Source organism: Prinia subflava, chromosome 5 (assembly GCF_021018805.1).
Source record: "Prinia subflava isolate CZ2003 ecotype Zambia chromosome 5, Cam_Psub_1.2, whole genome shotgun sequence".
Lineage (NCBI taxonomy): Eukaryota > Metazoa > Chordata > Aves > Passeriformes > Cisticolidae > Prinia > Prinia subflava.
This window is the reverse complement of record NC_086251.1, coordinates 28,817,028-29,105,385: the sequence shown is the minus strand read 5'-3', so window position 1 is coordinate 29,105,385 and position 288,358 is coordinate 28,817,028. Positions and strand designations below refer to the sequence as shown.

At 41.1% G+C, this 288,358-nt stretch overlaps 3 protein-coding genes across 13 annotated transcripts; 2 read left to right on the top strand and 1 right to left on the bottom strand.

The window, feature by feature from the left end:
• The first annotated feature begins 15,916 nt into the window (after positions 1-15,916).
• Positions 15,917-44,238, top strand: TTC9 (tetratricopeptide repeat domain 9). The gene is made up of 3 exons (XM_063398701.1): positions 15,917-16,429; positions 37,840-38,022; positions 43,096-44,238. Exons 1-3 carry the CDS (start codon positions 16,063-16,065, stop codon positions 43,173-43,175), a joined length of 630 nt encoding a protein of 209 aa, XP_063254771.1. The 5' UTR covers positions 15,917-16,062; the 3' UTR covers positions 43,176-44,238.
• A 27,475-nt stretch (positions 44,239-71,713) lies between these two features.
• On the bottom strand, positions 71,714-133,163 carry MAP3K9 (mitogen-activated protein kinase kinase kinase 9). 2 transcript variants are annotated; one of them, XM_063398698.1, is made up of 12 exons: positions 132,857-133,163; positions 127,409-127,822; positions 105,346-105,526; positions 98,003-98,151; positions 94,440-94,615; positions 92,155-92,395; positions 90,917-91,039; positions 90,016-90,169; positions 84,354-84,466; positions 82,875-83,690; positions 81,735-82,529; positions 71,714-77,693 (listed from the first exon to the last, which is right to left on the bottom strand). In XM_063398698.1, exons 1-11 carry the CDS (start codon positions 133,155-133,157, stop codon positions 82,048-82,050), a joined length of 3,150 nt encoding a protein of 1,049 aa, XP_063254768.1. In that variant the 5' UTR covers positions 133,158-133,163; the 3' UTR covers positions 71,714-77,693; positions 81,735-82,047. The 2 variants fall into 2 exon arrangements, with proteins under 2 accessions (XP_063254768.1, XP_063254769.1); XM_063398699.1 differs by having other exon boundaries at positions 82,192-82,529.
• A 19,174-nt stretch (positions 133,164-152,337) lies between these two features.
• On the top strand, positions 152,338-240,360 carry PCNX1 (pecanex 1). Of its 10 annotated transcripts, none has more exons than XM_063398688.1 (36): positions 152,338-152,645; positions 160,209-160,417; positions 166,290-166,395; positions 168,905-168,950; positions 169,793-169,882; positions 171,504-173,204; positions 183,790-183,919; positions 188,465-188,649; positions 195,779-195,869; positions 197,550-197,607; positions 199,724-199,941; positions 200,986-201,139; positions 201,874-201,906; positions 202,918-203,089; positions 205,639-205,749; positions 206,219-206,310; positions 207,608-207,717; positions 209,387-209,492; positions 211,264-211,356; positions 212,922-213,072; positions 214,662-214,803; positions 216,148-216,325; positions 216,709-216,817; positions 217,422-217,551; positions 218,597-218,655; positions 218,939-219,154; positions 219,543-219,796; positions 220,752-220,982; positions 222,340-222,440; positions 223,660-223,810; positions 225,467-225,697; positions 226,060-226,334; positions 228,037-228,278; positions 229,350-229,786; positions 231,125-231,265; positions 234,677-240,360. In XM_063398688.1, exons 1-36 carry the CDS (start codon positions 152,493-152,495, stop codon positions 234,815-234,817), a joined length of 7,047 nt encoding a protein of 2,348 aa, XP_063254758.1. In that variant the 5' UTR covers positions 152,338-152,492; the 3' UTR covers positions 234,818-240,360. The 10 variants fall into 10 exon arrangements, with proteins under 10 accessions (XP_063254758.1, XP_063254759.1, XP_063254757.1 ...); XM_063398689.1 differs by having other exon boundaries at positions 183,787-183,919; positions 199,739-199,941; XM_063398687.1 differs by having other exon boundaries at positions 183,787-183,919.
• The last annotated feature ends 47,998 nt before the right edge of the window (positions 240,361-288,358 follow it).

The window sequence follows — 288,358 nt, the reverse complement described above, 5'->3', positions numbered from 1 at the left end:
AGTTCTCTACAATCTCTCACAGTTTAATTATTCAAAATAAGACTTCTGTAATCTGAGTGCCTCATGGCTGCATCTCTAAAAGGGAGGTGATAACAGGCCCCTTGGCTCTGAGTTCATGAAAATAATTTTAATAATATCTGCAAAAATATGAGGCTGGGATAGTAAGCGTTCTGAGAAAATTAATCTTTTCTTCAAAAAAAGAAAATTAATCTTTTCTTCAAAAGAAGATTTGCTTAATTGGCAAAATAACTAAAAATAAGTAAAAAAGATTGAACAGTGGAAGAAAATGTATTGAACAGAAGAGCACTGTCCAACTGTAATACTGAATTCAGAAGAAAGCCATGAAAACACAGTACTTGGTATCATTTAATAGCACAACTAGATTAAAAATCAAATCTAACCTTAATTTTTCAAATTCCTATGTGCTTGTCTTTGTCACTGAGATAATATTTTGTGTAATATGTGCTTTTCCATGGGGTAATTCTCATATGTGCACACTGCAGATCCCCATTCATTAGTTAGCTGTTATTCTTTAGCAGTTTCTACCTTTGCCAAACACATTCTAAACCAAATACCTCTATATCCCTGTCATGAACAATCCTCCTGGAGGGGAAAACGCCACCAGACATAACAGCCATCCTTCTGGAGTATCTCTGATGGCCTGTTTCATTCTATTTTTGTGCAAAACATTTCAGTAGCAAATGGAAACTCAACCTCTATTTTAATTATTCATGTTGTCCATCTTTGCTTCTGACTCTGCACCTCTTCTCAGCAAGTATGTCTTTGGATGAGCAAGGAGCTAAAAAATAAAGATTCCTGGGTGGGAAATAATGGGGCTTGATTGCTTGCAATGAATTTTCAATTATATGGTGAGACTAGCCAAAGCACTGCTGGAAAGAATTGTTCATCTGGTAACATTTTCACCTTCTGCTATAGCATAAAAGACAAGGGCTTTTTCCCCTGGCTTCCTCTAAAAGGAGAGTCCTAATGAGCTCCGGAGTTCTGTCCCTCTTAGCAGGAGGTGTGGATTACAGATGGAGAGATAATGAAAGCTATCACGTAAAATGAGGAATTTATGCACATTGCTTTTGATGTCAGAGAAAGGCACCTTAAGCAATGAATATTTAGACATATTCATTCCATTTGTGTGCTTTAAAAATGTATAAAACACTTGGATAAAAACTGACACCTTTTCAAGTCCTGGTGTTCAGATGTCATTTAGTGTCACTCTCCCTGCAGTGGAATTATTTTTCTGTATTTCTGTAGTCAGAGCTAATGAGGAATCTCATGCTCCTATGCTCCCCCATATGTAACAGAAGAGACTGTCCCTGATTTACAATGTTTGTTATCTCCAGTGGATACAGGACTGGTAGTGCTGAGTGCTCCAAACCACGTAATGGGTACAGCAGGGAGACTACCAAGGAGTCCCTTTATAGTTTCACATAAGCACAGATAAACTGAGAGGACTGCATTTAAAAAGGGATGGAAAACCATCTCTGTGCACATTTCTAACACTCTTGCAGAGACTGAACAAATAAGATAGCTACTCAATACAACATTGAGTGAAAAGTATTGTTTATGGATCTTTATCATTAAACTCTGGGCAGTTTCCAAAACATAACAGAGGTTTCTGAACAAGGATATCATCACAGCACCTCAGATTCTGCCCACCTGCATTTGAACTCACAGATTAATAGTAAATATCTTCAAGTCCTATTCTGTGTTCTAATAAATCTAGTTCTGTGATGAAGCACAAGGGAAATTTAAATTCTTATGTTAATGAAAAATTGCTGGGCTTGAATTACTTATGAAATGAGCAATTTACTTCTGGTTTATAATAAATAGGAATGGGAAAATATTCTTTTAAATCCTTATCTCATGGTTTTAGGGAAAGACTTGTAAACCAACCAGACAGAGAAACGTATGGGTAATGCAAAGAAAATGCTGAAATTACAGGATTTGTGAGGGAAAGGAAATTTTTAAGGGGGCTACTATGAGTTCATCACCTGTATTCTGTTTTAACATTTTTGCTTGTGAAGTTTCTTTTTTTCCACCCTGAAAACACTCATGTTGCTGGTATCTTCAGATGGCATTACACATGCAGTCATTTACAAAATAGCTTCCAGCAGGCCTCAAAAGCCATCACTGAATTGTGCGTTAGAAACCCACAGCACAGCCAAATTGCAAAATTCTGATTTTTAAATCCTTAATCAGGCACTTTTGCTGACTTCAGAGTCTGTTAATTTCCCTTTTCGCTCAGTGCATCTGCGTGTTCTTTTCCTTTTCCTGAGATGCTGTTTTCTGCACAGTTTTTATAAATACTGCTAATCACATGCATTGACTATAAAAAAATAGCCAGGCTTGTAAGCTTTTTTTTTTCTCCTGGAAAAATGCCACTGGGAAAATCTAACTAAAGTGGCTGCAATGATGGTTGCAGCTGGTGCCCTGCTCAAAACTGTGTCCCCTCCCACCTTGTTGCTCTCAGCTCTGGGTTGCAAAGAGCAGAGGAACTGAGGGACACTAAGAGTAATGTTCATGGCATCCTCAGAGTATTTTAATAAATCTCATAGTGCTTTCTTAGAGTCTCCTGTTTGAAAGAATAGGGAAAGAAAAGATGAAACTCTGCTACCAGTCTAAAAGCTTCCTGAAAACAATTAATCTGCCAGTAAGCCCCAAAAGGCTATCTGTCAAGAAGTTAATAAAGATGAAATGTCAAGATGCCACATGGCTGCTAACAACTGCAGGCAGGAGGGGAAATGAGCTTCCAAGCAAAGAAGCACAAACTATGTCATCCTGCATATGATCATGTATTAAAATCAGCAACTGCAGATGCTGACTTTTGTGTCCCTGCAGACATCTCTGACCTTAGCATCTCTGCTGCTGCATTGGCTTTGTCAAGCAAAAGCCCATGACAAAGAAGGATGCAGCAAGTACAATCTACAGGTGCTGGATCACCCAGAGGGGACTGGAGAGAGAAGCAGAAGCTGCCTGTGTCCCTAGGGTGCACAGGTCACATACGGGCCAATGTCCAGCAAGAGGCAGATGAAGCTGTCAGGCAACTCTGGAGCATGGTCTCCATCCCATACAATTCTACTTGTGTGCATTTGTTTGCTGGATTGGGAGACAACCAATGTCTTATTTCCCCCCCCAGTTTCCAAAGGGCAGATCAGGGCCCTGGAGTAGAGCCCTGGCACAGTCACTGCCAACGAGTTTCTGCTGACAATAAAGGCTTGCCCAGGACAGGGAAGGGGAGAAAATCAAAACAATCTTCTCACTATATATCCTGTTTATCGCACATGTCTAGCAATCTAAATTGCTATATATTCCCAATCTCTGGACTGCACCACAGCCTTTGTGTTTGGCAGATACCTCTCAGTAAGCCTTGAATGCCATCACTTTGCTGTGCATTATAACCCCAAATATGGCCCAATTGCAAAGTCCTTGATTTCTATGCCTTTAAGTCAGGCACTTGGCTGATCTGAAAGAGTTCTTTAATAAAATAATCTCTCTAGTCTGATGAAGAAATCAAGATTTGTTTGCCTGATTTACTTTATTTTCCATTGAAAAACAGAGGGCTTCAGTTTGGCAGTGAGCCCTGTGCTTCCCAGTGGGAGGATGCAAAACATGCACAGGCTGACCAGATCAGGAAGTGAAAAAAACCACTTAATTTATATGTTTCAAGATTGGGGAGAGCTACAAAATCCAACAAGCAGCAATGGTGGCAGAACATTAACAAAATTGTGTAGCAACATCTCTGCTTCAACAACTGCAGGCCTCATAATGCTAAAAGGGGTCTATTTCACGTCAGTGAAGAATTTTCATTTCTGCTCTGTCCATTGAGTCACAAATGCTTTTTCTCTGCACCTTCCATCTAAAACAGATATCCTCACCTACCATTAAATCATAGTGTGTACACTTCATCACTTGTCTCAGGTACCTAATGGTCCAGGCAGGTCTTTAATTGAAGCCCTTTTCCCCTGCTTTCCTTTTGCATTATTTTTTCCTGGTGTTGGTCGCTTGTTAACTCTAACACCTTTGCTTCCTTCACAGGGATTTTACGTGTCCCTTTCTCAATAGGTACTGGAAAAAATGCATTATTTCCATCCTAGCTGCTCTGTTCTTCTTCATCTGTGCCTCCACACTATGCAAAATTGAAGGCAGGCAAGTGGCCCACGAGTTGAGCCCAGGTCATGGCTGCACAGGAAGGGCTGTTCATCCCTGGGTCCAGAGTGAGCAGGAATTTAGCACTAATGTCTCAGATAACCTAAGGTGGACAGCCTGGCCTATTTGCTGGGCCTGTGAAAAATGATCTATAACAAAGTGTTCCTTCCCTGCTGGGTAATACCCCATATATCAAAGGTTAAATCAAAGGTAATTGGACACTGTTTTGGAGAGAGGAAAGGCCCAGTTTGGTAGAAGTGGCATGAGTTTATGGCGGCTTTCATCTCAACAGCTACATGGGCTTTTGACTGCTTACTCTGATCAAGGTATTTTCAGAGGGGGGATTTCTTTCGTCGCTACAAATGTGGCTGAGAAGGTGTGTGTTCCTCTTTCCTTCCCTTCAGAAGTGGCTGCAGAAAGTGTCATTATAGGCTTCACTTTGTTGTCCTATAGCCTCTAAGTGCAAGGTCCTCTGTGGGGACCCTAAAGATCTCCTCAGGGAAACTTCCAGGCTTTGTGTTGGAAGAATGTACTATAGAGTTTCTTTGCTTAGGCTGAGAGAGGACTTCCCCCATGGTGCCCTGCAGAACTACTGCCGATCTCTTAGATTGCTCCTCTTATTGCCTACTTGACTTTGCTTTCCCCAATTGTTTGTCCATCGTCCTCCTATAGGTTTGCTGCCCTTTGCTCTGCCTTTGTACCATCCCTGTGCCCTCAGACCATTGGTTCCTGGACCCCACACTTAACCCAGGGCACGCCACATGGTCCTTTTCTCTTCTGCCCGTGATCCCTTTGGCGTGCTGAAATAAACCTTGCTGGAAGATGTCATACAGGAGGCCCTTCCTGTCTTTCCTCCGCTGAGGCATGTGTGTGTGCATGGTCTGGAAATGGCTGTTCCTGTGGCCTGATCTGAGTGGCTTCTGAAGGAGACGCTTCGAGAAGGTAGCAGCATTTCTCCATCCAGCCACAATGCTACAGTTCTCTATGGGTAGGAAATTACTAGTGAATTGGTGATCAGCATGGGCTCTGGGATCTGCAATTTATAGAGAAATCCCACTCTCAGGAGCATCTATCCCTTCTTCCTCAGGACTAACAAAATTCCTATTACAGGCTACATTAAAAAAATTCCAGGTTTCCCTACCCATATACAGGTTATTTTTTACATTGCTTCAGTAGGATCCCAAAGAAGCAAGGTAGATCCCTTGGGTATCAGAACAGTATCAGCCCATCATGCTGGTGCTGCACTGTCCATCACCAGAGACTGAGGTCAGAGTTGCTATGCCACTTCACAGAAACTTGCAGAGCCTCTACTTGAGACCCTGAGCTCAGGATGTACAAAGCAGAGACAAAGTAGCTTAGCAGGAGGGCACTGTCCAGTGCATTTTTGCACATGTGAAAACCCTCCATCTGGGGTATTTTCTCAACCATACCAGCCTAGAGTGAGCCTGTTGTAAATACTTTACACTGGGCTTTGGTAGGAAAGAGGAGGTTGAATTAATTAAGTTCACATCACAGAGACATAGCATCTGCTCCAAACCAGTGATGAATCCACACTGATACCAGAGCCTCACCTGTATAATGGAAAGAGCCACAGCACCCCTTTGCTTTGCAGATCATACTGAGGTCAGCAGGTATGTGGCAACTTACAGAACATGCTGGGATAGTTGCATATCCAGCAAAGAACTAGTCATGTTTTGCTATCAGTGCAATAGATACTGAAACAAGGACGCTTACAGATTAAAAATCAAATTATCTTATTTGATCATTTCCCCAGGTCTCTTCTCCGCAGTGTTTTAAACATTCCATTTGTTGAACAGGAAAAAATTAGAATAGCAAGGCAGGAGATACATGAATATAGCTGATCTACTGGAGTGAAGCCAAACCAGCAAAGCCAGGCATGTGTTTCTATAGTACTTAGCACAGTGGGGCTCCACTGGGACTCAGAAGCTATCATGATGCAGTGATAAATAATGGTAATAGGAACATCAGGAGATGAATACAAACTGTATGTCCTACAAATCTGTCAAAAATTGACATTTACCATCAGCATACATCACATGACTGTCCTTCGCAGCTTGATTCAGTGCCATGAAGCGTATACTGCTGTTCAAGGGAAAAAAACATTAGGCAGGGCAATGATCACCCTTCATCAATAGGGCTGTTTCTCCAGGATGGGCTTCCCCAGTATGGGACAAAGCAGCAGCAAAGTGTTTCATTCACATATAGAGTGCTGCATCTGTAAAAAATTGCATCTGTGGGAAATTGCATTTCTGCCCAGCAGGATATGTCCTTACATAATCAGCTGGGGCTCTGTACTGAAAAAGGACAGCTTGAGCCTTACAGAGCTATGCAGTCTTATACAGCTGTACAGCCCCAAAATAATCCTTGTTTAGTGCTTGACACTTTACCAAGTCTCTCAATCATGTTAATTTTTTTTTATTCCAAGTCATAACAAGGTTTGGATTTAAGGAAGGGTAGGTTTAATGAGTTTTCGTGCCTTTGTAAATCCACTATAAAACCTGTGGTGAAATCAATATCTTCCACATTTGAGCTCCAGAATTACTGGAGTATCTTTTCCACCCATATTATGCATCTATTCAACTCATTGTTGTTGTTCTTTCCTAAAGAGGAAAGGTGAGTGGAGAGGAACATTATATGGCTAATGACTTACTAGCCTTTGAGATGAAACCTTGGACTCCATTTTGGGTAGAATAATTGATCACTTCAAACTGATTCTCTGGTAAGTATCAAGGATACAGAAGCAGTAGCCTGAATTTTTGTGTTGCTCATGATTTTTCTACTTTCTCATCCATACTGGCTTTTATGGTAGATCAAATGTTTCCTCTGTCTCTGAACAGTTAAGAAAGTGGATATGGAAAGCTACATTCATCCCATATTTCTCTTTTTAGATGAATTTCATTTTTTAAAATGCATGTGTTTATCTGTTTTATATTCCTCTTTAATCAAATTTATTCAGTACAATTTTAAAAATTCCCAGTGCAGAATAAACAATCTTGCTAAAAAGGTTGAGCATAGCTTATTCTTCTAACTACTCTGTATTTTTTAGTACTGGTATTTCTAAGCCTAGAACTGTAAACTGTAAAATTATTTGACCGATGAAAGCAGTCAAATAATTGTACAACTTCAGGAAGGCAGGAAGGCAGGAAGGCAGGAAGGCAGGAAGGCAGGCAGGAAGGAAGGCAGGAAGGCAGGAAGGCAGGAAGGCAGGAAGGCAGGAAGGCAGGAAGGAAGGAAGGAAACAGCACAATGAGAGATTTATCTGGGCTGATCCTCATAAACAAACCATACTTACTTGAAAACCAGTGGGTTAAGAATTAAATGAAGTGTGCATATGCAGTCATTGGTTTGTTGACAGGACTTGCAATCAGAGAAGCAAATAGAGGCATGGGCAATGAGTAATTTAAAAAATCTATATTAATACAGATATTTTCATTTTGGAGGAAAATAGTCCATTTTGAGTCTATTCAGTCCCCTCAACACTAGGAAATCTTTATTTCCTGAGCTGCCAGGACATTCCTGCTTAGGGCTAAGAAACTATTGTGACAGGTGTGCACAGACAAGTAGGTCCAAAAGGACTGCTCATCTGACTGTCCTCAGGGCAATATTGTTAATATAAGCTGTGCATGACAGCTTATGGGGAAAGAAATACCTTTCAAACAGCCTACAGTGTGTTAATATAAATAACAGTGTGTTGCAGGAACCACTAAATAAATTTTCTGCAGTGAAATCCTCAGTGAGCTTCAATTAAATAGGGATAGTACTAATCTCTATATGTCCACACTTGAGATCTTACACTGGCGATATTACGTAGACCTACTAAATGAGTTTGAAAGTCATTCACACATCAAGATCCATTAGAATTTCTCTTATCTTTGTAGGATGAAGCAATGATGTTTCCTTGCTCAAAGTTCATTTAAGCTCTCAGTACACACAGTTATACTGATACCACACAACACTGGCCACCTTCCATCACTGCAGTGTCCTGGAAGATGAGACCTGGCCTGGAAGGCTGTCTGGATGGGGAACAGAACCATTTTTGCAACAAAATTTGAAAGATGAGAGCCTCATGTAAACTGCAGGGCTGATGCTACTGAGATCATACACAGATGGTAAGTCTGTGACCACACAGCCTGGGGCTTTGTGCTCACCAGACCTCACAAATTTGTTTGTACGAAATCTGGGAACGCGCATCCTCAGGAAAACCCCATATGCTGCATGATGAATGTTGGAGATACAGCAAGAAGTGTTCTTCTTTCATAGTTTTTATTCCTTTTTCTTGTAAGCAAATCACCCATATATGTGGTAAATGAGCTTAACTATCTCCATGCAGCTTTTACTCAAATGGTTTCACTTGAGCACCTCTTTAGATACAAGAATCCCTGTGCTCAGAACTGGATATGTCTCTAGGATGAAGTGAGCCATCTGCTTAGCTGTGCACTGCAGCACCCTCAGCATATTAGGAAAGAGAGAGAGAAAAGCAAACAGAATAACTGGAAAAGCAAGTACAAATGCATTTACACTGAAATTTGACCCAGGCCCTGCAGTTTACCCTTCAAACTCAATAACAGCACAGGCATGTTAAAGGTCAGAACCATAAAACACCTTTGTCTCACCTCTCTTCCAAAGATAGCACAGCTAACTGAGCTGCAGGGCCTGCCAGTCTGCCAATAGAGTGGCTAAGTGCTCTCTTAGGGGACAGTACCATTTACTGTATTGTCAGCCACACTTCCTGAAATAGCCTGTTTCTCCTCAGAGGCGGCTCTGATCACCATCAACAACTTGCAGGGACTTTTGAGACCAGACAGGAAAACAGCACAAACTCTCTCTTTTACATCAGCCCAATCAAGTATGTCTAGCACAGCAAGAACCATCCCAGAGGCCAGGGTTTGGTACCCCTCTGGAATGACAAAGTCAGTAGGCATTAAACCATTACCTTAGCAAAGATTGTGCCATGACATAAGACAGTGAAAACAGATAGGATATGCAAGAAAATTCTTGTAAGCCCTGGTTTTCAAATACGTTGCCAAACTAGGAACTTTCCCAAACAACACTGCTTGTTGTGAGAACTTAGCTCCTCCATACACTGCCAGACCAGATATTAAAAAAGCAGACACTTCTCTAGCAGGTCTGCTTGCTCTGTAAAATTACTGCTTGTAGTTTTCTTCTTGCAGTTCAGCTGAAGTTGGGAATAGCTGTATCTCACACAGAGCAAGCAATTAGAAGCACAAGCATTTCCATTTGCTCCCATGTGTCATTTTTAATCTCATTAAAAAAAACTAAGCCACAGAACTAAGAGAGAGGTGGTTTTTCCAGCTTGGAGGTAGTTAGATGCACTTTTGATGTGTGCCTATATGATACCATGGAACAATTCAGTGGTATGAGTTACAGCTGTGTGTGCGAGTTGAACCCAAGGGTGCTGGTGTGAGCTTTTTAGGTAATGGGCAAGCAATGATAAATATGCACTTACCCTGGAAGGCAATCACCGCTCAATCCTGAAGATGTAGGCATGATGTAAAGACTAGCAACATTCTTAATGTAGGCAAACTAAGCAGGCTTTACTGCCGGTGACCATTGGATGGCATTTCTCTTCAGAGTGCCAGCAGTCCAAAGTTCATGGGGAGTCAGTGCATTTTAGGATTCTTTTTTGTGTTGTTCAGTAATTCAATTTCCAGTTACACTCACATACTGTCTCATTAGACTCAAACCCAAGTGACTTAGTCTGCACTCCTGTACAGATCTGAACACAAAGTGTCACCTGGTCACTCCTGGAGTTACGTGACCTTTAGTAACATCGAACTGCTTCCATTTACCTGGGCAGTAGGAGGATGCCACACATGAGCAGACCTGCAGTAACTGCTTCTATGCAGTCTCTTATTCCCCACTAATGCTGCTCAATATGCAGTCTTTCAGCATTACAGGAATGAGTGCCTTCACCTCCACAGAGGGTTGGAACAGGCACCCTGCCAGGCTGGGGGAACAGCTGATGTGCAGTAACTTGAGCCCATAATGGTGTGGTGTAGCATTAGGCAGTTCTGTAGGTCTCCCTGGGGCAGTAGCAACTAACAGTGGAGCAAGGGTCTGCTTCCTTAGGGTCTCAGAAAAAGCATTGTTCTCAAGTCAGATCTAGGTCACTGCTAGCTCAAAAACCTCACACCACTCGCCTTTGCCTAGCGTAGATGTGCCTTTAGAATTAGGACAGCTTTGGATACTGGAAGATAAGATAGAGGAAAAAGGAGGGCTGAAAGATATAGGAGTGCCTACTTTGTCATTCTCAATATCCATCTGATAAGCAAGATATGGGTGTGATTTTTCCCAGATCTACTCTTTTCACACACCACAGAGGAATCAACCTTGCTGCTCTTTAGTTCAGCCTGAGTAAGGTGCAAGAGCTACTCAGAACACTGGGGTTCACTTGGGAGATTATAACTGCAGCCTGCAGATAGGATATTAACAGCTGATTTTAAGAAGTTTAAAAGGTTTTTCAAACTTTTTTTTTGCAGCATTCCCTTCCAATGTGACTGTTCTGCAAATATGAGTACTCATTTTTAATTAAAGTGCAAAAAGAAACACTGGGAATGATGTTAAAGTGTTTTGATTTGACCTGTCCTGATTCATGGGTAAGCCTCTTAGTTAGCAATTTGTTACTGCATTTATGAAAAAGAAAGAAAGAATACAGAATGCTAAAACCAGAATTTGGAACAGTTGTTTTAATTCTGAACAGCTGCTCTTTTTAACCATCTACCCCTTAGTATTGTCAGCAAGCATTTTTTGTGACAAAGATGGTGCTCATATACACACTCAAGCAACGTCTTGTCACGGAGAGCCTCTTACTTTCCTGCAAACATTTCTGTGGGCTATTCTTCCTTGATTGTATTCCATTCCTGGGACATTCATTGTAGTCCTGATTAACCATTCCCAACCAGGCAGCCAGCAGGCATCAAACAGCCTGCAGGACGAACTGACCCGACACAGAATGCAGACTGGGAATGAAGACATGCACAATACTCTGCAAGTGTGTTGCATTTGATGGACACTTGTAAACAAAGGATTTCATGTTCTAAAAAGGAAATTTTGGCTGCAACAAATGATATGGGGAGATCAAAGAAATTTGTAGCAAGGTGGCACATTCTATTAAATGTGATTTTATTTCCCTTTCCTCTCTTCCTTGGATATAACTACATAAGACAATTTCCCCAACAAAGGATTTCAGAGGCTTCTCTGTTTTTGTTCTCCTGGCCTTTCAGAAGTTCTTTCTCTTCTTTTCCCTGTATATGGACATAAAAGGCTATGCTGCAGAGCTTTACATACAGTTTGGAAATAAATAATGGATGATTGACTAAGCTGGTGACAGACTGTAGCAGCAGCAGCTGTGTATGCTGGAAGCTTGCTGCTGTTTGGGGATTCTGCTGCTGAATGAAAGCAATGAGGGATCTCTGTTCACAAGGGATTGACATCCTTTTCATCACTATAGGAAATAGGTGAGGCTTGTGCTTTGGCAGGAAGGATTTGATGAAACAACTCTCACATGGTCAACAGTCTCATCAACATGAATGAATGCACAAGAACTGGACTGAGGCCTTACATGCTATACTGCTTTCCAAACTGATATCTTGTTTTCAATAGATATAAACTTGCTTCCTCATAGAGGCCCATAGAGTTCCAATTTATAAAAAGCTCACCTAACAGCATAAATGCTACAGTGCATTCACATCCATCTAGAAGAATCACAGAATGGTTTGAGTTGGGAGGAACCTTAAGGATGATCTCATTCCAACCTACCTGCCATGGGCACAGACACCTTCCGCTAACCCAAGATGCTCAAAGCCCCATCCAGCTTGGCCTTGAGCACTCCTAGGGATGTGTTCTCTAGAAGCTTCTCTGGGCAACCTGTTCTCATGCCTCACCCCCCTCATCATAGACACAAGTCTCCTTTATGGCTAATAAATCTACCCTCTTTCAGTTTAAAGCCATCCCCCCCTTGTCATAACACTACCTGCTCTTGTTAAAAGTCCCTCTCCAACCCTCTTCTAGCCCCCTTTAGGTACTGAAAGGCTGCAGTAAGGTCCTCCCCTCTGAGCCTTCTTTTCTCCAGTCTGAACAACTCCACCTCTCTCAGCTTGTCTTCATAGGAAAGATTCTCCAGCCCTTCAATGCCCTACCAGAGCCCCAAGTGCCCAGCCTCCCCAGCTGTCTCAGGAGCCTTTCTGGTTTCCTTACAGCAGTATCCTGAAATGCAGAGAATCTGTTCCATACGCCTGCAAATTAATCATCTTATGTGCAGGCAGAAACAGTTGCACCTGGAGGAAGACTGGGACAGCTCACAGATATGTAAGATCCAGTATTGTTCTCAATATTTACCATTTCTCCCACACCTTCCAGCCACGAACAGGACTCCACAAAGACAATTTTCTTCAGGTAACCTGTGAACAGGAAATTATGGTTGAATGAGTCACAGATCCTAAAATATCCTACAAAGCATGTGACTTCTGAATAATAATACTATTAATAATAATTAAGCAATACAAGTGTATGCTTTTGGAACATGCTTAGGAAAGCTCAGTGTGGAGGAGGAGAGACAGGAACACTCAGACAATTTTAAATACTCACAGCACCTGGAGGCATCCAGACAGACAGGTACACCCCATCTATTACAGAATGGGATAGATAAGCATGTTCTGCTTCTGTGCACAGAAAATCCCTCACCACTGGACAAAAGACAGGCACAACAGCTAATACTGACCAATACCATGACCTCATCTTATGGCACACAGCTAATGACTGCAAACTAATGACTGCTTGATTTTATCTGAATGTATGTATGCTTTATTTCACAGTTCAGTGAATCAATATAATATATAAACTTACTCTTTCTGATGCTTTCAGGTTCCTGTCATGTTTTCAAGCTAAATATCACTAAAGGTGTTGACCACTGGCAAGTCTGTATGGGGAGTCTAGTGGGCCTGAAACAGCTTAAATCTAGACATGAACATCACGTCATATGTTAAATGAAATATGAGATATCTCTCAAGCACAAATCTTGTCTGACCTGGAAAGGTGACAGCTTCTCATGTTTTCCTCCAAGCACCACATTGCTCTTGAAGAGCAAGCAAACAAACAAAAGTAGTCCCTTATGCTGTGGCCAGTGTGATGACCCTATGAGTGGTGTGATATTTCCTAAATATTTTAGTACAGCCAACACTACTTAACTCCTCTCCAGGAGGAGGACTAAACTTACCTTTGCCAGTCATCCTGCACATCTTATGGCAGCTTTGAATGCTCTGGCTGAGGGATCCAGATCTCAGCTGAGGGATACTCTCTGCAATCAAGAAAGAGTCTAAGCTGGCCAATAAACAGCAATCATTCTGACATCTTTGTTATGGTCCGTTTTGGGATTTACAAGGTTGTGGCATTCATCTTCACAGGCACCAGCAATGGCAGGAAGAGAGTTTGGACATTTCTGGAAGAACTACAAGGTAGAAAACTCATTTGTGTGCTTAGGCAACACTGGAGACTAAGCCACAGTTTAATATATTCAGTATAGTTCATAATGCAAGGACCACCCAGTTTTATCACTATTTTGTGACCATTTCTGACCACATCTGCACCCATAAAGCCAATGGCCACTGCCAAATTCTTGTTCAAGAAAACTTATACTTTTTGTAGCTTGTTTCAGACTACCACTGTTGATCAGTAACCAAAGGAAGAAATCTCAAAGATCCCTTAAGCAGAAGGGGTGGGAGAGGAGAAAAAGTCACTTATATCTTATATCTCAGTGACCCCTGCAAGTCCGTGGGCTCAGGCAAACGCTAAAAAAGGGACGCTACTACTCACAATGTCACTTTGCTACATCACCCTCCAATAAAACAGTTCCTTCTTCCATAGCTTCTGCAGCTGCTCAGATCTCAGCAATTAATCCTCTGTGGCAATCTTCTTTCCTCTGGCAAAGTCAGTGTTCCAGCACAAGAGATATACATTGTCCTTGTGAATTCTCAGCAATCAATAATGGTACAGTGAAACCTCTGGAATTACTTAAACTTAGTTTGTGTAATATGACTAGCAGACAGACTAAAACAATGTCCCAACAGGAATTTTCCTTCCTTAATATTTAGGTTCCACACATCCATTCCACTCTAGCTACTGTGACTAATATCCACCACTGCCACACCCGCCCCCCAGGATTTCCTGATTTTAGATCACATATACTTTGAACAAGATTTGTAAGTAATTTATATCTCTCTTGGCTTTGAGGTACCTGAAAATGCTGAGCATCCATTTTCATAAAGTAAGATTTCTTGAGGATGTATCTAGTAAGGCACCTGGAAATGAAAGCACTTGAAATCATGTAATCACTCCTGAATATCTTAGCTGTAATTTCTCTTGTGAAAGCATTTTCAGAATTGTGCTTCTATCACAATAAGTGTGATGCTATTTGCTTCTCCTTGTGGCTCGGGCTTTTGGATTCAAGTGAGTGGATTGTCTGTCCCACACTGTGACCACAACCTCAACATGGTCCAGAAACTTAGCAGCAGGGAGTAACATTACCAATGCATAAAGCCCAACTCATTGACCCTGCTAAACAAGGAATTATCCAGGCACCAGTCCCAGACCCACATTAATACCTTTACATGGAGCTATGCCACACAGCTATCCCAGTTTGTCCAGCAGTGCAACACCACATGCCACCACAGCAGGCTGCAGATACCCCAAGGAGAAACGCAGAGCTCCAATTTAAAATGTCCTCATGGCTGCAGAGAGAAGCTTGAACGCATTGCACCATAGCTGCAGCCTTACCATGTAAGAGTTGCATGGGTAATGAAAAGATGCATCCCAATATATTATTGAGAAAAAAAAAATCACCGGGATTTTTTTATCCATCCTCTAGTTTTTAACCACGAGGTAAGATCTACAAAATATCTTGGCACAACAATTTATCCAAAATATATCCAACTGTTCTAATATTCAGTGCAGACACAGTGTTAGGCCTAACAAAACAATGCTTCCTGCTGCACATGGTTTTTCTGCTGTTGGTCTGCAGCAGGAGAGTCACTCCCCACTGATACCCCCAAACCAGGACATGTTCTAGGCATCAGTGAACATCGACCCATTTTTCAGCAGCACATGGGAAAATCTGTTTCAGGAAAATCAGAGCTCCTGAGTGACTGGTGCCAGGGCAGTTACCGGGCCTTAGCTTCTGCTGCCCTGGTGCAGAGGACACAGGAGATGTCATGGTCTGGCACTTGTTTGCCCAGTGATATGGAGTACACACACCAAAAGACTTCAGGGACCATGAACAGGTGTTCATGGTGGATGGCCATTAATGGGATCTGGGAGAGGAGATGGAGCCGGGAACCTGAGGTGAGGAGGGGAATGGAGGAGGTGGAATCCCAGCCCGCAGACAGGGAGGTGAGACCCTCAGGTACGGGAGGGCAAGGCACAGGGGAGCAGAAGGGACCCGGCTGTGGGGGCTGGAGGGAGCCCAATCTCAGGGAGAGCAGGACGGCGGGCGGGGGGTCTGTGGGCTCGGCCAGTCCGGGGAGCCGAGGGTCCCGGCGTACGCTCGCCCCTTGCCGGGCCGGCGCGGTGAGCGGGGAGCGGAGCCGGCGCATCCCCACGCCCGGGACTCGCCCCCGCCGCCCCGCGCTGCGCCGGGCGGGGGTCGCAGCGGAGCGGGGGGTGGCGGTGCCCGCGGCGGGCGGCGGGGGCGGGCGGAGGCGGGCGCCCCGCGGGCGGCGGGGCGAGGGAGGAGGAGCGGCGGCCGCCGGAGGATGGGAGCGAGCGGCGGAGCCGCGGAGCGGCGCGGGGGCAAGGCCGGGAGCGCGGCGGCGGGCGCCGCGGCATCGCCCGCGTAGGGCGGCGCGGGAGCCGGGCGGCGCCGCGGCCATGGAGAGGGCGAGCCCGGCGGCGGGCAAGCTGAACGCCGGCGGCCGCGGGGCGGGCGATGGGCACGGCCCCGCCGGCGGTGCCCAGCCGCGGGCGGCGGCGGCGGGCAGCGCCGAGCCGGGCGAGCTTATCGGACGGGCGCTGGATTTCAAGAGCGAAGGGGCGCAGTGCTACAAGGACAAGAAATTCCGGGAGGCCATCGGCAAGTACCACCGCGCCCTGCTGGAGCTGAAGGCGCTGCTGCTGCTGCTGAGCCAGGAGCCGGCCGGGCAGCGCCCTCCCGCCGCCGCCGCCGCGGCGGGGCTGAGCGAGGAGCAGCGGCAGGCGGTGGAGGCCATCGAAGTCGACTGCTACAACAGCCTGGCAGGTCAGCGGGGCCGCGGGTGGGGGGCGGCGGGTCCCCACCTGCGCCGCGCACACCTCCCTCCCCCTCCGCAGAGCAGCGCTGCCGCCCCGCTCCGCTCGCCGCATCTCCTTCCCTTCCGCTGGCTTCCATTTTCGCGTTCGCGCTCCCGCTGGGCACAGCCGTGCTGCCCCGGACAGCGCTGGGGAGGGGGCGCCCGGGCTCGCCTGCGACCCCCAGCCCTTCACCCGGGCGGCTCCATCCGCCCCCGATGGATCCGTGCCCTCCTCCCCCGGGAGACAGGTGGCAGGGCGGCGGTGCGTGCGTGGGGCGCTCGGGCTGACAGAAATCGTGGCTCGTGAAATGGCCAAAATCGCCTGCTGCGCTGTACCCTCAGCCCGAGATGTCCTTCAGTCCCTTCGCCACAGCTCCGGCTCTGGAGCCTGTAATCAATGGTATTACAGAGAGACGGACTCCTACCACATTTGATGTAAGGAAGGGGAAGGGTTTGGGCGCAACTGCAATACCTCCAAATAGTTATATCAGATATAAAAAGATTTTTTTGGCTTCTTAGCACTTAAAGTTGAAAGCCAATTCAGTCCTGGCTTTTTGCTAGCTTCCCGTCATCACTGTGGTCAGTAGACATTTGATCATGCCTCCCTTTGCTCCCTGCCATCTGTTTAGAAGTGCTGCAGGAAGATGGAGAGGAGTGGTGGGGGGGTTAACTACTTTGTAGAGAGATTCTGAAGTCCTTACAGAAACGGAACTCCTGTTGACTTCAAGAAGCTTTATCCAAACAAGTGCAGGATCAGATGTTATTTTTGGTCCTCAGCAGCACATGTTTTTCTCTTTCTAAGCCTGAAAGCATCTCTACAACAGAAACTTGTGCCTAGGTACATATGGGGAAGAGAGCATTCAAAACTTGGACGAGATACACAAAATAACAGCATTAAAAAAGCTCTGCTGTTTTCCAGAAGGATAAAGGGTCACTCATCACCCTTTGTATCCTGGGGAGTAAAAAATGGCGCAAATCAGGACATTAGCTTTTGGCTTTCTAGACAGAGTTGGTTAGCTTTGTTTCCTGTTCTCTAGTGCTAGAAAAGATACAGTGTAAAGTGAATAATTTGAAACACCAAGCCAGCATCCTCTCGTCATAATGAATGCCAATCTCTTACATTCAGCATGCCTTTGGGGATGTAATGGGGAGCACAGTTTAGCTCCTTTTCATCATGTTTCCAAATACTCTTCCTTCGAAAGCCTATTGAAATCTCGTAGGTGGAGAGGCACGTAAGATTTCAGAGCGATACCATAATTGCACAGATGTAATTTTGTCTCTCTATAAATTTCTGTTCACAGGTTTATTAAAATCCATTGTATTTGGCAAGGATCATTTAGATTGGCAGGGTTACACAAGGAGCCCATAATACTCTGAACAATATAGCTTAGTGAGTTCCTGGGCTTGAAAAAGGGCTCACAGGCACTATCTCTGCTAGATACAAATGAGACATGGTAGGTAGAAGATAAATTAAAAGGAAGGAATGGAATTTGCTTCTGAGGCACTTTCTGCCAGTACGCAAGTTCCACTTGCTAGAAATGTTTTGATTCCTGCTGTTGGAGTTGTCCTGTGTCATTGTCCAGCTCATTTTTATACATTTTCATGTTTTTGCAAGGAATTTTTGTCACTGTTAGTTGTATTTGATCTCATCAGCAGTAGCAATTGGTGTGAGAAACATTCCCCATCTTTATCCTAGATATGAACAGATTTTTTCCTAAATTTAACCAGTATGAACACAGGAGGAGGTGAGTATAATTAACCCTGGACTTACAAGCAGTGCTTTTCCTGGGATAACCTCACAGCAGGTCAAGCTGTCATTTTGCACAGGCGGTTGTCACATGTTTTCAGTAGATGGCATGCACAGAGCAGAGAACAGCATTTGTCTCAGAAATGCATAGCTTCGTGTGTGTCTGCTGAGCTATCTGCAAGCAATTTTAAAGAAATGCTCTGCATGCTGGAGAGGGGAGTGTGCAGTTAAACTGGAATTGCAGTGTTTTTCCTCCTAGCCCAGTCACAGAGCTCCCATTCTAGCAAAAGGATCAGTGAATTCATGTTGAAAGAGAAAGGAACATAGGAGAGGCAGTTTCCCCTGAAGTGTAACAATAATTAGTATATATTTCTTATATAGCATGAATAGCAGCTTTAAGACATGCAGCAATGGACTTCATTTTCTAAGTGTGATGCAGCAGAAGACACCAGGTTTTTTACACAGTGGGCTCTAGCAGAGGCACCAGCATGTACTGTTACAGCTGAAGTCAGTGTTACTTGACATGGGGAACAGAGGAGATGCAGGGAGTTTTGCTTCTGAGAGCTGCTGGGTGCCGAGAGCTGTTTCTAAAATAAATAAATCTGTGTAGTGCAGAAAGTATAACAGCAGTACATGTTAACTCTGGAGAAGGCAGCTTTTCACTTAGCTCTGAAGTATAGCCGGTAGCATTACCAGCTGTCATCTGAGTGTCCTTATTATCAAGTTCTTTTAGCACCTCCGCTTACTCTCTAAGGCTGGCATTTGAGAAGCCCACCTTGCTTTCGCACTGTCGTTTTTCATGTGGGCACCACACATCCACCTGTCAGAGATGCTTTGCATCACAGCTACAGATGCACACACACACTGACTTGTTTGGATGCAGCATGAGAGTCAGAGGAGAGCATCAACTACAGGTAAATATGCACATAGGTGAGAAATACACCCAGAGGAGATTTTGTGTGATCTCATGGGTAAAAGCTGGGGTTGTTCATTTGGTTTTTTTTAAATCTGACCAATTGCATGAGTAGGCACACGTGTGCAAATACTAAATGGTTGTCAGTGCCTGTCATTGCCTGCTGAAGGTAGATTTAGGCAGAGATGTGCACACAGATTCTTGTTTAGGTCCACTTGTTTTGTAGACAACCTTCAACAGGCAATTCTACTGTAAGATGGTGTGGGCAGGCTCTCATATTTATTAAAAGCCCCCCAGTATTTGGTGTATTTTCCAAGGTCTGCTGTTGTAGAGCTGTGTGGCACACCCGCAGCCTAAAATATTTAGCCCATTTCAAAGGATCCCAGATCTGCTGGGTTTTAAGTTCTTGCCATTTAAAAAAAATTACTATTTTAAGTCAGCCAAGGATTTTCAGAACTTGCCATTGGCAGAGCTGCTCATGTTTCTTTCACTAAGCTGCTAGCTGGGCTTCATTTTAAGCTCCGAGAGTTTTGCCTTAAAGGGACTGCCCTTCACATCTGTGCTCCTGCGTCCTTGCATGGGCCTGCCAATACCCCATCGTTTTACCACAAGTCGTTCTGATGAATGTCACCAGAGGCAAGAGCAGCAGCATGGCCGAGGCTCCCAGAAACTGCTGGGGTAGGCAAAGACAAAAGCCTACCAGCAGCATAGAGCCTTGCGGAATGAATGCAGGGTTGTAAGGCAAACAGTCCCTCCTTTATGACTCACTGATGGTCTCTGACCTTGAGGAAGTCATTTGACCTCTTTTTGCCTCTCTCAGCCCAGTGGAAAAATAAAGAACAAGGACCACAATCTCATCTTGATGGTGCATTTAGCTGAGTTTTCCACAAGTTCGTGGTTTATGTTCTTTTAAAAAACAGATGGATGTACAAAGAATGCTTGTGGAAAAGTAAACTGGCCAAATACACCTCAGGTCCTAATCTCTCTTCCACTCGTGTAGCATATTTGATGTAGAAGAAGCTCAAATGCTTTATGTACTGCATGCAGATGGGGGTCATTTACCAACTACAAATACAACCATGCAATGATTATTTTATTCTATCATTACTGCCTAGAAGTTTACAGGATTAAAGCACTGTGTCTGCTCTGCAGAGAGAAACAAGTCCTAGTCATTCCAAAGCAGCAAAATGCTAAGGGTAAGCACAGTTTTAAGCTTTTCTGGTGAGGGAATGTTGCAGTGTGATAAGCAAACCTTTGTTGATTTTCCTAAGCATGCAGAAATTCTAGAGCTAATTCTGGCAGGAGAAATAGAACCAGAGAGAGATCTGGGGATGACGAGTGGCGCTGGGGGATCTGGTTGCTAATCCTCCCTCTGTGCTAACCAGCTGTATTATCTTCACCAAATCTTTCCTAAACTTCAGTTTACCCATCTGCATTTTTGACCTTCTGGAAGTACTGTAAAGCTGTTAATTACATGAATGTAAAATAAATGTAGCGTGTTTGTATTCCCATTCAGGTACCTGTAGTTTACTACGGGACTCTTGGCAGAAGGGCACAAATGCCTGGACAGAGGATTAAAAATGTAACTCTCCTAGATAAATCTGGAAAATGATGTTTGGCTTCCTATACTGGCAGAAATTTGCCCTGGTACCATTATAATGACTGTGTAAAGGTCATAGTGACAGTCCCACAGAATATGACACTTCCAGCAACGCAGGAACCTTCTAGCATCCTCAGGCTGGGGTGTAGGTAGTACTTCCGATTACCGCCAGTTGCACGGTCTTCTGTGAGTAGTTCAAGTGAGAAATCCAAACAAAAATACTATAATACGTAATCCAAGTAAAAATGTAACTAAACATGAGAAAAGCTGGTAAAACTTTCCACTGACCACCCACTAGGAGACGTCAAAAGGAGTCTCTGCTAGAAGCCCATCCCAGTATATAGCCGTTAGCAAGTACAGACTCTACCAGGACACATGGTGCTGTGGGTGTTAAAGCAGTCTTGGATTGTTGCTTGATGTGATTTTTTTTAATGTGCTGCATCAACAAAAACACCCTCTGTAAGGATGCCATACAGTGGGAAAGAGGGGCAGCAAATAGAGCAGCAGGATGTGGTCTGCATTTTCACTGCTTGGCAGGGGATGTTTCCTGACACTCTTGTTTCATATACATCTGACCAGCCTGGAGTGCTTGGAAACTCCTTGTTTTACAGGATTCATGCAATTACTGCTCCAGGGAGGTGCAACTGCAGCAGAGAATGACTGTGTGTGTTTTTTTAGTGATAGGCCCAAACTCTGACATGCATTTAAGAAAGAGGTAGAATTTAAAGCCATTGTCATGAATTGCTCTTTAGAAATACTCAGTATTTCCCTATTCCTTTTTATTTAGGATAAAAAAAATCTCCCTGTTGACAGAGTTTCTTCTGCATTGAAAGGGTGGGATAGAAATACATCCAGATGCCGGGGGGGGGGAAGGAGGGAAGAAAAAGGATAGCAAGCTGCCATCAACCTTGGTTTAAGAGAAGAGAGCATCTCTTGCTGAGGCAGGAGATGTTTTTCTCCATATATGTCACTATTCATCCCAAGCGTTTTCAAATCTTGAGGCTCTGTGGGTTGCAGGTTTTTTTGCAGCCACTTCTACCTCAAGTTTAATGCCCTTTGCATGAGGAGAAACCTATCCCAGCTGACCTTGTCAGCATTTGCCTGAAACAGAGAACTGAGAAGGTATAGATCCCCTGGCCAGACTGTCCAGAAGAGGTGCAGCCTTGGTGACCTGAGATCCCTCAAGGTTTAGCTACAGCTTACTATGGGAGATGAAGCAGGAGATACCAAAAATCACAAAGCTTCTCCAATGACAGAGTGGTTAATTTGTTTACCTAAAGAGTACTGCTTGTTTTCCACTGTGAGAGCACTGCTGTTTTCTCAGTTCTGTAGTAGCACATCCTTCCAGCTTCCCTCCATCCTCTTCTGAAATGTCCTAGAGTTTCCTCCAGCAAGAATTATGCAATGAGTCAGAGCCTCTTACACCTCCACAGGTTTCCATCAGTGCTGTGCTGAAGATGGCTCAGCTGGTTCAGTAAAACCTAGTGTTAAACTGGGTCCCAGTCAATTGGTAAATATATCATGAGCTCCATAGTTACCACCTCTTCTGGGAGCTGGGTCACTTCTGAGTAGTTCAGCAGTGGAGCATCCTTTGCTTCTTGCTGTTCACTTGGGCTCAAGCCCAGAAATGTCTAACGCAGCTCCAGACCTCTTTCTCCAGCCTTTCTCTTAGAACTCCTTATCAGTTCAGCAGCACATCCAAAGTTCCTTGTCACTGTCCTCTAGCATTGAAATGGATGTTCCAAGAATGGAGGATTATCAGGAGTTCTCATATTAGGATTTTAGGATGGTAAAGGAGCTGCTGTGAGGAAAGGAACAGTAAAAGTAAACTGTGTAAATAAAAGGGGAGGTCTAAATGTTGCCAGCTTCTTGACATTGTGTTGTGTCTCAGAAAGTAACATACAAAGGACTGTGAAATGGAGGAAACGAAATGAAGAAAGGGAGAAAATACTTAATAAACTTTTGAAAAAAACTACTGGCTATTTATTTGCTTCTTTGTTCTCTCGCTTCATGGATGAGAAACTGATAGGGAAGGAAGACAACTGTTTATTAATTCTAGTTTCAGCTTACTCAGATGACCATACCTATGACTAATATTGAAGGTTAAAAATGCTTTGAAAAAGAGTCAGAATTAACTATCATTAACTAGAAAGGTGTTACTAATGGCTGCTCAGGAATCTCTCTCCTTTTGTTCATTTCTGCACTGCATCTTGGATGGGAAACAGTAGGCTGAGGACATTGATGGATGAATGCAGGTAAATCTTGTGGTGGCATGGAGTGCTATATGCTGTTCTCTTTAACAAAGATTGTAGAGTCAGTGCAGCTTGTGGAAGGTTTGCTGGAATTGCTGAACATAACTCCAGCTGGAGCACACTTGCTTGAGTGAAGCTGAGAGGTGGGGGTAGTGGTTTTATACACTTGCCTAGGCAGTTGAAAATGGCAACCATTGAATGTGGGGCTGGAGCAGAAAAATCCATCTCAGGATAGCCATTTAGAGTTTAGGACACTACTAGAAACAGTGCTAAGACCGTTTGTACAAATGGTTTAGGCACGGTCATGTTTTTTCTCTGATAACCTATGGCAAAAGTGACACCTGGGAGCAGTGGTCTTTAGTTGTCATAGCCTGACATGCCAGAACTCATCTATTACTATGCATAGACAATAACTTGATATCGTGATCTTTACTTTGAAATCCACTCAATTTTCTCCACTTTCCAAAATTCTTGACACACTATTGCTCAGGCTCATAGGCTGGATAGCAGCATCTGCTTCTCCTTGTCTTTGTCCTGTGTACCCAGTTCTCCCATCACATGTCTCAGAAGATGGGGCTGCTCGCACAGTCCGTGCCTCTACCCTTTGAATTCCTTTACTCGCTGTCCCAGTTGCAACACAGCTATGTCTGACTTTTTGGCAGACTCCCACACAAAGCTTTGTTCTTTCCCAGACGCCCCCCGTCTCTGTTCTGCCAGTGAGGTCCTCTCATCCCCTCGGTGGGCGATGTGACATTTACAGGAAGCCAGTCGGTGCTGGTCACCTGTTTTTGTGTGACATCTCTACAACAGACCGTGTGTGCAAGCATGAGAATCTATTCCCTATCTGTACATGCTGCGGTCACTCACCTGGATAAAATTACCAACTCTTCCAATCAGGGCCATGAATTCTAACACATGCTTGTCCTGTGTGGCCGTGACCACAGCTCCGCCCATCACAGTAGCACATACTTAACTTGAAAGCCTTAGGCAGTCAGTCACCATCACTGAATAGTTCTGCAATGGCCTCCCAACAGAAGACTGGGGGGGAAAAGCAATCCCATGCTGTTTGCCCCTTTAGTAGTTGTGGATGTTTTCCAGAAAAACCATAATTGCCTGACAAGTCCTGTGTCTCAGGGTCCTGACTATGGTGACATCTCAGTCCTTTTCACTCACATCTAACCATCAACAAGGCAGGAACTGCAGCCCTGTACATGTCCCTGGGTGCAGAGAACAACCATCCTTACATTGCTGCATAAGCTTTTCAGGACCCAGGACACTGATTGTTGCTTGCAAGGCTACAGCATTTTTCCTTCTCCAGCACATCTGTGTTTGACAGGTCAAATCTCTGCCCTACTAAAGTAACTACTTTTATAGCCACTGCTCAGTATTCCCTTTCTTTCTTTAGTGGGAGCACTGCCCACTGCATTTACTTGCTGCCAGTTTAGGGGGCTGTCATGTAGATTGTTCTGCATCGATGGCAACAGCAACTCCTTTCATATCAGAGTGGCACACAGCAAAACTCTGATAATCGAGCCGTTGATCCAGTTGCCTGGGAGCTGCTGGAAAGGAACAGCTGGGTCAGCCAGCAAAGAGCCACCAAACTAGGGTTCCTCAAATTTTCATTCCACAGCTCCTTTGATGCCCTGATTACAGCTGTCAATTTCCACACCCCTGGCATTGCTCTGGCCTGGCCACATCAGAGATCTCTGACAAAAAGCTCATTTCCTCCGTGATGAAACGCAGATGAGTTACCTTGAGTATAAGCAATCTTATTCTTGCTATAAGTCACCTTATTCAGTAAAGCAAGAGGGTTCAGGGCCCTCTTGGTAGAACCCAGTCAGGCAGTGGTGAAAATTTGCTGCCCATCTGATGTGTCTGTAAGGTTTAGCCTAACACATAGAGACTGCTTTCAGATGAGCTCAGTTGGATGCTGCTTATCTTCAGCCTTTTCCAGCTTGAAAGACTCCACTCCAGACAGCAAAGCTGTTTACTGCTACCTGAAGCAGAAGGAGAGGAGAATACAAAACAAGCAGCAGGGTATCCTTGCTGCTCACATTCCCTGGTGTATGGGAGAGGAAATTTACTCCTGGAAGTAAATTAAAAGCAGAGCACATGTCTGGGACTTGAAAATTTACGTCAGACCTTTAGTGCTTCCTTTGTCTATTCCTGGACCAATGTGACTAACAAACATCTACCCCTGGTATGCTGTGTTATCCCTGCAGTCACCATGAAATCCAGAAATGTACTGTGACATGAGAAGCATTCTATATCTTCATGATATAAAGGACAATCTAAGAACCTTTCAAGCAGCTGTAGGGAAGAAGCTGTGAGAATTCACATTCCTCTGCTCCACTCCTGCTTCCAGAGAGGAAGAGGGCAGAAAGATTTTATTTCATCCACACTTTCAGAGAATAAATCCAAGCAAACAGGAGCTGCCCAAGGAGATCATCACCCCATCCAGCTGATCATGAAGAAGCAGAACTGCAAGATCACCTGAAAGAATGAGAGAAAGGAGTGTCTTAGGGTGCTCTGGAAAACCATCCTAAGTCAGCCCTAGCTGTTATTCTGCAAAGACACCTTTTTTGTTGTCTAGTGATTCAAAAAGGATCAAATCAGAATCTCTGCACCATGCCTGAAGCAATCATTCTCTCATCAAACAATGTAGTGGAAAGTTAAGCCTCAACTCCTTTAGTCACCATATATTTTTAATACTAACATAATCAAATCCTAGATTACTGTCCTCTTAAATGCTTTGCAGTGATTAATTGCCTAAGACACAGTAGTATATTCATGTGCAAGGAAACCAGAGCAGTGTAAGATCCTCACCAATACTGGAACTACAAAGCAAATGGATTGATTTTCCTTTTTACATTCCCTAACTCCTGTGATGGAGCTCAAACTGATGGGGTGGGGTGGTAAATTAAATTAATAGATTAATACAAAATAATTTTTAAGCCCTAGGTCTTATTAACTTGGAGTACAGTGCCAGAAGGTATCATGGAGTTAAAGAACCTAATAAGGTTAGAAAAGAAGGCTTAGGCATATAGCTAATCAGAACATTCACTGCCCTATTAAATAGGATAAGAATTGAAAGGCAAATATTACATTTTCATGCTTGAGAACCACTAACTGGTTTGAATTTTTGAAAAAACTCTAAAATCTTATTTCCCTGTCTATGGCCATGTCACATAAGTGACTCAATCATTCTTTGATCATCTGGTGTGTTCACATCCTTTTCCTCTTCTTTTTTTCCAGCTCATGAGCTCACAAATTCTAGCAAAAATTCTTAGTAGTCCCATGGAGTATGGTCTTAAATTTTGTATCACCAAACTCTATTCCAAATAAATTTACTTCTGTGTACCAAGTCATGTAGTTTTTTATATATCACATTGTCATCTTCATCCCTTTTGACAGTATTTTTGAACTTGACCGTCAGTAGGTCACTCTGACTTTTGCATAGGGCTATTAATAAAGACTAAACAGGCTCCATTGTGAAATTATTCCTGAGGTATTCTACTAATGATCTCTTTCAGAATATCCTTGTCAGCAGAACACATTTCATCACATAATTGTTACACTGTATCTTCCCCTTCCTAAGCGTCATCAAAAAGGCACAGTCAAGACAGAGAATTGTATTGATTCAGTACAATGATTTTGGTGTTCCTGGCGCCTGAACTCAGCCTCTGTTGGGGTGGAAGTTACCCCCAATCAGAGATTCACTCTTACCTCATTCTTCCACTGCCAGCAATTCATTGCACAGATGTGGTTTATGAAGGCTTTGGGAGTGATCTGAGACTTACCTGAAGCACTTTGCCAAAGCTCATATTAAAGAGCAGACATCTTATTAGACAACTGGCTTATGCTTCTGCATAGTTCAAACCCTGACTTTTTCAAGCAAATAATATTCTGAATCATCCGTGTGGTCTTTAGTTTATTCATTTTCAGCTTGATTTCCAAAGGAAATGAGTCATATGTACATATGTTTTCTGCTATCTGCTTGTCAGTCCCCTCTCAGTAACTTTCAAACCTGTTGGCCAGCTCGATTTGATAGGAAGACAGATGTATCAATGATACTAAATTAATATGGTATTAATGGAGGATAGGGAAGAAGCAGGAACACTGGAGGCCCAGCTGCATGGCAGGGTGATACTTAAACTGCCTCTTCGAGGTCTGTGAAATCTCAGGCAGGTGACAGCCTGGCACAGGTGGGGTTAGTTTGCTGTTGCTGACGAATCACTCTTCTCAGTAAGCTTGTTTAATGCATTTTTAAAGAAAGTGAGGTTGAGAATTTGTTTTATACCTCTCTTCAGTTAGTTAGAAAACAGTTGACTTAGGCATCCTCTGCCTCTTTGATTCTGTCAGTTATTCTCTCCATCCCTCCCACAAAGGCCACAAAAGTTTCTCTCTGTTTCAAAACCTCATTAAATTGGAAAGGCTTTGGGCTACACTGGACCTGGATAAAACATATGAATGAGTAATTAATTTAATGAAGGAAATATTCCTCCTCATTTGACATCTCCATCTTGCCAGATGAATCTTTTCAGCTAGGCAGAGTTCAAGGAAAATCCAAAAGCATTTCAGTCCCTATCAATTTTACATGGTAAACCTGCTCTCCACCCCTCAGCAGACTCTGCAAGGGTCATCTCTTTCATGTGTCCTGGGAGGTGAACCGTGAGCTGCCACAGGGCACAGCACACAGATGTTATCCAGCCACGTCACCGTGCCTTGTTCGTGGTACAGCATGAAGTGCTAGCTTTCATCCCAAACTGAGCATGCTGCAGTAAGCCAGGCTTGAGGCCATCATGGCATGCACAAGTGTCTGTGACTTCATTGGACTGCTATTGAGTTTTCTCTCAATACAGACAGCCTTCATGCTGTTCCAGCTGCATTTCACAGTACTACTGTCAGTTGTTTGAACTACTATGAGTAAAGGATGCTTTTCTCTTCAGCAGAGAAAGCAGCTTGAAAACGCCCATATCTTCCAAAGTGCTTCCCTATTTACAGAGGACCCTCTTTGTCTCATACAGGTTTTGAAAAAATACCGTCATTTCATTAAGACCTTAATTTCAGTGTTTAGTATATTCCAGTAAGAATTATAAATATTTGATAGCAGTTGTTGGAGTTGACAGCTGCTGAACACCAGACATTTACTAGATGGTTGTCTGGTGTTGCTGATCTGTGTTAAAATTCTTTGTACTTTTCTCTTGTGAAAACAACTCAAGAGACAAGATTCTTTCAGTGGGTGTCAGCAGCAATAGGGGACCAGAGAAGGAAAGGGTACAGTGTAGGGAAGGTGCCACAGTGAGAAAATAAAGCAACACAAGGTGAGCAAAAGCAACAAAGAGGCAGTTGAATAAATAACAATTGGAACAGATCTGAAGGCCAAGCATGTCTAGTTGACTGGACTAGACTGAATTAGATGAGCACTGATTCTAAAAGATAGACAGGTCAAAGATTACTAGATAGTCATAGAGGAAGGGTGTTTAACCTGGCAGAGCAACAATAACAGCCTTGGCAAAAACAAACAGAAGGAACTTCCATCTCTTCTAATGTGGCTGCAGTAAGAGCTAGTATTTATAGAATCAAAATGTTTAGTAGTTAAAACCTGACTGAATCTCTTGCTCTATCAATAGATTTGATAGGATTTTGCTCCTACCTCTCCTGGCTGAGAAAAATGAAGGCATGCAGATTAGAAGATGCAATATGAAGATCATCTCCATGTGAAACTCTTCATTTTGGTAAAATAAAGATTTACTGATAGACAGCTGGAGGCAGATTTGGCTTCAGAAAAGTCTTGTTTGCTTGAAATCTAAATTTTAACTATTGCTTTAATACTACCACAGCCAAGAATTTTCAGTAAGCCTCTGGTTTTGATTTGAAGGACTAGTAACCACAGGAAGTCGAAGGCCAAAATCCTCTTACAAAACAGGAGCTTTGGGGATCAGATGAAAAGTTGGCTGAAATTCCTTGCTTCTCCAAGCCTTGGCCCTTTGAAGGAAAACTGCAGTATTACATCACTGAATTTGTGATTAAAAGGAAGCAAAAATCACCAAAAGCAGCTTAAGAATTATCTTACAGAAATAATGAACACTTTTAAATAGGCTCTTCAAACATACAGAAGTCTGTGGTAGCAGAATATTAACACATAGCAAAGGCTAGCAGTCATGCCAGCTGTTCTTAAATGCTTACCTGTTCCCATGTCTGGCCAGGATGTTGCTCTGACATCCTCCAACAGAACCTTGTGATAGGAATTAGAACTAAAGGGCAGCTGTCAAGGGCAACCCAGGATTGTTCATGCTCTGAGTGTTCAGGACAATCAAGAATGGGACTGAAGAGCGGTCAAGAGTTTTCTATCCATACCCATTGGTGGTACAAATGTACACATAAGACATATCCCAGGTAACATTTGCCTAAGCTGATCTTAAGTATTTGGAAAGCTATGAACTTCCATAATTTTTCCAAGCAGTCTCTTTCAAAGGTTTACTCTTTTCACTGCTATAGAGTTTTTCCTAGCTGAAATGTAAGCCCTCTTCTTACTTTCTGAGTATGAGGAGAACAGATGGTTTCCTGGTCCCCTTCTTTGCATTTGAGTCGCTTTTTTCTTTTTCTGTGGATGAAGAGGTTAGACTCTCTTCCTTCACTGTCTTGGTGAGGCCCTGGCCTCTCTGGACTACCTGTTATTGTCGGAGTCCTCCTGTGGATTTTCAGCAGAATTGCTTTCCAACTATCTGTTCCTCTGCCTAGCTTACACAGTCGGGTTTTCTCCTGCATGTCTGTAGGATCTTTAACTTGCCTCTGTCAAATTGCATTGTTTTTATCAGAACACCACCACCAATTTGTGGGGATCCTTTGGAATTCTGCTCCTACCTTCCAACAGATACCAGCTCCTCACATCTAGGAGTTATCTGCAAATTGACAAGACAGTCTGCAGTCTGTCATTTAGGTCTGTATTGACAATACCAAATACCATGGGGCCTAGGACAGATCAGCAAACTCTACTTAATGCCTTTCATTTTGTTAACGGAATTAAGTCTATTCATTTAAACCATGCTCCTTCAACTTGCTTAAGAAAATGTCACTAAAATTTGTCATTTGACTAGCGTCAAAGCCAGGATATCTACTGTTTTTCCTTTATCTTCAAGATTGATCACCCTATCACAGACTGAAGTTAAACTGATCTGTTCTGACAGCTCATATTAGTCCTAGGGTGGGCTGCCATCCACAAAAAGTCTGACACACTGCTGAGCCTCAGCAGCTCCTTTGAGAACCTAAATACCTTTTAATGTGTATCATGGTGGAAGCATCAGCATACTTCAGTCACTGCCACTGCCTCTCTGTCTCCTGGAAGAGCTAATTGGAATGATGAAATCAGGATCTTTCTTCTGGAAGGGGTATGAAGGATTCAGGAGCAGCAGAGGACTGAAAGAGACCATGCTATGTATTGGAAGGCAAGCACTGCCAGGATGGCAGGAGGGAGAGGAACAGTTGGTATCTGTTCACAGATTGAGTCAGGCTGAGAAGGGGAAGGCTGTTTGGAAGAGGTGGCTCACTTTGGGCTCTACAAACATTTGTGGATCCACACTTCATTTAGCATTAATCCCTCCCTATGGAGAAAGGCAGCCTGTCATACAGTTCGGATTTTAATTTTCCGCCCATTTCCCTGCAAGCAGAAACATACGGGCATGTTTAGGCCTTTTTGGTACCTGGAGAGGAATAAATGGGAGCCACTGGCTGGAAAGTTGTACTGTCTTTGTGATATTCCCTTTTCATCCCATTAAGGTTGTCTGGGAACTAGGAGTCAGCTGATCAGATTATTGCCAGACATTATCAAGCTGTCTATAATTAGCTTTTTATTGGTGAGAAGCCAGAAAATCCTCTTTGTTTGCAAGCTTGGACTACAGAGAAAGAAGAGAAATATTTAATGGAAGAGATTGTTTGGAAACTGTAGATCCTAATTAGTGTCTCAGTCTAGTAGGGAAACTGCATGCAGCATTCCTCTGGAAAAAAAAAAAAAGATACTTTAAGCATCTTCTTTTGAGGAATGCTGGTTTGCATTCCTGGAAGGCACAGCACTGCACAGCACATGGGGTTCTGTGGAGATATGGATGCTTTTCTCAGTTCCTCTACTATAGGCTTCTTACATTCACACATTATATGGCTCCTTCTAGTGCCAATCTATAGAAAATTTAACACAAGTTAAAACATAGGTTAAAACTTGGCGTGTGCCTTCTACATGTAGCCTGTGCAGTTTACAAACTCAGGATCAATAAATCCAGAGAAATTTGGATAAGCATTTCAGTTCTTTTTATGCTGTATATTAAAACTACAATATTTAAATCCAAGATGACTTTAAATCTAAAATAACCCTTTACATTTTCAGCATCATCTTGTGAGTCATATGTTACCTGATTTATTTTAGAAGTTAATTATATTCAAATTACACATGACTAACACATTTTCAGTCTCATATAGTAATGGTATCCCTTTTAATTCTTCCAGTGGACATTGTAAACTCCATGTGCTTTTTGCCAATACCATTTACACAGTGTGCAGCAAACAGAGATTAATGATACATGCATTAGTGGCATGGTTAGAAGGTTGCTGTCTAATCCAAGACAAATATTTTTTCTTTTCACACGCCCCCCATCCCCTCCCGCTGTGTCCTGTTTGATTTGGTTTTGTTATTGTTATTGTTATATTCCAATAATTTCCCAAAGGCCTAAACCATAACTTATCACTACCATGTTTTCTCTTTTCTGAGGGAGAAATCACCATGGACAGTACCAAGCTTTCTGAAATACAAGACTCTCTTAGTCTGCCCTGTTATTTTGAGTCTTAAAGGGACGTGCGAACAAAGCCTGTTCAATGATACATGAAGGTCTTAATCAAATGTCTGAATAAAACCCTGAAGGAGTTATATTAAAGTATCAATCATGTTTCCCAAAGTAGAACCCCAGAGCAAGAATAGGAACCATCTTTCTGCAATTAAATAGATTTTAAGTCAACTGCTGGCTGCTATATTTAAGGTGAGATCATATCTGAAAGCAAAGTATTTCACAGAGTTTAATTGTGGTTATTTCTGGGAATGACACTGTCAGTTTGTGAAATATAGGTTGAGTTTGTAGTGGTTGGAGTACCTAGCACTTGCTAAAGAGGAACAATCCACGTATGTTGTTAAACTCTAGTGATGGAGTCAAGAATAAATACAGTAAAGAGGGAAGATCCACTTCAGGTTTAAGCAGCAATTAGTTTAGCTACTTCTCTCTGCATTTCAACTCAACAAATCAATACAGGCTGTTTTTTCCTTCTAAGGGTTGAACTAAAGGTCATTTGGATTCAGACCTTTCTGCACAGGTATGTAAGAGTGGTTCAACCACATGAATTACCATTAACTCTTTACAGGACACCTACTCCAGTCTCCAGGGAATACTTGGAAGTGCAACCTTTCAGAAGTGCTGGTTAGTGTCACTTGGTGATATCCCAGCATAAAACAAGGTGATTCAGAGCCAGGATATGACTGTGGTTAAGTGGCCTGCTAGAGATGCTGCTGCCATACATAGCTAGGGAGGCTGGTTTCTTCTGCCTGGATTTCACTGCTATAATTTCACCTTGCTCCTCTTGGTCTCCAGGCTGGCTGCACTGTGTACTATGTCCTTAGCACATTGTCCCAAACTCTTAACTTCACATCTCCACCCTGACTTTACCTTTCCAATAGACTTCAGCTCTCACTCATACACTGCTTTCACCAGAAGCCCCTTTCTGTGCCTCTGCACCCCCATCTTTCTGTCATAGCTGAAGAAACACTTCTTAGCTTGTTTGCCAGTTTCTGCTCTTTATTCCTGTGACCAGTGAGCCGAAAAGAGGATTTTTGTGATCTCAAAATTTTCAGATTACAACATTTTCTGGATCACGTGCCCAGGGTGGACTGAATTTTCAAAGGATTTGGGTACCAGATTCTAAAGCATGGCTCTACAGAGTACTATATGCAGTACCATACTGGTTTTATTTTCAGAAGGTTATCTGTTGGCCAGCCCATGATTACCTTGGGGATGACAGAAGGCACTTGCTTGACACAAAGGATATCTGCCAGATTTCTGTTTGCAAAGCCAAACCATGAGGGCATGAGATGCATCCAAAGAGGCAGTCACCAGGGGCTCTTTAAAAAGGGAAAAATAAGCCATGTTTCCCATACCTGTTTTTCACAAATATTTGAACAGTTTTGTCCAACATTTTCCAAAAGCAGACATCAAAGCAGATATTGCACATGGAATATTTTAACTCATAAACTTAAAAGACCAGCAAAGTTAGAAGCAGCTGACTCTCTCTTTCAGTGAAAAGCATAAGAAAATCCTAAAAATAGGCAATGCAACCAGCTTACCTGAGTGAAAGCAAACAAAACAGGAGTTTGTGAAACATGAGTTTGCAACCCAAGATTTTCTTGTAAGGCAAAAGCATTTTCATCTCAGTGAGCTGAGCCCAAGGAACATGCCACAGGGTAAGGATGCTTGTGCAGCCCTATTGCTGCTTGCACAGTAATTTGGCCCTCTCTCTTAAGTGTTCTGTAACATGGATAGGCCTTGAGCCTTACCTACAATGGGAATGTAGCCACTGTGTATAAAAAGTGTCATCCTTCTGGAATGAAGATTTGTCCTTTGGTGAAAATTCCCAGCTAAGCAAGGCTCTTGATATTGTTGTTCAAAATCTCCATGTTAAAACCTGGACATGCTACTCCCAGCCAAAATTAGGAGCCAAAAGTTAGGGCCAAACTGAGGTTTTTTGCATAACCTGCAGAGGTATTCTCACAGAAGAGGTTTCTGTGGTAAGATGCTAATTGACAGCACTTTCAGTTGAACTTCATTTTGAGGGTTCAGAGAATAGCTATAAAAGTAAGGAAAGATGAAAAATAAGAGTGTTTTTTAGTAAGAGATTCCAGATGCCACTTTATACAAGCTCATAAAGAGAAGATGAAGAACTTGATCAGAGTCTCAGAGTACCAACACAACAAGGACATACAGGCTTTTCAGGGTAACTTGTGGCTAGCAGATTGAAGCTAAAGAAAAAATCAGTATAGAAATGTAGTGATGTTTCCTAAACAATTAAAGTTAGCCTTTGGTATAAAAAAGCTGTCATGGATCCCTTCTGCCTGGTACCTATCAAGCCTAGATAACTTCCCGAAAGATACTATGAAATTCAAAATTATTTCAGGCTGGAATAAAGTAGAATCCAAACCCCTCAACTGCCAGGATTTTAGTTCCAACTTTCCATCATTGCTAACCACAGATGCTGGTAAAGGTTAAAGGTGTTGATGTATTTTGGCACTACAGGTGCTTTAATCTTTGTTTTGCTCAACCTTGTGCTGAACAGGGCTATACAAACTAGCTCATTTATCTACTGGTACCAGACCTGTACTGCACCTCTCAAATGGAGCTGGCTGACATAGATTTGAATCCACAAATTAAAATGTACAAATCTAGGCTTAACATTACTCTTGTGAAGAAAAACAGCGAAATTTCCTATTGCCTTGCTTAAACATCAGCAGTCAGTTGGGAAGCGTGATGGACAGGACCTCTCCTCTGGAGCTACTAGCATTAACCCTCTCCCTGTTCCCAAGGCACATTACACCCAATAGTTTCAAGATGGCTTTGATTTGATTTGATTTTACAGCAGATGGGGATTTTTCATCACTATGTGACATACATAGGCTTAAAAGTTAAGAATTACTTATTGCTTAAGCTGATGCAAAGAATCAGCTGCCAGATTGAGAACAATAACCAAATATGATGGGTAACCATCACATGCTGCTGGAAGCAGGGCAAGCAACATTTCTGAGTGGGGGAAATGTAATCACCAGGTGCTGTATTACAATGACAAGAGCTGCAGGGAATGGGTGACTGTAGTTTGCCTCTGCAAGTAAAGAGCCCCTTTCTAGTCAGCAGAGTTACTAGAGCTGGTGCTGTGCAGGATCAAGCCCATTCAGTTTTGAGAAAGCAGGAGGATGATCTGGATAAACCTCTGGATTTGGTCTCTCTGAGTGAGCTCTGTTCCTCAGAGGGAATCACCAGGGGCGTATTATGAACTTAGAAGGAGTATGATAAGGTGTTTGATGTGGTAAAGAAACACTCCCAGCCAGAGTTCCACATCTGTCTAGGAAAACAACATGTCTTCAAAACAATTCTCCCCTGACTGAATTAGGTAAGAAGTACAAAGATTCCATATCTCCTCCATTTCTGAAAGCTGAATTACTAACAACCTCAATATTTTCATTGGATCACAGTAGATTAAGATCATTTCAGGCCACCAAGAACTGGAAGCACGCATGTCTAAATATTTATAAGGGAGATACTCCCTTCAGGTTGATTTCCAACAGCCACTTCCAACACTGGCTCTCCAAGTGGCCAACTCTTCCAGCAGAACTGCTTCCTGCACATCCATCTGCTCGGTTTGTTCAGATAAACACACGTCTCTCCTGCTGGCCATGTGGTGCTGACTTCTCCCCGCCACGTGCAAAGTTAGCAGGGATGCCCTGCAGAAGCTTTACTGTGAGTATGAGTCACAGAAAGAACCCAGCTGGATATCCGGAAACCCATTTGGGTTTATGAATTAGCAGGATGTGGGAGAGTTTTTCTTCTGTTTTCAACTAGTACATAAAGCAAGGCCAGTCTGGAATTACTGAGTTAATACACATGAATAGGACACCTGTCATTTTCCACAGAGTCATTTCTGTGACTCTCACTGGAAATACCAAGTAACAAATCAACAGAGAGACTGGTTGTTCTGAAAGACAGTTCCACAGAATGTGAACTGGCTCAGATTGGCAGTGTGCAGAAAGCTACTGCCACTGCTGTACATGCTACTGGTCAGCAGATAAACAAAGCAATCCTGTTACCAGGGCAGTGAAGCCAGCAGTAAATTTACACAGTCATCTTTTCAACAGCTTTAAAAAATAAAGAAAAACAAAGCACAGTCATTTCAAGCTCCATTAGAAACAGAGTGAGAAAAATCAATATGTGACAAATCGGAGGGACAAACTCTGGATAAGGAAATGCCACTAAGGTTTTAGAAACATATGTGGCTTTTTAACTGGCAATCAAATAACAAATGATCAGAATCCTTCAAAATATCTATGCACATAATGGCAGGAGCTGTTAGAATATATCAACATTCCATTATTAAAGCAAATGGGACAAAGCTCTTGTTAGTAATGGCCCTGTCAGTTAAACAATGTACCAGCAGTGGGACTAGTTCTGCAGTCCTTGTTAAACACATCTCTAGCATCAGTGCTCGAATGGTAAAAGCCTGTTTATGATTGTTCCCACTAAGGTGTTTAAGCTTTGGAGGTGTACTTGGGTAGAAATGCATTCTGTCCATTAAGTGGACAGAATCCACATCCATTAAGTGATCCTGGATTTGGACTAATTTAGGTTGGAAGGAATCTCTGGAGGTCATCTAGCCAGCCCCCTTCTCATGAAGTAAAGTGTGATACAGAAAGGCTTATAGGGCTGACTCTAGGGGTGTGGGGAAAGGGGATGAAGAACTGCGTCATATTTCTGACCCAGCACCATATCCTCTCAGCTGCAGTTACCGTGCAAGAAATGAAGTCTGGCTGTTCATTGGTGACACCTGACCTGTGATGACTTGGATTTCCAGGAGCACTGAGTCTCCTCCTTGCCAGAGACCACTGAGTAACACCACCTGCCATGGGAAATTTCTCTCCATGCCCTGGCACTTCACACTGCCAGCCTCTGAACTGATTCTTCCAGTGGCCTTCCTTCCCAGATTGTATCATTCTCAAAGTTGCCTTGGACTGCAGTACTAGATGAGTTTGTGCTGCAGCACAACTTTATTTCGCAGGAACTGTGACTGCACTGTGTCCTATTCTTGTCAGCGTTCCCCAAGCCATTCCTAATGCTTCAGGTCACCTGTATGAAGTTTAGCCCACTGCAGTAAGCACTGCAGAAAGCCATGAGCACAGCTGTAAAGCATGGCTCAGGAATCTTCCCCTTTCCTCTTTGTTTCACTACTAGTTGTGGGAAGCTCACTATGGGCATTTTCTTCAGCTCCTAGACATTTATGCAACAATTGTCTTTCAGCACACAGAACCCTCAACATGTTGTTTATTTACTGTTTGCCTTTTCCTTTAGGAAGTCGGCAGAACTCACTTCTGGGAATGAACTTGTGTTGCAGTGCTTAGCAGGAAGCAGGCAGCATAGTATATTTGTTCCCTGTACTACAACTCCAGGTGTCTCTGGTTTGCCGACAGCACATTTCAGCAGGGCAGAGACCCTTGTTGTTTCCCATAGCAAAACTCTATCTAGCATCTCCTAGATAAAAGGCAATTACATATTATTTTTAAACCTAAGAGCCTTGGATTAAGCCATATACAAAATCTGATCCACTTTATCCCCCCTTTTCCTTGTTGAATAACTATTAGTCTGCCTTTTTGTACTTTTCAAAGCTCCAGCCCTCAATCAGGGAAGCGATTTCACAACAAATGAAACCAGCCACTGCCACGAGACTGTGTGGCATTCCAGAGCTGTGGAGGGGTGTTTATGTTCTCCCTCTCTCCCCCAGCGTTACATGTGCCTATGTGTCTCCCAGGAGTAAACACAATGCCTTTGCTTTGCAATGGCAAAAACAGACGCATTAGTATTTAAATTACGAACAATCGGGTTTGGCGAACAATCGGGTTTGGCAAACAATCCATATGGCTGCACCCTTTCTGAATCACGGGGCTGAGTCATTTCCCTCACCTAAACTGCTCTCTTCTCCCGTGCAGATTGCAAGAGCAGGGGGAAATCCAGCACTAATGTTTTCCTGTCTGTCTGTCTGTCTGTCTGTCTGTCTGCCATCTTCTCCATGCCCTACAGCCTGCCTGCTCCAGGCCGAGCTGGTGAATTACGAGCGGGTCAAGGAGTACTGCCTCAAAGTGCTGCAGAAGGAAGGCGAGAACTTCAAGGCACTCTATCGGTCAGGAGTGGCATTTTACCACCTGGGTGACTACAACAAGGCCCTCTACTACCTGAAAGAGGCAAGATCCCGCCAGCCAACAGGTATGGGGAAGGGAGCAGGATATGGCTTTGCACTGAGTGCTTTTGTATTTCTTTCCATGAAATGTCATCTGTCCCTGGCTTGACTGCATTGATTTCCACAGGGATGAGTGTGACTCACTGTATGTCCTCACAGGGACTCCCCTTCAAGCACTCATGGGTAGTGCAGCAAGGTTGCAGTGCCCAAAGATTAACTGCTGCCAAGGCTGCAGCATGACCTGGAAGATGAGAGTATTGCTGGAATGATGTCAGTGTGGAGGGGATCCTGCCTCTCTCTTCCTCACTAACTTATTTTTGAAGAAGAAAGCAGGGTGCAGAAAGAGTGTACCCCAACCATTAAATTTTTGGACTCTTTGAGAAAAAGCTTCTTCCCCTTAGCAATGCCAGGAGACTATTTGTCATCCTCAGTAGCCTTCTGCCATCTCAGTGAAGGGTTAGTATTTTGCTTTGATCAAGGAGACAGATATTTACCCACAAAGCATCATCAGGATGCTTCAACTTCTGCCGTGAAATCAGCCAATTCCTTGTTAAGTGTCTGTCATCCATCTGTCAAAACCATACAGTTCATTTGGGGACAGCAATGAAATTATATATCCAGATAACTGAGCCCTGCCAGACCAACCATCTTCATGCTAACCTGCGCAGCCTCAGAAGGTGAGTGAAAGGCCAGAGATGAGGGTGAGGCAGAGATGATGCTTTTAGTTTTCAGATATCATAGGGAGAGAAAACAACACTGTGGTTTTAAACAGAAAGAAATTTTGTAGAACTCAAAGAATTTCAAGAAAGTAAAATGGAAGCCATGTGCAAAGAAACTCCTACAGAGCAGCTCTTCATATGAATCTGGGAGGAAAGAGTGAGAACTGGGTATGAAATGGGCAAGCCTGGGTCCTGGCGGAGGGAGCATGGTGGAGCTGATATTCATTGAACTAGAGGAGGGAAGGGTTGCTGTTGGAGCTGGCTGTGCTTGATGTCCTACAGGCATTGGCCCTGCAGGGCTCTTGCAGTGGCTGTGCCCTGGAGAACCATCAGGGAGGGTGTGCTTGGGAGTGTGCTGGGATCTCCTTCCTCTTCCACCTCCCCTAAGGGTGCTTGGTCCCATCTGCTGTTCTTGGCCATGGGCTCCGGGCAGTCTGACAGCACAGCTGTGTACCCCACACTCCCAGAGCAAATGTGTTTAAAAGCTCAGTGTAGCCTATTTTAGTTTACAGTGTGCCCTTCTGCTTTCAGCCCTTGCCAGAACCAGGAAATGGAGAAGCATATGCAAGAGAAAAATAGTCAGTGGAAAATAAGTTATCCTAACCTTGAAGCTTTGACTAGGCTCAGATGTGAAAAATTTCTCTTAGATGAAGGACTTTGCTTCCATTTTTTAAATGTGCGTTTGTTAGCTCTCTTACCACCCCCCTCCTCGTGATACTATTTATTTGGTATTTCTCATTGCTTCTTGAAATAAATACTAATTTATTCAACAGCAACAACTTCAAATACCACTTGCTACAAAAACATACCAGAAAGTGTCCCTAAAGGCCCTTAATGTATACAAAACCCAGCTCTGGCCTTCAGCTCTGCATCAGACTCTTTCCTGTTATTTGTAGACCATTCAAGGCTGTTGTTCCACTGTTTTATTTATGATTATGGAAAACTTGAAGGGCATTCAGGGGGAAAGAATTGAATGTGTACAGTAAGAAAGGATGTGGCTGTTAAAATACAGTAACAGAAATCAGCACTATCAAGAATTATTATGTGACCTGGAATAATTCAGTGTCTCCACTTTCAATGTCTCCATCTGCAAAGTGTGATTGTTTTCCTTTATCTGAGGTTTCACCAGACTCACTGGTTATTATTGCAGTCACGTTCTTGTGTTCTTTTTTTTTTTTTCTAATAAGGAATGTTTTTGGCACAAATCACTGGCAGTTATTCTCTTTGGTGGGAGAGATTTTGAATGGGAGAGAGGAATTAGTTAGCAAAGGGGTTTAGTGTTCTAAAGGGCTGTCAGCACAGCAGATCCCTTATGGCTATTCACTATCTGTCCAGGGTGAAGGAAGGTTGGATTTGGCCTGATTTCTTGTGCCACCTCCAAACAAAAATCACAAAAGCAGAGGAAATAACACAAGATAGTTGTATAAGCCTCCTACTAAGGGAGAGGGGAGCTGCTGTTAAGTCATGTAAAGCATGCATGGACACGAGTTCTGTGTCCAGAGGTTGGTGCAGCATAGGCAGCCAAACATGCACCTTGCTGCAAGCCTTGTTCAGCTCTCTCCCACTGGGGTTGCATTGTCAGGGCAGGGACTGACTGGGATTGAGAGCAGGCCATCGGCTGGCAATGGTCTGGTAATGTCAAACAGTGGTCCTTGCTGTCTCTGAGCTAGGAGCGCATGTTCACACATCCCATGGGCTGCCCTGACCAGACGGGTTTTGTGCTGGGTGGGGCGGGCTTGCGGCGGCACTCAGGCACTGCCTTCCTGCACCCCTGCGACTCAGAAGTTCTGGGAACAAAACCCAGGCCATGGTGTCTGCACAGCATGACTGGGCTCTAAAGCTACAGGGGAAGCAGAAATGACGTTTAAAATAGCATTAGGGCACTCTGCAGAGAGACACAGTCCTAAGAGCCAGGAAACACATTCTTATTGCAGCTCTAGCAGTACCTTTTGCATGGGTCTGACCCCTCATCTGAGTTTTCTTACTCATTATTTCCGCATCAGCCAAAGGGGATCCCTTCTTCTCCACTGAGAGATGAGAGTCTTCTCATTAACATTTACACATAACTTTGAAATACTTCTGCAGGCAGAGCTAGTACGGTGCAATACTATTTGGTAGAAAAAACTAGACAAAGACAGTGCTCCACTCCTGTAAACAGAGTGCTGCTCTCATTATTTTTCCTTGGTAAAACAATGGCCCTTGCAAAGGGAGCAAAACATGCCAAAACCAGCCTGAGAGATCTATAAGTAGCTTGCAATGGGAGCGTTTCCCACCCTCTATCAGGCTACACATTATTTTTTCCAGGGCTTCCCAGGCATGTGGAACTCTCATGGGTGAATGAAGCTGTGCCATCCAGCAGTCACTACCTTACCTGAAAGCCAAAGGAGGCTTCGCCAATTATGAGCCCACCTCTGCCCCCTCAGCAAGATAGCTGGGTCTCTGTGGGCCCAGGCAGGTGGGATTTCCTGACATGCCCGCCCATGCAGTTATTCCTTCTCACCTGCACCAGGCAGGCATTCCAAGTGTGTACCTTGGTGGTGGGATGTGTACCCAGAGCACAGCCCATCAGAGCCTAGAAGAGCACAGAGCAGAGGTCACAGTGAGGTCCAGGCAGCACAGCAGGACCCTGTTCAGGCTGTGTGTCCTGCCCTGCACTGCTGGGACTGAGTCAGCCAACTGCACCCATTTCATTTTAAGCCTAAAATTCAGGGCTACCCTCTCAACTGAATTTCTTCATACCAGGAGGCTGCACAACTAAAATAATTCTGTTTTTTAAAAAGCTGCTTTAAAATTTGCTGGGCTGGTAAAAAGTGCTAATGCATAAACAGCCCAGGATGCTGGCACATTTTGTTTGACAGAAGCAACAGCAGAATTCTTAGCTCATTAAAAATGTCCCAAAAGGTCAAGTAGCTTAGTCACTGAATCCCACCCTCTGGAGTGCCTAGGATGATGCAGTTGAACCTGCAGAAGACTCAGCAGGGAGACCTACCTCACCAGAGACAACCTGAGAAGTCACAACAGCATGGCCATAGCCCACAGATGCTCCGTGGCATGTTTGTGGATAGCTTTGTGTGATCTGTCTGGCACTGGTTCAGCACTGGCAGAGGGCACAAAAGAGATGTCCTCATCTTTAAAGGAAGCTTTGCACCCACTACTGCTTTGGGGAGTGCAATACCCACACTCACTAGTGCTGGACATGTTCCTAGTAATTTGTTCATCACTTTGAAAGCTGAAGTACTTCTCATTTCCCTAGCTGGTGTGGAATACAATGCATTTTGGATGAGGAGATGAGATTGCCTCTGACTGGACTGTATTGCACTTCCAATTGGCGTCTGAGGATCTAATAACCTCAGTGGACCAAGCTGGCCCTGGTTGGCTGTCAGAGCAAGGCTCTGAGCAAAGAACCATATTTTAATCAATATAGAAGAGAAAGTGGCTGTGTTTTTACTTGCTTGCTTCTGGCATGATATGGCTTTTGCCACTCCGTGGGTGCCATGTGTGTATGAAGTTACCCTCATGATAGAAATCAACTTGGTTCTAAGAGAGGAATGACCATGACTGCAGAGTCATTGGCTCTGTCCGTAGACATGTACTCATTTAGATCAAACTGTGATTCAGGGTGAATGGGTTCGCATAGTTGGTGTGATGTGTTGATGCTCTGAAATGCTGGAAGGAAGAAGGCTCAGCTTAGCATCTGCACAGTGCTGGGGTATCGTAGCTTTCTGCTAGGATGGATCAGTGGTTCTGTGCCTCTAGGAACTTCATTAGACAGGATAGACAAGGCACTATGCAGAATATAGCATATGTCAATACTGCAAAAAGAGCGTTGTGGTGGAAGGACATCCAAGCAGAAAATTTAAGGGAAGGAGGGGATAAAGACAATGTGAAGGATGCTCTTCCCAATTCAATTCATAATGGAAAAATGTGAAAAGAGAAGAATAGGCTGTAAATAGAGTGGGAGAGCGAAAAGGAAGAGCCTAACTGTACATAAAATGCCTTTTTATTACATGCAAGGGGCTTGCATGCAGATTCTGCAGGAAGAGAAGCCAATGGAGGTGTGCCATTCCACAAGTACAGGCAAGGATGACCTGGATAGTTTCAGCTGTATGAGGTCAGCTGTGCTGACCAAGAGTAATCGGAGAGAAAGTAAAAACTAGCTGAGGCAAGACTGTGAGTAGCAGGGATGCAACTCAGACCACACTCTCCAAAACCAGAGGTTCTGGGTTTGGTTCAGAGCCCCTTCCAACTGATGCTGTTCCAGCACACAGCACTGGAGCCACACTGCTCCCCTGTGATGTACCAGGGATGAAGGTGCATTCTGTCTGTCTGCCATAGGAAGTTGCGTAACCACCATACCTGTGTGTGTGTTCTTTCCTGCAGATACCAATGTCATACGATACATCCAGCTGACAGAGATGAAACTCAGCAGATGTTCCCAGAGAGAGAAGGAAACCTTGTGAAAATGAAGCCACTTCAGCTGAAGTGCCCAAGGGGGAACATTTCCTTCCTAGAAGCTCATTTGGTGGATTTTCCCATTTGCTCTGCCTCATCCTCATCTCCTCATCCATCCACTCTCCCTTGCTCTTCATTGAATACCAGTTTTGAAATGAAAGAGACTTGGACGCTGGATATGGCTGCTTGCCAATCATAATACCCCTTCCCCGTGGCAAAAGAGCACAACAACTACAGCCAGCCTTGTTCCCAGACAGTGTCACACACCTGGAGTAGGCAGTGCTGAGGGACCTGTCTTGTCCTGAACTGACTGCCTTTTACCTATTAGGGAAGCAACCCCCAGAACGACAACTTCCTGTCCAGGAGAGTTGGAGACAGAAGTTTCTGCTCTGAGTGATCACTGGAGCTTGGAAGAGCTAAGAAACCAAGAGAGCCACTGGTCATTCCACAGGGGACAGCAAATGCCTTTTTACCATCAGTTCCCTCTGCCTGCTTCTCCGGTGTGTTATTGGTCTCCAGTGAGAGCTCATATGCTCCCAGTCTAATGTCAGTGAAAACTGTTTCTAAACATCCTCTTGATGAAAGCACAGAGCACCCTATGAACCCCCTGCAGAGCTGTCCCGGTGCCGGAGGAGAAGGCTGTGGGCCACCACAGAGCGCTGAAAGGACTGTGAAAGCATGGTGTACAGTGTGAGGGAAAAACTGTGAAATAATTCATTAAAGGCAAATAAAAATTATTCATAGGCAACAAGTCCAGGCATTGCTTTCCAAAGGAGCCTTTTTGGTTCCCTGTTTCCAGACAGATAACATTATCTAGGGAGGGGGCAGCATGGGGTGGGGAACAAGGGACATCTCCATTCGTACCTTGGCTCTACCAATACCTTGCTGTGTGATCTTGGGCAAGTCACTTTTAGCCTCTTGGTGCCTCGGTTTCCCTATCTGTACATTAGGGATAATAATACTTCCCTACCTCGCAGGGGTGTTGTGAGGATGTATCAGTTCATGTTTGTAAGTAACAGTACAGTGATGTACAGTGCTAAGTATTATTAGTACATTGGATTGAGGTCTTGATTCTCCCACCTTGTGTTGGTGCTTCCTGTGTCCTGTTTCTTTCTTTTGTAGGAGAATGTGGTGCTGACAACAGGGCAGGACCAACAGCTTTGGAACCTATTTTGGCAGCCCAGAGGGCCTGTTCAGACCCTCTCCAGCAGTTTGATCTTCTCTGAGAGCTCTGACTCCTTGACTCAAAGGTCCTTTTCTGAAACTGCCAATAATGGGATCAGTAAGTGCCACAAACATATTCTCAGTGTGACTTGCCCCAGCAGTGGCCCAGCGTGTTCCCCATTGCAGGACACACATGAGTGGTTTCATCCCATGGTGGTCAGTGTCAAGTGAGTATAGCCAGAGTTATTTCACTTGGCCCTCAGCTGAAACACAGAATCTGAAACAGAGCCGAACAAAGTTTGGCCAAGTGCTGTGTGCTTTGGTTTCAGCAGACATGGTATCTACAGACAGTTGGCTATGGCATCCCACATTCCAGCTGTGGTATCTGGCCACATTTTTCTCCAGCAAAAATTCAAGAGAGTTGTTACAGAAACATCAAGAGAAAAGGCAAATTGAATATAAGCCAACAGTGTGCCCTAGCAGCCAGGAGGGCCAACTGTGTCCTGGGGAGCACTGGGCACAGCATCACCAGCCAGGCAAGGGAGGGGATTGTCCTGTCCTGCTGTGCACTGGGGCAGCCTCACCTTGAATGCTGGGGGCAATTTTGGGGACCACAATATAAAAAAGATACAAAGCTACGAGAGTGTCCACAGGAGGGCTATAAAGATGGTCAAGAGCCTTGAGGGGAAGCTCTATGAGGAGTAGTTGAGATCACTTGGTTTGTTCAGCCTGGAGGAGACTGAGGGGGAAACCTCATTGTTTATCTTTAACATCCTCATGACAGGAAGCAGAGAGGCAGGCACTGATCTCCTTTCTCTGGTGGCCAGTGACAGGACCCAAGGCAACAACATGAAGCTGTGTCAGGAGAGGTTTAAGTTGGATATTAGGAAAATGTTCTTTACCCAGAGGGTGTTTGGGCAGTGGAACAGGCTCCCCAGGGAATTGGTTACAGCACCAAGCCTGACAGAGTTTAAGAAGTTTGGACAATGCTCTCAGGCACATGATGTGACTCTTGGAATTGCCTTGTGTAGGGCCAGGCGTTGGACTTGGTGATCTTTGTTGGATGCCTTAGAGCTCAGGATGTTTATGATTCTATGATTTTATGAAATCTCTGTCATTGTTTCTGAAAAAACTTCAGTCGTATTCTTTAGTACAGGAACACATCCAGGGCACATTGAGGCTGGGGAAGAGACCATCTTAAGTTGCATATAAGTCCCTGAAATAAGACAGATCTACCTCAGTTGTGTAAAACTTAAGATCAGCTGAGTGGGCACCAGAAGTTCATGTTCCTATGTTCCTCAGGTGGGCGGTGAAGAGCAACTGCTTCCCAAAATCGGGAGCAGTGTACAGCTATGTAAAGGAAAGGGCTGCTGGAGGCAGCACAGTCACCTTCTTCAGATGGCCATTGGTTCACACATCTGGGTCACAAACAGCGAGCACTCCTGCCCATCACTACAGATATCTAAGCAATAAATGGAACTACAGCTGCTTGGAAGACAAGGAGGACAAATGAGGGAAATTCTGTAAGTGGTTGTTAACCAAACCAGAAAATAAAGGTTAGGCAGAGACGTGCTTGGGTGCACGTAAGGTGTACCTAACACTGCATAAAAGACAGCATTAGTAAGGTTCTGGTTCTCAGGCACATGCAGTCTTCTATATCCTAAATACACCACAGCACACAAAAAACTCAAATAGAGGTGACTCTCCCCTACTTCATATTGCTGATGACACTTCATCCTGCAGCCACATGTGTCTCTTCACTAGGAATGAAATGAGGATTCATCCTGCAGGCAAGGCAGAAGAGGACACCACCTACGCAAACAGTCTCTGCCCCGGGAAAGCTCATGCAAGCAGAGAGAGGCTTGTTACTCATGACCTTAATGTAAGAGAAAGGGCATTCTCCAGCCACTGGAGACGTAGGGACATAACTGTCATTTTGTCTGGGAACAATTTTAGCCTTCACAATGGCTTCACTGACGTACTATCACTGCATCAGTGCCATGTATATATTAATAAAAAAAGGGCACAGCAGGCTCCAGTCTCCTCAGTTTTCAGCATCTTTCCCTCCAGGAGCACTGCAAAGGGTGGTGGAAAGAGGGAAGTTTTTGAATGTGCGTGAGAAAAAGATTTCAGAGAGCCTTCAGGTGCTACACAACAACATATTTTCTTCATAAAACTATTGTCCTTACATACACTGATAGCCAGAGCACCCATAAACAGTGACACTTGCACCAGAGGCTGGAAGAAGGAAGTCACCAAAGAGAGAACAAAGTTGAGGACTGTTTCATGCAGTGACACTGAGTTTGAGAAAATTATTGACAGCTCTTCCAGTGAGTGGTCCTTAGCAACCAGATGTGGAGATGTGGGCAGCACAGTTCCACCCAAGTTACACAGACCACTCCCTTGTTGTAGGGAGTTGTAGACACAGTTGGAGGTAGCCATGTCCCCTACAAGTTGATGGTGTGTTTCTGTGGAGCAGTCAAGTAGCAATGTGAGGATACATATCCTGGAACCCTGAAAAAGTAAGGCTTTAGCTCAGCCAGGTAGTGTATCTGTATGTAAACATGCAGTACACAGGGGAATAAACACAGGCCCCTGCCTTACTCAGCAGGGCTAAAATGTCCTCAGTGCAATGAGAAGTGAGCCCATTCATTCATTAATCTCATGGTGAAACAGCAGGAACAAAATGGCAGGTGCCAGGCAGAGCAGTAGGACAGCAAGCAGGAATTGAGGGTGAAAGGAGAGAGAGATGAGATGATCACTGGATGCAAAATATGAGCCAAACCCAGGTCAATGGGCAGAATGATAACAGAACTAGGAAAAAACTGACCAAAGGCTTAGACACACTATTTGCAGTTCATAACAACACCCAGTTTTGGCAGAATATGCAGCAGGGAAAAAAGTCAGCAAGATTAGATGTGATTTTTCCAGTTGGAGGGGGCAAAAGAGGGGAAGGCTTCCTTCCTGCTGCACAATCATTTTTGAAAGTGCAAGAAGAGGATAAACAGATGTTGGTTGTGGAAGTTTTCCAAATACGTATTAACAGTTGTTGGTAAAAATGGTTTGAACAAGGTGGAGAAGTCTTTGTTTAAATTAGGGAGAGGGATAGACTAGTTTCTGGAACTGATGGGAAGGCAAATATTTTTACCTACTAGTGAAATCCAGGAGCCTCTAAAATGAAAAGGAGGGTCTCAAGTGTAGAGCAACCCCATTAGGTGTGCATCTCCATTTCGCTTCCTCTGCAAGCCTCATCTGTGTAAATGTTCTCCCCAAAATACCAGCAAATTCTCATGCTTCACGTAACATCTCCAGAGGGTTTATATGCACTGTTTTCTTTATGCTCAGTCCCTTGATGATACCTTTTTGATTTGCTTTTTTCCTAGGAACGGGAGAAGGGAAGGGGGAGGGTATGCACTGGGTGCAGGTAAAATCAAACTAAATTCACACAGGTCCTGCTGACTATCCATCTTCTCTGGCTGTTTATTCATCTTTCCTCCTGCACCCCAAAGGCCACTGATGTTCTTCCCAAGTTTCTATGGTGAAATTTCTTGATCTGCACAGTATTTTAGAGGCTTGGGCAGGAGTTACTTCAATAAGGAGGAACAGTGGTGGGCTATCCCAGGTGGGATTCAGAGGGTGCAGTAAATAATCAGGGGTTTTAATACTATCCATGTATTTGCATAATCAATCACTAAGGTCACTGCAGCTGTTACGAAGTGCATTCCAGAGACTGTTCTTTAGGAGTTCCTCGGTTACTAAGGTGCTGTAGGCTGTACCACCACCCCCTGCTCCACCCCTCCACAACAGCCTCGATGCTGCCTCAGTGAAGGTGATGAAAAGACAAGACACTGTCCTGTCTCCTCCCACAGCTGCAATTGAAGGAAGGTAAATTCATGGATGCATGTTAAGAACAGAAGAAGAAACCCGTGGCAGTATGTAACTTCAAGGCAGTTAGCAGTTTGTGAGATGAAAGGGCATGGAAGTTGTCCCACAGATGTAGGGAGAGGAAAACCTTCCCTCTCCTTTGCTTCCTAGAGACAGGTGCTCCCTCTGTGACAGCATGGGCCAGCTCAAACTCTGTTCAGCCCAGACAGCTGTGCCTACAGCAACTCTCTCCAGTAGCAGTTGTGGTCTGGAATCAGGAAATAAATTGTAGTGCCCACGAAATTACTCAACCTTCATGCTCAGTCCTTATCCTTTGGAAAGCACTGTTACATGATAGGCAAGGGGGCACGTATGACACTATTCAGCCATGGCCATGGTGAATGAAGCTGCTCTCCAAGAGTGGCTTCACAGGCCCTACCACAGCCTCCTTTTTTCCTTTACTGCCTGCCAAGTCTTATAAACAGCAGCAGCTTGGCAAAACCAACTTCCACAGCTTTCCCTTCCAGAGGGCTCCCCCTCACCGCATTTTGCCTGGAGGGAACATGAGCCTGTGCCAGTTGGTAGCTACCTCTGTTGGTTCCCCATCACTGGTTAGGACATGATTGGTAATGCAGCAAGGTAGAACTGGCAGGGCCATCAGCAAATAAGAAGAGGAATTTGGCTGGAGCTTTGGGGTCAACACAGATTCTCATACAAGTAGTGCCACTTAATCTTCAGTGATTCCATGTGCCCAAGTGCAGAATGCCCAGGACCACTGTATATCCATACACAAGGAGCTCAGAGAGCTCCCTGTTGCACTCCACAGCCTACAGAGGAGATGGCAGATGAGCTCAGAGGAAGGGTGAATCACCATGTACTCTCTGTGTCATACTATTTTCTCCTCAGAGCTGAGCTAACAGAAGCGTATGAGCATATGTTCTCTTGTCTATTGTCAGAGCTTCAAATCAAAACTGTGATTAATCTGAAACTGTACATTTTTGGTATTAGACCCCAGCTTACCTCAGTACTGTAAAGATTTGGTGTTAACTTTGTGTAATATTGACATCTAAAATGCAAAATATGAACACTGAAGATGACAGAACAGCTTTCTGTAAAGAAATCTGCCAAGAAAAATATCACTTCAAAAGAAAAGGAAAAATACCTGGTTACTAATAACAGAAGTGATTTTCGTATTATATCATCTCAACCAGTGATTTTTTCCCTAACATTTATGGAGGCACTACTCAGTCTATGCATATATGAATGTGTGTGTGTGTGTGCACAAGGGGGTCGTGGGGTGCAGCCCTAGAGGGAGAAATGTACAAGACAGAGCTGAACCTGACCACGTCCTGCTGCCCAGTCCATCCCACAGCAGGAGCTTCTCCACTTCAACCTGTCCTGACATGTTTTTCGCAACTACTTGAGTCTCTTGAAATGAGAGCAGGGCAAATGCTTGGTTGCCAATTATTGCTGTTACTAGTTCTGAAGGCTTTTCTCTGGTCATGAATCTGCCGTGAACATAATGGCTTACACATGCTCCCCATGGAGAGAGAGGAAGGAGAAGGTATTTCAAAGGAAGCAAGAGCTTTGCTGAATGCGAAAGCCAGCCTGGGTGAAAACTCTCATGACAAACCAATAAAAGCACATGCAATTCCAAGTCTGGAATCCGAGTCTGGAATTCGAGTTTGAGCAAGAAAGCAGAATGAGAGTATCTCAAAGGACAGTTTAGGTGGGAAAAGGAACACAGGAGAAAGAGACATAGATACCCATATCTGAAAGTCTGAAGGACCTGGCAGGAGCTCTGACTCCAGGGCAGAGGAGGGGTTTTTGGAATGGGAGACACAAGGAGTGAAATGTAAGAGGAAATAGAAAAATGGAATGTGGTAGAAAAATTAGAATATAGAGCTGATACTAAGTCTTCCCACCCCAGTAGGACTTGGACATCTGGGTAACCAGACCCTACCCATAGCTCTGACTCTGTAGGCAGAGGGAGGAAGAGTGAGGCCAGTCTCATCCTGAGGACACAAGATTTCAGGAGTGGCTCTCTGCTGGATCTTTAAATGCTGATCCCTTTCTTTTGCATTTGTATTGCTTTCAGTACAGTGAGCCAAGAGACAGCCCAAATGCCTTATCCTGATTTACTTCTTAACACATGACAGCAGCATCAGGGCTGGGGGGACAGGGATAAAAGGGTCATCATTTTAAGAATTATCTATATTATCTGGAAGTGGTAGGCCACCTTCATTATGTTTTTGGGGACAGAGTTATTCTGAGCCCTGAAACAAAGCAAATGACAGCTTTTTTCCAAGGCTGATATTTTCTTGATAACTTCAAATTCCAGCCCTTATGCCATAGTTGTCCATAAAAGCAGGCTGCTGTTCCACTTTGGTAGGGGGAGCTATTGCTGCCGATGCTTCTGCTTCAGCAGTCACCCAAACTCAGATGTAGTTGCACCTGGTTCCTCCTGCAGCAGCATCTTTAACTCAGGTTCTAAATGTTGTTCAGCATGTGGTACTAAAATTAAAATGTGTTTTAATGGCCACAAGAAAAAAGTACATATTCAAATTAACCAGGATGAAACAGATGGACTAAGTGTTTCTCTGATTTTGCTTAGAAAAGACAGCTGGGGAATTTACAGTTGGGAACAAAGGATTTTCACTTAACCAACAATGGATGGTTGGCAGCTAGTTTAGCTGGCAATGCTATTTCGTGATGGCAGCCCAAAGAAAGCAGCTTAGCATGGCCTGGAGCAGCCTCAGGGGAAAGCCATGTGCAGGATGGACCATGTTTTATGGCTCCCTGAAAAGAGCAGGTGATAGAGCTACAGCCTCTGCAGGCTTCCTCCACTTCACACAGCAGCAGTACTGGGTTGCAGCAGAACTTCTGGCAGCAGATAAACCCCCAGCTGTTTCATATTACCTCCTACAAACTTCTGGTTAGAGAAATGGCCACATACAAATGGCATATTCCTCACTCAGAAGTGGTCTCCCGCATTTTGTTGGGGCTGAATTAGATCCAAACTGACAGCTTGCTGAATTCAGTAGGTTGTCTTTGAGGCTCAGCTGCCTCTTGGCAGGCTCTGAGCATTGACTCAGGGAGAGCATATGAGCCCAAGGATACAAGCCAAGATGCCAGCCCTTTCATGGGGTCCTTTGGATGGCCTCTAGCTGAGTGAGATATGAGAGCTGAGCCTGGGTGCTCACAAAAAGAAAGGTCTTGGCATCAGCTGAGTAGAGCAGATGTGTGACCCTTTCGTGGTCCAGAGGCCAGGCCCTCACATCAGCTGCCCAAGATGCAGGGGTGTGCACAAAGCCAGGGCTGACAGCTGACTGGCACATCCCCACTGCTAACAACCCTCACGGGTTTTGACTGTCCCAGTCTTTGGTGCTGAGCCTGCACTGTCACCCTGAGGTAGAGGTAGGTTTCTCTTTCTAAAAGCCCTTTAAAACCTCAGTATTAAGGACTCCAAACATCAGCAAATAAACTGTAAAAATCCATGAGGCCTTTTTGGAGCTCAGAAGGGCTCAGCTTATCACTTCCTAATATTTGTGGCAGGCAAGCCTGCCTGCTGTTGTGTCACACAGGCCTGGGCGTCCATATAAACACAGAAAAACAGTTACTTTGTCAGTGGCCCAACAAAATGGAAGGGCTGAGGAAGAGAAAACCTTGCCTTGAGCATCACCAAAACAACATGTCACAGCAACCTGAACTCAAGTTATTGCCACAACCTGACAAGCTCAAGTTGCTGTTCAACAGGCTGTCAGTCTGCGAGATTTGATGTCTAGAAAATTATTTCCATATGACAGAAGACAAAAAGCTGTACACAGGAATAGAGTCTGAATCTGCAGTTTACAGGTAACTGCTTAGCTTGACTCTCAGATCAGTGGTTGAGAATACAAGGATCTCAGATTGTAACTCCTGTAACTTACAGGATACACGATGTGCTGGTTTTAGCTACAGTAGCGTTAATTTTCTTCATAGTGGCTGGTATGGGGATGTGTTTTGGATTTGTGCTGAACACAGAGCCGATGATATAGAGATGTTTTTGTTATTGCTGGACAGGGCTTACACAGAGCCAAGGCCTTTTCTGCTTTTCATACAGCCACACTGGTGAGGAAGCTGGGGTGCACAGGAGGTTGGGAGGGGACACAGCCAAGGGCAGGTGACCCCAACTGACCAAAGGGATATTCCAGACCATGTGACATTGTGCTCAGCATATAAAGCTGGGGGAAGAAGGAGGAAGACGGGGACATTTGAAGTGCTGGTGTTTGTCTTCCCAAGTCAGCGTCGTATGAGATGGGGCCCTGCTCTCCTGGAGATGGATGAACACCTGTCTGCCCATGGAAAGCACTCAGTGAATTCCCTGTTTTGCTCTGCTTGTGTGAACAGCTTCTGCTTTCTCTATTAAACTGTCTTTATTTCAACCCATGAGTTTTCTACCTTTTACCCTTCCAATTCTCTCCCTGATCCACTGGTGGGGGAGTGGTTGTATGGGGCTTGGCTGCTGGATGAGGTTAAACCACGACACACAGTCAAAAGTCAAATAAACAGAAAAATTAAGAACCCCACAGTATCATTAGTACTGGTTCCCATTATAAAATGAGCTCCATTTTTTTTTTCTCAACCAATAAATCTCTTTCTAAGACATATGCTGTTGTTGAGAGACATCCCTCTTCAGTGTTCTGGGACAGCCATGTCCCACTCCACCTGTTACTTGTCTACAGACTGACGTGGAGCTGTAGGGATCCCAGATGTTTACTCCTTTGTGATGTCAGGTGGACTCACTTCACTAATGAAAGATGGCTGTCTAATAAAAGATGAGATATCTCCTTTTCACTCATCAGCAGTATAAACACAAAGTCCCTGCAGGGACTTCACAGCTCTGTTCACGATGAGCAGGCCAAACTAAGCCATGTCATCTCATACTATAAATCTGAGGAAGTACCAGCTCTGAAAATAGGACTTGAAAAGATCCTCAAGAGACTATGTACATCACCCCATTACCTTAAGGCAATTAGGTCAGATCAAGTTAAACTGCTCCTGAGAGATGTTTATCTAACCTGTTCTCAAAAGCCTCCTATGACAGAATATCACTGCCTTCATAGATGAAAAGTTAAGAGACTTACTACAGCTTTAATTGTCTCCTTTGCAGTGATTTAAACCAATTACTTCTTGTTTCACCTAGAGCAGATATGATCAAAAAGTTAGTCTCTGTCTTTGCAGGAAGTCATTATGCTTGAGAAAGGCTCTTCTCTAGGACTGATCTTTCAGTTCCCATCAAGATTTCTTCAACTCAGCAAGTCTTCTGGCTCCTTGCTTGTTCTACTCATTCTCCTCTGGATTTCTTCCAGGTAGTTTACATCTTTATTGGAGTGCAGTGCTGAAAGCAGGACTATTCTCTAGCTATGGCTTTCCAGCACAAGACACAGCAGAAGCATTATTTCAGAAGTCTGATACATGATAGTCCTCCTTACATATTTGCTGTACTAGCAAGACATCATGGACTCATGTTCAAGTCTCACCTTAGACTGCTTTGACTCATTCCAGTTTTTCTTCTGTGCTGTTATGTCCTTTTGTATTTCTGCAGCCAACATTCCTTACTGAATTGCGTCCTATGTGGCTGAGAAACCGTTGGATTCCACAAAATCAGACATCACAATTCCTTTTCCATAGAAAGAACAGATCTGCATCTCTGCCTTTTAAAGGATGCATGTGGTCAAATTTTAAGAAGAAGCAAAAGTAAGTTCAGCATAAAGTACCAGATTTTGGGTGGGGAAAAATCAATATACTTGTTCCACTTCTGTACCATTGTTAACAAGTTCTACTGCACAAGCTCAGTAGTGCTTTAGCTGCTACGAAAAACACTTAGAGTTGAGAGTCACAGGCTGTTGGGATCGTCACTCACAGTGTCTTTCATCATGCAAAGCAACTCCTTGCTCCTTTAAATTATGTTGCAGAGTCAGGCACATTCAGATCTTCTAAAATATGCAGGCAGGATTAATAATGCCTGAACCAAGATTGGAACACTGATGAACAAATGGCACAAAAATCAAGTGTTGTTCACCACACCTTGCAAACTCTTTCCCCAGCATACCTCAGTCAGGCAGAAGATTCATGTTTCTTGCAAAACCTTCTAAGCAAAGGTCACAGGCAGTGCAGCCCATAGATTTGAATTACCAAATCTCCTGTGTGTCCTGGTTTTTTAGCAGCTTATGCACCTGACCATGAACAGAAAACCAGGTGATGCTCAGCAGAAATGAAAATTGAGGATGAAAGATGGAGGGGAAAAAAAAAGGGAAATAAAGAAAGAAAATGCTAAATAAAGTTTGTACAGATAATGTGAAGATTATGGCTTGGCTTCTCTCCATAGATTTTCCTTCTGTACTCACAGGTAGTGAGTAGCTCAGTGACATCCAGAAAGACATTCTGAATGTCTGACTTGCTGTTTGCTCTTTCTTAGCAAGAGAAAGAGTGTGCAGCCAAGGACTTGGCTTGGTAGGTCATGGGTTGGAATGCACACATTCCAGTGTTTCTGTCTTTAATCAACACGTAAGAAACAAATATCGGTATGTCCCCAAGGCATGGAAGGAAATAATGCTATTCAGAGTAGCTGAGGATCTGACAGATTGAGTACAGTGCTGAAAAGTGGCTCAGAGGGGAAGAAAAGTTGAGTAAGGCAGTAGAGACTGGACTTGTCTCCTAGTTCTGCACTCTCACTTAGCCCATGCCAGAGAGCTGTGCTGAGCCCCATTTCTCACTTCACTGTTGCAGAGTATGGAAGAACTCAACAAATAACATTTCCAGCACACTTCTGAAGAGGCCCTATGAGCATAAAGTATTACTGCTGCTGTTGTTAGGATTAAGAACAGAGTCTGCTGCTGAATAATTCATTTAATGTGAAAAACAGCCAGCAAGTTGTTGAACAAAAATGATGTACAATGAGACATAATTACAGAGTGGTTGCAGAGAGCAGGATGCAGATGGAGCTTTCAGGTTGGCTGCCGGTGACATCAGAGCATGGACAAGCACAGATGCATGTCGGGTTGCATACTTCATTTTCTGAATTATTGTATCACTTTGCCTTAAACCTTTGAGATACTCAAGGACTACCTCATTTGGAGGGACCATTTTTGGTGGAGAAAGAGGATTCAGTACCCCCAGTTTTTTTAGTACTTACCATTTCTGATAAGGCTCGAGAGGAGGAGACTTAGGAGGCAGTGTCCTGTCACATCAATACTGGTTTTCTTGACAGAAGAAATGGGCAGAGCTGCTAATTCCCCACAGATGTGTCATGTGTGGACACGAAAACTTTCTGCAGCAGATTTTAAAAATTGGAAGGAGATACTGTGCCTCAGCTTACAAAAAGATACCACCATTCACAGAGCCCAGCCTGCAGTGTGGGAGCTTTAGAGCTGTCTCTGTTCTTCATCAAATCACACAGGAAAAGCTTCCTCTGTCTTGGCTTGGAAAGAAAATGAATTCCTCTCTACTCTGCTTTCTTTAGCTGCTACTTGGAGTACTGCATCCAGCTCTGGAGCCCCCAGTATAAGAAGGACATGGACCTGCTGGAGCAGGTCCAGAGGAGGGCCATGAAGGTGACCAGAAGGTTGGAGCATCAGCAAAATAAGGCACTAAATCAAAAACTAAACCAGAAACTGAGACTACTTCAGCCAATTTGTCATCAGAATTAAACAAACAACCAGAACTTCCAGATACTACTGACACATTCAAGCCTGGCTTAAGAGACGGAATGACAATATCCCTCCGATATCCCAGGTCTCTGGCTATCTCTGACCTATGAGCCAGATTCAAGGGATGGGGAGCTCGGAAGATACGGATGGCTTGGAGCCAGGGAGAGAAAGTGGAACACGGGAAGAGGCTTTATCATGCATTTCCTTTAGCCAAAATACCCTTCTGTTCTTTCTCATATATCCTAGAGAGAGCACAACTGAAGTGTGAAGAATTGTTTAATGAATTTAGTAATAGTATTGATCTTCTGTCATTTAAAAAGGGACTCAGGGCTTAATCAGATCTGTAGACGTGTCTCATTATTTACTTTGCCAAAGGAAAGGATTAGATATCAGAGAAAGAAAAGGCCCTTCCGCAGGCATGGGTTTGCTCTGTGGGATGGAAATCCATTCCATTTATTCTCACCTGCATATGTGTTTAAATAGAAAAGAATCCAAACAAGTCTCTGTAAGATTCTGCCTGGAGGAATCAGTACAGTAGTAATAAACAGTGGTAGACCCAGCAACACAGCAAACTGACTCTTAGCTTTCCAACACCCTGATTTAGCTCCATTATCTGGTCACATAAGCAATGACAATAAAAATTGTATTGTTGATGACAGAGATAGATTGAACAAGTTTTCACCTTCTGAGGTACCATCCTGCCACCATCACCTTCTGACATACAAAGCGAGAAAGAATGAACCAAAAACCCTCTGATGGAATTTATACAGTCACCTTTGAGACAACAGAAAATTATCTTATCACACCATTGCCTGTAATGCCCCTGCCTCAGGTAACACTCTGATAGTTTTATTTCCTTGACACTTGAACACAAGTTAACTTCCCAATCTGTCTTTCAGGGTGGCTGCAGATGAGAATCCATTTTGTACCTGTGTTGTGGCACTACTGAAGCTATGCAGACATGGAGTAGCAGGTGTAGAACTGCCTACTCAGCCCATGTTGGGTCTATCAGCAGAGCAAAATATTTCAGGTTGAACACAAACACTGACTTTGCAGTGAGATTTCTTTTGCAATGATATTTTTCATGTTAACATCCCAGATATTATCAGTGTGTTCTGAGATAGGCACACACACACACACACACACACACACACACACATATATATATATATATATATATATACTTGCATGATTACTATGATGAATTATCTGGTTTCATTTGGCTTGTAGGAGATAGTTTAAACATGTTTTTATTTCAATTCCATGCAAACTCTATGCCAGTTTCTACTGCTGAAACAATAGAGAGAATTCCACAAACAATAGAGAGAATTCAAGAACCTCTGTATTTTCCATCATTGGAAAGGTTTTTCGTTAGTTCTCTTTCAGGTACTTCTTTTTGGAAACTTTTACTAAAAACACCTCACTGTTTAACACCAGCCTTGCAGGTGGCTTGCTTTCTTGGATCAACATTGATCTGCCTTGCTCAGCAGTGTCATTGAACTCATTCATTCTGATGCCCACTTGCCCATTTAACTGTGGGTTTGTCCTATCCCTGGTAGGTTTGTAGTGAAGTTAATGAACCATTTTATGGGACATGAAGATTTTGGACATCTCCCATGTCCCACAAAAGGAAGGTGCACTTGAGGAAAGGAAGGTGCACAAAACTAAACAACCAAGAAGAGGTTAATTCTTTCATTTTCTAACAATAGGAAACAGGGCTCTTTTTCCAGGGCAAAGATGGGTTAGCAGGTGAGCAGGATATCCCCTTGGAGCAGCACAGACAGGCAATTCTAGCATGACTTTCAAAGCACAGGGACATGATTCAGGGGCTTCAGCATGGCAAGAAGAGCCACTGCCAGATTTAAAGAGAAGCCTGAAAGTGACTGACAAGCGCACAGACTGTGCCAAGGTGTTGAGAGCAACAGAGGGTGTGCTGCTCTGCCATGGCAGCTCCAGTGCTGGAGAAGAATCCCCAGGATGGTGGCTGTTCCCAGGGCAGAGAGCCAGGCTGGCAATGGCAGCTGGGGAGGCAGAGGGCAAGGAGGAAGGAGTAGTGGGAATGTAAATTGCCACTCCTTGTATAACCAGTGGATTTCACTGGCAGTCACTGATGGAGGATAAATTTAGCAGGAAAGGAACACCATTAGTTTGGTGTTCCTGTTAAGAAGGTGACAGCATTGAATAGGTGCCATTTATTATTTACCTGAGCTGCAATACTTACATACTTTAGTCTGACATTAAGAGTCCAGTATCTCAGAGACATTAAGAAATCTGTAACTTTGAAAGTCTGACGTAGATTCAAAAAGCCTGCAGAGGCAGGAGTAGCCAGAGTAGCCAGCTGCTCCAAATACATTTTCTGATTACAGGAGTTCCAAGGCAAGAGTAGCTTTGTCTAAAAAAAGAACTTTCCCTTTATGCTCAACCATCTATTTTGTGCAATAATTGAATGTCTGCTGAAAAACTGTCTTGTGATCTGTTGCAATAAAAAGAATATGTTTGATCACAGCTTGGTTGTGGTCCCTGAAACGCTGCAGCCCACAGCCTTAAAGGCAGAAATCCCTTCTCAGAGCACCCCTCATTCACACTAAAATGTTTTGGGCCCCTTGCACATTTTGCCTACAGTGCCAGAGCCCTTTCCCTCCTAAAGCAAAAGCCTTTGAGCTCTCCTTCCACTGCTGGAGTATTTATTACAGGGAAGGGTACCTTGGGCTTTCTATTGGGTTTGTAACCTCCTTCCCAGATTTCATGCTCTGTATTGTATCCACAGTTGATCACAAAAATAGATGGCAGTTTGTATTTCCAGAGCTCAGCCCGAATCCTACTGACTTAGCAGGAGCAAGGGAGATGTGGTGAATTCATCTTAGCTTGTATCATATCCTCTCTGCACTGCACCTTTTCAGCTATAGGAGGACCTGGCATCTTATGAAAGAAATCTACTGCAGTATGACCCAGACAAGAGCTAAATGCTTTACTTCTGTTTTTACATTTGTCATCACATTTAATCTAAACCAAGTCTTACAGCCTAAAACCAAATATTCCTTAGAACTGCAAATAATCAGCACAAGTAAAATGCCTTTTTTTTAGAACTATATTCAATAACAAGCAAGTGTTAGTAGAAGTGCTAATATCATTAGTAGTGGGGAGATGTTTTGGTTTAAAATTCCTGATTTCATGATGCTGAGAAGCACACCACAGTTGATCTGTGTTGTACTCCAGTGGCTGCTGCAATGTCAGCTGTAACATCCTCTTGGAAACTACAAAGAATGGATGTGCTCTTGTGAGCTGGGCTTGGGTGCCTCCCCCAGTTCACACACACGTGGGTGCATGTGTGAGAAACGGCACGAATGCACAGGCACATACACACTTCGGGGATATTTTATATTTCCCTCAACTGTGTCCCACTTGCCAAAGGAGACTGTTGAACAATAGCCTCTGAAGCTCCGTGTGTAGCTATTCCAGCCTTTGCCTGGCTATTTTGTCCCTCACTGCAACTGATTTTAATTCTACATCAGACTTCCCCTCATGCAGATTAACATCATGAATCTTTGTTTTGACATGGGTGATCCCATGACACCAATAGCTCCCTGGTCTCTTACAGGGCATCAGCTCACCAGCTCAGAAAACCACATTCCTCCTTGGCTATTCTTCACCAGCTCAGCTCTTCCCATCCTGCCCTCAGTCATACCCCAGGCATTATGACTTGCATATGAAAGCTTTTACATTTTGTTGTTCTTTGGTACAAAGAGGTTATTCATTGGAGTGATGCCCAGAATATCATCTGTCCTTTTAGACCACACATAGGTAGGAGAGGGAAGGAACATAAAGAGAGAAGGAATTTAAAGTTGTATCAAGGTCCTGACTTGCCTCTCTCTTACCTGTACAGGAGAGTATGTAATCTGTAACACCTACCTAGAGGAGGTCAGAAAATACTTTCCTTTCCTTGTCTGCCACCTGAGCTAGAACAGCAAAGACTGGCTATGAGAAAGATGTATTCAGCCTACAATGCCAATCAGAGTCATTAAATGGGACTAAGACACAGGAATCAGCACCAAGTAGCTGTAGGAACACCTGGTACTTCACAAAGTGAAATGAGTGAAAGAGCATCAAAGACAAGCTCCCAGGGTAAGGGCAGTTCCAGGATATTCTATGCACAAAGGCAAAAGAACCTCTAGTTCCCTGGGCTCCTGTCCCCTCACTCATTTCCCCCTCAGTGGAGGACAGTAACATACAATGACAGCTCAGGACTTCTGTCCGTGTCTCCTGTATCATTCACATCCTTTAGCTGCTTTGCTGGGTCCTAAGGGGTAGAGAGAACACCAGAACTTCTCTTCCTTTAGTTATAAGGAAAGTTCTGTTCCTTTCTCCACCAAACATTATTTTGCCAGTTTTGTTTTTATGTTAGCATTTGATGTTAATCCACAGGCAACTCTATTGCCAGCTTCAGCTCCTTTTCTGAGGTTCTGATCCCCAACCAGCATTTCCTTTCTCTTTTCATGTCTGTAAAGCTTATTCCTTTTCTTTGAATCAATACAGCTTTATTTAGGATGGCATCTTTCAGAGAAACTGTATTCTGAAATGCCCGTGAATACCTCCAGATCTTGGCCTGTATCTGGAACAAAGTACTGCAAGCAGTAAAAAATATTGCATGGAGTCAAAACGTTTAATCACAATTTATTTCAACAAACCTCATGTTATTGATTCCTCACCTTTTATGCATCTCAGAGATTTCATATCTGCATACTTTCTTCTCTCCCCTCAAATGCTGCTGTTGCCCAGCTTTGTCCTTTCTGCAGCTCTGATCACAGCCGTATGAAATCCTCAGGAAGGAAGATGTTCTCAACTAAAATATGTGCCCAGCCTATATTTGCAATGGGCACTTGAGATGCCCAGCTAGATAGCCTCTTACCTCCCAGGATATCCAATCACATCAGTTCCACCTAAGTTATTAAAAGTATTGCTTATTCAGAAGAGGTTCTGAGTGCTGACCCCAGGACTTCAGCACAACATGTAAAAGTACCCAGTAGCATACACTGAAGGACGTGTACCTGCCCTGAAAAGGGCACTTTGAGCCCAAGCTTGTCAAGATCTCATCAAACAAAAAGCCATTCTGTAGCAGGAAGAGGATGAAAGGCATACAGGCGGCCTCCTGGAGGGCACTAAAAGGGAAAATGGCAGTTCTTCCCCAGCAAAGCTTTAGACTTTCTGTATCCTCTCTCTATACAGCCTATGGCAACCTCCCAACCTGTCTCGCTGTCTCCTCACCCACTGATGCAGGGGTACCAATACTGACTTCTGCTGAGCCATCTCCTGTAAGCTTAGGATTGTCCCCCTGAAATGTGAGCTAAATCAGGGGCAAAATAGGAGCAAGTCTGGCATTAAGACTTGATTGTTTTTATATGATCAGAATGGGAACAAGGATTAAAAACTATTAGCACACACAGTGAAAAGTAGAAACAGCAAAGACCCCCTGTACTCTGATCCCCAGATGATTTGGTTCCCCTCAGGTTTCACTGGTGTTAAGGTTGCTTGTCCTGCCCGCTAGATTGTGTGGCAGACAACCACTGCCTGCCACTACACTGTCAACCCTTGCTGCATCCCTGGCTCTGGGGACTCAGGAAGCCCAATGCATATCTCTGAAGGGCTGGGAGACCCTGCCATCCCCAACAGGTCAGGAGACAGCAAACACAGCTCAGGGACCATCTCTGGTGGCATGCAGAAGGGGACCCATGGCTCGGACTGTGCGGGCTCAGCACTACCTAGCTATAGCATTTATTTTTTTCCGGTTAGTGCTGCTCTTATTAGGGCAGCTTGTGCTTCCCTGTAGACCTCTAGAGACATGCAACCATTTTGTTTTAATATTATTATCCTTGCTTACAGCTGAATGTAATTGGGAGAGTAAGCTAACATACCCCTACAGTGAAAAACACTTGCAGAAAATCGAAGAGAGCTGTGGCCAGAGAAGGGAATTAAGAGGCAGGACTCCTAGGATCTACTTCCAGTTCTGTTTAGAGCTTACACATCTGGAAAGATTTTTTTAAACCTCCTTTTGCCTTAGTTTCTAAATGATCCATGAAGACCTGGATTTAAAGTACTAAGTGCACTCACAAAAAAGTTGGTCCACATTTCCTGTGCCCCTTAATCACACCACTTGCAAAACCTAAGTTGGCAATTCTACCCATCTCCTTCTTCCATTCTCCATGCTCAACTCTTCCCTCTTATAAGTTTTCCTTCTGTTGGGGTGTTGGGGGGGTTAGGATTTCTGGATTTCTCCTTTTTTTTTTTTTTTTTTTTTTTTTTCCTTAGGGAACTTTCTCCCATTTGTTGCCAGGAGAAAATAACTACTTGTACTTAAAGAGACAAAAGAAATGGCCAAGGTAGGCAAAGGGTGCAGCTGGCTACTCTCTTACCTGGGCAGTTTTTGGCCGGGGGTGAGGGGCTGGGCTTGGCTGCTCTCGCTCTCTCGCTGTCAGCATCGGTGAATGGTCAAGCTGTTGCTCACTGTGGGCTGAATTCACTGCCACTGCCGGAGCCCAGCCCTGTACTGCTTCTTCCTTACTGTGGGTGCACCTTTGCTGATAAGAGCCATTGACCTGGGACCTTATTAACACCCTATCTCACTGGAAAGGACCCTCACCGTCTGCTACAGTGCCTCAGGGGAAAACCCAAGGAAGCCTCTCCCGGCTGCTACTGCTCCGGGTTTTTTCACTACACTGTAACCCTGCATCCCCCGGCTGCCAGGACACTCCGCGGCTCCTGCTACATCTGTGGAGTTTCTGATACATTTCTCTCGCTACACGGGGCTCTGCTCCTCCCTGCCTTTCCGAGTTCCTGCCGCAGCCGCAGCCGCCATCCTGCCCGCCCGCCATCACCGCGTGAGGGAGCCGCGGCTGCGCTCGCGCCACAGCGCCCCCTGCAGGCGGGGAGCCCTCGCTCCTGCCCGGCCCGGAGCCCGCAGCGCCCCTGGCGGCGGTGACCGGAACTGCAGCGAAGGGGACGCGCCTGCGGCCGAGACACGGCTGTGGCTGGGGTTGTGCTTCTGCCTGTGGTTGCTGCCATTGTTGTTTGCCTTGTTATACAGACTAGTAAAGAACTGTTATTCCTTTTCCCCCATCATTGCCTGAAAGCCCCTTAATTTCAATGAGAATAATTCAGAGGAAAAGAGGTCATAGTTTCTCCATTCCAAGTGAGGTTCCCGCCTTCCTTGGCAGACACCTGTCTTTCAAACCAAGACACCCTCCTTTTTGGCTGTTATGTGCACTCATTTAAGTTGCAGCCAGAGACATTGGCATGGATGTTAGGAAAGCAATTCCAACAGGAAAGACAGCAAGGTGATGGCCATTTCCCCCATAATATAGTTAAAGGAAAGGAACGAACACGTGGAAATGTCTGCCCCATAATTACTCTGTGTAGCTGCCAAGTGCTGCTGATCCACAGGCCACGCGGCCAGAAAGGAGGTCACAGCCGGGCACTGCTGTGGTTTCATGTCCTTACTGCTGCCTCTCAGCTGTCCTGCCTACAGCACACCAGTTACGTCTCATCTTTTAGTATGTGGCCTTGCTTTGCTTGCTTTTCTTCCACAAGCTCCTGTACCCAAAGCTAGGAGTGAAGACATGCTGCATGGCCTTGCATAGTCATAGGCTCTCCCTTTGTGCTGATGTGTACTTGAACTTCCCTTCACTTATCTGTCTCCTTCCTTGAACACAGAGAAAGTAAAAATTGTTGGGTTTTAGATGTGCTATGGCTCTAACCACCTACTAGATATGGAAAACACAATTCACACGGCTCACTGGGGTAATTTAGCCAGTGAACAACTTACAGAAACCAGGAGTGCCAGGAAGACATTTTGGGGAGGTAGAAGCACATAATTTGCACTTCAATCATGATGTTCACTGCAGATAAAATCAGCACAAGCCTTAGCCTGTACCTGGGACAAAAATGACAAAAGGTTGATGAGCCTTGATAGACAGAAAATGGAGAAAAACATCTGAGAAGCCATTACAGAATCAAATGCAAGCAGCTGCATGAGCTAATCCCAGTTCTGTAATGGTCATATACTCACCTTGTTTATTATTTTGTACCTTGTTACTAGCCTGTGATTGGCACCTATAAATGCAAAAAGTCAGCTCAGCTGGAAATAGATGTGCTCTACACCAATTAGTATATCATCCACTCGAAAATACAGAAAAAGGCACAGCTACATAAGCTGCAAAACTGAGTGCTGGCAGATGAGGCTCTGGAAACACATCCAAGAGGGTCAGGTGGGAAATGGGAAACAGAATGGCAGCAGAAGGAAAGGAAGGCTGTATGGGGGTCATCACTCCCAGAGTTAGCAACAGGATACAGGGTTTCATGGTGCTCAGTCACCAGACTTGGATGTACAAGCATCCTTATATCTGACGACTCACTTCTGACTTAATGTGTAAGGCTGCTTGGCAAAAAACACCAAAAGCCCAGGGGCTCCTGAGAAAGCCGTCATTTTGCAGCTTTTGAAGGCACTAACAGCATGCTGTCAAGCCACTGAATGCCTGCTGTAGAATTCAAGCCCTCAGTGAAATGTGGTTTCTGCACAAGCAGTGTGCAGGACAAGGGGAGGGCAGCAAGGTGCAGGAACATAGCACACACCTGCTTCCTACAGGCTCACAGCTCTCCACCCAGCCTGCCAGAGCTCAGCTAATCCGTCCCACAGATCCTTTATAGCACCATGGCTTCTCTGTAGGGCTCTGCTCCAGGGTGGTTCAGGCTGCAGAGCCCAGATGGGAGCTCTGGGTGTTTTCCTTTCTATCCACAGAAGCCCTTTTATCTTTCAGCTGCCAAAAAGACATGCAGATCCTGACAGGCAAACAATCAGCAAGTGTCTCTATCAGCCAGAGACATCAGGGACACAGGCATGTTTAAGCCTCACTCCCATTCCCACCCCTTGAACTGCTCCCTCACCCTGCACAGTGTCCAGGGTAATGATTGGTGGCCTGCCCAGATCCCCTGAGAGCTGCCTCGCCTATAACCCTGGGCACAGCCCTCCTTTTCTGCCAGCTCTCTTGGATGAGTGACAAGGGGTGTTGAATGGAAAGGGAGTTGTCGCACCCATGGGGACCCTTGAGACTTGTCAGCGCTAGTCTGGTTCTTCCCACTTCCCCTTCATCTGCTTTGAACTGGCACCAATGTGCCACATCACCTCTGTTTCTTGCCTAGTAATCATGCAAGAAATCTGCCATCTATTTTTAAAAAAGGGCGGAGTATCTTAAAGATGAGGGACTAGGGCAAGGCATATAACTAAAATAATAAAATGGGAAAGTACACACGTACTTCCAGTACTAGCTCCAGAAAGGTTATGTAAGGTGCTGCTCACATCAACATTGTGCTGCTGTTTCAAGTTAATGCACAGTATTTCAGACAAGAAGCTTTCAACCCTGGAATAGGTGTCCTCAGTCTCTCTGGACAGTGTCCTCCTGTTCTGCCCAGGAGAGCGGCAACTAGCAATAAAAAGAGCATATAATCAGCTGTAATTGAAACCCACCAGCTCCAATCCATCTACCAGCAAAGGGAAGGGCTTCATACAAAATATCCTCTCCTCCCACAGAGAGATGTCTGTCCTCATGAGTCTCCTGAGAGTGAGCAGGAACTCTTTTCTCATAAGGAAAACTGAAGAGTATGTGTGCACACTATGGACTGCCAAGGCATTGCATGGCTGGGCTGGGAACAGGTCTGTGCAATGCCATGCTTGTAATACCAGAATTCCTTCAGGTGTACAAGCCTTGAGTGCAGTAGTGGCTTCTGTGTTGTGACTGATAAGAGGAAGGAAAACCTCTACAACATAGGACTGTATGGCTGCTGGCTACCACAGGACCTGAAGTAAATCAAACCCAATGACCTCTCTGAGCAAGGTTTCTTTGCCATGTTGTCCAGTGCTCATGCAATAAAATAAACTTTTATTTTTGGCCTTTCACTGCATAGCACTGAGGTGCAGATGTGGTAAACTTTCTCAGGCATTAAAGTGCTGAAATGAAACAGTCATTGCAGCAAATTTTGTCCTTCAAGTCCTTAAGCAGGACACAGACCATCACACCCTGAGTCATCCAGCCTCACAGCAGCACGAACTTGCTGTCTATACCTTAGGTTGCTTTTTTACAGCAAATCCACCTCCCTACCAGCCTGTCACAGCACAAAGCATTTAGCAATGAATAATATTTCTGCACCAGTAGGAACATCCCCTGCAGTTTGAGGATGCAAACAGTTTCTTCCTGGCAATCCATAGTGCAGCTGCCAAAGGCTATCAGTCTGAGCTGGAGCCTTGGCGTTATTTTAAGCGCTGTTCCCAGCTGCAGCAGCACCGTGTTTGCCAAAACCCTTCCTTCTAGAAAGGAAGAAAACTAGTCAGGCCATATGGTGGCTTTCAGGGAGATGAAGTGTTGACTTTTCCCAGCATGTCATGAGGATAAATTTAATCCACACTTTAGCATAGCTGGCGAAGAATCTTGCACACCTTTCATGTTCAAACCCATGTATTTTGTCTGTTCTTTTAACTCTAAATTTATATGTCCCTCAAACTCCAGCTGATGCCAGGACCTAGATGAATCCTTGTTCATGCCTATCACTGAACAAATATATGGAACATCCACTGAGCTGTATTAAAAGCCAAAGGTAGGCACCCTTTGGTGCCTATTTATTCTATAAATGCAGATAAACGAAATCTTTGAGGGACAGGAGACTGGTGTCAGACTGACACAGAGCAGAATGCCAAGAATTTGTGCACTTCTGACTCACCTCTGGCTAGAGAAGGGTGATTAAGATAAGGGCTCTGCTCCAGGGTTACCAAACATTTCTGGACAAGTCCTGCTGCTTTTCTGCTCCCCTACCAGAATTGAAAAGCTTAGACATGTCCACCAGGTACCTGGCTATAAAGGTAGATGCAGGTAGTACCCACAGAACCTTCCCTCTGCCAGCAGAGATGTTTCCCTCCCCATGTGCACAGTCATTCCAGGACACAAACCCAAACAGCTTCTGTTTTAACTACCCATCAAGAGACACACCAAACTATCATCTCAGTCAATTTAGCAAATGTTTGCCTTAGATAAAACAAAACTGAACAAAGGTGAGGGCCTTGTGTAATCTAAATCACATTTACTCCCACACACAGAGTAAATAAAAAAAATCTTTATATTGTGCACTGCAGCCTATGGAGATGTATGTATATAATAAACATCCTCATTCTAAAGGTAGTTAAAGAAGGGGTGTAATGAGCCATATAGGAAACACATCCAGAAGATGAATCTAAGTGCTCAGTCAGCTCTAAGGTCTCCTAGCTTTAGTCTGCTTTCCTATGGGAGATCACAGCAGTCAATATCAGCACACTGAAGCAGACCCATTGGCAAAGAAAACTCCTGTTTGAATTTACAAGATTAGGCCCCCGGCACTTCAACTAATGGCTGGCAAAGTACTTGAGTCACAAGAGAGAGGATGATGGGGATATTGCTCAGGGGCAATTCCTCTCAGCTGGTGTTATTTAGACTATGTAGAGGCAACATCCTGAAGCACACCAAAACTTTTGGAGAAGAGTAATTTTACAAAGGGTCGGACACAAGGTTAAGACTGCCTGTCTGAGATGGAGCCCAAGGTCATAAGCACTGCATCAGAACAAGGCAGTCTGGATGTGCCATACGGCCAAGAGGGGCATCTTTTGTGGTAGGAGACAAAACAGGAGTTGCACAAAGCTGGTCAGGCCCCCAGATTCCCTTAGCCACATGGTTCCAACGCTCTGTTCTTAGCTTGTGTGCAAGCTTGCTGTTAACCACCCACTGCGTGGTTTAGATAAGGAAAGCAAAACAGCTTCCAACACCCTCAGCTGTGGCTTATGCAATACTTAACATTCGTGTTGCTCAAAGGCTCTCATAGAAGCTTCTGCTTGGCCCTCCCTAATCCCAAAAGCCCTATTGTTCCTGAGAGATATTAGGCAGCACTTACATCTTCAAGACTGTAGCTTCAAGTCCAGAAAGGACTTGCTTAAAGAGCAAGTTATTGTAGCAATTTCCTACACTCCACCAGACATTTTCAGTTGTACACTGTCCAACAGCAATTTTTGAAAAATCTGTTTCATCTTTAGTTGGATGGGAAAGAATTTGTGATTTAGAGTTAGACATCTGTTTTTCTGATAGCTGTGTAAGTTGAGGAACCCTAAAGACTAACATGGCTGTGATGCCATTTCAGAATTAAGATCTGATAATATTGATTCCTTACCCATGTATTTAGGCAGGGGGACAGTGATGGACATTGCTTGAAATAGTACTGCTGAAAGGTATGTGTATAACTGGTGAGGAAAGAGTGTCTGTCCTATTATGCATGTAATTTGTAATAACCAGTACATGTGAAGGGAAAAATACTTCAGGCTAAGCCTGAAGAGATGACATGTGGATGCAAGAAGGGTGGTCCTAATGTCAGGTGAGAAACTCGTTGGCAAACATGGTTATGACAGATTGCTCCAGAGAAAGCTGTGTGATTGCAGAAAAGGAGATTGGATTATAAAGACAGAAAATTGCATGGAGGAGGAGAAGGTCAGCACAGAATCTCAGTTGTTTGTACTGAAGATACACTGAGGCTGCAGGAGCTGCTTCTTCCACCAGACTCAGCAAAAGCTGAGATTCTGAAACCCCCAGTGGTGCTGAAATCTCCTGGGCCCTGCTCTCATTTTCTAACTACACTTGATAACAATGCTGAACTGCAGAACTAGAAAAAGATAATAATGAACTTTAATGGATTTTGTCACTGAATACGTATCTGCCCCACTGAGTATCAAAGCCCCACTGAGCCTTTGTAACAGCCCCTTCTACAGTTTGGCTGCTTGGGCTCACGGTCAGCTCAGACACAGCTGTGTGGCTGTGGCTGGGACAAGAGCTATGAGAAACCTCATCATAGCCTCCTCTCTTCACCAAGTAGCCACATTATCTTGCCCATAATCCTTGCCACAGCTAAATTATGATTATGGCAACACTTGCCCAGTACCTTGCTCACCCTGGCCCCTTTCTGCCTTCCTAGTTTGATCTTGGACCTGTCATATCCCTATCCCTATCTGATTGTCAGACTTGCCTGACAATCACTGGACTTTTGATTGCCCCCAGTTACTGTCACTTGACCTGCTTTGCTCACCTTGGTCAGGGACTCTGGGACTGTATCCATGAGGCCACTGCCCTACTGTCACCCTTTGCTCCAGGTCATCTTCCCTTACAGAGCAGCTCCAGTCACAAGTTATTATCAAGAAGTTCTCCTTTAGAAGGCACCAGCTTAGAAGATTCTCTTACCTCCAACTTAGGCCTGCGAGATCTGGGGGTACCTGTAGCAAAAGTAAATAGCCAGATGCAATTGCAGGAAGATCATCAAAAGCAAAAATGCTGAATTGCTGCAGAAATAGTAAGCTCTTTGTACAATGAGCAGTTCTCCAACTACTGTCTGAGGGCCCCACTAGAGAACATGATGGTGTAAGATGTTCACCTCCATGAGGTTTCATACTGGCTGCAATCTGTGACAGGTAACCCCATTCATGCTTTTTCAAAAGATATTCAAACCCCGTGATTTGTTATAAAGTTAAGATACTGGAGCATAATTTGGGGAGAAAAGAATAAATTTCAGAGCAATTTTTGCAGGCATGAAGTGTACAGACTTTGGTTATATTTAGTAAAGCGATTACGGTTCTGTTCTACTTTGTGGTGGAGTGCTATCAGTCGATCCTGCTTCTTTTCATTCCACTCAGATTTGTTCATTGTTACATTAATGAGGACTTAACAGCAAGTAAATCACATGCCATTTAATAAGATTTCAGATGAAGTAGCAAAGAGGCACAAAGCATGTTGAAGTCTACTTAAAAACATCAGAGCTTTGTTCATCCTTAATTACAATTATTTCCTTTCCCTGCCAAAGCAAACTGCAAGTGTCCATTGTGCCCAAGCATGAAGACAAAGCTTGTTAATCCTTATTAAGATACTCTGACATTTGTTATTGTCATGTTCACTCCAGATTTTTTCCAAAAGCTTAGTCTGTTTGAGCCTGATAGCAATATGCCTACAAACTTTTCATGTTACATTTAATTAAGCTCTTGTTAAGCCTAGCTTTAATAGGACATCTTCTCCCTTTACTTCCATGTCAGAAGGACCAAGAATGTAAAAATTTCACTAGAAACGCAGATTAATTAATCAAATTATATCAGCTGCATGATAGAGGAAAGCCTGCCCTCTTCTCCCTTAATCTGCATAGCCTTGGAAGTCTACTAGAAGTTTTATCAAGGTATGCTAGGGACTTTCAGAGCACCACTTGCATTTACTGTTTCAGCACGTGCCATCTGAATTTAATGTAATACATGGTGATTTCCTCACCTGAGCACATTCAGAGCTAATGGCCACATATGATTTGCATTGTCACTGTGGAACTTGTACACCCAACCCTTGCCTACACATCAACCAATGAAAAACTAAAGCTGCTCAGCCTAAAGCATCTGCTGGTGTGTTTGTTCTGCATCTGTGCTGACCCTGCCAGTTTTCATTTAAGATGCTCCTTCCCTGCTAGAAGTTAGATTCCCCTGCTTAGAAAACTGCTACTTTATTTTCCTCTTCTGCTCCAGTGCTTTGTGCTCCTGCCACTTTCTGCAGAGGCTGCAGTTGCTGGCAGAAATTGATCTGCCATGATGCATGTAGACTTCTGTTGCTGATGAGGCCAGCTTGAACATTAGGGTAACCTTGTCATTGTGACAGGTGAGTAAATTCAGCCCGAAAATCTGATTCTTTTAGGACATAATGCTACTTTGCAGAACACTGCAGGAGGTAGAAATACTTGTTTTAGTTTGAGACAGTCCAGATTTGGGGAGGAATAAAAAATAGTTTGAAAAACAAAACACTAAGACATCATTTGTTAAAACAAGCGAAAAGAGCAATTCATCTTGCATGCTATTATTTCTAACAAACTTAATTGACTGTCTGTTCACTTTCCTCCTAGTTTATCACAAAACACAGCACTACAGCACTTTGAATGGAATATATGACTAAAGGTAGCCTACCTATGCATTGTTCAGTCTCCGTATCTGTTGGAAGGGTTAAGGATTTCTTGCATGTTGCCTGCATTAGACAAACATCTTTTTTCAAAGGAAATTATGAAATGTAAGTTCTTGTACAGCATAGTCCTTCATCAATACAGCTACATTTCTTGAAGCAGAGAAACGTGAAATGATGGCTTTACAGCAGAGAAGAGCATAAGTATAACCTAGGATTCAAATACATGACCTAGGAATCAAAACCATGTTGTTCTGGCTTTCACACCAACAGCAGATGAAAACAGCTTGGAAAGATCCTTGTTCATGCAACTGTGTCTCACTGAATGCTGTGGCAGGGACAAAGGCACAGCATCACAAGTGAATCTAAACCATCTGTTAAATGTCACCATGTACAAAACATGTAACTGCATAAGCTCCACATCCAGGCATTTAGATTCATATTCTAGCTGGGCTATTAAGAGTAGAAAAACCTCAAGTTAACAGAACAGAAATATTAGCCCTAATAAAAATGGTATGCAATTAATTCCTTGGTTCAGAGAAAAGCCAGAAGGGGCTTAGCAGACAGACACTGTATGCCAAGACCTGTACTAAACTGAGTTTTCACAAAAACATTTCAAAAGCCCTATGGAGAATCCAGAGCTGGAATAGCTTATCAGGACTGAGGTACTTAGTAAAGAAAAATAAACTTGTATCGGGAAAAGTTCTGAAACACTCAGAGCAAGGTAATGCCACTGTTATTCTAAATATCTGCGTGAAATTATTTGGAGCACAAACTCAAGAACTCAAAGCCTAAAGACAATCACTTTTATAACAGTTTTATTCAAGTCTGTGTGCTCTAGTGTTGAGACAAGGCCTAGATCAGCATTACACTGTAATACAATAATTTTAGCCATTGAACCAAGCCTGCTTGGCATCCTTGGTTTACAATTTACAGTACATCCAAAAAAAGAGCAAAGAGAAAAGAAATCCCAAAATGTCAACAACTTCCATTAGCTCTTTGCTTCACTTAAATATTGTCTATAACATAAAATAATTTAATACAAAAAGAACTGTAGTCCAAATACACGTAATACATTGACACAGAACAGAGGAAAGATACAGTAGATTATGCACAAGAGTATTCAGTTGATGTGTTACCTACAGTGAAACAAAATGGACATTAATATAATTTAACTATTTAAGCCCAAGAGGGTCAGAGGCAACAAGTCCAGGTCACAAATAAAGCTTTTTAAAAAATAATGCAATCTTCTTTTCCTCTAAGCTTACTGCTGTACAGAAGTTAAAGGAAGGCTCCAACAAATCACTTAATTTGACAACATTTCATCACACAAACAAGGAAAACTTGGTGGCCTCTGTTATTTTACTCAATTCTGGGGTACATTGCCATTTGGTAATGTAACTGCTTCATTGCAGGTTCTCCGGGCAAAACATACCTTCAGGTGCTACTCCTATAGCAACAGACTTTTGAACACCATAAACGGGAGAGAAGACATACAGAGGTCTCCAAAACCAGACTGAAATACTTGAGCTGTAAGATGGATCCCAGTCCTACAGAGTTTGGAGTTCCTTATGAAGTACCCAACACCCTCTACACATTGATTTCAACACAAGCAGGAACTATCCCATATCTCAAAGGATCAGACATGGGGGCATGATCTCACACTAGAGAAAACTACTCACCTGGTTATTCAGATTTACAACATTGTACCTTGGAAAGTCAGGTCACCAATTTTTGCATCTGGCTTGAAATAGAAGCAGGAGCAGATCCACAATTAATAAGGCAAAAGAAAGAAGTAGCTTATAAAAAGAAGGAGGGAATACATTCTCTGGCTGAGAAATTCTTGGATTTTCAAAGCCACAGAAGAGACATTGTTAAAAGCACAGGTATTTTCCCTGATTTTTCCACCACTGTTGCTTGCTCACTCCATATAAGCCTCTCAACTTAAGTCAGGCAAAATATCTCAGATATTTCCAGCTTGTCCTGAATTTATGAGAAAGAAATCAAATATAGCAGCACAATGTGCTGTGCCAACACCTGACAGTCAAGAATCCTAGAACCCTAGTAAAATGGTGGATGTTGATCACTGCTGAACTTGTCAGGTCTGTCCACCAGGCTGGAGGGATGCATTTGTAAAATGAGACAAAACCCTTGAGAATAGGCCTCAGCTTAAACTGCCATTTGCACACACAGCCTCCAGTCACACTTACTGTCCCTTTACAGCTAGCAATCTGCTAATGCACAAATTGTCGCTCTTTCACCCCATGTCAGAAAACATTCTCAAAGCTTACCCTGCTTATGGTTAGAAGTAGCAGTCAAATAGGCATGGCATGCACAGCCATGGAAAGGCCACAAGAGTCAGCAATCAAACCAGCATTTCCCCAGGGGCTTGTTGAGGAACTTTTTCCTCAGGTTAACTGACTCCTTACTCTGACAACCCAGGTAAGAACCTGGTCCTTCACCATCAGTCTCTAGGACAACAACCTCCCAATTCAGATTAAAAGAGCTTTGCTCAACTTGGGTCGTGTGCATTTTGACCCATGAATACATTCCACTGACTTCAGTGATGTTTAAGTATGTGATGAAGAGATTTCTGAATTGAGGCCTCTTCCCTTTTAACTTGAAAGTTAATTACCCTAAATACAAACTTTTATTACTAGACGCTCTTGGATTTATGTGGTATCTTCTTGTAACTGCCAAACATGACAGGCACCAGTGCCTATGGACTTTAGATGGATCTAGGTAAATTCTGCAGTTCAAACCCCGCTATCCCCCAGAGAGATCTATGTTGCAAAGGAATGAATCCTACTCTCTGCCAACAGCACTGGCCAAATTCAACCAGTTCAAATGGCAAACACTCCTAAGTATGCTTTCTTTTTTATTTACTTTTTTTTCCCTGTGGCTATATTCTTTACAGTCTAGGGTAACTGGATATTATAGTTGTCAAGATAACCTTGAAAACAGAGCAATGGCAGAACTGATGGAGTAACAACTGCTTGAGATGCAGTGTGAGAAGTCAGCTCAGAGATATTAGCTGCTCTGCTCAGGTACAAATGCTAACCCTGTTGATATTGTAAGAGCTGCTCCCTAAAGCATGCAGGAGAGAAGAACAAGCCTACTATGAGTATCTGGGCAATCAGTTGAGGGTGACCATTCAGTGACATTGACTGAAACCAGGAGAAAACAAATTACTCAAGCTGAGAAGTGGCCACATTCACATATTCCAGCAGAACTCATGGAAGAAGCTGCGTTCACCTCCAGATATAGTTAGACTCAAGAAGCTCAGTGTGCAACTGATCTATGCCAAACAGTAATCAGAGGCCAGGTTTGTTCTGTAAGTTTATTGCTGCTAGCAGCATTCTTATCAATGAAGCTTGGAAAAATGCCAGCACATCTTCCTGCACCATTATAACCTCTCCAGCTAAGATCACAAGACACAAAAGATCAGCTAGAGTCACGTTTCTTCTCACACAGACCTATATGCCTCTCCAAGACAAGGAGGCCAGCTTTATCCAACCTCAACACCTTTCTTGAGAGAAATGCTGAATTGACACAATCAAGGTAGAATGGGAGACACTGTTAATCAGTCTGAAAAAGCATATATAAAATGAATTATTCTTGTCTTAATGTTGAGATTTTGGCCACATTGAACACAATGTAGATTCTCACTAGCTATCCTGGCAACTAAAATTTCAGCATGGACAAGATCTTACAGATTTCTGATTAATGAAGGGCTTCCCCCTGCCTCCCGCCATGATTCTTTTTCAAATTGCTTATTTTAAGCAAATAGAACTTTGGCATTGCTCCTATAGATGTCTTCTAAGCCCCCTTTTTCTAGCTGTGCATACATCTGACCCATCAACTACAGACCTAACAGTAGCCCACTTCAAGCTGGGTTAATAAATCCACTATACTGCACACCAAAAATGTGTCATAGTTCCTTAACATTAATTCTATTGGGCTGCCTGCACATTATTAGCATTCAGATACAGTGAGGACCGTATTAGGAGCTGATACACTAGGAAAACGCTACTGCAAATACAGGAAAACAATCAGGGTTGTGTACAGCTCCACGTTAAGAGCACATTAGATTATTAAAAACCCCCACTGTTTTCTGATTTGAAAAAAGAAACTATCACTTTTAAAAGCAGTAATGATCAATATGAAATCTCCACCTTTTTGTCTCTGGACAATCAACTATTCCACATGTTAGAAATCATCAAGAAAAATGCCCTGCTTTGTCCTTTATTGTTTATTTTGGAGATATAAATATCTATAGCAAATATAATCTTGACTTAATAAACTGAATAGCTGGTTTCAATTTTCTATCAGGAATCAGCATGTCAAAGAGCCAAATACAAGTTTGCCTCTGCCTTCTCATCTCACTCCAACCTTAACCGCATACTTAAAGCAATTCTTACCAAAACCTTGACTTTCTGCCCATTCTATCTCTACAAATGAGGTAGTTCAGGGTAAAACAAAACAAACCAACCAGAAACTGGATAAGTTGGATGGGGCTTAGAGTAACCTCATACAGTGGAAAGTGTCCCTGCCCCTAGCAGGGGGACTGGAACTAGATAACCTTTAAGGTCCCTTCCAACCCAAACCATTCTATCAAATTAACTGTACATTCCTCGAATTCTTCTTTAGGACCCAACTTACCTATGATGCCAACAGTTTACCATGTAGCTAGTATCCCTCTGTCCTCTGACTTACATGAAGAAGGATAATTTCACTGTTATTTCCTGCCAACCTCCATTTCCACTTCACCTAGTTGTATCTTATGCTTTTAGCTTGGAAATCTTTTAGGTCAAAGCACACATGAAACGTGTGTGGTTTTCTGCCTTATGCTTGTTACTATGGCAACAAGAATAAATAACCAACAAAGATGGGACAGGGCCAAAACCCTAATGGAGAAAAAGGGAGAGGCAGTGATAGCAGCTCAGCACAGGGTGTAAATGGCAGGACACAAAGCTTTTCCTGTGATGGTATTTGGCCTGATGTGCAGAGAACACAGTACTGAAAGCCACAACTAGGAGGTCCCTCCAATAAACCAGCTTCAGGCCACAGCAAGGAGATATGTGAGATGGAAGGCACCTCGGCATACAGGATGCACCTAACACATACATATATTAGAGACTTAAAAACCAAACCCAAAATAAACAATATAACCAAACAGAAAACTAACAAACAAAACCACAGAGCTCAAGAAGCCATTCTCAGTTGTAAAATGTTGTTCCTGATCAGAAAATGGAAGATTTTTCACTTATGTACAAAAGGAGCTAAAATGTATTTCCTTTACACAGATGTTGATGAAGTGCTGAAGACGTTCCAGTTGCAAAAAATGGGGTCCTTGTTAGAAAGGAACAATAATTCCAGTAGCTACATCAGACCCACTACCCAGCCACCAGTGGCAAGTTACTTGTTAATCAAGCACACACCTCTTAGCCTGGGAGCGACTACCTCCAACATTAAAAAATAAAGCTGATATAGGTAATTTCAGAAGTTGTGTTCACCTGTGACCAGTGGCAAAACTGTTTAAAACAGCCAAGCAGGGGAAAAACCAAAAGCAAATGCACATTTTAACTACTGCATGACTTTCTACTTATGTGTTCAATAGAGGGAGCACCAGAATAAGCCAAAGGTTCATTTCCATAATGCCTCATGAAACCATGAAAGTGAGGTTAAAAACAGTAAGTTCTTCTTAAGACTGTATTGTTTGTTAAACACCAAAAAAAAAGAGAAAAAAATAAAACTTAAACCAAAAACTGGATTGAAAATAAGAGGACAAAAAAGAGCAAATTTGGTTAAAGATCCTTTCTGTCCAGCTAGCTACCATATTATCTGGCTGTGCAAACCACTGTATTCTAGTATTAAAATTGTAAACTTAAGAAAAAGCATAAGAGGGCATTCTTTCCTATAGATACCTCAATTATGTCATCAACCAAAGATGAAATCTGAAAGTTACACTCTGTGACAGTGAGAGTATATTTTGGTTCTCGTATTTGCTGTATTTATTGCTTATTTGCAAATATGTTTTACCACATGTCTATCCCCTCACTTTTAATGTCCTGTTTTATCCAAATCGTAGTCTTAAAAAAGTTCTAAACATGGAAGCTAAGAAATTGTTCTTCAGTGACAGGATAAGGATCAGAAATCTTTCCAAATGTAAATGTCATTGTTTCATAAAAAAAAAAAAAAAAACAAAGCCAAAAGGATGATTTAAACCAAAAGGAGGACTTGAAACACTCTGCAAGATATAACTCTTCTTATTCACCATAGAGTTGATAAGAGTTCTTGAGAGTATCTCCAAAATGCATGGGAAAAGGTAGAAAGCAATAAGCATGTTTTCCAAGAAGCAACATTATTAGAAAAAAAAAAAAAAAAAAAGAAAGAAACAAACCTATTTACATTAGCTTAAAATTACTTGCAAAAATAACAGACTATCACTGAATTTTGGGACACAGGAATAGGTTTGGTTCCATATATCCAGTGAGACTCCAGGTCCCATATTCATCCCACAGAGATGAATTAGGTTTCAAATAAAAATTAATCTCACGATAGAAAGGCGACTCAAGGTCGGAGGTTTCCTGTCATGTTTTATTTAACAAAACACTCCAAAGGCAAAGACCTTTCTTTACTTGACCATCACTGCCTCACCTTCAACAGAATGAGAGGTATCCAGCCTTGTGGCATATCGAAGTAACATCTCTATGCAGTACTGTCCACAATGTCTTAAGATAACAGCATGCTATGAAGAGGAAGGACACTACTCCCGTTCCTAGAGGTACAGAAAAATATTTCATCATAAAATCATGCCAAACCAGAACAGCTCTTTCCCCACCAATAACAAAAAAATCACTTTAAAAATACTCATTTTGTTAGAAAACTTACAAAAAGAGTATTTTCACCGAGGTTCCCTGCCCCATACTGAGTATCAACCCATTGCAGTAATGAACTGGAGGGAAAATAGGTATAAAAAGTTACATTTGCACCTGTGAAAATGACTGAGAGGAGATTAAGACCTATTTGCTGGTAAAACAGACCACTGTGCAGTCTAGAAGAAGCAACAGTATTAGAAAAGGATCCGTAACTATTTAATCACCTTAGTTTTCACACAAAACCTTTCTTCTCTCTACTTGTCCCACATTCAGTTTCTATGAAACCAGTACAAATTTATCAAAAAAAATTCTCATTTTTTGCACTGGCTGCTATTCTGTGCCTTCCCCCCAACATTACAGGAAAACTAAACAGGGTACAAGGATAGCATACTCTGAAGGGCTGACAAACTTCTATTTCCTAAATTAGCACATCAATAACATAAATCAGTGATACACACTGCCAGCTGACTAAACAGAAATACAAACATATTTCTAAACCACAAACATTTCTCTCAGCTACAATCTTATCATTACTATCAGTTAAGAAACTGCCACTTCCTCTTTGTAAGGCCCGTATTCACACATATTTTTCTCCATTGTTTTGTCATTGTTTTAGACTGCTCAGTGACTTTTATCTTTTTCTTATTTTCTCAGACAAAACCAAAGTGCAACTTATTCAGACATTTAGAAAACAATACATTTATTAGATTTTTTTTTAAGTAATATTTTCACCATCTTCCTCAAGAATACTACTAGAAAGGTCAGTGACCAATATTCTAACATTTTTGTTTCCCTGACAAATGGGAATACTAGCAACCAGTAGGAAAAAAAAAGATTTCTGAGCTGATAGGCTCATAGCTTCTCACTGTCTAGTGGACTATAGTTGACCCCTCCTTTGGAGATTTGGAGCACCTCAGCTCCCACAGCTGGGAAGGAAAAACCCCAACAGATTAAGAAAGCAGAGAATTCAAGCCAGGATGGGACAGATGGATACACAGAGAGGTTTTGACCTAGCTTAAACATACACACAGCCTCTGGGCCTTAGGACACTGGCTGCAAAAGCTTTTGGAGTGTATAAGGTAAAATTCCTGACAACTCTTTGTCTTGAGAGCTCTCTCTCTACCTGCCAGAGAATACCCCCCCACCCCTACTGAAGTCAGGAGCGTTGTTTCCACAACTGATTCTCCTGCCTGATACCTCAGGTTGGCCACTGGAAGACAGTTACGGGTGGATGCTCAAAGACTGCCTCAGGTTAATTCACATGCTAGATTCAATGAAGATAATTGCATTGAAGAAGGGTTAAAACAAAACAAACCAAAAACCACAAAACAAACACATACCAACCAATATGCTTCTAACTAGTCTGTCTGGCAGCTTTGTAATAACAGTACCTAGTTTGGTAACCCTGATCTGGATCCTCTTACCATCTGTCCTACAGAGTTATCTGACGTAGCAATGTCCACTTCGTATTAAGGAAGATACTCTTTGGAGCACAGTATTTCTCAAAGTTCAGCGACATACCACCTTCACCCAGTGATTATATAGAAGGGGGAGAGGGACAAGGAGGGTGTTAATTCTTCATCCTCAATTTTCTTAAGCAAAAGAGGTTACCAAACAACTTGCCTTTACTTTTGTCTTTCCTGGGAACTTGAGAGAAACCTTAAAAGTTCACTTGGTGAAATCAACTGGCCAGCTATTAGAAAGTTTAGCAGCCTGAGTTGCATCAATGTGACCAAGAAAGGTGGCCTCCCATTTCACACAAGTAAATGGATTTTAAAGATTTCTGTTCAAATGGAGCTATTTCAGGTAATGCCTTTGCAGAGCAGATGATACTGCTTGTGACATTTATAAAGATACCTTTTGGAGAGAAAACATTATGTTTCAGAACAGCTGATCCAGTTTTGTTCCAGACTTTTTAAAATATAAGGAACACTATGAAAAATAGATTATTTTAATGTCCTTCTTTTGAATCCCTCTGACACAGCCTCTTACTGAGATTACGTTAAGGTGAATTTATAGCACAATCAAAATTAGCAATCTGCTGGATGAGTTTTGTCTTTTCGCTAGTGTCTGGGTCACAGATTGTGTTTTCAGAAATGGAAAGTAAAAGGATGCTTAAGAAATCAACAATGCTAAAGGTCTAAATTAAACATAAGAGTCAGAAATGTAAGTTTTCTGTAAATATCTGAATCCCACCTTGCCTTATCATAATACCTTGTCTAAACAGTCATCTCTCCAGCTTCAACATCTAGTGTAGCACCATTAAGGCTAGCTCTGGAGCATTTAATAAAGAGGGCAGAAGAAAGTAATTCTGCCATTAAGCATTTTCCATGGAATGTGTTAAACAAGATATATGTGATCTTTCAAAACAAAACATACTGTAACTGCTTGAAAACAAAAGGTGCACTTGACTAATGGGAACATGCTGGTTTCAGTCCTCACACAGAACTAAAAAGCCTTACGAAGGAGTTCTTCTCCACACATGCTGGTTTTTAAAATCAGGTTACAAACATCTAAACACACACGTTCACTGTGCTGACAGCTGCAGGAAGCATTCGGCTCTACTGCCTTCACAGCAGGACTGGACTGCCCCAACAGGCTGAGCACTGCACTGGCAGCACTGTCAAAAGACTCATTTGCAACCAAGTATCAGTAGATTAGCAACACAAGCACAGATCTGTACAAAAACAGTGAACAGACATGCTTTACCCTGCAATAAAGCAGACTACCCAATTACACTCACATAAAGGCCACATCCCTTTTATATAATGTCAAATTTGGGGAAGATTGAAGCTCTCATTACAGCCAGTAAGACATACCTGCAGTGGCACAGACACACTTGAAGTCTTTGTACAGAAAACTCTGAGCATAGGCACACCCTATTTGTGTGACTTCCTCCTTCCAGACAGGGGTCTGTTCTTACTCCAGATCTAGGAGTGTTTTACATATTTGAACAAGAATAAAGTTCTACATATCTATAGTGCCTTTCACTCAAAGATCTCAAAGGACTTTGTACCTATTATATATGTCCCAATCCCTCCCCTTGTGAGGTAGGTATTATTCCTATTATTTACAGATGGGGAAATTCAGGCACAGAGGTTACATTATTTGCCCAGGGTCACACAGTGAGTCAGTGACAAAATAAAACAGAATCCAGATGTTCTGATTCCCGTTTGCACAATCCAACTACTAACAAGCCTCATTTTCAAAACAGCCTTAAACAAGTACCAGTGTGCATAAGAACAGTCTTGGGTTTCATGGGTCACTCTTAAAAGGCATAAGAAAGGAGAAAAAAATAGAAAGAAAAAGATTTGGAAACACATAACTTACTTCTGCAAGCCAACACATCTTTAAAGAAAGTTTCTGCTAACTCCCCTCCCAAAGCTGAGGCAAATTGACTATGAGCCCGAGAAACAGAGTGGGGAAAAAAGAGACTGATGGAATGAAAGTCTGAAACAAAAAACCAAGCTAAACAGCTATACCATAACCCTTCATCTTGAAAGCCGGGGTCATTAAAAAATAGGGCTGAGTGGGGAGAGAGACCTCAAGAGACCACTGCAGTTCATCCAACCTACCCTGAAGCCAGGATCAACTACACCTACTTGTTTCCAACAGTCTGGTTCATCTGCTCTCAAAGACCTCCACCAGTGGAGATGCCATGCCCTTCCCCTGCCATCTGTTCCACCTTACGCTATCACGTGAGCAAAAGAGGACAAACAAGTCTTAAGGTAGCTACTTCTGCTCTTTCAGTGGGGGTATGGTGATTCCCAGGCCAGTTTACTGATCTGAATGTATTTCAGAGAAGGTAGTCTCCAGATATTTATTTGTTTCTGTTCTGGATTCCTTGGGAAAACATCAAACGCTGATGTCTGTTGTGGTGTAATATTTGAATATTATTTGAAAATACTGATTAATACCAGGATAGATACCAATATACTTACTGCAAGTGCCAAATCCTACAAGGTCAGTAACAAAAGACTTTGATATGATAATTTTAGCTCATTGCAGATTCAAACTGCAACAAGAGGGCAGGGAAGACTACAGAAAAACCCCACAGCAAAAGTCAGCAGCTCAGAGTTGCCAAGTTTCACCCAAATGCAGACAAAAATCAGGCAGCTGACAACACATCTTCAGCCGAGGCAGCACCATTTGATCTCTGTAGCATCCCTCCATCTCATCTGTTTCCAAAGTGCATTCTCAGTGCAAAAAGTAGGATTGAATCTAGAGGGGCTCACTGCCCCCAGTGGTTTCATATTAAGACCAGAATTCTTGCTTGAGTTCATATGCTGCAGCTTTGTGTGTGTTAAGTTCACTTCTGCATAGCGGAATGGTGCTGTCCTGGCTCTGCCCCTCAGCATCCATGTCCAACAGTGTCCGCTCCTCTGCAGGAGGACCCACCTGGAAAGGAAGCAGTGCAGGCAGCCCAGGTCTCTCTTCTACAGTGCTGCTGCTACTAGCAAAACAAGAGTCTAGATTGCTTGGAGTATCAGTACTTGAACTGTTGGCAGAAGATTCACCCTTGGCATTGCTGGGTGACACAAACCACCAGGGATCAAGCCGCTGCCGACTGGCTGCGGGACGTGGCCGGGGCAGGAACTCCAATGTCTTGGGTCTCTCCAGTGTGGGGTCCTGCTGTGCATTCCATCGTCTCGGGGTTGGAGGAAAAACAAGGTTGGGGTCTGGCAGGCGAGGGACCTCACTGGGATCTCTGCTTGGACTAGGTGTTTTTAATACACCTAACCAAAACAGACAATATAAGAGAAGAGGGGAAAAACATGTTAGATGTCACTATTAAGTAGTTCCTACAGATCTTAAGTTCACTGTATATATAATGCAAAAACATAATCAGAGCAGAAAGCCTCCATTCAGAATTTACAAACTCTGTATCTTCAAGATTATGGCAATTTGAAGATGCTGGAACCAAAACCATTACTGCATAATTCCGTTAGCTATTTGTGTAAAGATAACCTCCACAAGCAATTCTTGTGGGCTGGTCATCTCAACTAACGTATAAGCAACAAGTAATTATACTGCTTCTGTCTTTATTCTGAAGGGGAAAAGGAAGATGGCTGAAAACCTACCTGCTCCCAGTGCTCCAGTCAAACAGCTACTGGAAGGGCATCCACTGGTTGGGCACCCATTGATAACCAGTCCACTCCCTTTGATGGCTCCATCAGAAGGTGTGCGCCGGTGTCCGCTTTGCTGGGTGTGGGAAGAGACCGTCACGTGTGTGGGAGTCAGGGACTGGTTGGGGTCTTGTTTGAACCTCTCGATCTGGACATTGACCAGTGGGTTTGTAATGGCTGGCAAGGGAGCCTTGACTGTCACTGGGCTGACAGGCATCTCATAAACCACAATCTCATCACTGTCTGAGCGCAGCAGGGACCGGGTGGAATTACATTCGGAAATGGAAGACAGGGAAAGAAGGGTGAGGGACGTGGATGGCTCGCCTAGCAACAACAGGGGATCATCCTTCTTGAAGATCTTCCGGGAAGGTGGACTAGTGCTCCTGCGCGGGCGTCCAGCTCGCTGAAAAATGCTGTCGCGCTTCTTCTTCTCTTCCTTGGGCATCTCTGGCTCCTCCTCAATCAGCAGCTGACACTTCCCTGCTTCTAACAGATCAAACCCCAGGCCTGCAGCAGCCAGCACTGCTCCACAGCCAAGCAATGCGACCTCACATCGCTTGTGGTGCGAGCTGCTACGTTTGAGGCTGTTGGTGGGTGTCAGCTGTGGGGTGCTGGTAGCAGAGTTTACAGGGGTGGACTCCTCATTGGCATCACTAGAAGGGCCATCCCACTCTTCATTCTTCTGAAATGGGATGCAGAGGTATGACTGATTGTGCACAGGTGAAGGGTGCACTTTGCCCTCTCCGTTAAAACATTCGCTGTCCTCATCATCTGGAAAGCAAATGAAAATAGACTTTGTGTCAATATAACATTTTCGCTGGCAAGTTTTATTGTCTCACAAATATACTTCAAAATAAGCTTCTGCTCAGAAGATGCAACTGTTCTCCTCACAAACATCATTCACCAACTCCCAAATACACTCTATTGTTTCCAACGAAGATAGGCTGAGAGAAGGAATTGGAAACACTATCAAAGTGAAAGAAATTAGTGAAGCATTCATCTACTTGAGATTAATTGCAGAACGGCAATTCAAAGGCAACCTACACCTCAGTAACTTCTAGAGTAAATTTATGTGTTTGTAAGTGAGGAGCAAAAGGTAGAAAAATTTTAAGGATTGCTCCTTGCAAGTGAAGCTGTAAACATGCAGCATATGTAAATATCATTACTCAGGAAAGGAGCTGAGAGACAGCATGAAGCTAGAGGAAAATTAACAGAAGCTCATTAGCTTGACAGAGGGAGAAGCACAAGCAGTGAGGTGAATGAGAAGAAAATCCAGAAGGAGAAAGTGGATACTTGACAAAGAATAAAAGAAAAACAGATACCAAACAAAATGAAAACATTGCTTTAAGGTACCAGGTGAAAGTCAAGAAAGAGGTTCATTGAAATATGAATGGAAGTGGGGATGAGAGTACCAAGTCCAGGGAATTCCTTTACCCATCTCTGCTAAGCTGGTGAATCCTGGAAAAGCAGGTGCAGTTCTCTGGATCTTTCCAAGATTTGGAGCACTGGATGACCACTGCTTGCATCCTTCTACCAGAGCTTTCAGACTGAAAATAGTAGAAAGACGTGAGAAAATATACCACACTCACAACCACTTTCCATTCCCCCCTTATATATTCTCTAGTGATCTACTTAGGGTACGCGTGTATCCATCTCAACTACATAGATCTGAAGTCTTCTCACAGCAAGAATTTTTGTGCCATCTTTACAGCACTTTAAAATACAAAAACTAAAGTAAAAAGGTTCATTCCTCATTTGCTACACTATGGCCGTCAAAAGGCCTCTGCTGATAACTAACTAGCTGTGAATGCAGAATAATAGAAAGCACCACTACAAAATCAGATAAAACATTTGCTTTTGAAACACCAAGGCATAATCTTTTAAAAATCTTGATATCTTTTTGCAATCAATCTTACCATGGCAGGTAAAAAATAAACTACTCAGCAAGGGGAGGGAAAAACACCTCAAAAATGTTTTCAGGTGAAACACAAATGAAGAATGAAATTCAAACATCACTCACTAGGACGAATAAAATAATGAGCTAAAGTCACTGTAACAGCAAAGCCATGTCTCTGTATAAACACCAATATTTTTCTTATAAAGAAAACACTGTATTGAAGTACAGCTAAAAGCGTAAGTTCTAGATTACGGAAAAAAAGGCAACTAAACTTATAAACTAAGTCATTGTTTCATTTACTTATATACAAAGAGAAAACCCCAAGAGGACAACCCAAACCCCCACTTAGACCTGTGTCTAAAGGTATGTTTCCAGGCTCTGAACTCATTAGTAATCTCTATTCACAGGTTTTCATTATCATCATCCTGCACTAGTTTCATGACATCAGATATGTCAACAACTTTGATTAGCAGCACAACTTCCCGATATATTAATATTCAAAGCTTTATTATTCATTTATCAGCATAGTCTGAACTGGAAGATTTCTGGTGCCTTTCTCCACAAACTCCAACATGAAACATCATAGTGTTGGTGAAAAGCCATACACACTTAGGCAGAAATTACAAGGAAAGAATAAAAAGATCTGCAGCTAGTCTGAATGATCTCAACTGGACACACAAAAGCATCGACTTGTTATTGAAACAACAGAAAACTCAAAGATCTCTTCCTAGCTCCATTACTAACTTGCATTGTTTTTTGATAAGACATGTAATTCACTACCATCATTCCCTTAAAGAGAAAGGGAAATACATCCATATCTAAGTTACCTCTCATGATTCTTATTTTCCACCAGAATCATTATGCATTTCTAAGACAGCTTCCATTCCAGGATTTCAAGAATTTATTATATTGGGGTATTTTTTTGCCTTGGTGTAAGTTTTTCCTCTGCTCTCTACCCAACAGAGATGCTGTATTTGTCACCAAACTATACTTGCTACACTTGCAATAGCAGGGCCACAGGACCTCAACTTGATCCAGCACACGATCAGTTGGTTGATGACTGTGGTATAGACATCACACTAAAAGTATCCTGTGCAGTTCTCAGCTGCATTGCAAGTCCATCCCCATTAACCACTCTGCAGTACTGCACATGCAGTACCCTGCTGTGACCTTGAATCCAGGCAGCACAGCACTGAACCCTATTTGTCAAGACAAAAAACCACAGGGTTTTATAACAGACATGCCATTCAGTGTGAGTCTGTTCTGATTTACTCCCTCCACAGTATACTCAGCTGTGTAACACAACACAGCAAATAAAGTATGTTGGATCTAAATTACCCAGGTGTGCAACATGCCTAGCTAGGATACATGCTATAAACAGAGATGCATATAGAAGGAAAGCTGGTGAGTGAAAATGAACCATGTTAGCAGTGTGAACATCTCCAAAATTGAATCTCAAAGCTCTTACAATAGGGGTAGAGAACTACTGAGGAAGGTGAGATTTCCACAGTGCTGGGAAAACACATACTCAACTTAGTTTGCTTCCTTTTGAGCAATCTTCCTTCCCAGAGCAATCTTCCCTTGCAAAGAACAGACTGAAGGTTTGCTGTTACTGTCAAAGTGCAGCTCAATCTGAACAGGAAGATAAATAGCTACCAGAATAATTTCAAGGCCTGCTACATTTGCCTTAAGGTTATAAAATTTTCATCCTTCCCTTTTATTTTTTGCTCCTTCTCTTTTCCCCCCAAATTAGAAGCAGACCTCAAAGACCTGTCCAGAAGATTGCTGCACATCATTATCATTAGACAGTGGTGTCAATTAGAAAACAATTGAAAACATGCTGACTTGGAAAATGTTCCTACTATATCAGTATTGTCTGCTACTGTCCTAAGGAAAGACAATGATTTGAAAGCATTAGCACTAAAACTATATTTCAATCACCAACATAACTCAGGAACCTAAAGACTTCTTGCCTGTAATCCATTGAGATTAACTAACCAGAAGGTTGTTACTTACTTTGTTGTATTATGACTGAGTCACTTTTCTGTTGCCTTTTCTACTGGGAAGTCAAAGGCACCTCTTTTTAGGAACGATAAGATGACAAGGTTTATTTGCTCAGAAGATTGCATAAAACTTCCCTAAAACTGTGAGACAGCATGTCTGGTGTCTCAATACTATTCTGTAATAATGTTAAGACATTAATACAAGACTGGAGTGAATAAAAAGAAGTCTGTTGCCAGGCTCAGCCCTATTAAGCTTGCAAGATTTTAAGAGATAACCGATAAAGGATTTTAAGTCACATTCTCTATCACCTTCAAAAAAAATAGTAACCTGTGCGAAAAGCAGGGTGACCCTCACCCATGCCATAGTAAGTCTGTGACTTGCTAATTAATGCCAAGTTTAAAGACATTGAAAACTTCACAATATATCCTTGAGAATACACTGTAAGATCACAACTGAACTGCCACAGAAGTAGTCCAACATAAAGCTTCATCCAGTCTCTGCAATTCAGCACAAAACCCTTCTGCTGCTGTGCATATTCTTTATGTTCAAGGATAAATACAGAAGTATGAATAATCACTGTATCATCTTTTCATGACTGCCTTGACTTGATGTTAATTATAGGTCACTGTAATTCTCAGAACGCTATTCTCGAATAAACTTGCAATTATCTCCTGTGAAGAATACATGGAAAGTGATAAAAATTATGAAGATAAAAGTTCACTGGATCACAAAGTCCCATAAGCAGCAGTAACAGCAGCACTCCTGCTACCAGAACAGCATTATGGAGAATACTTGAACTGGGCTTTTCTATGCTAAGTTTTGCTCTTCACTTTACCCCAGTATTCCCACCGTTTAGAATTTGGGTCAGTCCGTTTAATATCTTCATCAATGATCTGGATGAGGGGATTGAGGGCACATTCAGTACGTTTGCAGTGACACTGAGTTGGGTGGAAGTGTTGATCTGCTGGAGGCCAGGAAGGCTCTGCAGAGGGATGTGGACACGCTGCATGATGATGATGAATCAAGGCCAACTGCATAAGGTACAATAAGGTGAAGTGTTGGGTTCTGCACTTCGGTCACAACAACCTCATGCAATGCTACCCATCCTCATCAATGGGGATGAGTGGCTGCAAAGCTGGTGGAAAAGGATCTGGGGATGCTGGTCAACAGGCAGTTGAACATGAGCCAGCAGTGTGCCCAGGAAAGCCAAAGCCATCCTAGCAGGGAAGTTATTCTTCTCCTGTACTCAGTGCCAGCGAGGCCACATCTCAAATCCTATGTTCTGAGACCCTCACTACAAGGAAGACACTCAAGAGCTGGAGCATGTTCAGAGAAGGGCAATGGAGCTGGACAAGGGTCTAGAAAGTCACTCACAGGAAGAGCAGCTGAGAGAGCTGCTTAGGTTGTTTAGCCTGCAGAAAAGGAGGCTGGGGGAGACCTAATCACTGTCTACACCTCCCTGAAAGGATGGTCTAGCCAGGTGGGAGTCAGCCTCTTCACCCAAGTAGCAAGTGACGTCTAGAGAAATGGCCTCAAGTTGCACCAGGAGATGTTCAGATTAAGTATTAGGAAAAATTTCTTCACTGAAACGGTGGTCGGGCATTGGAATAGGCTGCCCAAGAAAGTGGTGGGAATCACCATCCCTGAAAATGTTCAAAAGGTGTGGGGATGTGGCACTTGGGGAGACAGTTTACTGGTGAATATGGTAGAGGCTAGGCTAATGGTTTGACTCAATCTTAAAGGTCTTTCCCAACCTTAAATATTCAATGAAGTTTTATCTCCTTATCCTGTAAAATAAGAATTTAAAAATACTAAAAAATAGCAAGAACTATCTTTTGAGTCACCAATATTTACTGCAACTCTGCCCCCTTTAAATTAAAGTCTGCAGTCTGGCATGATCTCAGCAAGGAGTGGTTCATTGTATGTCAGCCATTCTGCCCTGTCAGCAACGCTCTCCTGTTCCAGACACTCTGCAAAATGTGATCTCCATATCAAGTCTCCCTAGGAGAGATTCTGAGTACTACAGAACATCTCAGCTGTAGAGAGAACAGGGCAGTTTTATGAGTAACCACAGTTTGCAGGCAACTCCGTTGCAGCTGTCTGTGCCCAAAAGCAATCAGTGCTTCAGATTGCACAGTAATGAACAGAAAATGGAAGAGGTGAATTCTAAGAATGTGATTTCAAGGTAGAAGTGTTTTTTTCCAGCTTCAGTGATCTCCCACCCTTTGACATAATTACTGATTGTAAAGTTTAACACCTGTTTTAATTCCTTAGAATGATATCTTATCCTTCATTTATGTAATAGGTAAAGCCCAGGCAGCAGTCAAAGAAGCTTCCTCCATATTGTCCTGCCAACATGTCTTGAGTATCTTAGAGAGAGAACATATTTTAATAGATTTTGGCTCTCTTGCAGGGGGCTACAATACTAATGCACTACGAAACATCAATTTTTCAGGCATTTCACACCTGAACACACAACAGTAAAAATGAAGATTATAACTGTTTTATTCTCCCTGCTAAAAAACATGGCAAGAGTCAAACCATCAATTTATCAAGGGGAAATGCTCAAACTCCATTAAAAATTACCAAGCATTCAAATCTTTTAGAAGGCAAAAAAAGCCCTATGCTTAAAGTAGCATTCCAGCAATGATTCATTGGAGTCCTGATATAAATAATTCAGACACTCAAAGGGAAAAAAAAGTCATAGAACAATAACCTATAGAAACAGAGATACAACCTGTATTTCTGCAAAAATCACTTTCAGGATTGATTCACTCAAAGTACATGCCCTTTTCAAAAGACTCGAGAGATTTGCTTGGCTTTATCAGATACTTTTTATATACTGGCATTTAAGATAAGAAAAAGAATATATGAGAAGTGTAAGAGAGAAGCAGTTTCAGATTTATGAAACTACAGAAAACATAGAAAACCTACTACAGAGAGTTTTGCACAGCTAAGAAGTTTGACAGCTTACAAACATACCTAACAACGTAGTATCAGACAGTGAAATATCAGTTGCCAGCAAATTAACTGAATGCAAGTCTGTAAACTGTTCTGAATCTTTAACATCTCTGGTACAGGAAAGAAGTTTGGAAGTAGAAAGGTGTTTGCAAGCAGATAGCCAAATCTCCTGTGAGCCAGCTCATGACCAGTTTTAGAACATGGAAACGAGTCTTCCTCCAGCCCCTCTCTTACCCCTCTTCTCCTGCACCTAGCTCCTTGTGACAAAGTGAGCTTGGTCCCCAAGTGCGTCCCTTTTTCTTCTGGCCTCTCTTCTCTTCTTCCTCCCCTTCCTCCTTTGGAAGGACTGAGCTTCGTCCCCATGTTTTACTGCTTTCAGCAGGTGTCACTTCACAAGTGGAAAGAACAGTGGAAAATGGGAAGGAAAAACAGATATACAAATTAAAAGAATTGGTTCCACGGCAACATAAAGAATAAAACACAGGCCAGAACAGGAATAGTGACAAAAGTGATTTTCCCATAATTCTGACCATTTATCAACACAAATCTGACAACCAAATGCCAAATTCAGCATTCCCTAATCCTTGCAAGTACAGGTAGCCTCTCCAGCTTTATTCCATCACTGGTTTCTCTATAGAATCACCAGTTTGAAACCAAACACACAAGTGTGGTGATATCCAACACAAACACTATACATCAGTTAACATGACTTTCATAATTCTAAGACATGCATGTCTGCCTAATTCTGCATTATTCTGGCAACACTATTTGCATGACAAGTGCCCTTGTTCTTATTTCCTTGAAACAGTAACTTAATACACTACAGCAATGTTTACAGATCTACTCTGCAAATTACTATTTTTTTAAATTAACTTGTACACCTAAGGAATATATTTTCCATAGAAACAGCAGTATTTCAAGAACCTGGGTAAGCATGGTTTTAGCCCCGAAGGAGGCAATACTCCCTGCATCACCAAGACACTCCATTTTTCTCTCTAAATGCATACATGCAGGGCACAAGGCAAACATTGTAGGCACTTCTTCAACAGTCCTGTCTTAGATATGGGATCTTGGCATCTTACCACGCTGACAGACTAGACATTTCCCAAATTCAATACTACATTGAGCTCCTTACACTGTATGGCCCTGAGTCTGGGAATAATGGTAGGACTTGCAGGAGGGCTGGAGCAGCTACTGATCAAGCTTTTCCTTTTGTCCATCGTTGGAGAAGCCTGCACAGTGAATTTATGCTGAAAATCTGTTTAGCAAAAGAAAAGAAAAATAAAAGCAGAAAGACACAGTTAAAATCCTTTTTTTAATATAAGAAAAAAATAAACAATAATTTATGGCAATTTCCAAAGAGTGCAACTTACAGGATCTATGTAGAAATGAAGTTTTATGGCTAATTGCTATTTGCCCATTGTACACACTGAGAACTCAGAATGAAGATGGGAATTCACACCCTGAAAATGTATCTTAGTGTGTGTGTGAAACACACACATACACCTTGTGTCGAGTGACATGGCAAATTATATCCCTATATAAATCCTTGCACCTTACCTCTAAGTTTCTTAAGCACCACCAAAAATAGGTGTTCGCAGACCTAAAGAAAGGCAGAGGTAACATACCCATTTTATCATAATTTCTCTTCTCAACGGCCAATGTCTCCCAGAAAACAAAGAATACAATGCAAGTCATCATCCCTGATGTAACGATGAGCACTGGGTGATTTACAAACCCCACACTTTTGGTTTTTTGACAAATTTAAATCTCCATAAAGAATCTGCAGTAGAAATGCTAAGGATTAAGTATTTCTGAACATCGTCATCTTCACTCTTAAGAGTGACTTTGCCAACACTTTACTAGTATTTAACATTTCTTCCAGAAGTTGTTTCTGTGTTAATAGGAGTTGACATATGCACTAGCAATCTAGGACTTTAGTCTCACAGCTACCAATGTATTTTTGGTAACTTTTAGACTCCTACACCAAAAAAATCCAGTGGATTATAGTTTCTCCTGCACCATTATGTAAAATATTCTCTGAGCACAAACCTCCATCATCTTCTATGTACATCCTTTAACAAACAGATTCTTTTGAATACCAACATGTTAAACTGCAACACCACAATTTTACAATAAGCCATATACAGCCAATGGCTAACAAACATGTAACATTTCAAATTACTTCTGGCCTTCTTCTTGGAACTTCGGGCAATGCTAGCCACAAGAGCATTAAATTTAGTTTATTGATCCCAAAGAGGCATGTTTTTCCCAAAGTACATCAAATCCTTTCTAATGTGTGTCAGTAATAAGGAACTATCAAACCTACAGGCTGCTCCCATTTCACCTGGCACAGCCTAACACATCACCCACCGGAAGGCAAGCTGATATGATTGCCATCCTTTAACTTGAGCCGGCTCCTCTTGAACTTCCCCATGCGTTTCTTGACACGAGGCTTCTCCTGACACAGCTGGTGGATGATGATGTTGAGCTCCCTTTCCAGGATGTCAATCTCGCGTTCTGCCAGTTCCTGTTCCCGCCTTCGTAGCAGCTCCTCATGGTTCTTCTGTTCAACAGCAGCACGAGTCAGCTCCTCTTCCCATGTGCGCAGCTCCTGCAGGGAGGTAAGAAAGTAGAAACAAAAGGCTACCCTGCAGCCTGTGGGTTAAGACTAACAGTACCAGTTCTGAGGGCACAGCTTCAATGGCTTGTGCTCACAGAACTGCAAAAACCGCTGGTTGAAGGCTCAGCTGAGAGCCAAAAACAATCCTCAAGGACTTCAATGCTTGCCGTTCAAGGCCCCTCATAGCAGTACTTCAATTTAGACATAACCACTTGTGAGGCCACACCTGAAATCCTGTGTCAAATTGTAGGCTCTCCAGTACAAGGCAGACATGGACAGACCGGAGAGAGTCCAATGAAGGGCCATGAAGGTGATTAAGAGACTGGAGCATCTCTCCTATGAGAAAGGGCTGAGACAAATGGGACTGTGCATCCTAGCACAGAGAAGACTTGGGAGGGGTGAAGGGGGATCTTACCAGTGTATATAAAAACCTGAGGGCAGGGTGGAAAAACATAAAGCCAGGCTCTCTTCAGTAGTGCCCAGTGACAGAACAATAGGCAACACACACACACTGAAACACAGGGGACACTCTCTGAACACTTTTTTACTGCATTACTGAGCACTAGCACAGGTTGCCCAAAGAGGTTGTGGACTCTCTCTCTCCTCAAGGATATTCAAAAGCCATCTCAACATGGTCCTGGCAAAGGCACATAAGGCAAACCTTTCAACCTATCCCTTGCTGACAAAACGAATTAACTGAAACTGCCCTTGAAATCCCCAAATCCCACTGCGCTCCTCTCCTCTCACCACAAGGACAAAAGAATTCAGCACTTAGAATAATTCTCTCCAGATGGCCAATTCCAGTGCAGAAGAAAAAAACTGAAAAAATCAAATTAAACATGAGATAGATAATTGGATAGATTTTAGTAAAGATGTTTTTAATAATGGCATCATTACCTGACTCATCACTTGGGAGCTTTGATACATTTTACTCAATAAGTGAACAGCATATAAAAATAATTCCCCATTGCTAAAGAGGAATACAATACTGAACCTGAGGGCAGTGTAGTTAGTACTGTTTAGTTGTTTGTCTGTTGAAGTTTCTGGTTTTCAAAGATTGTTCCAACACAGTTATGCCATGGGACAACAGTAGCAAGGAAACGCCTATCAGTTAATTTATATTTCCCAAAAGCTATTAAAATAAGTGAACAGAAATATTTTAAGTATTCCTGTAGAAGCTGACTTCTTTCCTCTAACCCAAAGTCTTCTTTTCTTTCTCTCTGTCTCCTAAATCCAACCTCTGAGCCCAAATCAAACCAGCTGCTTATTATGAGTTTACTTTCAGGCAACAGATTGTGAACTTACAAATATATTATAACACTAGTGATTTTGGTTCTGCTACATTTTTTCTTACCAACAACTAAAGAGTCTCTCTAAGGATCTTAAATTAGATGCAGCAAGCTGTGCTTTCTGCAAGCATGCTTGAAAAATCTTCAGCTTTTTCACATCTTCCCTTTGAGGCTGATGGTCACCATTCCTCTTATTCCTGCTAGCATTTTTGTTTCCAGCTATATACCCAGAAGGATTTCAGTTATAGCAGTTATAACTGGACCCTTCCCCTGGTAGCACTCATGTTTATTATAGTCTATGCATTTTGGTTGTGCTCAAAACCTTGAAAGCACAAACCCAGCAGAACCAAAGCTGCAATGTTAACTAGAATACATATGCTGAAACTACTCCTCCTACATCTCTTGTTAATAGTTTTCATTGGGTTTCTCAATTAAGATGCTAATAGTGAAACAGTTATCAAATGCAATAAACAATCAACTCATCACAGCAATTTGCACAGAGTATAATGGAAGCTCACTACAATATTAGAAAGAGTAGCAGCTCAGGATGTGGCCATTTATTTTTCTCATGATTCTACCCTTGTGTGCATCATAACCTGTCATTGATTCAGGGACTTAATACAAGCTCCAGTAAAGCACAGACAAAATTAGCTCTGGGATGCACAAAACAGTGATCCCCGTTTGAACTATGAAATGGGGAAATTACAATCAGAGAGCACAATCAGGGAGCACAGCTCTCTACTTACCTTTTCTTTGGCTCTGAGCTGATCAAACATCTCTTGGATCTCCTGTTTCCAGTCTTCCTGCAGGGAGTGGAAGGAATCTTTGGGCATTTCAAAAAACCCAGACTCTTCTATGGCAGTAAGATGGTCTAGGATAGTGGCAAAGGAAGGTCGTGAGTGTGGGTCAGGGTTCCAGCAATCTAGAACAGAACAAAGACAAACAACTGTCAAGCATGTCTAAGTATGGATGTCTGAGAGGACCAGTGGTACTTTACTGATCCCCAGTGGCTGAGAGTGGCATACACAGCACCTGTGTCACCCCAGCTCTCCCACTGCCCGCTTGCACTGACTATTGTCAAGGATGGAATTGATGCTTTCATGTTGGTACAATATCCAACAGCACTGAAAATCTTGAACTACCTAACTACTGAGGTCTCTAGGGTCTATTGCAATAATATGTCAAATAAAATACAGATTTATTAATTTTACAGGTTACACCATAAAGCATTTCTAAAAAATAACTAATAATTTCCTTAAATATTTTGCTTGAAGATGCAAGTATGTGTTCACAGAGTAGAAATACTATGCAAGGCTTTTGCAAATACTTCTTTTATAATAGTTACACTGCAGAGTTAACAGCCATACTGCAGGAGGATATCTGTCAGGGTTTTTCCTGACGCCAAACTGTAATACTAAGCTGAGTCATTATGAATCTTTTCTCAGAATGGAAAACCTCTCCTACAGAGCAAACTGGGCATAACTTGTGTGAGAATAGGAGATTCAAGTAAAGAATGACATCAAATTGTGCATTTGGAGTTCTCCTAATTTTACAGGTCCTTTTTTATTATTTGAGAGAAAATTAATCAGATATTTTTCTTTTACTTTTAGGAGAAACCACAGATAAACAAGTTTTTTCATTTATGATCTAATGCAATTTTTCAGCCAATTACAAAACTCTAAAAACACAGAACTGAAGGTAGCCATCTTACCATGTAAGGCAACTCAAAGAGCAACAGTACAAAAGGCAATGTTTTACAGTGATGGAAATTGAAAACAGAAAAGAGTATGAAGTAACCCCTCAAGCTACAAACAATCCCCCAAACCATTACATCAAAACATTTGATCTAACAACACTTTTGAATAGGAAATTTGCACTCATTCAGTCCTCTCTCTTCCTTCCCCCTCATTTCTACTGCAGCAGAAAAAAAATCTTCCTCATTCTATGTTGTCCTGTACAAGCACTTACACAGGTTCTTGTTCAGCACGTGTCCTTATTTTCTTTAGTTCTGCTAGATGCCTGCATGCCAAAATCCCAGAGCAACCAAACAGAAAAACTTCCCATTCACACATATTTGTAAGGAATACAGCTTTTCTGCATGAATGGAAGTAACTAACACGTGGGTCTCTCTCATCATACAGCATTGGTCCACATGGTCACTGGACTTAAGACACACATTAATGCAGCACAAGGCAAGAGTTATAAAAATGTTCGTAAAGTTTTCTAGACCTTGAAGTCAGAAAAATGAGAACATACTTAAAAATATTAGGTGGTGTCCTAAAAGACATTAATTCGTCAGTTTTGTGGACTGAAGTACACCAAGGGCAGCTGTAACTGAAAATAAAAATCACAAAACCTTGCAACAGCCAAGGCTCGATTCTTTCCTTTGATTTTAGTGTTACTGAGATTTTGCATTTGGGAGTTCTGTTTTTGAAACTGGGGGTTATCAACAGGTTCCATGCTGAATGCATTTGTGTTTATAGCTTTTAGTTTGCTTCTTTTATCAAAATAGAGAACTGAGGATGTTAAAGAGTGCTCTGATGATCCCCTGCTGCTGGCCAATTAGTAGCAATGGGTGTTAGAGCAGGACTGTCAGTGCCATAATCCCTGTCACTTTACCTCAGGTTTTAAACATGGCAAAGCAGACATGACCCAAAGTAAAACAAAACGCTGCAGCCAGCCAAATGCATGAATGAGTGAACAGGATAACTAGCAGGTGGCCCGTGGCTTTTATTTTCCCAGGCCTAGATCAGCCATTATTTGCACTAATGAGGACAGTTGTAACATATAACTCTTTTCTGTGAAGAGCAAAAGTTCAGCTTTGTTGTCTCAGTGAAGACCACCATGGCAGTAATTCAAAAGTAAAAGCAGCATTAGAGGAAGAAGAGTTCACCCGAGATGGGAAACAGCCTGTTTGGAAAAACAGCTTTGGTGAAGGGGCAGAAAGTAATTGGGTTCTTTTGTTCTCATCTTCACCCTGCACACGAGGAAGCCAAGTGCTCCAAAGCCACGTGGGTGCTCACCCCTGTGCTCCCGGGTTCAGGCACTGGCCATATGCCTCTACCTAACTTCCCCAACAGAGGGCATTATTTTTAAATCCTCACTTAGAGTTCAGAAATGCAGGAAAGCATGTCAGAATAAACTACCTGGCACAACACTGAGCTGGTACTTCCATCAACTCTTTCAGACACAGTTTCTCACCTTACACTGCCTCTACGCTATTCTACCTGCAACTCTATTGTTTACTATCCAGTAGGATAGCTCTTGTTTAGCAGAACATGCACATTTTTTTTTTACTTTGAATTAACTGAAGCCTGTAACCTAAAGAAAAGAACAGGGGAATGCAAAAGTATTCCAAAAGCAGAAAAAAAAATCCATCAGAAACATTTACTTCGTGATTCATATTCCTTTTCTGAGATCAAAAGCACCACCAGAGGCCACAGAATATCAGTTCTATGTTGAGACTCATTCCTTGCTCACCAAGACTATAAACCAAGTTTGATTTCCCTTTATCTTGTTTTCCTTTCTGCCAGATAGATATAAAAATGTTTGTTACATATAAACACCTAGAAATCCTTGGGAATAGGGACACTGACAAAAATACTGAAGGTAAGGAAGAGAGAGAGGGCAGGAGAGAGGGAGGAAAAAAGGGACGGAGGAACAACTGAAGCTCTGGAGACATGAAAGCAGTTTAAACAGCCAGCAGACCAGGTCACATAAGTACATCCAAAAACTACCTCACACAATCCTTTCTAGTAACTAGAGCAGCTCTGATGACTAACTCCTGTATTTCTTCCATCTCTCTGTAGCCCACCTTGGGCATGAACTACCTCCACAGACAAAGCAGAAAATCACATCATTCTGACTGAAAATATGGGTTGTTTTGGAATGTCAAAGCCACATTTAAACCCTCTCCCTGAAATGTCAGTAGGACAAAGTTTCACCTCAAGCCAATGTGACACTACTAGCAAGATGTTAGAGCTATGGATTTTAAAACCAGTTAAAGACTTCAAAGAAGACCAAAATATGTGAAGTTTTGGTATTGGTGAGCTCTCACTACAAGATGACAGCAATAGCCATCCCTTTTCCTATAAAGCCAGTTGATAAAATAATCTCATTCATTATTCTGGTGGTAGACTGACTGTCACAGCACACTAACAGCCAGGCCTGGCTCCCACAATAACCTGCACCACTGAATAAAGCCACTGGAGAAATCTGTGCTCCTAGGTAACAAACCCAACACAAAGAGGCCATGCTCAGCAGCACTCTAGAAACAGCACAAACCACACTCACAGCACAGCTGGCTTACCTTCCATGAGTTTGGCAAAAGGCTCAGGACAGGTGGAAGGGATTGGAAGGGCAAGCTTATTCATGGCAACACCATATGCTACTGCAAGACCATCAATTCCTCGGAATGGTACTTCTCCTGTTAGCAGTTCCCAGAGCAGCACACCATAACTATCAGGAAGGAAACAAAAACAGAGAATAGGTGTTTGACTTTAACATAGTCTTTCTTAGACAACAAGGTACCTGAACCTGGGAGTTTGGTATACTAAAGAAATTGCAGTTTGTGGGACAAGTTTATCATGAATGCCAAGCTGGTGATCTGCCCTATTTTACCTGTTTTAATAAGTCTGAAATAAGATGACATTTTCACCTTTTAGGCAAAAATATTTTTCTCCCTGAAACTGGGAACAATCTGGAAAACATAAATCTTCTAATTTAGTTTCAAACCAGAATCTCTCAAGATACCCAAAAATATGAAGAAGGCTTGTTTGGTGGCTTGCAATGTCTAAAAATAAGTAAAAAATACTTCTTCAGAATTAGGTTGTCATCTTAAGATGTTCTACAAAATACTACCTATAAAATTATGGAAATAGTTCCAGGACTGTTCTCCCCCAAAATATATAATGAAAAACATAACCTCAGAATATTTTTTCTGCTTCTAGAAAACCTGAAACAGAAGGTGCTTCTTCTTCATACTTGGTGACCTGACGGGTTTTTTTTCCATTGATCTCTTACTCTCTTCTGAACACATTTATCATTTATTATATTCTGTGCTAGTGAACTCCACAAATTTAATGATGTATTGCCAAAAAATACTTCTGTGTATGTGTTTTGAGCTTGTCACTTGGTAATTTCATTGGCTTCCCTGTAGTTCTTTCAATATAAGAAGGAGTAAACGTATGTTGCCTATTAGCTCTTTCCATGCTGTCCATGATTTCCCAGGCTCCCATACATCCTGCCTAAATCATCATCTTTCCAGACCCCCAAATCCTAATCTAGTTAATCCTAATCTAGTTACTATCCTGAACAGAAGCCATTTCATATCTTTCACTGACCTTGACACCTTCTATTGGAATGAGCAAAATCACAAAGTTTTAAAGGTATGGGGAGAGGCACTAATGGTATTGCTTGCTTTCTGTCTTTCCTATTAAATTTTCATTTGCCAGTTGCCTTTCTCACTCTTTACAAAATGAACTAAATTATCCATAGTAGCTCCAATGTGTTTTTACTGAATCACAATAGTAAAATTTAGAGCCCATAAATTGCACATATGAAATTCTCCCATGGGTACTACTTTGTATTTATTATATAATACTTTGTAGTATTTATTATTATACCATCTATTTTATCATTCATTATAGTAAAACTTTTCCTCATTTCTCTACAGTAGAATAATTTCTCTTATCCTGAATAACTTGCTATCATCAACCATGCTAACCAAGCATCTTTCTTTCAAATCACTTATGATTGTGTTGAACACAGAATGCCCCACCAAGAAAACTGATTTATTCCTTTAATAATTAAGAATTTATTAAATGATGGAAAAAGACTTGCTCTTTTTTCCCACATCAATTTACTTTATTTAAAACCTTATGATTAAGGATTTTGCTTAAATCCAAATACAGTATAAGCAATGTCACCACTTATCCACATATTCAGTATCTCCTTCAAGCATTTTCACTTTTCACAAGGTATTACATTTTCTTTTACAAAAGCTGATTCTTCCCCAGATATGCTCCCATGTCCACCAGCTCCCTGCTCTTTAGTGCTGTTTCTACCATTGAAAAGAACTCAAGATCATACTATGCTAATACTCAGGAAGCTCTTTTAAGATCTGCCACCATGTCTGCTGCCTTCCATTCCTCTGGTACTACACCACCTTTAAGCAACAGATTACACAGCACAGCTACTAACTCAGCTGACTCTCATGTTCTTGTAGAAGTCTTGGGTGTTACTGTAAATCTCAGGAATTTTTACTGCTCATTTTATCAGTCAGTTTTAACACCTCTGTGAATATTACTTCAGTAAGATACGTCCTCCAGGCTTGAATCCCTTAACGATAAATCTTCATCTTAAAATGCCTCTTTGCTCTATTCTGGCAGACACAAGTCATTGAGGTTTTTTCTGGCATTGCCTTATCTTCTCTGCATTCCCATTTTTTCTCACCTCTGGGCTGTTATGTTCTCCTACAGGGTTCTCAACTGTGCTGCATTTAAAAGCAAGGGATTTGGTTTTATGCTTTAAGAAGACTCTCCTCAAAATCCTTTTATCTTCTTTGTTTTATGTACAACTTGACAGAGCTCAAGTCAATGATTAATTTTCCTTATCTGGATACAGAATGAACTTTTAAAAAGATGTCTTTCAGTAGTTTTTTCTATACTGTCTTCTTCATTATTTTAAAGGATTTCCCATACATTCACTCAGAGGTTTACCAGTGTCCTTACAAGATAGCCATGTTGTGTGTTCCCCTTTTGTTTTTACACAAAATTCCCTATGTTGTCAATAATCTTGAAACTAAACACTACTGTAATGGACTAATGTTTCTTAATTTTATTTGCAAAGATATAAAATCTAAGAATACATACATTTGGACCATGTCATACTGTACAACCTTGAAGGTCTCCTAAGCACACCTGAAGATCAAATGAAAAATTGCTTCTCTTCCTCCAAGTTCCTTAAACAGCTGCTCCATGAAAGAGTCTGAAGTTAAATATTTTAACTTTTCTTGTTTCAAAGCAACAATTTCCCTATGCATTTGGGAGTACATTATCACAAACTGTACTCTTGCAATCTCCCTTCCACCCCATCACTTCTTTGACATTCACTGTGACTGCTGTTACCTTAGTTGGACATCTTTAACAGTACTTTTCCTGCTTAGATAAAGGATTTTAGTCACTAAAGATCCAACCTTTCCTACTAACACAGCTATTTTGCTTTATTAAGCAGAATGTAATATTTTTGACCTACAAGATCTTTTGCTTTTTTCTTATGCAATTCACATTCCTGGTATTACAATTTATTATTTCTTACTGTCTCAAGAGCATTAGGTGAAAAAAATACCAAACCCTAGAGTCTAAGGAGCTCCCATTTTCTTTTAGGCTTTCTAGGAGTTATAAAACACTCAAAGAAAATGAAAACTGAATTGAATGTATAGTTGGCCTGTCTAAATCTGATTGATCATTGATGTTACTTTTCAGTTTGGCTATGACTGTTGATAGTAAAAGGTAATAAAAGCCACCAAAGAGCTGCATTATTACTTTAACACTAGCATTGGATAAAGCACTATTGATGTGCTCAAAGCACTTCTTTTGCAGGTAACTTTTAAAGGAAAAAGAAGTAGACAGATTGGTGTTTCTTCTAATGTGCCACTGAAGTGCATATTGCAGGAAAGGTCACTTTGCTTCTGACAAAACTCAGTGCCACTATACTTACACTCCATTGCTGAGCATACTGTTCCACAGAACTGGGGAATACTGCTTTGTGGCACTTGAACAATCATCCCATGTGAATAAACATCAAGAAAGGTGCTGAACAAAGTGTTTTTCTATTAACTCCCAAGCAGAAGATTGGGAAGTACAAAGGAAAAAGCCAGATCAGAAGACTTACCCAAAAAAAGGCATACAAAGAGAGAGGCAAGGGCCTCTACTCATTCTCAGTGGGGAGAAAGAAAAAGTGATCAAGCTCATTTATTTTTCCAGCAACTAGTAGTAATTTTTGGACTTTAATTACGAAATGAACCATGTGACACAACCCATGCAGCCAAGTCAACTGACACTTGTGTGAATAATTAACCATCTTTCAGTGATCCAGTAATCCCTTAAGCCATTTAACATCAGGTTCAATCCTACTCGCTGGATTTTCAGGGCAAGGGAGGCTGGAGGTCTGCAGGATTTCACATGTGATTTTGCCACCTCCCTTGATAGTCTGTGAACTCTTAAAAAATGAGTAATTTTTTCTCACTGGTACTGTTCCATGACATTTGTACCATAGGCTTCTCTTATCCATTTCCCCAGGTTCAACACTTTCCATGAGGAAGGAATTACCAGCCAACAAAGAGATCCCAGTTCCAACAGAAACTAGAACACCACTTTCGTTAAGAAAAAAAAACCAACCCAAACTACATACAATGTTTATGGCTATTAATATTTTGCATGTTAATGAACTGGCAGTTCCAGAGATGACCCTTCCTGCCCATTTCACAACAATCATGTGCTTCTCCCAGGTGAGTTTCCCCTAATATTGCTATTAAGCACTTATCTGCCAGCTACTGAAGTCTTGCCAGTGCTTCACTGCACACAGAAAACTGCAGAAGCCTACAAGTGGTCAGTTGTGGATGGAAGTGCTTAACCAGCACTTGATTAAAATGAAATATTCTAATGACAGAAGTTTCTACACCCAGCACTGAATGCCTGAAACTTCCTGATCTGCTAATCTGATGGTTTTAGCCAAGGCCGATATTCTGTTCCTAAATGGAAATTAAATTCCCAATTATTTCACTGGTCTCAGAGTAGATACAGCTTAACAACACCTAAACTGAGGAACACAGAGAACTCAGATGAAGGTTGTAGGGTCCCTTTATATTCCACATACCAATTCTATTGATAACATGACTGTCTTTTAAGCAGCACAAGTAAAAAACAACTTGTGCAGCAAACAAGAAATATATTTAAACAGCCAAATGACAGGAAAATTTTATTTATTTATATTTTTATGTACTGGATGAGCTGCAATACCCATGCTTCAACTTTATTCCTGTAAATCCAAAGCAAATACAAACACATAACAGATTTACAGGAAAGGACTTTATTTCAATAAAACTGTAGTTTCGTTGTCCTCCGCGAAATATAAGCACAAGGCTTCTACTGTATATCTCGAGCCTGTGGGTACAGCGCAGCAAAATTCACAGCAACAAGTTTTCATTAGCAAGATTTACTAAACACTGGTGCTATGAACAAGCTTCACAGTTGCCCAGACTCTGGTGATAAATACCATGTGTGGCCATTCCTCACTCTTTTTAAGTTCTTTGACAACCCTACTCTAGAGTAAACAGATGGAGCTTTTTAAATGGAGCTTGAAACATGTTTTGAAAAGATGAAGTCAGTTATGATAAGACTGGCTCAGGAAATTTCAGTACTAGCATGCATCTTCTTCACCTGTTTGTGCAGCGAGAACAGAAGCAGAACAAGATTCTGGTTCAAAGGCTGGGCAACAGTTCAGCCAGCAGTATAATTCTAATAAGCTTTAAAGAAAAGGTGCTGAAATAAAAGGTCTGTGAACATTAGAGACAATTCTGTTGATGCTGCATAGACTAACTGGAAGGTTGTCAGGCAAAAAACTCCTGTGGGTCCAGTGATTAACAAAGTGGTTGAACTGGACAAGAGGAGGGGCAAGTCTAATAGGATAAAAAAGTTCATCCTGTTAAGAATTTCAGGTTGCATCCTTGGGTGGGGACAGGACTCATTACACAAGTCCATGACTGCTTTTGTAAAATCTAGGGCTTACAATCACTGACAGACTAGTAGTGATTGCATTGGTAAGCATTTGTCCTCTGCAACCATGTTCTTTTTAGCTTGTTTAACTATGAATAGAGGTTTTAGCCACCAGAAAGAACAGGCTATTTGGAGACAGTGTGTAAGTTCTCTTAATGGTGATGACTCTCTCTTTAGGGAAGAGTACTGTGAGGAACTCAACCTCTTTTCAAGGGAAGACTGGTAACTATAAAGAGAAAGTGATGAAGGAATCTTAAAAACAAATAAAGTATTTTGAAAAACAAACAGATAATTTCAGTTATTTACAGTCATTAAGTGATTCACAGTCCTTAACTCAATGACCAAACTGGTACTTTTGCACAGGTATAGAAGCATTTGTGCTACCTTCATGAAAATCACCAACCAACTGAATAATTCTTAACTTTTTTTAAAATGAATTCATACTGGTACAGAACATCTAATGACCTGTTCATAGCATGCCTGGCTTAGTAAAGTTACAACTAGAGGAAAACTGTTCCCCCTTTCCCTTCTTCCTTTCCCTCAGGTTATCCTTAAAGGCCCTTCCTGGCACTGTTTCAGAGAATAGCGAGTTTAGGTTTGAAGCTGACAAGCTGTGTACAAACCAGTACCATCATCATGTGCACAGAAAAGGTGCACAGCTTTAAGATTTTAATTTCTGCCAGACTTCAAATAAAAGCCTGGTTCTTGCTCAATTTGTCTCAGATTAGCTACACAGGCTACCACATTTAATGACAAAGACAGAATTTTATCCACACTATTAGAGTGCAAAATACAAGTTCACAGACTTATCACAAGGCAATACATTATCTATTCAGCAAAACTGGACAAGGAAAATGAAAACCCCCACACCACATACCTGTCATAACAGCCAGACAAGTCTACCAGCTGGGCTATTGCTTTATCCTGACAGGTTTTACAGCATGCACACACTTGTGGAGGAGCATTAATGGCCAGTGACAGAATCTTACTGCTATGAAGACAAAGATCCTGACATTTCAGCCTTTTTCTCCACAAGAAAAACAAAATTTTCTCTATTTCATCTGTTTCAGATATTCAGTAATAATTCTAAGTCATCCAGCATCCAGAAAAGTCGCTGGAGCTATGTACTGAATTCTGTATTTACCAATCCACTTAACAGTGGTATTCAAACTCAGTTTCTGGAAGTACATGGGCCAACCCTTACACTCCTCCCCACCAAATCAGCTCATTCACTAAAATTCCAGTGCATGAATGAAAAAGACAATATATACATGCAAGTCACTGTTTATGGATTACATACTCAGATGGACCCAGATAAGGGATTTATTATCCTATGTGAAAGACTAGAAGGGTGGGAATAATTAATAAAATTATTATGAAAGCGAAAAACATAGTATTCGGATTGAAACAGCAAGAGGAATTCAATTAAGTACAGTGTGTTTGTGCACACCTACATTAGTGATGGATTACTACCAAAACAAAATATTTCAAAATTATCTTGTATGTAAAACAGTAAAAATAATAAAGTATTTCTCAGATTGTATTATGGCCTTTCATTATGTCAGTCAATAGCCAAATTAGCACAAAAAGTTTGGTTTAGATAAAGCAGAGGGGATTTGAATTGCGAATCCCAAAATAATCTGAATAAAAATTTATAGAACCACAAAAATTTAGAGGCATGCAGTAGTTGGTCCACTACTTACTGTCTACAGTACCATTAAGCCTGAGGTAAGTCTTGACAGATGGAAAGCTGGTGGATAAAGGTTAAGACCTGAATTTTAATATTTGGTTCACCATTACTCATTCTTACACATAGAAGAGACTTCCTGGCAGGTCTAGTTACTCTTTATGTAATGCCAAATTGCCGAATCAATACCTCCAAACATCGCTGCCTTTGGAGAACATGGAAGAGCGGATGACCTCAGGAGCCATCCAGGCATATGTCCCAGCTGCGCTCATTTTGGTAGTTTTATGCCACTCCCTGGCCAAGCCGAAATCCGTGATCTTCAACATCTTGTTGCTCAGATCTCCATTTTCCACCTTTTCGAGTATCAGTACTGGAGAAAAGGGGGGGAGGAGGGGAATAAAAGGTATGCAGAGTAAAGCTAGTATTTATGCAAAAAAGATTTTCCTGGAGAGCCCCCAATTTTCAAGATTTTCCCTGATGTTTTGTTATTCAAACATACCATACCCTATTACAGGTTATTCCAGGCTGATCCCTTCATCTGACAACTGAACAGTTCTCTAGCAAATAACTTCAAATTTAACCAAAGTACCAAGCCCCAGAGAAGAAATACATAATAATATAATTATTTCATATAGTGCCTAGTGTCATTCTGCATAATGCTCTGCTAAGAGGAAGTGAACCACTGTAACTTCTAGAAATCCAGATAAGGGAAGACATTTGCTAATTAATCCTCTCTCAGCAAGCCAGTAATAGCATCTTTTTCTTGAACTGCTTAGAGGACTTTTTTTTTTGTAAATCCAGATACACTTATAGGCTGGATATACCCTTCATGTAAATGTGTTAGGAGTAGAAGCTTTATGCAAATTTTTTTAAGTCACTATTGAAAAAATATATTTTTGATCAGCAATAACATGCCCATTTCCAGAATGATACAGACCCCCACAGACTCCCTCCCATCATTATTAAACTACTTTTTTCTACCCTGTTTCAGTGGCAAAGGAGTCCATACCCAAGAACTTTAAAAACACCTTGATGCCCAACTCAAGAACGCTGTGATAGAAGACATTCCTCTGTAGCCAGAACGTTGCACTGTTACACCACCGAGTGTCAACCAGAGCCCACAAGTACCCACTCTGCTTTGGCAGCAGCTCATTATCCTCTGTCTTAGTGCAAAGTGACCACACGAGTTGCACCACCAGTGCAACATAAAGCAGCAGAATACGAGGGCACTAAACTTCCATAACTAATGGAACCATAAGCCCCTGAAATGATTTGAAGCCACTTTGTAAAGCACCACAAAGAAAAATATATTTGTATTATTATTATTCCAAAGACTTCACATCAGAAGTCACCAAGACAGTCACACACTATCATTATGCAGCTACTCTGTTTTTAATGCCATTACACACACTACAGACAGAGGTTCTTAGAAAACACAGAGGATGAAGAAAACTTAGAGGATGATTTTTCTCTTTTTCTATGGATGCATCAATTGCAAAAAACCCAAACCAAACCAAAAAATACCCAACCAACAACAACAACAACAACAACAACAACAACAAAAAAAATCCCATAACCTCCATAATCAAACAATTGTGGATCATAACAAAACCTATAAAAGGCAAATGTGCTGCAAAAATTACAGAAAATAATCTTCAGGACCATTTTCAGCAGTCCATGAAAAGACTCAAGTGTCAGCCTCAAGGTAACACAGTTTTATGCCCCCCCACTTTTTTTTTTTTTTTTGACTGGGGGAGTATCATTCCTTCCAATAATTAAAATGGGAGTTCTCACCAAATAAAACCCCAAAGCGTTATTTGAACCCTTCTGCATTATAAGTCACATGAATTTACAAAGTTAAAATACTGCTTTTAGTTTAATAATAAATTGTCCGTTCTTTGAAAACTAAAAAAAAATCAGTTACCCTTTTACAACGCTTCAGAATTCACAAAATACTACTTCAAGGATTTTTGTGGGGCAACTCAAGAAGAAATCAGACCTACAGTTAAGCTCCTGGTTGTTGCTTCTTTTGCAAAATTTCTAATATGACTGAATGCTCTATTTTCCTAATCACAGAGAAAAGAGATCGAGGCCTAGAGTTACTGTTCTCTTCATTTTGGCAAAAGCATATGCATTTTTAGAGTAATACTTCATGTACAACAGAACCACCACAACAAACCAAGGTACAGAAGGTGCTTTCCTTTGGGCTTCTTCTTGAAACAAGTCTAACTTTTTTTACTTCTTTCTAGCACATGAAGAAGTGCTAAAAGAAATTGCTAGCAAGTCACTCATTGATTGCAAAGTGAAAAGCTTCCTAGAATGTACAGTGTTTCTTTTTCTAGCTGTACCCATTTTGCCTAAAGAAATGGCAGAATAACAAAATGCAATTTCAAATTTAAATGCAGTAATTTAGAGATGTACAGTAATGTTGTAAAGTTAAACTTTGAGAAAAGAAAGTATGGCTTAGGGGGTTTGGGGTTTTTTTTTTTGCTTCCCTCCATAATCACAATGAGGAACAAACAAATTTATTGTTCACAGATCATATTCTGTCTGAATGGACTCAAGAGCAGGACAGAGCACCATATATCACAGATGATACATACTTTGTACATACCTTCTGATAAGAGGTTATTTAAATCTAATTACCTTCATTTGTATTAAGTTCTAACAGAATAATTAGTACTTACATAGATCTTTTTATCCAGAACTTGTTCTTTTGTCAGATGCAGAGTAGTAAGTAAAATTACCATGACAAAAGACCACAGAAAAGGACAACAAAAGAGACAGATTTATTGCAAGTCTTTAATTCCTTAGTTACATCCTTGGCTCTTTTTCTATTTCCTTGTAATAACTGTTTGGGATACTAATCTTGCAATCCAAATTTTTAGAAATTAATTTTAAGAATGGTATCTCTTTCCAGCATCTGTTTCAGTTCTCTTTATCGTGTTATTCAGCTCATTTCTAACTGCCAGGAGTCTCCCTCGCCCATCTGTCAGATTCTCAAACCAAAAGCCTTGATTCTCCCCTGTTGGTTTTGCCTGAATTTCAATGAAAAACTTGTAAATAGGTGAAATATTAATTCATTTCAGTCTCCTCCTTAAAAGAAAAAAATCTTCTATGGAGAACACACAGAAGGTTGCTAGGACACTGTAAACACATTTTGCTTATGCTAATCAACATGGTCTCATTTGCTTCTGAGTTTTTCCTACAATCAGTTATGACACCTTGTTTGATACTCTCAGTGCAAGTCCTATTCTGCAAGTACTACTTCTGTACTTGTATTAGTGCATGACAAAACAAACAAGATACATGAAACAAACACAACATGCTCTCTACACTCACAGAGTTAATGTACTTTTCCCTCTTTTAACAGATTTGATCATTCAGGACTGAGATAACTGTGGCCAGGTGATCAACATCTGGCCTAACTGTGTTGAGTTTGCATGGCCAGGTTTTGGTGGAGGGAGGGGTGGAAGATGCTAGAAGCTTTTCCCATGTCCAGCAGAGCCAATCCCTGGTGACTCTAAGACAGATGTGCCACTGGCCAAGGGTGAGCCAATCGGAAGTGATGGTAACACCTTTGTGACAAAGTATTTCAGAAGAAGAATTTCAAAAAATAGTTCCTGTGCAGATGTAATTGCATCAAGAGAAGAGTGGAGTTGAGAATACGTGAAAGGAACAACTTTGGAGACACCAACATCAGTGCAGAAGGAAGGGGAGGATGTGCTCCAGGCACCTGAGCTGAGCTTTCTCTGCAGTGTGTGGACGACCACATGGATGTAGAGACCCACCTGCACCACATGGAGGAGACCCACACCAGAGCAGGTGGAGGCCTGCGGAGGCTGTGACCCTGTGGGAGGTTCACACTGGAACAGGTTCCTGGCAGGGACATGCAGACCTGTGGAAAGGTTTCCTGGCAAGACTTGTGACTGCATGGGAGCCCCTGTTGGAGCAGGCTGTGCCTGAAAGACTCCACCCTGCAAGGGAAGAGTGCAGGAAGAGTGATCCATGTTGCAGCAGTTTGTGGATTTGTTGTCTGTGGGATAGACTCATGCTGGAGAAATCCCTGGAGAACTGTCTTCTGTGGGAGGGACCCCACACCAGAGCAGTAGGACTACTCTCCCTGAGCAGCAGCAGGAACAGTGTGTGATGACCTGAATATAACCTCCATTCCCTGTGTCCCTGTGCTGGTGGGGAGAGAAAATAGAGCTGGGAAGGAGGGATGGTGGGTTTTTTAAGGTCTTCTTTTACTTCTCATTATTCTGCTCTGATTTTTTTACTAATAAAGTCAATTGATATTTCTAATTCGAGTCTGGTTTTGCCCGTAATGGTATTTGATGAGTGATCTCTCCTGGTCCTTATCACAACTTGTGAAGCCTTCGTTATATTTTCTCTCCCCTGTGCAGATGCAGAGGGGAGTGACAGAGAGGCTTTGGTGGATGCCTGGAATCCAGCCAGGGTGAACCTACTACACTACTGAAACAAGTTCAGGCACAGATTTAGAGCACTTACACCAAAATACAGCTAATATACCAAGGAAGTAATCTCAATCTTGTCTGCTGATTTTAAAGATCTGCAAGTGATAGAGAGGTTTAAAACAGGTAGAAAATTTAATAGAAAATCTTTCATGTTCCCAGCCTTCAAAAGAGAGACTGCTTGGCAGCAAAGACACTGAACCTAGTCCACAAGCAACCAGGGAAGAACGAGATCCAAACCAGCAGGAACATGAAGAATGTGGGTCAGCTTAGGGGTGGATCCAGCAAGGCCCATGCAAGAAATGTCTTCCTTTGTGAATGCATAGAGCCAGCCAAATTGTAGATGAAGGTCTGCTATGTACTACTGCTCCTCTTTTTCATCTGTAGCACAGACTAAAGGCTGATCTTAAGCAGCACAGTAGGAACCAGTAGTGTGAAAAATGGACTGGTGAAGCAAATTATGTATTACAAGCACATTCAGACAGCTTTCACCATCCAAATGCTGCAGCAAAACAACTTAATGTAGGAAATCACCACGTTATTTGCATACTGTGCAAGTGCAAAGGAAAGCACAGTGGCTTAAAGTAACACTAAAATGGTTAGCAACCCTAGGTGAAGTGTACCATTCATGTGTGTCCTTACAGGAGTAATAATCCAATAGTGCTCGCATGTTTTCATATAATCCTGAAAGACTTGGAACTTGTCCTCTCAGAATATAAGCATTTGACAATGAGAAATTAATTACAGCTCACAGAAATTCTGTGCAGCAAGACAACTCTTCAGTACCTCCATGTGTCCCAGTGCAGAATGAATATGATCACATTTGCCTTAGTATCTCTTCACAAGACCTTCCTTAGATCAGGCAGTCATCCAGATACAGATAGATATGATTTAGCTGTGTAATTTCAACCACTAGGAGTGTACTAAGAACTTTATTACCACATGGACTTTCAAGAGTCATTACTGACCCTTGATTTGACCCCTCTGTTTTATCCCTTGAGAGCCAGGAAGACTGCAAGTGCTGAAAGACAACAGTCAATCAAGGCACGTTAGAGAGCTGAGATATAAAGGTAGGAATTAAATACTGGGCCTCCTCTTATCTAGGTTATGATGAGATAGTCCTTTTTTTTTAAATGAAAATTCTTACATATTCTTCAAGAACATCTTTGGTGTCATACAAGAAGCATCAAGATATTTTCCTATCAGACTCCTGTGAAAAATTTCCTAATTTGTCATCATTTTACTTTCAGTACTTTTTGATAGAGGTTTCCATCTATGTGACGCTTTCACTTCTGCTCTGCTGCCCAAAACAAGTTGCAGTAGGGAAGAGGAAAGGCAACACTGTATGGCATACCAGTTTCAATTCGTACAAAGAGTGATGAGGTGTTAACTCTGTAAATGCTGGTACCATTTAAAGATGGTTTCTTATTTAGTATGGAAGTGAAAGAACAGATGATGTACCCAGGATCCTCTTATGCTTGTCTATGATTTGAGCTAGCAGCTTTTCTAGCAGAGCAGAAAGCGATGGAAACCAACTTCTTGAGGTCAGGTGAAGCCAATTTGTCTTCCCCAGTACTAGCACCATTCTGTATGTACATTAATAGTTAGCAGACTTTCCACAGATTCCAATGTCAGTCTCACTGGAAGTCATTAAGCCTGTGGAAGCAGCAGATCCTAGTGCCAACAGATCTCGAAGGTTTTGATTCTCAGTTCCAAGAGCCACCGTTGTGTATCAGTGACTTCAAGAAGAATGAGGGTTTCTTTTCTAGAGTCAGGGCCAACTTAGATGCTTTTGTTGCTTAAACAAAGATTTGTACTGAAAACAAACATCACAGGAACAGATCCACCAAAGTACCACTGACACAGTGTTATCTGACACTGAGTAAGCTCCTCCTCCTGTTCGACCAAACCCCAAATTATTATGCTTTACTAGAAAGACAAAAAACATCTGCCTTAGTATTCAAAGCAATACAAAAAACAACTTGGTTAAGATTTCTAAAATGCCATCATATCCTTCAGCCTTCACAAAGTTCCTACTGCTGGATCTTCAGTTCTGTGTCATCATCACAAGTCACCATGGAGACAGATGCCTTTCAGAAGGAGAAATCACTGCAGTGAAGACTGACACTTGCAGCTTCCAAATTATTAAAGACATCATGTGTGGTACCAAAACCACTGGTTAGTTCTAAGCAGCAAAACAGAGGATCAAATGATCAAATGAATTCTGAAGGAATACAAACTGAAGTTATAAAAATTAACAGTTTAAATGCTAGCCAAGTTACAACTCTGCCATAAATTAGCAGATAAAACTACAGAAGATTTGCCCTGGAGATAAGTAAGAAATACTTGAAATTCTGTCTTGCATGCTTGCAACAAATGCACACCTGCCACAGCCTCACATGTTCAAAAGGTGAATGTCTTCTCCTTCCCGTTCTCCTCCCTCTACTGCCATGGATCACTACAATGAAAGCTGGCTTACAAGAAACCAACTCACAGCATCTCAAAGGCAGTCTTCTCAGGCTCCAAACAGTCACAGAAAGGACAAAGCCTCTACAGAAGGGGATTCCAAGCATAAGTCTGATATACACGTCCGAATTACCCTCCACAAGAGCATGCCATGACTAGACGCACATCTGTGCTAAGTGCTTACTCAAGCCACATAAATCTTGGTGGTCTGGTATAAACAAGCTGTTTCAATTACAGAAGTTCCCCTACACACAAGATGTTAGAGAGACATCTGATGAAAACTAATTTACTTATCATTCCAAGATTACCTCAGTGGCCTAAACAACTTTAGAATTAAGTTGTCAGAAATATATTGTTCTGTTAGTATGACAGCTAATGTAAGCCAAACTGGTACTACTGTAAAATAAGTTTTAAGTAAAACTGTCCCTTTGCCCACAAAGGCAGCTGAAGGTCATCTCTCACTGCGTCTTGCACCATTCACCCTAATAATCATGGAATCAGTTGAAAAGTCAACGGTGAACATCACGGACAAACACTCAAAGCCTTAATGTAGGTAAGACATAATTTCCAGGCATTATACAACTGTGATTTCCCTACACATGTATCTATCAGAAAGACATGAAAGCAGATATACAGATATACCAAAACAAGATAAAAATGGGGGATAAAGATGTATAACCTTTGAGGTGCATAAAGCTGTATGTCCTTTGATCTACTTGTATCTATGTTTTAAAAACCCCTTAGAGATTGGGTAAACTACATCTAATATGTATCACTTTATTTCTTAGCCACTGCATTAGGAACTTTAAAACTGCTTAGCTAATTTTGTTTTGCAAATATTTTCAACTTTGCTGTAGTGTTGCAATGCAAATAACTGCATTGTTGATACACTCTTCATTCTGCTTAACCCAACATATTTGTATTACAATGCTTTTCCTTTTTCCAATTATGCTAGAAGCTCTAAGTCTTAATCTCTTTCCTCCTGCCAGAATATATACATTTCTATTCCTTTCCTTCAATTTTCTTCTTAAACCCATCTACTCTCCTTCTAAACATGCACCTATATCCTACACAAACAGAAAGACCATCTGCAGCAAATCTTTCAATCCAATCACTAAACTAAGTATAATAATCTTTACTTAGGTTTGAAGTTGGTCACTACAAAACCTCAGTCATATACCTCATATTTTTAATCCAATGCTATACTACCTCCAGTATGCACAAAAAAGAGAGTTTAAAGAGGTAGATTGCTTTCACCAAAGGAAACATTTCACAAGGTAAACCAAGAAAAAAAATTTGGCAACAAAATAAACAGCTGCTGTTTTAATTCTCTGTTCTACTCACGAGAGAGCAGAAGAAGAAAATGTATTATAATCTCCTTTCACAAACTGATACTCCCCCTGGAAGGCAGTAACACTGTCAGATTTTTGCTTGTTTCTTTTGGAATGGTTGTTTTAGTTTTCAGATACACTTTTGGACATCATTCTTAGCATCCAGTGGGCCAAAGCAATGGGGAACACCTAGTAAGGAAAAATAAACACTAACATATTCTGATCCAGTTGCTAGCAGTATCAAAGAACTGGCAGAAAATGGCTCCTCAATTGTCAACATTAAGTGCCAAGGCAGCAAAATATGGTCATAATTGCCTTTTTCTGGTTTCTGAGCCTAGAAGAAGGATTAGGTTAATCTGCATAGTTTAGTGCTGAACAGAATACTCCTTTGCTTTGCTTGTGTTGCAAGCTGACTCATCACTTCAGAGGCAGAACATTCAGGAAGGAACTACAACAGTGTGATCTTCCACAGCAAAAATAATCCACTTGTATCTATCAAAGTAGAAGAAAGGGGCTGCTGTCTACTGCACAAAATAGTATGAACAGCCAGGCATACCACAAGCTGGCTTCAGCTTTTTCAATTATTCTGCTGTTGTATTCCCAGTTTATTTGGCACACAGCATACCCAGAAAATAAAGAAGTTCCTGACTTAAAAGGCAAAAGTTGGTAACAACAATACCAAGGAAATCAGGATTACCCTGCAATTCCACCACAAGAGTTAACCACCAAACTGCCCACTGCCCTGTACTTCACAACAACAGCTGTATCAACAACTTCATGCTCCATTTCCCAGTCCAGAGGATGTGTGTGTGTGCTAAGAAATGTGAAAAAAAAATGCAAAAACATCTAAGGCAGTCTCTTGTATGGACCAGCTCACAGCTCATACCAAGTCAATTATCTGTGTGTGATGCTACTCAATAAATCTGGCACACAAGAATAGAAAGCTATTAGCTAATGAGTGTCAGGCCTGATGGAAATGGTCACAATAATTAGGTGAAGGAGAAATACAAAAAGAAATAAGAGCAGGACTGACCGTAATGAAAACAGAAAGCATACAGAAAGAAATATGTAAGGAATAAGGTTAGAAGACAAGGAAACCTACTGTGGGGGAAAAGAGCTAGATCTGTCATCTGTGGTACACCAGGATATAATTCTAACTTAATGGATGATTGCAGGCTTCATACTTACCTTCCATGTTCTCCCCAGTGGAGACAATGGAGTCAGATTTTAGTGCCAGAGTAACTACTATTCTTTCATTGAAATACAACAGTTCTAGGCAGACCATGAAAAAAATTACTGCCTAGTGATAAAGCAACGTTAACTCATGTATTTTACAGTTATATTTTTAAGCTTTATCAATTTTTCATAGAGACATGTACCATTTAATAGTTTCTAGCATGCTAGGGTGGATATTGGTGCTTTGAAACAGGTTGGGAGAACAAATTAACAGAAGCTCTTTTGCCACAAATGTAAGAAAAACTGACTATAAAGGTACTTCAGGCAAGCCTCCCTTCAAGGGAGCTCCTACACCTGGAAACAGAGCAGATGGTGGATGTGCCAGGTGAGGCCCTGACTGCCAGCTACCAAACAGACACAACACCTGGATGATGTAGAGCTGAGAAGCCTGAAACCCTCAAAGGTGCTGGAAGTATCCAAAAACCTGTAAGTGTCAGTGCACTTGAGTAGTTCTGTTCCAGTCTCCACCAACATTAACACTACTGTGGGTCAAATGCTTTGTCACCCAACATTGTACAAATGCAGAAAGCAGTCACATCAAAACAAGAGGAAAATCTCCAGCAAAGGCACTCAGCCTGTAAATGTTCTCACTCACACCCGTTCCCAGGAGCCGCTACCCATTACTTTGAGTAGTGCTTTTCTCTCCTTAGGGCCACATCAGCTGCTGACATAAGCCAAGAGCTAGATGGCAGCAACAGTAATGGGTGGCAGCGACAACAGGAAGGACTACAAATAAGATAAATGTCATTGTTATTTAACTTACTGTAGAAACATTCAGTTCTAATATTTAAATCATTAACTAGCTGCACAGACTGGGTGAAGTTTCTTCTCCAGTCTCCCTTTTTATCTGGACTCTAAACAAGGTTTCTCCTTTACTTCCAATGCTTCACATCTATTCTCACTTAATTAAGATTGAAGAGAAGTGAAAAGACCACCAGTTATGACCTCATAGGCTGAAAAATGGCAAGGGAAGTCAAACTAGCATGAAATGACCTTTTTTTGCCTGACTTTTCTCTCCCAGAGTAATACCATACCTTTTTGATATGGTTGGGTGTTTTTGCAGATCATTCCAGAGCAACTGAAGCACCACTAGACACAACAGCCAAGTACCAGATTTGTTTTCCCACAGGCTTTTGCTCATCTGCTCCTGTACAATCACTGTTTTCAACATCACTAAGGCCAACGGGAAACTATAAAGAAGGGAACTGATGATTCCCTGTCATAGCTGGAATGTGAAAGACCACTGGCTGGAGTACCATTGTGGGTGGGAATATTGGACACATTTTATTTCTTCCTCCATCCTGGAAACAGAACAGCCTGCTGTGGCTTTACTGACCAAAGTGCAAAGTATCCAAATGCAAACTACCAAAAGTGGTCAGATGCTGAATGAGCATCAGCCCATTTACTCCCTCCATTTAGATAATTCAGGTACTGTAAAGAGAGAAGTCTGATCAGACAGATCAGTCTGAGTCTACCAAATCCCAGGCATAGGAACTTTATGAAAGAACAAAGTAAAACCTTTATGAAAACCAATGCTGTTTCACTCCAAGATCCTTAAATGCAAAACATGAACAGGGTTTTAGTTCTAAATAATGCAAGTCATGTGGTATGATTTAAGAGCAATACAGACCCATACAGGGAGGTGCTACCATTAAAACCTCTCTCTGCCACCAATACAGCACAAATCCCAAGCGCAAGAGTTGAAGGAAACCAAAAATATTTCCATTTCCAAACAAATCCAAATTTATCCAAAAATTACTTAACACAAATTTCCCGAGAAAGCTAAAGGCTTACTGAAGTCGAAGGTTTGCCAGAGCAGATAAAAGACTGAGTAATATCACAGGATCCAGACTCTGCCACCCACCCACGGCAGAATATGTCCAAAACGGAGCCAATCTGTTACAGGAAACTTGGTTTTGAACAAAGAATCTTTTAACTCAACCACGTATGTTTTCTAAGGGATGCTTTTCAGACCACAGAATACTTATGCAAGTGAGGAGAGCTCTGAAGGAGCTTTATTTTGATTTTAATTTCTCCTCTGACACATACAGACCCTGGAATTTCACAACTGGGACAGACAATTTCAGCCTACAGAATATTTTTCACTCATCTCCCCACAAGAGGTAGAATTTGCACTTTGTACAAATCCCTTTCACGGTCTTCTAGATCTACTTCCAGACCAAATACTTTCAACTACTTCACGGCTGTGAAATTCAGGCAAATGTGGATTAATACTTTAAAATGAAGACTAATTCAGAAAAATCAGATAAGTATCTTTTGTTTCTTGCATGAGACAATTACTACTTTTTCCACCTGCTTTTATCTGAAAAAAGAATTAAAAGTTCCACTGTACTCTGAAGAAATGCAATACAGTCTGAAATCTTCAGGGTTTTTATACCAAAGGTACTGTATTAATACAAGTATTAAACATTCTCCTCTAGCTTTTGAACAATCCTTATTTCAAGGAGACAAGTATTCATAGATGAAACAAAAACATTCTTGCACAGAAGACAGTTTCACTGAACTTACTCTGATTGTTCCAATCGTATTTTCCCCTCCTATAAACAAGCAAAACTTCTCAAGATACGTCAGCTCAGATGCTGAAGGTGGTAAATACTGGATGTTAGATGAAAAGATAGCCTTAATATACTTAATATTATATATACTACAGCCTTAATATACTGCTGCATTGTCTCAGAGAGAGAGAATAGCTATCAAGAAAGCAGTGTGCCTAACAAGTCAAAAAAACAGCACTATTGCAAAGGGAACAAGGGACTGAGGTTGCCAGGCAATCCTTTTTTTAATTATTAAGTCCTATTGGCAGTACACCGGCATTCTGTCTTGAGGCCAGAACTAAGCATTTGGGAAAGGATTTCAAAAATTCGCTCCAAACTGAGACCTCATATCGTAGCAGTCTGCCAAAATCTAATTTGCAATTTTAGCTCTACCTTCCACAACAGCCAGCAGAGCTTTGCTTCACAAGTATCCAGATAATGAGCAATCTGCTCTTGATCCTCCATTCAAAGAACTTAAAGTGATTAACAGATCTTCACATGGAGTAAGTCCGGGCTTTCCGCATGTAGCCCTTGCCTACCTTCTGTTGGGTACTCTGCTGTTCATTTCTGCAGGACTGTATCTTTAATATCTCTTTGAGGTGCAGAAGCCTAAGTGTTGCATAAGATCCTGGAGAGGACAGAATTTAAGACCCACTCATGATTTCACATCTTAGAAGCAAAACCAAAACCTACAAACACTGCCTCTAGTAATAAGAAAATATTATCTCTGTTATTACTAACCGTTCAGTAACAGTACATTGAAAAATATATCTGTACGCCTTAGAACCAATGCCTTCTTAATTACTGGGTACAAGTCAGGGTTCAGCAAATCCATAAAGCTGCATGACTGTCCTCTTCTATCAACCTAGAGGAGGTGATGGATGTGACAGCACAGCAGTTCTTGGATTTTAAGCCATGCAGTACAGTAACTCTAAAGAGCTAATGCATAATGGGGGAGGGGAGAGGAAGGGCCTCCAAAGCCTCGATATATTTAGAATCGATCCTTTCACCTAGCCAGGCTGTAAAAAGTCTTACTGCTTTAGTGATCTGTACAAAACACTTTGAATGCTCAGGTGAGTTTCTGGGAAAAACAGAGCTGTTCAGCTTTGGCTTCAGACTAAATCCTACCATATTGCTGACATTGGAACAACCTCTAGCTCAGGCATAGATTATTATACTCTTCATCATCACGTAAATGCTCCAAGGAAAAAATATAATTACATCCGTACTCAACACAGGGCATTGCCAAACTGTATCAGTTTGAAAGCCTGCAACAAATCAAGAACTGTATCAGGCAACAACAAAAAAAGGAAAGGGAAGAGCAAAATCACATGAATGACATTCATCATTTGTCACCCAAGAGACTGTCTGTGAAGAGATTTAATAATAACGTTGGTTCAGTGGGAGCTGTTTCCAGGCAAATATAAACATGAAATTCATGATGGAAAAAGATAGCCCAAACTGTTTTGTTTTGGTTTCAATTAAGATATCTTTATGAAACAGTAAATAACACCAACACAAATTCATTCATGGAATAAGCTGATACTCCAAAATCTAGAAGATAAGAAAGATGTAAGAACTTCACAGGCAGCAGCACAATCCACACCAGAAGCTGGGGTGTTTTATAGGGTTTTTAAAATCAGATTTAACTTAAAATATTTTTAAAAGGTAGAGAAGTGTATTTTCATTCATCAGAACAAACGCTAAAAGGCTCTCAGATGCACAATCAACACCAAGCTACATCTGACAACCATAAAACTCAAAGAATTTCTTGAACACTGCAGAGTTTGACCTTAAGGTGAGCAGAACAAGTTGCCAGCTGCTGAGAAAGAGGGCATTCCGGCACTGCTATACATGCAAGTCCACACAAGATAACTCATTCAATAGAGCCATCAAAAAGCAGTTCACTTTTTGATGTGCTACATTTCTGTTAGGTTTTTTCTTGGGCCAGCTCACACTGTGTGTAGTTAGAATCTTTAATCAATGATCTGATAAAGTATTAGGAATATTCCGTGGTTACCGGACGATCAGAATCATACCAAAACCACACAGTATGTGACTGATCACATCAAATAAGAAAAAACTAATCAATAAATCCAGGGCAAGACTGACAACACTTCAACAAGCAGAATTAGGCATATTGAATTCTATTAATCAAAGTTGTGGGATTTTTCTTATTCTCAGGATTCTTGCACAATGCAAACTTAAAAGGAACTAAAGACTATTCTCTAATATCTTTCCATAGGCCCATGCTTATAAAAAGGAATGCAATGCTTTTGCAGCAGGTGGACCATGTGGCCTGGTTCTCATACATCCCACCACCCTTAAATCCTTACAGCAAATATTCACACTAGCATTTCTTTACAGTATACCAGGAACCTCCCAGGAATTCCCAATTTAAGCACAGAAATTGATGCAATAAGCAATATCTTAGGTAGTAAAAGTGTTTACCTGTTACTAGTAAGTGGAGTTGTTGGCACACTGACTGTTATTTGCTACAGATCTCAACAATTAGTCTATACACAGGCAAGGAGGAAGCCATGCTTGCATTTTAGATGTTTCCAGTGGTATACAAACAGGAGATCTTAATACTCCTCAATGGCCAAAGCAAAATCCAGGAGCCTGTTTCACAATGCATCTGAGATGGATGTACAGAAAACTGGGAGCTTGGCTTGTAGCTGTAAAAATTATCCCAGACATAAGACATACAGCATTCAAAGCACATACAGAATTTCAGAGACAATCTGGAATCCATATGTGCACAAGACAATGCTTTCTCTTTTGGGAGGGTATTTTTGTTTTTAATAAGAAGTGGTGTTATAATGCATGCGTGAGCAATACAACAATGCCCCTAGAAAGCACACTGGAAGGGCTGTGTGTGGCAATAATACACACGGTTCACAGGAAGGTTGCGTGGCCTCTGGCTACTTCCTTCCCAAGGGGACGCTGAGTGATGCTGCACCACACTGCCATTACCATCATCATGACTATTCCACGACTGGGACACAGAAATTTACTGTTCTGTGGGCAAGAGCTCTTCTTTCTGATCTTAGGAAACAGTGATGAAACCAAACAACACAATTCTGAATTGTTACGCATTGGAATAGTTTCTCTTCTTAGTGCATGAGGTTCTGCTACTACTTCTTTTTCATATCTGCAAAAAGTTTGGGTCTGAAGAAGAGTTGCCATTAGCAGAAGGACAATTAACAAGCAATTAACAGACATGCCAATCAACTTTGGCAACCTTTTGGCAAAGTCACACCAACATGACAAACTATCCTAGAATCTAAAAGCAAATATGTATCAAAAAGCAGCTACTTAAACCCACCTGCTATACCTCATATTCTTTCAAACAGCTTAAGGTTTCCCTTGTCCTGTCATAAGGAAATATACACAGTCTTCAAAATGAGATATTACTTAAAATTAAAGAATCATCATGGGTGATGAATCATCACTTCAAAGAACAAGACTGTGTTTAATGTCTGATTCAAGAGCGAGTTTGTTTCAGATATGGTGAAATTCTGAATGGAATTGTTTAATAAAAAAGGCAAAAGTGAAGTTTCTGACAGAAGTCAGTCAAAATTCAAATTAAGTTTACTGATGTGGAAGAAACACAAAAAAAAAAAAATAGTGGAGATCAAGAAATTCTTCTAGCTTCCCAGAAATACCACAAGACTGTTCACACTCTTAACTGGCTCCTTAGAAATTTCAGAACAACACAGACCTTTCCCAGGTTTGTCATAGATGGTCAGATGGTGAATTCAGGGGATGCCTATGGACACCTGCTGCATGACAGTGCTTAGGAGTGTTCTATGCTTCCATATGCACTATTTGAATAAAGTGCTTCACACCACAAATCCAAGTTATCTTTTCTTAGAAGCAGAAAGAACCCTGCGAAAAATTTACATGGTGGCTCAATTACATGAAAAGGATATTAGCTAGGTTTTCAAATGTAATAAACACAATTTCTTAAAAACAAGAGGTAGTACTCTTTCCATATTTGTCTATGAAGGTAGCAATTTCCATCTGTGAAATCACCTTTTACTACTTAGTGTGGGCAGGAGAATACCAAAGTGTTCTTCTGGACATCACATTTATTTCATCAAGACTTCATATTTTTGACTTGCACTTAACAGTGAAGATTATAAATCTGTATTCAACTAAAACAAGCCATTTATGGAAGATTTATTTCATTCAGGAATTCTGAGAAATCTACTAAGATAGAAAAATAAGAGTGTAGCATCTGAGAAATTATCTGTCAAACCTCTCTGAGAGGAAAATAGCTGCACTAATTTACAAAAGCTAAGGAAAGAAAAATCTAAAAGCACCAAAGTACAACATACAAACTGTCAGCCCACTTCTGTGAATTCCTCGTATTTTAACATCTTAAAAATTAGCAACACTTTCAGGCATAATTTACATCATCTGCACTATAATACATTTTTTCATTATTTTCAGTGAAAATGGGTAGTATTAATAGCATCAATTTCTTCATTGTATTACCACATGCAAAAAACTATGGCTATTTGGAATTTTTTTAACAGCACTACAGAAGACCAGGATATCAGCACAAATTATTATACTTTGAGGAGAAAGAGAAATATAAGCAGAGTAACCAGAACTAGGAGTTATGCACCATCAACATCATCTTATAGCTTGTTGATAGAATCAGATAATTGCCTAAGGGCAGAACCTGAAGTCATCTTCCATCAGTCTTAGGAGTATATCCAGGCTGTTTGAAAGCCCTGATTTCTACTGCACACAATTTTTAAACTTGGAAAAAAAGAAAGAAAAAAAAAAGGAGTTCTACTGATTTTTGCTCCCTGGAACTTCATTTCTCAGCTGTTGTGTTTCTCACCACCCCTCCCCCACCCCCCCAAAAAACTCACCTTTTTACCACTTTCCTCTTACAGGCCAAAGGGTTATCCAACTAAGGCCAGACCAACTATTCACCCAGTGAAAAGCGTTCAGATATCAGTGAAATAGCTTCACTATACTCTGAATGAAGCATTACTCAGTCATTTAATTGCACTGACAAAGGACATCCATTCTGATAGAAGGTACAACACTGGAGAGTTAGTCAGCAAATCACACTGGAGTACCAGAAGCAGCAATAATAACAGCACAGACTTGCAAACTGCTCTGCCAACATACATTCAGCAGGCTGGGGAAGAGTTCTCTTCTACACCCCTGCCACACAGGAAGAGGTTTACAAGTACTTTTCCATTTCTGAAAAGACCACCAAAAGAGTGTCAGCTACAACTGGATTAAAATAAAAAAAACAACAAATATTTTAAGTCCTAGGAACAACTATCCATAGACCACATGGTAAGTCAACTCTGCTGGCATCTTTACGAACAGATAAAGGCTGAACTACATTAAATAAGCAAAGCTATTACTTTGGTGGTCCAAAAAGTAGGAGAGGTAAAGACTTCAAGTAACCTGAAAGGAAGAACTGCTGACTTGGCTGAATCAGAATTGTTGGTGCTTATTTTGACCTCTGTCCTTCCCTCTTTCTTTGACCTTGGTGATGTCACTTTACTGATAATCTTCTGTGCCACTTTGAGGAACACAACCATGGTGACTTTTAAAAAGCACTTTGCTAACTGGCATGAACACCCTCAGCAAAATCTTTCGACGTAGTGCAAATAACAAATATGTTTTGCTGAGACAGGCAAAAAAACTCACCAAATATGCTTTTGCTAGCTCTCCACAGTATTAGTTAATTGGCTTTATTCCTACAGCAATGCTGGCATATCTAACATTGACAGACAAACAGGACCAACTTCATTATTTACAATACTTCACTAAAACCAACAGGAATGTCCCTTTTTGATCCTAAGCATTATATGCCAGGCACTTTTCCCTAGCCAGAAATAAGACTTGAATCACAGATGAGAGACAAAGAAAGGGAAACTCTTAAGAGCTATTCTGTGTGCAGTGATGTTGACTTCAGTGGGCATTGCTAGTTGCTTTTGTTGCTATAGTTCAGCATTTACATTACTGAGGTGCTTTGACATTGGGAAAGCCTTACTAAAGATTCTGTAACATATGCTCAATGGCTCACCAAGGTACAGCTGAAGAAGGAAGGGTTGGAAATATCACCCGATGAAGAGACTCAGCAGCAGCCACTGAGGATTCTGTCAGATTAATAAGATTAATTTTCATATGGAATAACTTGAATCCCTTAAACCAAATGCTCAAAATTAAGAGAAATACTTATCTCCACACAGTAGAACCAAATAATTTCCTAAATTATCTTTTTTCTCTCATGTGATATGAGACACATCTGAGTTGGTAATGTCATCGGAACACTCGTCTACCAGACTTATTGCCACCTGAACTCAGACTCAACAAAGTAATTTCAGGGTCTCTAAAACTAAATCACAGGTGTACAATTCATTCTGTAAAGACCTTTCTGTACTCACTTCCTGATTGCATCCCCAAAGCAATAAAACAGGCGGCCCTCAGAACCTCCAAGATTTACAATAAATCTTCCTCAAACAAACATGGTACTAAATGTACAGAGCACTTTTCCTACACTCAAAATGTATTAGCATTAAATGTAAAGTTATGAAAATGTAAACAAGAAAAAAATTAAGAAAAACTATAGAACAGAAAAAATTTCCTTCTTTCAACCAAAAAATATGAATAACAGACAATTGACTTGGAGTGATTTTGATGAGGAGTATCTCAAGAAAGAGACACCTCCTGGAATCTTCAAATAATCATCTGAAGTTCAGTTCAGATGAATGAAACTGAAGTTATCTCCCAAAGTAATCAAAACCTTGTGTTCTTTATTACACTAGCAGAAATGTTGACAACTATTCTCAGCATTGTTTTGGTACATACTATCTGACTTCACCAAGCTGCAACAGTTCAAATCAAAAAGGATTTTTCTTCCCAAATCCTTATGGGGCTAATTTATCAGACTTGTATTAGGGTGCCCACTTGATATGTTCAAAACGTAATGTGACCTGCTTAAAATGTTCATCATGAAGTACTATCCTTATGCATTCTATGCCTGCCAAAATATAACCAGACATCTGACAAGGCATTCTCTGATTTTCTCCTATTCTAGTAGAAAAATTGATTTTAAATAAGGCAACTCTGCTCTTTCCCACTGCCCAGTCTTGTTCCCTAGCTCCCAAACTAACTCATCCTGCAGCTTCAGCTGCACAGTCTACATGCCAGCTGGTGCTTGAAGGCGAGAATGTACAAGAACCTCAATCTATTACTCAACGTAGGCAGTACCAATCAGTAGATCAATACAGCTGATGCTCCCATGACAGCTCTACAGCTCTTGTAGATGTTTAGTATATGTAGGAAATGTGTCTGCAAGAATCCTTTCCAAGTTCTTGCAAGCAGAAGCTCTTTCCTCACCACAGACACATCACTGCCTGTCACCTGGTGGGTGGTAACTTGGGCAAAGAAAATGCTACAAGCTTGGAATTCTGCAGGCACAAAGCTAACGAAATTTCCTGCTCTCCATTATCCACAGGAATTGTAAAAATTAAATTCCTCAGAAAAACAGACAAAATGCCAGCTATATACCAATCAGGATGCAATAATAAACTTAGTCCACTAATCTTTAAAAAACTAGTAAAGAGCTCGCCACAGAAAATAGAGCAGAGAAATTTCTAAGATGCTTATTATATATAAGAGAAAAGGGATTTCAGCAAAGCAATGAGTAATCAAGAAAGACATGACTTAGGCAGCTCAAAGTTGTTTATTCTACAATCCTTTATCCCCACAAAAAAGCTCCACCATTCTCATTATCTAATATTTATGATGCTTGCTCTGTAGATACACTCAGAAAAGAACATGTATTTCAGATGTTTAAAATAGAATATATTTTTTAAGATTTCTCTTCAACCACACAGAACAGAATGAAGAACTCCATTTGTTTAATAAACAGCTGTTGCAATATGTCAAGCCCATACCCAAGGTTACTAATTTATCTTCTTTCAAAAGAGAAGAACAAACCAACAATTTTTCCTTAAAATATCTTAAATCCCTTCCTCCAGTACTAGCTCCAACATTTGTTTAGTTTCTCAAATGTAATACTGCTTGCTCCAGCCTTATCTATCTATCAGGGATAGAATTTTCCCTATTCTATCAGGGATAGAATTTTCCTATACTCATCATTTCTCTACTAGATCTGATGCTGTCTTGGTCACGACCACTATGTAAATTGTCTATCTATCCCCTTCAAACACAGAACATCTCGGAATCCTTTCAGAGGCATTCTCACTCATTCTTCCTTTTTTCTTACTATTGCTTCCTCCCAAATGAGAGAAATGTGGCAACTTCTCACCGACTATTTACAGTGCAGCACAATGACACTCTGCTGATTCACTGTGACAAGGGACATTTATTCTTGCTGCTGACAGTCCAGATGTCTTGTAGCATCCATATCTGTTTGGGTGGTAACACTGTGCACTGGGTGTCCCTCGGCTGGGCTGGTTCTCTTGTTGATGCTTTTCCCTTTTACAACTAGAAGTCTCTGGTCTGAATAAAACAGTGAAGTACTAGAAGCTAACAGTTTTTTATCTTAGAGATAACTTTCATTCTAAACCTCAAAAGTGTTGAACTAGCACTTAGCAAGGAAATCTTAATGGCCTGTTAGCAAAATAAGCAAGTAAATATTTTCTTAGGTGAGGAGTTAAAGGCACAACACTGAAAGGCAATTATTTCTTATTCTCAGATGCAACCAGTCATTCATTAATTAAGCAAATCATTCCTTAATGTCACAGCATTTATCAACATGCCCATATATTTGCTGTCTATAAGAGAAGGGTTTAGATATCAGGAAATCTTTATTGACATTAAGATTGCCTTACTCTAACAAAATGGGAAACGTTGTTATTATAAGAACAATACTGTAGAAAGTAACTTGAAGCCTCTTACAGTTCCTATTTGCAAACTCACAAGAACTAATACTTTTTTACTCCTTCACAACCAACTAAGTAAATTTACAGCCACAACATTTGAGGCAAAAAAACCAAAGGAAGATACTGCAAGGCCTGGAGATTTACAGCATTGCAATGCTGTAAACCATTAACCATTGCAATGGTTAATGCTAGTAAATCCATTTAAGATATTAAAATTCCCATCTATCAGACCTCTTTGCTAATGTCCCTGCCCTCAAAGCAAAAGGGGACATACGCCTGCATCCTGGCCACCCAGTTCATAGAGCTTCCTATTAACTCAAGCCATAAATGACAACGAGTTCATACTAACACACCAATCCAAACCACCACAGCCAACATGCAGGTCTGTGTTTGCCCCTGCCATCCGACACAGACAAGCAGAGGGAAAGGCTAAACGGTGGCATACAGGCATCAGGACAGGAGATGACGATCTTTAAACCACTGCAGCACTTTGCTCCCACACTCATAAATAATGTTCTAGGTGTGCATTTGACTTTGAGAAGTTAAAGATTTGTGAAGAGACACACTACAAGAGCAACACCCAACCAACACAGAGTAATGCTGACAGTATTACAGAGCAGCTGAAATCACCATGATTTCCACAACCCTACCAAAGTTCAGTCTCCCTTGTTCTCTAATGGGTGAGCTGTATCATGTAAAGCACCACAAATATCAGCTGAAGTCCTGGGTGTACAAGGACATTTTATTCACACGAGTTAATATTTCTGTCAACACCAGCTCTATGATGGATAAAGAGAAGATCCAGTTCAGCTGGGATAGGTTAAATCTCCCATAAAGAAAACAGGCTTGCATCTCATCTATACAGCAAAATCTACCAAGTACAATGAAAGCTTAGAGCATTTACCTTTACAAAGAAGCATTTATTCTTCCAAAAAGTGGAAGAATAATACACACTTTAAGCTCAATAAGACTTTTTAACATACAGAAGTCTGCTGGAATGCAAATAAAACCTAGACACTACATGAATATGAACTACTAGTAAAGCATGCTTCATTCACAGTTGCTTTTGCATTCAATCATTTAAGTTGCTTCTACAGAGTGAAAGCATTTACATGTTTCCTGTGATCTGAAGCACCATACTGTATAAAAATAAACCCTTCTGGGATTGAATTAGAGGATACAGTGGTTCACAAGAAAGGATCACTAAATTAACATTACCCCACTCTTTTCTTTGTAGGACATTTTTCCCCAAAACCATCTCCCAGCACCCTGACTGCTCACTGTGTAGCACTTACTGTTGCTGGACTTGAGGTCACGGTGAATTATGGGAACAATTGCTTTCTCGTGCAGGTAGTTCATTCCCCTGGCAATCTGCACGGCCCAGTTCACCAGTATGTCAGGAGGGATCCTTTTACCAGACAACACCCTGTTGAGCGATCCTCCGCGGGCAAACTCCATGATCAGGCAAAGATTAGGTTCCTTCAAACACACACCCCTGAGGGCAATGATGTTGGGATGTTTTAACATTGCAAAGAGCTTGGCCTCCTGGCGAACATTCTCAATGGTCTGGCTGATGTCCTCATCAGGGTCATAGCGAGCTGCCTTGACAGCAACCTCATCTCCTATCCACAGAGCTCGATACACTTTTCCAAAGCCCCCTATGCCAATGATTTCTTCCAGAACAAGCTCTGAGAAGTCGATCTCTAGAACTAGGGAAAGAGGAAAAGAAAGACGTAAGCATTTAGCAACTATGCAGCCTGTACCTCAGCTGGAGGTCCATGCTGGCCAACCTCTCCCTTGCCCTTGGAGGAAGGGCCGATTTTCACTCCAAAACAACACAAAGGAAAGCAGTGGACCTTTCTGACAACATTTTAGTGCCAAACATTATGGTAAACCAGACCTTGCAGTGTCATAAAAGCAGTATAAAGTACTCGCTGTAAATGGTAGCACAATAAAACAGCCTCCTCTTACCACAGTTAAACCCTTATAATACTGATGCCCCTGCCCTTACCCACCCCCCTTAAGGATAAACTTGCAGTGACAGTACAAGATTCTGAAAACGAAAAATACAGTCACGAGCTAATCTTCGCTGTGCTTAATGTAAAATAGCTAAAACAACACAAAACACATCTGCTTCTCCATTTGTCCCTATTTGAATGTCTCTTGTTGAACTACACAACAACCTTTCAGTCCTTCCCAAATCGCACTTATTCCTCCACACCTCTCCAGGCTCTACAGACTTGTTCCCCACAAGAGATGTGTTAACCAGTTCTGACGTTACCGACAACAGTGTGACAAACAGATGGATCACACCACATACTGAGGGCACAGAGCAAGCAATAAAAAAACATTTCTTGATTAATGCATGCTGCATTTTTTTACAAAACCTTCCTATTCCTATTCCATACACCAACAGCTGTACTTTACAGGCTGACACAGTGACTTGTGGCTAATTTGCATCATATAGCATACAGGAAAAAAATCTACAGATGCAGCTGCCTCAGTTCAGCATACAAATTTCACCTGGAGCAAAAGTAATGAGAAAATGTATCCTGTACAACTGTACACTAAATAGTTTATATGGGTGGCCAAAAGAATCCATCCAATACTAATGTAGAATGAAAATTCCACATACTGACCAATGAAAACATGTTGACACAGCTTAATTTACAACAATGGTAGGCTACCACTGATATTACTCTGTCTGACATTTGCATGGTTACCAATTACAGTCAATGAAATTTTAAAAAGCTTTAAAGGAAGACTACCATAATCCAAGATTTAAATAAAAAGTCACCAAGTCTTATAATACTTTCCTGCATTTGAAATGCCAAATCTGACATGGTTCCCCCTGCTTTGTCTAGTAGGGAGGAAATTAAGTTTGTAAGGGAGCAGGTTAGATCCCACTTAAATAAACTAGTCTCCTTATTCCAATCAAATGCCTTTTCTATGTATAAGTCTATAGTACAAAACCTTGTCATGAAACTGTATGGAGTTAATACAAATGCTTCTGTCCACAGCTGCAGGCTTGTATTTTGTCTGAGCTCTACCTTTCCTGAACACTATTTTTAGAAGTTGGCTTACTTTTGTAAGTTAGTCAAATCTATGACTTAGTTTAATAAGGATTCCTTTGCTGCCTTTCCTAGTGTTCCATGAACAAAAGATTAATGGCAAACAACACAGAAAACTGACCAAGAAAGTCTGCCAGAAGAAGAGGTCTCTTCCGGTCCAGAACCCAGATAATTTATTTTTCTGCTACTGTGAATACATATTTTGGGTAACACTCTGAGCTTCAAGGATCTGCACAACAAAGAATATTTCAGTCCTACAGTAGCAACCTTGGTGTTCAAATGCTTGAGACAGAGATTACTAGAAAACATGAAAAGAATAGATTCTGACCAAAAACACTGAAATTTTCAAACAAGACTGTAGTGACAGTAACTTCAGATGTGAGACTATCCTGTCACTGAGAATACACCAAGAGTCACTCTTGTATTTCTCACTAATAAAAGACCTAAAGAAAACCAGATGTTGACTCCTATCTCTTCAGTCAATAGCATTTCAGCACTGCTAGAATCCTCAATTAACCTGCTCCTAGGGCCAAGGCCAGTTAAAAGACTGAAAACGAACAAACATGCAGCCCACACCACCAGGGTGACTGATTAATGCACACTGCATTAACCAGCTGCGGACAGGCAGCGCTCAGGTGCTGTTCAGGGCGGTTGTTCCGCTCGGGCACTTCACGGATTAAGAGCACGTCAGAGGCGCCGAGCGCGCCGCCCGCTCGCCCGCGGGTGCTGAAGGGACAGCTCCGGCGGCGGCGGGGACGGGCCGGGCCAGCCCTGCGGGCAGCGCCCCAGCCTTCCCCTCCTCACCTCCTGCCCCCACCCGCCCCCATGCTGAGGAGAAGCGCGACAAGAAGCAGGCAGGAGAACAAGACGGGCAAAGGAAACCGAAGGGCCGGGAAGTGGAACACTTCGTGTGCCCGCACTCATTTTCCATCAGAAAAAGCACATCTCTGCTGGAGGCACAAATTAATAGGGGTGGGGATGTAAAAGCGAGAGACCTCAGCTTCCACATGAAATCTAATGTGTGACATGTAATGTTCTTTTATCTGGAAGTATGACCTTAGTTTAGTTTGAAAATGTGTATTTCTATAAGGGAAACTGGCCAGTTCACTCTTGTGGGTACCTTCTTCAGAAATACACACTCATTAAAAAAAAAAAAAGTTTTGTTTAGGGTTTTTAAAAGGTATTTTCTACTGAATTCGTTTATTCATTTTCATAGTTTAAGTTATACAGCTACATCAGGGCACAAAATACTTTTCTTCCCATTTCTAAACACACTAACTCCGGTGTCATTTGGCAGATGTGTTGTGCAGGACTGTACAGAATTCAAAAACTGAAGTGCTCTCACTCCTCTGTGGGCCAGTAAGGAATTACAGAGCCTGTACACCATGTAACACCATACACCCTGTACAGAGCCTGTGGACACGCTGACAACTGCAAAGTAGGTGCTGTTCAACCAGCCCTTATTAGACCATATGATTAAACTGTTTAATTCAGTTTGAAGTGTGTAAGAGCCCACAGCACAGATGAGAGCCCCTCCAGCTGGCCCACTCCTGACCTCCTCTACTGGCTACATTTATGATATATATAGTATCCCCACCAAGGGACGATTCAAGCATACTACATGGATGGCTAAAATTACCAGCTAAACTAGTACAGCTCTTAGTAGAAGCAAAATCTCTAGGACCTATACTCCCAAGTATTCATTAAATATATAGATAAACTTTAGGAAAGCAAGTAAAATTAGGTTCTGTGTGTGCATGTTCAGAACAGCATTTTGCATCACTCTTGCAAAACTGGACTTGCTGGACTATGAAGTATTAAACAGTAGATGGTGATTCCTATTCCAAACAGCTATCAAACTAACATCATCAGCTGTAAAAGTGGATAGTGTTCCTTGCAAAGGATTTCTAATACTCAACTGGACAATTCAATCTTACCCAACTTTAACCCATGTCCAAACTGCATTGTTTCTTTTAAAAGAACCCATACTCCTTACAAACCTCTGGAGGGCAATAAATTCTACTTTGTCATGAGCATATGATTGGTGACTTGACAGAAGAGAAGTAGAGTAGATGCATTGGGGCATGGCAAGAGTAAGGCAAAGACGAACGGGGAAGGTAAAGCTCCACAACTGTTTGTAAACTATCAAACCATAGAAGAGGCACCAAGACAGGAGAATCCACAGTTACAAAGCCTGAACTTGAACACTCAAAACAGGATGGGAGCTGAGGGTTCAAAAAGTTCTGTAGAAATGGTTCTCTTAAGTACCTCAAAAGCAAAACCTAATAAGCATTAATTCATAGCTTTTTCTGTGTGGGGAAAAAAACAACTTACCAACTCTCTTGCAGCATGAAAAAAAGGAACAGCACCTAGTCCTTTCACAAGCCCAAGGGCAATGCTACAAATTACTGAGTTTTACCTAAATGCTTTCAAGCAGAATATGAAGTAAGAAAAAAAGCTATTAGTTGTATTCCTTGGAGATAAGGCCTAGATAGGACAAAGCATCTTTTCACTCCTTTACTTTCTAGAAAAGTCTACTAGTCTGAAGATTTTTCTCTGCCCTTCAAAAAAAAACCACCCTTACCTGAATTGTCAATGGTAACAGATAAAGAGGAGCTGGAAAGTCATTCCATGCTGTTTCTCTTTCCACGATGATACATAGTGACTAAAAAATGTAGAGATGAAACAGCCCTATTCTCCATCTCTAACAAACCCTTCAAAACTGCACTGAAATTCAGGGAAACAAACCGGTGCCTTCAGCATTACAACATAGTCAAGTGACCCTCAGGCAGGCCCAGATATCCAAGCGAGGATACAACTCATTCACAGGTATTTTAAGGCAGAATTGTAAGAGGGCAGAGGAACCTGGTAACACAAGTCAACTTAGGAATTTTTAATCAGAAATAATAAGCTTTTGGTTAGTAAGTAGGATAATACTTAACAAGTATTAGCAGTGAATCAACACTTCAGAAAACAACTGCTTCCCTCCCAGCAACCTTTCTTTAAGAATATTCTTAAAGGTTGAATGACCAAAGCCCTGGTGACTCCACCACTGCCCAGCCGCCAGGATTCTGTCGCTTGTTGAAAATTTATCAGCCCCTAGAAACACAGGTCTTAACAATAGGAAACTGCTCTCGGCGTCGCTGAAACGCTAACAACACACTGAGCGAGGCTCTGCCTCCCCGGGAGCGGCGCGCTACCCTGGAAGACAGAAGGGCACTGGAGCAGCGGGAATACCTCCGCGGGTGGGAAAGGAACGCACCGGGGGCCTGAGGCGCCCCAGGGCGGGGGGGCTGAGACGCCGCAGCCCCTCCGCTCGCCGCCGAAGGCCACCGCAGGCCCGCCCGCCGCCGGCTGGGCCCGCGGCCTCCCACAGCCGCTCGCCACCAGGACGGTCCTTCCCTTCCCCCTCAGCGACGGCACCGGCCTCCAACAGGACCCACGGAAGGGCCAGGCCAGGCGGACCGGGCCTGGCCTCCCCCTAGGGACATCGGGAGGGCCGAGCCTCGGCTCCCCCCACAGCCTCAGCAGTTCCGCCGGTCTCGTCCCCCTTCCCATAGCCACCCCAAGCCCGTGATAAGGGGGCAGGGCCGGGCCTCTCCCCTGGCTCGCTCCCTCCCTCTCGGCGGAGGAGCCGCGCCGAGCCCCCCGCCCCGGGCCCGGCACCCTTACGCTGTATGGCGGGGGGCGGCGGGTATCGGGCGCGCAGCTCCGCGCCGCCCCCCTGCACGCCGCTGCTCACGTAGTTGCTGGGGAAGATGCCGACGCGCTGGTCGATCTTGCCCGTCCACCAGCCCTCGTCGCCGGACACGTGCGAGTCCCGGGACAGCACCTGCACCACGTCCCCCGGCCGCAGGCTCAGCTCGTCCTCGCCGCACGCCTCGTACTCGAAGACAGCGGTCCAGAGCGGCCCGTCGCCCGGCGGCTCCCCGCCGCCCGCGCCCTCCTGGCTGAGCTCGGTGAGGGGCTCCATGGCGAGGCTGCTCCATAGGGGGAGGCGCCCGCGGCAGCCGGGCGCTGCGGGGGGCGGCGGGGCCGGGACCGCCGCCTATTGTTCATGCGGCCCAGCGCCCGCCGGCACCAGGTGCCGCCGCCGCCGCCGGGGCTTCCCGGCGCGGGGCCGCCTCAGCCCAGCGCGGGCAGGGCCGAGACCAGGCAGCGTGCACCGTGGAGGAGCCGCCGCATCCCCCCCATCCACCGCCTCCTCCGCGCCCGCCTCCGCCTCCTGCCGCCGCCGCCGCGCATCCCGGAGCCACCTGACTCTCTGGCAGCTTCGGCGGCGCGAGGGGAGGGCAGGGCGAGCCCCGCCCCCGCGCGGCCATTGGCCGACGCCGCCGCCCGTCAGCACCGCCCTCACCTGATTGAGGGCCCGCGCCCCTTGGCCACGCCCCCTCCCCGCCCGGCCGCCGGCCCCGGAGTCGCGCACTCACCGGTGTGCCCCCGATTGGCCCCCGCCCGGACAGCTCTCGCTTCCCATTGGGCCGCGCGCTCCGAGCCCCGCCTTTCCCGCCGCTTCTCATTGGCTGGGAAAAGGGGCATGACACGGGCCAAGGGCGGGGTGGGGCGGCCGAGGGCGGCGCGGCGGGCGCCGCCTGGTGGCGGGCGGAGGCGGCGCACACCTGGGCCGGCCCCGCCCCCGCGCTCGCTGCCCCCGGCCCGCGGGGCCGCCACCGCCCCGGGACCCGCGGCGCGGCTGGGGCCGGAAACCGGGCCGAGTCTGTTTGCTGCCAGGCCGCGGTCTTCCATAACCGGTCCGAACACAAGCACGGATGTTAGACGGCTTCTACACGAGGTTATCGTGGGTTATCCCTGCTGAACGCCTTTGTTAAAAATTAACAGAATTTACTCCTCACTCTTGCTATTAGCAGGCAGCTGCTCGGTCCTGAAAATCCAAATTCGTTCTCCCTGCTACCAGGGTTTTCAAAGCTTCTGAAGACACCAGATCTTGTCAGTGGAATTTGTCTGCACTTGGTGATATTACTGGGAGATTTTCTTTGCATTTCACTCCATTTTTTTAATCCTCATTTGAATTTCAGTGCTAAAACTGGAAATGAAAATTCTCTGTTCATGCTTCATCATAACAAAGCTCATTCATACCAACTGAGAAGCCCAAGTACCCTGAGCACACCTAATGTCTTCCCATTTACACATAAAATGTAGGGCTTAGTTATTCTGTAGTGCTTAGTAAATGCAATTACACAATTCTTCTCTGCAAGATGGATTTCTAAAAAATTCTCCATCCCTGAGTAAGGCCTTTGGTTTGGTTTATGTACAGAGTAGCTGCTAGTAATTCCTTAATTTTGTGCATTGGGGTTTTGTCCATTTCTCTATCCTTGCATTAGCATTACGCTGTAGCACCTTTATAGGGAGGACCAAGGTTTAACCTTTTAATAGAATGATGAAAATCTTAAGCATAATACACTCTGAGTTAATTCAAAATCCTTATCATTGTTTGGAAAATATTTAAATTTACTTGAATTTACTCTGGGAATACACTCAACAGAACCTTAGTAACATGTATTGCAGAGAACCGTACTGGGAACTACAATTATTCTGTTTTCTTTCTTTTTTCCCCAGACTTCAGAGCCTTATTTCTCACAGAAACCAAAGAAACATGGTCTAGAAAGAGCTGGTATATTAGTATCCTTATTTTACAAATAGCAAAACATGTCTAGTTGAGGTCAGAACTAACATTTCACTGTGATGCATGTAATATTTAGGCATGCATCAGCACAAGTTTTCAACTAAACTTGTCTAAGAACTGAGCTTTAGGTTTTCCCCTCTCTCTCTATTGCCTCTTGTTGAGGCAGAACGGAGGATGCCTCCTCTCCACTATTCCTTTGTTACTTAAGGGTGTGTTTTCACAATTAGTGTAAGCCTATCCAATACTACTCTGTTGCTGAAAGGGACTTTCCTGCCCCCTGTCACATGCTTGACCTGCTTTCCTGATTGCAACAGTAGTGACTGTGTGGCTGTGGAGTCATTTCAGCTCATTTATCTAGCTGAAAGCTAAGCCTCTGAGTAAAAGCAGCTAGTTTCCAATCAGCTTTTTAGATTGATCTGACTTGCATTAGGACTGTCCACGCAGACTCTAAAGCCAGCACAAGGAAGCAGAACAGGTGGAAGGGACAGCCACCTGGCTTTTTCAGCTTTTTCAGCAACATCCCATCCTTAGGTTACCTTGTCTTGATCATGAAGACAAGGGGAAACAAATAGAAACAAATAACAAAACCATGTATTCATGGTTTTTGGGGTTCAAATAATAGATGACTGAGATAGAATGTGAAGGACTGCTGTTAATGTTCCTAGTTAAAGTAATTGCAGTTGCATGCGATAATTTTCTGTCTAATTTTATGTAGAAAAAATTATTTCTTCAATTCACACAGTGAGAAATTATGCTTTATGTGAATATGGTGCTTTAAATGTTGTAATATAAAAAAGGTGAGTGAGACATAAAAAAATAGAGGCCTCCTGTCTTTCAGCTGCCACTGCTATAGAGCATTGATAGACTTAAAGGAGAGAGTTATATTGCTGATGGTGAGAACTATGATAGGAAAAAACCTGCCACTGTAGAGTCTCAGGTTGCCTGTTGTAGTGACCTGCCAAGACAGAACCCTGCCATCTTGTGGAATGCCTTGATATCAAAGTACACAGCTTTGCTTCTCAAAAGACATGTTCCTACCTTCCTTTTTTGTGTTTTTTTTTTTTTTGTTGTTGTTGTTGTTGTTTTTGTTTGTTTGTTTGTTTGTTTGTGGGTTTTGGATGGTTGGTTGGTTGGTTTTTGGTTTTTGGTTTGGTTTGGTTTTGGTTTGGTTGTTTGGTTGTTTTTTGTTTGGTTGGTTGATTTTTTGGGGTTTTTTTTGGGGGGGGTGTTTGGTTTCCTTGTTTCTTTTTTATTTCCTGTGATTATATGTTTGTTTCTACAGAGGTGGTGTGACTGGCTCAGGAAGCCTGTCACTCGTGCCTGGACCTGGGAGAGTGTGCAAGGAAATACTCTGAAGAGCCATCATAGGATTTTCCCACTCTCACAGACTTCTCTTGGCATCTTTTACCAGCCATGTCAGAGACTGTTCCTGAAAGAAAAGATCTGGCCACATTGGGTAGGCTGTTTTTGGCATCAAGGTAAATAGAACTGTCAGTAAATGTTAAATTCATATTCCTGTAACTGGCAAAAGGTAGATGAAAAGAACGTTAAAGACTGTCTGCATGCAGTCTTTGAAAGATGACATTTTAGCATTGGCAAGATACAGAAAGATTTTTGAAATGGTGCATGCCCTTCTGATGAACATATAGCCCAAATGCTACATTGGAAGTTTTATCTTATGCACTTTCTAATAAGAAATGTAGATAAGATAACAGATAAGAACTGTATCTTGTTCCCATTATTATTCAGCAGATCTGAATAATGGGAATTAGATTCTAGATATAACAGATCCAGTTCTTAAAGTCTGTATTTGAATACACACTCTGTGCTTCTTAAGGTTTGGACAAGGATTTTGTTATAACGTGTTTCAAAAGAAGATTCTAACCTGCCAAATGCAGATGATACTCTGAATTTAGTTCAAACTTTCTTCAAACTGAGAACTTTGAACCAAAGCTTTTAATTCAGGCTCATTTTTGCGTCTACATTTTAAAGTACTAACAAATTCTTAGAGGGTAAACAAAAAGGCCAGTCTATTCCCAGTCTTAGATTTAAGAAGCAATGGAAAGTATCCAGCTTATTCAGTATCATTACTAATACAAATTTAGGATTGGGATCTCAGCTATTGTTCTATGATTTCTAGAGGCTTGTGCAGACTACCACTGGACTTAGCAGCTCTATAACTTATTAAAACTTGGTAGTCCGTAGTTATAAATTTACACTGGATGTCAAAATGTTGGCAGTCTAGGCTCCTAGTATCTGTGTTCTGTAAAGGAAAAAAATAGAATGGTATTAAAAAACAAAAGGAAGAGGAATGTCCACAAAAAAAGGAAAGACTGCTGGCACAGTCCAACTACACCGCAGTACTAGAAATATATTGTAATTCCAACTATAGCTGCAATGACAGCACATCTCTACCAGCACAGTAAGAAAGTACAAAAGATTGGGGAGATGCCCCTTGGCACATCTTATTGCAGCTCACTTCTTTTACATCCTGTGGTAATTTATATGGCATATTAAATTAACCCAGAACTCTAATTTGGCTTTTATACATTTCAGAGGATATACCACAGATCTATCCCATGCCTGTATCCCCAGATAAAGCCATATATCGCACTCTGGAGATGAATCTCACTCCAGTAGCCAGATTTGCTGATAATTTCTACTCAAATAATGTAAATTTTACTGACAAATGGATTCTTCTATCATTAAAAATTGCCTCTCTACACGGCTGTAAAGCCAGACTGGTTTTTTCCCCACTTTCGAACAGTACTGCTTTGCCAACATCACTTTAGTGTAGATTTGTTCTTGATGAGGGGGAGAGGGGTAAGCCACTGGCAACAGAAGCTTTATGAACTGTGCTGTGCTAGCTAGGAGGCAGGCTGCAAATCTGGGTCTTTAGAGTGTGAGTCAGTAAAGAGAGAGCTCTACTCTGCTTCATAAAATATATATGCTAATCTCCCAGATGGCTATATGTTCTTTCTCCATAAAACAGATGACCTGGAAAAATAAAAGACTAAAAACTCTGGAGAGCAGGAATTCTGGGCCAAAATCTGGAAGCTTGCAGTAGATTTTACAGACAGACTTGGATTTTAAATTTAGTTTGGATCTGGTTTCATAACAAAATATAGCGATGGCTATTATTATAGGTCACATCATAATTTCACATGCAACATGAATCATTCATAGATCTGCATCCCTATAAGAAAAATGTAATAAAGGAGCACTTTGAAGTGAGACTTCTCTCTGCACTCAAAGATATATATCTAACAGAAATAATGGTTAACTTTGGCTTAGTAATGATTAACATTTGCACACTGTGTATTACCTCAATCCAAGCCACAGATACAACTCTTGTTTGATTAGTCACAGATTGAGTTGCTGCTCCTGTAAGGGAATATCAGAACCACGCTGCCACACTGGCAACATTGTGCCACAGTTTCGCAAATGTGTGGAACAAATATTTAACTTATTTGCAGAACTGTGATTAGTGCAATGCAAATGCTCTCACCAGAGTTCAGCAAAGACACTACAGAAAACTTTTCAGGTTTCTGAAATCTCTATGGGGGCTGATAGCCTTGATCTTGGTTTTTGTTTCATATGAGAAATAAAGCAGCAGCAGACTATTCAGCAGTGTCATGGCCAGCATATGGTGCAGCACTCACTCAGAGCACTCTGTACTGCCTCTGGCACCTCATCTCCCATTCAAGGCCTTCTGCCCATGGAACAACCAAGTCTCACTTCTTTGTGATGGCAAATGAGATTTTGTTTGGAAATAACAAAACCAAGAAAGAAAACAAAGTATTTTGTTTAGGTTTTAAGTTTGTCAAACAAATCCTTTGGGACAGTTTTCAGATCACCAAAGCCACTCTTGAATAGCTTCAGAAAGACAACACAAAAAATTAAGAATCCTGCATCTGAGTTCAAACCATACAGATGCAAACTTCATTTTTAAATCTACAGAGACACAACATCCATTAGAAAACAGCATTCATATGCAAATCAGAGCCTCATATACAAATCATCACTCTGCTAAATCTGTCATTACAAAGTTATGGTCATAGAATAGATAACCTTTTCATTTGGAGTAGCATAATCCTTTTGTCAATTGAGGCTGATGTCTTTTTTTCCCTAATTTGTATTTACTGAGCTAACTTACTGTTCAGAACAATAAACCTCAATCTAAAGACCAACTAGGTCAGTGCAGTAGTAATTATCATAGAATTATATAATGGCTTGGGTTGGAAGAGACATTAAAGATCATCTTGTTCCAATCCCTCTGTCCCCTGTCCCAAGGGTAGGGACATCTTTCACTAGACCAGATGACTCAGGGCCCCATCCAACCTGGTGCTGAACACTTCCAGGGCTGGGGCAGCCACAGCTTCCCTGAACAACCTATTCCTATGTCTTCTCACCCTCACCTTCCTAGTAAATTCCTACTAAAGAATTTCTTCCTAATATCTAATCTAGGTGTACCCTTTGTCAGTTGAAAGCCATTACCCCTTGCTCTATCACTACATGGGTCCACCTGCTGCCTTTTCTTCTATCACAGTCTTCATTGTAATTGTTTTTTGACACATTGTCTTGAGAGAACAGCTGACATTTGCCTGTTGTTTCCTTTTATTTACAATCCCAGTTTAAATCCTTATCATAATTAGTTAGAGGAGCATCTTTTAAAAAATAGATGACTACCGGAAAATTTACTGTCTTGATTTCCCCTTACAATGTCTACTCTATGCCTGGTGACTAAGCTCAGATATCATACTGGATCCATTCTATATTTCATAAGGCAACTAGAAAGAGATTTCCTCATACTTACATGAAAATAGACCTAAGTCTGCTTTGATCTTTTAGTTAAGTGTGGGCCGAGACACATCGTGTTTTTATTGTGATGCTGTCTGTCAGCGCTGGCAGCACCACATCCACAGCCAGCCAGAGCATTCATTGAGCAGGGATTTCATGTAACAGGGTTGAACTCATGTCAAGAACTCTGCCTTTACAACTCAGAATTAATTTGTGTTATCTCTTTACATTATTTTCTTTCTCAAATTGGTGGTCTTGACTAGTGGGCTTGGTCCTGCACACCGTCAAGGCACTGTACAGTTCACTGTACAGCTGAAGCTTCTGAAGGACAAGGGAAATAGTATTCATGGAGTAAGCCTAGACAGTTCAGTCCCAGACTACAGACTGGTCAGTGTCATTGAGTCTAATCGGTACATGAGCAGTTTTCAAAAGATAACATTAAACATAACTAACTTATGAAGGATACATGCCTTCTTCTTTCTCGTGGTGTCGTATTTCCCCTCCAAATTATGCTGCTAAAAGAGCCGGTAAGAATAAGATTATGAATGTATGAATACATTCATAAGAATAAGATGATTAGTGTATGAATGACTGAATTTTTACACGTACATGTTGCTTGACTATAACTGCTCCTGCTCCATTGCTGGTAGGACCTAAAATACAATTTTGCCCGGTGCGGTGGCGGTGGAGCCCCTGGAGCCCTGCGGAGGGCGCCGGGAGCCCGCAGCGTCTGCGGCCGCTCCGCGCTTCAAAACGGAGGGATCCTCGTCCAGGCTATTTTTGGACCTGCTGGAGCCTTGCGCTGTTTCCTCAGAGCTCAGAGCTCATTGTTTTTGTTCACTTAGATGAACCAATTGTAGTCTACATAGCAGGTATTTGTTTTCCAGTTCCTCAAACCATTATTACCTTTTTCCTGTTCCTCTTGAGAAAATGGAATTTTGACACCCTGCCAGGTTGTTTTACTGAATTCCCTTGGCTGTTTCAGGGTGAAATCATGATAAAGGCAGGCGCTTTTACTGAAAGGAAAAAAATATCACTGAACAAAAAGTGGAAGAAAACCTTACTGTGGGAAAAAAAAGCAAGTTGCGTAATAGTGAAGAAATGAGGTAGTGTGAGTCATCCTGCTCATGAGCACTTCATCTGGTGAAGTTAGCACCATCCAGGAGGGAATGTGCCAGGCCCTCTTACATCTCACAACCAGGAAGCCTAGCCAGAGGTATAGCACTGAAAATAGAACTGTATCAAGTAATCCCCTAGCATACACAAGAAACCGTATCACAGTTGTTTTCAGTAGAAGCATCAACTCTCCCTACCTTCATTTTATTACATATATCACCACCAGCCTCATCTAGGTACACAAGGTAGTCTGGAAGACTTAGGTCTACAGGCTCCCATAAACACCCATTTTATCCTTGGAAGAGCCCTTTTTATGGTGCATGCTTCAGACTACTCTGACCATACTTTTCTCCAGCTTCACCCTCAAACAAGGTCTTTTATGCTCAGAAACTGGGGTTGGCTTTAGTTCTTTCCTGTTCTCCTTTTTACCCCTTTTAACCTTCTGTGGATCTTAGGGCTGCCATTACAAAACCTAAGGGTGGTGTTAACTAACTTTCATTTGAGCTTTGAATAGTTTAATTCAATTGTAACTGTACATGCACATCTAGAACTCCTTTTCCTCAGCTCTGCTACTGATGGATTCAGAGAATGGGACAGGCATTCAGGTTCCACACTCACAGACTGACTAACTCTCTGCTCACTTCTATCTGTTATATTGTATTGAGAGTGTTATAAAGGAAGATGTGTCACAAATACAATGGCCACTGCTATCTCATTGGTGGGGAAAAGATGAGGTGTTACTATAAAGGACAAGATTTCAGTAATGAAATCTTTCCTTTTCCTGAAGACTACACAAGGCCACACATGCAGACTGTGCAGCCACATCCTGCAGAATTTCCTTGAAGGTCACTCTAGCTAATTGAATTTGATGGATTTTCTCGGAGACATCAGTCCCCCTCCTTCTAAACATTTCTAGCCTGGAGCTGATACTCATCCATCACTCCATTAAACTCAGTCCCTCATAATTTCTCTGTTACATTTATGAGCAAATCTGACAATTTAAGCACTTGTCTCAAAGTTTGTGATATGATGTGGTACATAGAACCAGGAGATGAAATTAGCTACTGAGAATAGCATCTGACAGAAGCTCCTACAGGCCTGCCAGTCACACAGAAATCTTTTTGAGAAAGTATGTGTTGTTTAGATCAGTTCTAAGATCTAAAGGCAGTTCTAAGGCAGAAGGGAGGCCAGGGAAAAGCTGGATAATTATAAGTTCTGAACTGTTTACTTGTAAGATTCAGATCCTAGACACTTCCTGCATTAAAAGAAAAGCAGAGATATGCACGGTTTTCCTGATGTGAGTAGAAGTAATAGTTGTGAAAAAGATGCTTTTCAATCTAGAGCTTTCAAAATTACACCTGAAGCCTTGACTTTAAAAAACATCTAAAATGTTTTGCTTGTTTTCCATCATATGCCATTCAAAGATTTACAAGAAAGCATTTAGTTATATTGGTACAAGCTAACTGTGAAAAAATTCAAAATGCAGTCCAAGAGTCAAATTACTTTGGCTACCTGTACTTAGTTCTGTAAATACCACAGTGAAACTATTTTTCCTTTGATTTATATCGCACTCAATAGTGAATTAAATCCTGGGAACACTTGTTCTACTGCAAAATATCTTTTTGTGGTTAAAATATTTTTTGCAACAAAACTTCCTCTTTTCATGCCACAGCATATGCTGAAACAATGGCAAAAAAGATAAATTACTCCAAAACTAATTTTAGCTGTTATAAATTTTGTAACAGGATCCCTAATTTCTATAACTTTTAGAATACTGTAAATAACAGCTATAGGCATATGGCTTACAGACATAACCTTCACTGGCATTTCTTGGTTCTGTAAGCAGCACAAAACAGAGTATAAGTCTCTCCAAAAGGGTTGCTTACTCCACCCTTCCTTTGTTTCAAAGTGGTTTCTGATTCTTTTGCCTTTAGGGTTATTTTTAATGTTAGTTCATTTCCACTGTTTATCTCCAGAAAAGTGTTTCCAGACCATTTTGCAGTCACCACTGTTCTGCAAAGGCCTATGGAAAACTGAAGGTTATATGTTTCCCTGGCACATGCGGTCAGAAATATACAACTGTCATCAGCATCCTACATCTACAACTAATTCCTTTGCTTTCTAATAGTTTTCTCCCTGATCATTTTTCATTGCTTAATCCACCAAACATTTCCCAAAGGATTGAATATATTTTTCCATGCTGCAGACCAATAAAGAATGCACCAAGACCAGTGCTGTTAATATGGACAGTATTCTGGAGTGAAGAACACAGCAGCTGCACAAGGCACCAATGCAAACAGTCTTGGGAAATACAGGCACTTCTGGACGCCTGAGAATCCCTAAGGATCTGCCATGAGGGATTTACAGGCTGTTCCATGATGGGTAAATTCCCTCATTTCTGAGCAAAAGATCAGAAGACAAGCCTGTCTTCAAAGGCTTGCATCTTCTCAGAGAGTATCCTGTGGGTTTTTCCACGGAAAGGATGGACAAAAGAGCAATGTTTGTAGAAAACCCTTTAGACAGGCTGAGAGCTGGAATTCATCTACCTGCAATTCTCTGATCCATGAACTTCACCAGTTCTGTGCTGGTCATTATCTGCTCCTGATATGAGCTAGGAAACACTCTCATGGGATTAATAGGTATAGGGCAAAGAATAGCCTTAGCTTCATCTCACTGCCTTTTCTCTGAACCAAGAAAAAATTCACTTGTTTACCACTGACTGCAGAAGCTGTGACATTTTGTGAATATGTTATGTTTATGTATGTCTTGGGTTATGTAACCAAAAAAAAATGTATACTCTATTTCATCTGTTGAAAGCAGTTGAGGAGATGTTTTTCTTTATCTCTTGTAACTCCAGGGAGGTGGCGGGTGGATGCTTTCTGATAATAGGCCAGCTGTTAAAACCAGGTGGGGCAGTGTTTCTTATCTCTTCCACCACCGTCCACCCTCTGGGAGGGATATCTTCTGTTACTGGGCCATTAAGGCTCACCAGTGACATGACACATTACATCATCCCATTGTGAGATGCACCACCCAGTGAGGGGGGAGCCAACCCTTCCTACCAAGATAAAAACTGAGATGTAGGAACACCAAGCAGCCTGTTTGCCACTGGATTCCCAGAGGAAGACTGGGCTCATCTCACTACCACTGGACCCTTTTCTACAGGATCATCTCTACTCCAACAGAACCACATCAGTTTCTCTAGGAGGATTTTTTTGAACTGCTTCCAACACCTTGACCAACACAGTGTCAGGTTGTATGTCTGACTCTGTCAGGGTTTCTAGGGGGTTTGTTTGTTTTTGTACTATTACATTTGTATTTTTAATATTCCTAGTAAAGAACTGTTATTCCATTTCCCAAAACTTTGCCTGAAAACCTTTAACTGCAAAATTCTAATAATTTGGAGGGAGGGGGGTTTACATTCTCCATTCCAAGGGAAATTCCAGTTTTCCCTGGCAGACACCTGTCTTCTCAAACCAAGACAATGTTAAACCTAACTCTGTTTAATGGATCAGGACTTGGGAGATCTAGGTGCTAGATCTAGGATTTGCCAATGATTTACATCATGACCCAGAGAAGATCACTCCATTTGTAACAGTATTAACATCTGTACAAAGCAATTAAGGATACCTTCTTCGCAGGTTGGTTTCATCCAGATTAAGAAAATATATCCAACATGCATTAGTATCACTGCCACTTAACAGATAACTTTGAGTTGCAAAGAGTTCATCTACTTCTAAGTCCACTTTTCTTGGCTGCACATAGTTCTCTAATCAGTCTGGTGCTATCGTGACACTGCTCATGATGAGCATCATCAGGCTTTACTTGTGTGGCAAAGAATTCTGATGTCAGGCCTCATGGACACAAAGATAAATATAAAAAGTGAAACTCATCAGCCCTTCTGATGTGAGAAGGGGCTGAAGACTGTCAGGTCATGCAGCTGAAAGAAGTTTTGCATGAAAAATTATGCTGTGGTGTATCTGTACATGTGCATGAACACATGGGTCCATATATACACGTATGTGTGCTCTTTGTTCACAGGGATTGCCTTATTGCGTTACAGCTGAGAGCTGGCTGAAGGCAGAGGCTGCAAGGAGAGACAAGCCGAACGTGTGCGGGTGTTTCTCTATAGCTGTGGGTTACTTTCACACTAAGAGCTCCCTTCCACATCAGTCTAACACGGAAGGCTGCTTTTGGAGGTAGGCCAAAACCAGTTGCCCATTGAATGACTGTAACAAATCTATTCAGCCAGCCTAAAATGAAGAAGACCTTTACTGCTGCTGTTTCCTTGATCAATACTTGTGCCATCTCCAGCTGGCTGCCACAGACCCTTTCTTTAGAGGCCATATGTCCTCTCTAAGAAAGTTCTCATCACACCTCCTTCAGGCTTCCATCATTCTGCTATACTTATGCTCGATTTCATTTAGTTCATGAAGCCATGCAACTGTAGGATGATGGCTTTCTTCTGCTTGTGCTTAGAGAAAACATGGCCTAGGGAAAAAGAAACAATTGTCTAGGACAGCAAATGTTACTCACTGGGTAGCTCATATGGGTTTTCTTTCTAAATAGCTTTTAAAGGGCTGCTGGAACACAAGTTATTTTAGATCTGCCATAAAGCAGCAGCATTTCAGGGCACCCCCACCCTGATTAATAATTTTCACATTCTGAAATCTGCCAACTATACCTCCAGGCACTGCCAATTCAAGCAAATACAAAAAAGAGTATTTACGACACCTCAGTGCATGATTTCATCTTTCTTCTAGACTAAGCAGATCTGACCTGCTCAGTATTTATCTGGGAGACCTCCAGAGAACAGAAAGAAGAAGACAGGAATGGGCAGATCTTGTGAGGCAGCTGAGATTTCTTGCCAGTATAAATCATGCAACATCTCTGGGAATTTAAACCTTGGTTGTTTCAAAAGTAGCACTGCTTCTTCCGTAGCCGACCTATATTGGCACTGTATGACTAGAGATGCTACCTTCCAAAAGGGATTTGAAACTGAGATTCTGCAGTTTTTTTCTCAAATTCAGGTTGTTAACTATGGCCACATTCCATCTGAAGGCAATGAATTACATACTGTTTCCAATAGTCTTGAATGTCAAAATTATTCTTCACACCTCCTACTAAAGCACACAGTCACTGCCATGTTCCACTTCAGACAAGGCTGTATTCAGTGAGGAGTCTTATATACACAGTTAGCAAAGGAGTTGAAATCAGACAGAAATATGAAGTTACTTTTCTAACTATTCTGAATGAACTTAAAATCCAAGGAAGTTCTAGGGAAACTGCTAAGACTTGCAGGACCTCTCAACAAATTCTCCCAAGCAAATCCTTGTAAGAAATGCAATTGCATGAAATTGTGACTTATATTCACTTCAACACTCTCACCTTGAAGTGACACTAGTTATTCCACAGATTTCCGCAGTTCCCTATTGATAAGCCAGGTCTCTTAACACTATTGTCCAAACTCTGCCCACATTTCCTCCTCAGAGTTACTAATTTTTGCCTCTTTTCAATACCCTGAAATGGATAGGCATTTAATATATATTTTAATTATGCTTCTGGCAATGTACTTTAAACCAGAACTGTTTCCTAGGCAGGGACTGACCAATTCAAAAGGCTGAACTTTCTTAGAAAAATGGCTGTGAAGAGACATAAGTGAGAGGAAATCCTTCAAAACTGAGAAGATTCTCTTGGAGGCTCATATCATACTATGGAAGCTTTGTACTTCAGACAGAGAGCTTAACTGCAAAAAAGATCTTAAGTTGCAGTTTATCCCAGTAACATCACAAATCATTGTTTGGTAGAAATCTCTTACAGAGAGGCACCACTGTGCTGTACTTTAAAGAATGTGTTATAAATGCTGCTAAAATTCTGTCAGCTGAGTGTTTGGATATTCTAATTTTAGCTTTGTTTATTATGCTTCATCTCCATGGCATTTTTAGGCAATTCATGTACCAGCAATTCTAGCAAATTCTTCTTTTACAGAGAGACCTCACGGTCACTGGGGCATGGATGATGCTTCTCATTGTGATTCCTGTATGGAAACGTTCACACAATTAGGTGATTTAATGGAAACGTGCATGATGCTGTTACAATTTTCTTGTAAGAAACAAGAAATCTTGCACTGACAGAGCTATTTTTTGGAGGAAAATCCATGTAAAACTCCACTCTTTCTCCAGCAATGGGACGGTGAAGCCATTCTGATTGATTTTTCAATCATGCTGAAGCAGCTGCAAGAAGTTAGGATAGGGAGGCTGTGGCCTACATAGCTGTTAAATGTGTACAGCAGAAAGATGCATAAATACAAATTCTAACATGAAATAAAAGGAATGTAACTGAAGATACTATTGTTTTATTGGCAACTTACAGAAAGCTCCTATCAACAAGTTGGTAGGAATTTGTTTTTATTAGCTGTCACAAGACTTCTTTGTCTGTGTGGATCTATTTTAAACAGTTTTCCCCTTTCAGCACTCCCTGATAATAAGAAACTTATGTAAGTGCTCTTATTCGGAAAGACTCTCACTTTGGTTTTCTTATTTTGTCTTGAGAAAACCACAGAGAGTGTACAAATAGAGCTTACATACCCAAAAGATGGAGCAGGCAGCTGAGATAAACGGCAAGGGCAGGATTAGTGGGACTGTGGACTCCACAGTTCAGCTGTTTGCACATGAGTAATTAGCATCCTCCACCCAGTGAATTATCTCCCCCTCAGTAGCACTGTGAGGTAATATGAAAAGCTGCATTAGTCACAGTGATAGTTGAGAAAAATTTTAAAAAAAAATTAACCAGGCCAAACCTAAACCTTTTTTCTTCTTTCTTCTGTTGTGAGGGTAAGAACGATGTTCTCCCACACTGAGAGGGACTAGTTGGCCTTTCCTAGTGCTGGGAAGGGTGTATCCTGAAAGCACAGGTGGATCTGGGAGTGTGAGTGGTGCTGTGGCTCTCTGTGGCAATACAGATGGGTGTGGAGAGCAGCCTGCTATAGCTGGGGCTGCTGCGTGTGATGTCTGTGGTATGCCTGCCAGCACAGCATGGAGGTGACGCCTCCTGCCACTGAACCCTCTTGCTGGTAAATCCCTTTCTGGTCTGTACTATAACACTAGAGAATAGGCATCGTTTCGTGTTGTTTCTAAAGACTGTATTCTAGTTGGGAGTTGGGGTAATATGAAGAGCTAGATTTTGTGAAGTAATTTCATTGCAATCCCTTAATGTGCAAGGCTGTATCTTGTGTGACTTCTAGAAATGGAGTGGGGTCTGTGAGGTGATCTGGTTCATGCTTAGAAGTTTGTTTAAAACCTGTGCAAACAGCAGATAGGCTGCTATCAGCTGCTGATGTCATGGCAACATTTTAAGTAGAGTCCTGGAGTTACTAAAAACCACGCTACTGTAATTAAAAGTTAACCTAGAATAGTAGGCTTTATAAGAAAATTAGCTATCTTACAGTGAAACTAGGCTAGCAAATATTATTGTAGTATGACTTCCTGCTTTCTCTCACCCTTAGAAATAAGTTTGCTTCTTAATTCTCATATAGGATGAGAGAATAAAACATGTCTCTGTACTTTATGACAATGTTTCAAATTCAGATAAAACCTTTTCTATCTTGGTTGCAATTAGAGGGAATGGTAGGGGGAAAAAAAGTCAAGCCATAAAATTATACAAAAGTTTAATTTCTTTGTATCAAGTATATATTTTACTATTGTTTCTTCAGAAAAGCAAAAAGTAGGTGCACTTTTCTCCTAGGCTGTTAAATTATATACAATATTGACTTTTGTCCTTTTTTTTTTTATTGAACCAAAGTTGTTGCTTTGGATACTATATGCAATTCACGTGGAATAGTCTGTGTCAGCAGGATGCAAAACCAGGTTGAAATGCTGCTGCCTAACTTCAGATCTTAAGTCAAGGGATTGATAGCAAGACATACATAAAAGTTGGTAGTGAGCCACCAAGGCCGAGTTTGTCAGTCTTCATCTGAGAATAAATACTTTATCCAGCACAGAGAGAAGTGCTAGCCCTCAAAACTGTAAAGTGGGTAAACTGGTGCTTTTCTTGTTTTCTGCTGATTGTTTTATTAGCTCCTCACAGCAGCTAATTTGGTATCATCCAGTGATGATTTTCTGTAACAAAAATTTCCAAGTCATAAGCCTTTTTTCTTGACATAAGTTTTGTCCAATTTAGACAAAATATTCTTTTTAACTTTCTGTTTCACCTCTTGTCCTAATTATGAGTTATGTTCTCATAAAACTTAGTCATTCTCTCAATAATTAATTTAAAAATTATAATTTTGGTTATCCAGTGAAAGATGTCTGGAGGGAAAGTGTAGGACCTCATTCCCCTGAATGAGAAGATGAGAGACTAATGTACTTCTAATGGTGCAAAGTATGCCATAATATTATTCTTAGAAATAACAATGTGTTAAAGCATTTCTGTGAGAAGTTTCAGTGTTTTATTACTGTTTTGATTAACTTCTTCTTCTTGCAATAGCATGCATTGGTTGGTCTCCAATCACTTGATTTAATGCCCACTCTCTTAAATATTTTATCTAATAAATTGTCATGCTCTGGGGTTTTTTGAGCAAACTATTTTTGCTGTACCCATCCTGAAGAAAAACTGTAAGGCTAAAGTCCAGTGCAGATGATAAGCTCCTTATTCATTTGCGCTTACAGATTGAATCTAGTGCTGTTACTTTCTGTCTAGGTATCAATTGTTCATTTCCCCACGAAAGCTAATAATTAATTTTTTCTCACTTTGTTAATGATGCCTTCAACCAGACTTGTTATCAAATTTATTTTCGGGCATGGATGGATTCTAAAAATATTATTTCCCCCTCTTGTGTCCTAATGTTTTCAATCTGTCTGTATTTAAATAGCTAAACAATGAAATCTTAATTGTCCTACCAAGCACGTGATAATCTCTTCCTTATTTTACTGGCTGCAGACTAGATCCTCCCATGATGACGTGCACTTGGATAGGGCTATCAATGTGGAACTAGGTTATGCTGCTTTGGATCAGGGTTGAGTCTGTAATTTTACTTGTATTTTATGTAAACATATATATACACACATATATTAGCTTTTGGTTCCTCTGGGTTTTTGGGTTTTTTTTGTTGGGTTTTTTTTTGGTTTTTTTTTTGGTTTTTTTTTCTTTTAGCTCCATCCCCCCCACCCCCCATGCCCCCCAAATGCAATACCCCCGAAGTCTTTATACATCATGGCTGGCCCAATGGTCCAACAACTTCTAGGAGTGGGGCTGGGGAAACAGCTAGAAGCTTCCACAGCACTCAGCCTCTTACACAGGGGCACTGTTTAATGTGAATCATTGCTAGGAAGCTGAAGCCAATCTGTTCAGATTTAATCAAAGGCTCTTAAACAGGAGCATAAATGTTTCCAAAGCATTTACTGTAGCCTTCAGACATGTTATTAATGAATGTTATCCCTCTTACCTCCCTTTGTGAAGGTGAACAGCTTTTACGTAACATTGATACAACAGCTGCTGAAAGAACTAACACTTCATAATCCTGATCACCACAGTATCAAAGTCTATGTAAGGATAACACAATCCAACAAGTTCATATTTTAAAAACTGTATTTATCATTTTAGTTTTTAATGGTATTTTTGCAAATACTGCAGTTGGAACAGTTTTATTTTTTTCTGAGCATACTGGTGAGGCTCATCATGCCTGCCTTTAATGCAAAAGGATAAAGGGAATTCCCCTTCCTCATCCATGATAATCCTCTGTAGTTTTTCAGTGCTGGTTTTTTCCCTTCCCCCCATTTTTATTTCCTTTAATATCTCAATCCTGTTTGACAGAGTGAAAAAAATGCTCTTTTCTAAAATACTGCTCCCAGTTTTCTATTTAAAAATGCACTATCTGAAAAACATTTATTTTTTTATACTGGGGAGAAAGCCATTGTATTTGAGGCTTTGTGTGCATTCCCTTCTTCCTACTTTCTCACTGGGGAAACAAAAAATAGATGAAATACATTTGCTTTGAGTCAGTAATTTCTGTCTTCTGGTTTTCCAAGAATAGCCAAATACTGCCATTGGCTCACTAACTGTCAGGGAGACAGCAGAGACTGAGGAATTAATGCAGCCTCTTGAAAATACCAGCCCAAATGCATGCTCATCATGAGTCATGGCTCAGTGCTTGGGTAATTTCATTCCTGCAGTTTTTCTGCAGTAGAGACCCAGCATCACAGAATGGGTCAGGTTGGAAGAGACGCCCACAGTGGGTCATCTGTCCAACCTCCCTGCTCAATCAGGGACCCCCTAGAGCATATGGCAGAGGATTGCATCCAGACATATCTTGAATATCACCAATCAGGGGGACTCTGCAACCTGTCCGGACGGTATTCCAGTGCGTGGTGACCTGCACAGTAAAGAAGTTCTTCCTCATGTTCCACTGGAACTTCCTGTGCATTTCTGCCTGTTGCCTCTTGTCTTTTTACTTGGCACCTCAGAGAAGAGCCTGGCTCCTTTCTCTGACACTCTCCTTCAGGTACTTATGGACAATGATGAAGTCCCCTCTCAGTCATCTCCTCTCAAGGCTGAACAGGCCAAGTCCCCTCAACCTTTCCTTGAGAGATGCTTCAGTCCTTTCATCATCTTTGGAGCTGACAGCATTTGTAGGAAAAGGACTCATCTTGTCCCTTCTTACTGGTGACCTGTAAGGATAGGCGAATGTGGAAATCAAAATTTAAATCTGTAAGAGAATCATGGTGCCCTCATGGCCTGCTGTATTGTTTCCTCTCTGTAAACCCTAATGGTACTGGCTTTTTAGGTGTTGTAACCTACAACAAATCCTGTGGTGGGGATACCAGGGTTTTGGTAACATTATGTATTGAGAGTAAATGGGGAGTGTGCTCAAAAAATGGTGAGGTTATTATCTTGCTGTAAGTTTGGAGCCTTAAAAGTGTATGCTGGACAAATGTCTTCCTGCCCTGCTGCAAGGAGAGGATGCAGCACTTTGCTCGGCGTCAGGCCCTGGGAGAGGGCAAGAAAGAAGGTTTGAAGGGTAAAGGAGGTTTGAAGGGGAAAAGGACCTTACATGAGGCTCCTTAGAGGTGAGCCTGGAGACACAGGCCTGAATTAGGGGCAGTGTCGGTAGCCCAGCTGAAGTGCATCTGCACCAATGCCTGTAGTATTCAGGTTTAGGCTGGGCATCGAGAAGAATTCCTTCCCAGAAAGGGCGATTAGCCATTGGAATGGGGTGCCCAGGCCGGTGGTGGAGGCCTTCAAGGAAAGATTGGATGTGATAGTGCCGTGAGGTGGTTGATACGGTGGTGTTTGGTCATAGCTTGGACTCGATGATCTCAGTATTTTCTAACCTAATTGATTTCGTAATTCTTCGATCGGAAAACCCCTTTCCGAGGTCTCCGTGTCCCACAGCACTCTCACAAGGCGGGAGCGCCGGCGGGCGGGAGGCGGCACCTGCGCTCGGAGCCGAGCCGGGCCGCCAGGGGGCGCTGCGCCGGCCGTGCCGGGCGGGGGCGGGGCTGCGGGCAGGCCGCGCGCAGGCGCAGCGCTGCCCCCCGGCGGCGGCGGCGCGCGTCCCCTGCCGCAAGGGCCGCCGGTCCGTCGGCGGCGCGGGGGCGGGCGGGCGGCCCGGGCCCGGACATAAGATGGCGGCGGCGTTGCTGGGGCGGCGGCGGCGGCGGTTGCGGCTGTCGCGGAGCGCGGGCGGTGCGCGGCTCTGCCCGGGCTCGCAGGGTGGATAGAGCGGGGCCGGCGCGGCGGAGCGGGGCCGCCATGGGCTCCCAGGTGCTGCAGATCCTGCGCCAGGGCGTGTGGGCGGCGCTGAGCGGCGGCTGGTACCAGGACCCGCACCAGGGCGCGGGGGTCAACGCGCTGCACCTCTACCTGTGGCTCTTCCTGCTCGGCTTCCCCTTCACCCTGTACATGGTGAGCGCGGGCCCGGCCTGTGCCGGGGGTCGGCCGGGCCTTGCGGGGCCCGGAGCGGGGGGGGGGAGGGCCGGGAGGGGCCGCCGCGCGCGCGCCCCCTGCCCGCGGCGCGGCCCCGCGAGCGGCCCCGGCCCCCGCGCGGGGCTCCTCCGCCGGGAGCGCGCCCGGAGCCCCGATCGGGCCCGCGGCGCTCCGGGAGCACCGACCCGTTACCGGGAATCTGTGGGTGGGCGCTATCGGGGCGCGGCGGGGCTATAGGCGCTGGCACTTTGCCTTCGTTTTTCTGTTTACTTTCCTTCAAAATTGGAAATACCTCTGGCAGCTTCCGCTGCTGCTCTTCGGGTTGTTCAGTAAAAAGCATTTTCTACAGGAGCTGTCAGATTTAGCCAGTGTTTCTGGCTGGCAGCAGTATCAGTTTCTGACTGAGTCTGGTGGAGAGATGTGGTTCTGTAACCTAGAAGTTTTATTTGCATGTATTGTGGTGTGCTGGCTGGCAATGTATCTGGATTGTGTGTTAGCAACGAGAAGTTAGTCTGTCGTTTCTGTTTGTGTCCAGATTTCAGTGTGAAATCTTGATTTGTGAGAATTTGTGTCCTAAATATTTTTGTAACTGACACTTCAATCAAAGCTATTAAAACACTAACCTTTAAACCTAGAAACTTTGTTGACGTTTGGACTTGGGAACACACAGAGGAGTGGTGTGATCAGTTACAAGAAAAGGGGGCGGTTTCCTGTTGGCCAGTAGGTTTTTTCCCTGTGTAAGCTGTGTTTAACTTATGAAATGCTAGTTGTTTACTTTGGCTTTTTCAATGAGAAAAGTGTGATCATAATAGTGTGTTTGGAGCAGTTTTGTGCGTATGAGGTAGAACATCATTTACAGTATTGCCAGATGCTGTGACCACCTAAAGTAGAAGCTTCCTTGTGAGAGTTTAGTTCGTGAATGAAATGTTGGAGATAAAATCATATGCCAGCACAGTTGCAGAAACTGAGAGCTCTGAGGTTGGGCATTTGCGTTGTTTAAAAGCAGTTTGTAAGGTTGCAGTAAGAGACACTTCATACTAAGAAATGGCTAATATGGAAAAGGAGGTTACAACTCTGGTTTTCAATTCATATTACAGTGTCTCGGAAAAAGCAACTCTAATGCTTTTTGTTTGAAAACTTCTGGGCTGCTGGCAGGGAAACGAAAGGCTGAGGCAAATTGCTTTTAAAACTGAAGTTACATGAGAACAACTAAATAAAACTTTTAACCAAGCAGATACTTTGTATGAGAACTATGAGTCTGTATCTATTGGAAGTTCTGCAGAATATGGGAAGAGGAGACACCTTTTGGTTTCATATATACTTTTACAATTTTTTAAAATAAAAGTAGTGCTTTTCTGTTTTGATAGAGCAGTCTATTTAATTAGTACTCCTTGCTGATAAAGATGACTACACCTGTAGGAGCAGCTCTATCCTGCATGCACAGGAGACTTTTGAAAGGGGACTGATCTATGTTGCACATAGGTCTTTTGACAAATGGTAAATCTGGGCCAGCATTTGAGTCTCCTGCTGCTCCTAAAGCAGTAGGTAAGCTTCAGTTACCCGTACAGTGGGGTAAACTTCAGTGTTGCTTAAACTCTTTTTCCTGTGTAAAGGGAAAAGACAGACAGCAGCAAGCTGCATTGGGTTTTGTTGAGGTCAGGGAAATTCTCTTGCTTCATAGCTCTGGACAAGTTAAAGATGCAACAAGTGCCAACTTCCCTGAGAATAAGTAGGGAGATTAGTCACAAGTTAAAGGAGATTGAATCATATTTGGCTGTTTTCCCTCTTTCCACCCTCTACAGTTTTAAGTGTTGTCTAGACATAAACTAAACAGGCAGAACTGTGTTGGTCATCTTAGCTCTTTAGCATGTCTTAAGCTCTTTTTCAGAATAAAAAGCAGTAAGTGTTGCATTGCTGTAGGACATACATAAATAAGCAGAAGACTTGCTTAAAAAGTCTTAGGTAATTGTAATCTGAATTCTGAGCATGGCTCACTTGTGTGTAGGAGGGAGTTTCTAAGCTAGCTTCAAGTGACTTGTTGCTGGCAGACAACCCTGTGTGTTTAAAAAATCAAGGTATATGGAAAGACTTAGACTGCTGACAGGTTTTATGTTACTTATAAAACTTCCCCATGTAAGGAATTACAAGATCATAGCATTGCTTTTATGCATTGGAGCAGCAATAACTGTAGTTTTTTCTAAGTTGTTTTGTAGCAAAGACAAAAGCATCCCCTAAGAACTTTGCTTGCAGCTGGCTCTCAGGCCTGAATGTGTTTAACAGTAGGTTAATCACTTTTCCCCCCCAAATGTTAACCTCCAACAAGAATAGAACACACTAGGGTATGGCACTTACTGCTTTAAGACTTGGTTTACTGCACACAACATTGCTACTCTTTTTTTCTGTGCATTTGTTTTGTTGATCTGGTATTTTCCGAATGGAATTTGCTAATGGTTGTGGTCAGCAAGTAATGCCGTAAATCTGTGTGTTCCTTTGTATGTGTATGCCTGTGCTGTTAGGGTTGATGGATTTAATGTGTGGTACAAACCTCCTGAAAAAATTAGCATTAGAATTTAATAACCAGCCTTTCTTCCTCGGTCCCTCATTGGCCTTCTGAGCTTAAGCACGTGCAAGTGAATGTTGTACCCTGTGGGAAGATGATGGATATATACCTAAAAGTACCTATTTTGCCAGTCTGGATACTTTTTCGTGCGTATTTATACACTTACTCTGTGCTTGTTAGAAATGTGGCAAAAATAAGCACGTAGATAGTGAAGGAACTGGGGTGTAGAGTAAGATATGCCTGCTTTAGGGAAGCTGCTTGAATCTGCGTTCTTGGATTTGTGGCTTGGCAGTACACGTACAAAAATTCTGGTTTCTAGACTAGTTAAGTCTATCCTGTTTGTGTATTTGTGTTCAGTCACAGACTCAACTGTGCTTACTGATGTGCCTGTCTGTTGTAAGAGCTGATGCCTGCTTTTACTCTAGTGCAAAATTGAAACTGGGAGAAGAAAATGTGCTTTCTCTATGGGGAAGCTGTCCAATCACTTTGTAAAATCTAGTGGTAGAGCTGAAAAAAGTACCCTGAGTGCAGAGGCCGGTGTTATGCATCAGTGTTACAGGGGGGAGGGGAGAGAGGCGGCTGCCAAAGCGCTTCCCCTAGTCGGAATGCTGTTTCAGCCCCACCACGTGCGCATGAGGGGGTGAAGGCTTGGCTCTGGCACTTGTGGAATTTTGCCAGTGACTGAAGAGCAGCCAGGACTGTACCTTGCTTGGGGTGACGGGCTCATATGTATCTACAGAACTTGTCTGTCAAAGTCGAGCTCATTTAGACAACAGTTCCTTTAATTTCCTGACTTGTGTACATAGTTATAGAAGTAGGTCATATAAATGTAGCTTTATGTGGAAGTTTTTTCCACTGAAGTTTCTGAAATATGTCTTGCTTCTTAAACTAAGATTTTAAATAATGGAAATCCAATCTGTGATAGCAATCCCTGGTATGCCATATTGTTCTAAGACACTTGTAGTTTCTTGGCTACTCAAGTTTTGGTTGTATGCTTTGAGGTTTCGGTCAAAAACTAGATAACTTGTAACTGAACTTTCTTCCAGATAATGGCTGTTCTTAAGGGCTCTGATTGTCCATAAACAAGAATCGAGGACAAAACTATGTCTATTGTTTCCTGATCTTTCCTCTTTTCCAGTAAAACTGTTTCTATGAAATACTGGGTTCAAAATACTTTTAAGTCTTTTTACAAGATGACTTGCATCTTAATGTTTAGTTGATAACACCTTTATGTAGGGATTTGCAATCTGGTTTGATTTTGAAAACTTAGCTGTTGAAAACACTCATAGCAGTGCATTTCTTATTTTGAAAATAATCCGGAATTTTTGTGGGGCCTAGCTAAAGCTAGGTAGGATCCATATAATGTTAGTTTCTTCATAAGGATGTTGTACAGCCTGTGACCAATGAAGTTTCTTCTGGTTCCTGGCACATATGTGCAGGGAGCATTCATTTGAGATACAGTGACCTTCTGTAGTTTGAATGGAAATATTTCAGTGCTGTAACTAATGGTGGGAGCTTTCTTTTCTATTTTGGCCACTGGTATCTAGGAGTGCTCAAACCTTTTTCTACCTACTTTTTTAGAAAAGGCGTGTTGTGACACAAGTGAACTAACTTAATAGCCAGGAGGTTTCAGAAGAGATAGTCCTCCTTAACTATGCATTCCTGTATTTTGTCTTTGTCTGTATATATATATATATCTTGCATTTGATAAATTGACTTGAAAGATTTAAATTTGGCAGTAACTTGTGGGAAAAGTGGTGGATCAGTGTCCTTCCCTCTGACCCCCATATCTGAGAGTACTACTTTGCTTCTGTTTAAGATTCAGGGAAATAATTTCAGCTAGGAGTTTATCTAATAGTTGGGTTTGTTCAGTCATGAGATAACGGAAGTTTTCAACAGAACATAATTAAAAGCACACAGTTTTTATATGGTTCTGTGTAGCTTTTTATATTGTACAAGAGCTTCAGTTGTGTGCTGGGCTCAATTAAAATGCCTTACTATTTGAAATTATTTTTATATTATTAAGATATAATCTAGTGGGAAATTTGTATGACTTAGATTTATATTCTAGTCTTGAAGGTGAGTATCATAACATAGGATGCTGGTGAGAAACGTGTCTCCTCTGGAATTGGTAATCTCGCTTTAACTTGCTTTGTTTTGTGGGGAGAAGACCCCAAATTGATGTTGAATGGTTCTAAGTTTAGCTAAGAAAAACAGAAGTTGCAAGTGGTTTAGCTTAGGCTGCAGTAAGTTTCCTCTTGAGGCTGTACTGCAGACAGATTGCCAGTACCGTGAGTGGCAGTGCTGCACCACGGCATGGCACTTGATGTCAAGTGTGTTCATATGGCAGACTAAGGTAGCTAAAATGCCTTCTATTCCTGGCATATGTGCTCTATTCTGAGGTGAGCAGCTACTACAATATGAGGAATGAAAGGTAGTCAGTTACCTTAGCTTTTTTTTTTTTTTTCTTTTCTGCAACCCTGTGAAAACAGGATGTGAGGAAAAAAATTGAATTCCTTGTTAGGTTTGCTGCAAGTTACATGAGGTGTTTGGCCTTTTTTCTTGTGCTTATTCTTAAAGCTTTCCTTTGAAAAACCGGATGTGTAGATTTTGCAAGATAAAGTGGATATACTGTGACCTCACTGCTGACATAGTAGAGGGGAGAAATTGATGAGCTCTCTAGACAGAAAAGTACAGGCATGTCTTTTATGGAGTAACTCTAGCTTTTGTTATCTAGCTTTAGCCCGACTCTTGTGGTAATGGCTTCTGAACACTGGCTTTTGTAAAGGAGAGGAAAGTCCAAGCCCTGTGTGATGGGGTAGCAGACTGCCTAGCTGGTACAGGAAGCTCATGCATTTTTCCAAAGTTAACGGGTTGACCTTGCCTGCAGGGGACTGACTCTGAAGATATTGGAAGCAGAAGCACCTCATTTCTTGAGGAAACTATTCTTGCATGGCTTCAGGGGTTGTAGGGATGCCATATCGTTGTGGATCCTGTTTGCTCATTGATGCCAGTTTTAGGTAGCTTGATTTCCTCTTTCTTCTTAGCTGGTGCTTGGTGAGTGAATCTCTGTTCGTCATGATGTTGTCTAGCTCAGCATGCAAAATGAGACTTAGCAAACTTCAGCTTAGTTTGCCTGGCCTACTTCAAATATTTTATTCAGTGTTCAGTTAACTTGTTTAGGAGGAAAAGGTAGGTGTTGATGATGGTTGTCAGACTTGACTTGTTTTGGAGGAAGACATTGCTTACTTACAAACAATCATCATGGTGATCAAAGTTCCAGGGACATATGGAAGAGTCAGAAGGGGAAAATAAGAGAAAAAGGAGGCCTCTCTATTCAGCACATGCGACTAGGCTGAGTCCTTTAAAATTGTTTGGCTCTCTACTGTGGTTAGGTTATGCTACTGAAAATCCTTCTAAGATCCAGGGGAATAATTTTAGGTTGGAGATTGTTACATTGTGTAATGTTGCGCTGTGTTGTCAGCCAGTCAATTTTAAATGACTCAATGTTTCTATGTGCTGGTTAGAGAGTGCATAGAAACGCTGTCTTCTACTCTGATCATTTTTTTTTTTGAATCTGCAAGACGTTCCTAGGACTTTTTTATCAATGATGACTCTTCCCATGGTCTCTGTAGGGAGGTGCGAAAATGAGCTGGAATTGTCCTTCAGCCATGAGGTCTAAAAAGACAGTTCATTTGTTCTACTCATTTACTACATTGAGATTCCAGCTGGCTGTCAGATGTTAAATCTGATTGTCATGTCTGTGGTATTTTTATATTTTGGAGGTACATCTCAAACTATGCCATGAGCAGGGTAGATAGTGGTGTGGTGAAATACTTCAGAACCTAAACTTTTGTTGCTTTTGTAAAGGAAATTGTCTATTTTTGGATGAATACTGAGACTTAATATCTCATTTTATTTATTCACTGCCTAGAGAAATGGCAAAATTTAAAAACACAAATAAAGCATGTTTTAGAAGCATGAAAGCATTGAAGTGAAATCTGAAGCTGAACCAGTACTTTGAACACTTCCCCCAAATAGCTGTTAGGCTGGACTCTATCAATACCTATTGCTGAAGTGATTGATCTGTAAAAGTCTTATTTACCTTCAGGAGTTGCATGGCAACTCTTAACTTAGAGTGGAATTTCAAATATTGAATTCATGACTGAGGGTATTTTTTTATGTGGCTTCTGGCCACCTTTCATACAGATGAAAAATTTTCTTCAGAACATGCACTGGCTACCTTTCCATGGGCAGAGGGTGATCTAGCACAAATCTTTGCTGCCTGTGCTCTTGCACGTTGTGCAGTGCACAGGCAGCACTGCTGTGCAGTGTGTGAGTCACACATGTAAGCAACCTCTTTACGTATGCAAGTAGGAAACACTTTGGCTTTTCTGACTGATCAGTGTCCTGTCATGCAGCAGTAGCTGTTGAAAGCTGTGAAGCAAAGTCAAAACACCAGTGTTTGGTATCTAAGGAGGTTTTCTCCCATCCAGCCATGCTGTCAAACTTGCATCAAGTTTCTCTGAACTTGACTTGGTGCTGTGTACTAGCTCTGAAGTAAGATCTCACCCCATGCTTGGTTGGCTTTTCATATGCTTAAAATCTTCCCATCTTTTTTTACTCATAACAGTTAATAAAAAATATTGGGTGTCACACATGCCAGCTCTGAGTTTCCTAGTCTAAGTCTGGCATTGAAGAAACATGGAAGAAGAGAATGAGAGTTGAACATAGTTCTCAAGCTTCAGTCTAAAAAGTTTATTTAGGACAATGCTGTGGTGATTTAGTGTCTTTGGTAGTCCAACCGTTTCTTTTTTCTGTGTTGAAAGACTTCTAACATTTTTCACACAAAGATTGGCTGTAGGTGCTGTAACTTTCAGCACGATCATATTTTCTTATGAAACAAACTGTTAAAATCTAGATAGTGTTCTAATGGATAGTCAACCTTGTGTTCATTAACTTTTTCTTACTTTTTTTGAAAGGCTCTTCCTTCTTCCATGATGATAGTAGCTGTCTACTGCCCAGTGATAGCAGCTCTCTTTATCGTTTTGAAGATGGTGAATTACCGTTTGCACAGGGCACTGGATGAGGGAGAAATTGTGGAGAGGAATGCCAGTGAGCATATGGACAGAGGTGCAAAAACAGAACAAAGCAATGTTTCAGCCAAGAGGAAAGACAGCAATGGGCCCAGGTAAGTTGTCTGCTGATGTTTGCATACTGCTTCAAATGACTAACAGTCCTGTCTTCATCAGCTGTGTAACTGGACTAGTGATTGAGATTAAACACTGAGGAATACAGATACAGACATCTGTAGTTCTGAAAGACTGTTCTAAGTCTGGTCTTGAAAAGCAGACTTATTTATGTGTTAGGTTTGAAATCATGGATTCACAATAATTTCCTAGTTCCTCCCTCAAAAGAAAAGAGTTGAAGAACAATATTGAACGTGCTATAGCATGGAAACTATAGCATGGAAAATGTGAGCCGATTAGGTCACTAAATACTTAATGAACATAATTAGTACAAGTAATCTTATTTTAGTAGTAGATGTAGTATTAAAAATCTAGCTGTCAAAGACCACGTACTACATGCTAATTCTTTTATCACCAGGAGGTGTGTCTGATTTGGTTTCAATTTTAGTGTTGCAAAACCAGGAGTCAGATACAGTGCTTGACTCCAGTCATAGTCTTTTTAAGGAGAATGCTGTCCTGTGAATTTGGAAGTTCTGGAATTGCTCTGCTCAGTAATGAAGATGATTCTGAAGTACTGTCCATAGGAGGTGATTCCTTTCCAGAGATCTACTTTGTAGCCAGTGTAAAAAAAAAAAAAAAAAAACACCAGAGGTTTTCCTCCTCTGACTAGACTATTTGGAGAAAGAAGAGCAAAAGATGACTCATCAGCAAGGCCAGCTTAACCAGTTTGATCAGACTCTGGATGTGTTACGAGCTCTAGTATCAAAGCCTCTGTCTGCCTTAGATAATTGAGGCCATCTTAAACTGTGTGAAATAAATCAACCTTGAATTGTTAGCTTTTAGAGATGACCTTTCTCTTGTCTCTGAGTTTCCGGTGCTAGTAGCCATGAGTAGTTTTCAAAGTCAGATGATTTGTATGCTGTTTTGACTCTTAAAAAGTTGTGTGTCTTACTTAGGAAATGTAGTTGAAAGAAGCCTCTTGAGTCTGTTTATTGTGATGCTTTTAAAGAAAGGAAGTGTTAAACTGCTGCTCTTTAAAATGCTAAGCCTAGAAGTAGAAGGACTTTCCCATGTGTATATGGGGTAGCTTCTCATGGTCCTAGGTTCTTGTGTGTCTTCTCTCAGCTCAGGTATTGTTGGCAAAACTGGTGTCTTAGGTTCCTCTAAAGCTGATATACAGTAACTTGTTGTATCAATCTTTTATAAACCTGACCCTTTTTCCATGATGTGTTTGGCAACTGAAGCTGCTGATTTTAATTGTGACTCGGTTTAGATCACCCTATACCTTACTAAAACTGTACTGAGGTATTTTGGCAGACAGCTTCCTGAATTGTTTCTTAGTGTTTACTCTGCTTAATAAAGTTCATGGAAGTAAACTAGTGGCCTGTTCTTTCTCATGCAACCTTGGTAATGCATGTTTTAGGTGTAACCTTTAGGAGTTTTGTCTGAGTGTTTTCTGGTGGGGTTTTTCTTTTGGTTTGGTGATTTTGCTGGGTAGCTTTTGCTTCCGAAACAGGGGCCCAAAGCTGGTAAGGGAATTTCTGCCGGTGTTATGAATTACTTCTGGATGTTTCAGTTCTGTTTTGTCTAGGGAGCGGTTGACATGGGACGAGATACTACATTATAAGCATTGTGAGCTCAGAAGTAGAGGTTAGTTTGATGCTGTGTGTCCTGCTTGCCAACTAAAGTTTCATTAACTTTTATATGATCCTTGTTCCCACTTTCAGGTCTCTTAACTAGAACTGGGAACAAGGTCAATGCAGAAATTACGGAGTTACTATTTGGTAAGTGGGATGTACAGTATATACTAATCTTTGCCTGGAAGCTTACAAGAACTCTGGGGTAGCATTCAAACCAGTAGATGGAGATGGGATGTAGAATGAGTGTTTAATATTGAGCTGTAACCTTTTTAGTAAGTTAAATTGGAACACTAATAAAAGCCCAAACCTGTCTGGGAAGAGAATGTGTGTGTAGGGCTTTCTGACTTTTTTAAAACTCTACTCCCCTAATACAAGGTGAATACAGGAGAGATCTGAGCAGAGGTAGTATCTTAAACATTTACATAATCAGAATATTAGTTTTGATACCTTAGGCTACAGCATACTGATACTGAATAAATATGCATATAGTTTGCAAAGCCATCCTAGAGTTTCTACCCTGCTTCATAAAAGTTCAGACCACTTTAGACACAAATCTTAATATTTTTACAGGATTAAGCAGCGGTTGTGTTCAGGATTCTGTTTAGCTCCAAAGAACTGCTGTTCTTTTTTTTGTGAAGCTGTTTATCCTCAAAGTGGTGATTTCAGGTATCTTAACAAATTATGTGCTGTCGTTTGCAGGCTTGCTCGAACTGCTCATTTGTCTTCAGTTTGCCTTGGTTTGTGGATGGGGGTTGCTTTCCATGAAACAAAGCAAAGAACAGCTTGCCTTTGGAATGCCTTGTTTATTTTTTGCTGTCCTCTTTCTAAGGCTGAAATTCTCTAGTTAGTGCTTTTGAAAGAAAGTCTTAATTTAAAGAGAGGCATGTGAGTTGCTGTTTTCATACTTCAGGTGTTAGTATAATAATGTTTGTGTGAGGTTTTATAAAAGAAAGTAGAGGGGATACAGGCTCCTGGTCTCAGAGAAATATAGAAGAAGCAGTGCAAACATGATCTTTGTTGGGTATCAGTGGAGCCACGTAAGTAATTTAAGACATTTAAGTCAATCCTTCTTTTGGATATATAGATATGAGTTCTTGTCAGTGCTGTTATGGCTCAAAGTATCATGAAGTGTTCGTCTGGTGACACTGCTCTTCCTGATTGCTGTCAGCGTGGGGGAACTGTAATAATTGTGTAATAAATTTCACATATACTTCTACCAAATAAAGCTAGTAGCTGAAGAATGTTGCATCTTTGAAGTATTTACAGTCTACTTAAATATGAGCAAGAATAATAAAATTTTAAAAAGGCGATCTCTAAAACTGTTGCAATTGGCTTTGCTATTTATTCTCCTTGCAGTTTTCTGTGGCTGGTGGACCTGTTCTTGAGTTTGGAGGGTTTTTTTATTTTTGACTATCATTACTGACTCCAAGCTTGGAAGAAAATTTCTTTTAATACTTGAATCTGTTGTGATCTAGCATTTGCATTGGTTCTTGGGTATTTTGAGAGTAGTCTCCTGACTAGTTACCATACTCTTTTATTGGATATTAAGGACAGATGATGGCTTTCAAAAGAAAATAATAAGAATCTTCTTCTGCTTTGTCCAGAAATCAAAGTCACTTACTCCAGATTACCTCTTGAAGTTCTGGTCTGAATGTCAGATTTCTGTAGTCAATCAGCCTAAGGCAGATTTTCAGCTTGAATTCATGTAGACTTATGGCCTCTTGATGCTTTTGGTTAATCTCTGACATGCTGATGAGATAGACCTGCAGATGGTAATTTTAGTTCAGAGTTACTAATAATTAGAAACAGTAGTTTTAATTTGCTTTATATCATCTTTGAGTGCCTCTTTCACAGCAATCTGCTTTGCTGGGTGTAATTTTTTTCAGTCTTCTTCATTTGTGTAGTAACTTCACTGCAGTTATTTTGTTTGCAAACTGAAAAGTGTAGCACTTGCTTTAAGGAATGAAGTCAGCAAACTGTAAGAAACAGATTGTAGAATTTCATATCAAGATGGCCTGGCCACAGCACCACAGCACTAGCATCAAGTAGCTCCTGGAGAACTCTGGATGTTGCTAAAGTCCAGGTGTTTAGGCATACAGTGGTCAATCTTTGATACCTGTATTTCCTGCTTCTTCCTGCAGACTTTATTTGTTGATGTTTGTTACTACCTTTTGTTCATCCACTCTGTTTGTGTGTGCTATCGCAGAATGTAGAAGGTGTGAGTAGACTGGCAGGGATGGATTTTGTTGTTGCTTATGCTGATATCTGATGGTTCAGTTTTAGACAAAATTGCCACCTTCTTTGGTGAAATACCTGGTTCTATGCATGAAAACTTATGTGCAATGACTTATTTTTCTACTTCATAGGATGTACTTTAATCACATGCAGTGTTTCTTGATGAATTATTCAAACAGGAAAGGAATTTCATCCTTTTGTAAAAGGCATTCTCTGTTGTATCTTCAGTTGTCATTGCAATGTATGCTGAACTTAAACATTGTCAGAATTTTTCTGTTTAGTCTTTAAATTCATGTTATGTCCATATGTATTCTTAAAATGCTTACAGAAGCAATACTTTGGCTGAAGCTGGTGCTGTATCTCTTAAAATTCATTTTCCTTACCTGCCTTATCGTAATTGATAATATTAGGTCAGAGAGGGCTCTGTAAACAGCCATCTCCAAGAGTATGCCTGTCTTATTGCTGAGCTGTAACAAAATGGTTCCTTTTCACTTCTTTTTTTAATTTCCAGGAGTTGGATCATAGTTGTTCTGCTGAGTAATGGCTGGTTGTCTTTTAAGTTAACTTATTTCTACTGAGGGAATATATTCCTAACTTCAAACTGTCCTTTTTTTGGTCACCTCTGATGGAGGAAAAATCATGTGCTTCTTATCTAGAGTGATTCCTGAGGTTGTGCATTTACACCTCTCCAAGATGACAACAGCTTGATTTGTCATGCTGCAGGATGAATCATGTGTCAGGTCCTTTAGTGTAAAGACAGTTTGTTTACAATATCCTTGATTGATGTCCATATATTTCAAAAATTATTAGAATCATAGAATATGCTGAGATGGAAGAGGCCCATCAGGATCATCGATTCGAATTCCTGGCCCCATGCAGGCCACCCTATTAAGTGTTGTTCTTACTGAGTAAGACTTTCCTGTAAGACTAGTTGTCTATTAAGTAAGCCTTGCAGTGCTTCTGTCCATTTCTGTCCCCTTCCTCAGAGGCCCTTTGTCTTTAGTGCATTTGGTTGGTTGGGAAGCTGTTTATATCCGAGGAGAAGCAGAGAGGATCAGTGTCAAATGACTCTGCAGTTACTTCTGTTTAGAAGGCTCCTGGGTCAAGGTGCTTGAAGAGAACTACAACGTGATAGGAAAAAGGGTGTCTCAACTGCTTCCTCTTTACAATTAACAATCAGTGCTGAGTTGGATCCTTGTGTTTTAGTGCTCAACTTACTTGAGACCCCATTGTCCTAATGGATGAATCCAGCTTGCTTTTGTTTCATAAAACATCTGCCTTTGATAAGCTGAATTCTGTTGAATTACAATTTGATGGTGTTGCTCTAGGAAATACTTTCAAACCAATAGTTATTAATCCTGAAAAGGTGAAATCACTAGGATGCAATGATAGATATGTTATACCTCAAAATATTTATTGGTAGGTACTGTGAAATATGTGCAGGGAAGCTATTTTTGAGTAGAAAGATGTGATTTGCATCCCTGAGAGAGATACCATGGCCCTGTATGTCTCTGCCTGTTCAGAAGTTCTCACATGTGGCTTTCTTCATTAGCCATACTTGCTTTTGCTCTCAGACTCAGTCTAAAGAAAAGACCAGGAGGCCTTTCCATGCTCTGAGTCCTATGAAGTATATTTTTCTGTTGGTGCGTTTCTGAGTGTTACAGTTGAACAGCTGATCCAAAAGTTGCATGTGTGCACATACAGACAGGGAGAATTTAATATGTCAGCATTTTGGAATGCCTTACAGCACCCAAGTCTTCAGTTTGTGTTGGCTGGTGACAGCGGACTTGTGGCAGCAGTTTCTGTGACAGTGTCTGGTGCTCGGCTCAGACTGAGCCTCCGGTGTCAAACAGCCAGTGTTCATCCAACATACTGGGAAATATTTGAGCCCCTGATTTTTGAGAAGGGAAGATTTGTTTTGAATATACACTCAACACAGACAAACTTCTGTTTAACTGTTGGGATAATATGTGTTGGTTTTTTTTAATGTTTCTCTCAGTGACCCTGGTGGAGGGATTGAGATGTCAGAGTTCATACGAGAAGCAACTCCCCCTGTTGGCTGTAGTTCACGCAATTCTTATGCTGGGATAGATCCAAACAACCAGGTAAGAGTTAAAGCTACTGCGGTTGTTGCTTTAGTATTGCTGGCTTTGCAATCTGCAGATAACCTCTTCCTATTATTTTATGGGGTTTTTGGTAATTTGTATTAAACAATTTTGCTTTCTGTATAGAACTGCTTTATTAGGAAGGCATTGCATTCTCCCAGCAGTGTAACTTTCATCCCACCTTGCACTTAAATTAGAAATGGCTGGATTTTGAAAGGGAACCTACTGTCCCATCAGAAAGTTTTCCCTTTGGTTCAGTTAGCTTTCTTCTTATTTAAGTACCAAGAACCCACAGTGGAGGGATTCCCTTGTCCCTTTGGCTATCTGTGAGCCATTAGATAGCTCAAGCTGTATCTTCATCCTCATATTCTAACTTTGTCTTCCTCCCCCTTTTTTTTTGTTCTGCCATTTAAAGCTTAAGCTTGATAAATTTAAAAGCTGTATTTGAGGAGGCTTCTATTATCTTAGAATGTATCCACTGCTGATTCTCTCTTGTAAATGGCTTTCTGCAGGTTATAATTCCTGATAGTCCAGATTTTGTGGTCAAGAAACTTAGTTTGCTACAGTATAAAGAAAGATAAACTGCTAAAAATGGGAAAATGAAAACTGTTTGTTTTTGCATGTCCTCTGCAAAATGTTCACTTTTTTGATTCTTCAGTAGGATTGGGAAGAAAGCAATAAACAGGGACTCCTGCCAGATGGAAGTGCTGAAGAACGTGGCTTTATTACATTTTAATGTAACTTCTTTATGCTCTAGTTGTCTTGAATTTCACTGGGGAAGTTGCTGTGTTTCTGTATTATGTCTTCTAGGTTTATGTGTTCAAATTCCATAGCGTTGGAAGTGCTGTTCCTTCTGTTTGGCTTGTGCCATTTAGCTAGTTGTGGCTAGTTTTTATCAACCCTTCCTGAGGACAAGTAGATGAACTGGCCGAGCTGTACAGTTATGTTGATAATGAGCAGTGCAGCATCATGGTAAAGACACAATCTGTCTACAAATGACATGGAAGTCCTTGGCATGGTATTACAATATCATGTTCTTCTAATTAGCTCTCCGAGCAAGCAGTAGATAATGAAGTGCAGTGGTATGCTAATGTTGGTGTTTTATCTGATTCATGCTCAGTTATGCAGCAGAGATACTCTTGAGAGATTTTCCTTCCTTTAAAACAGAAGACATTTGCTGATGTTCAGAGGAGTAGGAAGCAGTGGTCCATGTAGGAGGATAGAAACATGATGCCCAGACTAGTTCTTTGACTGCTCTTTGAAAACAGTATATTCCAAACATAACAGTTTTAATATTAAAGCATGTGAAGAAGTTCAAGCTACTGCAAAAGAAAGTATAGCATTTAGAATGTATTTGTCCTAAAAAAATCAGTATTCACTGGTTCCCTGTGATTGAATGTGCAGCATTAGAAGGGAACATGAACAGTAACCATCTGAGTTCTGTTCAGGTTTTTTGTGTGAAATAGCTTTTCTGTGATGATGCATTTGTATTCAGTGACAGCATTCAGCAAAGCATGTTATTGAATGGAAAAATGTTGCAACATGACAAAATGAGTAGCTAAAAGTGTGTGTGACAATGTTGTGAAGAAAATTTGTTAAGCTCTTAGCTGCTTTTTCACACATGTAAAGCCTTTGTTCTTCTGTGCTATGGCTGAGTAGGATCTGCACGCATCTTCAGGTTACCTGAATTGCTGTGCTTACAGAAAAGAATGAGTAGAATTATGCTCTTTTCCCCAGAGTAATTTTAACTTGGAATTTTTGGCAAACAACATCCCAGTAAATATATTTTTATCAGTTAAATGGCCATCATTTTGATGTATTTTACATTTAGATTTTGCCTTTGAGTGCTCTTCCTCCATCTTATTTCTGACCAAATTCTCTTTAGCATCTCTGCAAGTAATCTCCACTGGAGTATAGGATATATTTAGAAAGGTAGATGGCAAACCTAAATGGTGACAATTTTTGTATGAGGAGATGCCATGCCTGCTGGTTTGCCATTGAATGTGAAATTAACTGGAAAAATATGTATCTTTTCACATGAGAGCAGTTTTTTGATTTAACTTAGTGTTTACTGTGTTGAACAGGTAAGTTTTATACTGAGATTGTGTTTTCTTTAAACATTTTAGGCAGCCAGGATTGCTGCATTAAATGTTCAGTTTTACAACAGCAGGTATTAGTGTAGCACTGCACTTGGACTTTGTTGCCACGTTAAGTAAGGAGAAGTCCTAGATTAGAAACTTTTAAAAATCAGCGTAGTAAGGTCTCCATGGACACTGACTTTTCAATGGAATAGTGCTGTGATGTAATTGGATGCTTAATTTACATGACTTTTCATGTCTTTGCAGTGGAAACAGAGTTAGAATTTTGGAGCACTGTGCTCCTGGCTGCTTTTGTGCCTTTAAAAAAACTCTCCTAGGTGTATAGGCAAACGCATGTGTTGCAGTATGGGAAATAACAATTGTTTATTTACTGAAGGTGTACAGCTTTTTACATAATTACCTGTTTCTAGGTTGGATCTGGATTATCTCGTCTGGGAACAGCAGCAACCATCAAAGGTGAGATTTTTAGCTACTTAAATTACCTTGCAGAAGCACTTCAAATCACTGTTATTTAGTGTGGTTCCAAATACTGTCTTTGTCATCTTGATTTTTTTTTTTCTTTTTTGAGCAAAATACACCGTTTACTAATTGGGGGAAGTCGTCTTTGGACATGCAGGTCATCTGACCAAAACATGAGGAGAGAATATTCTGGGGCCTGTATTCTACTTCCTGTGTAATGACAAGTTTTCCCTTTGCCTATAAAATGCAGAGCCAAAGGGCTGGTTGGGATAGACTTTTCTCTACTGTTTTAACTTCAGTGCAACCAGTTACGCTTCTGGTATTGTATATCAATGACTTGATTACTTCTCATTGCTTCACATCTAGCTAAAGTATTTTCCAGCCCTTGTGAACTCCTCTGAGATGAAAAGAACAATTTTGCATATTATGAATATTCTCTTGTTAATTTATCCAACCAATAATAAGGCAAAAAAAATTTTGAATTCAAATTTTTGTCACCTTGTTTTTTTTTTCTCCTTGTTTTATGACCATTACTAAGTGTTTTCTTAGTCTGCTTCTCTTTTTCTTATGGACAACCATGCAAAAAGAAATAGATATTTCAATAGAAACACCTTTAAGGGAAAAGAAATTTTATTGTCATTGAGTTCTGTGGAAGATAAAAGAAACAGAGTAGACAGTATTTGTATCTAAAAGAAATCTTGTGTTATTGTAATTATGTAGTTATTGTTATTTACCTATAAATGAAGAAATACAAGCAACAGTTTTTCATGATGAGTGAGAATGTAGATGTATGTGTTAATACTTTGAGCACTAGTACTCTTATTTCTTAAAATTTGCAGGTGATACTGACACTGCCAAGACCTCTGATGATATCAGTTTGAGTCTTGGCCAGAGTTCTAGCCTGTGTAAAGAAGGGAGTGAAGAACAAGGTAAAATTTCTTCTTCTCCATATTTAAACATGGTATTTTGTTACCAAAGACCTTTGCTTAATATGCTAAATAAATTAATGCAGTTTGTTGATACCCTTTCTTGGAATCTCTCTTGAAGTTCCCTGTTTCCTTTCTTAATTACTCAAGCTTCTGAGAAGTGTAATTTGAATGCTTATAACTTTATTCTCAGACTGTGTTCCTTTTCCTGGTATCCTCCAGCTGGTAATAAATATGTTCTGTCACCTTACTGCTGAAAAATAACTAGCTTACATTTCTTTAGACAGTGTCTCTTAGACTACAGGTGGCTTGGGGTTAATGGACTTCATTGTGGACTAATTTACTTTCCTTGCAAGTACAGACAGATGTAAATGTGGGCTTTTCTCTAAAGTAGATAACTCCATACAGAGCTCTGTGTTGTTAGAGCTGCAGACTGCTTCCAAGATGCAAGTTTATCAGAGCTTGGGGAAATTTTTTGAAAAAAATCTAATATGTAAGGAAACTGTTGCTTGTGTTCTGAAACAAAACATGACAAGTTTTCATTTAGCTTCATTGCCAGGAAAAGACCTGCTCAGACTAAAACAGTACAAAAACCAAAGGGAAATCTTTGTTTGCTGATTTTTCAAGTACTTGGTGATTAGGACAAAGTTAACTCTGAGAATACCACCTTTCATTTTTGCCAGTCTAATCACTAATGGATGATTAGAGCCATTAGGTGGATGATTCAATCATTACTGTGTGATTCAGTGCAGAAAATGTTTGAAATGGAGCATCACAGGTGGCCATGCTGTTGTAATAGGCAGCAGGGTTCTGCTACTTTCAGCTGAGTAGTCTAACTGTAAAGTCTCTGTAGTTGCATGTGTTCAAATATACTCTACAGAAATTTAACAACTGTACAAATTTAACTCGGCCTCTAGATCTTCTGTTTTTAGTGACAGTAGCAAAAGGGAAAGTAGCCTGGCTTTTAGTACTGCCTTCAGATGGACACTTTTACAAGGGACTACTTGTGATGGGTAACAGGAATGATTGTTTAAACCAAGAGCTACGAGTAAATGCTCATTACTTGCTTTGACAGCAAACACCACCTTTTTTTTTGAGGTAGTAAAACTCAATGATTTTATAGGGAATTTCATTATTGTACAAAAAGACATGTGACAGTGCTAACTGTGAACTTAATTCGTATCTGGTAGGAAAGGTGATTTTTGTTGGGTTTTTGGTGACTTCAGAGTTAATGGGGTTTGCTGTGTTTTCATTAACAACTTTGTTTACTGCATGTAGGAACCAAAACAAAAGTAAGGGTACTCTTTTATAATTAAGAAACTTCAGGATATGTAAAAATATTAAGTCAGACACACACAGTAGGGGAAGTTGGGGAATTGTCAGAATTGCCTTGTCTTATTAGTTGCTAGGGATAAGCTGGTATTGATAGTTTCCTTTTATATTAAAGGAAAGCTTGTCAGGTTTGCCCAGATGTTATAAAACATTTTTAAATGGTAATGTGATGAATTCACAGTACTTGCAGTTGGATTTTTCAGCTCATTTACTTTGTTATAAAGTTTCAAAGCAAGTTGTATAACTTACATGAACATTCTACATGAATATTTTTCAATATGTACTTAAACAGATTTGGCAACTGATCGGAAGCTTTTTCGTCTGGTGTCGAACGACTCGTTTGTCTCCATCCAACCTTCATTGTCCTCTGGACAGGATTTGCCAAGGGACAGCAGTGACAAAGTGTGCCTCTCGAACAACCAGCTTGTGGACCAGTCTAAAAACAGTACATGTGACACAGAAGTAGCTTCACTGGTAACTCTGCATTCTCATTCCTATAGAAAGGATCACAGACCACGAGGTGTACCAAGGACTTCTAGCTCTGCTGTTGCTTTTCCAGATGCTTCACTAAATGACTTCCCCCTTTATCAGCAAAAACGAGGACTGGATCCTGTCAGTGAGTTAGAAGCTTCCAAGCCCCCTTCTGGATCCCGAGAGTCTTTGGGTGAGAACTCTTGCATTTCAGGAGTTTTTCAATTAGATGACATTCTGAAAAGTAGCAGCCCTCAACCATTGACTAAGAGTGGGAAGAGCAAATCCTTGAAAGCAGACAAAAGCATGGACAGTCTGAGAAGCCTGAGTACTAGAAGCAGTGGTTCAACAGAAAGCTACTGCAGCGGGACTGATCGTGACACTAACAGTACCATCAGTAGCTATAAAAGTGAACATACTAGCTCAACACATATAGAAAGTGTCTTGTCAGAGCACGAGGAGGAGTCTCCTAGAGAAGAGAAACAGGATGGTAAGAAAAAAGACTGTGATGTCGACTCAGAGGATGACAGTAGTTCTACTACTGACAAAAGGACTAGTAGCGAAAGGACTGCTGTGGAAGTGAGCCCTCTGGGTGGTGTTCAAGAGGGAAAGGGTTCTAATGCATCCGACGAGATGCACAGCCAGAAAGGTCTTGGTGCCTCTGCTTCAGAAGAGGCCAATAAGAACCCACATGCCAATGAATTGACTACACAAGCTGACAGGCCGCATGGGAAGGCTGCTGAGCAGAGAGATGAGCAGAGTGAGAAACTAGCTGTGTTAGTAGATTTGAGAGCTTCTAAAGAAACTAGTGGAAAACAAAAAGAAGGAGATGTTCGACCAAAATCTTCTAGTTTAATACATCGAACAGCCTCTACCCACAAGTCCAGCCGGAGAAGGACAGGAAAAAAGCGGGCTAGTAGTTTTGATTCAAGTCGGCACAGGGAATATGTTTCCTTCCGAGGTGTATCTGGTACTAAACCCCACAGTGCTGTGTTTTGTCATGATGAGGACTCCAGTGATCAAAGTGACTTGAGCAGGACGTCAAGCATGCAGTCAGCTCACCAGTTCAGCAGTGATAGCTCTTCCAGCACCACCTCCCATTCATGCCAGTCTCCTGAGGGAAAATACAGTGCTTTAAAGACCAAATACGTTTCTAAAGACCGTGGGGGCATAGACTCTGAAAATGCTCACAAAACCCATGTAAGCTCTGAAGGAATTAGCAAAAAAAGATCTACACGACGGACTTCTAGCACAAACAGTGCCAAGAATCGTGCCAGAGTGTTAAGCCTGGACAGTGGTACTGTAGCTTGTTTAAATGACCCAAATAGTTTAATGGCACCAGGTAACATAAAACAGTTAACCACTTCAAAATCTGATTTGGAAGCCAAAGAAGGAGAGGTGCTAGATGAGCTATCTCTGTTGGGAAGGGCTTCCCACTTAGAGTCAGTCACTCGTTCTAGGAATAGCTTACCAAGCCAGGCTACATTTCCTGAAGGGGAAGACCAAGAATCAGCAAGTGGAGGTAAGTAAATGACCTGCCAGAAGTACCTTGTTATATTTTGTTGATGAGTCTGGTATCTATGACTTAAATTAAAACTATACTTGAGCATCCTCCCTGTTTCTGGACTCTTGCCCAGTAAAACTGAAAAAGCACTTCCTTCATAATCTCTTGAAAGATCTGCTGAAATGGGTGTTGAATCCAAACAGCTTTTACAAAATCTGTAAGTAGAGGTGTTAGGGGTTTGTTACCAGCAGTCTTCATTAGTTAGAGCTGTATCTTAAGACTGTTACTTGTGATCAAATCAAACCTGCTCCAAACAGGAGCAAACCTCCTTTGTACTGAGTAATACAAACTACTACAGCCTCTCTGTCATGGCTTGAGGTGGTATCCAGAAATAAAACCAATCCCAAACCCTTACCATGCTGCCTTTAATTGTGGATTCTTACAATGGATTTTACTTACCAAGCTGAATTCTCCTAGGGAATGGATTTTTGTTTAGCCTTGCCATTGCTGGCTAGACAGTCTTGTTTACTTTATATTTTTGGGGTTTTTTTTTGTCTTCATTATGTGAACATAATAATCTCCCAGTGCTAGAGAGGACTGTAGTTTCCTCTTATTTTCCCTAACTATTGTTTTGCTTGGTATAATGTGAACAATAAGCTACTTGGGGTAGCTGTTAGTAATACAGATTAGTAGTGGCATTTAAAACAAAATTTGGAGCTCTTAATATTTTTTTTTTGTTTATTGCTTGTTATAATGTTTCTTTTCTTGGTTAACTATACTGACTGGAAGGCTTTTTGTGTCAAGGTAGATAAGTATCTTTAAAATACATTTTCAGAACAGTATGAAGTTGCTAATTAACTCAGTTTGACTTCTGGAATTTTCAGAGGCAAATACCTACCAGATAATCTGAATCTGCACGTCTAGGTGAATAAACCTAGAAAATATAAAACCTATTTTATAAATATAAAACTGTATTTTATATCACGAGAGGTATTTTTAACAAACTATCACAAATTTGACTGTTCCTATTATATAGACTGACTAAACAAAATACAGTGATTCATCTTAAAAAGACTTTTCCAGCCCACAGTGAGATAAGCTATATGACCAGTAGTAGGGTTTTCTTTTGGGTTTGTTTGGGGCTTTTTGTGGAGTTTTTTTTTAAATTTGTGGTGTGTCCCCCAATATTAACAAAAGAACTATAAAAATCAGTACAAATAATGTCTGGGAAGGAAAAGAAAGTGTGCCACAGTGAAGTTCAGCTGTATATTGATTATTGATCAAATTTGAGTGGTTTACAGTTAGTTTAGACCTATTTATATGCCTTCATTTTACTGATATATGCAGGTTTATTTTGCTTGCTCTTTTATTCCTAGTAACAAATTTTTGCAGTAGCTTTAACAAAAGAGTCAAGGTCGCTCTTCTGGTACTAACTCTACAAACAAAACACTTAATACCCATTCTTCCTAAAGCCTTGTTAAAGTGGCAGCTCTTCATGTCTACTGAGAGTAATTTGACTTATAAAAGGTCTCCTTTATGTATTTACCATTTTGACTCTATGCTTTCCTAGCACAAAATTTGATTTCATTTTGTTTTGTGTTATTACTGCTTAAAGCTGTTAAGATTCTCTTTATGTGCAAAGGAGGATTAATATACATTACCTTTCAGAACATGTCAGACTTTATATTTGCTTACTACTTGTCAGTAGTCTGAAAGAATTAATGGAAGACAGATGCTGAATATGATGAAGTATTTTGATTGCTCTTATGAAAAGGTTTGTCTTCCTCACCATTTCATTCAACACATTTCAAAGCAGTCTTAAAGGTACAAATCTGTAGCAGCTTAAGCAGGAAGGGCTTGCTGTTGTTCTTGCTGGCCTGATCCATTTTCAGTTTAAAATTTAACATGCTGGTCATTTTGAAGTTGTTAGTATTTTTAATAAGTGGCAAGTTAGTATATTTAAGTGTCAAGTACCCAAGTACTTCTCTGTGGGTTGCAGGCTGTCTTTTAGCAGCAGTCTAGCATCAAGGTCTCCAGATCTGGTGATGTGGTGTGGTTATTAACACTAGCTGTATATTGTTTCTTCCTACCAAGAGAAAAGGAAGTATTTGTTTTATGATTGTAAGAAATTAATGTCAATCTGCCTTTTTTTTTTTTAAGCAGAACAAACTTATGACTTACTTTTGTTCAGCATTACTTAAATATTTATTCAGTCTTGTCTAGCACCAGGGCAGTAATTACATTGCATTTATCTGTTCATGGTCAGTCTGAGTAATTCTTTCATAGTGTCCATCTTTACTAGTTTTTCTCTTGTGTGGGTTTATGGGGATTTTCTCCCATAATTTATAGCTCATATTAAAAGTTTTGTAACATTTGTATCTTTAATTGTGGCTTTCTTCTTCAGGCTTACCCATGACTAATAGTAATGAGAGAAAATGTTGTAACTCTTTAGAATCTAAGTGCTTTATAGCCACTATTTCTTACTACTGAGATGTCTTCACCTTTTGGGAGGTTTTTCAAGATATACGTGTGTAATATAAATACATGTTGTGTGTATATATGTATAGCATTTTTTTTACAAAATTAAGAAATTATTTTATGTATTTGTTGTAGGTGAATTACAGAATAAACTTGATTTGGATTTTCATAAGATCAAAGGATATTGGTTGGATGTGATTTTTAGAAGTGGTCTGGTCCAACCTCCTGCCAAAATAATTATTTTATAATTTTATATAAATATTTTTAAATGTCTGTGATTGCTTATGATAACTTTCTGAAACAAATAATTAACAGATGCACTAAATATAACTAAAATATAGTAAATACAATAAACTAAAATCCTGATATTAATACCACCTCCTCTTTTCCAGTCAGCAGCTTTCAGTTCCTGTTTTTAAAATATGACTTAAATCACTAATTACAACTCCATTTTATTCTTCAGTCTTTAGAGACTAGAAATACATTCTTGTTTGTGTAACTGCTAAAATGTGTTTTGTAATGGATATGGCCTTTACTAATCTTCCACTAAGCAGGATGTTGTACAAACTTGTACGTATTTCACTTCTGCAGATACAACTTAGTAGTTTCATTTCTGTATTATTATGCCAGGAAGTGGTGGATGACTCACTTGCTGTGAGATAGTATGTGCATTTGAATAGTAATTGCAATTCATTGAAATGCAGAGAAACAGCATCTGAAGATTCTGAAATTAAGTGGATGTATAACAAAAAAATGGAAGATGTCTTGCAGTAGTTACCCTTGTTCAACTGTTCAGACTCCAAAAGTAGCTAGTGAATTGAAGAGTCATGGGTTAGTTGAAGTTGCTCTGCTCTCTAGTGATATTCTGGAAATACCCTCTTTGCACTGACCTGTGCCTGGTTTCTGTCAGATGTGTGCTGTTTCTGGATCGCTGTTTGTAACCATTTAGAGAACCACCATAATGCTGTATATAACACAGTGATGTTTTGTGAAACTTGAGCCAGCCTGAAAAGTCAAATCTTCTCTCCAGTTCTATATTAACTGTAAAAGATGTGCCCTTTAAGTTGCTGCTCTGTTTTACAGCTTGCCGCAATTTAAGGTTTATTTACTTCCAATTCTTGAGATACATACCCTTTTGTAAATAAAACTGCATGTTATGTGATGCATTATTCCTTCTGTATGTTGCATAGCAATATTGAAGTAACAGCTCATACTGTTTTCTGTGTTTTGAGGTCTGCAGTACATTCTACAGGCAGGCAAAATAGGGCTTTGTGAGTTTGGATTTGTCTTGTGTTTCATGTAACACATGGAAACCTGTTCACCTCTTCAGTCTGTGTGTATTTGTACATACACGCTTAGCATGTCTGCCTGCAATTACTGCAATTCAGTTCTTCGTTACTCAGCCAAGGGTCATCCCAGCTGCTAGTGATATATTACTTTTTTCCTACTATGCTGATGTTGCACATGGTCTGTGTCATGACTCGATTTTGCAAAACGTGCCTCCTGCATGGAGCTGTTCCATGCTTCTGATGGCTTCAGTTTTTGCTACATTTTCCTGCAGACAGAGTGAATGTAATTACAAAGGATGGGGCTTCTGATGCGTCTGCCAGTTCATTCTCGAACTACTAAACCAAACAGCTTTGCATGAGAAATTAAAGTTTAGGAATGGTATAAACTGAAAAATGTGTGTAGTTCCTGTGATTGGGTTGCATGTATGTTGGCTGTCTCTATTCATGTGTTCAGCAGAACCCTGCTGTAACTGGACCCAGGTAAGCAGATCAGCAGTAGAAAGGGCTCTCTTCTGTAAGCATTTTACTGTCACAGCTTTTGTGTGTGCAGCTTGAGTTTTACCGAATTCCCTCTGATGTTGGATATCTTGTCATCTCAGTAGAGATCAGATTGCTACCTTTAAACACTTAAAGATGTTAGGAATCATATATGAGGCTGCTGTGGAATTTCTGCAGTTTTGGAACTTACCAATGAAATAAAACTTGGAATGAGTCTTGCATCTCTTAACCAGTTCCTAGTAATGCACAATTTTAGTACCGTTTTTGGGGACTCAATCCTGTGTTTTGTCTCCTTTCTGGTATTTATTGGATAATACAGAGGCTTTCGTTAGATAACTTTTGCTTGATTTGGGAAGATGGTTCCATTTTGTTGACATGAGTTGTTCATGTGTTTGCTAAGTATTCATCTTGAACAGGAGTTGAACAGGAATTTTTATAGGAGTTGGATAACCATCTACATGCTGGCTTGTAGATGTACCTGGGTTAATTGGTATGCATCTAAGCAAGAAAGTTCTAGAAGCTCTATCAGCTGTGATAGAACTGCTCAGATTGCTGCAAGATGTAGCTGTGAAATAAAACTCAGTCATGTCTTGAAGTTGGCCACTAATTAATTTTTGGTGTTTTAGTTAAGGCACTGTAATGCAAACATGACTTTCTGTGTATGATATGCTAACATAGTATGCCACATGCTGGAAATGCTGTGTTCTGAAGATCTACAGCATCTTTTCCTTAAGGTGAATAAATCTAAACACAAAATCAGAACTAACTTTAATAAAGATTGTCAATCATGAGCGTTTGTCTGCTGCATGGGCATAATACTAGCTATTAATACCTGAACCCTGGGATGTAGGGTCTGTATTGGGCAGAGCATCAGATGGGGTTTAGCTTTAATTCTTTGACCCAAAGTATGTCAGCATTATGTTCAAGAGGTCTATGTGAGTAGCCTAATGTTTTTAAAAGTGGAATAATTCAAGTAAGAAGTGCAGTGAAGTAGAATAACTAAGACTCCTAGTTTTATCTTTGGCCTTAGTATAAAAATTTTACTGTCCAGCTGGTCTGTAAAAATGTTTGGTTCAGAGTTTAAAACAGAGGTTCTATTGTCCTGCTTTGTTCCCTCCTTGATAGTCTTTTGCTTCTCAGGTTGTTGTAGTGACTGTTTGGACATAATTATAAATATTTCTTCAGACTAGTTTCAGACTTTTTTTTTCTTTTTTATAAATGCAACCACAACCTTGAAGTCTTGAGCTTTACTTTCTTTCCTGAATTATGTGCTGTTTTCTTCTGCACTATTTTCTAGCAAAAGTTTGTGACTTGGAGATGCCACTCTGTTCTTCGTTGTTTCTCCTTTGCCCACATCTGTTCTTCTGAAATAGTCATTGGTGATATTTTTCATTTAATATCCACAGTAAGTTATAATACACTGAGCCAATATTTTGATTTTTAATCAGAGAAGTATAAGTAATCCCTGCAACTGTAGGTTTTATTAGGGTGCATAATAATATGGTGATTAACAACTGCATACTGAAGATATGGACTGAACAGACTGCTTCTTTCTACTCAGGTATCTTTCAAGTATGGTTTTTAATATAGTGTTAGGGCATGTGAAAATAAACAATAAATGCCTCAGCCATGAGGCAAATGGTACTGCTAACCCATAACTGCATGTGAAGTACATCTCAGGTTTTGAACACAAATGAGATATAGATGTATAGATGCTCAGTACAGAAGAACAACATTTCAGCTATTTTCTTTGGACACCTATGTTCTGTCTTTGAAGAATTTCATTGCTTATTTGCATTTGCAGATTTTATTGCTTGTGTGAGTGCATGAGCTGTAAACTACTTATTCCAGCTCTTGTGTAGGCCTAGTAACTGGTCACTGAAAATCCATAGGGTGAGAAAGGGCACATCCAAGCATCATTCAGGTTCCATGAGCACTTTTAACCATGCTTAACCTGACTAATGTTAAAAACCACCTAGGCTTTAAGTGATGGGAGGAGGGCAGTTGGGTTTTTTAGCTGTGGTTTTTCCTTTTTGGGGTGTGGTGGTTTTCTGGATTTTTTTTTTTTTGGGGGGGGGGGTGTTGTTTTTTTTTGGAGGGGGGTTTATTTGTTTGTTTTTGTTTTTTGGGGTTTTTTTTCCTGACAAGGGTGAGGGAGACTTTCTGCTGTGCTTGGTTTTTTCTTGCTTGCTTTCTAGTTAGACTGATTGTAATTTTTATTCTAAGAACTTCATGGTTTTCCACATGCTTCACCTTTGTATTAGTTTCATACCGCAGCTTCCAGGAATCTTCTTATGATGAATTTTTCTGTATTTTAGAAACTATCTGAGGCACTGGGTTTAGCATTTGTTTGTAGCAAAACGAAGTGGTCTTATTGATGCAATAAAATTTTGGCAGTTCTGCTTTTTTATGTTGTGGTTCTTAAGCTTCTGTCTTCTAAGTTTTGTTTAAAAGAAGTGTTAAATAGGTGCAGGGAGATGTTACAAATGTTTTGGCTTGTTTTTATATAAATGTTCCTGTTCAAAGAAAAATATTTGTACTTTGTTTCTTAAAGTTAGGTGTGTTATACAACAGTTGTATAGTTCTAGTGTAAAACTGAGTCTTGGGTTCTCTTTAAAACTTAGTAAAACTGCAGAGGTGAGCATAAAAAGGCTCAATATAAAGTGTCATTCCAAGTGTCTGATGACAAAATGATATCCTCATGATGTTTTAAGTGTGTAACTGCTAATTTAGCTCTTTTCCAATCAGAATTGTTAAACAAGTTAATTTTAATGCAATTGTACATGCACACATGTATTCATTAACAGATACAGATGTCATTATTTCTTCTTTGAAAATAGTAGTATTATATTTGGGAATAGGCATGTGATGGGTTATGTTTGCTACAAAGTTGTCACTAGGTCTCCACTTCTTACTTTATTGATCTCTGGGATGTAGGTTTGTATTTGTAATTTGTACACCTTGAACTTCAAACATGATTTTTGTGTTCTTGAGAATAGATTATGCTGGGGACTCACATTCATATGACAGCATGCAGGGAAAGTACTTGAATTTCTTGATACTAAGTGTAGTGATTCAGCATAGAATTATGAATAAAAAAACATAGAGCACCTTTTAACAAACATTCTGAAGCTGAAAAGCTTGTCTTCCTCTACTGATTACACTGAAGTAAGCAGGAACTTTGGAAGTATTACCTGTGTTATCTCTTCCTGTTACATCTAGATTTTCTACATGGCTGTAGATGTTGGATCTTATGTTTCTGGAGACTAGGATAAGTTGTTGTAAGTAGCAGTATTGGAGAAGTGTATGTGACTTCATAAATATTAAAGAAAGGTTATATATAATAAAACATTATGAAAGTGCTCTCAGATCATGGAATAGAGTAAGTTAGGAATTTTGTCTTATTTTCTCCTGGTGAACTCACAAGCAGTTGTCTTGCTCCTTCTCATTAAAGGCCTGTAGGAACACAAATAATACAATTTACCATAAAGAGCTTTCCATACTGGTATGTATATATTTTAAATTGTATGTCTTCTGTGATATAATGCTAAAAACAAAAACTCACCAAAAAGACCTCCCCAAGACTGAGCAAACCCAACGGGCCAATACAGTAAACAAAACAAAACCACAGCCTCTCTGGTTTTCCTTTACAACCAAGAGCAAACTTTGCTCAGTTTGGCTTGGCACACTTGATGCTAATACTCTCTGCTCAGCTTTTTTTTAACTTTTTTTTTAACTTCTTCAGTCATGTTTTCTACATGTAGCTTCTTGTAATGTTGCACAGCGTTGGCAAACTTCACGCTTGTTGGTCTGAAAAGCCCTGCAGTCTTTTCAAAAGAACTTGTAGACTTTTGTAGTGACCCTGAATGTCACCACCTGCATTCAGGAAGAATGAGTATAAAAGATGTGCATTGAACAAAAGTTTCAAGATGACAAATCAAGAATCTTGTGGTAAAACAGGTAGAAAGCTACACCAAAGTCTACTTTGACTTTTAAAAGTTAAAATGAAATAAAAGGTTAGGAAATGCCAAAGCTGTTTGCCTGCACAGCTTTGAATTTAATCCCGAAGCACAAATTAGGTTTTTTAATTTTCTTTGTTTCTTGTCTTGAAGCATGTTTGTGTATCTAGTTTCCTCACAGGACACTGCCTCTGTTAGTTCTTGAGACTTCCTTTAGCGATAAATTTGAGCTCTATGGGAAGGACATATTGTGTTTTCATAGTCTCTGCTTCAGTTATTGAAGACTATGATGTTTGCTAAAGGAAAACAGATATCTATCAGTGTCAAGTATGCTATCTTAAAGAATTGAACTAGAATGCTGCTTTTGTTAAGTAGTTGCAAGTGGTAATTAAGATGTAATGCTGATGTTTACCATTTTAATGGTAATTCAGATATTTACATTTCACTTAAGACTAGTCACTCTTTCTTATTTCATGGTGCTTAACTATGGTCTGATTACCCGAATTACTTTTGCATATGAACTCAGTGGAAGCTGTGTTGTAAACATGAATTTTTATATGCTGATGTGTATCCTAGAAAAAATGAGCTTTAGAAATTGTCATCCAAAATTATTGTGTGGTTTTGACCTCATGTGTCAGGACTCAGTCTGTCTTGTTTAGTGTGGTTCACTTGCTTTGTACTTCAAGTATGAGAGCTGCAAAGAAATGCTTAAAGAAATTAGGCACTGTATTAAAATGAAGCTGTATATTAAACTACAGGGGCAACATACTGAATTCCTGATGAAATACCCTGAAAAGGTAGTATAATCTATTGATGCTTAGAATTGTAACAACACTTGTGGAGGAATAGAGAGAACAAGCAAACCACTGACTCCTGAAAATATAGGAAAGGACTGAATTAGGCTTGCCCTTAAATTCTGTAGTTTTGGAAGTGAAATGATTGTAACTTGAATGTTGGTGTTCAAGTGTATGTGTTAAAGTATAGCTCTTTATGTAGCTTCTTTTGTTTTAAAGCAAAGTATAAATTGTAGTTTCAGATACAGAATTCATGTGGTAACCTGTGGTTCATGGGTGAATTAAACTCTTTTTTAAGCCTTTATTGCTTGAGCTATGGCAGTGGTACACAACAGCAGTAGGTTGCTATAGGTTGCTGTTCTTTGTAGAACAGCATTAGAATTTTTGCTGGTAAAGCGTTGAAAGCTCAATGACAGCAGCGTTGTAACTTGAAGTGTGCTGCAGTGCATATGGGCTGCTCAGCCTGCAGTGTTCCTGCCATTGCTCTCTGATGGGTATTTGGGGGGGGCGGGGGGAAGAGGGGGGTTTGTTTTTTGTTTGTTGGACACAATTCATGGTTTTCCCAGTCTAGTAACACCAGGCTTCTTGGCCATCAAGTTGTGACTTCTCTGTCAAGGTTATGATTCTCCTCTTGCACTGACTTCATGCTATGTTTTTTCTCCTCCACATGCCGCCAAACCCTATTTTCTCTGCGGCCCATTCATTTGAGCTCTTTAGTGCTCTGCATTCAAATTGGCTAGGAGCTTCCTTGGCTCAGGAGGAAGACTTCTCAGATTGTAGACACACCATGAAGCAGTCCAAATATGAAACTGTTCAGATTGTAGGGTTTAAGGAGCACAGGTGGCTTTTGGGGGATAATGTGTGGATAAATATTTTAATCCCTTGAGTACATACAATTTTTTTTTTTTTTACGATGTTGCCTTATAAATGAACCAAACCTTTTGTTTGGGGAATTGAAATAACAAAACCATCAGTCCTTAAAAAGAAGTTATTGTCTCACTTATTCTCAATCTCCTGCCTCTGTAAATTGTGTTGTAGCTAGTCTAGAAGGAGCAACATATATCCCTTGATGCTTATGAGAGAAAAAAGCTACTTTTGTTTTGTCCCATGAAAGAGTTGTGCTGAGGTTAAGCTCAACCCTACCTATTTGGCAGAAGTTATAAAATTGAGAACATTCTGGTGAGAAGTGGTAGACAACTTTGCTAGGTTGTCCTTCAGGTTTCTTCTTAATTATCTGTTCAATGAGATAAAGGGTGAGATCAGGTGTCTCTTCCTGCCGTGTGTAAATGGAAAAGATTTGGGATATCCAGCTTCTCTAGCAACCTGGCTATTTGGATCTGGGGGTGAAAAAAGCTGTGTATTCAAGAACACTCCCCCAGTCATCCAGATTTTTGCTAATAACTGTGTGTTGTGCTCCTGTCTTGAGGCAGCTTGTTTGAACAGTTAGGGCAGTTAGTTACTTTTGTTGTTGAGAGTCAAGTTCATTAACTTGGGGAGGGTCAGAGGGAAGAAAGGAGTCTTAAGTTACTGTGTACGCAACTAGGATGGGTTCTTATTTGACCTAAAGTCTGTCTTGATGCAGCAGCACAAGCCAGCGAGGAGACTGTCACATTTCGCCGTGAACGCAGCACATTTAGGCGTCAGGCAGTACGACGCCGGCACAATGCAGGGAGTAACCCTACCCCTCCTACATTGCTCATCGGATCACCCCTCAGGTAGGGTATCTAAATGTTCCACCATATTTAGCATGCATGCAGCAGACCACTTCCCCACACCCACCAGTGTTGCCAGAAAAGCACTTTTTACTTCCTTCCCCACCATAACCTCCTTGAGCTGTCACTGCATGTCACTGTGGGCTTGTTGAATTGTGCATGTATATGTGGCACTATTTAAAAATGGTCAGGATAGTCAGTCTCTAACATGTTATAGCTGTTTTCAGATTGATAAAAAAATTAACTAATGCTAACAAATTTAGCCTCAGTGGTTTTTATCAAAAATTTTAGAAACTTTCAATCAACAAGAGAAACCCAAGAAAATAGTATCAGCACTCCCTATTTTTGTTTTCTTTTCTTGAAGAATGTAAGCATTAGGGACTAGTACTGTGATCACTTTTCACATTTGTAGATTGTGATGAGCAAAATGACAGAACACTATAAAGAGCTAAATACATACAGACTCCAAATCTAAAATACAGAAGATCTTTATGAAGATCTTGCAGCTTTTTACAGCCAAAGGGAAATAATGAAGAGAATATCCAGTACTGCTTAGTATTAAATCCAATTGTGTGGCACTTGCATTCCTTGGCAATGTTTAAAATGTACTACGTACATGTATTTCAGGAGTCCCAAACCTTTACTGGCCTGTTTGTTAACAATACTGAGCCTGGTGTTTTGTTACATACAACAGCTCTGTTTGATCAATCACCCTGAACAGTACAAACAGCAGCCACTACAAGTTTTTAAACTTGTGTTTTAAGTCTTTCAATTTCTTGGTTACTTATGGTATTGAGAATCTGGTGAGGAGAACATGGCCTGTAGAAGAAAGAGCAGTCCCCTATCAGTATTGAAGTAATTTTTCCGTTGGTTACGTGATCAATATGTAGGAGTAATTGCATATGTTGCATATTCTTAATGATCTTCCTTTGTATGTTAAACTGGTTTTGTGGTTTGGGAATATTTTTGTAATTTTTTGAACTAGGAAAAGCTGTAGAAACTGAATAAATAAAAAGAAAATACCTTACAATAGAGGATGGCAAAGGAATTGTTACCTTTGTCACACCACTGAAATATTTGAGGACTACATTTGCATATTTTTCTCAGGCAGGGAGAGTGCAAGAATGATACCTAGAAATCTAACAGGTGAAGGATTGACTTCTGTCATATTAAGGACTGAAACTAGTTAGATGTGGTTTTTAGTGGCTGGTGCAGTATGAAGTAGTGATCGTGTAATTTCAGATTTTTCTTTTCTAAGCTTTTGGTCTTGCTGAATGGAGGATGTTCAAGCTAGTGATTTATATAGTGAAGCATGATAAAACTTTGTATTCTTTCTGATCACTTTTGCTTTACCTGGTTGCCTTCACTTGCCTCTGAGTTTTTACTTTATTTTTTTTATTATAAAGGAGGGTAGTGCAACTTTGTGTATTGTAGCATAAGAGGCTGTGCAGACTAATGAAAGCTCCTTAACCGTGTATTAGTTAGAAAACAGTGTTTTCTTTCTTGTAGGTATAAAGTAGGAAAAATAAAGGACTCTGTTTTAACCTGGGGTTGACAGCTGCCTCATTTCCACATGCTAGTGCAGTCATTAAGGTTCCCATGGCTTAAGCTTGACTTCAGTGAGAGACTATGAAGTAACTTTGTGAGCTTTCTGAATCATGAATTTCACTTCTTGAAGTGGGAGTAACTCTTTCATCAGACAAGATGTTCAAGGGTAAAAAAGCAGATTAAATACTATTAATACCCTTGTATTTCTTCTAAACATCTGTTACCTAAATTTGTTCTCTTCTAAATTTTTAAAAAAACCACCCAAAACTGCTCACTGTACTTTCTGTAACATAATGACATACATGATCAAAAGTACTTTATATTTAAACATACTCAGAATTGAATATTTAGGTTAATTTACTCAAAGTACTTCTTGTGATGCTAAATGACTGTCCCTTGGAGTGGAATTAAATTGCCTTAGTCCAACCAAATACCAAAGTGCTTTCATATTTGTTTGAACTATCCATTTGAACTATATTCCATTTGAACTATCAAGTGTGGAATATATATGAAGAAAATATGCATTCATGTTCTAATTTCTAAGGAAACAGTCAAAAAAAAAAACCCCAAAAACCCTTCCCTTTACATGGGTAGCTTAATTTTAGTGTAAGTTCTATATTACTGGAAGAAGAAAACCCTTAAGAAGATTTAAAAAAAATCATGCCTAAGGAGCAAATGTGAAGAAATATAGAGACATTTTTAGCCAGTTACCACTAAGAAGTTTTCAAAATATTGCTGCGGTTGTACTGACATCAGTGCTGTATGCTGTTGGTGAGCTGCCTCAGTCTAGTGTCTGATATTGCTAATCCATGACTTCAGATATTAAACTTCTGAGAGTATTAGATTTAATAATCTTTAGTTGTCCTGATGTTATATGTTTCTTGTTCTTACCAGCAAAACTTTAATCTCTAAGCTTCTAACTCTGTCATAATATTGGATGTTGGGGGAATGTTCCCTAAGACCTGTTGAGTTAAACCTGATTTCTTTTTTAATTTCCTATCCATGATTGCAATTACTTTTCACTTCCTCTGTGAAATATTTAGTAAAAGAGACAATGGCATTATATATGTGTGTCTTTGGCAATGAAGTCAAACCTGGTCTAGTAAATTCTGCTGGTTTGATGCTAAATTAGACACAAGATTATTTTGCCTGGTAACCTAAAAAAACAAACCCAAAATGTATCATAAAACACTGTCCACACCTGCTTTTGTCCTGTCTAAATGTCAGTAGTGTTTTGGGCACTTCAAAAATAAGTGTTAAGTAGCATCCCGTGTAGTCAATGATGTATGCATGTGTGTAAGTGACTGTATGAAGTAGACTTTTATTCTTACAATAATCAGGCAGAGAATAAACATTTTTTGCATATCTGTGTAATTCATTAACATTGATTTTTTGGTGTGATTTTTTTAAAAATTGTGACAGATGTGGATAACTGTTCAGAAGACAGCTGTGTAAATATCTCTTGAGATGTCCCTGCTGTTTATGGGAAAGCAGTATTGTTTAGCGTTGGTTTGGTGTTGCTTAAGGAGGGCAGTGAAGGTTGGCACATCTGTGGACTTCCCTAGGGCTTTTGTTGCTGTATAGCTCACTGAAAGCCTTGTGTACTGCAGCAAAACACTGAATTTGAATTTCAGATTAAAATGTTAGAACATAATAAATAATGAATTGCAGTTCTTTTCTTCCTGAGCTGTGTGCATGTCTGCGTTATTTTGCATGAGCTTTTCTTAACACCTATTCTTATATCCATATTTTGTTTTCCAGTGATGCTCTAACAAAAGAACTGAAAAGTAGATGATGTAGAAAATACTGTTAAAAGCAAGTACATCAGATATAACCCTTCAACTCTTAGTAAGATCTTTTTTTTTAGTTGCCTCCTTTGCCAACTCTAGCATCATGCTGTAAACAGTGAAGTGTTGAAAGCAATGGCTGATACATATTATTTTTCAGAAGAGTGTTTAAGCTATTTTCTAGTCTTTAAAATACAAAATCTTTTATCTAAGATAATGCCTCAACTAATGTATAATGTAACTTCTTTAAATCCACAAAATGAAGGATAATAAAATCACTGCTCTTGCTAAGATGGTATGATATCAACTGTAAATATCGTGTACTCTGACACTTTGTCATACCTAATATTAAACGAGCTATTAAAAAAACTAACTTTGGTAGATAGCTTTATAAAGTAATTTTGCAATGGAAGTCTGTGAAGAGAAGAATTAACATTTTCAAACATTGTCTGCTCATGGCTATAAATGTACAAATTTCTCTGAAAGCCAGGTTGTTTAAAACCCGTGTTTTGGCAAGTAATGAAGTTTTTGCTCTAACTTTAAAATAACTTCAGAATTAACTTTAACTTTTGCCGATTAATAAGTTTCTATAGAGAGTCTTAATATGTGTGAAATAATTCTGAATCCACACATATTCAGTTATCTACAATGTCTATGTTAACCTATGCCTATTAACAAAGCTTAAAGAAGTTTTCTAGGTAGTGTGAACTAATAATAAGAAAGGTGATGTCTCTGACTATTAAAAAAAAAAAAAACCTGAACAGCTGATCAGGTCATATTTAAATAAGCAAAAAGGACCCCAACTATTGTGAGATGACAGGAATAGTCAGTGTAAATATAGGTGATACCTCAGGTTAGTCTGTAGTTAAACTAACCTGCAGTAGTTTGCTTTTGCACCCACAAATTGGGACTTGGAAGAGTATACCTCTTGGGTGATGTGGGGGGATCTTAAAAAGCAATACTACTTGTAAGAAGTTGACAGGAACATTATCTCTAGATTACTGAATATAACTAGGGCCTGAATACTGTTACACAGAACTTAGGGGTTACTTTAGCCCTAAGTTAAAGGGTTGGCTGCTTAATGCTACTATGCTCCTTTTTTTTAGAAAAAAAAAAGTTTTCCTCTTTAAACTGAAAGATCTTGTTTTGCTTCACTTCTGGCTTTTTTTCACTTCTTCCTGGTAATGTGTCCCCAATGCATGTTTTCTCGTAGCCTTGAAGATGGTCAACAAGGCCAGCAGTGCTCCTCCCAGGTCAGAGTGCAGTCCCGCCCCCCTTCCCAGGCAGCTGTGCCCGGCGCTAGCGCCTCCTTGCTGGTGAGAAATGGGAGTGTCCACTTAGAAGCATCACATGCCACTGCATCTGCTGTAGGCGGTAGCAGTTTGCACGATGAACTTGGTATGCAGGCCTTATGTAACCTTGGTGACATGGAAGTTTTAATACGGCAGCTTTATTGGTAATGCAGTGAAAAGCAGCTAACCTGGGCTTTGTTTCTGAGTAGGTGTGTTTCTAGGAAGGCCATAGTGCTCATCAACTCATTGCCTTTGTCAATCACCTTTCCAGGCACTTCCTCTAGCAAATGCATGAGGGGAAATAGGGAGGCATAGATACAAGTAATGATGGTGTGAGAGTTTTCAGGATTGGAACAACATAACACAAGTAATAAAGCTTTCCTGTGGTCCTGCAGGCAGTTGAGCAGAGATGGAGACTTGGGCAGATCTTCTGGTTCCTGAAAAAAACCAACTTGTTATGGCTCCTAGGAATTCTTGATCTTACCTTTTTTAGATGGGTTGTTTAGCTGCTCTTCAAAAAAGAAATATTGATGTAAATGAATGCTTGGCTTCTAATGTACGCCTTAATTTAGGACCTTGGTATTGGATGTGAATCCTGAACTCTTTTGTATATCAAATGTCATCATTTTATGGAACTTTATAGTGCCTTCTTAGTTCTTCATGGTCCATTTAATGTGGTATTCTTTATTATTAACTTCTTAATTAACTCCTCTGCTGCTAATAAAATTGCTAGGAGGAGATTAAGGTGGTCTTAATAAATGACTGATCTTCCACATAGTGCCAGGGCAGGTTTGGAAAAATTCCTGGCAGGGATCTTTGCAGCTATCTATACAGGGCCTGAATTACTTAGGACTTCATCATTAATATGTAACTCTTCCCCTGAATTATTAAAATGGACATCTTGAGCACTGACAATTATTAGTGATGGAATTTTGAGCAGCTGTCAGCTGTAATGACCTAAAAGTACAGGGTTGATCAGAACAATGACAAAACATTTGTTTCAGACCTTTCTGTACTCTAGTACTAAAAGATAAGTGACGTGTCATCTTACCCTGCTAGAGGGGAAGACTCCATGAGCTGTCAGTCTGTGGTAACCCTTGAAATGTGAACTTGACTGAGACTTTCTTCTTCTGCATCATCTAGCTGCAGTATAAAGGAAAATGGAATATAAGCAAAACTGAAAACCACCTTGATGTACTCAGAGATGTTTTATAAAACTTAACTACAGATAATAAATACACATGATCTAGTTATTTAATAATTTTTGTTGTATATTCTGCTGCTTTACTTTTTTCTAGATAGAAGTGTTATTGTTCCAATCTCAGTGCTTGTATATGTCTCTCAACTATGACAACTTGTCACACAAAACCCATTTTCTTTAATTTGGATCATTTCTTATTTGAAAAAAATATATTTGAAAATAACTGCAATTGTTATACTGGTCATATCTGTCCAAGGTTAATGCTGAGCTATATTCTTGAGGCTGCCATTTTTTATTTGAAGAATTTGGTTCATTTTACTCAAAATAATAGAGTTGCTTTCTGTAGAATTTGTCATTTAATATGGAAAATAGGTCTACGTTATTTAAGAGCTTATATTATTAGCTCTAGCAGAAAGCAAAATAGATAATATATAAAATACAATGAGGCATTCAGGCTCTCTAAAAAGGCAATATTCATTGTACTTTGTGTGCATTGGAGTCTTCAGAAATTTGTATGACTTAATCCTTCTGAAACTTTACCCGTGATGTATTTACAATTATATGGGACATCACGTTGTCTTTGGGAGGCACAAAACTTCTGGGATCTGCTAGAACAAAATCTGATGTATAATAGGGATTTGCTTCCTGTTTTGAAACTCTGAGCATCTAGTTTAGAATCCTTTGAGAGAAGGGAGCTGTTACAGAATAGCAGAATCTTCTTGTGTTATTTTAGGAAAATAAAGTTTTCCAGTCTATGTAGCAGGTTTTGTGTAACAGGTACTATCTTTTGTTAAGAGTAAAATGGTTTTTTTGCCAAAAAGTTGGCAAAATGGTGCAAGCTTTTGTGCGTGTGATTCCTTAATCAGGCCTGACAAGAAAGTATCTGTCCTTATAAGTGGTATGTGGTTAGTTTGTTTAGGGGTTTTTTTGTTAGTTGTTTTTTTTTTAGCCCTCAGTCAGGGATGCTGTTGACACTGTTTTTCTCTTTCCATTGAGTCTAAGGCTCTTAGTTTTGCTATGCTATCCCAAGATATCTTACAGTGAAAGATGACCATGTTACTTTAGATTGTCTGTGGATTGGAAGAAGATTGTAGTTTGTTTTTTCTTTGATCAGCATCAGAATAAAAATGAGAGCAGTGAAGGAGGTATGACCAGTTCTTTGTCACTGTGAAAATCATTGTGACTGTCCAGGGCAAAAAAAAGTATTAGTGGCTAGGGAGATAAAAGGAAGCAAAACTTGGTTTACACCAACTGGAAATGTCAGTGACAAACATAGATGGGGTTATATATCTCTGTACAGTGCATGCAGAGTTTCTTAATTGAAATCGTCTTGGAAAGGCAAGTTGATCACATATTCATTTACTTCAAAAGCCCTCACATATAGAGCTTTTATAGGTTTTCCTTTACCAGTACACTATCTGCTTCTACATTTTTTGTATTCATGTTAAGCTGCAGCACTTAACAAGACACACAATTTTTGGTTTTGTTTGCTTTAGAATTTCTTGTCTTGTTAATTTGATTCTGGTGGCTTATTTTACCTAGGATGTGCATCACTCTATTATACCTGTCCTACACCTGCTGATGATGATAGTTATCTTTAACTTGGCATTGCCCTGGGAGTAAGGCAAGAGATGCTTTGAGGCATTATCTTCAGTCTTCCAGGTTCAAAGCAGGAAGATTTTTGTCAGTTATACTGTTGGAAGGTTGAGGGGGGAGGAACTTACAAAGATGGGGAAGGAGCTTGATATGGAGCATTAAACATGCAGTAAATCATAGAAGGAATGCAGGACAGAAAGGAAAGGTGGCAAGCTAAATGCCATGATAATAGGCAGGATTAATATAATACCAATCTCAAAAGCAACAAAACATGTGCCATTACTTAAGTGAATGACAGTTTTCAGAGCAGGTGCTTTTTGTTCTCACCAATATCTGATTCTTTAGACAGGTAGCCCTTGCAGTGAGGGTTGAATACATTCAAATTAGAATTTGTCAAATAGTTAGGGACCCAAGTACTGAGCTAGTAGAACAGATGCCCAGTGTCTGAAGCTAGGGTGAAATAACACTCTTGTCCTTGGCTAGGTGATTTTTTAATTGCCTTTGTGCTTAAAGAGAACTGCTCATCTAGAGCTTTACAAGACAATTATGGTGCTATGGTGGACATCTGGTTGTATTCTTTATATATCAAGCAATAATCTTTCAAATTTAAGCATTTTAATTTATCAAGGCAGTTAAATGGTTTTGAACATCAAAACTTTTCTGTAAAGATAAATTATACACTGTTACTTATATGATTAAAAGCAATTTAGAAGCAGTTACTCAGTACCTTTTGATAATTAGAGATAATTTATTTGGGATGGATGTGGGAGCATAATCAAAGGTCCATGTAGAAAATAAACAGTCACTTCCCATTATTCCTGTGGAAAATATCCATGCTGTAGTCTGGAATATGGTATAATAGGTAAGTTACTCTTTGGACCAACTTCATATAGAAACAAAAAATGAAATTCTTTGAAGTGTTCTAACTGAAAACCATGTATGTCGTCATACCATAGCTAATGGTAAAATTTTGACTTCTGGAAATAAAGCTCCTAGCAGTCTACCAAGTAGTTGAATTCTGATGACTTTGGTTTTGCTAGCTAGGATTTAAAATAGTGACTGAAGCAAATACAAATGTATCTTGATATAACAATGATGTAATTTCAACATGTCAGTAAGCCTTTGCATATGAACTAGTGTGAGAGGTTTGAAAAAAGGAGTATTTATTAGATGTAAAATTGGGAAGCAAACTGAAAGTAACTTAGCTGAGGAAACCATCAGAGCACCATTTCAGCTAGATCTTGGGCCACTTAAGTCTTCCAGGTTTTGTCTGTGTAAGCTCATCTGCCTGTTGCTGTTGCCTGTTGTTGCCCTTAACTGTGGGAATATGAATTTGTACAGTGTGAACTGTTACATGGTTGTCTCTGGATGTGGTGATGTTGTGGTCTTTTGGAACAAGGAAACTTGCTTCAAGGAACACACCTGTGTTTTTCCTCTCCATGTCAGAATGAAGATGTTTTGGATTTGTGTGCTTGAATATCACAGTGTCTTGGATGGTTATTGTAACCTGGTCCAAATGGGATATTTTTGGGTGACTTTAATTTGCTAGGAACTTACAGGTCTCCATTTTTTTGTGTCTATGTGCAGAGAAGTTACAGGCGTTTATGTTGAGTGGGCAAACGTGCTGTTGATCATATTTCTTGATTTGCAACATAATCTTTGGAGTTTCCCATTTGTTCACAACTTGATAAAACTACCGGCTTTAGAGAGAGCAAATACATTCTTAAGCTTATTCAATGTGATGCTGTTCTAAGTATCCCACAGAGAATGCTGTGGGAGACAGGAATAGAAGAGAGTCACTAGAGTAAAAAAAAAAAGCTAGGTATATTCATATGTAGTGAATCTTGAGTATTGAAATTCTTAGTTAGAATTTGTGTACTCTGAGGAAGCTGTTTCTGTCTCACAGAGTTTAAAAATTACTAAGGATTTTGGAGCTCAGCTATATTATCTCCAGTCACACTTTGGAGTTTGTCATCAACAGCAATGAACAATCCTGTCAAGTTTTCTGCTGAGATGAGTTGAGGCTTTTCTGAAAAATCTTTTTATTTAAACCAACTGACCAAAAAACCCCAACAGAACAACAACAAAACCAACCCAAATCAAAAACAGCAAAAGAAGAACAAAAAGAAGGGGCAGAAAAAGATTTTGTTTTAATGAGAAGCTGTGCTTTGCTTGCCAGGGAGCTAACTTTCTATAGGTAGCCTATTCAAGTAGGTGGGTGAATTGCAAGTATGACATATCCTGAGTCCATTTTGTAGTTTGTGTTTAAACACTGGGAATTAAGTGTTCTGTTGATTTGCTACCTCTGTTAATCAGGTTTGTTATATCCCACTGCAGCAGTGCAGTACTTACTGCAGCAATATAAATGCAATAAATTTTGATAGATTCAAAGATAAGTTGGGTGACAGGGAACTGTAGATATGAGAGAGTGTAATAGTTCAGTAAACTTCTGAAATCAATATCTGATGTGTTTTCTCAGGCCAAGGGAAGGGGAAGTTATATGTCCAAGTAGTATATTCTAACTTGTGAAGTTAATGAAATTCAGTGACTAGAATTTCATTAAGTTAAAAACTAAAAAGTTTGGTTTCCAGAATCTCTGTTCAGTAATGCAAAACCATGAAGAATTAAATCCAAACTTCTTTTTCTTCTCCAGGGCTGGTTGCTCAGGAGAGTTTTTCATAATAATTTATGCACATTTGTGTCCTGACTAGAACCTGAAGTGTATTTGTATTGTCCAATATCTCCATGTTTGCTCTTGAAGCTTTCATTGACACAGTTAAGAAAGAAATCTTTGTAACCAAGGGTCTTTATTAGTTGTGGGAAGATTCCCCATGTTATCTACTAGTTTAAATTTTAAGCTTCGTTATCAACTGCGTACTACACGCTGCATTGAAAGACCAAAAGATAAATCGCTAAAGCAGTTCATTACAGTGTTATCCACTGAGGAGAAAGTCCTAACAAGTGAGCTTTGTGCTTACTCCTGTGGCAGATGTAATTGAATATGGAGAGAGCGCTGCTGCATTGCTGAGCTCTGGCACATGCTGTTTGTGCTTCCTGAGCTATGTAGGGGACTGTCTTGTCACAGTGGTAGCTCTGAACACAGCTGTGGTATTTGCCTGGTTGCTCTGAAGTGCTCCCTCTCAGGGGAGAATGCTTTATGTAGATGTTTTCATTACACCAGTATTTTTTCTTCGTTTTACTGGTTTTAGGCATCTAGTTTGAGGGATTTAATCTGCGAAGATTCAAACGCTTCTGAATCAAACTTAATTGTCTGTGGGTTTGAAGAGAAGCTGGATCAGGATTATATTGTGTTAAAAAAAATCCAAATCCATGGTGTTAGAAGCAGGTTGTGTTCTCACAGAAATGGGGAAGATAGGGCCCTCTGATCTTGTTAGGTATTTCAGCAGGGACTGCTTGTTATCTTCTATCAGCAGAAGGAAATACTGCAAGACATGCAGCTGAGAGGTGTATACAGTTTTTCTTCACAAGCTCCAAAGTGGATTCTTTTTGTTTCTATAAGCTGATCTTGGAATATTGCATGTTTTGTATCATGACTTAAGAAGGATTTTAAGCTAGAAGACATGGAGAAGTTGGCAGATCATTTCATATGAGATCAGTTTCAAAATCAGGTTCCCTGCATTCAGAGCTGAAATATATTGAACCTGGCCTTTAGGGAAAATTACAGTGCTTATCTCTCTGGTCAGGCCAATGATTGGGAGCAGGGTACTATGAAAACAATACTGCGAGTAAAGTAATTTATCATTTCAGTTATAATCTTTGGCTACTTTTTAAAATTATGTATTTTGGAAGTAAGTCCAAATGGTTTATCTAAGAAGTTAGTTTGCAGTCCTTTGTTCTTACACTGAAGCATTTGTTTCTAGCATGTAGAATAAATCTCTGCCTCACATTCCTGTTTTGAGTTCCCTAAGTTAACTTACGAAGCATGTCTGGCCACTTCTTTCAGTCTTCGTGTTTCTTTTCAAATAGACATAAGATTCTCAAAAGAATTTTATTCAGGATACTTGGGTTATCTCTGTTGTAGCTAAAAGTTCTTGAATGCTGATAGTGAATGATTTACTGATGGTTCTGTTGGGGCTGGGGAAGAACTGAAGAAGCTGGTCACTGCAAATTTTTCATGTGTTTATTCTCTAAGGGGAAAAATGGCTTACATTGTCCTTCTGTTGTGTCAATGGTGGCATCTTGTAATTACAAACGCTTTAATTCAGTTACAGCACATATGTTATGTAAAATGGTACAAAAGACAACTGTGTAGCTAATATCTGTACTGGTGACACATTCATGTGTAATATTTTATATTTTGACACTGATGTTAATTCAGATATCTGAATTGATCTCTGTAGTAAGTTAATGAGTAGTAGCTGCCAATGGGATGAAACATGAGGAAATTTTGACCTGCTTTTGACCTTTTCTTTAATAGGTAAGTTCAGTTCTACGCTCTACGAGACAGGGGGCTGCGACATGTCACTTGTGAACTTTGAGCCAGCTGCAAGAAGAGCATCCAACATCTGGTGTGTGTGAAGGCCAGTCAAGAGTGATGATTCTTGTCTTGCTGCAACCCAATATTTTATTTTAATTTTAAAAGGTTATTTAGTAGAGACTACCAAAAAATCAATACAATATATTAACTGTATACTTTTACTTTTGTGACCCAAGTGAGTTCTACTAGAAGATGACATTAAGTTAAATATTATCTCAGAAAATGAAGACTACTATTAGCTTAAGCAATACATTTCCAAACCGAGAACTTGACAAATGCATTTTTTTTTGGCTTATAGAAGGTCTTTGTTAAAGAATGTAACCCATTTTTGAGAAAGTAGGTGGCTGTTGACCATAATGGCTATTTAACTTCCAGTTGTGAAGCCATTGTAAACTGATAAAATTTATTCTCAAGTTCATAGATGTCATCAGACAGTATATGGAAGTGTTAACATGCCTGAGATTAAAATTTGACTTGCAGCTGAAATAGCCAGCTACATATTGGACAGTTCATCTGCTGTTGGGAAGATGCCCTTTCTTTCTCTGAAGGGGATAAGAGGCAGAAGAAAGAAAAGCAACCCAAAACCTTCTGTGGCTACCCACCTGCCACCAGCCTACTTCATTGTGTAGAATTGCTCTGAAGCTATTGTGCCATGCTGAATGCTGTAATTCCTACCATATGTAGGTGGAATAGCTCTTGGAATTATGGAGTAATGAATATAAAATGTCCCATTTTCAAATCTTTCTTGTGAGAGTATGCAAGTGCCTTTTGTAGAATTGAGCATTGACAAAAAAGTTGTGCATTCCTTCCACAAGGCTGCCAATCCCTGTCTGTGCTGCTTGCGTGTTCCAGATGCAATGGCTTTGCTGATGGCTGTTGTTATGAAGTTGTATGTGCTAGTGGAAGGAACAAACCGGCCACTTCAGATAATCAGATCTCGGCTGTAGGCAATACTTGAGTTTCAGTGAAGTAAAATTGATAACAAAGCATGTTTTTATCTTAAGGCAAGGAACTGAAGGGAAGTTGCATAAATTTGATACAAGTCTTACAGCCATGTGATTTACATGGAAAACAAACATCCAAAAGCTATCCAAAATTGGGGAAAAAAGCAATGGTTGGATATGGACTCTCATACAGTAAGAGAAATTTCTCTTCGTCTCTAATGAATGGAAATTGCAAAGTAATTTTGCTCTTCTAGTCAGAGATTTAACTTTAAATAAAGTTAAGTTTTTCAAAAGCAGTTTAAGTAGCTCACTTTACTTGTTCTAAGTATGTACTGTTTTTGGCAGTTTTGAGATCTTGATAAAAACAGTATAGCATTAAGAGAAACTGCATGTGGACACCTAGCAGCCTTTGCACTTCTTTAGAGATTTACAAATCAGTAGCTAACAGCTTATAAAATATTTTTGTTTTTTCAAGTGGAATAATGACTATCATTGTAATTCTTTTTAGGCAGTTTAGGGACTGGGTGTTGTGAAAATGTTATCAAGGGTAAGATTAAAGAGTCTCCTGGCTTACTATAGATGTGGAATATACCACAATACATGAGACTAAATGGCTACTTGCATCTATAATAAGTGACTGAAGGAAAAACTTAGATATTTAGAAAAAAATTCACAAGATATCAAAATTAATTTGGGACTCTAGAACATTAGAGTGACCTGTTGAAATAAAATGTGATTTATAATCTGAGTTTTCCCTATTCTTATAGTGACACGGACTCTCACGTATCGAGTTCTACCTCAGTTCGCTTTTATCCACATGATCTAGTAAGTTTTCCTTATTTTTAAAGCATGCAAAGAATCAGAAGACTATCCAACTTTATAGCACTGATTAATCATTCTGCGTGGTGGTTCTCTGTTCTTATGAAACAATTTTGTCTGGATTAATGAAGAGAAAGTATTTAGTATTGTAGTGTCTTCATATGTACATACAAATCCTTTAGCATCGCACTTCGAAACTTAGTTGGTTTCCTCTGTTCTAAAACCTAGTGATTTAAAAACACTCATGGAAATTGGATATTCTAGAATACCTTGTAAAAGTTTCCAGAGATAATGTGTACAACTTGGACAGTTTTCCTTCTGTGTGTTACTGTGGTTAGCAGGCAGCAGAAAGACTAAATCATGTGTTCTGACCAAAAGAAACGTCACTTGAGTAATTTCCCTGAAAGGAATTCATAAATCTGTCATTGGAGTCTGCTGTACAAAATTTAAATCTATATGCAAGGAGTTACTGGGAAAACAAGGCAGAAGCGTACACTGTTTCATACTGCAAATAGCTTTATAATTCCTTTGTTTTATGATCTCAAAGCTTTTTTATTACTGTCAAGTCCAGACATACTCTGTACTCTTAATTCTGAAGTCATATGGTATAAAAACAGTGCAAATGGTCATGATTCTTAAGCTGGCAAAGTACCTAATAAGCTGTTGAAGTACCTAATGACCTAATCCAGAGGGAAAATGAAATACAGCTTTAGGATTTGGCAGACGAGCAAGAGACCTACATTTGCCTGACCATGCTTTTGATCAAGAATGTGCTTTTTAAACTTGGTGTCTGCTAGAGGAACTTGCCTTGTTTTCTACAGTCCCCCCTTTTGAACATGTAACTTCTAGAAAAGAGGCTGCATTACCTCTTCCGTGCTTTTGGTTTGCCAGTGTAGTCACGTTGAAAGGAATGATTCTGTTTTAAGGCAAAATTTGTGACTGTGAAAGCTCAGCCCACATGCCTAAATGGAAATTTCCACTGAAATTTATTATTAGTGCAATGAATGTTTTGCTGATTTTACCTCTTAAGAAACTAAGTTTTTAAAAAATGGTCAAAAAAGGATGTGTTTTCTGACACAGCTTACCTTAAATAGTATGGTTTGTATTTTTGAAAGGCCTTTAGAAAGGGAGTGTTCCTGCTTGCTTTTCCCGTTAGTATTTTTCTAAGAAGGAAAAGCTGGCTAAGCATAGTTAGCTACACTGATGATCTAAGGGGTGATGAAAAACATTATGTAAATCAAGGAAATGAATGTGAAACTTAGATGATTGTAGGAAAAAAGCCCCTCCAGACACTAAACCTGTAGTTTTGACATTTGAGGGTGGCATGAATATTGAAATTTTACTCTTTGCCTTACACATCGGTGAAACTTTTTCATTAAAGGCCATTTTAACAGTTATATTGCCTAAGAGTAAAAGGCAGTACATCAAGATACTTCTTGGCCTGTTAATGAAATTTAGAAACTGGATCAGACAATGTTCATTTACTGTAGTATCTTATTAGCATTGAGTATTCTCCTGAAGTATCTTCCATTGTTGTTTGTATTACTGTGATTTTCATGAGAACTCTAAACAAACAACAAAATAAGTAGTAGTCAGTTGAAAATAGTACTTGACTCTTTAGGGCAGAGATTTTTCTTTGGTTCATTTGAGTGTATTCTGGATTCAGTGAGTTTGAATTTGACCACTGGTGCATGTTGCTTTATCATGCAAGAAGAACTATTCAGCATGAGTTTGCATGCAGATTAGCTGACTATAAGAAATGTGTTGTAACTTATTTAAATTAATAATTGGATTATTCTGGTGTGTTGCTCATGTATCAGTTTACTTGTCTTCAAATTCAAAGTTTTCAGAGTAAATGGGAGAATGTGCTTGGAAGACACATTCATTTGAAGTAAGGTATATGCTGAAATGCCAGAGTTGTGTTGTATGCAAACTGTTATTGCTGCTAGTCCTGTTCATGTGCTAAGGACAGAAAAAGTAAGTAGAAGCCTGTGACAGTGCTTAACATGTAATTCCTCAAAAGTGAAACAAAAGAGTTTTAGCAATTTTCTTCAAAGCAATTTTCAGTTTAATACAGTGATTTGATATAAATTAGCTTTTGTTAATACTAACTTTCTTTTAGCTTTCTCTTCCTCAGATCAGGTTGAACAGGCTGCTGACCATGGATACAGATCTGCTGGAGCAGCAAGATATTGACCTGAGCCCTGACCTTCAGGACCACATGCAACCTCAAGAGGAAGCAGCTCAAAAAGTCAAGCAGTACTATCGCTTTTGGATCCTGCCTAAACTTTGGATTAGCATCAATTTTGATAGATTAACTCTTCTGGCTTTATTTGATAGGTGAGATGCTTGTATGCTACAACACCTCAGAAAGCAAAGATGAAAACAGTTACTGAACTGTAATATAGATAACTGTCCTTAGAGAATTGTGTTTATTTACTGTACTCTGAAAAATGAAAAAACAATACTCAATATAGTTTTCTAAAAGAATGGAGGCTACTCTCCTTTCTTCTTTAGCAATCAAAAAAGGAAAAAGGAACCAACCCTCACTCTGCCTGAGTAGATCAGTACTGTATTTGAATGATCAAATAGAAAGATGTGTTGCCAATCTTTGAAGCTAGAGTTAAGCCTTCTCCAAAAATTAATTGAAGGGGTCTGCAGCCTGGCATGCACTTAGTGTTTTGGTAAATAGAAAGAATTTGCCTGCTGTTTCAAAGCATTTTTTCAGAGTCATTTAATACTGTGATGACTTGTCCCTGCTGCATTTACCTAGAAGAATAAAATTAAGGTGATCCTCCAGTTACCAGCTTTTGGAATATGTATTTATATTTTGGTGATGAATCTCCTTGAAATAAACAAGATAATAGTGATTCTGTCCAGGGAGGAATACTCATAATTCTGTTCTGAAGCACTAGGAATATCATAGGGAATTATCTGTATTCCACTTGGCATATCTTACTCAAGCAAGAGTATTTTTAGTTTCTTTGTTAGAAAATCATGAATGACAGATTATATGCACAGGTAAGTTATCATGCTTGTTTTTCATAGGCTTGTAGTCATCTTGGATGGGCTTTGAATATACATTTATGTTACAGTCTGTGCTTCTAGTGGAACATTTTAATTATTTCTAAAATTCTGCTGAAGTTACCTACTGCAGCTTAAAGTAAAATTCCATAAGATACTGCTTTCAGCTCCCATTGAAAACCTGGTAGCTCCTAGCTTTGCTAAAGGACAGTGTGCTAATATACTATGGAAGTTGAAATCTGTGCTACCAGTAGTACAACCCTTGTTAATTTTTGACCCCAACTGTTCTTTTGCAATTCTTTCTAGACATAGTTAGCTTTAAATTCCTTGTTTTTCTTTTTTTTTCTCCTTTTGAAACAGGAATCGTGAGATCCTTGAAAACGTACTAGCTGTCATCCTAGCTATTCTAGTTGCATTTCTGGGCTCTGTACTTCTTATAGAGGGCTTTTTCAAGGATATTTGGGTCTTCCAGTTCTGCCTGGTAATAGCCAGTTGCCAGTACTCACTGTTGAAGGTATTTTAATTTCTCTTTACTTGCTGCAAACAATAGGTATAAATCCAGTTGGGTGTTGCAGGTTAGTTAGAGCTTTAAGGAAAAATGTGCATACTTGTCATTTATAAAGAAATGAGTAAACTTGGCCTCATGGAAAATTTGATAGATGGTAATGCAAGGTCACTTCACTAGAATGGTTCTATATATGCTTGGTAAATAATCCTTTATTTATTGCTCTCATGCATTTTTTGGTTTCATAAAGACGAGCACATACTTACTCCTTGAAAACCAACTACAAACTGAACTTGAAGTTTTATTGGTTTGGGTTTTAATTTTTTTTAGTGCCTACACCTCAAATTCATATGAGGCAATTATATCTAAACATACTTTTAATCAGATTATTAATTTTTGTTAGACTGTTAATGGTTTATTGTAATAGAAGAATTATTCTTTTTTATGATTTGACTGTCAGGATGGAAATTAGATCTAAAGTTAAAGCTCCTAATGCTGTTGAAAAACAGTAAAAGTCCTGAAAATAAGAAGATGGAGATATTTTTAAGAGTTTTGGTTATAGACTTACACTCTTTAAATAGAATTTATGACATTGTGCTATTTAAATGCTGTAATGTGGCTTGAAAACTGTAAAATTAATTGTAGATATTGTTAGAACTACTTTAATCAAGAAGGTGTGTTTAGGGAGGTAAACACCCTTGTCTGGAGATTGGGTAACTTTTCTCTTTTTATTTTGGTTTCAGAGCGTTCAGCCAGATTCTTCTTCCCCTCGACATGTAAGTCATGGGCATGTGCTGCTGCAGGAACCCTGCAGATGCAGAACTCCCACAGAGAACTGATCATTTTGGTTTGACTGTTCTGGCATTTCTCTTATGTTCCTTCTTACAAGGCACAAAAGACTTGTAGTTGTCTTAGTGTTTGAGAAGGGAACTGATATTATTTCCCCCCTGCTGTACTTTTTGTATTTAGCAAATTATGCCCTCCTGTTCTGAGCCTAGCTTTTTGATAAATCTTGATTATTCTAGCAATTATACTGAGAAGTATTCTTAGTGCTGTAATTTGCTCTGCTGGTATGAACTGACACAGCTTTGATGTTCTGTTTTAGTCTTGTAGATCATTCAGTTGTCCTAGTGTGCACACTGCTTTAATTTTTCACTCTAATACGCTGAGTTTGCAATGCTCTAGTGAGTATTAATGTTTGAACATGGAAATGTTAATGTTCTAGTATTGCACAATATGTTTATATTCTGTTGTGCATCTACTAGATTGCCAAGACAAAATATTACCTTTGTTCTAGATAAGGCGTATAAAATTATACATTATTCCTCTGCAGCAAGTCATTACTTTTGTGTAAGAAGTTGTGTTTTGATAAACACCATAGAGATTCTGTCCCCATCTCCAGCAGAAGCAGCGTCTGAGTAATAAACTCAATTCCCTTTTTCTCAGTTGCTTATAAAGCCTGGTCAGAGCTTCTCTAGCATTTAGTACAGCAAGCAACATAGCATAAAATATAGGTGAGACTAAGGGGATATATAGCTTAGTCTAATTTAAACTAACTGTTGTGTCTTTGTTATATCAAAGCCACAAAAAGCAGACTGGTATCACTGCAAGGCAATCCATTAAGGATTTTTGTGAAGAGAACTTTAGGATATGGTGAGGTGACAGTATATTAGTAGATAACCAGTGATTAAATTTGGTTGTGAAGCTATCTGTAGCAGAGGAGTAAAAGTTACTTATGTAAAAAAAAGTTACAAATGTCGGTGGTTTTGTGCTTTCTTTTCAAACAGGGTCACAATCGTATCATAGCCTATAGTAGGCCTGTATATTTCTGTTTGTGTTGTGGTCTGATTTGGCTGTTGGATTATGGCAGCAGAAACATATCTACAACAAGATTCAGGTTGTATGGAATGGCTTTCACCAACCCATTGCTGCTGCTGTCAGCCAGGGACTTAGTTATAGGTGAGTAGCTTCTTCATGGATTTGAGTTGTTTGCTTTACAACAGTAGAACTTAATGGGAACATTCTCCCCCTCTGTAGCTCCTTGCTGTTACAAGTGGCAGAGATGCCTTCTACGAAAATTCTTCATTATCCAATATCTTAGTTTTATGCTTGAACTTCGTAATTTAACTTGTACCTGCATACACTACCCTTTGCTTGGACTTAGCTGCTCAGTAGTTAAAAAGACTTTTTGATTTGGACCCTTTCACACTCTTTGGAGGGGCTTGTACCAAATGAACAGGACCTCAGTCAGGTTTTTTGTATTTAGCAATTTGGCAGAACAGTACAGACAACAATTTTAAAAAACATTATATACTGGTTAAAACTTACTTAATGTGCCTCTTCTCAGAACAGGCCTATCATCAATACCAAAAATACTATTTTTGAGCTGTACTTCCAATTTGAGGTAATCCTATTTTTTCTGAACAGCACGGTGCATTCAGAGTACTGATGACATTTTACTCCATTACCCCCCTAAACCTAATGCAAAAAACAAACAACATAAACTCCAAACCAGCAATCCTTTCCCCTGTTATGAAAATAATAACAGCCCTGTAGTCTCAAACAGAGCCCACAGAAAGGAGAGAGAGACACAAACATTTGAAGACCATCTCATCATAGTTACTTTGTGCATTGCTTTAATGGAACAAATTTATTTGGGTGATTTTCTGTGGATCACTGCTTTCTTTGGGTGGGTTAAAAAAATCTGTAAGATTCATCTAAACTGAATGCAGTTGCTCTTCAGTTGTGTCAAAATACCTGTGTGTGAAAGACTACAACAGTTAAATGTTATGTCTGCGTGCCCCCAGACCATTTTCTGTCCGATAAACATGAAAACTTGGTTTCAGTGTGGGTTTTAAAAAATTTTAATTGATTAATAAGAATTACTGATGCAAGCATTTTGGGTATTAGTTTTTATTACTTGATTTTAGGAACATGCTGTATTTTATGCCTCATACTGCTTCCCCCTTTCAACTTTCTGCTAATAATTCTGTATTTAAATTTAAATGCCCAGGGGGAGAATGTCTAAGCTGCATATTTATGAACAGAAATTGCCTGGCCATTTTCAAAGATGCTTTTTGAGCAAATTCTTTAGTTCTCTTCATGTACTGGCATACTTGATTCTGTATGAGTAACAGAAAAAGAAAATAGAAGATAGTTTTGACTCATTCACGGTACAACACTAGCTTAATTTCTCCTGATAATGCTCTGTCAGTTTTGGAAGTATTTTCTTCCCTTTTCTACCACGTGGAGTCATTGCCATAAGGTATACCCATATCCCCATAAGATAATACAGAAATGTAAATACATGTAGGTGGTGTGTCCTCCCGTAGGAGTGAGCTGTTTTTAAAAAGTACTGAAGAGTGAGTCTTTACCAGTTGTAAAAGGTGTGGTGGCATTTTCACCAGACCATGTCCATCTTGGGATTAACTTTTAAAACTACTTAGTTGAAGAGTTCTAAGCGAGTTTTGATCCGTACGTTTTACTGTTCTTCTGGGGTATCTTGCAGCAGCATATGTGGTTTTAAATTTCTTAGCAGTGCTTCCAATAATAAATCAGATGACCAGAACAGCTTACTCTACTCAAAACAAAACAAAACCAAAAAAATGCAACAAAACACCCCCCACAACAAAATAACCCAAACTGAAACCAAAACAAAACCCCAAAAAAAGAAAGCTATAAAATACACACACACATACACACACACAAAAAAAATCTATCTGTCCTTTAGAACTTATAATATGCTGTTACATGTCAATTAGATCTGAACTACCAAATCTGAACGTGTGTAGAAGATGATTTCTGTATCTTTTATTCTTTAAGATGGAAAGTGAATGATACATACAGATTGAGGCATACCATTTTCTGTATTGAAATTAGGTGGCATTCATTTATCTTTGCATTCTGAAATCCTGTAATTTGCAGGTGTTTTCATGATTAATACAGTTGTCTGTTTTTTGTTAAAAAAACCCAACCAAACAAACAGAAAACCCAGTTATTTTGGATTAGAACTTTCAGAAGTGGTGTGGGAAAATGAGTACAATTGTCAGATGTTATGAGTAGCAGAAAACCCGGAGGTGCAGTGCTCGGCCTCCTCTACGTCAGAGTGGCTGGTTGGTGTTAGGGTGCTCCTGGAACTCCAGACAGGCAGTTAGGCTTGGATAAGCCTCACTTACAGTGAGTGAAAGCTTACAAGTCTGATTTGTAAACACTCCTGGCTGATCTTTGCTAAATAAAAATGGAAAGCCTGAATTGGCCTTTGTCCATGTCTACAGCAATTAAAAGGAAAGTACTATTAATTCGTATCACCTCTGTATTCAGTCAGTTCCGAGTCATTGAAGTAGAACTTCACATAATGTGTATTTTCCTTAGAAATTTATAATAGCAATACTTCAGTGATGTTGAATTAAAATGGGATGTGTGATGCTGTAGAACTTCAACTGAAAAATATCTTACTGTGCTGGTTTTTTCATATTCACCACTTTTTCAACTTTTTTTTTTTCCTGTAGTGTTTACACTATGTTTCCCTATAGTATTCTTCATTGGTCTCCTGCCTCAGGTGAATACATTTGTGATGTATCTCTGTGAACAGCTGGACATTCATGTCTTTGGTGGCAATGGTGAGTGTTTGGTTTTGTGTCAGTGGCAAAAGAATGAGATGTGGAGCAGCCAAGATCAGTATTTTAGTTAAAAAAATTTAGTGGTTACACTATTTTTATTCCTACCCTCTATATGTAGAATACTTAATTGTATTTTTAAAAAGCCGAAGTCGTCTGATTGATTATTGAGAAATAGAATTACTGTCTTACTGGGTCTGTCACTTCCTTCCTCAACTGTTTTCTATTGCAGTTAACTATTCCTATGGTAAAACTGTTTAATAACTAAGGAGATTAAAAAAGCCATACAAAATCCTCTTGATAAAAATCACTTGTAGGGGAAAATACAAATAGCTGCTCTGGTTTGAATTGTCTTTTTTTTTCCATCGAAGGAAACTAGGGGGCTGATACCTTAAACAAACGGAAGTATTTTGTATTCTCACTTAAGAAGATAACTATGTTTTTTTTTTCTTTTCATTTCTATGATATTCAGCTACCACAAGCCTGCTTGCAGCACTTTACAGTTTTATCTGTAGTATTGTGGCAGTAGCATTGTTGTATGGACTGTGCTATGGTGCCCTGAAGGTGAGAAAAATTTTATGCACAGTAAACATTAATGTTTTGGGGTTTGTTCTCTGCTTCCTTCTGTATTAAGTAACTAAAGTATGCAACTACTGAATTAGAAATATCAGTTTGATTTGCTAGGGTTTCATACTTGCTCAGCTGTGATGTCAGTAGAGGAGATGCAGTGCAGGAACAAAGCAACTTTTTTTGCTATTAAAAGGTGTGTGATTTGTGCCTGCCTGCTCTGACAGGCTCTAACAAGCTCTAAGGCTTTTTTTTTTTTGGTTGAAAACACATGACTTTTTACCATCCATTCCATTCTACATCAGTTCTTGAAACTATCATGCAAGTGACTTGTTTTTAGCAGCATCTGCATGCACTTGCATGTTAACCTCTCAAAATGACTCATGTAATATTTTTTTTTTGGTGCTGCAAAAGTGAAATAGTATTTTCTAATTAATATTTACTTGAGAAGAAACCAAGCAATAGTTTGTAGTGTCAAAATGAAGATATGTGCCTATCTAATGGGGAGAGTTAGAGTTAGCTGGCAAAGGGACACCCCTCCCCTCCGAGCCTGTTTTCCTTGCTTGAAATGTTGTTTGAAAACAGTATGGAGTGTGATGCTGGTTCTGCTTCTTCATTTCAGGTGTGTGTCAATGATCAGACATGCTCAGTTTACAATGAATTGTAGCATGTGTGGGTCCAACTCAGAGTTGAGTTGGCTTTTCCACTTTATCACAGAGTAGAAAGTTCTTGGAGGAGTTACTCCCATGGTAGTATCACCTCCAGGACATCATTAGCTTTCTGTGAATTTGTGCACTTGTCTCATTAGCCTTTTGTAAACACATCCGTTTAAGACAAACAAGCTTTTGCAAAGAATAACTGTTTCATCTTTGCAGATCCAGTAAAGATCAGGAAAACACAAATAAAGCTACTGTGTAATCTGCATTCAGCACATTAGGAAAAATAAGTCTTGAGTCAAGATACATGCAACGTTCAAAATTAAGAAGTGACTTAATACTGCTGTTAAGAGCCTGTGTTCTCAAGGAATGCAGGAAATGCTTCATAAGGGCTATGAGAAATGATGACTGTTTAATGATTAAGATGGTGTAGACTTGAGGGATGTACAATGTATTAGAGTTTCTAATCTATATTTAGACATAGGTGAAGATAAAACAATGTTTTTGTACAAAAAGCCCTGGCTTATTTTTGTGGAATTGCAGTTAATTTCTCCCTTCTGTGATACACCTAATTCTTGTATGTCAGGTGAACGGTGCGTACTTTCTCCTTTTTATTAACATGTCATTTCTGTCTCCAGGATTCCTGGGATGGGCAGCATATTCCAGTTCTCTTCTCCATATTTTGTGGTTTGTTAGTGGCAATATCCTATCATCTCAGCAGACAAAGCAGTGACCCTTCTGTACTTTTGTAAGTGACTCAGTTTGTATCTCTCCCCAAATGAAGACGCAAGTTGCAAGGAAAAACTACGAATGATGTTTCTACATAGTATTATTCAAGCTCCTACTCACCAGCATTAGTCAAAAATAGTATATTCCTGGTTAGATAGAAAGTCTCACATTTTGCATCTAGTTCCTTCTCTAACAATGCCCTTTTTGGGGGCTTCTGGGAAATCCACTTACATGCCAAAATCTGATTTAACTGCCTCCTAATGTTCTCCAAAATGTCAGTCAGATGCCATCTTTATTCTGGTGGGTTTTTTGGGAATAATATGTACTCTTTCTGTGTTTAAAGAGGTGCTCAAGGCACTGGTTTAAGCTAAAGTCCACAGGGGGGCTTCTTTAACTCTTTCACTTCATTTGTTGATGTATTCTTTTATGGAATATGTGCTCCAAGGACTTGTTCAAATAATTATGCTAAATTATAGATATCTATTTTGGTGATGAGTATTCCCATCTAGCATGGGGAAACAGGTATTCATGTTACTCTGAGGTGGAGTAGAGGTCTGATGCTGAGGATGTTTGATTCAGTTAATAATGATACACATTAAACAAAATAGTTCTGGTAGGAAGAAACACCTCCCCCAGAATAGCCAATAAAAGCTCAACCACATACCTAAGTTAGGCAGAGTTTGAACTCAGATTTAAATGTAGCCATAATGTTGGATGAATTTGGTAAATAGTAGCCTGGGGTAGACAGTGAAAGACCTCCTCTGTGAACAACAGAATTAATGATTCATGAGTGTTTACACCGGAGGAAATTTCTTATCTTTGGGTTAACCACTAAACCTTATCCAATTACTCTTAGCTCAGTTGATATGAGGTCTTTTTCCCTAGATATTTGTTCTTTTGTTCTTTCTAAAAGCTAAAGCCTGGATGTTCATGTTGGACCTGCAATTTCACCTGTTTGGCCAGATGTGGAACAGTTTAGCATTGTAATACATTGCAATATGTAAATTCCTTCGAAGAGCTAGGTCTCATTCTGTAGTGATCTTCCTGTCCATAAAATGAAATATTTCTGCACTATGTATGGTGTAAGAAAAATCACATTGAGAGACTGCCAGACAACTGGTTATGGCTTATTGCACATAAGCTTCTAACAGCTTAAGTGGAACGTTTTGGGGCTTTAGCAAGGCCTGCTAAGAATTTAGACATTTGGTCAATGTGGCTAATTCATTAATTACTCAGGCTAGAATAGATATCTTTTGTTGTTGCTGTTGAATTAAACCAAAGAATTAATGGTTTTTTAAATAGCATTGACAAATAGACCACTTCTAAATATTGCACGTTTCTGTTCAGTTATTTATGAGTTCAGGTTTCGTTTGCTAATGATTTCTAATTGCTAATGTTTGAATGATTGCTAAATTTTGCTTAAAATTCAGTTGTTCAATTACTCCTGTGTTGCTACTAGAGAAATTTGTTTGAACATCTGACTTCTGCCCTTTAATAGTCGTGTTCTGCACAACAGAGAATTAATTCTTTTATAAAGGTGGGATCTCTGTAAATTTTCTCAGCTATGTGAAAGCACTCATGTGCCAAAATTAATTTTTTGTGATCAATATGTACTAGAACTTCTGACTTTGTTGTTATTATAAAACCAATACATGCTTTTCAGTGGGATTTTTTGTCTTTCTTTTAAGCTCTTTAGTGCAATCAAAATTTTTTCCTAATTCTGAAGACAAAAACCCTGAGGATCCTCTGTCTGAAGTAAAAGATCCTTTACCTGAGAAGCTTAGAAATTCTGTGGTAAGTAGGCTTTTTAATTACTATATTTTTAAAAAATCCATTTAAGCATTTGCTTTATGTTGGTTTATATAGCATTTGTCTGGATCTTGCTTAGCTCACACTTGTTACTTAGCACAGTTCTAGTTGGAATGGATATCACAGCATTTCCTTTCAATCTGCAGCTGAACTCGTGCTACACCTGGAGCATAGTGCTGATATTGCAATTTTAAGTTATTTAAAAGCAGAGAGTTGGAATTACCTAGTGTGGATTCAGTGAAGTATCACTCAGGGTCTTCTTTTAGCTCACGGATAATAATAGGATGATGCGTGCTTTTGTGCAGAGGTTAGTGGGAAAGAGTTAATGGTGGCAAAACTATGTTGACTCAGTATTTCTAATAATTGTTAGGAAGAGCTTTGTGCTTGCTGTTCTAGAAGTGGAAAATAAAAATGATGGAAAGTATTTTGGGGCTTTTTGTGGTTTTGGTGGTCTAAGTTATTTTGTTGTTTGCTTTCTATTGGAAGCAGATGTAACCTTTTCCATTTACTTAAACACTACTTTGAATTTTTGGTACAAATTTCATTCTAAATATTTATGGAAGTAGTAATATTTAAACATTCTTTTTCACACAATATAGCAATAAGTAAGAGACTTGAGAAGCTTAGTATGTTTAACTTGTACAAAAGAAGGTTGAGTATTCATTTAGCTTTGTGTAGGGCTCAGCTGTAGGCTGAACTGCATAGTTAGGTTTTTCATAATCCAGCAGTTACAAGCATGATGAGGTGCAGTGTGTGGAAACTGCAAATAAATATTTAGAGCAGAGAAGCTGCAATTCTTTTCACATTTAACAGTAGATAGTGACCATAGGAGCTGCAAGCTCCTCTTTAGCTCTCAAACTGTGGTGTTAGTTTCCAAGAGTCAGAGGAGCTGAGGATTTTGGTAGTGCTACAGTGGTTTTTAAAATCAGATCAGGTCAACTGCTGCAAAAAAAAGTAAGTTATGGCCCAAGAAGTTAATGCTTTGCAGCAATAACTGCCGTGTGTAATTTTTTGGCCAATTTTGGAGCAGATCATCCTTTAATGATTTTCAGGGCTGTAAATAGTGTTGCTGTTTTTACAGAGTGGGAACAAGTCTGAACTTCGGGCTTCGAGTTGCAGCGGCCCTAAGTACGCATTGCCCCCTTGTGGCTCAGTCTGGCATTACTAGTTGGGGGGGTTGCCAAGGGCTTGTTTTCATTTATTAGGAGTAATGGAAAATTCAGACTCGTTCTTCGGGGTCATTCCAAAGCTATCCTTTACCCTTCTGCAGAGAAAGCAGAAAAGGGTCAAAGAGCCTGGATGTTTCACCTGGTTGGTAGCTCTGCCTAGGCAGCACTCTCCCAGAGCTCTTAGTTGCCCTGTAGTTTAAACAATTCTTAGAACATGAAGGGGAACTTTGACTGTCCCTTCCATCAGTGCTTTAAGGGGATCCTTACACCACCTCACAGTCCAGGATTAGAGAATATATTTGGTATATTGATTTCTCCTGCCCCACGATGTGTTTTTCCTTTTCGTTTAGTTGAAGTGATGCTCTTAGCTGTGAGATTTGTCTTGTGGAATTTCTAACAACATCAGTGGAAGTAGCTAACACAGGCATAATTAAAAAAATCTTTAATCAGTTTCAGTGTTACTGCATTTGTGTATTAAGGAGGCGTTGAAAGGTTGGACTCTGTTGTGGCTATTTTCCAACTTTAATGATTCTAAGAGGTCAACCAAAGCTGGTGTTTTCTAAAATTATTTTATTTTGACTCTGCAGAGTGAACGATTGCAGTCTGACCTGATTGTGTGTATAGTCATTGGTGTCCTCTATTTTGCAATTCATGTCAGTACAGTATTTACAGTTTTACAGGTAAGCTGTTACTTCATGTTTTCAATTTGCCTTCTATATGCAAATGCTCTGGTGTCATATAAAGTGTATTCTGCTAGTTCACTGAGTCTTCTGGCTAATTTTAGATGTTCTTTAAACATATAGTGTGACAAGTACATGACTGATGGTCTTTAATGTGCTCAAAAAATCATCTTCCCTAGCTCTTTCCTACTTCCTTTTTATGTTCTAGACTTTTATTTTAGCCTCTGACACAAAACACCCTCTTTTGAGTCATCTGTCTCAATTAAATAATGTCAGGATAATTTTGAAATAAGGAAAAACGAAACTTTAAAAAAAGGTTTAAAATGTTTAGTGTTTGTAAAGTTTGAGGGGCTGAATCGTGACTCAGCAGTTCTGTGCTGGCATGCCTTTTTGTATACTACAGTATAGGGCATTACCCCTATATTGGAATGATTATTTACAGGACTTCAAAGTTTCCAGTTCTTGACTTGTCAGTCTTGCTAGTGTTACAGCTTTGGATACTTTCAATGTCTGTATGTGACTCTTGATAATAATGGGATGGGACCAGATCCTGTGCTTGAACTTCAGTAGAGGATTTCCCATGAGAGCTGTAATTACTGAGTTTCTCATTTTGGTATTCCTGTTATGGAACCATTGACTAGTTTATCAGTAGCCTTATGTAAGGCAAATGAAAATTTCTGGCATGTGTTTTAGAAGGATTTTACCTTCCTGTTGCTGCCTAAAGTTGAAGTAAGTAACTAATTTTAAAAAGCATATGCATTTAGGTAACTTCATGTCTTCAGGTGAAGTGCATTACTTAAGCATGTGTGTTTATGTTTTCTGAGGAAAACATCCCTTCTCTTCTTGTATGGCTGGATTTCAGCACTCCACCTGACTGATGCTTTTCCCCACATTTGAGAGATTTGGCTTTATGCTCTTCACCAGTTGTGTATTTCAATAGGCTTGGGCTTCATGGAATTCAGAAAGAGCTTATGACAAGATAAATACAATCCCAAATGTCTATGTAAGTCTAGATAATTTTGCAATTATCTAGACTTACATAGAAATTTAGAGAAAATTTTAATGTGTAGAAAGCATTATTGTGAAATCCAACCATCATCATGTGTTAATTTTGCAGAATTTTGTGACTTCTGTGGAAGGGATTGGTCTTGTGGGAGACTTTTTACCTTCCCAAGTGAATGTGAAATTAATGATTTGTTTTTGCTTATGCTGATAACTCCTTTCATCCAGCAGATGGAAATGTAAATTGGGTGCAGCCTTTAGAGAATAATACCTTTATAAAATGAAATGCATATGGGTCAGAAGCAGTGGACTGTGAAAGAAGATTGGTGTACTGTTTTTACTTGAAAGTACATTTCATCTTGGTGAAATTTTTTTAGATATGAAGGGGGTTTTTTCTCACAGGTTTTCTTGTTTTATCTTAACAGTGGTCATACAGTTTCTGATGAACAAATACATTAGTATTGCAGGAGCACCTGCCCATATACTGGAAAATACACTAGTAAAGTAATATTTTATTTTGTTTATAAAACACTAATCCTAATTTCTTCAATTCTTCTTTTTAGCCTATTTTAAGTTATGTTCTCTATGCATTGGTGGGTACGGTAGGCTTTGTGACCCATTATGTTCTGCCTCAACTCCGAAAGCAGCTGCCTTGGCATTGCTTTTCTCACCCACTGTTGAAAACCAAGGAATACCATCAGTTTGAAGTCCGGAGTAAGTAACTCATTGTTTCTAACACTTTCTTGAACTTGCTGTAGTTGCTGACTTGTGTTACCTATTGATACACTTAATCTCTTTACTATTCTCTCCACTGGAGGATTTTGTTACACCTGATCAATAAATGTATTGGTTTCTCAGTTCTTCATGCTTTGATTCCATGATATTTTATGTATCTCTTAACTGTTGATGGTAATACAACTCTTAATGTTCTCTCAGAGCAGTTTCATTAGAACATAGTCTTCAAAATCTTGAATGGTGAAGTTTGTACTTGCGATTGCCTCAAGAATTTTTCATAAAGATTGAGTGTGTTTCACTATGTATTTCCTCAACAGAGCAAGTTTTCGGATGTTTTAGAGGATTAGGTATGGTGAATGCTGGTGGAGACTTCATCCTGGCACTGATTTGGTTTTTAATAGTATTGTTGACATGTTTAACAATAGAAGATAGTGCAAGTGATCCACTGATAGATGAAGAACATCAGAGGACCAGTCTTACAACTTGATCTGCATAGTTATGTGCTTGCAGCTTGTGCTAAAGCCTATGTTTTCATGGAATCTTTCCCCAGAGATGCAGAAAAGATGAAGTTATACTGCTTACCAGTTTTCCAGAAAGGATAAATGTTGTGGTAGATTGTGAGGACTTCACTGTTGGAATGTTTTCGTTGTTAACACAATTTCTTAGGCAGACCTGAGAAATTCCTGTCTAAACTGCCTTGGAAACAACTGAAACGATTCTGTTTTTTCTTTTCAAATAGTTATTGAAACAAGAAAGCATTTGGCTGCTTTCAGGAACAGAGAATTATCAGAATTGATTCACAAACTTTCTACCTTTGTAGCAGCCATTCAATGTGTTTTTTCACTGATGTCTAACTTGTTGGATTTTTTTTCCCAGTGATTTCATGTAAAGATGCATAAATACGAGTAGCAGTTGTAGTATGATGTCAGACTTCATCTGGAAGAAGTGAAAAGTGCAACTGTATGCCTTAAGTTTAATCTCTAAAACTAGAAAAGCTACAATTGGTGCCCTTTATGTATGCATCAATGTTTACCATCATTTTTGACATTAAATCTTCTAGCCTATCTTGTAGAATAAATCTTTTAATCTTAATTTGCATTAATTTGAGCCATCCCTTACAACTCTTGTAGAAGTTTGAAAGAAGTTGCTCAAGTGACAGACATTTGTGATGTCAGGTTACATAGGCTCTTCTGTATTGTGGAGTTGTAAACCAGGAGTCCTTCAGATTGAATAGGGTTGAAAACATCCTTTTGCATGAGATAAAATGCATCATTTCAAACAGCTTCATCAATAGCAATGTTGAAATTGTTGAAGAGTGGAATCCAGTTTGTTTCCTTCTGCGTACAGTAAGCAAGTAACTTGCAAACTGTTCTGTTGTGTGAAGGGTACAAAAACTCTACTGGGGCTACTGACAGGAGCATCTCTATTTTGGTTAAATAAAACCATAAAAGTCCATTATGAGGAAATGCTTAATCCAAGTTAATTGGATGAATAATCTTTATTTTGTAACCAGAGATTTTTGATTTGACAGTGCCATCTGACTTCTTCTTTTTGATACATCTTGACAGATGCTGCACATGTTATGTGGTTTGAGAAACTTCATATTTGGCTCCTTTTTGTAGAGAAGAATGTTATCTATCCACTGATAGTCCTCAATGAGCTTAGTAGCAGCGCTAAGAATATTGCTAGTCCAAAGAAACTGGATACTGAGTAAGTATAAAAGGCTATTAAGTAATCTTGAATATGTCTGCTGTGGTGGAAAGTTAAATGGTGACTTCTGGCATCAATGGGAAGACAGAACGCCTTAATGGTATTGTCTTATAAGAGTAAGGCAAGGAATAAATAAAGCTTTTCTTTATTTGAAAGCCTGTATAAAGCTGACTAGAACTGATTGGAGTATTGCCCTGTTAAACTAGATACTCCTGCAAAGATAAATCATTCAACTCCTAGCATGTACTGTGAAGATGACATGTTGCAGAATTGCCTGTTAGTGTGATAAGTCTGCTTGTTGAGCTACAGAGTCTATAATGTGATTATCCAGATGGCAAGTTCAAGATAGCGTTTGTTACGTTCTGGTATTTTATCAGGTGTAAATTTCAGACTTGTTCCCTGAGTTGGTGTGCCTGTGTACCTGCCCCTCTGTAGCTTTCTTCTCTCATCAAGGAATTCTCCAGGCTTCCTAGCCCCTAAGTATAATCCATATCCAGATGGAACTGCACACTGCTTCTTAAACTGAGTCTTAGTTATAATCCCCTGAGCAGTGTATCTGACTGTCTCAGCAAATGAGAGCTCAGTAATAGGCCCTGCATTTTTTTGCCTCCGAGAAACAGTAACCAGGTGTCTTTTTTGGATTTGAAGTTCTATTCATTTAGAACAAAAGAGTATAAATATTGAAACAAAATAGAAAATATTTGGGGGCCAGGTTGTTAGATTAATTTTGTGGAGTGGTGTTTGGCTTTTTTGGCTTTCTTAATTTTAATCCCTGCGTCTAGTAAATTCTTGCTTTGGGTTAATTATCACAGTCACTATGAGACCTTTGGGAGGAATATTGCAATTATGTTACTTTACCTTCTTTTTCTAATAACCCTTTGATATGTCAGTTGCTATGTCTGAAAAAATAGCAGTTACCTCAATAGAAATTAGAACAGCATAGTCATGCAGGAAATGATAATCCAGTGTTCATTACCATCCTCTTGATTATTAATCTAGCTTTTTTGCTAGACCAGGTTTCTCTTCTGTCTACAAGGATATTTCATCTCCAAATTATTTATTTCTTTTTTAGTGGCACACTTAGAAATACTGCAAATTTTTGAACATGGATTGGCTTGAGAGTACTGATGAAAAGATTTAGATAATAATCTTTTTTTCCAAAAAATCTGAAGTTGTCTTTAAAAAAATCAACAAATCATTAACATTCCCCCCACCCCAAATTCCAAAAGCAAACCCAAATTAAAGCTTGAAGAGATTGTTATTGCATGACAGCACAACTTAAGTGGTCTTTAAACCCCTTTCAGATAACAGGTAATAACTATTTTGTGTGACTTCCTTACACAGGTTGGGTGCTTTAATGATCACAATAGCTGGCTTGAAGTTACTGCGTTCATCATTCAGTAGCCCAACATGCCAGTATGTCACTGTTATTTTCACAGTGCTCTTCTTTACTTTTGATTACAAAAGTTTTACTGAGACCATGCTGCTAGATCTCTTCTTCATGTCCATACTCTTCAGCAAGGTAACTTTAAATTCTATTTTTAGGTGTTTCAGTTCATCCAAAGGGGAAAAGAGATGGATAGTTCTGTCTGATAGGTAATCTTGCAGATTCTCAGTCTTTTGTACGTAACAGATGTGCTGTAAGGCAACTAAGACTTCTTCCTGAAGCATTTATGTTGGCTTGAGAAACCATATGTAACTTTCTAAACATCTCCTGAGTGTGTATGTAGAACAATGAAGTGATGTTACTTGCTTTTGTAATTACATCCATTTCTAAGTCTCAAAGCTTCTGGTAGATCAATAAGAACTCTAGGATGACCAGTAAATTCCTCAGAATGCGAAACATGTTGACTTTTAGCCAAAATACTGAACTAATTTTCTTTTTTTTTTTTTTTTTCCCTATAGCTTTGGGAACTCTTTTATAAGTTGAGATTTGTATATACCTACATTGCACCCTGGCAGATCACATGGGGGTCTGCCTTCCATGCTTTTGCCCAGCCCTTTGCTGTGCCACGTATCCTTTGAAAAAGCAAACTTTCTCCTGAAGTCATGTATTTATAATTTCTGGGTACTGCATTATCATGGATTCTGTGTTATGGGTAAGACTGCTGAAGGAACAGGTTTGTCTAATGAGTATTTACAAAGTAGCTGTGCACACTTTCTGCCTTGCTACAATGCTATGAATTATACAGTAATGGTAGGAATAGCATCCTGACATAAAAGAAACATGGACCAGGAGTAATTCTGAAAATCACACAGCTTTTCTTTTGACAGTCATTCTCTTTTACAGTAGTCACTAATTATGGTTTTAGTCCTTGAATTTTACATTTTGAACTTCTGTAGGCTGGTTTGAATGGAGTGTTGAGTTAGTATTTTCAACAGTGTTTTTGGGAATGACTGTCATGTCTAGTGCTATAGGACAGAAATAGTCCATCTATTTCTGTTTTTAAAAACAAAAAGAATCCCCTTATTGCTGAAAATTCTACAAACATCTTTGCTGCATAGAAATTCGTAGAGATCTTGTTTTGTTCTTTGTTGCTGTCTGTATTGAATACCATCACAGAAACTAAAAAAGAAGTAGTTGTTGCTTTGCTTTCCTTAATTCTCTTATCCTACAGATTCTGCCATGTTGTTTGTCCAAGCAGCTGTGTCAGCTTTCTTCTCTACTCCACTGAATCCTTTTCTGGGAAGTGCAATATTCATCACTTCATATGCCAGGCCTGTCAAATTCTGGGAAAGAGACTACAAGTAGGTGAAAGAATAAAGTTTTTAAAAACATGTTTTTAGTAGACTAGATATGCCTGAAGTGTTGGTGTGGGGGTTTTGTTTGTTTTTTATCTTTCGAATATCTGTTACTTTATCCCCTCAGAGAAAACTGGTTTAAAGCACTGAAAGTTTTCACTGAGCTTGTTTCTGAAATACTGTAGTAGCTATTTTTTACACGAGGATCATTTTCTTCAGCTGCTTAAGTAATTTCTACTTAGGGGTATGCCATCCTGGTGTTTTTAAACATGGAATTTATGGTATTGTGAAGTGCGATTTTAATCAAAAAGTGAGTTTATGCATGAAAAGGTTTTGGGGAACAGTTCATAGGTGTATTTTACCTGTGTTGGTTATTGTTTTGCTCACAGCAAACTGGCTAAACTTGAAACAAAAATCTTTCAAAGTATTTTTTTGTTCAAGGTGGGATCAGTAGTAAAAGAATCTTCAGGTCAGATTATGTTTCTTTTTGTTTTATTTCTCTTAAGCTCCCTATTGCTGGTAGTGTATCAGACCAATAAAATATTGTATAAACAGCACAGGGCAAGTTGAATGGATATTTCTGGTATTTTTTATTTCCCTTGTAACATTAGAACAATTTAAATGCAAAGTTCCCAATCTTAGATTAAAGTATTGTAGTTGTAATTTCAGACAATGAAAGAACTGTATAAAAATGAATCTGTCACTAAAGTCTACTGAAGTGCTACCTGTGGTAATTTAAATTGTCTGAATTTTTTCTCGCATCTAAACCTTTATGATACCTAAGAAAACATATGCACTTTTATCTGAAGTGTAAGATTATTGTGTGGCTATTTACTGTGGACAAACTTTATTAGGCATTATAATGCTATCATACACTAAAAATACTTTTATATATGAGAAGAGCAGCAAATATGCATCTAAAATTATTTTCAAGTAACCTTTTGAATCTATTTCCCTGGGTCTGTTTAACATTATACTAGTAGTTTCTTTCCTTAGACATTCTTACAGTAATATGTTTTGTATTAAGTGTGCTTTATTTTATTTTTTTCAGCACAAAACGTGTGGATCATTCAAATACTAGACTGGCTTCACAGCTGGATCGGAATCCAGGTAGCTCTCCTAGTTGGATTTTAGTAGTTGAAGTTTTTTAGGTTTTTTTTTTTTTAAGGGGGAGTGGGGTGTTTGGGAAGTGAGTTGGTGGCGGTTTTTTTTGGGATAGTGTCACTTGGCATTCATTTGGAGTAGTTGTCCCATGAAAAATGGGAAGTGGGGATAGAGAATGACCTTGAAACAATATTGTGGTTAAGATAGGATTCAGTGTGAGGTAATAATTAACATTCAAGCTTGATGTTTTTCTGCAGTTTCAGATAACCCAAATCCAATCTTCCTGCAGGTTCAGATGATAACAACCTGAATTCTATCTTCTATGAGCATTTAACCCGATCCCTTCAGCACAGCTTATGTGGAGACTTGTTACTGGGTCGCTGGGGAAACTACAGTACTGGGGACTGCTTCATCCTAGCCTCTGACTACCTCAATGCACTAGTACACCTTATAGAGATAGGAAACGGCTTGGTCACCTTCCAGCTGAGGGGGCTTGAATTCAGAGGTGAGTGTCTTAGATGTCCTTAGCTGTCTGCACTAAAAGGGAGGCTTCTGCTTTCAAAACTGAAGTTACTTTCAATTCTATCCTGGTAATAAATTGCTTTGAAAATGGACTGCAGGGCCTCTTGATGTTCCTGTCACTTGATGCTAAGTCCCTCTTTCCATTTTAGTGCAACATGGCAACCTGTTAGAGAAACCTAACTAAAATGGGATCCTAGAGTGATAAACTAAGCTATCTTAATCTTTTGTGTTTCTTGGTGGATAGTTCACTTAGTATTAAAAGAATTTACTTGGAAATAGGTTGAATTTTAAAGTCTTCTAAACACCAGTTCACATTAAAGCAATCATATAAAGCACTGAACTCTTTCTTCTTTCCTGTGTTTTCTCCTAAGGAACTTACTGTCAGCAACGAGAAGTAGAGGCCATCACTGAAGGTGTGGAGGAAGATGAAGGTTTTTGTTGCTGTGAACCAGGCCACCTCCCTCACATGCTTTCCTTTAATGCTGCCTTTGGGCAGCGTTGGCTGGCTTGGGAAGTGCTTGTAACAAAGTATGTTCTGGAGGGTTACAGCATCACTGACAACAGCGCAGCTTCCATGCTTCAAGTCTTTGATCTCCGGAAAATCCTCACCACTTACTACGTGAAGGTGTGGTTGGGCTCCATGCAGCGTGGGGGGAGGCTGGCTGGGCTGCCCCGGGAACTCTCAGTGCCTTGAACTCACAGTGTCTGTCACACGAGGATCACGGGGTGAGGTGATAATTACAGACGTAGGAACACCTTCTGCAAAGGAGGACAGAGTCTGTTGTACTGATGGTGACTCAGTACTGATGGTGCATGAGAAGGACAATGACCTGTACTCCAGATCAGAGAGAGGATACCTCCTAGCTGAAGCTGGAAGAGAAACTTCAAAACTGTTACCCAAATACAACAGCTCTGTTGTAAATGAAATTGTGGTTAGTTTGTTTCTTCAGAGAAAGCCAAGCTGCTTTGGTCTTCATAAGCTGTCCAAACCCATCTTTGGTTCTTAAGAAAGAAACAAGCACTCTCCTCCAGTTTTAAGACTGTAGGCCTCAGATCCTTTCAGATAATCAAAGTACTAATTGAAATCTTTCACAAGCTACTGTCTTTCTAAAAACTGAAAATTTCCAGCTTAAAATATCTCCAAGATACTTACTCACACATGCATACAAGTTGTGTTCTCTAGCACAGGGGTCTTAAACTGTTTTGTGTTTTAGCTTTTTTTATTTAGAATTCTTTAGACATTTGGTATCTAAACCTCCATTTAATTAAATAAAAATTTCTATGGATCTGTTTTCTTCAAAAATTAGTGTGGATCCTATCTCATCCTTTTTTCCTTTCCTTATTCCTTCAGTGTAGGCTTCAGAAATCCTGACAGTCTTTGAAAAAATATTCCTGTACACCACCTGTATTGTGTTATCGGTGCCAATCTGTTGTACCTGTGAGTGATAGAAATGCTACTGTGTATCAGTTTTGTTCATTTTCACAAAAATAATGCAAATAAGTTGAAACAATTGAGATTGGTGATGGAAGTTCTTCTAAATTGCAATATTGACTCATATTTTTAACTGCTACTATTTCAGGGAATCATCTATTATGTCACAACATCCCCCAAGCTGGAGGAGTGGTTGGCTAACGAGACAATGCAGGAGGGACTGCGGCTGTGCACAGACCGCAATTACGTGGATGTCGACCCAACGTTTAACCCCAATATCGATGAGGATTATGACCACCGTCTGGCAGGGATCTCACGAGAGAGCTTCTGTATGATATATTTGAACTGGATAGAATACTGCTGCTCTCGAAGAGAAAAGGTGAGTGTGTGAGGAAAGCCAGTCACTGGCCTGGAATGGTGTCACTTTTCTCCTGTTGCTTTGACTTACAGAGAGGTTTCATGCTGATTTTTAAAATTAAAAGTATTTTGATTGAAATAGTTTTGATCTTCCAGTTTTGAGATGGGAGTTTAATGGATTCTGTAAATAGTGTATGGTTTAAGCAGTTCATTAATGAATTTTATTTGGCAGCTCAAATCAACCAGTTGAATCTTAGACATTTATCTACGTGCAGAACATTGTCTGCAAAATTGATGTTTTGTATTTAGATATCAGTGTTCACAAATTAACCCTAACTTAAACAAAAAAACACCAAAGCAAAAATCCCTAAAACCCAAGATACCTGTTTCCAGTTTATCAGACTCACTCCTTTTTTCTCAGTGATCACATTGTACTGTTCCTTTGGACCACTGGAATTGTTGGCTTGTGAAAACAATCATTCTACAGTCAACCTTTTCTTCTTTCCACAATCCTTGCACCTTTTAAACAGGAGTGTTAGTATGTTTGTAGAGGAATGCCTTGTTACTGTTTACAAAATATTACTGTTTACAAAATAAGTGTCAAATTAGTGTTGCCTTTGAGAATAAGCAGAAATTGATTGAGATTAAAGGGACAGGAGTATAACTGGAATTTGTGTTTAGTGAGGGGTCCAAGATTTAAGAGTTCAGTTTTGCTTTGGAGGTAGAAGATTAGTTAAAGCCCATTTTAATAGGGGTAAGACTTAGTGTTGTGTGGTTTAAGGACAAACAACAGCCAAAAAAAATTATTTCCCTCCAAGAAATTAAGTATTTTGTGTATGTATTGAAAGTCAGATTTAATCACTTAATTGAATGATGCTGTTTGCTAGGGCATTGTATATCCTGGCCATACTACTGGCTTTGAACTGAGGGCAAGTCTCCTGCTAGCTAACCCCTTGACTAAAGCTGTACTCCAGGGAAGTTATCAGGTATTTAAGTTATCAGACTTAAATACTCCTAACCAGTGGTAATCCACTGTATTCACTGAGAATATTTTTATCTAAATTCCATAATTTAGCTAATCAGCAGTTTGCCTGCAAGATACACACCCCAGGGAATGTAGCATGCATCTGTTTAGCTTACAATTTGTCTTATTTTACACAGTAATATATGTGTGTTTACCTTTACAAGTATTCTTAAGTACTTGTATAATTCTTGCTCACGCTTTGTTTTTTTAAGAGTGACTTCTGTGATAGGTACATACAGACACTTGAGAACTGCTGTGTTTGGGTCTTTTTACTTCTTCTGGCAGAATCGTTTTTCAGTGGCCATTTCTTTATTCCATTCACCTAACTTATTATTTTTTCTTTTGTTATTACAAGCCACTGGATTCAAGTAAAGATTCGCCCCTAGTGACATTGTGTTATGGACTCTGTGTTCTGGGCCGGAGAGCATTGGGAACAGCTTCACATCATATGTCGAGGTAATGAAATGTTGTTGCTGTAAGCTTCCTATCCTCAAAATCCCTCTGAGTTCCTAGATTAGGTTTTAGATGAGCATCTTCTCATAGAAGAAATAGATAACTAATGTCATCTTTGCTTAAACTGGGCAGATTTGCTATGTAACTTGTCTTCATTACAACAGCCAGTGAAATGTAACTGAAGAAAAGCAAATGAGGGAGAACTTGCAGCTAAGCATATTGTTTTATTGAACTAATTCAAGATGGGAGTTCTGGTATGGCTAAGGACTGGTTATAACCAGTTTAGAACTGATTGAGTTCTAAAAGTAAGCTCCATTTCCTGCACTAACTGGATGTCCTATGTGGTGGAAGTAAGGGGAAAAAGAGGAAAGTTTCTTAAAAAGAAAAGCTGATATGGCTTGGTGGATGTTAGATGAGATTATTGTGGCAAGTTTCACAGTTTAGCTGACTGTGTGGCAGGCAGTTGTGTTTTATACAAATCTTCAGCTCTATTTTGTTGTCACATGGCAACTTTCTTGCAGATGCAAAACCTCAATTTTAGAAAGCAAATGTGAAATAGAGCTATAATGTTCAGGAAATCACAAGGTGATGGCTTAAAAAGAGGCATGATTGGATGTGTAAGCTATTGGTCAGTTCAATGCTGACTATAAAATCTGTTCTACTTCAGTTTCAGGGCAACTGTTGATTAATTCTTCTAAGTACCAGCCAATTACCTCTTGAAGGTTGTATATATATGGAGTTGCAAGATTCATCAGAGCATATTTGATTTTCCACTCTTAAGTTAGCTTAGTAATTGAAAACAGTGCCTTTTAAGCATGAAAAGTTGACAAGGTTTTTATATTGGACTAAAGCATGGACAGCTGAAGTTGCTGCATACCCTCTTTAACTGGTCTGTTGTGTTCCATACCTTGAGAAGTTTTGCCTTTAAAAGTCTTCAGAATGAAATCAGGCACTCTTCATGATATTTGTTTGCTTTTTCCATGTAAATAATCTGTTGCATGTATGGTTTGTTCATGACCTGTTCAGTGCAGGTAGACATCTGATGTACCAAATTTTTTTGCGAACACATCTTTTCCCTGTCTTATCCTGTAGCTTACCTTGGTAGAGAAGAATTGTGTGCCTTTCTGTGCAGCTCAGTACTTTCTTTTCAGTTATGATAACTGTGGAGATGTTCATATTTCTGTTAATATTTGGGTGGTTTTCATTTTTCCCCCCTCAACAGTAACCTGGAATCCTTCTTGTACGGTCTGCATGCCCTATTTAAGGGTGACTTCCGTATATCTTCAATTAGAGATGAATGGATCTTTGCTGACATGGAATTGCTGAGGAAAGTAGTGGTTCCTGGAATACGGATGTCGCTGAAGCTACACCAAGTGAGAGATAACACAGAAAGATGTGTCCAGTTTTTTATTTCTGTGTATTTTTCTTTTAAAAATTAGTGGCTGGGAGAAAGGAAAAAGAGGATAAGAATAAAAGGATAGAAATTGACAACTGAAAAAGAGGGAGTATCATGTTTTGTCCTCTGATTTATTACAGCTTTTGTGAAAGATGGTACAGAGGAAAAGGGAATGCTGCTTATGCTCAGAGCTTGAAAATTACATTAACTGTAGATCAGAGAACATGTTTCATTCCTATCTAGAGATTTCCCTTTAGGAGCAGCTTCTCCAATATTTTCCCTCTGTCTTCCCTCCCTACGCATATGTTTAATTTGTTTAAAAGGTTATGCATTCAAAGCTGCACAGTCCTCTCCTCCAGTGGGAGTTGTTTTTCTTGTTATTTTTACTTTGAAGTGTTGTAATCACAGGTTTCAGATGAGAATGAGAAGGTTGCTTTTCCATGAGCTGAAATTAGAGTTTGTCTTTGTAGTGAAGTGCAGGTGAAGATGAACTCTCAAATTCTGTCCAGCGCATGTATTAACTTAGCAAGTACAAGAAAACATGTACTTAGTGAGAAGCACTCTGTGAGGAGGGAGAAGTGTTGGTACTCAGGAAGAATAGATTGCTTGAAAATCTTAAATAAAAAGTCTTAGTTGCAGTTGAAAAATTATTAAAGTTTCTTTTTTTGCCTTCATTGCAGTCTGGAGGCCCCCCAAACTACCAGGGGTTGAATTAACTCATTCATGTCACACAAACTCTCTGAATTCAGGAGAATGTGTGTGTTAGGAGTACATATAGCAAAGCAGAATAATTACCGAATCATTGTTGAAATCAATAGAAGTACTACTTCAGCAACTCTCTCTCTAAGTGTTTTCAGAGGATTACTATGCAGAATGGGTTTGATTGAAGTCAGAGAATGAAAAGTGAGAAAAAGCCAGATCACGCTAACAATGACAAATAAAAGTTCTGAACATTATTCTGTTGTCCATAAAAGACTATTGTATTCACTTGCAGTGCATGAACATGCCCAGGCTTCAGTTTGGAAATTTAGCTATTAACCACAATCCTTTTTTAACCAGAAAGTAATGTTACCCAGTACTGAATTGAACTTGCAGGTTTTGTTTTTATTTGACTGGCAAGTTGTCTTCATAGTACCTGATGCTGAAAACCTTTGATGCTTTGTCATCAAGTATTAATGTAAACTTTTTAATAGTAAATATTGTTTTTTTCTTTATTGCTGTTTTCATATAGTACAGTTTCATTGAATAATCAATGCTTGACTTAATTGTGATTTACAGTTGAAAACTTATGAGTGAGAAGCTAAAACTAAAAAGCTTCTGCCAACTGTTTAAATACATATAAATCTAATGTAAAATTCACCTAGAAATTTACTTGAATCAGTGATAGGCAGATCCTTCCAATTATTTGGTTTTAAGTTAAAAAAGAAGCAAAACCAAGCAAACAGGACCAATCTGTTGTGGAGGGAAGTCATCTTTAACAGTGTTCTAAAGTAGGTGTTTGATACTTTTGGTAGCTAACTTTGTGTAATGCACTGATCATTTCAAAACTTTGAGGTGGGAAATGTTCTTTTTTATATGTAATTCCATCTGAAATGTTAATCATACCTTATTGAACGTGTGTTACTGGAAACAGGATCACTTCACTTCTCCAGATGAATATGATGATCCTTCTGTCCTTTATGAAGCTATAACAACCCATGAAGAAAATCTAGTGATAGCTCATGAAGGGGACCCTGCTTGGCGGAGCGCAGTTCTTTCCAACTCTCCGTCCCTCCTTGCTCTGCGTCACGTGATGGATGATGGCACCAACGAGTACAAAATCATTATGCTCAATAAGCGCTATCTCAGCTTCAGGGTCATTAAGGTAAGCTTTGTGTACATTCCACAATGGGACAGCAATAACTATACCAAACTGCTGCCTCAACTGAAATCTTTACTGGTTTGTTATTAGTAGGACTGGTTCTTCTCATACACTGCAAGTATTGTAACAGAATATCACTTCCTTCTCACTTAAAATGTTATTTCTCATCTCATTCTTACATTTGTTTATCCTCACTGTTGCAGCCTGTGTCCCTAAGTTCAACCTGTAAAAGAGCTGCATGTGAGGGCTCCAGTTCTGCAGTGCAATACTGCATGTGCTCACAAAGGCTTTGGTATAACACAGCAGTCACCACATACTCTCATTGCTTCACTTTGTGACACAGCCTCTCTTCTTGGCTTTTGCAGGTCAATAAGGAGTGTGTGCGTGGCCTGTGGGCAGGACAACAGCAGGAGCTTGTCTTCCTGCGTAATCGTAATCCAGAAAGAGGAAGTATCCAAAATGCTAAACAAGCTCTGAGGAACATGATCAACTCCTCTTGTGACCAGCCAATTGGATACCCAATCTATGTCTCACCTTTGACTACTTCCTATTCAGATAGTCATGAACAGCTAAAGGACATTCTTGGGGGAGCCATCAGCTTAGGAAACATCAGAAACTTCATAGTGTCTACATGGCACAGGTGAGCTCAGGGGTTCTCATCAGTATGTGTTTATGCACTCATATTCCATTAACTAGTCTTGCATAGGGCCCAACACAGCATAATTTATAATATTCAATCACATTAAAATAAAGCCTGAGTTTTATTTTAGGCACATCAGTAACATATGGCAACTGCTTTGGTACAGGATTAATCTTCAAGGCTGAGTAATACACCACAAACTACGTAAATGAGAGCTCAGAGGAAAGAGGACAAAGTCTAGATGCAGGAACTGCAACTTCAAATCTAATGTTGGATCTGATAATGAGAGACAGTGTAACTTCTGTGCTGTATTTTTCAGTATGATGGCTTTTTCACTCTATAATACCATCTTTACAGAATCAGGGCTGTTTGGCAGGATTCCTGTCTGGCAGATGTTTAGCATGGAAGTGCCTATATTAATGTTTTAGGGCATGCTCATACATAGTTACGCAAGCTTTAGCTGTTGTTCAAAATCTCACAAGTGCTTATATGTTATATAATGCTCTATGTTAGCTCCAGATCGAGTAACTGGAATGATAAAATTATTTCTCCATGTGACCCCCTGGGTAATCCCATACAAACTCTGGCTGTGCTGTGTTTTATAGGCCGTGAGAACTTTTACTTCACTTCTGGCCCTCTGACTGTGGCTGCAAAAGCAACAGTGACAGCTGTGTGGCATTCAGAAATGTGCATCCCAATTCTCAGTAGTTCCAGGAGCTGGTGCCACGGTCTGAACTGTCCTATAGCTGTTCTGATGGTTGTATTTATCTTAGACATCTACAGCATATCAGAACAGAACATGGTGCTTCACCCAGAGTGCCAAAAATGCCACATTTACTGTAGTCTGTGGTTGTTTCCTATTGCCATCAGCTTGTCCAGCTTCATGGAATAACAGGTGAAAGCGTGACACACAACACTGTTTGAATCCAAGGTGTTTGTGCTTCAGGGTGCTGTGTCCTGGGATAAAAAAAAATTGGAAGGGAGTGCTCAGTGTACTTGAGTGTGACAGAAAAGAAAAAGGAAAAGTATGAATTGAGGGGAGGAGGAAATGTGCTGTGTTTTTTGTGTCCATTTCAAGTTCATTAGTGTAAACAATGGGATGAACAAACTGTGTGGTTATGTATACTGGAAAACAGTGTATACTGTAATGTAATGTATACTGGAAAACGGTGGCTAACCTACTGTCTGAATGTTCAGTATGTGCTTCAAACAATTGTGAGTGCGTTACTGAAGATAACAGAAACCAAATACATTAAAAATCCAGGAAACATTCTTTCCTTGCTAGTTTGTGTAGACAAAGTTTGCAGTGTAACAATTACACGTGACTAGTGCATGAAGTAGTGTAAGTTTTACAAAATTGTTCCAAAATAACCAGGATAGTCTGTGAGCGTTTGAGTTGGAATGTTATCACTTTGTTGTTCTTCAGAGGTGGCATAATTTTTAAAAAGCTAATTTATATGAACACTTGACTTGTCATAAATAACTGTTACTGAATAGCTGTCATGAAGAAAATTGCAATCTCTTAGACAGCAGTGTTTATGTTTGCAAAACATATTCTGAGAAAATAAAGTCAAATTTTAATTGATTTTAGAAAGTGCTGTGGATTGTGCTGAGTAAAGCCTTTTGCTTGTCATGAAGCATTTCTTAGGAATCCTAGTGATTAGGAGGTGCCTTAACTGTATCACTTGCATTATGTTTCCAGACTAAGGAAAGGCTGTGGAGCTGGCTGCAATAGTGGTGGAAATATTGAAGATTCAGATGCTGGAGGTGGAACTTCTTGCACAAGTAACAATGCAACTATCAATGAGTCACAGAGCAGCATGTCACAAGGAGGAGGGAATGCACCTACAGGGCAGGGACCTGGAGCAGTACAGCACCCTCCTGTTGCAGCTCATCCCACAACTTTTCCTGCAGCTCATCCACCAACTCATCCCTCCACTCTGGGTAAAGTTAAAACAAAGAAACAACTTCACACAAGTTCAGTCCTATAGCCAGAACAGGCTTTTCAGCTCTTTGGCCTGAGTTAAAAGAAAAAGCAAACAGAAGTGACATGATTTTATGTTGTGTTAAGAGCTGCTGGTTTCATCTCAAACTACAGTACTGTTCTATGCAATACAAGGTTCCCAATCAGATCTGATAAATAGGGGTATAGTTGCACTGACAAAATAGATTAAATAATTTTTTATAACAGGTTTCCATAGACTGGATCTTTTCACTTCTGTTGTATTGTTTGCAAATGCTGAACTGATCGTTTTTTGGCAATGTTTATGTTTCTTATTTATACAGTGAAACGAGTTCTCTTATTTGCCCAGTATTCTAGCTGAATCTATCCAAGGGTCCACAGTGAGCTGTAGTTAAGGAGGCAAAAAACACTACAGCTGAGAAGAAGTCTTTAAAACATTGCCATTACTCACAAAAGAAAATACAGATGTATGTAGATGAATTAACATAATTAGGTCTATCCACTGAGGAGAGGTATCTGCAAATATTTAGTATAGGAAAAGCAATTACACCAATGCTCATGAACTGCAATTTCTATTTTTCACTTTAAGTGTATTAAATTTGAACTTGTTTTAAAGGAGCTTTTGTTCTAACAAATTTTCTGACCCAAATGTGAATGTGTAATCAAGCATATTAAGAAAGAACAGTCAGTATTTTGAAACATGGGCATCTGTACCTCTGATACTGCCTTAATTATGGTAAACTGAAGTGCTAATACTAAGTAAGAAATTGTTAATGCAGAAAGTGCAGGACTGAAGCCTTTTTCAAGGTACTTTTCTGATAGGGATTGTGAATTGAACAGAATGTGAAATCCTGAGATAAGATGAAGGGAATGTATTGAAATATTCTGCTGTGTGAGATGCAGCAGAGATCATCTGCGATACATCCGTTTCTGATGGTGTTGGTTAGACCAGTCAGTTTTGTATACCTGTGCACTAAAACGTTTGTGTGTTGGCAGTCTATTGTGTGGGAGGCTTTATCAAACTTTGCTGACTCCGTATCTTTTGCTTTCAGGCACCAGTCACAGCTCTCACTCTGTGCAGTCCAGCCTTGTCAGACATTCCCCTGCCCGTGCCTCAGTAGCTAGCCATTCATCCTATTGCTACGGCAGCCGTCACTCATCTCTCCGCACATCCACGACAGGCTTCGTGCCTTGCCGGCGCTCTTCCACCAGCCAGATCTCCCTCCGGAACCTCCCCTCGTCCATCCAGTCCCGCCTGTCCATGGTGAACCAGATGGAACCCACTGGCCAGACTGGGGTCAGCGTGCAGCACGGACTGCCCTCTTCCAGCAGCTCCAGCCAAAGCATCCCAGCCTGCAAGCAGCATGCCCTCGTGGGCTTTCTAGGGACTGAAGGAGGGAGCAATGCAGCTGAAACTCAGTCAGGTGGCAGTGCAAGCCCTGCAAATCAAATGCAAGCCAAAAAGGATGACGTTATTTACAGAATCCAGGTGAATAGTCTAGAAGAACAAGTTAACTTGTGTTTCCATGTGCTTTTATTAGTTGTTCTATTGTATGTTGTAGAAATCGCTACTTAAAAATACAAAAATACAGTTTCTGTGCAGTTATGTTTGGAGAATTAATGTAAAGAAAAGGTTTTCTGGACAAGCAGCCTTCCTGTGTGTTCCTTGTTTACATTTTATGTTTTGCTGTAGTGCAGCTCTGACAGTGTCAGTAGAACTCAGTTCCATTTCATATTTAGTTTACCTTTTATAAATTACAGCAGGGAAAGCTAAATAGCTTCATTTGTAGGGTAGAAAGTTTTTTTTCTTTGAAGCCAATTAGATTTTCCCCAAAATAAGTGTAAAAATACTTGTTTTCACTTTCATATATATGTATTCTTTGGTTATATCCACTTCAGGGTTTACTGAACAGCAAACATTTCACTATTGACTGAGTTAATCATGGCAGCCTTGCTTGTTTTGTGAAAATCCAGGAATGTGTATTCTTGCTTTCTTAGCTTTTATTAGCCCTACATACATGTCTTTGGCATTATACTTGTGGGAAACCTCAGGAAGAGTATTTAAGAGGTTAGATCATAGTAAACATGATTTCATTGCTGATACCGCCTCAGTTTAGAGTAATTCTTAGGAAATTGCATTATAGTGGGCAAAGTTAAATTAATTTTTCAGGTCTGTGTTTAGTAGCTTTTGTTTGCAGGCAAGGGCCCTTTTATGAAGCTGCTTACTAATTCCTCTGTGTGAGGAGGATAAAGTGGATATGTGCCCTTGGATAATGGATATTATGGAGTTCTCTCTGTCTTTAAATAGGAAGAATTTTTCAGTAGTTTTCTCCTGCTTGCCTTGTGGAAAGGCCAGTTTACTTCAAAACACAGGGTGGGTCTCAACTAACCATGCTAGCAGATAAATACTTCTGCCTAACAATGAATTCTCCAAGTTTCTTTAGATATTCTGTAAGAAATAATGGGCCAATTTTAACAGCTCATCATCACTTAACTTTTCCCTGCTACTAGACTGTGCTGCCAATGCTTTTGTTGCACCAGCTCCCCAACCTGCCATGAGCTAGTATAACTGAAAGAAGTGGGGAAGGGAACTAGAGCTGTTGCTTCAGTAAACTGGCAATTGTCATCTGTGTCTGAAACCACAGCATCTTTTCCAAATTCAGTGCTGTTTGGGCCTGGAGCTCAAGTTTTCAACCTTGAAATTGGTCAGAAATAAATTTCAGTGGGTTAAAGTCAGTTTATCTGGAATTACACCAAAGGTTACAGTTTATCTGTTTCTTTTAAATTTTGGCTGAACTAACAGTCAAAACTCAATTCCTACTTATAGTTAATGGATCCCAGTCAAGTACTGGAAGGGATCAACGTGTCAAAAAGGAAAGAGCTGCAGTGGCCGGATGAGGTGATACGGCTAAAAGCTGGAAGAAACAGCTGGAAAGACTGGAGTCCTCAGGAAGGCATGGAAGGCCATGTAAGTTTTGCTCAAAATTGACAAGCTAACCTTAAAAAAGGCAGTGTCTTGATTCTGTGGCAGTCTGCCTATATGTCAATGCAAAGATTGATGTAGTGGGTAAGTTAGATCAGCAGCTGTCCTCAAAGTCACTGTTGCTGGAAGAGCAGGTCTAGAATCCTAATCTGAGGCAGAGATATTTCTGCAACTCTGTGCAAAAGATGCAGGATGATGTTTCAAATGTTGTCAACCACCACCCCTCTCTTGCCTTCTTTCAGCTTGTCATGATCTCTCAGGCATTGCTCTCGATCATCCAACATTCATTTTCCTTTCTTTAAACTGTCAATCCCTGAACAAATAAAGAAGCTCAATTTACTAACAAGTCCTTAATTGAAGGATTAACAGTATTTGGATTTAAATTATTCTGATCAAAATCGAGCCAAATAAGATTGTCTTTAGATGTCTCTTTATCATGTAATAGATACATGATAGGTGTTTATTTTCCTTTAAGAAGGAAATCTGTTCTAACTAAAATTTGTGAAAACCCATGACTTGAAATTCTGTCTCTCTTTTCCCTGTGGATGTTACATCTGCGGTTTACAAAAACGCCCTGCATTGGCTAGAAAACTTATCTCCCAATTTAGGCTTCTTTTATGAGCAAAAAACCTAGTGTGGTCTTTGAAGCTTTTTGATTTTTACTGTGATGTACTTTTTTTTTTTTAAGATCTTGATGTCTGTAAAGATGCTCCAGTATTCTTTCAGTGATAGAGGAAAGAGTCACTGACGGTGTCTGCATTTGTTCATCAATAAATCTGTATTTTCATTTGGAATAGAGAGGTTTTGAAGAAATTTCTTTGACTGTTTACCTCAGTTGAAGGCATTATTTATAAATTGCTTTTAGGGATAGATTTTGCCATTTGAAAGTCCACATCATTGTGGATATATGTGCAAACTTCAGGTAAGAAAAGGAGATATACACAATGTACGCTGTGTCTACCTTGCTGTTGCATCTATATGAAGAAAAGGGCCTTGAAACACAATTATTCATGGCAGGAATCTCCCAGAGTTGACAGAACACTTAGGACAGTAGGGTTATGTTGTAGGTAGCACCCGTGAGTAGAATGCTGTTGTAAACATTCTCAGTTATGTTGAGTTTAGACATACTGTTACAGATCAAGAATTTGGTAAAGATGGTGAATGTAAAAGTTTATACTGTCCTCTTGCCTGGTATCACTGGACAGTGTTTTTCAGGAGTTTGTGAGTGTGTTTTGTGACTTGCAGCACGCTGATATGTACAGTGATTGATGCTATTAGAAATATTAAAACAAGACGATTTAAAGGTCAGAGTAAGCTGTTGTTCGGAATGCTTCTCGTCTATTTTTGGTACAGCATATAGGCAGTTTTTTTCAGAAGAGCATCTTTTAACCTAACAAGAAAGGGGGGAAAGCACCAGATTATCCTCTGTGTGATTAGGAGGAAAGGATTTAACTTGATGACATAGTTTCCATTGCCTGCTTCAGCTGCCTGTGGTTAAACATACTAGTAACAGTAAAGCTCTTAGGACAGTCTTCCCCTTCTGATCCTGTGGCTGTGGTCCTTTCTGCAAATAGGCAGAAATTATTCTTACCTGCTGAGTTGCTGCTCATTAAGCAGTTTACCTCATGTCTGCTGTCAGTATGAAGTTCAGCACTCAGTAGTTTAAAACTTTGCTGCTATGTACAAAAAAGCATTTTTCCTAACTTAGCTTTTTATCTTGATAAGTATGCAGTGCAATGTGTATATAAGGCAGAAAGACATTACAAAGTTTTTTCAAGGAAATTACATTTGGCAATTCTCTTTGGAATGTAGCTACTTTTTCCAGGTTTTGAGAGGGTATGCCAAGCATTATCTTTCTATGATACATTGTACTGGGGTGTAGAAGAACCCTTTTCCTCCTAGAGATTCTCACCACCTCTTGACTACCTAGTGACAACATTCTGCACGTACCAAACAAATGCCAGTCATAATAGAAGGCATGGTAAAACTCAGTGTGGCAATATGGCAGTGACGGGTTTCAATCTGTGTACAACTCTCTGCATATACAGTTTTTAAGGAGCCATGATCTTGATGCCTGTAGCTATCTCAAAGGCAAAGTGTTAAATTGGACAACAAGGATGTAGTACTTGGGACTTCATTGGAAAAGGTGTGTCTGGGGACAGGATATTCCTGGTCTCATTCCATACAGCAGCATAAAAACTATATGGACGCTCTTCGAAGTTAGACTTGAACAGGTGCTTAAATATCACCCTATTGCATCAAAGAGGGACTAAAGATGCCATGCTTCCCTGGCTGAATGCTCTCCCTGTGTCTTTGCAGCATAGAGCTATTGCAGTGGACAAAGCTGAATGTCCAGTGTTAAGAGAAATTGCCAGCTGTATATATTGAAGATTAAGTGAATCTCTTGGATTTGATCTTGGAAGATTATGGTTTTCTGACATGTTTTCCCTTTATAACTTAAGGACTCCTGAAAACTTTACTGCTGTGGAATTTGTAAAAATTGGTTTTACTTGCTTTTTGACTTACTTTGTCTTGAATTAAGGGTTCTTTTTCCACAGTTGGAAAATTTTAGATAATTCTATTTCTTTGAAGCTGATGATACCTATACCCATGTTAATAGAGCATCCTTATGGTTCCTTTGGGGCACCCAGAAGTTAAGGGTGTGTTTTTAAGGAGGCAGATGAACAGAGACATACAAGGTATGAGAAAGGGATCTCCTGGCAGTCAGTATCAGGCAGGATCCTGGGAAGTAGCAGATCAAAGTACCTGAATTCTGTAGATCCAAGAGAGTATGGTACAAGAATTTGTAGCACTGTTTCTGAACTCCTTCCTTGTAATATTTTTAATGTAAAATTATCTTTGAATAACTTGATTTAGAAGACCAACCTTGAATTCACAGTGCATAGGTAACAAAATCAGGGCAAGAGCTTTAACTTGCAAGTGACAGTAGTTTGTTCCTGACGTCTCATAAACTGTGGTTCTGGGCTGCACACCACTGAGATATTTTAAGATTATTACAAATCAAGCACCAAAATATCCCAAATCTCTATGTGTGCACTTTTTTCAGTTGCTACTCACTTTGGATGAACTGTTTGGTTCTGATTTGGGTCAAGTTGCTTGTTCCTACTCAAATCTAAATCAGACCGGCTGCTCTCATGGTTGTAAAAGAACTAAATGTCATTTTAAGCTGCAGATCTTCAGCAAGACTTCCATGTGCAGCTTATCTGTGAGTTGTGCTGTCATTGAGAAATGGGCAACTGAGTGAGTGTAGCACCTTTATTTTTGCTCCTTTGGCCCTGTAAGGGTCTTGAGTTATCAGCCACAACTTTGATATGATAGCTCTCCCTGTGGAGTTTACATTTTATTATACTTTGTTTTGTTTTTTTTTCCCTCCAGGTGATTCACCGCTGGGTGCCTTGCAGCAGAGATCCAAGTAGTCGGTCACATATAGATAAAACAATCCTGCTGGTTCAAATTGAAGATAAATATGTTGCTGTTGTTGAAACTGGAGTCCTTGAACTTGGGGCTGAAGTGTAACTCTCTTTGAGACTGAAACTTCCCCTTCTCCAATGGTTCAGAAGAGAGAAGGGTCCAGAAGAAGCAGCTCCCAGGACATGAAACTTTGGTCCGGTTTTAGGAAAGGACTTGAAACACAGATTTGTCTAAGTCCCTTTCCCCCAAATAAACAAGTGTAAGAAATTTTTTAAGTTGTTAGCTGCTGAAGAAACACTTGCATGAAGGATAGATTTGTTGAGACATATCTTTTGTTTATAAATTTTGTTATGCATTGCGTAATGCTTTAAATCAACAAACTTTTCGGTTCTAAGATCAGAGCACCTCATATTTTTCTAATTGTTTTGCCAAAAATTGCCATGTCTTGTCACAGAGTGCGTGGAATTCATCCACCTTATTTTAATGAAATTGACTACAAACCTTCAGTTTGGTGAAACAGTGTAAGGGTTTCAGGTGTGGCAAGAAGAGACTGAACAGATGTATAGATTCTTATTCCTTATGAGCTAAACATTAATGAGAACTGCACTAATTTTTTTACAGCAATGCACTAAAAACAACCCTGAGATTGCTGAGAACATTTATTTATATATATAAATATAAGTATATAAAATACCATTATTTAAATTGCCTTTGGGATTAATCCCCTCCCTCTCCATATACATGTTGATGGTAAGGGCTGTGCCATGGGTTTGGTTCTATGTTCTGTATTTCGTACAAGTGCATTTGCTGCATCCTCTTCACAATAAATGGTAAAATAACAAATGTGTAGAAAAGCACCTGAGTATCCCTGTACTACATGAGACTTTACTGTGGTGGCAGTGGTACCTCAAGCCTGTACAACACGTCTAGCTTTAAAGTGGGCCTCAATCTGACTTTCTATCTGTCTTCCCTTCACTAGCCATGGGTCCTTTGCTTCTTTACACCCAGAGCTGGCTGTGTTGTTTCATTGGCTCTATACGGCAAACACGGTGGTTTTAGTTTTGTAGTGGGAGGTGCAGGTCCATGATTACTTAATGGATGCTTGAAGGTTTTTTTTAATTCTATCCAATTTTAAAAGAAAAAACAGCAACAACTCCCCAGACAAAACAAGAAAATAATCCAACAAAACTTGACTTCTGCTTTTAATGATCTTTTATAGAAGGCACAGCCCTAAACTTGTATCACTTTTACCACCTTGCCTTTTCTTTCCCTTTAGTCTTCATTCTTTTCTATGACTTGAATTTTATTTTCTGTGATTATATATTCTATGTAAGTGTAATTTGAGTATTTATAACTGTGAAGTTGAATTATTCATGTGTTACATATCCTAGGTTTTATTGTATTTTTTTAAAAGTGTGTATTCAGGGAAACAAGTAACTCAGAACTATCATGGGAGTGTGAGAGGGAAACTGGTTTGGTTTTGACTTGCAGTTCCTATGACTCACTTTTCTTAATCCGTAAGAAAGAATTGTACCTGTTGTGATTGTTTCCTGTTCTGACCTGTAATTATATAGGACTCTGTGGGGAATTTGCGTCCAGTTCTAGCTTTTGGGAGCAGCCATCTTCTTCCCAGTCACCTTCCACTTCTTTGTATGTGTTGTAACTAGGAGAGACTTATGATATACCACAGAGGTTATTATAATTAATTCTCTGACATCAGAGAAACATTGTCCATTATGTACCTAATGTAAGAGTGAAATTACATGGGATAAGAAAAAAGGAAGAAACAGCTACCTAAGAAACACTGGTATTCCAGTTCAAGTCACTGTATTCCATCTAGCCATGAAAGAGTCAGTGCCTGGTAGCTACTCAATTCCAGTTACTGTTCCCAGTGAGCGATACTGAGACCTTGCTTGCATAATAGACTATGCAAACTTGTCCTCAAAATGCTGTGCATCTAAAAGTTGTATATTACTATTCACTTTGTTTGTACACAGTCCCATTTAATCATGGTATAAATGCACAGATCTCCCACCCTTGAAACTATGTGGAACAGCAAAATTATTTATCATATGTATCACATTATAGAGTAGTTGAATTAATCTCCTGCATATGTGAAAATGTAGTATAGTAGATGAAATTTCTGTAGCTGTCTGGAAATGCTGCTATCAGGAATGAAAAAAACGTGTAAGTTTTTAATTGAAGGCCTTTTAGTTGAGCTTTTATTCTATCCTTCCTTACAGGTAAATACCCCTTTAATTAATTAACCTTCCAGGTTTTCTGTATTGCTTGGAAAATTGCTTCATTTAAAAGGGAGAAGCTTGTTTGAAAATAAGCCCCTATTTGACATTAGCTGTACAGGGTTGGTCTTTTTTTTTTTACCCTTGGACTGAAGCCTTGAGGTAAAGAAATGATGGAAAACCCAAATATATATAGCTTAGGTTTTTTGCCCTTCTTTTTTTGTTTGTTTTGTTTTGTTTTTTGTTTGATTTTGGTTTTGGGATTTTTGGGGTTTTGTTTGTTTTGTTATGTTTTGGGTTTTTTGGGTGCTTTTTTTGTGGGGTTTTTTGTGTGTGTGTGTGTGTTTGTTTCTTTGTGGGGTTTTTTTTGTTTTGTTTAAAGCTGACTGAAACAACTTTCAGTATGTTAACCCTGACTGAACAATTTCTCACTCTCTTTGGGGCGAGGTAGGACAATGTCCATTGCTGGTAAAAAACATGATAGAAATTAATGGCTTCTTGATGTGGAAATTTTAGTGCATATATGTATCTGCCTGGAATTAGATTGGAAAACAGCAGATAGGGGAAGAGAGAGAGACTTTTTTTAGGACAAAGAAAACAGATGAATATTTCTATTTTTTATAAAATGTAAGGCTTTTGATGTGCTGCCTTCAGGAGATGGATTTTAATGTGGACAGCTAAGAGGTTAACACTTCTTTCAGGTACTCTGCTAACATCTGTTGTGAAGCCATTCACACAGTGCTTATACCTATTCCAGATCTTCTCAATGGAAGCCACCTAGTTGAAATTTCACTCTTCCATAAGGCTTTGAAAAATTAACTCTTTCAAGTTTCTCCTGAACTTGTTAAGATTCATATGATTGTATGTTGGCTTGTACAGAGTTTCTCTTTGGTTTCCAGGGTGCAAGTGACAAAAAATGTTTTTCTTCTAACTCAGAATCACACAGAATTAACTTAGGTTGAAAAAGACCTTGGAGATCATAGAGTCCAACCTATGACTGAACACCACTTTGTCAGCTACTAGACCATGGTACGAAGTGCCACATCCAGTCTTTTCTTGAATACCTCCAGGGATGGTGACTCCACCACCTCCCTGGGCAGCCCATTCCAATGCCCAGTCACCATTTATGTGAAGAATTTTTTCCTAATGTCCAGCCTAAACTTCCCATGGCACAGCTTAAGACTGGGTCCTCTTGTCCTGGCACTACCTGGGAGAAGAGACCAATCCCCACCTGGCTACACCCTCCTTTCAGGGAGTTGTGGAGAGTGATAAAGTCTCCCCGAGCCTCCTCTTTTCTGAACAACCCCAGCTCCCTCAGCCTCCTCCTAGGATTTGTGCTCCAGACCCTTCACCAGCCTTGTTGCCCTTGTCTGGACAAATTTGAACATCTCAGTGTCCTTCCTGAATGAGGGGTTCCAAAATGGGACACAGCACTCAAGGTGGGGCTTCCCCAGTGCTGAGTACAGGGGGAGAACCACTGCCCTGGTCCTACTGGCCACACAGGCCAGGGTGCCACTGGCCTCTTGGTCATGTGAGCACATGTCCCCCCAGGGTAGACCTGTCTGTGGAAACCTCTGTTCTAGATGGAAATTATTTTCTTTTGCTTTATTTTCTTGGCCTTTGTCTTGATGCGTAATATTTTTCTGCTGTTGTAAGGGTGGAAAAGATGAGTATTTTCAAATTAGTTGTCAGTCCAAATTGAACCTTACCATAGAGCAGCATTTTTTAGCTCTTTCTAGACTTTTTCCTTACAGATGTTTGCTTTTACTCTGTCCCCTTGCATTGTGATGTTCTCTTGCCATAAGAACATTCCGGTTAAGTCCTACTGTTGTAGCTTCCAGGTAGATCCCAATCTATTTTTTCTCTCAGATTTCTTTGGAGGTGGTATCTGTGTGTACATCTGTAAGGACTTTTCCCTAAGACAATTGCAGAAAAGAGCTTGAAAACCCCATGAATCAGATAATGTTCATTTGTAAAAATGGCTATTACATGATGTTTTAAAATCTTTTCCCATTTCATTTCTCTGTGAAATCTTTTGAATTGTTCCAATTTAAAAACCCAAAAACCTAGAACTGTGTATGTGACACCACTGATGACACCTAGACTTTTGTTCTACTTGCAGTGGATAGTACTAGTGCTGGATTTTGGGGATCTCTCTCATGATCCAGCATGTGTGAAATGGTTTCAGAGTTTGGGGAAGATGATGGTGATGGTTATTTCTTAAGGTAATTCCATGTAGGCTGAATGGTCCTACAGCCACTTTGCCTGGGACATCTGGCATGTTTGAGTGGTGATGTCAGTTCTCCAGTCAAGAGTGTAGTTATCACCAGTTATCATCCCATGGCCAAAATGCCTTTGGGAACTGAAGAACTCTTTGAGAAGCCTGGATGACTGGTGAGATGACAGATGAAGACTTGTGGCACAGGTCCATAAAGCTTTGTCTGGATTTGGGCAAGGGGGGCAAGAGATGCCTTATGATTGATTCAGCTTTCTCTGATAATGCACACACCACCATGCAATCTAGGAGCATCTATAACAAAGACACTGCTTTAAAGACCTTTCTCAATTACAGAACTCTCCATTTACGAAATGGAGCTGGATAAATTGTATTTCTTACCATTAACAATATTATTCAACTTATATTGGATTTGGGGTTTTACCACCACAGGTTTTATGTACTTAATTTTATTAAGGAATTTTATACCTATTATATAGGCATCTATTCTTTTCTTGTCTGGCTTGCTATTTGATATTCTGATGCAGTACATTCAGTGGCACTGGACTCTTTCAGAAATTATACTGGTAATTCCTGGTGCCTTAGTAAAAAAGTGGGTACATAACACCTTGGTGGAAGGTAAAGCATGTGACTTGTTTCACCCCAGCATGATATGCATAGTTCTAAAAAGGTGATTAAGATGGCTGCCCCAAAAGATTTTGGGAGTATACCTGCATCACTTGGTCATGAACATTTGAATATGAGCAATTTTTATGACTTCTGGTATGTTTTGAATAGATAAGCCCAGTACACTTAAGCCACAACTTTGAAAGATGGCAATCAAATAGCTGAGTATGTAACGTCTTACACAGATGCCCCTGAAAGCTGGACAGTAGCTGCTGGTTAGGGAATGGAGAGGGGAGTAGAGCATAAACAAGAGGATTGCTTTGGTTTTTAATGGACAATGAAAATACATACTGCCTCTACCAGCAAATGGTTACCTTGCCAGGGATAGGGATATACGTACCTGCGTGTCTGTGAGTGTGTATGTGTCTGCGTGTGTTATTGGAAACAGCCTGTAAATATTGTAGCTGTTTAAAATGGAAAAGGCAGAGAGTTTTTTTGCAACATGTTGCAGCAAAAGGACAGTATTGACAGTGGAGAAACACTGAGAAATAAAAAAAAAACTTTTTTCACTTGTTGTCATTTATTGCACAATTACATTCTCTTAAGATGTCATTCTCACAGATTTCCTGTAAGGACTTCTTTAAGTTTACTGAAATCATCCTTTAATGAAGGATTCTCTTGTTTAAAAATTCTTTTGTAGCTATGCAAAGAATACCCTCAACTATTCCTATTTTACTGCCAGCATCATCCCTGTTTTTATGCTTTTGCATAAATAAGTGCCACATGCCCTCTCTTCTACAGTTAAAATGTTTTGTCTTGGTTGAAGCATTTTCTCTATCAGTGATTTCCCTTCTCTTGAATGTTTTTCAAATCCCAGAACACTCTTGTACTGTCTTCGTGCTCAGTAATTTTTAGTTTGTCATACTTTGCTGGGAAATACCTTACCGAGCATGGTTTAATCAGTAATTTCTAATTTTCTGCTGTCCTTGGTCTGATAGCCAAGAGCAGCATTGGGTGGAGTCCTCATGACGACTGTGCTTACCTGAAACACTATTTGATACAGTGATACTAGTTTAAAAATACTCAACTGCTGTCTCTCCATTCTCTCAAATATTTCACACTCGTACAGTGAATGGCAACATTATCTTGCACCTTAGAGTTTGAAAAAATCACTTCTAATGTAAACAATGGGGATTGGACACCTGTGTCTTTCAAGATTGGATGTTTCCATTGTATAAAACCTAAACAAAGCATTTGCAACTTTTCTTCTGCTTGCCTGTGACACGACTCCTAGCTGCTTCACGTCTCAATTTAAGAAGGAGAGAAAAAACAAAGTGTTCCTAAGGAAAGACAACTTTTATTTTTTAATGTGAGCAAGTGAGTCTCAGGGGAAAGATTAAAAGTTCTCTAACTGTTGTGTTTATAAGAAGCAGGTGAGCTTTCAGCTGACAATACCGAAAGAGGAGGAGCAGCACTTCCCGACTGATTTAGGGGTGGCAAAGGGTAAGGCTGTTGCTGTAGTCCACTGGTTCCTGCTGGTGATGTCAGCAAAGGCTGCAACTGGTAAAAACTGGGGAACCGGAGCCCTGGTCGGTGGTTGGAGGCTGTTTCTTAGGGTAGTTTAGCCTGAGAGAAATCCAGTTCTCCTACTCCAAGACAATGTATTCCTGTGAGCCTGTTTAGGACCTGGGAGCAATGTCTTTGCTTCTACAGCCCACACCTGCTCTGGGTGAGTGCAATGCCTATTGCGTGGCTTCCTTGTATTGCCAATGCTCGTCTAACCTATTTTTAACCAGACTTCCTACGACCCATAATTCTTGTGTAGAAAGATGCTGCTTGGGTCTTGGCACTGCTTAGACCTCCTTGGCTGAGTGAGTTTATGTGGATTTTCCTCTGTTCCTCAGACGGTGGTGTGGGTTTCCCTCCGGGCTCCCGCGCAGGACGCCGTGTCCCGGCAGGGGGCGCCGCCGCCCGGCGGGCTCGGCGTGAGGGAGCGCGGCCGGCGGGAGCCGCCCCTGCCCGGCCCGGCCGGCGCTGCGCCCCGGGGCCGCCGCTGTGGTCCCAGCCCGTCCGCGGAACCGAACCGAGCGGTGAGTCCGCGCTGCTGGGCCGCCCCGGGAACCTGCGCGGGCCCGTGTCCCTCCTCTGCACAGGAGCGAACGAGGCGTGAATGAATTTGATCCTTCCCAGCCCCTCCCCTCCCCCCCCGCCCCCCCTTTTGTAATGGCTATTAAGATATCGCAAAGAAAGGGAGACACCCACCTACCTAATTAATTTCTTTCACGTCAGTGATCCCATGGCCCGGGGAGTAAGAAGAGGGGAACATATAACAAGAAAGGCAAAGATATTGGGGGAAATATACACGAGGAAAGAGAACGACGACTTTTGTCTTTCCAGAAGCTGAAGGAGATGGAGTAGGCAGCCCCATGTAATTTCTCAGCCTCTTTCTAGTAATCTCCCTATGTCAACATGAACCAGAGGTGAATTCCTCAAAAGTGCAAATTAATCTGGAATGTCTTCTGATTTAGCAGGCATCAGTCTTAGAAACTTCTAAAAAAGTCACAATGGGCACCTTTCTCTTACTCAGTGTATTGCATATATTATGGTGCGTTGTCGCACTCAGGTAAAATTGCAAATTAAACCTGGTTAAAGGGCACAGTGTTCTTGCCCCTTTGTGATGCTGGGCATGAAATGGCTGCTGTTTCCACATGTGGTTCTTAGGAATGCATGTCTAACTCCTGCAACCCAAATAAGTATCCATACTGCAACTGCAGTAGAAATGTCAGCTGATGAGGATCTGAGTAGCCTCTCCTGCTTGTTTGGACCCTACATCCATTCTGCTGTGGCAGGCATTACATGATGGCTCGGAGCAGTGTACTGTGATCTTGCACAGAGTTCATTATCTCTTTTTCACTTCAGCTATGGAAAGAAATTCTTGGCACCTGGGCATTTGTGAAGCTTTCCTGCTAGCCTACCTGTGCCATCTGATGCATTTGCCAGAAAAGGCAGGCAGGAGATTGTTGCCAGGAAGTCAATGCTGTCTTTGTACAAAACAATTTTTACCTTGCTAGTGGAGCACATTTTACATGTGCCAGCAGTGGCTGACAGGGACAGAGAGACCTTAGCGATGTTCCCCAGCAACAGGAACTGTTCCAGCCCTCCTCCTTTTTCACCGTGGGAGTATCAGAGGTTTGGAACAGAGCAGCTCCCCCTCCCCTGCGCTGTCATTGCTGTGGTACATTAACTTTTTCTTGCTTGTGCCTTTTGTGTTTATTAGCAGCCAGAGCAGTCAGCTCTCTGTGCTCCCTGACTTCCTCTGAGAGAGAAAGGGGTGCCCTTTGCATCATCTGTCATTGCTGGCACATTTGCAAGCTCTGCCCGTCACTCAGAGGTGCAGAATGCAAAACTGGTAGTAGGTTGTCCCTCTGCAGGCAAAAAAACAGTGCCTGTCTCTGGAAGGAGCAGTGCTCAGATATATTCAGGGCAATTATGTACCACAGCTTCACACTTCTTGTTGTTCTTGTTGTTTGCTACTAATGGAGAGTTTTGGTCCATCGGTGTTGTGTACATCTACAGCAAGACTGGGCTTGTTTCCTCCCCTAGAGCTGCAAAGGCCTCCTTCCCAAGCTCGCTTTCCTAGCCATGGTAGAGGCCAGAGCTTCTATTTCTTACCTTCTCAGGATCTTTCCTATGAATAACAAGATAACCTCCTTGTTGCACCCTGGATTTAGTGCTCTTCACTTACCTTTGCTTAAGGCTTGGAAACCTTCGGGTGGAAAAAAAGTTGGAAAATGCCTTGTACTTCAAGGTTAGTTGCTGTCAGGGAAGTACCTGGGTAAGGTACAGATCACTGCCATCTGGGGAGCCTGCTGCTGTCCCACCCCACAGCTGCACATGCTGTATCCACCTCCCCCTGGACCTCTGCTCCTGCCCACCAGCACACTTGACCACAGTGCCTGCCAGCCCATTTCCCTGCCGCCAGCTCACAGGGAGCCATGTCTGAGGTCTGAGACATCCTTTTGTTTCAGTTGGGCGTGATGCAGAGTGCGTTAGGACCAAGGAAGCCAGCAGCTGTGAGAAGAGACAGCCCTAACATCACGTGAAAGTGCTTCTGCTGGTGATATTTGAGTCAGGTGAGCACCCTGTGCATGGGCAGGTCTTCCATCTGTTGTGTGGACCCTCCAGTCCGGGTAAGGATTTGATGCCACCTGAGAGCTTGCACCTGGATGATTTGTACTGATTGGGCACCTGCATGGGGGAGCATCATAGGATGGCTTGGGTTGGAAAGGACCTTCAAGGATTATCTAATCCAACATCCCTTGCCCAAGACCAGGTTGCTCAGAGCTCTGTCCAGCCTGGCACTGAACAGTGCCAGGGATGGGGCATCTGCAGCTTCTCTAGGGAACCTGTTCCAGTGTCTCACCCTCACCCTCATAGTAAAGAACTTCTTCCTAATATCTAATCTAAACCTATCATCCTTTAGCTTAAAATTGCTGCTCTTCCTCTTTTCACTAGGGCCCTTGGTAAAATGTCTTTCTCATAAGCTCCCTTAATACAGTGAAAGATGAGGTACCTGCTGGGTGTGAGAAACTGGGGGCTCTAGACACCTAGAAACAGCAACGCTGATCATCAGCCAAGACTGATTTCAAACAGCCCAGTGGGCCCTGCCCGAGGGGTGGATCAGTGACAGCCCTGTACATCCCTGCCTGAGCCTGGCCCCCACGTGAGCCTTGCTGTGCGGCCCTTGGAGCCCGCAGTGTGTGCCGGGCGGTCCCGGCCTGGCCTCGCGCTGCCCGCCCCTCGTGCGCGAGGAGAGCCGCGCGTGCCCCGTGCAGGGGTGAGGGGCTGGGGGCGCGGCGCTGGCCGCCATTACAAGCTCATCTCTGCGTGATGTTGCCCTGCACAGCTCCCAAACGATTTTCAACACAATTGATTTCCATTATGGAAAACGCGTTCCCCGAAGGAGACGGCAGTGGTGATGCGCGATGACACAGCAGAGCTGGGCTTTGTCTTGGGCACAAAACACACCGTGTAAATACATATCAGTGTCAAGTCCAGGGGAAGTGGTGCTTTTTCCACTGCTGTTCCAAGCCCAAAAACCCATGCTCACCCTTCTCTGTGGCCAAGGAACTGTCAGCACCAGGGGAAAAGGGGGGAGGGGAACAGCGCCTTGCTTCTCTCATCCCTGGTTACTACAGCTCCTCAGGGATGGGAGCAGATGGCTCCCCCTGAGCTCATTGTCACCCTCTTCCACACCTGGTACCCTCACTGCACGAATGGGGGTGAAAGCTGTGGTGCTGCCCCTGTGAGCCCTTGGCATGGTCACGTCTGGAAAACTGTATTAGGGATCATTCTCCGGCTGCCAGCTGAGGTTTTGGAGGCATACCATGACTTACTGCTAAGGTAGTCTTTTTTTTATTAAGTATTTAGCTGTGGCTGTTCTAGAAATTAGTTGAGAATGACAGGGAAAGAAAACCCAAACCCCACAGATGACTTTTACAGTCAGGTTTGGTGTACCAGTACTCCTACGCCCACGTTTCTCTCCCAACAGGAGCCAAATTGCACAGCCTTATGTAACCAGCTATATAAAGAGTGCCTTGAAGGAAGCCGAAAATGCTGCCTAGCCCCCACCCCCGGCACCCTCACCCCCAGCACCTCCTGCCCTCCTCCAGGTGTGTGGGCTGCCCACAGCCCAGCTGCCCCCCAGAAGGGACCTGCAGCCTGAGAGCTGCTGCTTAAAGATGCCCTAATGCCATCTCCATGTGTGATGTGCCCAAGGTGCATCTGTCCCTGTCTGTGCCTCGGGAAACTGCCTCTCACTGGCTGAGGTGTTTCCGTGGCCAGGGGTGGGGGGATGGAGGACAAGGAGAGGGAGTCTACACACACTGTGCAAAGCAGAAACCGGGCAGTGTGTTCAAGCCGAGAGCCTTTGCTTGCCCAGCTGCAGAAGGCATTTGGGGCAGAGGGAACAGTCATTCATCCTTGTGATTTGTCTCTTGGACCTTTCAGAGTAGTGTAGGGGCAGTGCCAGGTTTGATAGAGTGTTCCCAGGATATACTATACTGCATAAGTGAGTGCATATGTATCTATACAGACACTCCTGAAATGTAGACTGCCTTACTGAGCTGTGACCTGGGATGTCTGCAGCAAACACAGAGATTTAGGCACAAAGCATGTGGGTTGCATGAGCAGGAAGCTGGAAGAAAATTGTAGCTGTAACTCAGTGCTCCCACCTGAGCCCAGCTTGAGGATTTGCTACAGGGTGCTCACACCTGCACTGCAACTGCCTCTTCATTTTCATCCTGAAAATGTTTTGCAAACAATGCCTGGGGACACGCATGGCTTTAGCAGGTCGCTCTCTCTCTTTCATAAACATGCAGATGGCTCACCTTTCCCAAACTGTTCTCTAAATGTTTTCCTCCCAGCTCTAAATGACACTTGGGAGGATGCAAAAGGCAGCAGTGAAGGGAGCTGTGCCTTCGTTGTGCAGATAATTCCAAAACAGTCTAGTAAAACACATAATTGCTTGAGCAAGAACTGCTTAAAATATGAATTCTAACTCAGCTGGCAGCTGCTGTAGCAGAGGCTCAGGATGCTGTGGGAGAAGGTGTCTGTGCAGAGGTTAAAGCTGAGCAGCAAGGCATGGGGTTCAGAATTGCTGTCAAAACTGTGCTGCTATGGTGACTTTTGGTTAATTTTAATTGTTTCCACCTCCCTTTTCTTGCCTTCTCATAGATGAAAACAGTTTTATCCACCTCACGAGAAAGAAGTGTTATGGGAGGCAATTCACATATGTATTTATGTGTTGTGCCATAAGATTTTTCTAATACTGATGTGAATGGAGGCTTCAGATTTTTCTCATTTTTAGGAAGAGGCAGAATTTATGAATTAACTCAGTCAACACTGAGCTAGAAGCCAGCCAGAAAAGCAGCCCAGCTCCATAAACACTGCCGTGCTCAAGGAAAATCCAAACTATAGATGTAGCACCTTTCCCTGCAGTAGCAGAGCCACAGCTCTGAGATGGAGGCCTCTTTGCAGCCTGTGCACTTCACAGGGGTCGGGAGAAAAGCCTTTGGAGTGATACAATCATCCCATGTCCCAGCGTAAGTCAGGTTGCCTGTGACAGGGCTGGAGAAGGGAAAAGGGTTTTCTGTGAGAGATACCTGCCTGGAGGAAGGGGAGATATTTAGGCTGTTTTCACCACAGGAGCACTCTTTGCTCTGGACCGCCTTCCCTGTATTGCTGGTTCTCATTTTTTCCTTCACCTCCCTTGTTGTACTTTGCCATAGGCTACATTCAGCGCACAAATCTGGATTTTTATGTTTGTACCGCTCCTTAGACAATATGGCCTTTGAACACTTATGGTAACATGATTATTTTAGGGCACTGACAGCTGTTCAGATTTCCTTTATAGTATTGTTTAGATCCTTTTTCTTCAAATGGGAAAGTATTGCTAATGCAGGCTGTGCTGGTAATGCAGACTCAAGCTAGTTTATTTCAATATGTATGAGATTTCTTTCTATGCAATATGGGAACTTTACTGAAGTAGAAATGAGTCATTACTCCCTCATAAACCCACTGCAGACAGTCCCCTCCGCTGGCAGCAGCTCAGAGCCATGTTCTGCCACTTGCAAAGAAATGGCTCTGTGTGTGTGTCTCTGTTTTTCTTCCTCTCCCCCCGCTGCCCCTGGCTTTCCGTAGTAATTGCCATTCTCCTCCATTCCCACAAGTACAGGGAGGGCTACAGAAAATTATATTGCTAATTAAGCTACGGAAGAGAATACAAAAGCCCTAAACTATAAATACTCTATCTGTGTTAAAAACGAGTGATGTGTATTGTCCTTGCTGGTTGGAAGCCAGTGCAGCCAAGGAGCCAGGCAGAGACTTTGGGAGCAGGCAGCACACTCCCAGAGAGCCTCTGACTGCTGCCCCCAGACTCAAGACACAGCATCACTGCAGCAAGAAATGAGGATCACAAGCAAAGCCACGATTCCATGTTATCTAAATACAAGCTGCACCAAAGTACAGGCGATGCCTGGCAGGATTTTTATATAGCGTCAGACTTAAAGCTTTCTAGCAGCAGTGTAGTCTGTGGGGACAGGGTGGAGCTGAAAGGCGCTCGCAGCCTCTGCAGCAGAACCCCCAGTGAAGGTGTGCACTGGTGCATTGGTGCAGCCCAGACCCCTCTGCACCCCTGCACATCTGGGCCTGCTGCAGCTGCCTGGAGCATGGCCCAGGGCACAGCCTGCTGGTGCCTGTAGCAGCTGTCTGGTGCCCAGCAGGTCCTGCCCGGCTGGTGGGGCTGTGGGGCCTTCCAGAAGGGTAATTCCTCAGGGCAAGGGTGTGGGACAGGTGCCTTGCTGGGTGCCACTCATTGCCTCTGAACACGCACTTTTTGCCTGGCACTGTCATGCCACGATGTGCCTGCACGAATCTGTACTTCCTGTCATTGGCTGAGTTCCTGCCTCAAAATCCTGGAGCTGTGCAGCGGTGTTAAAACCACTTTGTGTTATTTGGTACTGAGGCAAGTGGCTGAAGATGGAGAGAGGGTGCTGGGAGTGGTGCCTTCTGCTACTGCACCCCAGCTGTGAGTTTTTCTTTACAACCAAACCAAGTTAGGTTTGGAAAAATCCACACTTTTTTGGTTTTGATGGAATTTAAGCTGTTCCCATTCTTCACAGGCAAGAGATTTAAGAAAAATACCAAATATTCAGAAAAAAACAACGAACCTTGATACTCAGTGATGCTGTGTGTGCACAAAATTCATGCCTTCTAGGTCACAGAAATAGGAACAGGAGCAGAAATCTGATCCACAAAAGTACTTACATGTACTGGTCACTACAAGTGTTTCAGTTTAAAGTCTCAGGCCTCAAGACCTGTGCCAAGATGCTGAGTTAGCACATGTGAAGAAGTTCATACCCATTAACCAGAGCTACAGCAGGTGCTGGCAGCACTCCTTGGCCCTAAAGTGGTGCAGGCAGCACAAGATCAATCAGCTAAAACACCCAACTGTTTATCAGACAGAGGGGGCCACGGTGATGCACCCTCATATAAACTTGTGCACAACTGGGCATTGGTTTGGTTTCATAAATAATTCTTTTTGAGGCAGTTTCTCATAGTAAAAACTTACACTAAGAGCTACATGCAGAAAGGTATATTTCCTAGTGGAAGTGCTCCAAATTCAAGCACTTAGAGAAATAGAGTTGTGCTTTCCTCCTTTAACTTTGACAGTTGGTGCCTATTTGTTACAATGGTGGTTCATTACTTAATTATATGTCTCTTTGGCCCATGTTTCTTGCCTAACATGCTTCGTGTTGTGCAGTGAATGAAACAGAGTTTTGGACAGCCCATTCTGCCTAGAGAATGAAGCAGGTGTCTTGCAGGACAATATCGTTATTTGTTTGGGCCAAGAAGCCAGATCAGTGTTTCAAGCAGGTTTCATCTCACCTCTGTTTAGCCCCAAAAGAAAATTTGCACCATGGAGCCAGTGTGATCCAACAGCTCTCTTTTCCCTTCCTTCTGCCATGGCTCCCAGTCAAGGGGTCCTCTTGCTCCCTGTTTCTGCTCCCCTGGGACTTAAGGAGGTTGGCTCTCCCAGCTCAGGGAGCAGAGCCAGCTCAGAGGGCTGCCAGGGCTAGTGTTAATGCAGGGAGGGAAAAGTAGGAGTTCTCTCCTTGGCAGCAAGCTATTAGATCAATGCAAGCCATAAATAATATCAACCACCCTTTCTAAGGAACAAGCACATTGCCCCAGGAAAAGTGTTCTCAGTTCTTAATTAACTGCCCAAGCTACAACACACAAACTCTCTTCTGCACAAAATGAAGTGCCTGCAGAATGAACTGCCCCACTTACCGTGGCCTGTTCTGGGTGAGAGAACTATTTGCCCACAGGGTTTCTGTGTGCAGTCCTGGTATAGCACTGGTGCAGCAGGATAGACGCTCACCAGGCACTGATGAAGAGCAGACAAACCTGCTCACCAGGAGGCTCTTTCTCCCTGAATGCCCCCTCCCTCCCCAAGTAAGGGACAGCTGCAGAAGGCTTTCAAAACCCCAACTTTCTGGAGAAAATCCTGTAACTGCATTGAACAGTGCAGGCTCTTCCGCAGTGACATTAGAGGGACCCATCTTCCCCTGCACACCACAGGCACCAACTTGTTTTTTCTGGTGGCTGGTTATCTGCTTACCCAGTGAAGTTCAAAGCTCAGCATGAGCCACTGGATTGCTGTATTGCTGTTTTTCTGTTCTGTACAGAACTGATTGCTGTAGTTCTGTAGGGTTCCTCTGCAGCCAGTGATGGGAGACAAGCAGAGCAAAGTCATAGAATCACAGAATAGTTTGGGTTAGAAGAGACCTTTAAAGGTCATCCAGTCCTGTCCCCCTGCAATAAGCAGGAACATCAACTAGATCAGATTGCTCAGAGAGCTGTCCAACCTGACTGAATGTTTCCTGGAACAGGACATCCACCGTGTCCCTGGGCAACCTCTTCCAGTGTCTTACCACCCTCATTGTAAAAAAAAACTTTTTTGTTGCCTCTAGCCTAAATCTACCCTCCTTTGGTTTAAAACCAGTAGTACTTCCTATTGGTACAGGCTTTAGTATAAAGTGTGTCCCCATATTCTTCATAAGCTCTGTTGAAGCACTGAGAGGCCACAGTGAGGTCTCCCTAGAGCCTAGTCTTCTCTGGGTTTTCCTCACAGAAGTGTTCCACTCCTTTGATCATTTTTGTGCCCCTCTTCTGAAACTATTCTGACAGGTCCATGTCTTTCCTGTGCTGGGAACCCCAGAGCTGGGTGCAGCACTGCAGGTGGGGTCTTCAGGACACCTCAGCACCCCAATGTCTTTCTTGTCGGGAGGGGCGCAGAACTGAATGCAGAATTTGAGATGCAGCCTCACCAGAGCTGAGTGCAGGAGGATGATCACTGCCCTGGATGCACTGTTGTCCATTATGTCCAGCTCTTCTTCCACCAGCACCCTGAAGTCCTCCTCCACAGGGCTACTTTCAAACCCTTTGCCCCCAGCCTGTATTGATACTGGGGGTCACCCCAGTGCAAGTGCAGGACTTTGCACTTAACCTTATTATTCAGCCTCACTGAACCTCATGAGGTTGACATGGGCCCACCTTGACCTTATCCAGGTCCCTCTGGATGGCATCCTGCCCCTCAGGCATCGCTTTCTTTACCTTCCCACAGATGCAATTTAGTTGAATGTGCGTTTGCTGAGCCCTGCGTTCTTTGATGCCATGACTCTTTACCACTTTTGGAATATAACCAATATTCCCTTAGCGTAGTGCTGTAACATATTTTTTCTTTTTTTATTTGATGGCTTGTAAAGGAGTTTTAATTAAGCTAAATCGAAGGATGAGTGTTCAGTCTTGTGACAGCCTCCATGATCAGATTGTCTTCACTTTCAATACAAACCATTCTTGTGATTTCTCTCTTTGAGAAGCTCCCAGCTGTGCTGTGGAAGTATGAACAAGCCCTCACCTGTCGCATGCAATTCTACTTTGGTAAACTGAGCTTGTCAATTACTTCCTTGCTTTTCTTTGCAAATCTTAGAAAAATCATGGTCTCCTACAAAACCAAATGTGCTTTCTGAGGATAGGGAAACATCCTCTCCAAAGTAAATGTTCTACACACTGGAGGGAGAACTAGGGGGTTCCTAATGCAGTTGTTAAAGCTTTCTCCTCTCTCTGGAGCAGCAGAGCACCAGTAGCTCAAACCTCAACCCACCATGAGCTCAATGATCATGACTCAATGCTAAACAGAAAGCATGTCAATATGAGCAACTTTATCAGTCAGAGCCTTGCCCAGCAATTCTCTACAATCCAGTTTGAGGGATCCACCCACATCCTGACAGTGATCAGCAGACAGGGAGATGGGAACGGTTCCCATGATCATCTTCAAACTCTCATTCTCTTATAGAAGGCTTTTGGCTGCTGGGTAACACAGCTGGTCTTGCATAGCACATGCTGTTAGTCCAGGTCCAATAGCTGCCAGGACTGGATCCTACATGTTTGTGCACTGAGATATCACATTTTTAATGATATAGTTAGAGATATTTTGGGTTTTTTTTTCCCGCGATTAGATCTTTGTTTCATTAAGGGTCCCACAAGAAACACACTAGGAGAAGGGATTATGGCACCACAGAAAGGCATCAGTTCATTCCTTTGCAATTTTCAGATGCATGCATCTCTGTTAACTAACCTATGTCAGCAATGCTGCATCTGCATATACATCTGCATACATACCTTTATGAGCATACATTTTGCATAAAGTGCTTATATCACAAGGCAAAGGTTGGAAAAAATGTGCTGCTTGTGCATGAGGATGCTTAAACTGTTCTAGTGGAGAAAGATTTGCATGAGCTTGGACATGTAGTTGTATTAGGATTTGTAAATAATTTATAAGCATTTTGTCAATTTAAACTAAATATTGTATCTAATACCTTATAGGTGAAGTCATTAGGCTTCATAAGGCTAACTCAAACATGATATAAGCATAATGCAAGCTGTTCATCAAAAGAAAAAGGACTCTATTCTGTCTTGGGTTGAAAAATGTAACCAAAAATGTGTATTCCATTTTCATCTGTTGAAACCATTTGGGAGATATTGTTCTTTATCTCTTGTAACTCTAGGGGGAGAAGAGGGTGGATGCCTTCTGATAACAGACCATCTGGGGCAGTGTTTCTTATCTCTTTCATCAGCTTCGTCTCCCCCTCTGGGGGTTATCTTCTGCAAATGGGCCATTAAGGCTCACCAGTGACATGACACATTGCATCATCCCATTGTGAGATGCTCCACCCAGTGGGGAGGAGCCAACCATTCCCTATCCAGATAAAATGGGGACACAGGGACCCCAGATCAGCCATTTTTCCACTGAATTCTTAGAGGAAGACCGGGCCCATCTTGCCAGCACTAGACCCTTTTTTTTCTACAGGATCACCTCTACTTCACAGAATAACATCTGTTACTCCAGGAAGACTTATTTGGACTGCTTCCAACACCCTGACAACAGGGTGTCAGGTTTTAGTCTGTCAGAGTTTTCTGGGACTTTTGTTTGTTTGCTTGTTTGTTTTTTTATACTACTGCATTTGTGGTTTTTTTAATATTCCTAGTAAACAACTATTATTCCTATTCCCATATTTTTGCCTGAAAGCTCCTAATTGCAAAATTGTAATAATTTGGAGGGAGGGTTTTTTACATTTTCCATTCCAAGGGAAACTCCAGTTTTCCCTGACAGATTCCTGTCTTTCCAAACCAAGACGTGTTCCCTCAGACTGGACTGTAAATGAGACTTAGGCAAGCACGCATTCGTTTCATTTGATGGGAAGATTTAGACCTGTTCAAATGTCCAGGGTCTTTCAAATGGTTTTTAATCTTGTTGTCATGTTTTGTACTAAAACAAAATGCCGATTAGTAAGAAAAGCAGAGGCCATGTGGACATGTCTGGTATGAACACCTCCAATGAGTAAGTCTGTATGTCTTGTCAGTCTGAGTGTGAGAGGTTTTTCTTTCCCTTGCTCCAAGGTGACAGCTTATTTGGAAAGCTGGGCTAATGTCTTCCATGTGGCTAAATACTGAAGGTGTCATTTCACAGCTGTGTTCTCCTGGGAGCTGGGGTTGGAAAGGGATGATTTATTTCCACCTAGAAAATTCCTGGGTTTGCTAACTGAGATTGTGATTCTTCTCACTGGTGGCTGAAATACTTACGCCACTTGTGGGTGACATAATGATATAACAACACATACCTGTGTGATTCATATCTCAAATCATACAAAAATCCTTTCAAAAATCCCAAAGAGTAACTTGTCAGGCTGATAAATCAGTGCAGGTCTCTTAGAGAGACACTGCTGCCAAGTGCAGTGCTGGTGACAGTTTCTGATAAATTGATGTTTACAGCATGTTAATACTAAAAAAAAAAGGAAGCATTTGGTAATAAATCTTTTGGGAAAGGACATGGCACAACTATATGGGAAGGGGTGGTATCACGCTGCCATAATTTATGCCTCAAGGTGCAGTGAGAAGTGCAAGACTGGAGCCCATATATTCATTATGCCACACAGATAACCCACTGGAGCTGCAGAGGTGAGCTGGAGCTGCACTGGCACAGTCCAGTGATGAGGCAACCCAAGGGCTGAGGGGCAGCAGGTGAAAGCAGCAGTACAGGGTTGCTGTGCTGCAGGGTCAGCTTCACCCCATGCATTCTTTTGTATAGAAATAGCAGGAAATGCTCTGCTCTCCTTGCAAAGAGAAATGAAGGTTGTGTCTAGTGAGTTTTCATCATAAGCTTATCATCGAACCTGTCACACAATTTAAGGTTCTCCCACAAAATGACAATTTTGTGAATGGATGGGAATCCTATCCTGAGATTTTACAAAGCAATTACTGAAATTCGGAAACTGTTCTCTGGATGACATTATTAAAATGAACTGACCTTCATGACAATCTTGCTGATGAACTAAAATGGGCAGGAAGCAGGCAGAAGTGCAACATTCCAGTGTTGCTGGCCAGTTTTTGTGTCAGATGTACTTTATTGCTCTAAAGTGGTGCAAGGAAATAGATTTTTTTAAACTGCTTTAGATATCCATCCATCACCTGATTTTTTTCTTGATATCATTGCACTGCTCTGGGGGGCATCTGGCATCTGTTTATTTGTGTGCTGAGAGCTTGCTTCAGTGAACTGCTGATGGAACAGTTCAGCATTTCTCTGCTCATCAGAGCTGGTTTATTTGTTTAATCAGCAACTCTGTGCTCTTGGTTGTCTGTACCCTGTGAAGCTGGGACTGTGCTTCCACATCAGTATTAGAGAAGGATTACAATGCAATTCAGCTTGATTTTTCCATTCAACATTCAGCTATGCTTACTTTTTCATTTGTGTGAGGCCAGACCATCACATTGCAACAGAGCTACATCAGTTTGTGCTGGGTGAGGGGCCCTGCAAATGCTGTGAGCTTCAAAGTGCTGCCCTGATAGATTAATTGCTCACAGCTCTCAATGATCAGCACCACCACTCTGAGGTGAGGCTGTGAAGAGAAAGAAGGGGAAGCCATTCTGACCACACCACTGCTTGAAGGAATAACACGCGTGCTTCTTCCTTTGCCTCACTGCCCTCTTTGGGGTAAGCACTCATCCCTGGAAACTTGTTTTTGTAATGGTAAAAAATTGGATAGGGAGTGTGAAAAGATGTACTGCCTACCCTGCATTGCTTTCTTACTGTATTTTTCAGAAGTTGTAGAAGGAGGTGATGGTGAAGAGTGTTAAGACAGGATGAAGAAAGGGATCTGTTACTACCAATGAGGGTGCATTTTTAATGGATCTTGTAGCAGACATATTAAAACAGACACATTAATAAAAGGCAGTACCTGCTGTTTTGTCTTTGTAGGAGGAACAGGAGGAAAATTACCTTCAAGAAGCAGTTGAATGCAGAATTTTTAAAGGTCCAGAAAGGTTATGTCAGACAGGACTGGTAATGCCATGCAACCATAATGGATGCACCCTTCTAGATGAAAATAAATAGGTCAGGCTCTTGGAGTGAATATAGAAAGCTTGGCAGAATAAGTAGAAATAAGACAAAGAAGGCCAAGGTCCATCTGGAATTAATTATGGCCATGGATGGGCAACAGGAAAGATACATCAATAACAAAAGGAAAATTAAGGATAGCATGGGCCTGTTGGCAAATGAAGGGCCCTGATAGCAGAGACACTGAATGTTGTCTTTGCTTTGGTCTTCACTGACAAGACCAGCCATCAGGAAACCCTGACCTAGGAGCCCAGGGTAAATGAATGTTGGAAGACTTTCCCTTGGCTGAAGAGGATTGAGCTAGACGACATCCGCAAGTCCATGGGCCCAGACAGGATGCATCCATGAGTGCAGAGACATCTGGAAGATACCATACCAGGCCGCTCACAGCCACCTTTGTGGCGATCAGGAGAGGTGCCTGAAGGACTGGAAGAAAGTGAATGTCACTTCAGCCTTCAGAAATGGCAAGAAGAACCCAAGGAACTACTGGCCATTCAGCCTCATCTTAGTCCCTGGAAAGGAAAAGACTACCTCATTCTGGCATCCTGCTGGAAAGCAGCTCTGTAGAGAAGGACCTGGGAGCCCTAGTGGACAGTAAGATGTCCCTGAGCCAGCAGTGTGCCTTGTGACCAAGAAGGCCAATGGGATCCTGAGCTGCATTAGGAAGAGCACTGGCAGCAGGTCAAGGGAGGGGATCCCACCCTCTACTCAGCTCTGGTGAGGCCAAATCTGGAGTGCTGTGTCCAGTTCTGGGCTCCTCAGGACAGGATATACATGAAGCTCCTGGAGTGGGTCCAGCAAAGGGCTGTGAAAATTAAGAGGGGATTGAAACATCTCTCTTACAAGGGAAGACTTGTGGGAGCTGGACCTGTTCAGCCTCAAGAAGAGACAACTGAAAGGGGACCTCACCAATGTATTTAAGTGTCTGAAGGGATGATATCAAGAGCCAGGATGGAGCCAGGTTCTTCTCTGGGGTGCCAAAGCAATAGGACAAGAGGCAATGGGCAGAAACTGATGCACGACAAGTTCCAGCAGAACAAAAGGAAAAAAACTTTACTCTGTGGGTGAGTGTGCACTGTTACCAGTTGTCAGAGAGGTTGTGGAATCGCTGTCACTGGAGATACTTAAGAACCACCTGGATGCAATCCTGTGCCATGTGCTCTAGGATGACGCTGCTGAGCGTTAAAGTTGGACCAAATGATCCACTGTGGTCCTTTGCAACCTGACCCATTCTGTGACTCTGAAATTATCTGTGTGTCATGAATAATTCTCATGTAGATATTTGATGTCTGATCATTTTACTTTCTGATATTTTACTGATTCATTTTGTTCCTAATTGAGGCTTTCTATTGTCCTAGAGGAAGGCTAGGGGACAGGGCATAAGTAGCAGAGTGATCCACTGGGTTTTCTGTATTCATGAACCTCCATTCCATGAAGAGAAACAGGAAATCCCTTTCACCGGGGGTTAATGTACAAGGCTCAGAGTGGATGAAGTTTGTGTGCTCTTTTTAATAAGCACTGCTTTTCTTTGCATAGACACTCAAACTGCCTGAATTAGAGTGCTGCCTGAAGGGACAGGTATTATGAAAAGAGCTGCCAAAGCCTCTGTGTGTCAGTGGGAAGCCCCTGATTATCACAAGAGGATCTAAATGGAAAGGTGACATTCAAAAGACCATTAAGATAAAAGCCAGGATAGATTTCTTTCCAGCCTCACTTAATATAAACTTTAGTTTCAAATCCCCTTTCCTGAGAGAATGTGTGATTTCATATACACAGCTTATTCCTTAATTGGGTACAATCAGCTGCTTCAGAAAGCAATTGCTTAGCCAGAGTGAGATTAATTGCAGAGGTAATAAGAATGCCAATATATATGACAAATATGTATTTCTAATCTTTCAGCCATGAAAGCCAAGTGGAAAACATAGTTGCAGCTACTTCCAGATGGTTTTCCAGGAGAACAAGCAGAGATATGGTATGTACAAAATTGCCTCTACTGCATAAACCAGGTTTTCTCATGTATGGTTTTGTGGAACTTTAGGAAATTGAAATAAAGGGTGTATGTGGTGAATTTTTGTTGTTCTGTTTGCTTGTCTTCTGAACTCCCTTCAAGACTGTTACTTACAGAGTGCTCTCTAAGGCTCTACATAACCTAGTTTTGAACAAAACATGAAACTGGGATCTGTCCTTTCTGCCTGAAAACTGTCCCATAATTTCACCATTCTCCCTGCTTGGCCAGGGCTTGTAGCTGAGAAATGTTTCAGTTCTGTCCCATTTTTCCTGTTACAGGGAAAATGACTGACTTTTCCTAGAAAAATACATAGGAGTGTGTGCGTGTGACTGGTTCTCCTTTGTAAGCATTAACCAGATTGCAATGTGAGCCTGAGACTTGGAAATGTGGATTGAGGAAAAAGTGATGACAATCCCTGGTAGTGGTTACCATTTGTCCAGCATAAAATATACTTCCATTTTGTCAGTCCTTTCCCTGTAAAGCCTGTGATGCTGTCAGCCTGGCTGGTCCTGGGAGCTAGCACTGTCAAAGTTTTCTGCAGCTTTGGGGTGACCCTGACCAAGATCTCAAGACCCAGACTAATATCTAAACAACGCCCCTCCTGTGATGACAGTCATCGGCAGCAGCACAAATCCAACCTGCTGTATCTTTTCCCTCCTATCACATACTACCCATGTGCAAGTCCCAGTATTAGCAGAAATAGGCAGTAAATGGATTGCCTAATTTGCTGAAGTCAGATCTCTAAGTATCACTTGGCTGTATGAGGGTGTGTTGGTGCTGCACAGCTGGGCCTTGTAGTTCTCAGCTGTTGTTGAAGGAAATGCATGAAAGGAGTAGGTCACTTTTGTTGTGTGCCAGTTCAAAGCTGCCTGCTGTCCTCAGGAGTTATGGCAGGCTTTTCAACAACAGATTCCTTTTTTCCTGAGGGTTGTCTCTGTCTCGCAATGCAGGATCAGGGATCCACCAAACCTGCAACAGGTACAGAGCCAGACCCACAGTGCATCACATCATGCCTTCAATCAGATCCTGCTGTGAGCAGTTGCAGTGAGCTGCCCTCCACCCTGCCTCCCACACAACTTCTTGGCTTACCACCATGTTAAGGCTGCCTAAAACTCAGCACCTGGCTGAGAAGCTTTGCAAAGGGGTTGTTTCAGCCTTCAGGAGTTTAAATACTTACATTAAATTCTCACTATAGTAGGCTTTGATTTTGCTGACCACACTTCAGCGAAGTCCCTGTTTCTGTGCATGACTAATCTTTTAGCCCAGATGGGAGAGGTTTGTCTTCAGAGGGATTTGAGCAAGAAGCATAAGATGAAGCAAACTTGGCAAACAGCCCCATCTGCTATCATGTTATCAGGGTTGCTCTGGGGAAGGTAGAGGAAGTGACTTTGGGTTTTGCAGGAAATCAGTGGTAGAATCAGCCCAGCCCTGACTCTTCAATTGCCATAAAAGTGCAGCTTTTTTTCATCATCTCCTGTAATAAATTGCCTTATTTAGTCTGGCTCCAGAAAATATTGATGACACATCTCTTTTACAAAGCAAAGTAAAAAAGTACTTTTAAATTTCTCTCTCATACACTCTCTATTTCAGAATCTTTTTTTTGTGATTGATATTTCTGGATTTAGCATTGGGTTCAAAAGCAGTCTCAGTCCTCATGTTTTTTCCTGTTCTTCGTAGATCTGTCTGGCAAACTGTCCTAAAATTGACAGAGCTGGTAGTAAATACAGGTATAGCTCTCTGCTACGTGCTATTCTGTGAAGACTTTTAGTTTCCTGCTTGGAAACAATCATGCTAACAGCCAGCTCCAAGGACTTGAGGATGGAAATAGCCTGAGTTTGCCTTCCTGCTGGACCAGAACTGTTATCTCTCATTCACTCACTATCGCTTGTCCAACTTAATTTTAAATGTATGAAGCAGTAGAGCTTCTGTCACATTACTTTTGAGAGATAATTTTGTATACCTCACCGCCAAGAAGTCCTTCCTCAAGCTCCACATTTTCCCTTCCTATCTTTACCCTTGAGTGCTTATTCCATCCTGATGTATTTTGCTAATGGTGTCCTTGCTCTTCGTAATAGATAAACCCTCTCAGATCTTTCCTGTCATCACTTGACTGTGCTACAAGCACTAACCCCTTGAGCCTTAGTCTTCTGTTTGTAAGCAATTTTGCCAACAGCTTAGGAGACAATACCACAAATTTTCAAACCTGCCTCATAGGCAGAATTGTGGAAATTATTCTTTGAACCAACCCAGTAAAAAAGGAGAAAAATGTCAGCACAAACAGAGAAAATTTCTTCCTTTGGAGAAATAACATATGTGATCAATGCTATTTTTGATGAGAAATTGCAAAATAAAGCTGCTTTGTTTTTAGCAGTCCACCTTGACCTTTTTTGCAGTCATTCATTGCATTCAGTTTAGTTTGTTCATCTACCTCCACTAACATCCAGCTACATTAGCTAATGAAAGGTTGCTTAGCCAGGCGGATCTTTAAATGCTTGCAGCATCCAAAAGTAAGAAGGTTAATAGTCCAAATGCTCTAGCATTTGAAGATGCTTACAGCATGAATGCTTTCCTTTGCCGTTTTGTTGCCTTAGAAGCCACAGTAGGTGATTGTAAATACTTTGAGGACACGCTTTTGGCACGTGTTGAAAGACACATCCCTGCAATGGTTTAAGTGCCGTGTTTCTTGGGGCAGGGGTGGAGGGCACCAGGGGTCTCAGGACCCAGGAGCTCCTGTTAAACACTCACTGCAGCAGCTGGTTGAGAGAGCTGGTCTTTACCTACGAATCTGCTTATTAAAACAGAATCCCCTGAATTGCTGTAGGGGAAGAACAGAGGACTTGAGGGTATTTAAAAGGTCATCTTCCATGCCTGACTGTGGTACATCTCCCGTTGCTGTCTGCATGGAGACAGATTCCTTTTGTCATGGATTGTTCACCCTTACCACGTTCTGAATCTGAGTATTTTGTGATCTGCTCTTCTCTATCAATAAAACACCTTCCCTTCTGGCACATTCTCGGTCTTTCTATTGCTTTCCAACTAGGATACCCATATTCTTGACAAACCCTGACCTTGCACGGTACAGAGATATCTGCTTCAGGAGAATCTGCAAATGTGGATACTGCCACATGGAATAGATTACAAAGGTCAGAGATCAAACAGAATTGTGTTGATCAGGAATCTTCAAGGTGAGGGAAGCACAAGGCAAGCAAATACTTCTCACCTTGTGGGATGTGCAGCTGCCCCTTCAACATGCATATTCAGCTGCTGCTGGGCTAGGACCTACCATGTCTTTTGATAATGTACTGTTTATATAGCCTAAGTCATCCATTATTTTTGTCTATTCTGGTATTTCTTTACATCTGGAGAGGTTTTTGAATTGGGCTATTCCCTGAATAACAGATTTAAAAAAAAAAAAAAAAAAAAAAGGAGAGAGAAAAATCCCCAAAAATCTTCAGCAAGGCTGAATTAATATTTTGCACATATTTACAGGCAGTCGAAAGCTTTTTCCTACTACCTCAAGTGCTTAAAGAAAACAATGCATGACTTCTGTGGCATCAGATGAATATGCTAGAAAACCTGTAAATCTGTAGCCTAGTCTCTGTCTCACAAGGCAGGTCCCCTGGATGCTGCCCATCTGCCTGAATTGAGCTCCACAGTAGTTGCCAGGGCTGTGAAGAAATCAGATATTCCTGCATGACTCTGGCAACTGGAGTGCTGGGGCTGGGAGCTTGCAATCACAATCGACTGATCACAGAAAAGGAGCAGAAGACAAGAGTCTCTAACATGGCTGTGATCCATCAGAAGGCAGCATGAAGTTGGAGAAAGAGATGAAATTGCTTCTAATGAGTGAACCACTGCAGGGGTTGGGTGTGAACTAAACCCTTTTGGACTTTGGTCTTCAGACTTCCCAGCAGCAGAAGCTTGCCTAAGAGGCAGTTTCCTCAGAAAATAGGATAAGCAGTCTAGCAAATGTACATATGCCTCAGCAAAATGAATTTTAAATGAATCTACCATGTAGAATTGCAAGCTTAGTAGATTCAAGGAGCATGTGATAAGGTGGAATATATTTGGGTCTCAGTAAAGCATTTAAAAAGAGTTCATTGGAGATGATTCAAATTGCCTTGGTTCTGACATAGACTTAGCCACTTTTAAAACTGCTCAAGGTTCTGCTAATATAGGATAGCTGGCAGCAAGGTATCAGAGGAGAGCACAAGGGAATTGGGGACCAATGATGAGATATGCAATGTTAAATAATCTGCAATCTGTATTCAGAAAAATCCCCATGCAGGACCCAAATGAGGGAATAGGCATTACCTGGAAGCTGTTCCTGGAGAGTGCTGGACAGCGAGGAGCTGTAGGTTCAGGGAAATGAAAGATGGTTAGAAACAATATGAGGGTGAAATCTGTGGAAAGTGCAAAATTATCTCAAAATATGTCAACTTACTGGGGCAAGCCTTAGGGAATAGACCCCCAAAGAGTTTTAATCTTGGCAACAGTAAATGATACATAAAGCTGCAGTGCAGAAGGCTCACTATGATATTATTCTTTACTAATTTCCATGGTATCTAAGTGCTGCAGAGATTATCTAAATAAACACTTTTTGAAGAAACTCTTCTCCCTACTAGGATACATTGGGAATTTTATTTACCAGTTTTTGTATTTTGCAGTGATGGGATGGGGTATATTGAGAAGAAGGGCTTGAATTCAGGTTTGATTACAGCAAGATTATCCCATTCCTGCAGGAGAAAAAAGAAGCTGTAATTGTAATGTTACTGGTGACATTCCTCTGTCCTGATCTCCTGCAGGGTTTGCCCCGAAGCAGAAAGCACCACTACCCTGATAAATGTTGCTGTGCCTCTCTCTGCAGCACACTTGTGCTCAGGAGTTGGAGCTTGAGCCTAAACTGCTCCCAAAGGAACAGCCCGAGGACTGCCCAAAGCACTGGTATGGTACCTTCATAGCAGCGTGTGTGGGAGAACATGTGGGCTGCTGAATCTTCAGGCAGATGACATGATATTTCATTTCACTCTATTTCTGGAAACCCCAAACCTTCGCTCCTGAGTGGTGTATGGTGCATTAGTGATGGTGGGAGGTGGCAAATGCATGATTCAGCGGTGCCTGGGTCGTTATCCTTCGGTAGAGGCCCTTCATAAACAGTGGGAAGAGCTTCTAGCTGAGGGCTGGAATAGGCTATTGGCTGTGAGGGCGGTCCTGAAGGATGCCCCTGGGAGAGCGGCGTGTGCTGCTGCACATGCTCTGTCTCTGTAAACCTGCCCTGCTTCCTAACACATCACACTCCACCTAATTTTGGGTATGTTTTAGACCTGTTTCTTATGGAACTTTCATGGGATTTTGTGGACTACCCTCTTTGTCACCCTTATGATTAAACTTGTTAGCCAATTTCAGCCAGAAAGGGGCTTCAAAAATAGCACTGGTCCTCTAAGTTTCACCAAAAAATGTTGTGTGCAGGAGAAAAGAGAAATTGTTCCCAGGATTTCCTCTGAGAGTCACCAATGCTGCAGCACATGCCAGCTTGCATGTTGTCACCAAAGTATGCTTCTGGGGAGAGCTGCAAGGCAGAAAAAGCTGAAGGGTTAGGAGGGAAGAGCGAATTGTACTGTGATTCACTTAGAAAGCCAGTTAACCCCAGGGCACAAACCCAGAAAGAGCATGGCTGGTCACTTCTGTTATTCACTGGCTGCTCCATCCTTGCTCTGGACTTGGCCCAGCCCCAGGCAGCTGGACAGTGCTGGCCATGTAGGGTCAGGGACTGAGGTTAGGGACAGCTGAACAAACCCTGTGTTTCTGCACAAAGAAATCTTAATGCAAGGAGGAGATGGCATCAGCTGTGTCCAGGATGTCCCCAGACAGTACACTAATATCCATGAATCATAAGTTCTCTGCAATCACAAGGCTGATTCCTGTCCCTCTCCCCCAGTATAATCCTATTAAAGATCACAGGGTTACAACTCATTGTGCAAAAAGAATTTGACCTGTGCTTCCCCCCAAGCTGCAAAATGAGAGTTAGTCCATGGTGCGGACTGTTGCTATGCTGAAGAGAAGGCAGATGAGGCAGGTGTTTGGGCAAGACATTGTGTTTTCTTAGTTTTTAACTACTAATAAGCCAGCAGAGGAGAACAGAATATTGATTGATTCAGTATGTCTTGGGACTGGAAACGCCCTCATTTGCAGCTGCAGGAGCTGCTCAGCTCTGTTAGCTGGAAAAAAACCCAGGACATCAGCTGGAGAAATGCAGCTTCTGCATGTTTCCTTTCACATAAAATTACAGTGGTGGGCTTACTCCGTGCTCCCTTAGTCTAGCTACAGCTTAAGTGCCTTAAACCCCCACCCTTGAAGAGGTTGAACTGGAGCTGAAACACGAACATTTAGTGGCACAGCAATAAAATTACACTCTAAGGTGTGATGGCCCTTCACAGGCTCAGGCTCCTCTCAGAAGCAGCACAGTCTGCAAGCTGAGATCCCAGCAGAGGGAGTTTTTGTCGGAGAGAACTGTGCAAATTACAGCACATCTATCCAGGAACGTTAGAGGTCAGATAATACTGAGGGGCATTTTACCCCCAGAGGTCCTCAAGCTTCCAGCCTCACAGTCAGATGCCTGCAAGGGCGTCATGCTTCATGGACACTGCCGTCTGTGGAGCAGGGAAAAAGAGAGAAATCTGCCAAATGATTTGCAACCACAATAATCTAGAGATGATAAATGATGAGCAACAGCAGTGTCATCAGTTCTATCCAAACCAAGCATTAACTGTTCCTGCAAGTGTCAATAAAGGAAAAAAGATAATATTTTATACTGCCCAGGGACAGTCTGTTTGCTCTTTATAAACATTGAATTGCACCTGACTTGCCTGTGTGAGGCAGCTTGTGCTATTGCTAATTCACTGCCTGAGCGCCTGGCAGGCAATGCCATAGTGCTTTGGCTAGGGTTGTGCAAGAAGCCTGCAGAAGGGGGGTCTTCTGAACAGGGGCTGTGTCCTGGCCCTGTAGCAGCCACTGGTCCCCTCCTGGACACTCGGGAAGGCCACTACTTCATGGCATTCTCCAGGGATTTTGAACAAGTAGGAAGCTCTTTAAAGCACACCTCAACCTCTTAGAGCAGCACAACTCATGGCTACTGGGAAAACAATGCTGTGCTCATAGAAAGAGGTAGCTGAGTTAATCCTAGTACATATCTCTTAAGTGTATTAAAAAGTCATTAAAAATGTTTTGCTTCTACACCCACCCCTCTGTAGAAGTGCTAATGATTAAGCTGGATTGAGAAGATCTTCCTCCAGCCTGGCTAGGCAGGCAGCATCAAGCATGGCAGGGAACGTGTATGTGCACGTGCAAAGGGCTTCTTGAAACTTGGGGGTTAGTGTTTGTATTGAGCCCTTGTTCTTGTTTTTTTCCAATGCATAAATGAGGATACTCTTTCCAGAATTCCCCAGGAACCAGAAATAACTGGAAACATGATGGCAGACATAGGTGCATTTTGCATTCCCTTTGGTGAGTCACAATTCACAGACTTGGGATACCTGCTGCTTTGAAGTGATGGGATCTCTGCTGTTACAGTAGAGAGGTCTCAGTGCACATATTCAGCTTCAGAGAGTGGTAGAGATGACAAGGACCATGCCACTTCTAGTCAGCGGCTGTCAGGGGCTTCCTGAGTCCATATCTCCCAGGAAACACTTTATCAGGGAGCATAAAAGCCCTGCATTCCGAGCTATCACATCTCTTTCAGTGAAGGACTGGAGAAGTGTTGTAGATTCTGGTGGATTCCAGAGGAGCCAGGAAATTTGTGGAGAAAATCCATGTGTGGTACTGATGCAATGCTGCTTGCCAAGAACCTTTGGAAATCTTCCTTCATGTTTGAAATTCCATGGAAAATAAAGTTTGAGAGTTATTAGCAACTTAGTATTTTTCCACTGGAAAACATTTTCTTGCAAAATTTACTACTGTTTCCTCTTATGTCTGTAGGGCCTTTATTTGGTGGAAAATGCATCTTGCCCAGTGTTATTTTCAAGTGGAGACAAACAGCACAGAGGTGTCTTCTTAACATGACCTAAGGTTGAAACCCTAGGTCGCAGTGGGTGCAGAAAACTCCTGTTTGGGACAGACCCTTGCACATGGCAGCATTTGCAGACAAAGCAATTGTAGGCTCTCAAACCAGTCACCAGCACAGAGGTGAGAGTTGTCCTTCTGCTTTTGTACTCAACTTGCTGTCTTACTGAATAACTTGGCTGCAGATAAACTTGGCTCTGCTATCCAGACTTCTTTTAATAAACTTAAGTCTGTCAGAGTGCTCAGGAAAGTTTGATACGACATCACTGCTGAATCAACAGAAACCAGTGTTGAGTGTATTTGCTTGCAAATGCATTCAAGACCTCAGCTATAATGCCAAGGTTTGGAGTCATTCAAAATGCCACAGATCCCTTGTGATTTATAACCATCTTATTAGTGTTTTAAAGCAGTTATGGGCAGAGAAAGCAAGGGTGACATCCCACAAGTATTACTTGCTCATGAGAATAGAAAGAAACTAGAATGAGATCACACCAGTTCTGGAAGCAATTTAAAGTCCTGATGTGTCTCTAGATACCATTCTGAAAATGGTATCTAGAGCCTCAGACTTATGGGAATATTTGTATTCATTTGGATGGCATGGGCAAACGCTCTCCTGTGTAGCCCTTCCTGAAGCACTGTACCTTGGCCAGAACCAAGACAAGTCATTCATAATTAACTGCATCACTCCTTCTCCCCTTCACTGCCCCTTCACTGCCATCATGTACCAGCCTCTGCTCCTCCTCCAGCTCTAGACACTGTGGGCAACAGAAGGCCAGTTGTTGTTTAAATGTTTCTAGGCTGTCCACATGGGGAAAAGTTAATTGTCATCTGAAAGGGGAAGCTGTATTTTGTGGTTGAAACAGTATTTCCCAACATTGCGGTTACCAGAGTAGTCCCAGAGGGCCTACACACCAGAGGAAAAGTGCATGGCAAGTGCAAATGGGTAGGGGAAGCTCTGTCTGATGAATATATGCTTCTGCTGCTTGGATGATAAAAGGATCTTCCTTCTTTCTCTGCCTCTAACACAGGTAGATACAGGGTTATTACAGCAGGCTGCTGCCAAGCAGCCCCCTAGGACAGCACCATAGGTGACTGTCTTCCAAGCTGCCTTCAGATGGAGAGTGTAGGAGAAGATACCACTGGAGGAAATGTCAGCAATGGGGGAAGAAAAAGTCACAAGCTGGGGTGGGGAGGACCAAAAAATAAAGGCAAAAATGCTGGAAGGTAAAGGAAAATAGAGGGAAGGTTAACAGGAAACTGAACAGCTGAGGAAGGGGATGCCAATGAACACAAGACATAGGCCAAGCAGCCAGTGTTGAGGTGCACCTGCAGGGAGTAAAAATGGAATGGCACTGTAGGACAGAGGTGGATGCCTGGGAGATGTTCCCAGCTTACACTTGGTCTCTAGGGTCAGGGTATGTTGGAGCAGTACAGAGGGGAGCTCTAATGTGATCACCATCACCTGTCCATATGGTCTCTGTCTGGGAAGCTCCCTGAGCAGGCTGTAAAAGCAGCAGAGGCAGGTCAGCAGCCGGATGTCCAGTCCTGCACTGACACAGCTGCCACATGTGCCAGGTCTGCTGGCAGCTCTGACAACAGCAGGGATCTTCAGTAGCTCAGGCTCTGACCAGGTGCTCTCATCCTGTTGCCTCTCCTAGCACCAGTAACTGGCTCCAGTCCCAGAGCACCTGAACACTGCATGACTTCTTGCTCCAGTGAAGCAGAAAAGAGTTAACTCCCCCTCAGTTCTCATCCAGAAGAGAGAAGATGGAAATGTTTCATACTGTGCTATTTTTAAATCGTTCAAGAAACATATTACTAACAGAAGAAGAGCATAACTGACATTTCCCAGAATCAGCTGATGAAAGTGCACAGCACAGCTCCTCTTGGGCAGTCCAGGGAAGGTAGAACAACTTAAAATAGCTTCCAAATAGAAGAAAAATGCAGGAAACCATTATAGAGCTCTGTAGGCAACAACCTGAAGTCCACTTTAGCTATTAGCCATTGTACTTAAGGCAATAGAGAGAAATTAAGCAACGAGACCACTGGAAGGTTTGTTTCCCCATTTAATCCTAAAATAGTTTCAACTGATTGCTAGTGAAAGGCATCACAGTGACAGGGCCAAAGACCAGAGGCACCTACCAAGATGTCACACAAACCTCTGTAAACAAGGGTCTCGTTTAAAGAAGGGGTCCCCAGCCCTTTAGATTGTGGGATGAACACTTGGGAGAGACCTGTGACATTGGCATTTCTCCACTGTGGCCTGATCTGAGACCCACAACTGGCTTCAGATGATTTGCCAAATGGGTCACGTTTTCCTTATGGAAGCTTACTCAGAAACAGGGACAGGTAGGACAACTCATAACAGCTACATATGCAAGGATCTGAAATGTCCCCTGTAATCAAATAATTACTGCTACACTGAAACAGCAGAAGAGTGTCTTTCTGAAGGCTTTTCACTTCTGAGGGCAGTTAAAGATAAAATTTGCAGTGGTTAGTCCAGACTAATTTTCATGTATAATAAATTCAGATATGAAAGAACTTCAGCTCTTGTGTGGTGTGCAAATACCTTTGGAGGTCAGGCAAAGAGATTACCTCTGGCCTCTTCCAAGTTTCTAGTGTCAGAAGGAACACAGTTCCTTGTCAAAGCACACCAGTGAGCAATAGTGGCAGCACTGGTGGGAGGTGTGCTGCAGTGAAAGGCAGATGTCCTAAACAGCCTGTGAGGAAATGCTCTTCCTGTTGGAGTGGATAGTAAAATGTCAACCCAGGTAATAAATGTGGCTTCCCAACTTCCCCTTTGTTTTCATTATAGGTTACAAAAACCCTAAGCCTCTCTTCCTTTCTTTTAAGGAAGCAAAAATGAAATGCAGTTTTTGTGCTGCAGCTGGTTGTGCTCTCATCCTGAGGAGTGAAAAGACTCTAAGGTGAGCATCTCCTTCCAGCTAAGGAACACAATCCTTTGACGGTGCAGGATGCCCCAAAATGCTTTTGGTGCTACTTTCAAACCTGGCAAATGCAGCAGCCCCCAGATCAGTGCTGTGCTTTTAATGTCCCAAGGCCAAGCTGGGCTTGCATCATCTCTGTGCTGTGCTGCTGCTGCAGTGGGTGCTGGAGACAGCATCTCCCAGCCTTTGAAGAGTTTGCAGAGGAGAGCAAGCTAACAAGCCTAGGAGCAGTACAAGCATATCTAATGCGTGACTAGTTGTGCCTTCCTCCCTTACAAGCCATCATTTGTAAATATTTGTGGAAGTACCTAGCAGGAGGCAGCTGAAATGCACAAAGACAGGGAATTTTTTTTCTGTCATAAAGAAGATATATTAGCAGCTACCAGTGGTAGCATAGATATGCCCTTGGACAAAATACAGGCACTAGGAACTGCCTGGGGACCTTGTACAGGTTATTCTCTGAACAGCTACTGTGCACAAAGACACAGTTATGTTTTGATTCAATCTTTTCACTGCAGGACACCTTTTAGATACAAGGAGCTTATCTTACTGCAGAGCTAGCGCTGCAAGTTAGTTAGAGACAGTTGTTAAAAGATCACTAACATGCTTTGTTCTCTGGTAGAAAGGTTGCATTCATCTCATGAAAGAAATCCAGAAGCCCAGTGGTGACATTTTCAGTCTGGCTGTGACAGTGGAGAAAAAAAGTACTCCTGCAAGAGGGTTTAAGATATGATGCTGTCCGTTTAGGAGGCTTTTCTGTGCAAACCCCAAGTTTTCTTTCATGGTGAGATTCCCTGAAGTGTCAGGCAAGTTCGTACAAGAGCACTGGGTCTGTTTTCCTGTGTTCTCCTGTCCTTCTACACGGACGCTGCTGATGAAGGTCACAGTGGCTCCCTGGCATGGTCCTACACCTTCGATCGGGTGGCGGGGTCATGCTGTTTGCAGTTCCCCTAAGGCAGGGGGTTCAGAGCTATCCTATCCAGGGAACAGACCAGCAGCGCTCTGGCCTGAACAAACTCTTAGTCCTTTTCTAACTCATATCTCCTACTAAAGAAGGTCTAAACTGCTTGATGAACACTTAACCAGTGAGAAGAGTGATGGGGTGGAAGGACACTGCTTGTCTCCTGGCCATATAGATGCAGAAGCTATCTCAAAGAGGGATTAAGATATTTATCTGGGGCAAAACAAGTAGGCAGTAGAGCTAGGAGCTGGCTCTTACACTTCTCTGACCCAGTCACTAGAGTAATCTTCCTTCCTGCCAAAAAACCTCTAGGAAGGACAGCTCAGAAGGAGGGAGGGAGTGTGAAACTCTGTGTGCAGGGTAAAAATGAGCATATCCATTGTTATTCTATGTTTTGTGCGTGCAAAAGGGGAAGAGGTGGTGCAATTTGCCTAGAGGGTTGTCTCCACAACTGGAAATATTTAATTAAGTGAATTACTTTCCTAGTAGTACTTTAAAAGGCATTAGACCTAGCCTGAGCCCCATTTTGATAAGCTTAGTGACTGTGAGGAATTTACTGTCAGATTAAGAGAGACAAAAAAGGTAGAAGTCAAATTGGTGGCAAAATGCAGTTTCTGGCTCCTTGTCAAAGCACCCACATGCCTCATTACCTTGGTTTAAAGCCAACAGACCAGCTTAACAGGGCTGTTTATTACTCTCTCCCCTTCCACCTATACCAAAAATGGGGTTTCAGCTACAAATCCTGCCTTTGCTAAGTTGCACTTTGCTTTCATTTTTTTGGCTGTCTCCCCTTTCTTAGAGCGCCTCACGGAAGCGCGGCGTTTGCATGCAGCTGATAAATGCCACCTGCTGAGGACGCCTCTCGGGCCCTTTCAAACAATATCCCGTCTCCGTACCAGCTGTTTCTGCTGGGAACATTATTGTACCCTGCTGCCAGTCTTGGAGCCAAATGATCCTGGGGAGGAGGGGAGAGAGTGTTAATGAGATAATAAAAGTACACACTCACTATTTTCTACTGCAGCATCAGTGTGGCTTTTTCTTGACTTTAAAGCCTGTTTAGCCATTGGAACGTGGCTCTGTCAAAAAGAAATGTTGATTCCTCTTTTTATTGCAGCCCTCACAGCACTGCACCACATGAATTGTCAGGCTTTTCTTTTCCTTTTTACCAGAAAGCATCTGTCCTGTTTTCCTTCATGTCCCATGTAGCACAGACACCCAAGCACGGTGCTCAATTCCTTTGCACCATCCAACCTGCCATAAAGACACCCCCAAGAGATGGATATAAATGAGGGACATAAATGCTTCTGCTACAGCAGTGTCCCTTATTGCTGAGGGGATGGGACCAGATGAGAGTCTCAAGAGAAAGACATAGCTTCAGGAAAGGAATTAGCTGTAACCTGTCTTAAAATTGTCTACCCATACTAAGTACAGTAAATGTTCAACAGGGAAAACAAAATCCTGAAGCACAAGTGCCATAGCTGGTGCTGGAGCTGCTCAACCACAGCCCTGCTCCCATCCCTTTCTACACTGCAAGGGCAGTTCCACACATGGAAAGGGTCAGAAAATGGGTACAGACATAGAAGTGGCCTTTTTTTGCTGCTCATCACTCACTGAGTGAGAGCTGGACCTGCACCTCCAAACTGCCCACAGAGCCATTAGCCCTTGACCTCTGGATTTATATCCAGCTAAGTGGTTTCTTCTATAAGGCTGTGCCAGGTCCCCAAGGCCAAAACTTCTCCCTTCTCTTTCTGCAGGCTTTGCTGAGGAACATGTTACTTTGACTGTATCTGCACCCTACTACACAGTGTTTCACAGTGATTCAGCTCCTGGTGTGCTGAGACCACTGCCTGCTGTACAGACAGTAGAGTCTCAGCAGTTTGTTGCAGCCTCATTCATATCTGTAACTTTCTCTTCTTCTTATCTTATCTTATCCCCAGTGTGCCAGCTGTTTGCAGCAGGAACCTTCCATGTAGGTGTCAGCCACCTCCATCAACAGTGGCTCCTTAATCACAAAATATTTAAAGTTAGCAATAGCAGGGATGGCCATCATAGGGCAGCGGTGTTTAAAAAGTCAGGGGGTGAATAAGCACATGATTTTGTATTCAGTTATCCTAAATTTTAACAAAGCTTTAGTCTGACCAGTCACGCTGTTCCTGTAGTGTTTCCTGTGCTGAACGATCCTCCTTCATACAAACGCAAGCAGAGCTCCCAGAGAAGCAGCCTGTGAACTTAGCTAATTAGTCAGCTTGCTTGGGGGAAACACAGATTAACACCTGGCTTCATCTCTGCTGATGAGCTGTCTTCAAAAACCTGTTTAGGAGGCAGGGGAGCCCTTCAGCTGAAAGGAGGTTTTAATGAGGTCTCTGCATGCTCACCCAGAGCAGAGAGGTGAGGGTTTTGCTCAGCACCTGTACTGCCAACAGTGTTCAAGCAGGGATGTACGGAGTGGGATAGGGTGACGGGTTCCAGCATCCTGGCCCATTGTTGTCTGGCAGACCAAGCAGCACACAGAGGTTGCTTTTCCATCCTCACCTACTTCCCTTCGGTTTTAATTGGGATTTGTTGCAGCTGTAAGCACTACTCTAGTTCTTGAAGCGTTGTGAAAGAATGTGATGATGTAGCTTTATTATTTTTAGCCTGTGTTCCAAAGTGAATTATGCTTACACAACTACGTCTCTGCAGCCCTACCCTCCCTGCCCCTCCACACGCAAGCACTCGTAGCTTTTACATTCATATGCTAATTTTAAACAAATTTGAGAGGGAGCAGAGGTCTCAGAGCTGTGCAGGATAACTCCCAGCGCTGGCATGTGGGCAGGAGAGGCACACACACACGCTCGGCTTGCGAGCTTGCAGCCGGCAGGAGGCTGGAGCGGCTTGGCCCCGGACTGTCACAGGCGGCTCCCAGCCAGCCTGACCTCACCGGCGGTGAGGGGAGGGTGTGGAGAGGACCGGGAGGGGTCAGGCGCAGGACACCGGGGAAATTGCGGGGAAGGCTAAAGGATATAGGATGTAAATCTGTGGCAGATCGAGAAGTTTCTCTACAGTATTCCTCGGCAGGACTAAACTCTGCTTAAATGGATTAAGGAAGCAGTGGTAGAACGTGCCCCGACATGTCTGCTGATTCTGGTTTTAGCTTAGGACAAACAACCTGAGCTGAGGGGGAAATGACTGGAGGGTGGGATTGTGTGTCATTCACACTTCCTATGAAGAGCAGCCTGAAAATGTAAAAGGAAATCCAAAGTTTAGAGTCCCAGGCTTTATCTTTTCAGGTGAAGATCATTCTCCCTTAATCTGCAAGGGCTACCAAGGCTGTGAGACTTTGTTAAAACCCCTACAAAGCCCCATCCAGGTGAGAAATAATTTGCACAGTAATTGTAAAAGAGGTGTGAGTGTGCGTGGGAGCTGCTGCCCTGCTGGGTAGGGACCCCTCCATGATAGTCGGCCAGCCTGGCAAAGCTGAGATGCTGCTGTATGTGAAGTACCTCGCAGGGATGTCAACAACCTGTCTCTAGTTTCTGAGGCTTCACAAGCTGGGGTGGATGGGTGACAGGACTTACTGGGTAGAAATGCAGGGTATTTGGTGCCTGTGTCACCATTCGGCACGTCCTAGGCATTTGATACTCAACGTCCACCTGAAAAGTGATAGTCATTAGACATAAGATTTATTGTGTACAAAGGATGAGGCCATAACTAAATTCAAAGGGCTTATGATGAGTACATGAGGCAGTTTGGCCTTTTATTTCTATCCAGGCATTGTTCTCCAACATCTCCCCAGCAGAGTAGTCCTTCTGGAGAACGGGGCTCTCTCAAAGGAGTATTTCTTTGATGATGCTGGGTGAAGTCTGATATTTAAAGGCAGAGCCACAGCTAGCACTGTCTGGTGGCACTAAACTCAGCCTGAGTATAAACTTATTTTTTCTATTTTAGAATTCAGTCTAATTTTTTTTATAGTTACTATGGCCAGCAGCCAATCTTTCAACAATTAGGACATTCTTTCGCTCCATCAAGCATAAAGCTTAGAGGAAACTCAATTCCATTTGAAGTTCCATCGTATAAGAGAAAGAACCTCTTACCTTGAAACGGGAGTGCTGCTGACTGTCAGGAGACCTGAGCTGCCTGTGGGGTCAATCTGCCTATACCCCGGAGAAAAGTACTGGGCTCAAGCTCTTTTCAGAGTAACCTTTCATTTTGAAAGTCTCACTATTTGCATGCCTCTCCTGAAGACTCTGATTTCTATTGTAGATGTTGCTGACAGTTTTCAGCTTCCATTATTCGTGGTTGCTTCCAGAAATAGAGTGTTTGTATAATCCTTTTATTTTAAAATTTTTATTTCCTTATAATTTTTGGATACACCAGCTTTGTATAATTGTGGTTCCATTACTGTATTACCATTGACTTTTATAATCACAAGAAGCTTGAAATCAAAGAGAAATGTAAAATTACTAAAATATGTGCTTAGCTCTTATTTTTCAACTAAGGTAAGCACTTAAATGAGACACATGCTTGAAAATGGTCAACTTACTCTGACATTGTGATTTCACAGTAGGTCAAATCCAAACCTTATTACAAATCTGTAGAAGATGATGCCTTGACCACATAAATCAGAAGTGCCATTTCACAGGAGATAAGTGGAGTTCAAAAGAAGCCCTTTCTGCATTTGAAATGCCAAAATCTGATATGACAATATTTAGACCACTCATCAAAGTCAAACAAATCCGCTTTCTCTACCATGACTGCAAGATATAACAACTCTTTCATATTTAGCCCATTTAGATGGTAAACCACCTATCACTGGGCAATGCCATTCCAAGGAAGACAAAATAAAAACTACTAAAATCAAACCAGTCAGGTCATCAATGATTCAGGCAGCTAAAATCAAGGAATGAACTGAAAGCATAATAGCTTTCAAAGTCATAAAGCCATCAGTTTCTACCTGTTGTAGAGTATGGTAAAGGTCAGTAGTAACTTCTGCTATCATTCCTTTGCAAAAGGGAACATTCACAGCCTAGGGAAGGTTGACCCAGCTAAGTGGAACATTCAGGGGTCTCTTTAGGTAGTAAGAGGAACAGTGAAAGGTGAGAGGAGCTGCAGAGGAGCAGATGCTTGGCCAAAGCTTGATCTTGCTGCATCCTGTCCATGGTGGTTGGACCATAAGAAGCCAGCTGTCCCAGCTGAGTAGTTTCCAGATGTGAAGAAAGGCAAGCTATTAGTGCTGGAGTTGGAGCATTTCTGAACTCTGTATCTGAAATCGTTGCCTTTTAATGTGCAGAGAAACATAGAAAAAGTGTGTTCCTCTTGGCCTGATCACTTCACTTGTTCCCACACTTTGTTGAGGCTGCATGGCCAGATCCAGAGACACCACTTCATGTCAGTGAAACATCACCTCTGATAGACCCTGTGGCAAGTCCTTTGAACCAGAGTTTAGCTTCCCCGTGGTGAAGAAAAGGGACATATTTCTCACTAATGGGGATAACTTCACTGGAATGATATGTAATCGGACTGTGTTTGAATGAAAAATGAGAAAACCCCCCTATGGACCTTTCCCCCTGCGACCCACATAACAAGTTTGTCTCACTGTCCCCTTGCAATTATAACTCCACCAGTAAAAGAGCTCTAGGCTCATTACCTAGCTGCATAATGAACCACATCAGCAGGACAGATGGATACTTGGCAGTAGAGGCTGAAACAGGCTAAAATCCAAAGTGCTCTGAAATATGCCCTTGGGCTTTCTCCAAAGCCTATGTGCTTTTATAATAGGATTTTAACATTCAGGATTTCATAAGAAACTTGCCTTCTTCCAGAAGTTGTCATTGTCCATGGCATAGAAGCCCAACTGGTGCTTGGAGTCTTCATGTGTCAGCTAACACTGGTAGTTGTTACACTGTCCTTAAGATTTTAAAGTTGAGTCAGTCACAAAATTCCCACAGAAACTAACCACCCTTTGGACAGAATCTTCTGAAAACTGTCCTGTGGTACTCAGACCTCAAAGTAGTCCTTATTTCCAAAAATTCTCTTTTCCCACAACTGTTTTCGTAGCCATACCTGTTTCTTTGTCAGGAGGAGAGGAACGTCTACACTGACATTCCTGACAAATACTGAGATACACTGGCAGGCAGCACAGGGCTATGTACTGACTAGGCTGGGGAACTGAATCTTATCCTACACATCCAAGAGTCTCTTTGTTTAATATTTTTCAATAGCATATGCTGATATCCTTGTATATTTTTAAGGCACAGAAATTGTACTTAGCAATTTTTCTGCTTGCTATATAATAATATTTCATATCACTGGCAAAACCCCATACTGCTGTTGGACTCTGCAGCAGGTGCCTTGTATGGAGATGTATGAGGCATCCTTCCACTGCCTACAGGGGCACGATGTGCTCCCTTGGCAGAGCCAGCTTTCTGCACTGTGCACGGCAGGCTGGTGCCTTCTGCCAGGAAGGGATCTGGCTTGCTGCACCAGTGACCACTTCTGATGTGTATTAACTGCTCTGCTGAATCACTCAAAGCTCAGAGGCTACAGTTAGTAGCGCCCCAGGAAGTGGTTACAAACAATCACGAAAATAAAAGGGCAAGTAGCAAAGACAAGCCAGTAGCAAAACTAGTCTTATACAAGTGCGTAAGAGAGTAAGATAGGGATAAGCACTACCCCAGCCCCTGAGGCTGTCTGCAAAACCAGGAAAGACCTCAGCTTCTCCTTCAGATCTCATGTGCTGTTGGAAGAGTGGTGTCCTTGGGTGTGGTTCCATCATTCAGATTCCTGCTGGTTAGCTATCAACTCCATGGCTGTGCTGGTGTGAGGAACCAGAGGAAAAGGATTGTTCAATCTGCCATGCTGGAGCCTGGCTGCCATGCTCATGTGAGAGGACTCGAAGGAGGGTTTGTATTAGAGGTGAAGCCAGCATCCTGAACTGATGAAGTGGAAGTGACATTTGTCATTGAAGAGAAAGCACCATCACTTGAGGCTACCCATGCATATGATCTGGCAATATTGAGAACAGGAAACAAATGTTACATGTGTCAGAGTGCACCTGCCACTCAAAGGTTTCAAAAAGGTTTACAAATCCTGCATTGCTGTATTAGCCTTCCCTAATTACTTTGCAAGACAAGCAAACGTGACAGCACCATTCTGCAGAACACTAAAGTAAGCCACGTGGATGCTCTCCTGTAACTCACCAAGCCACGACCCACTTGGGGCTCATGATGAATAATCCAAATGCTACTACCCAGTTCCTTTGTCATCATTTGACCATATGGCTTCTCGAAGTTCCTTTATCTATTACTTCAAAAGTGTTTCTCTTTGCAATGTTAGCTTGAGCTGGAGCACAGGTGTTGCCCTACTTTAGCTGCCATCTGCACACAAAACCTTGCTGTAGCTTGGATCTCTTGGCCAAGATGGTCAAGTGGACATCCCACACACACTCCTTCATAGGGTAGTGTCAGGCTTAAGCCTCAGACCACCTGTGCTCCTCCACAGCTTTTCCAGAATTCTCTGCCAAGCATCCAGAAAGGATAAGCATGTTGTCCCACAGTGCTATCAAAAGCTTACTACATGTCTGTGATTTGTGCTAGGCCTTGTATTGCACGGAAATGAGCTCAGGGCAGGTGTGGATCATACAGCGTTGCTGCTGTCACCAGTGCCAGGCGCACTCAAGGTCAGCAGTGAGTAACTCAGCAATCAGTAACTCAAACTGCAGGCGCTGGGAGGGCACTGCAAAAATGCAGAAGGCAAGAACAGAAATGTCTTCATGAAAGTTTTGTGTTATGTAACTTGCTTGACAAAACAAAAAAGGAGGAAATTAAGCAAAATAGTTAAAAAACAAAAACACAGAGTGAATTCCTTGAAACCATAGGTCTGTAAAGTACTGTGTTTATTTAACCCAAGTCTACAAAAATACTAAATAAACTGAGGAGCTTGCTCTCGGGGTTTTAAGGACTATCTAGGGCATTTGTCTCTCTGCCAAAGGTTTGTGTGGAATACTGAAAAAACATATCCAGAAAAAAATGGGAAACTTTTTTACTTAAGGAGGAGGAGAGTCAGAGCAATTAATCTGCCAGAGGCCATCCTCTTCCTTACACTGAATAAATGTTTACTTCTCCTGAGTATGATACAGGTGATGTGTATTCTACAGCAGAGAAAGATGAATTATCTGGAATAGATAGCAGACATCTGAGCTTATGAAGGAGGTGAGGGGTCTATTCATTTTTTCTGGAACTGATTCTCTGCTGGGTGGGGAATACACTGGCCAGCAATTCAATATCAAGCTACCTAATGCAAAGACAGATTAACTACTTTTAGCCCTTATTCAGGCAGTAGTGTGTAACATTGGATTCAATGCTGTCAGGAAGGCAAGGGTATGTATGACTCATGGTTTAGGTCCATCCCCACCCCTCCCCACCCCACCCCCCCTTGATTTGTTTTGATTTGTTTCTGAAGGAGGTGGCCATGTTTTAATCTCCTTGTAATGAACATGAGGATAGCAAGCTGAAAGTAGTTTTAGGGGAGTATTTTGCAGCTTCTATAACAACAAAACACATAGATATGTTACAGTAAAGCTTTACTAAACATGCAGTTGTTTATGATCTAGGAAGGGACAGGTAGCAATGAAGAACTGAATGTAGTCTGTATTTTTGAAAGCAGTGCACCTTTGTAAGACAGAGGATGTACTGATCAATCCTTCTTTCTGATTTGGGTCCAGAAGTTTACATTTCCCTCTGTTTCTATTAAACCTCCCACAGAATATGACTTGGAAACAATATATTTAATGTCTGGCCTTTTTTTTTCTTCAATTGCTTGTTTCCAAGCTTGTTTGAATGTCGACATGAGTGAAGGCAAAGACAATGGCTCAGACAGCAAAGTACACCACGCATCTTGTCCTAAGACTGTTAATTAAGTCATTAAAGATTGCTGGGGTTGGCAATACCATGTCTACAGGGAGCTAATTACTTGTGCAACTGGTGAAATACCATGACAACAAAAAATGATATTTTGTAGACAAGTAAAAATGACAAGCTCTTGCCCTGCAGCATGAAGTTGGTAAGGTCAGCTTGTACACTCCCAAGTCAGAGGGGTGTCTCAAGTGAATAAGAGCAACTTAGAACCCAGATTTTTGCTGACAATGTGATTGGAAAGGATGCAGTAAACTCTAATAAATATAGTCTAGAGATGTATCAGTGCAGATACACTGCAGCTATACAGTGCCTATAGTCAGATACTACTTTAACAGCGGAGCAATGGGCCCAGGGGCCTGCTGATTCACTTTTTCCTGGTTTTCATTTTACACCTTCATAGAGATAGTGGGTTTGGTTTAAAAATCTCTCCAAAGCCATCTGCTTTGGTGTTCTTTTTTTGTTTTTTTCTCACCAATACCCCCAAAAGAATTACACTTATTTCCCTTTCTGTGCAGCAACAGCAGCACAGGGGCTCTAATTTGTTTGCTGGAAGCATGTTTTTGTGTTGAGAATTACATGTGTTCCTCTGAGACCTTTCAAAAGAGCCTACCTTGTGTAATTGCAGGATTTCAGCTGAGGTCTGACTGTTGAAGGATGTCTTATTACTCAGTAACCTATATCACTTCTTTCCCTGACTAAAAGAGCCTTGATTTTTAATTAATTTAATATTCATTAAGAACAGAGACTAGTTGAGGCATCTGCTAAAATCTGTTCCTGTTGTTTTTTATTGGAAAAGAATTCAAAGCAAATTTTTATGAGGTGGAAGCTTAAAAGGGTGTTAAACATGGACAATTACAGACTGGGAAGAGAATGGATTGAGAGCAGCCCTGAGGAGAAGGATTTGAGGATGCTGGTTACAAGAAGCTCAACATGAGCTGATGATGTGCCAGGCAAATAAAAGACAACCATATCCCAGGCTGTATCAAAAGTGTTTCACCTGTGTCAGCAGGTCAAGGGAGGTGACTCTCCCCATCTACTTCAGTCTCATGACATTCCACTTAGAGTAATTGATCCAGCTTTGTGGCCCCCAACATGAGAAGGGCATGGACCTGTTGGAGCAGATCCAGAGGAGGGCCATGGAGCTGGAGCACCTCTTCTGTGAAGACAGGTTGAGAGCTGGGCTTGTTCACCCTGGAGAAGAGAGGGCTCTGGGAAGACCTTAAAGCACCTTCCAGTACCTAATCTGGGCCGCAAGAGACTTGGAGGTGGACTTTTTATAAGGGCCTGCTATAGCGCAAGGGTAAATGGCTTTAAACTGAAAGAGTATAGATATAGATTAGATATTAAGAGGAAATTCTTTACTATAAGGTTGGTGAGACCCTGGAACAGGTCACTAAGAGAAGCTGTCTACACAGTTTTATAGGCCTTTATCACATTTAACCTTGAATTTCTCTCCAAAGAGAGAAACACAAGCCTTTTTAGTCTCTTTAAGTTAGCTTCTCTATCCTGTTCTAGTTGTCTCTCTTTAACTCTGCTACATCCTTCCTGAGATGTGGAGACCTAAGCTGCACTCAGCTGTTGTGGATGCATCAGGACATGACATAGCAGCAAAATGGAACCTTTCAGCCTCAGTCTCTGTCCTCTTTGTGATGAAAAAAACATTTCATGGTACATGGTTGGTGTCTGTATTGCTATATATATGTCAGGACTGATAGTACAAAACTGCAGCTTTGAGCCTATCCAAACAGCTAAAAACTCCTTGAAAAATCTATCAGGGGATATATGGATATTTCTAAAGACCGAATTAGCCGTTTATTCTGGTGACTGCTGTTTTTCAAATGAGGTAAAGGGAAAAAATATCCCACAACATTGAAAACCTGCCTGACACTTCTGTAGCCACCCATTTTTTTCAGCATTGTGGAAAAATAACACTCAACAGGAAGGGTCTAAACTCTGAATTTATGCAAAATTGCTAGGCACAATTTGAAACGAGGAATTTTTTAAGTCTCTGAGACCTGGACTTCAGCCACCTTCTTGCAGCTCTCTTTCCTTTTCCTACCTCCCCTGGGCAGCATAAGGCATCCAGTGAAAGAAAGAGCTGTGCTGACTGGGGACTTAACTATAGGCTCCTGTTTGTGGACACCAGCTGGGAATCTGCTTCAAATTAATACCACTTTATTTTTCCTCCTAAAATGATTCTCCAAAAAGGCAGTGGCTAGAAGCAGAACTCGTGGCAATCCCACTCCACTGAAAACCTGGCTTGTGAGCCTCAGGCGAGAGGGAGAATGGTTCAAAATTGTGAGACAGAAAGCTATTGCAGAAACCACACGGTTTTCCTGGCCTTCTCCACTGGATTTTTCCACCAAAAAGAAAAAAGAATGCCTTGGCCTAGTAGCAGTAACTTGAGGTTCAGTATGCCCAAAAGAGTTTTCCATACCCAGCTTCCTGTGAAACCCAGAGGAGAAGCTGATCTGTTCCACACAGGCACATGGAGGCTTGCAAAGACAGAAACACAGTGAGCTGCTACAAGAAGCACCCAGGTGGGAGTGCTCACTGTGCCAATACAGCATTGAATTTCAACCACATTGCTTACTAAAATTCCTGTACCTTCAGCAGGAGATGCTGGTAGTGCTGTGGAGGTCATGTGTAGGAGGATGTCTGGCACGAGGGTGCTGTTGTTTCCCTGCTAGCCTGTCTCTGTCTCTCTCAGTGGTGGTCAGCAGGGCTGGCTCAAGGTGAGAGAAAGTTCCTCACTCCTCCACTTGACTTATGAGGCCTTGCTTGGAGCTAATCTCAGCACTCCTCGCTTTGCAACCTCCTTACATGTTATGCTACTTTTGGCTGGAGTAGTTCATTTTCTTCACCGTAGCTAGTATGGGTCCATGTTTTGGATTTGTCCTGGAAACAGTGTTGGTAATACAGAGATGTTTTGGTCACTGATGAGCAATGCTCACACAAGGCCAAGGCCTTTGCTGCTTCTTGTACCACCCTGCCAGCCAGTGGCTTCACAAGCACGAGAAGCTGAGAGGGCACACGGCTGGGAGAGCTGACTCCAACTGACCACAGGCATGTCCCACAGGATATGACACCATGCACAGCACGTAAAGCTGTAGGAAGAAGGAGGCAGGGGGCATGATCAGAGTGATGCATTTGTCTTTCCAAGAAGCCATTACACATGATGGAGCCCTGCTTTCCTGAGAATGGCTGAACACCTGCCCGCCCATGGGAAGTGGTGAAACAATTCCTTGTTTTGCTTTGCTTACATCTGCAGCTTTTGCATTCCCTATTAAACTGCCTTTCTTTCAACCCATCTGTTTTCTCATTTTCACCCTTGGGATTTTCTCCCCCATCCCACCAGGAGGGAGTGATCAGTTGGCTGTGTGTGGTTTAGTTGCCAACTGGGGTTAAACAGCACATATATATGGACTTGGTATTACAGTCCAGGCTTTACATTCCCGTGTAAGGTATGTATAGTGCATGTCTTGCTACTGCAGGTATGGAATTTAAGTTTTCAAATGGCCTTTCACTACACGATGAATGGATGGATGGATGGATGGATGGATGGATGGATGGATGGATGGATGGATGGATGGATGGATGGAGTTCCTACTGGATTGTGCTCTGCATGGCAATCTGCTAGAAGCTGCTGGACATGATATTGCATACATTAGTCATTTACAGTGAGAATGTGCAATAACATCATGAAACCTCTCTGGCCTTGGAAGGTGACTTTCGTGCTATGCAAGGGTGGGGGAGGGGGATTGTTGTTTTAATTCTGCAGTTACATGCGTCTCAAAGCTTCTCCTAGTTTCCTTTCCTGAGAGATCCCTATTTCTAATAAAGGAATGGATACTGCTGCTAGAGCAAAGATATTTTTTGTTGAGCTCTTTGTTTTTCTGTTGGTCAAGAAGGATCAGCACTGTCTGTTTAACCTTTGTGCTCAAAGACTATACCATATTTCCACACATGGAGCTGCCTCTCGGTGTTTTTCTGCTCCTTGATGTTGGCTGGTCAAAGGGATTTCCCTTAGACATTTATAAACACGTGTAAATACACTTTAGACCTATCTGATCCATCTCATTCTGTCCTCTTTATATAATTGCCCAAAGTGAACACTACAAGCTCCCAGTATCACTTTATGAGATGCATATGAGCTTGCACTGTGCACAGGGATGGGAGAACTAGGTTCAGCAGCTTTGCAGCTTGCAGACAGCTGAAGGAAGACAGCCCTTTGAAAAAGAAATCATATGAAAGAACATATAATGCAAGAAAAAACAACCAGTAATGTTGGAGCTAAAGACTGGAAATTAGCTTTCCAGAAAAAACACTGAGGAGAATCAAACAGAAATTGAACTCAAATCTCAATTTTTCGTGTGCAAAACCACTTTTTCATTAGTTCCAAGATCCTAGCATTTATCAAAGGAGGAGCATTTTTGCATGCTCTCTTTACTGCTCAAGTTGAGTACTGCATCCTGACCACAAACTGCTAGTGTCACAGTGATTTACCTTTCTGCCAGTAGTTATGGCCTTTGCATGCTTACTAGGTGGACAGTTTAGCCTTCTGACATTTAGGGGAATAGTCCAGTGAACATGAGTTTCAGCAGAGCCTAATACAAACATTAAAAATAATTTAAAAAAAAAAGGATAAAAAAAAAGAAAGGAGTGACCTTAAAAAGGAAAGGGAATCATTTGCATTTCATTTCTGTGTGTGAATTTTCTGAATTCACATTACGTAGTCAGTCCTCATGACTCTGTGAGGGCAAAGAATGCAGATTTTAAATTCAATGCAACTAAATCCGTGTCATTTCAGAACTCACCTTAAAATGACAGTGAAAATGCCACTCATTGTTCCCCAGCTTCATTTCCAAAGTCTGTAACAGCATTAGTGGTTATTTGTAGATGCCCACAACTGTTTCATCACTTAGTAAGTACAAAGAGCAGAGCATAGTGTCTCCTGGGAGCACTAGTGAAGCACTGCAAACAGTACATAATCCTTTTTTTCATGACAACCTCTGGCACTGAAGTCCTGAGAGGAGATGAACAACTGGTGAGTAACATTCCCACAGCTAGGAATTGTGATGAGAATGTGGTCCAGGCATCTTAATGCCTGATTTTGCAGGGAACGGAGCAAACAGGAGCTAAGTCCTTCCCCAAAGCCCTGGGAGGTTGGAGATTTGGGAGAGATGCTGCCCCAGCTGCTTGTTGCCAGCTCGCTGTAGTGAGGGCAGTGGTGACAGCTGTGGCTGAGGCTGGGAGCCGGGATCAGCTCGCCCCTGGGAGCCTGGGTTGCACAGGCACGCAGCTGGTTGGCCCTGGGGTCAGCAAAGCTGTGAAAATGTGGGACTTTGGAGCCTGTCCTCAGGGAGCAAGCATATCGACTGCTGTAGCATGCAAATGTGTAATTGCACTCTAGTGGCCTGTGGACAGCAATAGAGCCAGGACTGTGCAGATGTGATTACAAATATTGTCTACACGGGCAGTCACATTTATTCACCAACTCCGCTATGCTTTCATATTGAATCTCTATTTTAAGGTCACGAGAGCACATTAAACTTAAACTCTGTCCTGCTGGAGTGTGGGGGTCATGCTCTGGCTTTTTCCTGTTCTTTGTGGGTACTGTGTGTCATGAAGACAGAAAAAAAGAGCCAAGTCCTGAGCTAGTGTATTTCTATTAATACTCATCCAAGAATTATAAACCTCCCAGTCTAATGTTCCTTTGCTCAGTCTTATAAATGATCATAAACTCCTAGTTTTCTTCCAGAGGCTTTTCAGAGTTGTTGGACTTTTCTCTAGCTTTTTATTTTTCATCACAGCCTTGTTTTATCCATCCCTAGCTTTATTTTTGTCATCAAGTGTATTTTCTCTACGTGTATTTTGAATAAGTGAATCTTACCTACTTTCAAAATCTTCTTCATATGGATAATCAAAAAAAGCCTCTTACTCTTCTTGAAAAGCCACAGAAGGGGCTAAGTAAATCAGGAAGTTTGCTTGCTCAAAGTGCTGTGTGCCACAGGATTTATGCCCTGGCACAATTTGGAAAGATACAACATATACAAAAAACAAAGAACAAGCAATAGCAAGAAATGATGTTGTTTTTGTAGACATAGTCAGAAATAGTCTGCAGAATTAATTACTTTAAATGGTTAGGCAAGCTGAGACAATTTAACATCTGTGGATTTATTTTTTTTGCCTGCGTCTTAGGAGAGATAGCAGTGATTGGCCAGGCATAGCACGGCCATGTGCATGTCAACTAAATGCAGAACAGTTGTTAGCTGCAGATATTTGCTGAGGATAGGCTTTCTGAGCCATAGAAAAGGATGCTGACACAAACGTAGTATGCATGAGAGAGAGGTCTGCGTTCAAGGGATAGGACATCATGTGCATGTGGGACTTGCCGCAGACTTGTTTTTTAACTTGGTGGCTTGAGGCACTGGTCTTTTGTTCCTTTTGGCAAAGAGCTTTGGGATCTCTGCTATCTACCCATGAATTGTATTATTATGAAAGAGTTCCCTTGATTGCCCTTTCCACAGGCAGACTTTGGCCTTTTCCCAAAGGCATATTGTATTTGCATTGATCATACAGCTGACTATATGACCTTGTCATTAGGAAAGCATGAAACATAAAATATGAGCTACTTGGACTCCTTTTTCTAGTATTATTCATTATTTTAATTTTTGATCTCTGAAAGAGATTGCAGAGCCAGCAGGAGGTCTGAGACCCGCTGACATCATGGAATTTGTGGTACTTTAATTATCCAAATGATCTAAATAAAAGAAGTTAAACACTGGGTAGTATATGATGGATTGTTAGCTGTAAACTGCAGAAATTAATTTGGCAGCTGGAATGGTTACATGAAACTCTGGAGGCTGCTCCTCTAACACCCCAACTAGGGCATCAGATTAAATGTGCTGGATGCAAATAAAGCTGAAAGCATTCACAGAAAATTGTTTCTATACTCAAAAGCACTCTTCTTTCTCCATTATATCTCTGTAATGAACTACTCAGTCATTATGGTGGGCATTCTCACTGTTCTTCAGGTCAGATTACAGTCCCTGCATCCCTCTTCTCCTTATGTTCTGGAGTGTTTACAGTTTTGTATTCATTTAACATGCACATTGATGCATCAAGCCCAGCAAGTCCATGTGTTCAGAAAGTACAGAGAGCAGTGCTTTCTACCATTCCACATTAGTCTGTGACTGTGAGTTCTGTATGCCCTGGATGCTAAAAAAATCTGGACTAAAAAAAAGCAAGATAATATATGAAAAAAAACCCCAACCAAAATCCAATTTCTTGGCTATATTTGTGGTAGAAAGGTCTGTCAAGAGTGGTTTAGTGGATGTGAGTATAGCAAAGTTGAAGGAGTCCTTAAGCTGCAGCTTGATCGAGAGTATTCTGGGAAGAATCACACTGTGCTTGCCCTTTGCTAAGCATCCCTTACTGGCAGTGAGACAGTGACACCCTCTTTTCTGGCACCCTCACCTTCTTACAGTTTTGTCCCGAAGGTGGAAGGAACAATTGGATCACAAGGACACTTTTCCCCCTTTCACATCACTGCCAGCCTGGTCTTAGGAGACAAGTCATGGGCTGTTAGGAAACACCATAAACCCAAATGTAGCAATGTAGTTTGCAGTTTCTAGTAAAGTGTTCTTCTTTTTTCCTTGAAACTGTCTTTAAGAAAAGCCATGCAGAGCTAATTACCTGAATGCATGCAGCAATTTTCATCATGCTTAGAACATGCAAAGCATCCTACGAAAAAATCACAGAAAACTGCCATAATGGAGCACTTAGAACAATACTCTGTAACAAGAGTTGATCTCAGTATTTATTTGTTTATTTTTAGCATGTAGAAATACATTTGTCAAAGTCTGCAGTGCTACCACTACCTGTGACTTTTAATTCATCTCACAGTACCGTGTATTTTTGTTAGCCAGGATTGCTAATTGACTTCTTAGGAGAATTTCATCTTCTGAAAATAGAAACAAATGGGTGGTCATGAAAACTGAATCAGAGGAGATGGGGAAGAGGAATCTGAAGCTGACTTGGCAAAGAGTTTTAGGAGCAATGAAGACAGAGCTTACAAGAAGTCAAGAGGCAGTGTTCCCATGCTTTAGGAGAGTCAACTAAGAAACTGGCTAGAAAGACTGGCTTAGAAACTGGGATGACTGACAAAATTGTACAAGCTTCCCTAGATGGTAAACTGGGTATTAGCTAAAACATAGGTGAGGCTTACAACAGGAACACACGTAAATTCAGAGAGAAATTTGGGCAAGGAGAGGGAAAGGAGGAAGTGTACAGACAATTTGGAAAGAAGGGACAGAGGGAAAAAATGGGTAGAGAATCTCTTTCTGTAAGCAATCACCTTCCCATTGCTCCACATCACAAGGGTGAGGGATTACCATCACAGTCAGTTATTTCCTTGGTCTAAGTTACAGAGGTCCATTGCGGGGGACCTAAGTGTCACAGATGATGTGTAACAGCCTGAGGCTACAATAGGGAATTTCTACTTTTATAATCTGAATAATTATGTACTGCACTCTCTCTGGCCTCACCAGCAAGATTTCAAAGTCAGGCTGGAAATAGCAGGGTTAAGAATGCCTGTGTGTGTGTGTTAAAGGGCCACTGTTAATTCTGTGGTCACACAGCACTCCACAGGGCCTTGTTGCACCCAGTGCACAAGATAGATGATGCTCATTTCAGGAGCAGCTGCTCAATATTTTTTTCCTTCATTGTTCAGAATTTGTCTCTATGCCTTACTGACTGTGTACTATCTGCATGGAAGGCAATTACTTTCCTCATGAGTTTTTCTGTGCTGCTTATTGCTATAGTAACTGTGTGCCTCACAAATACTAGCTCATCTGTTTTCCTTCTTCCCCTTGGAGATGGCAGGGCACTACCTGTGTTTTATGAATGTAGAGCTGAAGGATGGACAGCAGAAGCTGAAGGCACTCAAGTGTCCAGTATTTGAGTGGAACTGCATATTCCACAGCACTTGGTGACAGACAGCACCTTGCATGCCCTAATTCCAGCTTGCTTTGCCTTTAGTTTTCAGTAACTCCTGTAATCTCAAAGCATCAATTCAGGCACCTGGAAAATAATGAGTTACTGAGCATCTCTGAAATGTCTGAGTGACCTAAGCTAATGTCACATACAAAATCTATTTCTCACATTGGGACAGTATCTATTTGTGCAGATTGATGTTCATCCACCTGTAACCACGACATCAGCCACTCCCTCATCTCACTCATCATGTACCATATGTTTCAGGTACATTGCCATAGATTACAGAGGCAAGGGAAGCACCAGCTAATAAAGCAGTATACAGTAAACTGAAAAAAATGTATTTCCAAATAAATGTTGCAAACATTACAGAACAAGCCAGTAAGTTATGCATTTGCAGTATGATTGCTCCATGTACTTGCACATCGTTCTTTTTCTCTTCTCTGTTATGTGTTTTAACTCCTTTTATATTACACTCCCCAGGGTTGAGATTGTCATACAAATTTTATGTATTTGCAAAGAACCCTGCATATGCTCAAAGTTATTTGAACAGCCTGTGAGATAGGTAAATACCACCAATTTAGATGGGAGGACTTAAAGTAAGAGGCCTAAAGTAAAAGAAAAAAAAGGAGTGTTATTATGATTGCATAATTGTATTTGTACAAGAAAAGAAGCCATTTATGAGCTCACAACTCTACTCCTGTGGCAAGTTGAACAAACAGATGAACACAAGAATAAGGTTTTTCTGCAATGATGTGCAGAAGGTGTAAATAATCTAGTGAATACCTATTTAGGAGTGTATAGATATATGTGAGTCGCTCAAAGTAACATAGGAAGTCAATCAATCTTGTCATCTAATCAGTTTAACAAAGGAAAAATATGTTTTCCTAAAATAGCAAGCAAATAAGTCATGTGAGAGATAATACTTTAAATTTTGCTGAGAGTCTGTAAGTTCCAATAAGCACCAATCTTTCTCACTTAATTACCCTCCTTGGGGAGCTACATTGCAGGTGTTTTTCATTATTTTCAGCAGAAGTTCAGCAATTTCCCTTCACTTTGTCTTTTCTCAGGACTAACCTTTGCTTTCCAGCTGGGGATAGTTTTGTTTCTAAATTGTTTCTCTCTTTATCCCTCACACACCATTGGAGAGAAAAACACTTTCTCCTCCCTGATCATCCTCA

Excerpts from the sequence above, each read along its gene's own strand:
- TTC9 (XM_063398701.1), top strand. The coding sequence starts at position 16,063 with ATGGAGAGGGCGAGCCCGGCGGCGGGCAAGCTGAACGCCGGCGGCCGC. Across the intron at positions 16,430-37,839 it reads CTGCTACAACAGCCTGGCAG|CCTGCCTGCTCCAGGCCGAG; the intron begins GTCAGCGGGGCC and ends CATGCCCTACAG. Across the intron at positions 38,023-43,095 it reads AAGATCCCGCCAGCCAACAG|ATACCAATGTCATACGATAC; the intron begins GTATGGGGAAGG and ends TCTTTCCTGCAG.
- MAP3K9 (XM_063398698.1), bottom strand. The coding sequence starts at position 133,157 with ATGGAGCCCCTCACCGAGCTCAGCCAGGAGGGCGCGGGCGGCGGGGAG. Across the intron at positions 92,396-94,439 it reads AGCTCAGAGCCAAAGAAAAG|GAGCTGCGCACATGGGAAGA; the intron begins GTAAGTAGAGAG and ends ACCTCCCTGCAG. Across the intron at positions 82,530-82,874 it reads GACTGGAGCACTGGGAGCAG|GTGTATTAAAAACACCTAGT; the intron begins GTAGGTTTTCAG and ends TGTTTTGGTTAG.
- PCNX1 (XM_063398687.1), top strand. The coding sequence starts at position 152,493 with ATGGGCTCCCAGGTGCTGCAGATCCTGCGCCAGGGCGTGTGGGCGGCG. Across the intron at positions 203,090-205,638 it reads AGCCAGGGACTTAGTTATAG|TGTTTACACTATGTTTCCCT; the intron begins GTGAGTAGCTTC and ends TTTTTCCTGTAG. Across the intron at positions 218,656-218,938 it reads ACAGCTGGATCGGAATCCAG|GTTCAGATGATAACAACCTG; the intron begins GTAGCTCTCCTA and ends ATCTTCCTGCAG.